The sequence below is a fragment of the Trachypithecus francoisi genome, unplaced genomic scaffold, assembly GCF_009764315.1.
Source record: "Trachypithecus francoisi isolate TF-2019V2 unplaced genomic scaffold, Tfra_2.0 Lachesis_group15, whole genome shotgun sequence".
In the NCBI taxonomy this organism is placed as follows: Eukaryota; Metazoa; Chordata; class Mammalia; order Primates; family Cercopithecidae; genus Trachypithecus; species Trachypithecus francoisi.
In genome coordinates, this window is record NW_022681460.1 from 15,477,757 (window position 1) to 15,745,279 (window position 267,523).

General features: G+C 37.5%; 1 protein-coding gene and 1 pseudogene across 4 annotated transcripts; one reads left to right on the forward strand and one right to left on the reverse strand.

The window, feature by feature from the left end:
• Positions 1-122,474: 122,474 nt before the first annotated feature.
• FRK (fyn related Src family tyrosine kinase) lies at positions 122,475-242,543 on the reverse strand. Of its 4 annotated transcripts, none has more exons than XM_033234353.1 (9): positions 242,320-242,543; positions 241,564-242,190; positions 177,519-177,640; positions 141,552-141,715; positions 140,521-140,689; positions 135,671-135,829; positions 125,186-125,367; positions 123,974-124,139; positions 122,475-123,573 (listed from the first exon to the last, which is right to left on the reverse strand). In XM_033234353.1, exons 2-9 carry the CDS (start codon positions 241,905-241,907, stop codon positions 123,362-123,364), a joined length of 1,518 nt encoding a protein of 505 aa, XP_033090244.1. In that variant the 5' UTR covers positions 241,908-242,190; positions 242,320-242,543; the 3' UTR covers positions 122,475-123,361. The 4 variants fall into 4 exon arrangements, with proteins under 4 accessions (XP_033090244.1, XP_033090245.1, XP_033090243.1 ...); XM_033234354.1 differs by lacking the exons at positions 241,564-242,190; positions 242,320-242,543 and adding exons at positions 199,757-199,809; positions 204,116-204,239; XM_033234352.1 differs by having other exon boundaries at positions 241,564-242,543.
• LOC117096958 lies at positions 219,424-220,287 on the forward strand (annotated as a pseudogene).
• Positions 242,544-267,523: the final 24,980 nt, after the last annotated feature.

A 267,523-nucleotide genomic window follows, 5' to 3' on the forward strand; every position in this document is an offset into this window, starting at 1 on the left:
AAACAATTAGAGGCATGTAATAGAGCTGCAGGGGCCACCTTAGATTGAGACCAGGAAAATCTTCTCTAAGGAATTGCCAAATAAAAAAAGATCAAGAGAAAGACAATTTCAAGAACAGAGAGGAGGCCAGCGTGGCAAGGGTCAGTGGGCAAGGGTAGGTTACCGAGACACGAAGTCCAAGACAGGCAGAGATCAGTTCCTGTGGGGCTTTACAGGGCATGAAGGAGTTTGTATGTACTCTAAGTATAGTGACGTCTGTTTTTAAAAGATCCCTCTGCTGACTCTGTGGAGAATGAATTATGCGGAGGCAGAAATGCAAACAGAAATTAAGTATTGCAGGGAAGGGTAATGAGGGGTTGGATGATGTGGTAGAAGTAGAGGGGATATGTTTTGCAGGTAGCATCAGTTTTACATACTAATAATTTGAATGTGGGAAGTAAGGGAAAAAGAAGTGCAGACTTCATAGATTTTTGACTTGAGCAATTAGATAGGTAATACTGCTATTTACTGAGATGGAAGAATTGGGGAGAAACAAGTGTGGGTTAAGGGAATGGAAATAGAGTTCCGTTTTAGGACAAGTTAACTTCTAATGTCTTTTAGATATTCAATGAGAAGCAGGAAGTTGAATATAGGATTCTGTATTTGTAGAAAGATGTTAAAACTAGGGTATTAATATGGGAGTCATTAGCATAAGGATGGTAAAATAATGGAGCAGGATGATTTTTTTTAAAATGTGTGGTTTAAAAATAAAAAAGAAGGTCGGGCACAGTGGCTAATGCCTATAATCCCAGCACTTTGGGAGGCTGAGGTGGGCGGATCACCTGAGATCAGGAGTCAGAGACCAGCCTGGCCAACATGTTGAAATCTTGTCTCTACTAAAAATACAAAAAATCACCTGGGTGTAGTGGCAGGCACCTGTAATCCCAGCTACTCCTGAGACTGAGGTAGGAGAATCGCTTGAAGCAGGGAGGCAGAGGTGGCAGTGAGCCAAGGTCGTGCCATTGCACTCCAGCCTGTACAACAAGAGAGAAATTGTCTCAAAAATTATTATTAATTAATTAATTAATTAGAAATAAATAAATAAGAAGGAAAGGGGCCAAGACCAAGCCCCGGGCCACTCCATATTAGATATCAGGGAGGAGGAGCCAACAGCATCTGAGAAGGAGCATGTAATGACATGGACAAAAAGAAAAAAAAGTAATAGAAACCAAGGATAGAGTTTCAAGAAGGAAATCATTAACTCTGTGGAATGCCACTGAGATCAGGTAAGACAAGGACAGGGAAATTGACCACTAGAATTTGGCAACATTGTGATCAGTCATAGGAGAATATTGGAGGTAGAGTAATGATTGCAAAGGATGGGAGACTGAAGGAGAGGTAATTTATTCAACAAGTTTTGCTTTAAAGATAAGCAGAGCTTAGAAGAGTAGCTTCAGGAAAAACATTTTTGTTTTATTTGTTTTAACATACGCTATGCTGATGTTACCTGGTGACCAAGATGTTAAATGCCCTCAGCTTAATTAAATTTTAGACAGGCTTCTTCCTGACGCTAGACCCCTAACATTTCTTTTCTTAAAGCATTTATTTTAAACAACATTTAATTATAAATTCTTTCTCTGTCGTTTTGAAACATAAATCTTTTTAAAGGTCTCTTGCCACTTTCACAACCCAGGAGTGTCTTTCTGAAGAACCCAGAAGCCATCTCTTTAAAATATAATCATCAGGGAAGATAGTGCCGCTTGTCTCCCAGTTTCAGTGGGGGGTGGGGGGGGGAGGGTAGTAGCTGAGCTTCAGCAGGCCCCTTGCTCCAAGTTGCAAAGCCACCTCTTGTCATGAAGATAAGTGAAGTTTATTAGCAAACGCAGATGGCCTATAGCCTCCCCCTAACATCTTCTAGTACTTTTCCACTAGCTCACCCCAGCCTTTGGAAATCCCACTGTTCTGATCGGGTGCAGTGGCTCACACCTGTAATCCCAGCACTTTGGGAGGCTGAGTCAGGCGGATCACGAGGTCAGGAGATTGGGACCATCCTGGCTAACATGGTGAAAACCCGTCTCCACTAAAATATACAAAAACTTAGCTGGGCGTGGTGGTGGGCGCCTGTAGCCCCAGCTACTTGGGAGGGTGTGGCAGGAGAATGGCATGAACCCAGGAGGCAGAGCTTACACTGAGCTGAAATCACACCACTGCACTCCAGCCTGGGCAACAGAATAAGACTCTGTCTCAAAAAAAAGAAAAAAGAAAAAAGAAAAAAGAAATCCCACTGCTCTTTGTTTTGGTGACATTGAATTCTGGCCTCACTCCCCAGTTGCAGCAGCATTGATAAAGTCTTCCTTGCCTGTTTAACTTTGTACAGTACGGTTCTTGCTTTGACACTGATTGGCTCTCCTGATGTTCTGTCCACATCCTCCACCTACTTGATGTGTTTTCTTGTCTTTTCTGTTCCTTGAGTTCAGCCAGTGGGGAACATGAGCAAGAGATCCTGGAGGGAAGGCAAAAAGAGGATTTTTATCTCCCTACTTCAGTCCCTCTCTATGAAGCTGTGGAGAGTTGGCTTGCCCCTCTCCTCAACCAGAGGGCAGGACTGCTTTCAGGAGCTTTCTCCACACAGACATCCCTGACTCCAGCAGGAAATCATTCATTCCCTTCACCTTTCAGGCTTAGGAGGTTAAAAAAAAAAAAAAGTGGAAATGGACAGGTGGAAGAGCCTTTCTGCCCTGGCGCTGGACTGTTTCTCATGACGTCCCGACTACACTTTATCCACCCTGGGTAAATAGTTCCTTTATTAAACTTTTCTCAAATTAGCCCATTAAATGTACCATCTTCTTCCTGTAGAACTGCTAACTAGTACACAAGCCAATGGGAATTATCTAGCAATTGATGATACTAAAGAACTACACAATAATTACAGAAATAAAGTCCTCGAGAAGATGACATCGAATGAGAAGGCAGAAAGATCTCTATAAGAACTACAAAGCACTGCTGAAATAAATCGTAGATGACACAACCAAATGAAAATACATCCATTCTCCTGAATTGGAAGAATGAATATCATGAAAATGACCATACTGCCCAAAGCAATCTACAGACTCAATGCAGTTCCCATCAAAATACATATCGTTTTTCATAGAATTAGAAAAACCACCCTAAAATTTATATGGAACCATAAAACAGCCCGAATAGCCAAAGCATTCCTAAGCAAAAAGTACAAACTGGAGGCATCACATTACTGAACTTTGAATTACACTAGAAGGCTGTAGTTACCAAAACAGCATGATAATAGTATAAAAGCAGGCACATAGACCAATGGAACATAGAGAACCCAGAAATAAAGTCAAATACATACAACCAACTGATCTTTGACAAAGCATATGAAAGCATAAATTGGGGAAAGGACACCCTATTTATTAAAAGGTGCTGGGAAAACTGGCAAACCACATGTAGAAGAATGAAACTGGATCCCTATCACTCACCATATACAAAAATCAACTCAAGATGGATCAAAGATGTAAATCTAAGACCTGAAACCATGCAAATTCTAGAAGATAATATTGGAAAAACTCTTCTAGACATCAGCCTGGGCAAAGAATTTATGAGTAAAAAACAAAAATAAACGGGACCTAATTAAACTAAAACACTTCTGCACAGAAAAATAAATAACCAACAGAGTAAACAGACAACCCACGGAATGGGAAAAAAAAATTTGCAAACTATGCATCTGACAAAGGACTAGTATCCAGAATCTATAAGAAATGCAAACAAGCCGGGCTCGGTGGCTCAAGCCTGTAATCCTAGCACTTTGGGAGGCCGAGACGGGCGGATCACAAGGTCAGGAGATCGAGACCACCCTGGCTAATATGGTGAAACCCCGTCTCTACTAAAGAATACAAAAAACTAGCCGGGCGACGAGGCGGGCGCCTGTAGTCCCAGCTACTTGGGAGGTGGAGGCAGGAGAATGGCGTAAACCTGGGAGGCGAAGCTTGCAGGAGCTTGCAGTGAGCTGAGATCCGGCCACCGCACTCCAGCCTGGGTGACAGAGCCAGACTCCGTCTCAAAAAAAAAAGAAATGCAAACAAATTACCAGAAAAAAAACAAATAGTCCCATTACAAAGTGGGCAAAGGACATGAATAGGCAATTCTCAAAAGAAGATATACAAATGGCCAACAGACTTATGAAAAAATACTCAACATCATTACTAGTCAGAGAAATGCAAATTAAAACCGCAATGAGATATCACCTTACTCCTGCAAGAATGGCCGTTATTAAAAAATCAAAAAAAATACATACTGATGTGGATGTGGGGAAAAGGGAACACTTATTCGCTACTGGTGAAATGTAAATTAGTACAACCCCTGTGGAAAACAATATGGAGATTTCTTTTATCTTTTTTTAGCCTGCTTCATTTTTATTTTATACAGTGTGGTGACATTTTAAAATGCAAAAAGTAGATCTACCATTTGATCAAGAAATCCCACTACTAGGTGTCTACCCAAAGGAAAAGATGTCATTATATGAAAAAGGCACTTTCACACATATGTTTATAGTACCACAATTCACAATTGCAAAGATGTAGAAACCAATGTAAATGCCCATTTACTGAGTGGATAAAGAAAATGTGGTCTATACAAACTATGGAATACTACTCAGCCATTAAAAGGAACAGAATAATGTCTTTTGCAGCAACTTGAATGACTGGAGGCCATTATTCTAAGTAACACGGGAGTGAAAAACCAAAAACTGTATTCCCGTTTCTAAGTGGGAGCTAGGCTGTGAGTAGACAAAGCATACAGAGTGATATTATGAACTTTAGAGACTCAGAAGCAGAAGGGTGGGAGAAGAGCCAGGGATAAGAAGCTACACATTAAGTATAAAGTACACTAGTTGGGTAACAGGGCCACTAAACTCTCAGAATTCACCAAAATATAATTTATCCATGTAGTCAAAAACCACTTGTACCCCAAAAGCTATTGAAATTTGAAAAAGTAAAAAATAAAATAAAAAAGAATGAGAAGGCAGAACACAAAGGGATTGGCCTTTGGTGGGAGCCTTGTAATAATAAAAAGGCAGAAGTTGAAGGTTCAGGCGTAGGTTGACTGGTAAATCTGGCGGTGAAAAGACGAGAAAGTTTGTTCAAGTCTGATTGCCTCTATTTTTTCACAGATGTGAGACACAAGGCATATAAGACCTTTGAATGGATGTGTAATGTGGACTTTGTGAGGAGTAGAAGAGCCAAAGTGTGTTAGGCAAGCAAACTGCAAATGCAGGTGAATTTCAGTGCCCTTTGAGATTTGCATTCATGGCTTTTTTTGTTTGTTTTTGTTTTGTTTTGTTTTGTTTTGAGACGGAATCTTGGTCTGTCGCCCAGGCTGGAGTGCAGTGGCCCAATCTTGGCTCACTGCAAGCTCCACCTCCCGGGTTCATGCCATTCTCTTGCCTCAGCCTCCCAGGTAGCTCAGACTACAGGTGCCCGCCACCATGCCCGGCTAATTTTTTTTTTTTTTTTTTTGTATTTTTAGTAGAGACGGGGTTTCACCGTGTTAGCCAGGATGGTCTCGATCTCCTGACCTCGTGATCCGCCTACCTCTGCCTCCCTTAATGCTGGGATTACAGGCCTGAGCCACCATGCCCAGCCGCATTCATGATCTTAAATAAAAAACAATCAGCAGGATTGGTAGTTCTTTCTCCTGGCTGCAGATTAGTGAGTGAGTTTAACCATGGTCAAAGTTTGACTCAACTCGTCTGATAGTAGGAAAGAGAGACAAGGGAGTACAGTGGTTTTCAAGAGGTTGACAACCTAAAATACAGAGAGAAGTGAGGACCTGATATCATATAAATATATCATTAAAAAGGTAAAGATGTTTGCAGTAGGCTGGAGAAAGAATAATAGTGCCCCCCCAAAAAATAGATTTTCCTTTGCCAGAATGAAAAAAAAAAATAAGTTTTTATTTTGTCTTCTAATATGTGAAAGAAAGATCTAAAAGCAGATAATCCTATATATACTCATTGATCATTTGTGTTTGACTAAAAATGTGCTAGGCAGCAAAGCAGGGTACAAACCATTAAAATAAAAGGAAAATAAAGTGTCATTCCGTTTTTTAATTCCATCAGTTCCAAGGAAACACAGATGATTGAATAGCCCTGAGGCTACTGAAGATACAGAGTCCCTTTACTGAAGTTATAGAGTCTCAGAATGGTCTTCAAGGACACCCAGAAGCCTGATGACAGCATGAATGCTTGGACTTCTGGAGAGAGGGCTGGGTGGAGGAATTAGAAAGTGTTAAAGCATTCTTCTACCTTAAAAACATGTGTCTTAAGAAAAATATATATATTTTATTAATTTTTTGTATTTCAATAGGTTTTTGGAGAACAGGTGGTGTTTGGTTACATGAATGAGTTCTTTGGTGGTGGTTTCTGAGATTGTAGTGCACCCAAGCAGTGTACACTGTACCCAATGTGTAGTCTTTTATCCCTCACCCTCTTCCCACCCTTTCCCCTGAGTCCCCAAAGCCATAGTATCATTCTTATGCCTTTGTATCCTCATAGCTTAGCCCCCACTTATGAGTGAGAACATACAATGTTTGGTTTTCCATTCCTGAGTTACTTTACTTAGATTAATTGTCTTCAATTCCATCCAGATTGCTGCAAATGCCATTATTTCATTCCTTTTTATGGCTAAGTAGTATTCCATGGTATGTATATACCACATATTCTTTATCTACTCGTTGATTGATGGGCATTTTGCAATTGCAAATTGTTCTACTATAAACATGCATGTGCAAGTATCTTTCTTGTATAATGACTTCTAGAAAAAAATCTATATTTTAAATGTATGTGTATCTACATGTCTTAACGAATATATAATATTTATTGCATGTGCATACATATATGACTTTTCATATATACATATGTGTGTGTACATATACAGTTGACCCTTGAACAACTTGGGAGTTAGTGCTGGGCCCAACCCCTACACAGCCAAGAATCCACATATAACTTTTGACTCCCCAGAAACTTAACTACTAATAGCCTACTGTTGACCAGAGGCCTTACAGATAACATAAACACCGGATTAACACATATTTCATGTTGTATGTATCATATATTGTATTCTTATAATAAAATGAATTAGAGAAAATAAAATGTTATGAAAATCACAGGGAAGAGAAAGTATACTTACTATTTGCTAAGTGAAAGTGGATCATCATGAATACCTTCATCCTTTTATTGTCATGTTGAGTAAGAGAAGGAGGAAAAAGAGGGATGGGTCTTGCTCTTGGGGATGACAAAGCAGAAGAAACTATGCATATAAATTGACCTGCACAGTTCAAATCTGTTATTCAAGGGTCAGTTGTACATATATGTGCAAACACACACACACACACATACATAAAATAAAATTAAAAATCACTAGAATCAGGACTTAGAGATTTTTTCTTTTAACCCTAGCAAAACAATGTTCAGCATACAGTGTTCAGATATAGTAAAACAGCAAAGGCTTAAAGTAGTGAACTCCAGCACACTTCTACCAGTTCAATGTAATGTCAAATAAACAAACACCCTTCCATTCTCAAGACTTCAGTTTCCTCATCTGTAAAATAAAGAACTGAATTAGATTTTCTTTGAATTTACTTCTATTCTAAAAGCTCTCTAATTCTACTAATATAAATAAGTAAATGAATACTGATTTATAATGAAAAACAGCATTTGTTGTACTAAAGGGGGTTTGGTGTCATAGCTAAGGGTATATAGTCTTTGGCTAGCCCATCTGGGTTGAAATCCTGTTTCACTCCTTGCTGCTTGAATAAGTTACTTCACCTGTCCAACTTTCTTCAACTGTGAAGATGGAATAATAACCACATCATAGAGTTGTGGTGTATAATGTGTTAATCCACATAAAGAATGTAGAACAGGGCCTGACACATAGTAAGCATTCAATATTAGCTATTATTATTATCGCTATTAGAAAGCATTAAGTAAAAAGCTATGTAGCATGTAGTGTTAAGTATTTATGTAGTTTTAAATTTTTATTTACTGATTGAGGTGGAAAAAGCTTTAATATTGTCAGAACAAAATTTAATTTCTGATTCTAAGTCTAGACTGTTTATGCAGACAAACAAACCTAACCCATTACTGGTGTTCTCTATGTTCTCTCCAGCAATTTCTCAGGTCTATTCACGTCAGGCCTCAATCAGTCCTTTTGAAGCTCCTTTTTCAAATACCTCTTCCCCAGTTCCAGTCCCCTCTCCAGGACTCAGTTGACTAACGACCCTGAAAATTTAATCAGACTCAGACACAGACAAAGATTCTATTAACAGAAGCTTATCCATTATCTCAATTCAAACTTAGCAACCCAGTTCTCCTTAGGACAGGGTAGGATTATGTTGTTTTATGATCCCGGATAGCTGAGAGAATTGTTTGGTATAGTTAAAATTGCAAGTGCGTTTAAATGCCAAGTGTGACCTTATCTACTTCTAGTAACTGAATTTTGAAGTCATACCTTCATTAAGAAAATGTATTGGGTATGTATGCTTTTCCTTTAAGTGGAAAAGTTATAAATAGGCTGGGCATGGTCACAGCTGTCATCTCAATACTTTGGAAGAATGATCACTTCATCCCAGGTGTTTGAGACCAGCCTGGGCAAAATAGAGAGAACTCTTCTCTACAGAAACATTTAAAAATTAGCTGGGTCTGGTGGCACATGCCTATAGTCCCAGTTACTCAGGAGGCTGAGGCAGGAGGATGAGCTTGAACTCAGCAGGTCAGGGCTCCTGTGAGTTATGATCAGAGCACTACACTGCACCCTAGGGGACAGAGCAAGACCCTGTGAAAGAAAAAAGAAAGGAGGGGAAGGGAAGGGAAGGAAGGGAAGGGGAGGGGAGGGGAGGGGAGGGGAGGGGAGGGGAGGGGAGGGGAAGGGAAGGGAAGGGAAGGGAAGGGAAGGGAAGGAAGGGAAGGGAAGGGGAGGGGAAAGGAAAGAGGTTATAAATAAATACTACCTAAGAGGACGCCTTCTGTGATCTGTCGAGTCAATAACTTTCATTTCTCCTATGGCTTTTAATTCACTCACCTTAGAGCAAATTAAGAATTGGATGGCACAATTAGACTGCATACATAAGGAAATAGCTGATTATGAAGGATCTTATAAGTCAAATAAAAAATTGGGATATTCTTGATCACTTATGGGAACATATTGCTGTGACTTTTACAAAGGGAATGACATGATCAAATTTTCATCTCCAAAAGATCTCACTGTCCCCTCAATTTTGCATTTCATCTGCATTCATAGATGCAACTTTGTACCTGTAAGTTTTTAGCTTTGAATTGCTCAAAGGATACCTCAGATATCATTGCCATTCTTTCCTGTCTTTCTCCCTTTTACTCCTCCCAGTTAGAACCTAGTGAAGTGTTCAGGAAGTATTGATTCACTAATTACACCCTCATTTCTTAAAACTCACAATATTCTCAATATAGCACCAAGACATGAAGAGGTAGAAAATATGACTCTCTAAGGCCATTTAAATTTTTTGCTGGATGTAAATATTATTTATTGAGCCAAATTATACTATAAAATAAATACAAATGGAGAACTATTACAAAAAATTTGTAAGACTAGCATAAGAGATTCAACTAAATCTAGAATCAACAATCTCTCAGGTCCCTTCCCTATATCCTAATACATACCCTTAGATCCATTTAGAATTCATAAATATATATTTATGCACTTGTTTGAACTATATGCATATTAGAGAAAAAATCTTTCAGAGAATATAAGCAAGTGCACAAAAGTTATGACTTTCACAGAAAATCCATCACCTCTCCATTTTCCCCGTAGGTATGGCACCAGAGTCTCAAAATACTAGGTTAAGACTATTTACCCTTTTGTAATGGAAAGTTAGCAGCATTAGCTGAGCAGATAGAGAAGGAAATAGAGCAGAATGATGGCTAAAGCCTTGGGGAATGAATATTCACAATGAGTAAATGGGAAGGAAGGAGTTATTCTGAGGAACAGAGAAGGATAGTTTTTTAGCAAACCTAAGAATAAATGGGATTATACAATGATTGTATGAATTATTGCTTCCTTTGGGGTCCCATTTTGACATCATATTTTTGGCAGAATATGTTTATCATAGTTTTACCCAATCATCGGTTGCTAGCTCACATGTTAATACGTGGCACTTAATATGAAAAGCTAAAATAAAATTATATAATAATACAACACTTCCTAATGTTTGTAAAACACCCCTCAACATAAGAACAGTTTAGGACTTTTCTAATCTACATTCCTTACAAGCATTCTCGCAGCCTATCAAGGATTCCATTAATATAGAACTCATGTTCATAGATCTAGAATAATGCTCACTTAGTATCACAGCATCTACCCCTCAGGGAAGAAAGTACACACACACACACACACACCACACACACACACACACACACACGTACACACACACACGGAATAATATAAAGTAAGTGTATTTCTAACCAGCATTAATCTAAAATGTTTTGGTCAATCAGAGTGTAATATCATTGTAAGTCAACCCCCTGGAAGCACTTTTTGGAATGCCAATGTTGATGTTGAGGAAACCATCTTAGAATTGCCAAAATAAATCTCAAATGGTAGCATCCAACCAGTTAGACACTGGTCGTTTAATCCTTCAGCATGGTATTCTGCTTCTAGAGGGTATCAGTCTCTGTGCCCATTAAGTCTCTGCCTCCATTGAGCCTGTCACCCTGGGTGTCATTTACAGCCATCATTTGGGGACATTCCAACCATTACTTACACTAATTTCAAATATCCTGGGACTTAGTCCAATGTTTAAAATGTATTTTTTTCTAAAAGAACCTCTTAATGTGTCATCAGAAGACTAACTCTCTCTAAAATAATAATTATCCAGCCCAGGGGCACAGAGCAGAGTTTGATTCCAAATAATAAAGCAAATTTAACTTCCCAAGCATAAAACCTGGGTTCCTTGAAGAAAAGCACAATTTCGAATCAGAATCCTGTTGCTAGCCCTTTCTATTTGGCCCCAACGTGAATTCCAATGGAGAGACATAACATGGAACTCAATAAAATACGGGTTTAACTTTTTTCTTCCAACCCAAAAGAAGAATAGAAACATTTGAATAACCTTCCTGCACATACATGGGCTGACTGTGTAGGCTTATCAGAGTATTCATCTTCTATAAAAGATCCTGGAACCATTTAAATAGCCAACAACAGAAATAGGGAATTCTAGATCTCTGACTGCAAACTGGCAAGTCAAAAGCCGCTTGCATGTCAGATTTATTTTATGTGAACTGTGTTGTGTTTTGGGAGAAAAAAAGGAAATCTGTTTGAAGGTCTTTAAATGGAGCACACATTCCAATTTCCCAAGTCCCCTCTGCTTTTTATTAATTATACCTGCTCAATTAAACAGGACGTATTGAGTTTGCAATGAATTGCTTTTAAATGGAAGGAGGAGTATTTATGTGAACCCTCAAAGAGAAATAATATGTAATTGCCACGTGTCAACTAGAGTGAATCACCTTAAATCCCTGGCAAAGAATAAAGGCCTTTTCCTACCTAGAAGACCTTCTGCTTCTGACTGCAGAACAGACACACGGTTTTTTAAAAGAGCTTCCATTTTCTTCTGTTTTAAATACCAATTAATATTTGCTTTTACAGCCATCATCTCATTAAAGAAAATTTAGAAGTGCACAAAAGTAGAAAGATAATCTGTAGCTTCCCTTAACAAATATAAGCACTCTGGATATTCTGAGGGTTTTTTTGGTCTTTTGTTTCCTATGCATACATTGGTCTTGCTTTATATGTGGTTGAAATCTTATTGTCTAATTTTTCATCTTGTCTTTTCAATTTACTATCTCAAATATTTTCTGTAAGTCTTATTTTTGTGAGCAATACTATAATAAACAATATTCTTTGCAGACATTGCTTTCTGTTTACTAGGGTTACCATAGTTTCCATCAGAAATGAACTGAGTCTGTTTCTAATTTTTTCAAAATAGTACACTATATATCCTAACACAGTGCTGAATAATGCATTGTCCATATTTAAAATTATTTTCTTAGTATAAATTTCCAGAACAGAGTCAAAGATAGTGAGTAATTTTAGGGTTTTTAATAGCTATTAACATATTTCCATAAGCACTGAACCATTCTCAGTGGCACATTCAAAATGTCAGTGTAAGCTTGCTAGTCATGTGTATTATCGATTTCTAAAGATCTTTATAATGTGATACGTAAGCAGGATAAATGGTTTTTGAGCTATTTTTTTTCTAAATTTGATCTTCCACCCTATGTTTTTCCAGTGTTTTCTCCTTAAATTCCAATTACTTAATAGTTGACTGGAAGCTTCAAATCATCTATTCTAACCCCTTCAAGATTTGGAAATTGGAAGCCAGAAATGTGAAGTGATTTGCCAGCTGAATTTGTTTTCTTTGTCTTTATTACTAATTTAAGGCATTAAGCTTCAAATAGTAAAACATGGAAGACATTCAAGTCTAGTTGGTAAGTTCCAGCTGATGGGAACAAATTCGGTTGATTCGTCTATAAGGATAACTTTCATTTAGAAATTCTCGGTGCTAATGCAGGATTGGGGTATTTGAAGATGGTGGAAAAACAGGGGAAGGAAATTAACCTGAAGATATTTACAAATACCCCAATCCTGCATTAGCGTTCTGCATGTCAGTACCCAAAGAGCTGAACACCACTGGACAAAAATCACACAAGCAGGTAGTTTGATTTCACTTCAAACTTATGGTCACAATTCTTCCCTGTCCAGATAACCAAGCAATCTTATTGTTTCTCTTATAAGCTTATGTTCTCCCTTCAAGAAAAACATTTCATACTTTGTATATTTTCTTAAGTCTGCAAACCCCTTTCCTCTTAGCCCAAATTTCTACTGGTACTGTCACTTCATACTTCACTGAGAAAATAAAAGCCATCTAAAACCACAACCACAAGGCTACCTGCATCTAAACCCACTCTCTTCTTCTTAGGTCCTTTTATTAAGGGCAAATCCATGTTATCAAATATGATCCCCTCATGTCTTCATAAGGGCTTTGTCTCTGGAATTATCTCTTTCTCCTACACCAGCTATCTCTTCCAGTCTTCTCAAACATTTCCATCAACATGCAAATACATGGTTGTATTTTAAAAACAAAACACAGCAAAGCAAATATTTTTAGTCACACCTCTTTTTGAGCTAATGTCCTAATATTTTGTTTCTTTTAACAAATAAATGTCTCTGGAGAATAATCTCTAATGAAATCTATACTTCCTTACCTCATTTCATTCATTCCAGTCTTTATTTTGTCTCTATCATTTCATTAATACTGCTTTTACCAAAATCACCAAATAGCCACCAAGTTGCCAAATCCAGTGAATATTTTTCTTTCACTGTCTAAGCAGCTAGTCTCAAAATGTGGTCCAGGCGTTCCTGGGGTACTCACAATCTTTCTATGTGTTCATGAAATAAAGTCTATTTTTAGTATTTGAGTATTAAAAGTTTATGGCTATGGTTTCAGATACCATATTGCAATTAATCATTAAGCAATTGTCTCTTATCAAGTTTGGGTACAGTATAAAAGAATATCCACAATTATCTTAAAAGGCTACGGAAATATTACCCTCTTTTCTAACCTTGTTTTTAAAGAGACTTGCCATATTTTCTTCTTATGCTTCAACCAAAAACAATGGAGCACACCAGATTGAATGCAGAAAGACATGAGAATCTGGACGTCTTCTATTAAGTAAGAAATTAAGGAGATGTGCAAAAATATAAAACAATGTCACTATTTTCAATATTTTTGTGTTGATGAATAAAGTTATTTTTATAAAAGTTTGTCTTTATGTTGTTATAAAATTTTTGCTATTTTTAAATTAAGAATACATATTTTAAAATTTTATCACTTTTAATTTCTCGTATGATAAATGTTGATTAGATATAACCCATATAAACAAAGGCTTCTTAGTATTTCCGTAATGTCTGGGAGTGTAAAAGATTCTTCAATTCAAAATGGTTGGAAACTTACCTCTGGTCTAACTCACCCTTGTTTTTTTTTTTTTTTTCCTTTTTATTTATTTATTATTTTTTTTATTATACTTTAAGTTCTAGGGTACATGTGCATGACGTTTATATCATGTATAACTCCCCAATGCAATCCCTCCCTCCTCCCCCCTCCCCATGATAGGCCCCAGTGTGTGATGTTCCCCTTCCCGAGTCCAAGTGATCTCATTGTTCTGTTCCCACCTATGAGTGAGAACATGCGGTGTTTGGTTTTCTGTTCTTGTGATAGTTTGCTAAGAATGATGGTTTCCAGCTGCATCCATGTCCCTACAAAGGACGCAAACTCATCCTTTTTGATGGCTGCATAGTATTCCATGGTGTATATGTGCCACATTTTCTTAATCCAGTCTGTCACTGATGGACATTTGAGTTGATTCCAAGTCTTTGCTATTGTGAATAGTGCCGCAATAAACATACGTGTGCATGTGTCTTTGTAGTAGAGTAATTTATAATCCTTTGGGTATATACCCAGTAGTGGGATGGCTGGGTCATATGGTACATCTAGTTCTAGATCCTTGAGGAATCGCCATACTGTTTTCCATAATGGTTGAACTAGTTTACAATCCCACCAACAGTGTAAAAGTGTTCCTATTTCTCCACATCCTCTCCAACACCTGTTGTTTCCTGACTTCTTAATGGTTGCCATTCTAACTGGTGTGAGATGGTATCTCATTGTGGTTTTGATTTGCATTTCTCTGATGGCGAGTGATGATGAGCATTTTTTCATGTGTCTGTTGGCTGTATGGATGTCTTCTTTTGAGAAATGTCTGTTCATATCCTTTCCCCACTTTTGGATGGGGTTGTTTGTTTTTTTCTTGTATATTTGTTTGAGTTCTTTGTAGATTCTGGATATTAGCCCTTTGTCAGATGAGTAGGTTGCAAAAATTTCTCCCATTCTGTAGGTTGCCTGTTCACTCTGATGGTAGTTTCTTTAGCTGTGCAGAAGCTCTTTAGTTTAATTAGATCCCACGTGTCAATTTTTGCTTTTGCTGCCGTTGCTTTCGGTGTTTTAGACATGGAGTCCTTGCCCATGCCTATGTCCTGAATGGTACTACCTAGATTTTCTTCTAGGGTTTTTATGGTATTAGGTCTAACATTTAAGTCTCTAATCCATCTTGAATTAATTTTCGTATAAGGGGTAAGGAAAGGATCCAGTTTCAGCTTTCTACTTATGGCTAGCCAATTTTCCCAGCACCATTTATTAAATAGGGAATCCTTTCCCCATTTCTTGTTTCTCTCAGGTTTGTCAAAGATCAGATGGCTGTAGATGTGTGGTATTATTTCTGAGGACTCTGTTCTGTTCCATTGGTCTCTATCTCTGTTTTGGTACCAGTACCATGCTGTTTTGGTTACTGTAGCCTTGTAGTATAGTTTGAAGTCAGGTAGCGTGACGCCTCCAGCTTTGTCCTTTTGACTTAACGAAATGAAAGCAGAAATAAAGATGTTCTTTGAAACCAATGAGAACAAAGATACAACATACCAGAATCTCTGGGACACATTTAAAGCAGTGTGTAGAGGGAAATTTATAGCACTAAATGCCCACAAGAGAAAGCAGGAGAGATCTAAAATTGACACTCTAACATCACAATTAAAAGAACTAGAGAGGCAAGAGCAAACACATTCAAAAGCTAGCAGAAGGCAAGAAATAACTAAGATCAGAGCAGAACTGTTTTTTTTTTCTTTTAGAACACTACACTCTACTTATTTTCTTTCTACTTCACTAATCCTCTTTTTTTTTTTTTTTCACACTGGATCCTCCTTGTTTGTTAATTCTCTAAATTGTAGAGTTGCTTGGAGCTCTAGGCAAGATCCTCTGTTTTTCTATATCTGCCTTCCTACGCAATCATATTTACTACCAGGGCCTTAAGTTCTACCTCTATAAGGTTAACTCCCAAATTTTTATCTCTGAGCTTCAGAATTTGTAGATAATCATATATCACATTTCCACTTAAATGTCTTTAAACTATCATGTACAAAACTTAATGCTTAATTCCACCTCTCCAAACCAATCTTCTTCTGAACTTCCCACATAATAACCTCAGGCCAAAGACCTGGAGATTGTCCTTGAATTTTTATTCCCCTTGCCTTCCGCATCCAATAGAAAATGCTATTGTTTCTTCTTCTGAAACACACACAGAGCTTTCCACTTCATCCTATTTTCAATGACACTGATTTAATCCAAGTCACCACCTTTTCTGACATAGTCCCAGCAATAGCCTCCTTTCTGTTCCCCAAATTTTGACTCTTGCCCCACTTAATTTATTCTCCAGAATAATCACCCCTCTATTATTCTCTATCACAGCACTCTTTCAGTTCCCTTGGTGCACATAACCGTTCGGTGTTTTTGCTTATGGTTTGTGCATTATCTGTCTCCTCCACAAGACTGTCAGTTCCCTAATGGCAGAGATCAGGTCTGTTTGTTCATTGCTGTCTCTGAGAGACCTAATACGGTGTCTAGCATGTAACTCATTCTGACTATTTGATGATCTTAGTCATCAGTCCATGATATCTTGGAAATTTCCTGTGGTAGTTTTGACTGTGTCAACTGAGATAAGCTGGAGCTATATTATCTAGAATCTCACTCCTTGTGTCGTAGCTGGGTAACAAGAGAGATGTGAGGAGGGGAGCAATAGCCATTATGTTCTGCAGTTTGTGGAGGGTGTGAGGTCCCACTGCAACACAATCACATTGGTATGATCCGATAGCTCACCCTGATGGTGTGGGGCAGCCCCTCCAGCTCCTGCCAGATCTCATCAACTTCTCCAGGTTCTATGTATCTGGTGAAGGATGCCAGTTTTTCTTAGTGGTCACCTGCATCACTAAGGTTCAAGTCCATCCTCATCCTCCTCATGGGCTTCCAGCATGTCCTTGCCCTCCTCATCTTCACAGTCACTAAGCAGAGTGTGACCACCAGCCCTGCAGGCCTACAGCCACTTTAGGCCACATCACATGCACAGACAATAGCCTTCCTTTCATGAAAGTTTTAACCTACTCACACAATTGCTTAATGTCTACTCCCTATGATAAATTCTTTTCTATATCACTCAGAGAGGTTTTGCCTCTTTCATCAAACCCTACCTAATACTTTTCCTAATAAGAAATCTCATATACTCAGTTTATCCAACCTGCTACCACTAATCAACTTAAGCAATTTGAAAACTATAAAGAGAAAACAAGTCTTAAAAATGTCTATCAATTACCCTGATAAGGGTCAATTTGCTGAGACTGCTGGGAGTTTGCCTAATCTTAGAATAGAAACAATCAAAGGTAAGATCCCAAAATTTCAAGTCCACAACTTCTTCATAACCAGAACCCAAAGGATTTTAAAACTTGTCTTTATAACCGGAACCCAAAGGATTTTAAAACTCTACCTGGCAAGCTGACAACCCAGGAATATTTGTTTACATGTTTGTTTTCACTGAAACTGTTAAATTCACATGTATGTATAAGCATAGGAACAATGTAAGTCATGGAAGAAACCAGGAAGCACATATTTGCATCATTTTACTAGCTTTCTCAAATATTCAACTCAAAATTGCAAAAAGAACTATAAAATCTGATGTAGATTTTAAAGCCAACAAACCTAGACTCAAGCTCTGAAATGACCATTGCACATTCATGTAAGATACTTTATGCTAGAATTTTCAATTTGACAGTAAACCAGCAGATAGAAGCAAGTCTGCAGGCCTTTCCTAGTCACCCTAAGAAAGAATTGGTTGCCAAGTTCACATTTTCTGCCAACTACTGACAAGAGTACCAATTATTTTCCTTCCATATTCAGTTGGTGTATGTGGCTAAGCCTGCACCTCGCTGACAGAGCTATAAATTTGCAGGCTGTAAAGATTTAATGGTGGGACCCTGTTAGTGACAGCTCTATTTGTGGTGCAGACTCCTCACGGGGTTGATGGAGGTCTGGGCTGAGGATCCAGTTCATTCCTTTTACATCTTATCCATCAGCTTCCCTAAACTACTCCCTGAAAATTCTAGGAAGATTTAATGCAGCATTCCCAGAAATAAGATCAAGTTTAACACTTTCCTCATATTATGGCAGTTTTGAGTATCACTTTAATAATGATAATAAGACTTTGAAATTTATAACACTTTTCTACTAAGAAGCCTATATGTAGTTTCAGGTATCCTTACTTATTTTTACCTCCTTAATAAAGAGAGAATATCTGTTTTATAAATGAGCACTCTGAAATTAGAAGACCAAATGCCTTGCCTTAAATCTCTTGGGAAATGAGAGAGACTTATCCAAAATCCTCTTATTTGTAATGCAGCCTTTTTGCACTTCTGTGTTGTTTCTTAAAATTAACTCTCCCCAAACTTCTTTAATAATAAAACATTGTTATTATCTCGAGCACTAGCATTTATGGAGTGTGCTATCAGAGCACTGACAGTTTACAAAGAATTTCTACATCTGTTCACTCACAGCAGCCAAGTGAAGGTTGAGTAAGATAATGCTTACTCTGTGTGGTTTGGCTGTACAGTCAACACATAAAGGGAAGGGGGGCTGGCATAAATTTGTCCTGGAAGTTTCAATATATGTTGAAATATCTCCATAGGATACGCAACAGCAGGAAAATGCTTATTTACTAGAGTATTGGAGTTTTGTCAGAAGTTGCAGTTTTAATAACCACTCAGTGTTTCTGGAATACATAGCCTTTCTAGTACAGCATCCAGTACAGTCTATACAAAAGAAGCATAAAACGGGCTCCTGACCACCACAGACTTACAGTTTAAGACAGAATGAAAAGTGAACAGATAATATGCACATTTGAGATCAAAGGGCCAAAGTGTGGTACAGCCTAGAAGTAAAATGAGGATTTGGAGGGGACGAACATCTGTGTGGACAACAGAAGAGTTGCGGTTTAGTGAAAAAAGCATGGAGTTCAGAATCACAGCGAGCCCACCCCTGACATAGTCTGTGTGACCTTCAAGACTTTCAAGCTCATTTTAATCTCTCTGGGCCTTGGTTGACTCATTCATAAAATGATATCAATATAAAATGCTATTGCTCCTGCAACGAGATGACGAGAATTCCATCACCTAACAGACATGTTAACTGCTTGTCCTGGAGCAGGTGTTCTGTCAATAGTGGCCATTACAACATTTGGGAGACTTCTTGGAAATGCTCTCACCAAAAAACATGTATAAATCTACGAATAAACCTCAGATAGCAAAATCCTCAGCAATGTAGAAAAGCTACGGTCATTTTGGGTATGCTAGAAGACTTTAGAGACAATTTCAGATTAAGAAACAAGAAGAAGCCAGTTAATTAATATAGCTGGTGTGCCACGGAATGTTGACAGAGTTTTAAAAGAAGCAGCAGCTTAAAGCAGAGGATATGTTGACATCTGAATGTCCACAAACACAGGAGCTGTGAGAGGGGAGGAGCCCAAAGATTGGAAATTACTATGTTCAGATGACAAAGAAGCTACTGAGCTGGGGTTCATTTGCATGCAAAAAAATCCCTTTGGCCTACAGTCAAAGGATATACTTCAGGCTCAGACAGAAAGCACCTTCATTCCTAAGAGGACAGGAGAGCTATAAGAACATGTTCTGTTTTACTTAAGAAATATCACAGAGGGTAAAATGACTCTCAGTTTAAACTGTGCTTTAATGACATAATTTATATTTGTTCTTTAATTAAATATGTTCTCACCTTGCTGGAAAAATATAAATGTCTCTTGAGCATGTGGTCACAAAATGGGTACCAAGGAGAAGAGGGGTGCTAGGCAGAGTACTGGCCCCTCAACGATGTCCAGGTTCAAATCCCCAGAACCTGGGAATATGTTAAGAACAGTGCCAATATGGCTAAGGATAGGATCTTGTGAGTAGCCTGGATTATTCAGGTAGGCTCAGTGTAACCATAAGGGTCCTTGTAAGAAGGAAAGAGGAGTGTCAGAGGAAGGAGATGTGATGACGCCATGCTGCTGGCTTTGAAAATGCAGAAAGTGCTACAACCAAGAATTCAGGCCACCTCTAGAAGCAGCAAAGGTGAAAAATGGATTCTCCCCAGGGCCCCCAGAAAGAACCACCTTGACACCTTGGCTTTAGCCTAGTGAGACAGATTTTGGTTTTCTGGCCTCCAGAAATGTAAGATAATGAATATGGATCATTTTTAGACACTAGGCTTATGGTAATTTGTGACAGCAGCAATAAAAAACTGATAAAGAAGGTTCCAAAAAATAGGGATTCTGGGTATCTAATCTTTGTAGGGGAAACCTCTGATTCTTTGGCCAAAGGCAACCATGAATAAGTCAGGGGATGGCCTGCCCCTAATCACAGCTTCTGAGTCTGTTGTTTTTCAGCAGGCAAGGTCTAACATCCAGTCTATTCCAACTGGAGAACAATAATAAGAAACTATGCTGGAACGAATCTGCATTTTTAGAATTTGAATGTGCTATATTCATCAAATTGTGACATTGTGATGTGTTTTGGTTTCTGCAGTGCAAGGTGATCCAAGGGAATCTTACTCACCCAGCATGGAATTCAGGGAGCATCAAACAAATGGCATTCTGCTTACAGAGCTTTTCTAAGCTCGTTTCTTGTAGTATTTTTCAGTGTGTGAGTGTGTGTGTGTGTGAATAAAGAGGGTAAAAATATTTTACTAGTGATTATCTGCACATGATTAAATAGAATTTCACTTCAGAATAATTCTGTATTTTACAGTACTAATGAGAGATTTGTAAAAAGGATACAAGTGAAAATTAGAAAATATTAATATTCTAACCATGAATAATTTAAGTAAATGCTATTATAAGCATACAATGAAATATTGCACAATTATTACAAATTATAAAAGATTATTAACATGGAAAATATTCATGATGTATTAGAAGTTGAAAATCATGTAAAATATAGAACTTTATCATATTTATGGTATATATGATTCGAAAAATGGTGAGGCTACATGCATCTAAATGGTGATAATTTTTTGTTGGTGTGGGATGATTGGAGATTATGTTTTATTTCTTTATACTTTTTATCAAGCATGCTACATATATGTAAATATATATATATATATGTATATGCCACTGGAAAATATATATATGTCACCAGAAAAAATATTTTAATTAAAACTCTTAGAAGAAGCCTAGAAAGACCAGTGCAATTTGCCGTAGCTGCATGCTCTGAGGGGACTTTGCTATAAAACCACTTTGGGCATATGTGTCCTGCTTTTCCTAAGTGGTGACAACACAGATAAAGCTTCTGATACAGCTTCTGTGGCCTCACAGGACAAACTCTTTCTGACTAAATTTGTCAGGCCTGCAGTTCAGCATTGCTTTCCTACAACACTGCATATTCAAAAATGATAACTCTGGAACTCAGTCAACTCCGTAATTCCAATGGACAGAGTCTAACAGTTCCTCTCATGGTCACTAAACAATAATAACAATAACACCGGAAGTAACAGTGTCTTTTTTTGAGCACCTATTACTTATCAGGCACTACACCAGTCCCTTTACTCTTATTGGCCTAATCCTTATGCCAACTCTGCAATTTAAATTATTATCTCGTTCTAACATAAAACAGAGCTGAAATTCAGATTCTAAAGTAACCTGCCAGGACAAGATATGCCATATATTGGTCTCAAACTATAACTCATTGACTTTACATTTTATGCTTTTACTGATGTACTACATTATTAAATATGCATGTATGTGTCTGTGTGTATATGTACAGTTACCACTCATTGGGCACTTAGAATATGACATGCACTATACTTTTGTTTTATCACAGCAACCAAATGAAGCGAGTTGTATTCTCTCTACTTTGCAGATGTGAAAACTGTAAGCCTAAGAGGTCAATTTATTTGGCTGAGGTCACACAGTAGCAAACAACACAGCTGGCTTTTTGCCCAAGTTTGCTGATCCCAGTGGTCTCTCATTATCACAGCCTGACCCTGAGAGCATATATTCCCTCAATCACCTGTACGCTCTGGCCTCCATCTTTCTATTGCTAAGTTTAAACTCTGGGTTGCCTCAGCCAAGGAGAGAGAAAGTGGCCCTTGCTCCTGCCTCAAAGTTTGCTGTTCTGTGACTTATCTCCTGACAGCTACCTTCCTGTGCCTGAACTCTCCCAGACAACTACTCTACTACCTGCCTACAACCTCTCCTGCCTTGACTGGTTTCCTCAGAATAAACCTACCTATGTGAGCCTGTAGTGGCCACCACATTCCAGTCCTGCTCATTCTTCAGGATATAACATCTGGTTCTTTGAATGGAGTTCCTGAGAGGCCTTTATTGACTGGCCAAGTTCCTGCCTTGCCCCTGGTAAATATCCTGCCTATCCAATGTTGCCTATATCCCATAATGGGATGACATAATATGAAAGTACTTTAACACCTTTTTTGCTATTTGAGTATTCATACTTTCCAGGGCAAAAACACCTAAACAAGTGAAAGGCCACATATCCAGTACATTGTTAAGTTAGCCTCCAGATCAAAATACAATGTGGAATTCATGAGCTACGATTCAAACAAAAATATCATCATGGAAGACACAGTGATACCATATCATGCAAGCCTATTATGCAGAAATATCAATGCCACTGATGTTGATGAATGACCCAGAACAGCACAAATAGCAAATTGCCATTTGAATGTCAAATTTTCAGCTTCCAAGGCAGAAACTATTATCTCTCTAACTAGTCTGAACGACCCCGGAGCTGTGCATCCGACTCTTGAGTAAGCTATCATTCCATGTCTTCAGGCTCACAAAGAGCCTCAAGGTTGCTCTTGCCTCACAGAGCATGAAATATTTCCCTGATTATCGCTTGGTGACAGATTTAACATTTTTAATGTAACTTCTAATACGCAAGATGAATCTTCCACTTTTAAATTCTCTAATAGAATCAGAGACTCTTGGCTCTGCAGAGCTCTTAAGAGGTCATACAATTCATCCCTCAGCTTGCAGGCAGGTCCACACTTATCCTCTCAGACATGTGACAATCCCTCTGATTTTAGAAGACTTTACAGCCAGGATGCTTTAACAAACTCCCTCCATGCACATGAAATGTTAACAGCTTTCACTCTCAGGAAATTTTCTTTTGCCTTTAACCTAAAGCCTGGATGCTTCCTTTTCAGTCCATTGTTATGAAATCACATGTACTCTTTTATTTTATGGTTTTCAGCATTTCCTCTTCTCTTTCTTACATAATAATAATCTTCACATTTTATTATAATTTTCCATCTCCTCAGCAGATTGTTAGTTCTGTATAGGTATTAGATCTTTTCATAGATCTTTTCTTACATCTCAAGCTTCTAGCAAAAGGTGTGCTAGCATCCTTGCTTAGCCCTATTGTAGAACTTAGGATATTGGTTAAAATTCCTTATTTATTTTCTGTCTAACACTATCTTCCCCATTCAGAGCTGTCTGAGCAAGAGAAAGAAATAAATATACATGCCCAAATATTAACCAAAAACATACATATTTTGAAGCTCTTAGAGAATACTTTCTATTTGGAGCATACACAACAGATGAATAACATAAATTACTCCCTTTAGTGAGTCCTCAAAAGGAGTCTCAAATCTCTTCGTCACAGGTTAGGATTTGCCGGCTTCAGATCCATCACAACAGCACTCATCTATCACATGTTCTGACAGGCAAATATGCCCTAGGTCTCCAGTCAGACAGTTGCAATAAGCTATTGATTAAAACAGAGTTATGCTGCTTTAAAATCTATTGTTCAACCATTTTTTCTGACCTAAAACTTGGTATCCTGGTTAAAACAATTAAACTGATTTATGCAGTCATTTCCAGGGTATCATGTAGTTAGAGAAAAATAGTAAGTTTTATATTTTGGGATGCTATGCTATTAATACTATTCTATTTATGTATAAGTAATATTATGCTCCCATTCTTCCAGAAATAATTTAAATAACTTAAAAACATTTCTTATAGATCGCTACATTAAAACAATGAAAAAAAATAAAAAGAAGCCAAGAGTAAACATAGAGAAATGAAGAAAAGGTTGTATATGAAAATAAGAATGAAATAATTACTATCATTGGGAAGTCAAAACAAAAAGTTATAGATTTAGAATTTCTCAGTAACAGGTAACCTAAATGACATTAATAAATAAAGGAAAGCCTAAACAGACACCTAAGAAGCAAATATTTCCCCAGAATTAAATTATAAGAGGAATCTACAGGGTGATTTCTTATTTTTAAAAATGAATAAAATATTAAGACATTGTTTCAACACCTGGTTTGCAGAAGTTGAAGAAACATACTTCAAATGCTAATTCTATGTATTGGCTTAACAAAAGACAACAAAATCCACTAGATTAAAACCTCAGGTTTGGCAATGATGTCTTAGGTAAAAACCAAAAACACAACTCATGAAAGAAAAAAATGTTAACTCCATTAAAATTACAAACTTCTGCTCTACCCATGAAAGAAAAAATTACAAACATCTACTCTGCCCATGAAAGAAAAAAAAGTTTGACTTCATTAAAATTATAAGCTTCTGTTAAAAGAATGAAAAAACAAGCCACACACTGAAGAGAAAATATTTCCAAGACACAAACTAATTTAAAAAAAAAAAAGTAGGATCTAAAATATCCAAAGAACTCTTAAAACTGAACAATAAGGAAATGAACAACCCAGTTTTTAAAATAGGCAAAAGATCTGAATAGACACCTCACCAAAGAAGATATAGGAAATAAGTTGGATAGGATAGGATGGGATGGGATGGGATGGGATGGGATGGGATGGGATGGGATAGGATAGGATAGGATAGGATAGGATAGGATGGGAAAGGATAGGATAGGATAGGATGGGAAAGGATAGGAAATAAGCATTTGAAAAGATATTCAACATCATATGACACCAGAAGACTGCAAATTAAAACAATCATGTGATACCACTACACATCTGTTAAAATGGCTAAAATTCAAAACATTGATATCATCAAATGCTGATGACGATGGAAAGCAAAAGGAACTCTCATTCATTGCTGGTGGGAATGCAAAATGGTATGGCCACTTTGGAAAACAGTTTGGTAGTTTCTTACAAAACTAAACATACTGTTACTGTATGATCCAGCAATCATGTCCTTTGATATTTACCCAAATAAACTGAGAACTTCTACACAAGAGCATGAACACAAATGTTTGTAACAGCTTTATTTATGATTGCCAAGACTTAGAAGCTACTAAAATGTCCTTCAATACACCTGTGTGAATGAATAAACTGTAGTGCATTCATATGAAGGAATACTGTTTATCAGTAAAAATAAATTAGCTATCAAGCTACAAAAAGACACCAAGGAACCTTACATGTATAGCATAAAACAAAGGAAGCCCATCTTAAAAAGCTAGTTTATAGTTTCTGGGAAAAGCAAAATTATGGAAACAATAAAAAGATCAGGGTTTCACGAGGGAAGTGGGAGCGAGGAGGAATAAGTAGGTGGAGCACAGGAGAGTTTTAAGCCAGTGAAACTATTGTGTATGATACTGTAATCGTGAACAGAAGTCATTATATATTTGTCAAAGCCAATACAATGTACAACACAAAGAGTGAACTATAATGTAAACTGTGGACTTTAGTTAATAATAGTGTATTGTTTGTGGTTCATCAATTGTAACAAATAGACCACAGTAATGCCAAATGTTGATCATAGGGGAAATTAGTTGGGGGTGAGAAATAGAGGGAATTGAGGAGAGAGATGAGAAATCTCTGTACTTTCCACTCAATTTTTCTGTAAACCTAAAAAAAGTATACTAATTTTTAAAAACTCATTAATGGTTAAGCTTACTTAGAGTAAGTACTTTATAATAATCTAACTTGATACAAGAAAAAAAGTTAGAGAACCTAGAAGAACAATACCTGTGATCAATTTCAGCACTATTGACATTCTGGGCCTAATAATTCATTATTTGGAGCAGGGTGAAAGAGGCTGTCCTGCGTATATTTAGCAGTATCCCTATCCTCTACCAACTTGATACCAGAGCAGCCTCCTACTCAAGGTGTGACAACTGAAACTGTCTCTAGACATTGCCAAATTTCCCTTATCAGGCAAAATCACCATCAGTTGAGAGCCCTGTCTTAATGCTCTCTCTCAAATATCTAGTGTATCAAACCCACTTTCAACAAGAGCTGAGTAACAGGTAATTGAAGATTCAACTATTTATTAAAAGGGCAGATATCCTGTGCTATTGATTAAAATACATTTGTATCTTTAGATGTCAATCACATTAAAGAGTAGTCTACTGTTTTACAAATATGTGTGTAAACCAGTTTATTCTTGTCAGTTTTGCTTTGCAGTTCTAGTCTCTACATCCTTCTTCACCCCACAGTGAAGTTATTTGTCCCTCTGAAATAAGTTCAGTCACACCTCAGTTTCCATAGTTTCCAGGCTCCTCTGGTCCTTCCCTTATAGTCCAGACCAATGAATGGGCTTATATTTTCTTCCTGATGAACATCTGCTTACTATTCCAAATCTGAGCATAGCAGAATACTTACCCACACTGCTGAAAATATTAACATGCTGAATAGGTTTATGTATTATTTTCCTTTTGAATACTAGAAAATAGCTGTAAAAAGCAATTTTTAGGAGATGTTGCGCTCTTCTTTCTAACTCTGATAAGCCAACAGATTGATTTGATTTTGAATTCTTTCATGATCCTTTTTCTGTGCCCAGAAACAAACTTAATTTTCCACTATATGAGGGGAAAAAACAAACTCTACCCATGCCCCATTATCTCCTTCAATTTACTACTGTCTTTCTTTTTTATTTACTAAAACCCCTCTTGAAGAAGTAGGCTCCTTCAGTGTGTCTACCTTCTCAATTCCATTTATGCCCCATCCTATTTTATCTTTCATTTCCTCCAGTTCACTGAAATTTCCCCACAAACATCCCCAATTATCACTTGACTAAAAACTACAATGATGTATTTTCAGACTTCACATTATTCAACGTCTGCTACTACATCTTCCTGTTATCTTTAAAATTTTCTCCTTTTTTCGGCTCCTGGAATACTATTATAGTCTTCTTTTTCCTACTTCCACAAATATTCATGTTTCAGTTCCTTCTTGATTCCTATTTCTCTGCACATGTCTTAAACTCTGACCATCAGTTTTCCACACTTTGTTGCTTCACTTTTAATTTCCATGATCACTCTAGTTATCTCATACACTTCACCAACATCAAGTTTATTCATTCCATCCCCCTTTCAAAACCAATTAATGAAGACACAAAGAAAAAAAATTCTCTGTTCCTTCTTCTCATTTCTGCATTTACAAATATGGGTTAATGTTATCACCTTTGCCCAAAGTAGAAATGCATTAGTTTTCTTCTGTTCTTACCTTTCCACAACCATCACACTCAATCAACCTTTAGGTCCTATCTCAAAATTTCTTATTCTTTCCTTTTCACTTTCATTGCCTTGACTCAGATCTCTGCTATATCTTACTATGGTAACAACACTGTGACCCAACCATCAGAAGATCTTTCTAAATATAAATATGATCTGGTTAACTTCCTACATATCATCCTTCTTTGATTTCTTTTTACGCTGTCCAAAATGCATTATCATGCTACATATGAGTTTTCACAATCAGTTTTTGACATGCCTCTTCAATCTCATATTACACTTTTTCCTGCCATATAACTCATGCTTTGGTCATATTCCAGTCCCTCTATTTAAAATATCTTTCCTTTTCTTTCTTTTCTAGGAAAATTTCTACTTTTTATTAAAAAGTTTCATGGGTGCATAGTGGGTGTATGTATTTATGGGGTACATGAGATATTTTGATACAGGTATGTGATACACAACAATCACATAAGGACAAATGGGGTATCCATCACCTCAAGCAATTATCTTTGGGTTACAAACAATCCAATTTTACTCTTTTAGTTATGTTTAAATATAGAATGAATTATTGTTGACTGTAGTCACCCTGTTGTGCTATCAAATACTACATATTATTCATTCTATTTTTGTATCCATTAATCATCCCCACTTTGCACCACCAGTTCCCCCCAACTACCCATCTCAGCTTCTGATAATCATCATTCTACTCTCTATATCCATGAGCTCAATTGTTTTAATTTTTTAGCTCTCACAAACAAATGAGAACATGTGGGCTGGGCATGGTGGCTCATGCCTGTAATCCCAGCACTTTGGGAGGCCAAGGTCGGCAGATCACAAGGTCAGGAGATCAAGACCATCCTGGCTAACACGATGAAACCCCATCTCTACTAAAAATACAAAAAATTAGCCAGACGTGGTGGCGGGAGCCTGTAGTCCCAGCTACTCGGGAGGCTGTGGCAGGAGAATGGTGTGAACCCAGGAGAACAAGCTTGCAGTGAGCCAAGATCATGCCACTGCACTCGAGCCTGGGCGACAGAGTGAGACTATGTCTCAAAAAAAAAAAAAAAGACAGAATATGTGAAGTTTGTCTTTCTGTTCCAGGCTTAGTTCACTTAACATAATGACTCCTAGTTCCATACATGTTATCGCAAATGAAAGGATCGCATTCATTTTTATGGTTAAATAGTACTCCATATTGTATATTTGCCACATTTTCTTTATCCATGCATTTGTTAATGGACAGTAAGATTGGTTAAAATCCTTGGCTATTGTGAATACTGCTGCAATATACATGGGAGTGCAAGTATCTCTCCAACATACTGATTTCCTTTCTTTGTGCATTTACCTTGCAGTGGGATTGCTGGATCACACAGTAGTTCTATTTTTAATTTTTTAAGGAAACCATTCTCCATAGTGGTTGTAGTAATTTACATTCCTACCAACAGTTTAAAGGGTTCTGTTCTCTCCACACTCTCACCAGCATTTGTTATTGCCTGTATTTTTGGATAAAAGCCACTTTAACTAGGGTAAGATGATATCTCATTGTAGTTTTAATTTGCATTTTTCTGATGCTCAGTAATGTTGAGCACCTTTTCATACACTTCGTTGTCATTGAAAATTGCTACTTTTAATTTAAAAACTAAGCTGGCACAGTGGCTCACACCTGTAATCCCAACAATTCTAAAAGCTAAGGCAAGAGGATTACATGAGGCCAGGAGTTCAAGACCGGCATAGGCCACATAGCAAGTTTTCATATCTTTAAAAATACTAAATGCTAACAACTCTATGAAGTCTTCTTTTCCTTACAAAGTCTTCATTATTCCTCCTTTGTGCATTCACTGCACTCTGCCCACACCTCCTTTATTGCTTTGTATTTTAAAGTAACGTCATTTTATTTTACTGGTTGCTATCTCCCAATAAAACATGAGGTGCTTGAATGTTATATATTTTTTAACTGTGATTTTTTTCTGCAGTACCTTGCAATATTAATTACTCAATAAACACTTGTAAAACAAACATATACATAATATAATCATTATAAAGCAAACTTACTTTATTTCAACTTTCCCTAGCCAAAGGCATGGATCCAATTCATCTAAAATGCAACCAAGTCACTTATACATGTGTTTAAAACATAACAAACAGGAACAAAATAATCATTTGCTGCACTTAAAATTGAAGACTATTCCTATCCATACAGATTATCTATCAATAATTTAGAATAGGAGTTGAAATAAATGTATAAATTATTCCATATAAGAGCATAGGATTTAGAGCATAGATACTTTCTGTGGAATCAGCAGTACATATCAGATCAATGGAGAAAAAGTCTTCCTTTGATTTTAATTGACTTCACAGAAAGCTAAAGTGATATAACAATGGTCAACAGGAGAATTGATATACTTAAAACTTTCTTACTCTTCATGAAAGATATGAGAGAGGCTCATTTTTGCAAATTAAAAAAAATCTTTAAACAAATAATGAAATTTTTGTTTGTTATTAATTTTTGGCAAGAAAATATCCTTTCTAGAAAAGTAATAAGCTCTTCTTTGCAACTATTCCTCAGAAACAGATGTTTTATCTTATTTATCTTTGAAGATCAGGGTTGATCTAGATACATGGAACTTATGAAGGGCTTAATGAATGTTCACTGAGTCCATAAATGAAAGAAAGTGAAGTGAAGGTAACTATACCATATGTATAAATAAATATTTTTCAAATTAAAGTGTTAATATTTTTCATCCCCAGTGTTCCTCTTGAGAGGTGACAACGTGCTGGTCGACCTCGCTTGCTCTCAGTGCCTCCTCGGCCTCAGCGTCCACTGTGGCGGCACTTGAGGAGCCCTTCAGCCTGCCACAGCACTGTGGGAGCCCCTCTCTGGGCTGGCCGAGGCCAGAGCCAGCTCCCTCTGTTTGTGCGAAGGTGTGGAGAGAGATGCACGGGCAGGAATGGACACCGCACGCCACGCTCGCAGGCCAGTGTGAGCTCCAGGTGGGCGTGGGTTCCGCGGCCCCGCACTTGGAGTGGCCAGCTGATGCCGCTGGCCTAGGCAGTGAGGGGCTTAGCACCTGGGCCAGCAGCTGCAGGGGGTGCACCAGGTCCCCACCTGGGGCTCCTGCACTGCCCAAGTCTCCTTGAGGAGTGCAGCCCCCTGCACCATGGCGCCCAGTCCCATGGACCGCCCAAGGGCTGAGGAGTGCGGTGGCAGGGCAAGGGACTGGCAGGCAACTCCACCTGCAGCCCTGGTGTGGGATTCACTAGGTGAAGCCAGGTGGGCTCCTGGGTCTAGTGGGGACTTGGAGAACTTTTATGTCTAGCTGGAGGATTGTAGATGCACCAATCAACACTCCATGTCTAGCTCAGGGTTTGTAAATGCACTAATCGGCGCTCTGTATCTAGTAGACCTAGTGGGGACTTGGTGAACTTTTCTGTCTAGCACTCTGCGTCTAGCTAAAGGATTGTAAACACACCAATCAGCACTCTGTGTCTAGCTCAGGGTTTGTAAATATACCAATCAGTACTCTGTGTCTAGCTCAAGGTTTGTAAATCAATCAGTACTCTATCGGCCGGGCGCGGTGGCTCAAGCCTGTAATCCCAGCACTTTGGGAGGCCGAGACAGGCGGATCACAAGGTCAGGAGATCAAGACCATCCTGGCTAACACGGTGAAACCCCGTCTCTACTAAAAATACAAAAACTAGCCGGGCGAGGTGGCGGGCGCCTGTAGTCCCAGCTACTCGGGGGGCTGAGGCAGGAGAATGGCGTAAACCGGGGAGGTGGAGCTTGCAGTGAGCTGAGATCTGGCCACTGCACTCCAGTCCGGGCGACAGAGCGAGACTCCGCCTCAAAAAAAAAAAAAAAAAAAAAATCAGTACTCTATCTAGCTAACTTAGTGGGGACTTGGAGAACTTTTCTGTCTAGCACTTTGTGTCTAGCTAAAGGATTGTAAATGCACCAATCAGCACTCTGTGTCTAGCTCAGGGATTGTAAATGCACCAATCAGCACTCTGTCAAAACGGACCAATCAGCTCTCTGTAAAATAGACCAATCAGCTCTCTGTAAAATGGACCAATCAGCAGGATGTCGGTGGGGCCAGATAAGGGAATAAAAGCAGGCTGCCTGAGCCAACCAGCAGCAACCTGCTTGGGTCCCCTTCAGCACTGTGGAAGTGTTATTGTTTTGCTCTTTACAATAAATCTTGCTTCTGCTCTCTCTTTGGGTCCATGCCACCTTTATGATGATGAGCTGTAACACTCATCAGGAAGGTCTGCAGCTTCACTCCTGAAGTCAGCGAGACATGAACCCACCAGAAGGAAGACACTGCGAACATATTTGAACATGTGAAGGAACAAATTCCGGACACACCATCTTCAAGAGCTTTAACACTCACTGCAAGGGACCGCGGCCTCATTCTTGAAGTCAGCAAGACCAAGAACCCACCAATTCCGGACACACTTTCAGGTATCCTCTTTAACTGTGAATTAATTTTCAATAATTCAATCAAAAAATACTAAGTTGTTCTATAATTAAGTACTTGTATTCAGTTTGGGGAAAAGAAAAATGAGTAAGAGATGCTCCTGATCTTCAAAATAACTCACATGAACTACTAAAGGAAATAAAAGATGCTTGTAATATGGAACATTTCTTAATGTTTGTTCCAGAGAACACCAGTGTCTCAGATATTACTCCTGCCCATAAAATGTGATCCCGTCCTGAGAATGAGAGTTGAAAATGATCAATACTGTATCTTAGAGATTCACGATGACAATGGCAAATAAAAGTTTCTGAAACAGTATGCAGCAAGGAACTATCATTGACCTATAAATCTTCAGGTGCATTTGATGAAAAATGTTCTTTGTATGGCACCCATTAATATGTCAGCTTCAGCGAGTATACTTTAGAAAGTGGTCAAATAGCATTAAAAAGTCCCATAAAGCAGAAAATTTCATGAGAGCAGAGAGGAGAAAAACAGAGGAGGACCTGCCTCTGAGTCAGCCTAATGAAGGCAGATAGCTGGGAGGATGTGGACAGAACACTCCATAGTGGAAAATGTTATATGGAATTAGAGGTTTACAGGTGTAATGAGAAAAAAAAAAGCCAGCATCTATTAAGTCTGAAGAAATGACTTATATGTTCATCAAGATAAATTGTTTCCCTAATTTCAAGTTTACATTCATTTTTAGCTCCTAGGAAAACTTAAGATTCTGCAACTAAGAAATATCACTTTGTGCGAGAATGTGACAAGATCTAAAATTCACTTTCAGTTCCACCTAGAGCTATTTTGGTTCTACTGTGATAACCCTCACAGATTAACTGCACCTTCTCCCTAACTCTGAGAAGTGAAGCATCATAAGCCAAATTTAGGGATTTGAACCGTATTTCATCCTTCGTGCCTCTAGACTTGTAATAATGACCTTCCTTGTATCCTAAGAAGATTTAAATGTGTTTGTAATGGTGCTGCCTTCCTCAGCCCTTTCTATCCAAATTCTGCTCTAGAGTCTCTAAAACCTGACACCTGCAAATGGACATCTCTACCGGCCTGGGTAGATGTTTTGTTCCTATTTGCATAGAGACTCTTGTTTTGTACTGTTTCATGTTTGGATGATATTCTGTTTGCTGCCTGTGGGTCTTCATGATGCACAGAAATAAAAATGGTGTCTAAGCTAACAATAACAAGCAGTGAGGAAAGGACTCCCTATTCAATAAATGATGCTGGGAAAACTGGCTAGCCATATGCAGAAGACTGAAACATGACCCCTAACTTTCACCACATACAAAAATCAACTCAAGATTAATTAAAGACTGAAATGTAAAATATAAAACTATAAAAACTCTAAAGGAAAGTCTAGGAAATACCATTCTGGATGTACATACATATCCTAGGAAATACCATTCTGGCAAAGACTTCATGACAAAGACTCTCAAAACAATTGCAAAAAACCCAGAAATTGACAAGTGAGACCTAATTAAACTAAACAGCTTCTGCACAGCAAAAGAAACTTTCATCAGCATGAAGACACAACCTACAGAACAGGAAAAATTGTTTGCCATCTATTCATCAGAGAAAGGTCTAATATCCAGCATCTATACGGAACGTGAATAAATCAACAAGCAAAAAACGAACAACACCCAAAGTGGGCAAAGTACATGATCAGACACTTCTCAAAAGAAGACATACATGCAGCCAATAAGCATACGAAAAAATGCACAATGTAATTAATCATTGGGAAAATGCAAATAAAAACCACAATGAAGATACCATCTCACACCAGTCAGAATGGCCACTATTAAAAAGTCAGAAAAAAGTCAGGCACGGTGGCTCATACCTGTAATCCCAGCACTTTGGGAGGCCAAGGTGGGTGGATCACCTGATGTCGGGAGTTCAAGACCAGCCTGGGCAACATGGTGAACTCTGGTATCTACTAAAAATACAAAAAAAAAAAAAAGAAGAAAAGAAATTAGTTGGGCATGGTGATAGGTGCCTGTAGTCCCAGCTACTTGGGAGGCTGAGGCAGGAGAATTGCTTGAACCTGGGAGGTGGAGGTTGCAGTGAGCCGAGATTGTGCCACTGCACTCCAGCCTGGGTGACAGAGCGAGACTCCATCTCAAAAAAGAAAAAAAAAAAAAAGTCAAAAAATAACAGATGCTGATGAGTTTGCAGAGAAAAGGAGACACTCGGTGGTGGTGGGAATGTCAATTAGTTCTGCCACTGTGAAAAGACACACTTATGAGCCCAACCTGCTTCTTTGCATCTTTTAAAGCTATGCACACCAAATCCACTGTCAGAGTTTCAGAGTTCTTTTTGCCCCATTCGTAGACTAGCTGGGAAGAGGGAGACATCTTCCAAGCCTGTTTTTCTTCCTGTGTTTTAAGAACACATATTCTCTTTCTAGGAGTTTATTAATAATTGCTGCAAGGAAACTAATGGAACAAAATAAAAGAGAACAAACATAAGATAGTGAAAAGATGTTTAAAAGTCTTAAAAATTCATGAAGCCATAATTTTAACACTAGATAATAATGCTGCTTTGCATAGAGCATTTGCACGTATTCCCAGAGAATATGCGCTTGTCTACATACTCTGAAACCATTTAACTATGTAAACTAGCATAAACCATTTTCAATGATGGCACCTAAAGCAATAGAAGAAAACAGATCACTAAGAAGATATTGCCAAATAAAGGTGAATTAATATTAAATCTTTTATTTCAATAGAAGTCTGCAAAGTCTGAGTATTCAGAAAAACCACAGAACATCTCATATAGAAATCACAGAAAAAAATTAAACTAAGCTACTTTAAAAGTGTTCAAAAGGAATGAAATCATGTCCTTTGCAGGGACATGGATGGAGCTGGAAGTCATTATCCTCAGCAAACTAATACAGAAACAGAAAACCAAACATCGCATGTTCTCATCTATAAGCAAATATTGAATGATGAGAACACATGGACCCACTGGGGGAAACAGCACACACCAGGTCCTATCAGGGGGAGAGAGAGTGTCAGGAAGAATAGCTAATGGTTCTAGGCTTAATACCTAGGTGATGGGATGATCTGTGTAGCAAACCACCATAGCATACATTTACCTATGTAACAAACCTGCACATCGTGCACATGTGCCCCTGAACTTAAAATAAGAGTTTAAGAAGAAAAAAAGAAGTGTCCATACATGTGTCATCGAAGTAGATATCTAGATATTTCTCCATCTCTGTGTGTGTGTGAATTAATTACGAAGCAAGATTAAGATCAGGAGAAAAACATTTTATCACATGTGGTGTATAGTTTAGAACTTATTTCTCCTATATTATCTGCAATCAGAAAAGCGTATCCATGTTTGTTTCCTGTGATACTAAATTTTCATAAGAATCAGAAGTAATTAGAAGCTTTGGAAGTGACAAAATTTCTTTTTTAAAAGTCGGAGCTATAGCAAATGGGTGATTTTAACTCCTCATCCAAGAAAAAGAATTAGTCTTTAGGAGGTATGTCCCAGAATATTCTCAGCATCTGGTTAAATATAATCATATGATTTCAAGGACTCCAGGTTAAATCATTTCATAGTTGCTGGCTTTCTAGTACTATCATTGTTGAACAAAAGTAATTTATCTAAAGTTCTTCTTACAGAATGTATGGGATTTCTATATCAGGTTATCTAAGAATGGATTACATGAGGAGTCAGTCCATGACAAAGAATCATAAGAACTAGTGGCTGTAGAGAATAAGACTGGATGAGGTGAAGATTATTGAGATCATCTTGAAGGTTTGGAATATCAGAGAAGAGAGTAGGTTTGGAGGAGGGATGAGGAAGCACTCACACTGAAAAGCCAGATGGTACCAAGCAATTGCAGTGGCAGAAATGTCTCAGTGTTCTCAAAGTTGTAAGTCCTGGATTGAACATTAGACTTAGAAACAGATTATTTAATAATACTGGTTAGAGAAGATGTCCTGAAGTTGCAAGAAGTCATGTTAAAATTAACTTGCAGATGTAAACCGCACGTGAAAGCCTCTTATTCTTCCTTAGGAGGGTGTACACACAACTATAGGAGGCCTTCCCCTTCAGAGTCCATGTACTCATGAGACTCCTGCCAAGGTGCCAGGGTATGTCCAGATGGGATACAAGCCCTGCAACCATAAGGATTCCCTGTGGTTCATGTGGTCTGCCTTTTTACTTTACATTTACCTCCGTCCAAAATAACATGTTGCGTATAATTTAAAATTTAGACAATTTTTCTATTTTTTTTAAGAAACAAATGACTAAGGAGAGGAGAACACTTGAAAACAACTACATTCAAGTTTTGAATTAGTGGAGCAACATAAACCAATTTGATTAGTTTTATTCTAGAGGCAGGCCAACACAAAATACTTTTAACAGCCTCGTAGTGAATCCCCTACCGTGTGGCCGTTTAAGAAGTTTTACCTGGACAAAAGTAACTGTTCATTCACACACCCCAAAAAAATCAATCTGGAAGAGCACTTTTTGAGTAAAAGTTCCACCTGTTTCTTTCTAAATTCATAATGTGACATGTTTAGCCAATGTTAAAAGATTCTATGGAGATTGAGAAGTTCAGTGTGCTTTCTTGCATAAGTAATACTAGAAATACAGTAAGAGTATCAGTACAGTAATTTTGCAAAGCTGTCTTCAGAGTCATGACATTTGTTTCTAGAAAGAGGGTAGAAGAAATGGTTTAGAGGAACCAACGTAGTAAAAAGCGTTATTATTCATATGTCAAATGAGACAGCATCATAAGGTTCATAAATGATTGACAGATAGCCAATAACTCTAACTCTGCAATGAAAACTATGCACAACGATGCCTTAAAAAAAAAAAAAAAGTCAGAAAGTTTCAAAAGAGGCTGGCAAGATAGCCAAAGAGGAACAACTCTGGTCTGTAGCTCCCAGAGAGAGATCTATGCAGAAGGCGGGTGATTTCTGCATTTCCAGCTGGCGTATCTCACTGGGACTGGTTAGAAAGTAGGTGCAGCCCCACGTATGTTTATTGCGGCACTATTCACAATAGCAAAGACTTGGAATCAACCCAAATGTCCATCTGTGACAGACTGGATTCAGAAAATGTGGCACATATACACCATGGAATACTATGCAGCCATCAAAAAGGATGAGTTTGCGTCCTTTGTAGGGACATGGATGCAGCTGGAAACCATCATTCTTAGCAAACTATCACAAGAACAGAAAACAAACACCGCATGTTCTCACTCATAGGTGGGAACTGAACAATGAGATCACTTGGACTCGGGAAGGGGAACATCACACACTGGGGCCTATCATGGGGAGGGGGGAGGAGGGAGGGATTGCATTGGGGAGTTATACATGATATAAATGATGAATTGATGGGTGCTGACGAGTTGATGGGTGCAGCACACCAACATGGCATAAGTATACATATGTAACAAACCTGCACGTTATGCACATGTACCCTAGAACTTAAAGTATAATAAAAAAAAAAAAAAGTAAAAAAAAGAAAGTAGGTGCTGCCCACAGAGGGTGAGCCAAAGCAGGGTGGGATGTCACCTCAACAGGGAAGTACAAGGGATCAGGGAACTTTCCCCAGCCAAGGGAAGCCCTGAAGGACCTTGCCATGAGGAACTGTGCATTCCAGTTCCTACACTTTTCCCATGGTCTTCACAACCCACAGAACAGGAGATTCCCTCAGGTGCCTACACCACCAGGGCCCTGGATTTCAAGCACAAAACTGGGCAGCCATTTGAGGAGCCACTGAGCTACCTGCAGGACTTTTTTTTCATACCCCAGTGGCGCCTGGAATGACAGTGAGACAGAACCATTCGCTCCCCTGGAAAGGGGTCTAAAGTGAGGGAGCCAAGTGGTCTAGCTCAGTGGATCCCACTCCCATGGAGCCCAGTAAGCTAAGATTCACTGGCTTGAAATTCTCCCTGCCAGCACAGGAGTCTGAAGTCAACCTAGGATGCTCAAGGTTAGTGGGGAGAGGGGCATCCACCATTACTGAGGCTTGAGTAGGCAGTTTTCCCCTGACAATGTAAACAAAACCTCCAGGAACTTCAGACTGGATGGAGCCCACTGCAGCTCCGCAGAGCCACTGTAGCCAGACTGCCTCTCTAGATTCCTACTCTCTGGTCAGGGTATCTCTGAAAGAAAGGCAGCAGCCCCGGTCAGGGGCTTATAGATAAAACTCCCATCTCCTTGGGACAGAGCACCTGGGGGAAGGGGCAGCTGTGGGCACAGCTTCAGCAGACTTAAACGTTCCTGCCTGCAGGCTCTGAAGAGAGCAGCGCATCTCCCAGCATAGTGCTTGAGCTCTGCTAAGGGACAGACTGCCCCCTCAAGTGGGTCCCTGACCCCTGTGCCTCCTGACTAGTAGACACCTCCCAGCAGGGCTTGACAGACACCTCATAAAGGAGAGCTCCGGCTGGCATCTGGTGGGTGTCCCTCTGGGATAAAGCTTCCAGAGGAAGGAACAGGCAGCAGTCTTTGCTGTTCTGCAGTTTCTGCCGGTGATACCCAGGCAAACGAGGTCTGGAGTGGACCTTCAGCAAACTCCAGCAGCCCTGCAGCAGAGGGTCATGACAGTTGGAAGGAAAACTAACAAACAAAAAGGAATAGCATCAACATCCACAAAAGGGACGTCCACAGAGATACCCCATCTGAAGGTCACCAACATCAAAGACCAAAGAACAAGGTAGATAAATCTACACAGATGAGGAGAAACCAGCACACAAAGGCTGAAAATTCCAAAAACCAGAATGTCTTCTCACCTCCACAGGATCACAACTCTTCACCAACAAGGAAACAAAACTGGAAGAAAAATGAGTTTGATGAATTGACAGAAGTAGGCTTCAGAAGGTGGGTAATAACAAACTCCTCTGAGGTACAGGAGCAAGTTCTAACACAATGCAAGAACACTAAGAACCTTGTAAAAAGGGTTAGAGGAATTGCTAACTAGGATAACCAGTATAGAGAAGCACATAAATGACCTGATGGAGCTGAAAAACACAGCATGAGAACTTCGTGAAGCACACACAATTATCAATAGCTGAATCAATCAATAGGAAGAAAGGATATCAGAGACTGAAGACCAACTTAAGGAAATAAAGCGTGAAGACAAGATTAGAGAAAAAAGAATGAAAATGAAGGAAAAAGGCCTCCAAGAAATATGGGACTATGTGAAAAGACCAAACCTACATTTGATTAGTGAACCTGAAAGTGATAAGGAGAATGGAACCACAGTGTAAAACACTCTTCAGAGTGTTTATCCAAGAGAACTTCCCAACCTAGGAAGACAGGCCAGCATTCAAATTCAGGAAATACAGAGAACACCAAAAAGATACTCCTTGAGAAGAGCAACCCCAAGACACATAATCATCAGATTCACAAAGGTTGAAATGAAGGAAAAAATGTTAAGGGCAGCCAGAGAGAAAGGTTGGGTTACCCACAAAGTGAAGCCCATCAGACTAACAGTGGATCTCTCTGCAGGAACTGTACAAGCCAGAAGAGAGTGAGGTCCAATATTCAACATTCTTAAAGAAAAGAATTTTCAACACAGAATTTCATCTCCAGCCAAACTAAGATTCATAAGCAAAGGAGAAATAAAATCCTTTACAGACAAGCAAATGCTGAGAGATTTTGTCATGACCAGGCCTGCCTTACAAAAACTCCTGAAGGAAGCACTAAATATGGAAAGGAAAAATGGGCACCAGCCACTGCAAAAACATACCAACTTGTAAAGACCATTGACACTAAGAAGAAACTGCATCAACTAATGGGCAACATAGCCAGCTAGCATTCATAATGACAGGATCAAATTCACACAAAATATTAGCCTTAAATGTAAACGGGCTAAATACCCCAATTAAAAGACAGAGACTGGCAAATTGGATAAAGAGTCAAGACCCATCAGTGTGCTGTATTCAAGAGACCATCTCACTTGCAAAGGCACACGTAGGTTCAAAATAAAAGGATGGAGGAATATTTACCAAGCAAATGGAAAGCAAATAAAAGCAATGGTTGCAATCCCAGTCTCTGATAAAACAGACTTTAAATCAACAAAGATAAAAAAAGGGAATTATATAATGGTTAAAGGATCAATACAAAAAGAAGAGCTAATTATCCTAAATGTATATGCACCCAATACAGGATCACCAAGATTCATAAAGCAAGTGCATAGAGACTACAAAGAGACTTAGACTCCCACACAATAATAGTGGGAGACTTTAACACCCCACTGTCAATATCAAACAGATCAATGACAAAGAAAATTAACAAGGATACTCAGGACTTGAACTCAGCTCTGCACCAAGTGGACCTAACAGACATCTACAGAACTCTCCACACCAAATCAACAGAATATATATTCTTCTCAGCACCTCATAGCACTTATTCTAAAAGTGACCACATAATTGGAAGTAAAACACTCCTCAGCAAATGCAAAAGAACAGAAATCATAACAAACAGTCTCTCAGACCACAGTGTAGCCAAATTAGAACTCAGGACTAAGAAATTCACTCAAAACCGCACCACTACATGGAAACTGAACAACCTGCTCCTGAATGACTACTGGGTAAATAAAGAAATGAAGGCAGAAATAAATAAGTTCTTTGAATCCAATGAGAATAAAGACACAATGTACCAGAATCTCTGGGACGCAGCTAAAGCAGTGTTTAGAGGGAAATTTATACAACTGAATGCCCTCAGGAGAAAGCAGGAAAGATCTAAAATCAACACCCTAACATCACAATTAAAAAAACTAGAGGACTAAGAGCAAACAAATTCAAAAGCTAGCAGAAGACAAGAAATAACTAAGATCAGAGCATAACAGAAGGAGATAGAGACACAAAAAACCCTTCAAAATATCAGTGAATCCAGGAGCTGGTTTTTTGAAAGATTAGAAAAATAGATAGACTACTAGCCAGACTAATAAAGAAGAAAAGAGAGAAGAATCAGAGAGACACAGTAAAAAATGATAAAAGGGATATCACAACTGATCCCACTGAAATATAAACAAGCATCAGAGAATACTATAAACAACTCTATGCAAATAAACTAGGAAACCTAGAAGAAATGGATAAATCCCTAGATACATACACGCTCCCAAGACAAAACCAGGAAGAAGTTGAATCCCTGAATAGACCGATAACAAGTTCTGAAATTGAGGTAGTAATTAATAGCTTACCAATCAAAAAAACAGCCTAGCACCAGACACATTCACAGCTGAATTCTACCAGAAGTACAAAGAGGAGATGGTACCATTCTATCCGAAACTATTCCAAACAATAGAAAAAGAAGGATTCCTCCCTAACTCATTTTATGAGGCCAGCATCATCCTGATACCAAAACCTGGTAGAGACACAACAAGAAAAGAAAATTTCAGGCCTATATTCCCAATGAACACCGATGCAAAAATCCTCAATAAAATACTGCCAAACCGAGTCCAGCAGCACATCAAAAAGCTTATCTACCACGATCAAGTCAGTTTCATCCTTGGTATGCAAGGCTGGTTCAACATATGCAAATCAATAAACATAATCCATCACATAAACAGAACCAATGACAAAAACCACATGATTATCTCAATAGATGCTGAACAAGCCTTTAATACAATTCAACAACCCTTCGTGCTAAAAACTCTCAACGAACTAGGTATTGATAGAATGTATCTCAAAATAATAAGAGCTATTTATGACAAACCCACAGCCAATATTATACTGAATGGGCAAAAGCTGCAAGCATTCCCTTTGAAAACTGGCACAAGATAAAGATGACCTCACCACTCCTATTCAAAACAGTATTGGAAGTTCTTGCCAGGGCAATCGGGCAACAAAAAGAAATAAAGGATATTCAAATAGGAAGAGAGGAAGTCAAATTGTCTCTGTTTGCAGATGACATATTTGTATATTTAGGAAACCCCATCATCTCAGCCCCAAATCTCCTTATCTGATAAATCACTTCAGCAAAGTCGCAGGATAAAAAAATCAATGGGCAAAACTCACAAGCATTCCTATACAACAATAATAGACAAAGAAAGAGCCAAATAATGAGTGAACTCCCATTCACAATTGCTACAAAGAAAATAAAATGCCTAGGAATACACCTTACAAGGGATGTGAAGGATCTCTTCAGGGAGAACTACAAACCACTGTTCAAGAAAATAAGAGAGGACACAAACAAATGGAAAAACATTCCATGCTCATGGAAAGGAAGAATCAATATCGTAAAAATGACCGTACTGCCCAAAGTAATTTATAGAGTCAATGCTATCCCCATTAAGCTACCATTGACTTTCTTCACAGAAAACCACAAGTAGGAGTTGCACAATGAGAACACATGGACACCCGGAGGGGAACATCACACACTGGGGCCTGTTGGTGGGTGGGAGGCTAGGGGTGGGATAGCATTAGGAGAAATACCTGATATAGATGACGGCTTGATGGGTGCAGCAAACCGCCATGGCACATGTATACCTATGTAACAAACCTGCACGTTCTGCATTTGTATCCCAGAACTTAAAGTATACATTTTTTAAAAAAAGGAAAAAAAAGTCAGTTACTTTCTTGTCAACTGGAGTTACAGGGTAGCGGAGTAGGTAGCAACATTGATTATTATGTGCTAACACAGCTATTTGGAGAATTTCTCCCTCACTATGAGGTTTTAAAGGACATTTAGTAAATTAATAGGCTTAATTCAGTTAAGCAAATAGTAAATAATAATAACAACTTGTTACAAAGCTCTTTTGCATGGAAATACAGCTCTGCTCCAGGCCATCTTTGACCACTCCTGACAACAAACCCTGTACTCCTATCACCTGTCTTCTCATTCTGCTTTATCACCTTTGTGCCCACTCCTTCTCTTGCCTTGGCCACATGTGCCCTCCTCCATACTGAATCCTCCTTGACTCCCTCAGGCAGAGGGAGTTGCTACTTCCTCCAAGGTTCCATAGCATGTTACAAACTCTTGGCTAAATCTGTGTAATGATTATATCACCATCATTTCAGTAGTTCTGGCAAAACACACCTGAGCTATTTTTTCTCACTTGTCTGTTTTATTACTTTCCTATACCCAGTTTAATTTTTCTTGCATTCCTACATTCGGTCAATATTTGTTGACCATCATGTCTAGATCTTCCGAGATCTGTGCTATCCTTTTCCCTAGGTTAGACCACACCTCTTACAGTGAATACACTCATAGCTTCCTCATTGCCCCCATTGTCAAAACTCTCCAGTCACTTTCCAGGAATCCACAAGTCCAGCCATCATTTTTTGAAAATGGACTGCTGTTATTTTCAATTTTTAAAACATTTAAGCTGGGCACAGTGGCTCACGTCTGTAATCCCAGCACTTTGGGAGTCTTAGGCGGGTGGATTACCTGAGGTCAGGATTTCGAGACCAGCCTGACCAACATGGAGAAACCTCATCTCTACTAAAAATACAGAATTAGCCAGGCCTGGTGGCACCTGCCTGTAAACCCAGCTACTCAGGCGGCTGAGGCAGGAGAATCACTTGAAACCAGGAGGCAGAGGTTGCAGAGAGCCAAGATTGTGCCATTGCACTCCAGCCTGGGCAACAAAAGCGAAACTCTGCCACACAAAAAAATAATAATAATAATAATAATAATTCTTTTTCTTTAAAGAGACGAAATTAGAATTCCTTAGAATAGCGTATAAGGCTATTTCTGATCTGACCCTGTCTTATTGTATTTAAGCCCGTATAACAGAACACCGTAAGTTGCCTGGCTTATAAACAATATAAATTTATTTCTCAATGTTCTACAGGCTGGAGAATCCAACATCAAGTTGCCAGCTGATTCAGTGTCTGGTGAGTGCTTGTTTCCTAATTCATAGATAGTGCTTTCTAGCTGTGGACTCATATGGTGGAAGGAGAAAGGGGTCTCTTTGGAGCCTCTTTTACAAAGAAACTGATATGGCTTGGCTGCGTTCCCACCCAAAATCTCATCTTGAATTGTGATCCCCGTAATCCCTATTTTCAAGGGAGGGACCAGGTGGAGATAATCAGATCATGGGGGCAGTTTCCCCCAAGCTGTCCTCATGATACTGAGTGAGGAGTGAGTCTCACAAGATCTGATGGTTTAATAAGTGTCTGGCATTTCCCCTGCTTTTACTCACTCCAGCCTGCCACCCTGTGAAGGAGATGCCTGCTTCTCCTTTGACTTCTGCCATGATTGTAAGTTTCCTGAGGCCTCCCCAGCCATGCTGAACTGTGAGTCAATTAAACCTCTTTCCTTTATAAATTACCCAGTGCCCGGCAGTTCTTTATAGCAGCATGGGAATGGACTAATACAGATACTAATCCCATTCATGAGAACTCTGTTCTCATGACCTAATAACCTCCCCCTCACAAAAGCTCCCCATATAAATACCATTACATCAAAGACTAGGTTTCCGCCTATGAATTTTGGCAGACAAAAATATTCAGTCTATAATAGGCCTTGAAAAGTATCACTGCCAAACTCAGTTTTAATCCATCCCTTGAATACCCTATTACTCAAATTTATTCCATTTACTCTTGCCTATAAGCAAGTTCTACCTGGATGGCTCTTTTTCCTTTTTCACACTTTTAAAATCCTGTCATTCTTCAAGACCTTCTACCCCATCCCTCCTCTTCATCTCCTTAATGCCTTTCTGTTCACCCACAGTCAGAATTAAGCATTCCTCCTTCTGTGTGCTCCGAGTGCTTCGTCACTTTCTCTTCGCAAATGTATGTTCCAGGCCCTGTATTACGCTACTTGATAAATAAAATTTAAAATGTCTACATGCTATACCACCTGCTTCTTTCCTGTTAAGTCTTGTGTTCAATAAAGTTATTGTTAAAATATATTTATTGTGAGTAAGATCATTTATCATCCTAAAAGTTTTAAAAAGTAGACTTTGCAACAATTATAATAAACCAGAAAATTAAATGTTTCAACACTAAATGTTTCAGATAAGAATTAGCATTTAATTTACACAGAGTTGCTCTTATACCAGGGCACAAAGCCCTCTCAGGAAGTGGGCTTTTCGTAAGACAGACTTCTAGTCCAGGAATACCCCTTATGGACAAATAAAGACAGAAATAGAGGCACACACATATACACATATACAAGCACAAAATCTATATGTATATTTATTTGTATATATAATACATATACACATATATGTATATGTATACAGATCCAAGACACGTAAGTCATCGCTTCTGGAAAACTCACACCCACCTGTCATACTTATCAATGAAATCCAACAAGAGCTAGGAGCATAGGAGAAGTCAACAAGGTGACTGCTAGGCAACCTCCCTGAATATATGGCTCTGACGATAGCCAAGGGGGTCTTAAAATTTTTCCCTCAGCTTGACTAAACTTTATACAGGTTTCTTCCTAACTGCATGTCCCTGACCTCCCTTTTAGAGCATGTACTTGAGAAAACTTGCTATTGTAAATTATTTTTCTGTTCCTTTGAGATAAAATCTCCCAGCCTCTTGCCAGTTTACAACCCAGAAAGGTCTTTCTGAAGGACCGGGCAGCCTTTCCTTTGAAATGTAATCATCAAGAAACATAGTAATCCTGTCTCCCAATCTCAATAAAAGGGTAGAAACCTAACTTCAATAAGCACCAATTAGCAAACGGCCTAATACATGGACCAACCTCTCTGGTAGTATCCTCCAGTGCTTTTTCACTAGCTCACCCCAGCACTTAGAAACTCTCAGAACTTTTGTTTCAGTGGAGTTCAGTTCAATCTCTTTCCTCTTGAAAATCTTGAACCCTATTGTAATAGTCTTAAACAAAGTCCTCCTTGCTTGTTTCACTTGTCCAGTGCAATTTTCCCTTGACATGACAAGCTGAGCAAGCTAGTGCACTGCTGCTGCCCAGTTAAGTGAGAAGAGTTTTAATGTGTCATCCTCTGTTATTCTTTGATGAGAGTTAAACTGGAATGACAGGTTGTTAATGTTCATCCCCTCTATGATCCTATGACCATATGCAAAGGATAAATGGGAAAAAAGGAATCCTACCTTATTGTTTCTGGAGATTAAATTCAAATGAAAAAATAGTTTCAAAAATACAAATGGTAATTTTTGCTGAAGGAATTAGTTGTATTCCACTTCTCGAATTTTTCATAGAATCTGTCTATAAATATAATTATCTCTTTCTTACACTAATGCTGTAATAATTGATTATATCTGAATGCTTGATGAAAGCATGTTTGATTTACTTTTAACTGAGTTTTACAGTTTAGGGGAAGAGAATGACACCATTAATTTACAAGACAGCATAGTTGTGTGATTTTCCATAATTCCTAAACTGTATTTCCCCAAACAGTAAATTAGGATACTCTGGCCCATTTTCTTCCAATGTCTATAGTATCAAACAAAGAGCAAATAGTAAGTTATCAGACCAGGCATGTTAATACTAATCCTCAGCAATTTGGAAGAGTTCAGGGATAAAACCAACAAACAAGATAGAGACAAAATATATTCAAAATAATATTCAAGCATTACCAAATACGTGTTCTGTGAATCATTTTATGAAACATCTTTAACACGTATATACTCTCCTCTTTTAAATCACTCTTTGAATAGCTCTCCCTGCAGGATAATTTATCTAGAAAGCCCTATATAGAGAGGTGGCAATTTGTGATTTATTGCTTATGATGCAAAGAAGGTAAAACAGAAAAGTTGTTATTCCAGGTTCGAAAAGCGATCCACAAAAAATTTCTAACATTCTCATATGAATTACATATTTAAATAGGGCTACAAAAGGAATTCTGGATTGAATTTGGATTTTTAAAATTCTAATGATATTTCTTTTGATATTGAAATAAAGTTCTCATGGCATGCCTTTTATCTTCTCATAGTTAAATGCTAAGGACATGTGTCCAATTCATGTAAGTGCAATTTTGAAAATTTGAACCAAAAACTTGTATTTACTGAAATATCAACAATGATTGTCTCTGAATGGTGAGATAATGAGAGATTTTTAATTTCCTTCTCCTTGCTAATTTTTCTTTCTAATCTTTCTATATTAAATATGGATTGATTTTGTAATAAAATGTCAACATACTCAAATAAGTTGGCAGAAGACTATAAAAAAATTTAGAACAGCTTCTAAAAATTCCTCATAGGACTCTTATAAATTGTCAGCTTCCATTCATTATTTAACATATGAATTATCTTCATGAAGTTATTTTTTACAGTAGATTTACAAAGTCACGTTATTTTCTACAAAAAACAAAGTATAGCAGTTTTTTGAGACATGGTGTTCAGATAGTAATTGTACCTTGTGCTGCGCAAAATAAAGGTGATTTTCAAGATACAAACTACTGATTCAAAAATGCCTTAAAATCCCTTAGTGGTTTACCACTATGCCCAGGAAGAAATTAAACATTTCTTATATTAGCCTGCAGATTGTGGGCATTGTAATAATGATAATAAAAATAGATGCTAACATTCATTGAATACTTTGTTTCATATGTTATGCTAAAGGTTTCACAAGAATTAATTTCCTTAATTTTGAAAATTACCCTGCAGTAGATATTATCCTTTTGCAGATAGAGAGTCTTACAAGGTACTCCCACATCATTTGTCTGACATGGTGAGATTAATGGAGTTCAATAACAGTTTCTATACTCTCTGCGATTTGGCCAACTCTGGACCATGGTTACAAACAAAAGAACAAAGGGCAGGCTATTAGAAAAATTTTTCTTAGGAAAAAGGACACACTTTCAACGGATGCATTTGCTACTTTCAAAATATTATGTTTACAAGTCACAATGTGATGAGAATAGTGCTAACAGACTATTGACCTTGCCAATTTGTTAATACAAATACATGTTTCATAGTTCACAAATCATTGTCCTATGCATAAAAGCATGTACTCCTCAAACCAATGGCAGGAGACAGGAATTATTTTATAGATTAGAAAACCATAATTTACAGATTTTACAGATTACATGATTTTCCAGTGGTAATACAACAGACAAGCAGGAGAGCTGACACACTCAAATCCATCTTCTGACAGACTGACTTCCATTGGTACTCTCTACTGTTTTAATACTAGTATTTCTCTCTAATTCACCATATTATCATCAGTCACCAAGGAACAAAAGCATTCCAGTTTGTGAAAGAAGTAATAGGGCTCATTAGATTGCTCTGCTTGTCAAAAGTGAGCCAATGACATCCAGTTAAAATCTCATTCAAGCCAAGGTTGCCTCCCCCACTTTCCCATCTATCCAAGTCCCCACAGGGCTTGGAAAGCTAGAGAAGTCACAGAAATGCCCAGTGGACAAGGCAGAGGCTACATTGCCCAGGACAGCTCCTCCTGAAATGCTGAGCCAAGCACAGCACTCATGATGGGGAAATTTAATTACCTTTCTATGTTATGCATATTCTAAAAATGAAAACTGTGATATCTTCAGGCTAAAATTCCAACGATGCATTTCAATCACAAATTTTAGGTTTCCACTTTATCTATTGGACCTGAATATTCAATCTGAAACCAACCACCAAAGAAAGCCATTTGGGAAATAACTGGACAGCGATGAAGCAGGGAGTGAGGCTAGAGTGACATTTCAGCAGCTCACTCACAGCAATCTTTCCATAAGGGCTTTTACTGCCTTAGGTCAGGCCTGCTCCAAATTCAGGTCACCAGAGCCTCCTAAGTGCCAGCTGGACTGTGCTCTGAGCTTTCACACGTCACTTCCAAAAACAGCTACAACAAAGTATGGTCAGAGAAAGACTTCATTCATTTTCTCCAGCAATGTGCAGTGTAAAGACTTCAGAGAATGTAAGCTGGTAGAAGATGAGAACGTAGAATAAATCAGCACATTCCATAAAGAATTTTAAAGGCACTATAAAAGGAAAGTCTCCCAGCTCCCTACTGGATCATGTAAGACCTTTCTTGATCTGGATCTTGTCTATTCTGCCCTCTTTCCTCTGTATGCTAGACTCCCACCCTCTAGCCAATGAATATTCTTTCCGTTTCCACTTTCTTTCTTGTCTCCTACTTTACAACTGTACAACTTCTGCAGTGAAAATACATCTTATGAGTTGGCTTTCTTATGGAGCTCTTGTTTATGGAGCTGCCATTTTCCATCTCATGCAGAGAAAATTCCCAATCTTCCTTTCTGTCTTCATTTTTCCCAAGGGTGACCTTATCTTACAGTACCTGTCACATGAAATCATCATCGTTTATGCATTTGTAAGCATTCCACTAAATGATAAGTTCAACTGAATGATAAGTTTCCCACTTGTGTCATTGTCATCTTCATGATTCAAGGCCTAGGAAAGTGCCTGGCACGGAATGGAGCTGGTTGAAATGGAACAATGCATAGATAAATCATGTGCACACAATACCATGTATCATTTGGTGGTTAGAAGACTAGCTCTTGAAATGGAGAGATGCCGCAACAGATTGAAGGGAGAAGCCAGGATATTTCTTCCCTTCCTTCTGCCTGGGGCACGTTTATGCCTCCTACATGGTTCTAATTCCCACCAGAGAAGTCCGTCCTACTCCCAGCCTCTTTTGGAGTGATCTTGGCCTTGGGGTACCAGGTAATAGTGTCCCCTCCTTTGTCACTCTAGCATAAGTAATAGTTGTTAATAATTTCTGGGATTACTTGAAATTTCTTATATAACTCAGCTCAACACATCACCAGTGTAGCAATTCCCTGCACTTACTCCTCTGCAGTTTCTAATTTCCTAATTAGATCCTGACTTGCCCAGTGATCTTCTTTATCCCTTTGTCTTCTTGTCTTTCATTTGATTGATTTAGAAAGTGCCTGATTAGCTTGCCTTATTTCACACATGCATACATACATACTCTTTCACTCCAGGTGCTATCTCCTGTTTTAAAGAAACAGACACAGATTTCTATGGTCTAGAACAAATAGATTATGCGGTTTGATTCTGAAGTGAATTTATTATCTCATGTGTTTGTTCTCAACTGGGGGATATTTTTTCTCACTCCTGCTTCTAAGGACAATGTGTGGGGATATTTATTTTTTATTGTTGCAAGAGAGACGGAGGTGTTACTGGCATCTAGTGAGTAGAGGCCAGGGTTGCTGCTAAACACCTTACAGATGCATAAAATAGTCTTTCTATAAAAAAAGAATTATCCAGCCAAGATTGTCAATAATACTGTTATTGAGAAACTGATCTAATGATATGAAACCCAACATTTTCACACTGCTGGATGCTCTCTGTAGCTTTTGACTACTACAGGTCACAGAAAGATTTCTTAAGATCTAAAGCTGTTGATGGTGATCACATTGTTAAGGTCTTGCCCATAGTCATTAATTTCTTTACACAATTCTCATTAATTCATTTGGATAAACTTGAGTTTCACTACAGACTTATTTGTTGATATGCAAACAATTAAAACTCCTGGGAAGAGAAGGAAGTAAATTAGATACCTTGAATCTTCAGGTAGGGATCTCTGTGTTAAATGATTTCTTTTTAAATCCTACTGCTTGATTTTCCCAGCCTGTGCACCAAATGTTAGATTTTTCATTTTATTATTATTATTATTATTATTATTATACTTTAAGTTCTAGGGTACATGTGCACAACGTGCAGGTTTGTTACATATGTATACCTGTGCCATGTTGGTGTGCTGCACCCATCAACTCGTCAGCACCCATCAACTCATCATTTACATCAGGTATAACTCGCAACGCAATCCCTCCCCCCTCCCATAATAGGCCCCTTCCCGAGTCCAAGTGATCTTATTTTTCAATTCCCAACTATGAGTGAGAACATGCGGTGTTTGGTTTTCTGTTCTTGTGATAGTTTGCTAAGAATGATGGTTTCCAGCTGCATCCATGTCCCTACAAAGGACACAAACATCCTTTTTTATGGCTGCATAGTATTCCGTGGTATATATGTGCCACATTTTCTTAATCCAGTCTGTCACTGATGGACATTTGTGTTGATTCCAAGTCTTTGCTGTTGTGAATAGTGCCGCAATAAACATACATGTGCATGTGTCTTTATAGCAGCATGATTTATAATCCTTTGGGTATATACCCAGTAATGGGATGGCTGGGTCACATGGTATTTCTAGTTCTAGCTCCTTGAGGAATCGCCGTATTGTTTTCCACAATGGTTGAACTAGTTTACAATCCCACCAACAGTGTAAAAGTGTTCCTATTTCTCCATATCCTCTCTAGCACCTGTTTCCTGACTTTTTAATGATTGCCATTCTAACTGGTATGAGATGGTATCTCATTGTGGTTTTGATTTGCATTTCTCTGATAGCCAGTGAGGACGAGCATTTTTTCATGTGTCTGTTGGCTGTATATGCATATCTTCTTTTGAGAAATGTCTGTTCATATCCTTTGCCCACTTTTTGATGGGGTTTTTTCTTGTAAATTTGTTTGAGTTCTTTGTAGGTTCTGGATATTAGCCCTTTGTCAGATGAGTAGATTACAAAAATTTTCTCCCATTCTGTAGGTTGCCTGTTCACTCTGATGGTAGTTTCTTTTGCTATGCAGAAGCTCTTTAGTTTAATTAGATCCCATTTGTCAATTTTGGCTTTTGTTGCCATTACTTTTGGTGTTTTAGACATGAAATCCTTGCCCATGCCTATGTCCTGAATGGTATTACCTAGGTTTTCTTCTAGGGTTTTTATGGTATTAAGTCTAACATTTAAGTCTCTAATCCATCTTGAATTAATTTTCGTATAAGGAACAAGGAAAGGATCCAGTTTCAGCTTTCTACCTATGGCTGGCCAATTTTCCCAGCACCATTTATTAAATAGGGAATTCTTTCCCCATTTCTTGTTTTTCTCAGGTTTGTCAAAGATCAGATGGCTGTAGATGTGTGATATTATTTCTGAGGACTCTGTTCTGTTCCATTGGTCTGTTTTGGTACCAGTACCATGCTGTTTTGATTACTGTAGCCTTGTAGTATAGTTTGAAATCAGGTAGCATGATGTCTCCAGCTTTGTTCTTTTGACCTAGGATTGTCTTGGCAATGCAGGGTCTTTTTTGGTTCCATATGAACTTTAAAGCAGTTTTTTCCAATTCTGTGAAGAAATTCATTGGTAGCTTGATGGGGATGGCATTGAATCTATAAACTACCTTGGGTAGTATGGCCATTTTCACGATATTGATTCTTCCTATCCATGAGCATGGTATGTTCTTCCATTTGTTTGTGTCCTCATTTATTTCACCGAGCAGTGGTTGTAGTTCTCCTTGAAGAAGTCCTTTACATCCCTTGTAAGTTGGATTCCTAAGTATTTTATTCTCTTTGAAGCAATTGTGAATGGAAGTTCATGATTTGGCTCTCTGTTTGTCTGTTACCGGTGTATAAGAATGCTTGTGATTTTTGCACATTGATTTTGTATGCTGAGACTTTGCTGAAGTTGCTTATCAGCTTAAGGAGATTTTGGGCTGAGATGATGGGATTTTCTAAATATACAATCATGTCATCTGCAAACAGGGACAATTTGACTTCTTCTTTTCCTAACTGAATACCCTTGATTTCTTTCTCTTGCCTGATTGCCCTAGCCAGAACTTCCAACACTATGTTGAATACGAGTAGTGAGAGAGGGCATCCCTGTCTTGTGCCAGTTTTCAAAGGGAATGCTTCCAGTTTTTGCCCATTCAGTATGATATTGGCTGTGGGTTTGTCATAAATAGCTCTTATTATTTCGAGATATGTTCCATCAATACCAAATTTATTGAGAGTTTTTAGCATGAAGGGCTGTTGAATTGTGTCAAAGGCCTTTTCTGCATCTATTGAGATAACCATGTGGTTTTGGTCTTTGGTTCTGTTTATATGCTGGATTACGTTTATTGATTTGCATATGTTGAACCAGCCTTGCATCCCAGGGATGAAGCCCACTTGATCACGGTGGATAAGCTTTTGGATGTGCTGCTGGATTTGGTTTGCCAGTATTTTATTGAGGATTTTTGCATCGATGTTCATCAAGGATACTGGTCTAAAATTCTCTTTTTTTGTTGCGTCTCTGCCTGGCTTTGGTATCAGGATGATGTTGGCCTCATAAAATGAGTCAGGGAGGATTCCCTCTTTTTCTATTGGTTGGAATAGTTTCAGAAGGAATGGTACCAGCTCCTCCTTGTACCTCTGGTAGTATTCGGCTGTGAATCCATCTGGTCCTGGACTTTTTTTGGTGGGTAAGCTATTATTATTGCCTCAATTTCAGAGCCTGCTATTGGTCTATTCAGGGATTCAACTTCTTCCTGGTTTAGTCTTGGGAGAGTGTAAGTGTCCAGGAAATTATTCATTTCTTCTAGATTTTCTAGCTTATTTGTGTAGAGTTGTTTATAGTATTCTCCGATGGTAGTTTGTATTTCCGTGGGGTCAGTGGTGATATACACTTTTTTACAAAATGCAGTCTGATTCTATATGTTCTACAAGAATATCTACAACATTTTCCTTCACAAGCTGGAAGCTGGCTAGCTGGCCCTTGACTGCATTTTCTCTTCCCTGCTATGTTGAATCATCTGTGTTCATCTCCAGGATGATGTTGTAATAACTGGGGTCTTGAGGTTAGAGCCTCCTCAACCGTCTACCACCAGCTGGAAAGGCTTTGATGATCACTTTAGCAATAAAGATATCACTTTCCTCATGGGCTAAATGGGGAAGTTGAGTTAGTTAAAAGCTCTTTTCCTGTCTTAAAAGTTAATACAATTATACACGCGTATGTATATGTCACATATACACACGGATATGTATGTTACATGTACACGCGTATGTTACATGTACACACACGTGTGTGTTACATATACACACATATATGTATGTTATACACACACATATATGTATGTTACATATATACACATATATGTCTATTACATATATATTCAATACTTAGGTAACATTTTAATATATTGTCTCTTTTGGGAGTAATATTTAAACAAATGCAAGAAAAGTTTATATCCACACCTAATTCATTGAATAATCAAGCCCTAACAAAGAGAAAGATAGCATGGAACATTGTTGAACCCATCCTCCATCTTCCCAACCCTGTTGAAAGATGTATCAGATTGTCTCTGAGAAGTGAGAAAGGATAAATTTGTCATAAAGCCCCAAATCACTGTTACTGTCTTTCTGACAACTTAGAGTGAAAATGGACTTTTGCCACATTGCAGAGAATGAACTGCAAAAAAAACACAGACTTCTGCAGTTACCCAGGGATTTCTTCTCTGTCCACTGAGAGGAAACAAAAAATATATACAAATCTAGTCCTATACCTAAAAGAATAGCCGGAAGAGGTATGGCTGACTATGCTTCCATACATATAAAAAAGAGGCTAGTTTTTTTTTTAAGATTAACTTTCCCTCAGAAGAAAAGTCTCAGAGAAACCTTTCTTTTACTGGCTGAAGCCTCTGAAAACAGCTGCTGACAGACTCCTTAGACTCCCTCAGCTACAGTCACATAGGGAACCACCTGCCTGGATGCTTCCTCCACCTCCACTCCCTGCCTTCTGTGAGTCTTGTCTGTTTGGCCACTCTGGTAACAATCTCAATGGCTAAAGATTATATCTGAATTCTGCTCTTCTTGCAGCCTCTGCTACATTACCTGTTCTTAAATGTTAAACTATAAACTAGTTAAAGGTGGAACTTTCTAACCCTTTTTGAAAAGTTGTAGCAGATTTTATTCCCAAGATATTTTTGCTTCCAAATGAAACTTTCCTGCTCAGTGGTAGGGAGGAGTTAGAACCAGTATCTAAGCAATCAGAAATCCTGAGATGATTCAAAGAAAATAAAAGGGGGGAAAAAAGAGAGGAAAAGTGTTAAATCTTTTGTAGTAGGTCATTGAGATCATTTGGTCCCTGTTGCCTTAAAAAAGTCTAAGACACATTTTCCTCCCCAACTCTTCTTTCTTTTCCCTCTCCTCCTCCTTCACCATCCTACTCTATCTCTAAAGATGAAGGTTAATATTAAGCATCACATTAATGGTTGTCAAATCAATCATGATTTCCTCTGAGTTATGTTACACAGAAGCAACATGCTTTATCAGAAATCAAAGAAAGGACAGTGCCAAAAGTGGATGAGCTAATGTAAAATCACTTACATGGGCACTCTGGAGACGGAAACCCGTTTAATATTTAATGTAGTCATTAACCTAAGAATGAGAAAGAGAGGGTAATGGATGGTCTACTCCCTTTGCCTACGGGACAGGGTACTGAAGTGAGCTGTCCCTTCTGGGATCAGATTCACACATGTCTAAAATCCATAAAGTGGGTCACAGGTGAAGGGAATTGGAAAAGTCTCAAAATTCCCAGACGTATTGTTCTAAGAGGACAGTTGTGCTCAGTAGACATGCCTGAAGTTCACCACGCCGCAGGAACCAGAAGCCACGTCAATTGAATTGCTCAATTAGTTTGTTATGGCAACAGACATGCTGTCCCCAACACATACGGTCAAACTGTAGCAAATAATCAATTATTGAAGGAACCATCTCCAAGAAGCATTAATCCATCAGGATATTGAAGGGTTTGTTTTTGTCTCTATTTAGATTTGGTTATCATAGAAGGAATTGTCTGCTTTGACAGCTACCCAGAGTTGTCCCTGAGAGGCAGAATGTCAAAACCAATTTAGAATGAAAAGGGGGAAAAATACAGTCAAAGTCTATAATAGTGAAGACCATCTGAGAAAGAACATTTTTTATATGTGATATTATGATGTTGTAGGGAACATTCTATTTATGCATCACAAATGCCAGCATATTCTCTATATGCACTTTTAAACAACTTTATTCTAAGCAAACGATGCTGCTACAATCACTTGGCTTAAGCTGCAGCATTACTTCATGATATGCTACAGCACACACTAAATCCACATTTATTGTTTTATTTAATTGTATTTTTTATCACATGTTATCTTTTTTGGTGTAAATTTCCAGACGTCTCCAAGAATTCAGCCTCACCAAGAAAGTCAGTTATGATATTTTCATGTACATGAAACACCTCCATTTCTACCAACTCAACAACTACTCATTTTTTTTTCTTTTTTCACCACAAGTTTAAATCTAAGCTCTTTGACTCTAGGGAATTTTTGAAATATTCCTTCATGAAAATAAGTGATTTCTGAATCTAAGCAGAAGCTCCAGGTAGGCTGTATATCAAAGACTTGAGCAGTCAAAAACACCTCCACAAACAGTGCCAAGACTACCTGGCCAGGTACAATAATTGTCCAGGTACTTATACCTACAAAATATTTTTAAATTAGGGACAATTTTTCCATATAGTTTTTTGAATTAAATTTGTTCAAATAACATTTCACTTCATAAAAGTCAGTTTAGTTGAGAATACCAGTTGTAGCAATAAACAAGAATTATCATCTACTTTCAGTTGAAATCAGCAAGTAATTTTAAAGAAATAAAAAGTTTGGTGCTGGTTCATCTGTGTTATCTGAAAGAAGTAAGTTTATCAGAATTTCTAATTCCAAATAAAGACTTCAACTGAAAAATAAGATATCGTTAGTTGTATCAAAATTCCTCAGTAGAATTCACTCTTGCCTCACCTGAAAGCTTCTCTAGAGGAACATAAGAAATGATGCAGCAAGAAGGCTCCCCTTTTCCAAACGTCCCCTTTAAAATATTTATGAATATAATTTTACCTACTTCATTTTCTCCTCTCTGAACAACTCAGATCCCTGTTCAAGATAAGAAGTGAAAGGGCACCTAGAAGGAAGAAAAACTCACTCCATCCCATTCATTTCATTACCACAGGCTTTAAAATGTTTCATAGCCATTAACTTAGATTTTCCACTTCTAGGAACTTATGCGCAAAACATCATCAAACAATGCTCAAAGGTATATGTAAAAAGATGTTTATTACAGTAGTATTTACAATGAAGAAAAACTTGAAGCCAAGTAAATACTCAATAACAAGTGTCTGCTTAAATGATATAATAGAGATATAATATTATGAGGCCAATAAACTACATAAAAAGAATATTTGACGTTGTATTACAGAAGCAATTCTCTGGGCCTAGAACATTCTTCAGACAGACTCCTCCCCATTTTTCCTCACTCAAAGCATTTGTGACCTGGCCACTTGATTCACACCACAGAGCTCCAGAAGGGATAAAGTGAAAAGCAGCAATTACCTCAGACAGTGGTTGCAAAATGGGTTCTAGACCAAATTGACTGGAAGTCTACAATAAGAAGCAAATAGACCACAAGAATCCTCCACTTTTCATGTTTATGTGACTACCTCTCTTTCTACCCTCCCTGATGATTTGCATTTTCTCTCTGGAGAGCGATTTTTGTGTTAAAGGTACCATCCTCAGCTATACTGAAGATATTATACTAAACACAGGCGGATTAAGGAAAGTGAGACATCAAACAGTGAGAAGCCCATACACCCTGTCGGATGAATGAAGGATTTCTCTCTAAGGAAAAGAACAAACCCAGGAGAAAAACCACACAAATTCCAATCATCTAGGAAACCACACAAAAAAAGTCTCATTTGGATCACTCATCTTACAGGAAAGTCTATCAGTGGGCAGCTCTACCCACATAATTGTACAAATCAGCTTCTCAGAACTATAACCTTAAAAATAAAGGGGTAGTCAAGATCATCAGCAATTTGGATAAACTTAAAGTTGAACAAGTTTTAAAAAACACATAAGGGCCAGGTGTGGTGGCTCATGCCTGTAATCCCAGCACTTTGGGAGACCCAGGCAAGTGGATCACCTGAGGTCGGGAGTTCAAGACCAGCCTGACCAACATGGAGAAATCCCGTCTCTACTAAAAATACAAAATTAGCCGGTTGTGGTGGCGCATCCCTGTAATCCTAGCTATTTGGGAGGCTGAGACAGGAGAATGGCTTGAACATGGGAGGCAGAGGTTGCGGTGAGCCAAGATCATGCCATTGCACTCCAGAGCTTGGGCAACAAGAGCAAAACTCCATCTCAAAAAAAAAAGAAAATTCAAAGAAATAGGAGAAATTCCAAGGAAGAAAATAAAACTATTTTTAAAACTATAAGAATATCCTCAGAGAGATAATAGAAAATATTTCCTTCATAAAACAAAAACATAAGTATATCAAATATAAACATTCAGAGAACACAAAAGAACTCTTAAAAATTAAAAATAAAACAATTTTTAAAAATGAATTATACAAAAAGATAAGGAAATCTCACAGAAGAAAGAACAAACATAAGAAACTAGAGGATTAAGTTAAGAAATCAAACATGCAATTAATAGGAGCTCAAGAAACAAAGATGAAAGAAAACTTAATAAAGAAAATAATCCAAAAAAATTAACTTTACTGAATTGAGTACTATGCCTATCAAATTCCCAGTATAATGGATGAAATGGGAAAACACTAAAATACATTTTCATAAAATTTCATAGCAATGCGGACAAAAAGAAACTTCAAAATACTTCCAAAGGGGAGGAAATGAGTTTACAAGACAAGGATAGTGTTTCTCAATGGAAATTGTAGAAGCTAATAAGCAATAGAGCAATACCTTTAAAAATCTAATTTCTAAAATATCTTCCAATTTCAAATGTAATATATAATCTATCAAGTAGAAAAGGGGATAACAAAATATTTTCAAATAATCAATCTGAAAAATATACTTCCCCATGCATCCTTTCTAAGGAATCTCTTGGAGGAACTGCTCCAACAAAAGGAAAGAGCAAACTAATAAAAAAATAAAACATGGGATGCAAGAATCAGGAGTTTCAACACGAGATAGAAGATATGAGAGTCCCACATGATAAGAGGGACATTGTTACATGGCATGTGTGTTGCAGATAGACTGGTCTCGATAGAAACCAGTCCAAACTGGAACAAGAGTAAACAAGACTCTGACAGAATATTTCTTAGAAAAAATAGAAATGATCATCTGGATCATTGGTGGTATTTATAGGGACCTTCAGCTTTACCATAGAGTTTGAGGATGAAATGGTGATACATAGAAAACTAAGCTGAGCATTTCTTATGTGGAAGGAAATTACTGACTCCTGGAAAAACAAAAATGTTGTGTAGGATAGTAAATGTAACCCTAGTGTAATATGAGGCTCAGTTATTTAAAAAAAAAAAAAAAAGTTAACATTGCCATAATACAGTAATGAATTTATTATGTAATTCCATTGAGAATGAATTAATAACAGTTGTGATACACCTGCACAAGGGAGATGAGGGAGGGGAAGTGAGTACCCATATGTGGTGAAAAGGAAGTGAGAAAACTAAATCCTTATCTTCCGTAATAAGAAGTTAAACCAAAAATTCAAATGTAACAAAATAAGCATGTTGTCCTTGTCAATTATAGATTAAGGATACAGAAGAACAGGTGAGAAACTACTTTTACATTATATGTTTTATAGAACTATTTGGCCTTTAGGCTCTGTATATAAATAACTATAATATAACTGCAAATTTAATTCATTTTAAAAGCAATATATTTTTTCTTCAATTATTGGGAGAGCACCTTATGAGATAACAAGCATATATTGAAAGACAAGTGCTATATCGTGCTAGGAATGCAAAGACCATAAATCCTGAGTGACCCATCTTTGCCCTTAATAGTTGTTTGAACTTGGGTACTTAGTCTAACCCTGCATGTGCCTCAGTTTCTGCATCAGAAAAGGAGGATTAGGCATGATAATATAAACAAATTACTTCAAGCTATAAAAATAACAGTAAGAAGACATGGAATCATAACAACTTTAATACAATTAGATCCTTGTTCTTCTAAAATTACAAACCCAGTGAAGAAGGGCAGAGAAATATCCACTTAAATCCATAGGGACTCAGTGGTCCTCCATGTAAACAAGGCGTCCAGCCAATGTCAGGTTCCAATTTTAACAGACCTGGACCAGATACATTTCCAAGTTCTCTTCCAACTCTCTAAGCCTATGAATATACTATGAGACTACATCAGAGTGGATGTCAAAACAACCAGTTGCTTTAAACCAACCATCCCCATCCTTTCTCGTATCAGGGACTGATTTTGTGAAAGACCATTTTTCCTTGGGATGGTGGTGGTGGTTTTGGGATGATTCAAGTGTACTACATTGACTGTGCACTTTATTTCTAATATTATTACATCGTAACATATAATGAATACTATACAACTCACCATAATGTAGAATCAGTGGGAGCCCTGAGCTTGTTTTCCTGCAACTAGATGGTCCCATCTGGAGTGATGGGAAACAGTGAAAGATGATCAGGCATTAGATTCTCATAAGAAGCATGCCACCGAGATCCCTTGCATGCACAGTTCACAATAGGGTTTGTACTCCAATGAGAATCTAATGCTGCCACTGATCTGACAGGAGGTGGAGCTCAGGCGGTAATGTGAGTGATGGGGAGCAGCTGTAAATACAGATGAAGCTTTGCAGGTGCAGCCTGGTTCTTAACCAGTCCATGGCCTGGGGGGTGGGGACCGCTACTTTAGACAACTCATTGATTTTAAACGTTATCAATTATATTTTAGTAATATTATTTACATCATTTTTTTAAAAAAATTATTTATTTTGAACTTACTTCTATGTAAAAGATACAAACTGTGCTAGACCCTCAGACAAATTTCAAGAAAGACATGGAGACTGATCTTGAGAACTTTACTAAAAAGTAGAGTGTTCTAGAACTGTTTATGGACAACATTAATAAGTATGAGAGCTACCCTGTAATCATTTTGAAAATAACCTGGATTCTTAAATATTGATAACCAGGAGGTGAGAGGAATGGTTAAAAGAATTGTTGATGTCTTGACTATAAAAGAGTCTTAAATAAAGCTAATCCCAAATCACTGAAATAGCTGTCACATGGGAGAAAAAGTAAACACATTTCACATGTGTGGTAGAGCACCAAATAAGGAGCAGTGGGCTGGCAGTGGGAGATGGGGAGAATACAGGAGAGGAACTTGGCTCATAATAAGAAAGAATGTATACATACAAAATTGGCTGCCCTGTTAAGAAATGAAAACCAACTTACTGAAAGCATTAAATAGAGCCCAAAGAACATTTTCCAAAATGTTACAGAAGGAATTCTTAGGCTGTGAAGTTGCAGACTTAATGAACTCAAAACTCCCCACCTTCTCTAGAATTCCATTTATGTTAGAGATCGTAAGTACAGGCAAAATTCAAAGAGAAGGAGAATTCCATCAAATGGTCAAGACAACGAAAAGAAAACAATCATGCCAGTTATAGTCACACTATAAGGGATTAGAAAAGAGGAAAGGAATCAAACAAGCATACCAGCACACACTCAAACCGTTAGGATATTTCCTTTTACATCTAATTGTTTTAGGATTGTACCAATGCGGCCATATTAAATTATAATGTTAATAGCTTGTCTTTTTACCTCGAGTAAAATAGCCCAGAAAAGATGTGTTATCTAAAACTATTAGACTGGAATGCTAGTTAAAGATATTGAACTGTAGAAAGATGAGCCACCTACAGAATCAATAACAGCATTTTAGTTAAGACCTTGAGGGTGTTTGCCGGCCTTATTGACTGTGGCCAGTTCCATTCTGTTTAACCTATGACAGCTGATGAGACTAGACCCTGGGGTGGAATTACTATCCAATTCATCAGTGATGATTATTGAGCAGTTACCAGTGAGATCTTGGAAAAATCTTAATGCCAAGCTATTCAGATGAAGGAATTGGTAAATATAAATATATTTCTCTTACATCTTCTAAACTCGTGCTCTTTCCTGAGCAACTCTATAACGTCTAATCCTAAAAATAGTGCACAAAGATGGGGAACATTAAACTGAAATTACTTTAGAGCCTAAAAATGGTCATTACATTCAGCCAATAAATTTGAAGAGCTGTTAAGTGGAGGGAACTTCATAATACAGATCTTTTTTTTTTTTTTGAGACAGAGTCTCGCTCTGTCCCCCAGGCTGCAGTGCAGCAGACGGATCTCGGCTGCAAGCTCCGCCTCCTGGGTTCACTCCATTCTCCTGCCTCAGCCTCCCGAGTAGCTGGGACTACAGGCGCCCGCCACTGCGCCTGGTTATCTTTTGTATTTTTAGTAGAGACTGAGTTTCACCGTGGTCTCGATTCCCTGACCTTGTGATCCGCCCGCCTTGGCCTCCCAAAGTGCTGGGATTACAGGCGTGAGCCACCACACCGGGCCATAATACAGATCTTATCCAGTTATGATGTATAGTATGTATCCATGGAGAAAGTGACCTTAATCAACAGAAATACTTGTGAAATAACCATTTAAAAATGGATTTAGAATAGTAAAACTGGTAAATCATAGTATTAAATGAATGTTCAAGAAAGAATAACTTTTCATCTATAGTGAGAGTAGGTAATGGTAATATTAATGTGAAATAGGTCACAGTTAATAGTAGTATACTTGAGGATGAAACCTGGATGAAATATCGGACTACAGTTGCTGTTAATGAGACTTGTATAATACGATTGAACTCAAGTTTGGAATTGATGGTGCCTTTGATTGTTGTTAAGGTAGCCACATTCTTCTGCGTGCCTAGCTTTCACAATATTTTAGCATCTTGATCAGTTCCTGGACCAAGGATCCTATGGGTAATTTATTTACAGCATGATCTATTTACTCACTGTTACAGGCGAAACATGGCAGTACCAAAACTCTTGCTTTGCAATAAACAGCATACTTAGATAGAATAAGGTTTAAAATGACAGAAACTCTTTCATTTGCCCCTTTGCACTCACTGTACTTACAAATATCACCAAAGTTACCTTAAACTCAATAGACCACAAAATGTTCTTTTTTAAAAACTTTGTTTCTCACAAAATTTAAAGAATCTTATTTATCAAAAGAATTAAATTAGCACTTGGTTAATAAGCTACTCTTTTCTTTTTCTTTATATAAAGAAGATGTAGCAAGATTTTTATTGTCTTTGAAGAAAACATATTCCACTCTCCCTGCCTGCTTTTATCATTGAACTAGAAATAAGCATGTAATTTTAAATAATTTTCTCTATTTATATGTGAACATATAAATGGTTCTTTTATTGATAATTTGACTATAATGATATCATTTGATTACCAACTGGTTTTTTTGGCAGTATTATAATTATTTTTCTAACTCAAAAAATTTGTTTTGTCAAAGAAAGAAATTATCCAAATAAGCCCAAAAAACTCTAAACTCTGAATTTTAAAAAGCTATGCGGAAAAAGCTCTTATTTATATTCTTTTAAACATTTATTTGTAATATCAAGTAAAGCATAGAATTGAACTATATTAAGTGAAAGAAATAAAGTAAAAATGGATATTTGAGATAATGGATTTTTCATAACATTCAGGAATCTGAAGTTATAGACAACTTCAGCATTTTACAAGTTGAAGCTACTTTTAATATTGCTCAGTCTCCAGTCTTTTGCTATGGGCTCATTTTTCTCACTGTGGAAAAACAAATCATCATTGTAGAAAAACTGCAGGAGCCAAAATCTTAATAATTATAGTGTAAGCACACACACTAGTCTCTCAAAGATGACAAGCGGTATTTGTGGTAGTTGCTCAGTGACGGTAAACAAGAAAGAGCATCTGACAATCTTATATTTTGAAGTTCACATCACAGGTTGAAAGCATATATAATCAAGAGAAAAGCACATGGATTCAACAGTTCTCACAAAAGAAAAATGTTTTTGTATCGTGAAAAGAATCCTTTTTTTGAAACTGCTGTTAAACAGTTTTTCCCAGATACTTTCTTGTTTTATGGCTTATTCCTTTTCAAAAATAAAACCTAACGAAGAAGAAAAACAGTTTAGACACAAAGATGACATTTACCTTATATTAAAACGCTCTTTTCACTGAGATTGCAGACAGCTTTCATAGTATTTGAATCAATATGAAAACTAAATCAAACGTTTCTGAGTTGAAGTCAAAAGATTCAGTTTCGTGATACAAATAAAACAATGAACTCAAACTCTATCGAAGTATTCACTAATAGAAACATGTCCCATTCCATTATATGGTTTATGTATAATTTGCACCATTGAGTACATGACCAAACCACTTTCATTTGTTCATTTATCTAAGTAATCCACAAGACATGAAAAATAAAAATGAGGTTATCTGGTCATTGTTCAAACTTTTCAAATAGATAAGAAAGTTTGCAATCCTAAACTAGGGAGGGAAGCCCTGCGAGAGAAAGAATTTCTCCTGAGAGACAGTAAAGAAGTTTGTTGTTTTTGTTTTTTATCTATGCTGCAAAGGGCATATAAAATAAAGGGTTGGGAGCTTTTTTTTTTTACCACCTAGTAAAGGAATCATGAGTCACTGCAGAAAGCTAGATTCTTACAGAATCAGAATGACCGTGTGTCCTTGCGTTAAATGAGGTTGAAAAAGTCTTGAACATTGGAAATAAACAGAAAATATTATCTTTATTCACACAAAGCTGTGATTCATCTATATCTAAATAGTTGTGTTAGTTCTCAATGCCGCTGTGAAAAAAAGTACATGGTGAAAGTAGAGACTACCTACCAGAAAGAAGAGAAGCGAGGCAGAGAATGAAAAACAGAAAGTGGGGTTAAATCATGGGGGAGATGAAAAAATGAGAATTTTGCTCACCCTCATGTCTGTAGAACTTTCTGAAAATGAAACGTTTCTGTCCTATCAGCCACAGATGCTCAGAGATTTATGGTTTCTTTCTTCGTTCCCTCTAAAGGAAAAGTGAGATTTAGATGATCTAAGGATCATCAGGTGTCTCTAGTTACACACGAAGACACCAGTCTCTCCCTGGCCCTGCCTCCATTCTCCCATCAGCTGTTCTTCCTTCAGTTTAATTGCTGATTTTCTTAGGTCTTGCTCTTCATTCTCCTCTCTTCGGAAGTCAGTGCTCTCTGGACAATCTCTTCAATATCTATAGCTTCCAGTGGCATCCATGTAGAAATATTAACCACTCCCAGATCTGCATCTGCTTCTCACAAGCCACTTCTGAGTTCCCAACCAATACCTGCAACTGCCTACTGCACATCTCAACCTGAGAATGCAAGTCAAGCACATCAAATCCAACAAATATAAAACTAAAATCATAAATTTTCCTGCCCAGCCAGCTCCTTTTTCTGTATTCTCTATTTTAAATGGTTGTAGCACCATCCACCAAATCTCCAGTGAGTACCTCTGTATCACTCACATCTAATCAGAAATAATAATACGTGGCAGACATTCTTCTAAATATTTTCCACACATTTGCATTTAATCCTCACAGCAACCCAATGAGGTAGGTTCTGTTATTACTCCCATTTGACAGGTTAAGATACTGAAAACCAGAGAGGTTAAGCAACTTGCCCAAGGTCACCTATTAACAAGTGGCAGAATCAGTTTTTAAACCTAGCCTGTCTGACTCTATTATATGACATCTTTATAAAGCTTATCAGTGCTAATTCTGAAATATCTCTTGACTCCTTCTTCCATTCCCTCATCACCATTGTTATATCTTAGTTAAATATGTGTCACTTCCTATCCAGACTACTGCAGGAATTTTCTAAATGGTTTATTTGCCTCAAATTTACCTCAAACCCATTTGTCTCTCTACACCTTCTAAAATGGGCATCTGAAAGCATTACTCCCTTGCTCTAAAACTATCAATAACTCCTCTTAACCTGTAACAGTGTTTCCAACACATTTTAGTTTGGGTTTTGGTTTGCTTTGGGTGAATTGCTTTTTGTTTTTGCAGAAATCAGGGCCATTACATATTAGGTTTCTAATTTACTAAATTTTTGCTGGTGCTTCACACCAGACACGTGGTATGTTTTTATCTCCTTAGGCTCTTCACCTGCCTTAAAAAGCCCTTCTCTCACTTGTGCTTGGCTAATTCCTAATTATCCTAAGTTTGGGGGACTGTACAAAAAAGTCTTCCCTGACCCCATAGGCTGGGTAGATGCCACTCCTCTGTTCTCCCATACATATCCATAGCACCTTCTCTGCTTGATTATCACAGTAGTTAAGAGAATGGACTGCAGAACTGGTCACACCGCGTTTGACTCCTGGCTGTATAACCTACCAGCTTTGTGGCACTAGGCACTCAAAAACTTTGCCACTGTCATTACCCCCCTCATCCCACTACACCAGGTTTATCTCCTACTTTGTCTATCTTCCTTACCAGACTATGAACCAAACTACAGGGACATCTTCTATATCTTGCCATCCCAGCTTTTAGTACAATGCCTAGCCCATAGGAGATGCTCAAATAATGTTAAACTAAACTAAAAATAAAACACAGAGTCCTACTTTATATGTAGAAAAATAAATACATTATTATATATGTAAATTTTGCTGTAAGTTATTGAAGTAATTTGTAAAAGTGTTTGAATAGATCCGTGCGTGTCAGACATAAGAGACTGCAAAAAGCTCATGGATTGGTTTCATCTCTTTCAGTGCCATTGGAGACAGTTTTTATTATCTTCCTTAGCTGATAATAGAATGATACCTGAGTTAGTATATGTAGTCATTTCTGTGTTCTGTTTGATGGTTCATGAATAACCCAGAAAGAAGCAATCAGACTGAAGAATAAATTTAGAAATGACATAGAATAATTTGACATTCCCGTTGCAAGAGAACTGGTTGCCTTGACTTTTACTTTGTATTTTGTGTCATACTGTTCTTCTGCAACAGAGAATATAACCACCTCCCATTCAGGGCTATTTTTCTCTTATGTATCATCTTTTTTGTAGTGAACCTCTCAGATGGGTTTGGTTATATATTAATATTATAATAGCAAACTGAGTTTGTATTTATCTTCCATATCAGTCAGTTTGATATGAGAGATTCAGAAATACAATTATATTGCAATGAATTATACTATATCCCATAATCACATTATTTTTACATAATTGGTTTAATTCAGTTTCAGAGAAAATGTTTTAAATTTATCAGCATAGGGCTTTTTATCACAATTCTTAATAATTGCATAATTTTTGATCAAATAATATTGGTTTGAATTTGATACAAATGTTCTAAATCCAACCCTGAAAAGTAATTCTAACCATCCTGTCTGGGGCCAAAGTCCTAAAAGCAATCAGGCTTGAAAAAATTCTGTCAGCATGTCTACTGAACTTTAGGAAGCTCTTTTTCTCTCTTACTTTAAGCACTATAGTTTGATTTTTCCAAATTATTTTGTTATGAAGGAAGGCTACCAGGTATCCAAAAATGAAAATGCTCCGTTTTCTCTTAGTATAATTGCACAGAGGATAGCAGAAGGCTGTAACCAAGCAGCCCTTGGCTCTTAGCAGCACAGGAACAAAAGGGCCATTTTTAGGGTACCATCATCCAGGATGAATCATCCTCTATCATTTTGCACATTTGTGTTGTGTGTCCCCACAGAAGATATAAATTCCCAGGAAAGATACTGGTTGGCCCAGTTTGAGTCATGAGCCTTCTCTTTGACCAGGGAAAATCTCTCTCTCTCTCTCTCTCTCTCTCTCTCTCTCTCTCTCTCTCTCTCATCCCTCCCTCTTTCTCTCTCTTTCTTTCTCTCTCTCTCTCTTTCTCTCTTTCTCTCTCTCTCTCTCTCTCTCTTTCTTTCTCTCTCTTTCTCTATCTCTTTCTTTCTCTCTCTTTCTCTGTGTGTGTGTGTGTGAAAGAGTGTGCATGTGTGTGTGTGTATCACACCACTCATGCCATAGAAATGTAACTCAGGCTGGACCAAAAGGACTCAAGTTCAAAACTGTTTTCAGAGCTTTTGGAGAAAAGGTCTTCTCTCCACTGAGATCACCTAGCTGGTAGGATTTGTGGCCATTTGCCTTTTGGCCATCTCTTGGGAAGAAGCTATCCTTCCTGAGAATAAAACCAAAACAAAGAGGCTGAGAGAGAAAGTTTCCATTGTGAAAGTCTGAGAGTTGGATCTTTTTTCTCTCAAATAAAACAGTGATCTCTTCGGGCCTAAGCACCTGGCCTGTCCTGGAAAAGCCAGGGTTTTCTCAAGGAAAAAACTTTCAATCTCTCAGAAACATTGGCAAGTGAGATTTTACTCCAAAATTCTCTGCACAAAATATTTTGAGAACCTGTCATCAGCTAACATCTTAATCACAAAAGAACCTCAGTGAGGCCCCACTTTAATAACCTGTTTCCTGATGAATCATGCACATATTAGCCTTAAAATATATACTGGCACCAAGTAGGTAATGGCAAATATTTATTTGATTAATATAATGTTTATCCCAAAGAATGAAAATTCAGCGAGGACTATAAATCAGAATGGCAGGGGTAGAAGAATGATATTTTAGGAAATGGGCAGGGGTGAAGGGTTGAACTTTCCAAAAAAAAAAAAAAAATTACACCATGAAGGTCAGCACTATCAACTGTGCCTGCTAGGAAGTTTGCACAAGTTTCTTAATAAATGACCTACTAAAAATGCCCTAGAAAAATAGATTCTAAAAACACATGGGGTCCTAAATGATGAAAGAAAGGAGAAATAGAGAAGATATGTAGGAAGTGATTAAGCCCTTGACAAATGAAAATAACTTATAATAACCTTATGAAGTTTTTTAAAAAGCTGAATAGTAAAGGCAGAAAACAAACTGGTGTAAAACAAAATAGCATTTTGGGAGATACTATAAATCACTCTTGGCTGACATTGACACTTTGTCTCAGCACGAGGCTCGTGTAGTGGGATACTGATGCCGAAACCTCTGCACACACCACTCCTTCAAGGAAGATTGTTGTGCTTAAATTTTTATCTGTGATGTGTTTATTATTGGCCATGAGAGCTGAGGGCAGAAAAGGTTTTGAGACTTAGGATAAAACATTCCCATCTCCCTTGTGATGGTGTCGTACCTTTGGCAGCTGAATGCAGAGGAGGAAGACGTTCTGCACTGAGAGAGCTGAGTGTAGCATCAGAACCCAGCGAGTGGCATGGGGGTTCCTTCTGCCTCCTTTTTAGGACTGTGTCTTCTCCCCCTTCTTGGTTTCTTTGTTATTCTTTTCTCATCTCTTCTCCCACACTGCTTCAAAAGCACAGACGTGTTGGGGACATATCCAAGATTACACAGGTGATAAATAGAAGAGCCAGAATTCAAACCTAGGCTAATTCCAAAGTCTCTGCTCTTTCCACAAAGTATAAGCTTATGTCACAAATTTTGAAAAAAAGAATAGAAAAATATTAAGAATCCATTACAACTGATGATGTTCTTCTCACACCAAAAATGGGGAAAATCAGCTTACATTAAAATACATATAATTGCATTTTTGTATTGCACACATGGAAACATCTTGGAAGAAAATGTAATAAATGTTTAACAATGATTATCTCTGAATAATTATAGGTGATTTGTATATGCTAATGATTTTCACATAAGCATTCCTTACATTTATAAATTTATAAGAAGATATTATATTCATTCATCTAACAAATATTTAGGCTCATGCCTGTAATCCTAGCACTTTGGGAGGCTGAGGCAGGTGGATTGCCTGAGCTCAGGAGTTCATGACCAGCCTGGGCAACACGGTGAAACCCCATGTCTACTAAAATACAAAAAATTAGCCGGGCATGGTAGCGTGCGCCTGTAGTCCTACTCAGGAGGCTGAGGCATGAAAATTGCTTGGGCCTGGGAGGCAGAGGTTGCAGTGAGCCATGATCATGCCACTGCACTCCAGCCTAGGTGACAGAGCAAGACTCTGTCTCAAATATATATATATATATATGTACATAAATATACATATATGTATATATATACACATATGTAAATACACATATACACATATACATGCATATGAATCATACATGTGCATGTATATGTACTTAGGTACAAGTGAGTACCTAAGCTGGGCTAGTTGTCATTTGAGGTGCAATTATCACATAAACAGATTGTCTTTCTGCCTTAAAAGTTGACTTCTAGTGAGGGTAGAAGAGAAAGAGACAGATAACAAATACATAAGAAAAGCATATAATATCCAGGTGGTGATAAATTTTGTGCCAATATTATAAAATCTGTGAATTCTATTAGTTCAAAATGCAGATTCTTTCTGTAAAAGTACACCAGACTGCCAAAATCCTATACTGTAATTACAAAGTAATTCAAGCACGTTAAATTCATTCATTCAATAATTTTAAAACTATTTTTCCATATATCTTAGATGCTAAGGGTATTAAAAGTAAATACAAATAAAATAATTATTGCCCTGAAGATCACAGTCCAGTGTATAGCAAATTATGTAGGTGGAAAAACTGATAGTCTTCTACAAATATTATGGAAATGGATAATGCACGATCTTTGACAAAAAGATTCAAGCCATTTGCAAAACAGTTTACTGCTGCCGTAGCCCCACCCTCTAGCCCAGCCAAAAGCTTAGAGTAGTGATAGTGACATTGCTGAGGAGACATGAATGCCCGAGGTACTGCGTGTGTGGATGACAAGAATGTGACATTGATAGTGGACTGTATATATGCTGCTCTATCACTTTCATTTCTTAGTAAAATTTCCTATGACTACAAACATTACTTCTATAATCATAGAACAGTACTCTTTTAAGGCTTATAGAGTAGAAAATTAGAAACTTAAGAAAATAAAAGTAACAACAAAATTACCCGTAATTTTACCAACACAAGGCAATCATTGTTAATACTTAATTCTTTTTCTTCTGGATAAATGAAAAATATAAACGCTCTTGAAGGGAACATATGACCTGATTGTATGGAGTAGAATATAGACACACACAAGATGGTAGTTTTTATGGAAATGTAATTGAATACATTTTCAGAGACTTCACTGGGGTCCATTATGTTGGGGTCACTTTTTATCTATCCAGTTTGGTTTCAATAACTCTCAACATGTAATAGCAAAATTTTATTTCCAGTCATCTTCATTTTCCCGGTTTCCTCTTAACTAATATTTTTCTACTTGGTCCAAAGGGGTGCTTTTATTTGGTTTAAAGCAAAAGTGAAATGTTAACCAATTTCTAAAAGTGTCTATCAAGAAGGTGACACCTTTAATGCTGACAGGTATAGAGTAATGACATGACTGACAAGATGTGAATGCTCATGGCATTGTGTATGAAGATGACAAGCAAGTGACAGAAGCAGCAGGCTGTGTGCTGACCAGCAGAGTGAGCTGGGGAGCCTCCAGCAACAAATATATCAGAAAGATCAGGATAAAATTGTCAAACATACAAAAAAAGCAATAGTTGTTCATAGACAGCAAGTAATGAATTGAACACAAGAGTTCCCCAATTTCTTCACCACAATATGCAAAGGAAATGACAATTTGGTTGTGTTTTGTTTTGGTTTCTCTCTTTCCAGACCTATTCTTCTCTCTTTCTCTTCTCAATGTCATGGTTCTCCTGTATTTGCTTTCATGTTTCTCTTCATAGTCTGTGGACGCCTCTTACCAAACTGTAGACATGCTCACATACCCTTCTCTCAAAGGCAACGATCAAACCAGAGCAGAAATGAGTAAGATGAGTTCACAAGACACAATCAGAACACTTGCTAGAAGACACAAAAGGAGGCTTGTTGTTCCCTTTCCTGCTTCTAGGTGAAAGGAAGTATAATAGTATAATTTACACAAATTGTGACCTCATTTCCAGGACACATAAATTTTCAGATTTCTGAGCCCAAACTGGGAATTTCTTTGATGGTCTTTGCCAAGTCCTGATGTACCTTCTGGAATGATCTGACTTACCACATGTTGTCTATCATGAATGCTTCTCCATTAAAAAATATTAATAATGTCTCTGTCAGCTTAAACTTTCTTAACAAGAACTGACTATAACAGAAGATATTAATTAGGGATGTTCTGCATTATGCTAACCACAACATATTAGAATGCAATTCCACTAAGAATGGGGCTAGTTAAAAAATTGTTCTGCTGCAGTGGGGCTGCTGAATTTAAGGTGACATGTTTTGTTTCTCCCAACAATGAGTGATACAGGTACTAAAAATGAATAGCAGTTACCTATAACTCTTGAGCAGAAATTGATGTGATCAAAAGCTGGATTTGTTCCTTGATGTTTAGGTCTCAAAGCTTTGCACTTACAACTATTTAAAGATGCTTCAGAAATGTATTGAAATTTCTAACAGAAAACAATACCTTCATATTGTCACATTATAGAACTTAGCCCTTTCCCGCTTTTTCTCATTGAAATAATTATTTTTTATAATGCAGTTTTTAATAACTTGAGTTTTCCTGGGACTACTATAATTGAGTTATATTAGAAGAGAGTACATATATTGATGGATGGTTAATTTCAAAGATTTAGAGATGCCTTTTAAACAATATATCCCAAGCTTACTAAAAGATTGAATATATTTAGCCAATAGTGTTTGTGTTGATTCATTCCTCTGGCCTAAGCATCGTCCTCCTTTCGGTTCCATTTAACATTCCAAATAATCTCAGTTTTAGACATTGATCTACTTACTCCTTGTCAGATTAATATGCTTGTCATATTCCTTTTGTGGGACAATTAGTGCCAAAATGATGCAAAAGTAAAAGATACTCAATGGAAATCAGAGATTAAAATATTTACTCCCTTGCCCAGTGCTGTCCCTGGAAGCAAACTCCCAAGGATTTCTAACCGATGTTACTGAATGGAAAACATCACAATTTTCATTTAAATATAGTATTTTGTTGTGGAATTTGTTTATGCTATCGTAATTATTTTATTTGGCTAATGCCATAAGACATTAATTTACTAAAATAAAATAATTGATCTTCCCGATTTTTAAGTGGATTAGGTACATTTTAATCACATTTATATTATTTCTTTATGATTTGAGCACACTTCAATTTCTAGGAGAAGACATTTTCAATTTTCTGAGTGGATCGGTAGAAAAATATAGTTCAAAACCAGAATCTTACCATAAAGCCAGTCATTCACGGGCATGTCTGAATTGCATGTTACAGAATAGACTAATGGTAAAAGTAGGTGGTGTATAAGGAGAAGCTTACAAAGTAACTATTGTTTCCATATCATGACAAAATGCTCATCTTTGCAGTTCTACTGACACTGATCTCAGCAGGCCTTTTATGACACCAAAAGAATAGTTTTCTGCTGTCATTAATACCTAATTGACCCAGCAGCTAACTCAGAAGAGACCTTTCCTTCCACGGTCACCGTCCCCTGCAGTGATTTGCACCCACTGACACCAGAGTGGCTCATTCACCTTCACGACCTGTCAGCTTCCACTCAGGTCACTTTAACTCTGCTCGCTTTGTGACACGAATCTGCTTTTAAAACGGTGATAATCTAAGAAGTGGTCCTCTTGAGATTCAGTTGTGGTTATATAATCTGTCACAGACCCGAAGGAATTATAAATACAGGCGGACACTGAGATCTCACCAGGGATAAGGCATTGGAAGCCCTTATGTCAAATAACTTCCTTGCTTCCCTCTTAGAAGAAATTCCGTATTTTTATTCATGGACAAAAGCACACCGTGAGGGCGGCATTGTTATCAAAAGAGGGTGGGGGAGCTCTTAGCCATTAGCCAAACACAATTTTCCGAGTTATCCTCTCTGATCTTAGGTGCTGAAATCAAAAGCACACACTTTGGAGGAAATGGTAATTGGAGCACTAAGTGATTTGAACGATGATAATTGGTGTGTCATTGCCCAATACAAGCAAAAGAGAATACACAAATAGAAATAATTCTGTCCTACTCTACACAGATTTCGCATACATTAAGCAATGAAGCTACAATTACCCACAATATTGGAGCTCCTGGCACCTCAATTACGCATGGTTCCTTCATCAGCAATTCCAATTTTTACTTTAAGCTCACAGTTAACTTTCTCACAGTTTTTAAAACGTAAATTCTTTATGCCAGCAGATCTGTGTATGTAATTTGGTAAGGAAATAGTAATCTTGGCTTAAAGCCAATCACCACCTTATGCTGACCTGAAACCAATCATGCTGAAAAAACTGATTCTCACCTTGTCTTACACAGGAACTACGGACATAAAGTATATTCATATACACATACCTGCACACTCATCCATGGAGTGGCACATCCCCCATGCAGGCATCAGTCCATACATACAGACAGCGTGTTGATAGAAGAGTGCCTCCCACAGCCAGGCCTTAATCGCAGATAGATATACCCATTCATGGACACACATAGCCGCATATTGATACTTGCAGAGATATTCATACATGTGCAACCACACCTGTCTTCATTCAATAGGACAAGAATAGCACTTCCTGAAATCTCTTTCATGGACCATTGTTCCCATGAAATATTTAAAGCCAAAGAAATGTCCAGTGGACACAATCCCCATGAGGTAATATACTAGGGAATGCTGTGCAATAACCCCCACCTCTTACAGTTTCTCAATGTGCATTAGCCAGCCCGTCATTAAAGCAACACGTTAATTAGTATCACTCCATATTTCCCATGTTTATTTACTCGTTTCTTCCACTCCTTCTATTCCTGAAACACTTTTGGATACATGAAAAATGCTAAATCACACATTTTACAGCCATTACGTACTAAGATGAATAAGTGGAGCAAAAGTAGAAAAAAGGAAAGGAATATATTCTAGCTATTCATAGAATGTGAAGTATGGACAGAATAGCTCAAGAAAACAAAGTATCATGAAAACAGTATGAAATCTGTTCAAAACACACATTTAAGTCAAGCAATTTTTAAAGTTATTTATTTTAAAAATCTTGTTCCTATAACTAGAAGCTCTGTGTCAAAAACTTTCTGAAAACAGTCAGTGACTAAGATTATTGCAAAGAACTTCAATGTACATGAACTCCAGTGACAGACAGTGAAGGAAAAAAAAGAAAACATGAAGAGTGGGAAGATATTTCTCTCTTCATAAACGGAAGAAAGAAAGAAAACTTGCAGTGAAGCTTCTGAGAGGTAGGTAGAGTTTCTTTGAAATGATGTATCAATTTTGTTTCTAGTTTCATGGCAAAAAAAAAAAATGAGTCTAAAAAAGTGTTTCCAGCAAAGCAGTAACCACAACCTTCTTACTCACCCATATGCCTGACTTGTGTGGCTGAAGGATGAGTGTCATCAGAGTGAGACATGATCTAAGGACATTCACAAATATAGGTCATGCATACACCAGAAGATTTTAATAAGTAAGCAATTGAGAGAGAGAAAAGCCCAACATGTGTCTCTTTGAAACCATAAATGGAGAAAAGGGAAAGGACCAGAATTCATTAAGGACCAGTAAGGGTTGGAGAGAAGGTATCATAATATACAAAGGGTGCTGTTTTCATCAACCTCTTTCACAGCGTTATTCAAAGGCATATTTTATTTTGATACATTTAAAAAGGGAGTTCTACTTTTTATTGCAAAACCTAAAAATGTAAAAAATGAATAGTCAGGAATTCAGATTAAAACACATTTCTTATCAATCAGATGGCCCCAAGCATCAGGTGTCATCTGTGGTCCCACACCCTTATCAGAGGTTCAGCTCTTGTGGGTTAATTAGGCAAACTTGCACACATGCAGTAATAAAAAATATCGCAGGGTGAAAAAAATGACCATAGTATTTCTGAGGCATTTATCCATTTTCTACTGATAAGATCTTGATTATAATTCTTTGCACACACACTGAGCTAAGGGCTGTCCACCAAGAATATACTGAATGAGGAGGTCAGATTATTCTATGCAGGCATGCTTCACGTGGCAGATACAGCACTGAATCTTTCCAGCAACACAATATGTGGACTTTTCCCGTAGGCTATGAGTTTATCCTTCTGTAAAAGAGCGTAATGCCTGGCCATCTAAAATCAAAGAAGCAAAGCAAAGCAAAGTAGCTCACTTTGCTTCTTTGATTTTAATTAGTACTGTGTATTTACCTAATTCTAGAAGTATCTCACTTATAACATTGTTAGTGGCAAAGAGCAGGTCCATATAATTTGTTGCCCAAACAGATACTTCTGAGAGTGAAAGAGGAACTAGTAAGATTCTTGGGCAATGGATGTAAAATAAGATTTTCCCGGACAGTTGGGGATGTTTGGTGGCCTATAAAGAGGGGACTGGATCCCAGATCCTATTATTGTCTTGTACTTACAAATGTAACATATGAAATTTCAGATCAAAAAAAGCCAGTTGAAACTTCTGTTCTGGATAGTTCTGGCATTTCCCTCACTTTCTTTCTTTACCTTTTCCTTTACCTATTCCTATACTGTCTGGCTGTGGTCTTATATTTAGACACTATATTTCATCAAAGTGAATCTTCCAATATTTTACTAAGTTTTAGTTAAAATCTCTGTATAGTCAATTTAAAGTTTAAAAGGAGCATGATAAAAAATTCTAGTAATAAACATGTTTTCAAAAGATGTCATAAGGTCAAAGAATGGCTTTTTTCTCTGCTTGGGCTTTTTAAAAAGGAGAAGCCATGATGTTCTGTTTTTAGAGCCATTTGGATTTCTATTCTAAAAATAAAAAATAAAAGACACCACATTGAGAACATGTAAAAAAATGAAAGAAACATTCAGGAGATTTACACCAAAGAAACTAAACCCAGGGCTGTGATCATCACAGGCTCTGTTGTAAGCCACAGCAGTGCAGCCAACAAACCCAAGGGACATGGAAGAAACATGAATACAGTCGGCACTGTGAGTTAATGATGTTATTTATTGGCTCTTGCGCAGGGGTCAGGTGCTTGGGTTTAAGGTCATGGACTTCAGATAATTTGTTTTGAAAGTTCAATCCTAAGTCTGGGACAATTGCCTTTATTGTGTGATTTGACATGTTCTAAAAATCTTCCCCACTGGAAAATATATCTGATTGAGTCTGACAATCTGGTATTACAGTACTATGTTCCCTAGGCAATCCTGAACCTGGTCCTATGTTCCCTGACATCTTCTATGACGGTGGTTACTGCTTGTCTGGGTCACAGACCTCTTCTGAGAATCTGATAAAAGAAATAGATCCTCCCCATAACCCCACCACCAAAAAAATACATAGGTGACATTCACAGAATATTGTGAATACTTTTAGGAATTTTGGGGAATTTCCTCACTGTTCATCAATTTTACCCATAGACCCTGATACCCTTTTGAGAAACTCCTGAGGTCAAAACTATTTAAATAACATCACTAAGACGTGAACATATTTGCCTTTTTCATTGTGTTGGTATTTGCACTGATGATGTGAAAACAATGATGGATAATACTACTGGTGCCTTAGCACATGTATAGGCAGTAGCATCTACTACGGGGAGCCTGGCAGCTTTCGAACACTTTAAGACTTTTCTGAGAAGACAGGTGATGATGTTTCAAATGTGATTGGTTGGCTTGTTTTGATGTTGTACAATAAAAGCTGTCAACATTCGGAAAATGTGTAACCCAAGAAATCAATATTTTTCCAAATAACAAATACATGATGTTATAATATCATGCCTGGTTAAAAGATCCTTTCAAAGTGCAAGGTAGACCAGTGGATTTTAATGCAATAAAGTATGAGAAGTTATTTACTACAGTTTTGAATTCTACCTTGCAATTACTTCTTTTGAAACTATCTCATTGATATTTGGTATAGTATCAAAGAAGAATATTCATAGTTACATGAAAAGACTAATATACCTCTTTTACCAACTATATATCTGTGAGAGGCCAAGTTGTCTTTATACACTTCAACCAAAACAGAATATCACAACAGATTGAATGCAGAGGCAGAAGGGAATCTAGCTGTCTTCTATAAAGCCAGGCATAAGAGAGTTGCAAAAATGTACAACAGTGTCATTTTTGTCACTAATTTTTTTAGTTTGGGAACATAGTTATTTTTCATTAAAAAACTATTACTTATGTTAGTAGGTAATATTAATACTTTTACGTTGGTAAGTAATGGATCTATTACTTTAATGGGTAAGTAGTGGATCTTTTAAATTAATTAGTAAACGTTATAGAACCATCTCAATTTCTATACTTAATGCAATAGATATGACCACATAATTAAAAACTCTTGGTGTGTTCTCAATAGTTTCTAGAAGTGTAAAGAGTTACTAAGAAAAAAATATTTGAGAACCACTGAACTGGTATATTGAACTGGTATATGTAAGACTAATCAGAATACATATGGTAACTAAAGCCGTTGACAAGAGAGAACATTATTTTAAGTAATCTTCAATAAGAAGTTAATTAAAACTATTACTAACCTTTGAGTGGTAATAGTTAAAAGGATTTAAAAGAAAGGAATTATAAAAGAGAGTTCCTTGAAAGTCAGGGAAGACAGGAAAATTCTAAACATTTGAAACTAACTGAAGGGATAATTGAGGGACATCAATTTCACTATTTTCTCTACAGTCAAACTTGGTATTTAATAGATGTCTTTTCGTGGTCAAAGTAGGAACAAGCAAAAACATGCACCTGAACAGCTTGATCCAAATGGCCACATTCCAGGCCAATTAAACACTTCTGAGTTTCTTAAATAAAATATACAATAACCAATCAGAAAGATTGTGGCATTAATTAATTTGCTCTGACAACTCAAGCCAAGAAATAGACAATATGGAAATGGAACATTAGAAAATTTAATTGATAAAGAATTTGAAAATAACCTTTATAAGCAAAGGTAGAAAAACTTGGATTATTTTCTAATGACAGTCTTCCAGCGTTAAGAAGGACACATTGATTTGATTTTATTTGAAAACCTAATTAAAGGAAGCATGCTAAAATATTTAAAAGGACTCAGGCTAGCAGTTACAAAATTGTATTGACACACTGAAATATTATAAAGTTAACAACCCCCAAAGATGAAAAGGAGAATAACAAACCAGCATCTTAAATGTGAACATTTAAAGAACAAATGGTAATGCTTGTAGTTATCTTGGAGTCCTGTGGGTGTTGATCTGATTTTACGCTGTGGTTCTAGATTGGAATTTTTAGCGCAATCTCATATTCAGGGGTAATGGCAAGTAAAACCCAGTAAAGCTAAGGGAAATGTTTTGTCCCATGAATCTTCTGGTTAAAAAAAAAACACACATTAATCTGTGCGATCAAAAGCAGTACTATAGGTCTTCAGTTTATTGAATGCTGGAAAAAGATAATATTTCTACTAAAGGCAGTAATCTTTAGGTCATTAAAGATGGAGTTTTGTTTTAAGGTGCTTTTGTGAGAAATTATTTATGTTGTGCTTATCAAATTCATATACACACACACACATACACACACACACATATATATATGTGTTCTTTCTTTCTTTTTATCCATTTGGACACACAGAACCTTAGGAATCCGTGAAGCGTCACCGCTTTCTCCCTTACCCACCAGACAATCCACGTTATGCACTCAAGATGCAAAATTGCCCGGAAGCAAACCCTCTGTAGGAGCAGGTCAGTTCATCCCATAATAGCTCACTGACACCCTCTAGTGGGTAGTCTCCATGCTGTAATTTTGAGAAGGAAAAAATTGCTCTTAATTTCCACTTTATCCTCAATTAAAATAAATGGCATTTTGAGAATTTGCACATTTCATAAGAAAAACGTGATTTAATGATTAATGTGTTCTCAGTGAAAGACTGAATTAAAAAACAGAAATTGAGTATCTAAGATGAACTTAGAATCATAAAAAGTATACAAAAGCACACTGACCTCAGAATGGCAAAAGAAGACTCCTCCTCAGCTGTAATGCCCCACTCAGACTCCCCAGAGATGGTTTTGACAATACAACTTGACCGCGATGACTAGAAGTACCCCTCCTGTGAGATACATTTAAAGTAAAGCAAGGAAAAGTTTGTTATAAACACCACTAAATCAAAAAGGCTGCACAAGAAAGAGAAAGAATAAAAGAAAGGTATCTTTCCTTTGTCAATGTATCTTTGCTGCAGCAAAAATTCCAGATGAGTTTTCTTTGGTCAGTAGATTAGAGAATACACCAACAAGCTAAAAAGAAATAAGGGTCTGTAAATAGTTCTATCTCAGATAGAGGATTGAAGGCCATTTGTTAACACGTTCCTACACAATTTGCAACATGATCCGTGAGCAAACCCAATATGATGCCACCATTGTGGGAGTCAAAGAGTTAAGACCCAGAACTTAATTGTCTATAGTTGGGGCCATTGAAAACCTTAACGCAGAGATTTAGCAAAGCATTCTGGAGCAGCGCAGACCACACCCTCAGAATGAGATTTCTCTGGGGCACACCGTGCAGGATCCCACAGGACCTGCTACAGACAAAGCTCTCAGCATGAACGAAGCATTATCGGCAGCCCCTTCCCAAGTAAAAACTGCAGATTAATATCAAAACCCACTGCATGTCTGTTCATTTTAAATGTCTGTTATCATTTCTACTTTTTTTAGCGAATATAGGTTCAGGCTTTCACATTTTTTTTGTAAATTGGTCAACTTAATACAAATAGGTGTCTGAATTACAAAAACCGCATTTGACTCTTCAATATCAATTTTCAGTTTCCCAGGAAAGAAACAATTTTTGCATCTCTTTTACTGAGTTTTATTTCAATCTAGATGTGTTTCATAATATATTTCATATTCCGGATTAGTCGGGAGAGGTTCTGTTAGTGCAGTTTAGCATGAGAGGCAGCTGGTTATTCCTGTTGAGTCAGAAGACTTGACTTAGAGGTTTGGATCCTAACTCTAAAAATGACAAGTTATGTGACCTTGATGGAGTAAAAAAAATCATCCTCGAAGCTGTTTCCTTGGCTGAAAAATATAGGGGAAATAATCCATGATTGTTATACCACAGAGTTTACTGAAGGATTTACAAGATCACTTACTTATGCAAAAGCACTAGGTATATCGTACTCAATTAGTAATTTTTTTAAATGTTTGATGAGTTTCTCCTTTTTCGTAGGTATCTTGAATTTTATCTAGTAGTTTTTTCTTTAAAAAACATTAAAGTGAAAGGGTTTTTTCCCCCAGTTATTATGATAAAATGAGAGTGAAGTTAGTTTAGTGCAGGCACCCAGAAACTTTTAAAGATGAGTGTGTCTCCTTGCTAGTCCTTGCCCATCCCCTCTCTCCCAAACACTGTTCTGTGTTCTTGGTTTTTTTCAGAGATAGGATGATGACACTTTGGTTCATAACAGCAGCACATCTGCTGCGTATTATTGTGAAGATGTCATTGGAAGCCCAAGAATCTATAGGAATTGTTCAAATCCTTTGATCTTGAACCAGAAGTCTTTCTTTGCCATTACTAAATAAGAATACATTCCGTTAGACTCAGAACCATGAAATTGGATGTGACTTTATACTTGAAAACATTTTGCCGCCAAAAAAAATGTTAAGGAATGTACATATGTTGTTCTATTAGGAGTCTGTTGGTATCCACAGGGAAAACTTGTAACTTGGAAGAAAGGAAATACTCACTAGAAGACAAAGATGCACTTTCTGTGGTTGATTATTTTTTGTTATCGGTATTTGTTTCCTAGGGCCGCCAGAACAAACTACCACATACTGGGTGGCACGAAATAACAGAAATGTATTCTCTCACACTCCTGGGGCTAGAAGTCTTAAATCTTGATGTCAACAGGATTGGTTTCTACTTGAAGCTTTCAGGGAGAATCTGTTCCATGTTTCTCTTACAGCTTCTGGTGGTTGCTGGCAATTCTTGATGTCCCTTGGCCTATAGACCCATCGCTTTAATTTCTGTCATCATCTTCATCTGGTATTCTCCTCTACATGTCTCTGTCCAAATTTCTCTTTCCTGATAAGAACATCAGTCATTAGATTAAGGTCAACCCTAATCCAGTGTGGTCTCATCTTAATTTGATTGCATGTGTAAGAACCCTATTTCCCAATAAAGGCATGAGCAGGTGCCAGGGCTGAGAACATAAACATGTATTTTGAGGTGTGACAATTCAGCCCAAAATACCTGACCCCCAAAAGGCTACATAGACCCCAGATTAAACTTATCCATTAATGGCACTGGTCTTCTCAACTTAAAATGATATTTTAAAATATTTTCCAGAAGTTAACTGAAACAACAGCTCATCTAATAATGAAAATTTCTTTTTAAAAAAGCATTGTAATGTGAACTAAATACTTTAGAATGTTTAATGAATTAATATATGTAGTTTATAAAACTGTACCAGTCACAGTTTGCAATGGCATAAGAAAGAATTTTTTAAATGCCATTCCCTTAATATGTTGACTTTTGATATATAGGTTTTACATAATGACACCTGCTTTTGAGTCACAATGCTCTACATCAGAGAGAGAATTTTAAAAATTAAAACCATGGTTACTAACCAGACTTCTAATTTTTGGCATTTGATTCAATTTCCTCTTCAGCAAAACTTTTTATAAGAGCTATACTAACAAGACTGATAAATTGTATACTTCACATTTTTTAAATTTTCCCTGGGATGGGTTGCTAACACAAAACTGATAGGACGTCAAAAAATTGAGCAACTTGAAACCTAGATAATCAAGCTCCATGAAAATCCAAGCAAAACTGAGTAATGAAAAAAGGATGGGTGATATTGTTTGGGTGTTTGTCCTTCCAAAATCTCATGGATCCCTAATGTTGGAGGTGGGGCCTAGTGGGTGGTGTTTGGGTCATGGAAGCAGATCCTTCATTAATAGATTAGTGTCCTCCTTGGGTGTAGTGGGAGAGTGACTTTCACTCTATTAGTTGCTGCAAGAGCTAGTTGGTGAAAATAAAAGCCTGGCACCTCACCTCTCTCTCTTGCTTCCTCTTTTGCCATGTGATCTTCACACACTGTGGCTCCCCTTTGCTTTCCCCCTTGAGTGGAAGAAGCCTGAGGCCCTCATCAGAAGCTGAGCAGATGTCAGCACCATGCTTCATATATAGCCTGCAGAACGGTGAGCCACATAAACCACTTTTCTTTATAAATTACTCAGCCTCAGATATTTCTTTATAGCAACACTAAATGAACTGAAACAGTGGGATCCCACTTAGAGCTGAGTTCAAATCCTTGTTCATTCTTTCATTAACTATATAACTTTGAGCAATTTGTTTAATCTATTTTAATCCCTATATCCTTATATCATTTTAATCCCTATTGTGGGGATATTAAAGGAAAAGCAAATGTAAAGCAATGGGCATGAATTAGGTACCTAGTTAGTGCTTTCTCCTGATTCCAAGTGTTAATCATTCCAAGCCTTTTTGTGGTTGCCTCAGTTAATAAGAATCTCAGTGTCTATCAGCTCAGACCTTAAATGAATATTGTCTATAAAGCAAAAGAATACACAGTGCAATTCTGATTCCAAAAAGCACACTTTTAATCTAGTCAGCATAGTTGAATAAATGGATTTTATTGCAAAAAATAAAAACATTACATTAACTGTGTGTAAAACCAGGGTAGCAAAGTGATAATACCTACTCATAACCAGAAGAGTGAGAGTCACAGAATCAACCTGTGAACTCCATGTAGCAAAATGAACAAGATGTTCACGAAAGAATTATGCTGACTAATAAATATATTCTCTCAGGTTGGTCTTTTCCTTGCTTATGTCAGAAATAAGGTGTGCAGATGCCTCGTGTGTATTCTCTATTTCACTTTTCCCTCCATCAAACCTCCTGAAGCAATAATACAGCGAACTGTACCTTCCTCAGTGGTCCTTTTATCTCATCACTGCAGTTATCCTTTCTGTCAAATTACAAATAATGCTCACCAATTTTAACCCACCAGCCAGAACGGCCCCAATTCTAACCCAACTCAGAATCCAGCCTGAGTAGTAACCCTTCTTAGAACTCTCCCATTTTTATCTCTGGGATATTTTTGCATCTCATGCTCTGTAACTATTAGCATAGTTTTTGAAATTGATTTTATTATAAAGAATAAAAGTTTTACAATAACATTGCACAAAACTAGACTGCCAAAGTGGTAATTCATCACCATAAGCAGCAGAGTAAAAACAAAACAAAACAAAATCCCAGAAAATTGCATGTCTCCCTTCAAGATCTGCTTACAACTCTCTTCCACAGAGGTTTTCTAGACACTCTCTCACTGGCTGTGTTCCCAGACGTGCCCTCACTTCTCGTGAAGCCTCCCACCCCTGCGGTACTTAGCACTTATTCCAGCTATGACTGTGGTTGGTGGGATGTGTGCTTACATTTGTCCATTCTTTGCAGGTGCTTTTCTGTGCTATGTTTATGGACTTTTTGTACTATCCCCCATTAAAAGGGAGTGTATGTGTGTGTGTGTGTGTGTGTGTGTGTGTGTATGTGTGTGTGCGTGTGTATGTGTGTGTGTGCATGACTTTTCTGTTCTGCCATTTTCTAAACACATAGTAACTGCAGATTCTGAGAGGACCTGTGGATCAAGAATGCTTCTCTTGTTCTGGTTATTGATGTGCCCAGATAAATATTGGATACCTTCCCTAAAAGAGGCTTATAATCTAATGTGGTTAAACATTTTAAACAGTACATAGCAGTCAACAGAGTCATTATATTTCAGTTGTAAGTAGCATGCTTATTTGATCTGAAACACGTATCTATAAAGTAACCTCTGTAAGTGAAAGAACAAAGGAACATAATATTCTCCCATTTTGTAGTTTTAAAAGCTGTGCACTGTCTTTCTTTTTGAATTGCTGTCCCATCATGTTTGAGAAGAGTTGGCTGTTTTCTGCTTAGCTCCATTCATTTCCTTGACATCCTTTGATTTGGGCCTGGCTCCCTAGCTACAATCCTTCCTTGTCACAGAGGTCCTGCCAGTGCAGCTCATTCAGTAGCCATCATCACAGTGAACTATATCCCAGCAGCTCCAGATGGAAGATAGGGATAAACAGCTCCCCCCAGAGTGTTCTTCGACGTGATGCCATCAATCAACCTGCAGCTGGGACTGAAGAACCACTCAGTGATGGAGCCAGTGACTTCCTGCCAAAAACATAGCACATTTCTTAGTGCCCAGCTTCCTTCAAAAGAGGGATGTCATACCACATATTTTAGCATTCAAGAAGCCCTCAATACCTAAGATTTATGTCCAACTATATGTAATCGTGACCATTAATATTATTCTTTCAGGTTTGATTTTTTTAAGTATAACAGATACTCAACGTGGTAACTGTATCCATTTTACTTCCCTCTGGAAAGGAGAATTGTCTTGTTTGCTTGTTTCTTTAATAAATCATAATATAGAAAATCAAATAATTGGCTATTTTCCAAAGCTAGTTAGTACATTAAATTATTTTTATGATGCATTCCTGTTATCCTGTTACAGAGAGTGTTAACATCTGCTGGCTGATGACATGGAGCAGTGGTAAGCAGTTCATTTTTGTCTGCAAGTAGCAGACAGAGGGTGGTCCTTCTTTAAGCCAAGATCAAAATTGATAGTGAACAGTTGGAACTCTGCAGCACAAGAGGCTTGGCACCCACACACTGTAGGGTAAACATCCTTGTGTTGCCTGCCAGGGATGCATCCCTCTCCGCCATAATGTGGGAAGGAGGGTAGTGCTGTAAAACATCACCATGGGCTATAGGTAAAGAATAACCATCAGTGAAAAATAATAAGCTTCATATATAATTACAGTTTCCACACAAACATGTTAAGTCAAGTCATGGCACTTGCTTCTACTTACTAACATTATTTAGGTTAGGCTGATAAAAGTCATTTTCTTGGAAGAAAGAATGTGGTATTTAAGAATATCCTCCCCCAAATTGTGTATAGCTTCCCTTCTAGTCTCTTATCCAAGATGCTTTGAGTCTCCCTCTCCCAACATCCCAATTTGCAAACAGTAGGAGAACTCTCCTGAGCTCTGCAAATCATCCGTTCCTGGTTCTATAAACTAAATTTCCTTTTCTCTGGTTAAAGAAGAAGAAATCTGTCCACATACAGATAAAGAATGTCTATTTTTACAAATGTTTTTCCATTTCTACTTACACACACACACACGCTTGCTTCCACCTAATTTCTGCTTCAAAAGAGAGAGGAAATTCTAGGGAAATTAGACACAGAATAAGAATGTCATTAATTTCATATGATTGTGTGTGTGTGTTAAAGTACAGGAGAGATTCCAGGTGGGAGTAAAAGCATATAGAATCAGAGAGCTTGGATTGACGTGAGTGATGAGAAAGACACGAAGATCAGCTTATGATAATTTGGGAGTTGTTCACGTCAGCATCTTCACTTTCCACAGGTGATAAACTGATGCCCACAGACATAACATCACTTGCTTCATGAAGTCACACTGAACAGGCCAAAGAGTTTGGATCATTAAGTTATGTCATAGTCAATAGCTGAAATGAAAACTTTATGAAATCATTTGGGAAAAATTGTTCTCTCAAGACAATATATAATATACTTACTCCTTCTATTAGCATCTGTTGAGCAACTGGTATGTTCAAGTAATTATGTGGCTTATGAAAAGAAAACATAACTGAGTCCATCGCATCAAAAGAGAGATAAGATAAGCCTGGAAACAACTAAAATATAAGACACACAATAAACCCAAGATGTATGTAAGTTAAAACTCACTACTTAGCATTCTTATGTCAAGGCAATAACCCATGTGAAAAGGGAAACAACAGAATATGAGATATAAATTTGGGAAATGTCTGAGATTCTATTATATACAAGTCATTTAGATTCAGTCAATTAAACACGACTCAAGATATTATATTGTATTCAAATTCTTCAACAATTCCCATTACGGGGACTTAGTACAATATCTAAAAATAATTTACACATAAATTCTAAATATCAACTTTCAAGATCAAAAATATACCCCTCTTGATGGGTGCTGGATTTTTGTTTTGTAAATTCCAAGGTGATAGATTATGCATAAAGTGGACTTGTCCTAGAAATTGATCCCTAAAGAAAGTACATGCTCTGTATTTGAAACATTTTTACGAAAATATCTGTAAGCCTAAGGTTGTTTGATAAATTATGTGTCTTTTACATTCTCACAATGAGTGTTTAGCAAAAGACCAGGCCTTTGTTTAGGGCATCTTTTTATTAGATGAGAACCAACAGAAATAAATTTTTTTTTTTTTTTTTTTTTTTGAGACGGAGTCTCGCTTTGTCGCCCAGGCTGGAGTGTAGTGGCGTGATCTCAGCTCCGAGTAGCTGGGACTACAGGTGCACACTGCCACGCCCGGCTAATTTTTTGTATTTTAGTAGAGATGGGGTTTCACTAAGTTGCCCAGACTGGTCTCGAACTCTTGAGCTAAGGCAATCCATCTGCCTTGGCCTCCCAACCTGCTAGGATTATATGAGGTAGCCACTGAGCCTGGCCCAGAAATGATTTTCTGTTACACAAACCCCTTTCACATTCTCTGACATAGCATTGCACCAATAGGCACTTTTCCTGGCTGAACACCTTTGTTGGGAGGTGTTTTAACACTTCCAGAAGACAAGAGGTTGTGTTGCTTCTAGTAGGCACTGCCACTTGGACCTTTGCTGATTCAGAGCACGGAAGTCTCAAAAGGTTGATGTAGAGGTGAAATGTGTTAAAACTCAAACAAAATGTGTTAAAGTCATTTACAGACGGTGAGGATCAGGCTAAAGATTGTCTATTGATGAAACATCTACATACAACATCTCATTTTATCTTCACAATGACCCTGTGAGGTAAAGTACCAGACAAGTACTAGAAATCCTGCCTCAAGATGAGAAAAAAGACCTCCTTGACTATAATTCCAATAAAGGCCAAGGGAAAACCGAGCCTCAATTCTAAGCTATCTGACTGTCAAGCCTCTCTTTCCACCACAGCATATATTAAACAAAAGGCAAATTTTGTTCATTATGACATTTTTAAAACTTGACAAGAACTTAAGAGTCTTGTCAGATTTTATAAAGTCTGTGCCAGATTTCATATGAGTATATCAAAGCGGCACAAAAGAAGTATGAATTCAATTCTTAGCCAGGATATTTTCACTGAGGTAAGAAGCCAAGACATTTATAAACAGAATTCTTAGTGAACAAGTAAATATAAAATAGATTGGTAATTATGGAATACAGTCAATAAACACAATAGGTAAAAACAAATGTGAAAGTTCAACCACAACATGAAACACAGCTCCCGTGTGAGATTCCACTAGCACTGGAAAATGGAAATTATTTGACTCTTTCATTTAAGGAGGAGGTCAGGGAACAGGATTAGCAGTGGACAAAGCTCTAGACACAGATATGCTGCCTAGAAACCCTATTGCTGTTTGGTTTCTCACTGCTGAAACTTTACAGATACCAGAAAGAGTGAAGCAGAAAAACAATGTAAATTATTGAAGTGGTGCTGCCGTTTCCTGAAGCAGCTGGGATAGTCTGTCCATAAAAACATTAACATGACATTTCTGAGTTTTGACAGGTTGTTTGGAAAAGAAAGGGTAAAAAATACACAAGCCCTTTGGTGGGAATGGAGACATTTGTTCAGATAAAAACAAACAAGCACTATGGCTGGTCTGTATGCCAGCTTCCACTGAAAAACAGGAAGAAAACATGAAAATATAAAGCCCAGCACTGAAATGGATTAGACTTGATTTGTTCACTATACTATGAACAGGCAGGATTGGAAGCATCCATGGCTTTTCCCTACTTTTCTCTTTCAAGAAAAATGCCCCACCACCTAAACCATGCTCAGCATTTAATTTATGCCCCTAGAAAATAATTAAGCTGCATGTCCTTTGTACACAATGAATTAATGTGTTTATTCATTGTGACTAGAGAAGATACAGGATAAAAGTGTTAGTTTCCTTAGCTAGCAAAAAAAAAAAAAAAGTACTGGTTTATAGGCAGGGCTAGTCTAAATTTCATGCAGACCATCATGAAGGATATTGACAAAAGACCACCTGCCACAGAATGTGTCCTTCACCAAATAATCACCCCTAGAAACCAGAATCATTTTTTGGATGTAGGTACTCAAGTTCCAAGAAGTCCCCATCTTTAATGAGAACACATTTGTTGCCATAAACATACCATAATTCTCTGAGTGTGAATCCATTGGCCCCAGGCCCATTTCTATAAAAACAATCCATACATATATACACAGCACTTGGGATTTTTAAAATGTAGCTCAACCATGTTATACTTTCTCAAAGGAAAGTTTTATTAATGTCAAAATATCTTTCTTTAGAGTATTGCCTAGAAAATTTGCAAAATCAGGGCATTCATAGAAATAACCATCAAGATGTGGTGAGACAATTTTGTAGACAAATGTTCTGCCACATTGGTATAAAAATGGGCAGCAGGGCAATGCGATTCTTCAAATTCTCCTTATATAAAAAGTAAGCCAAAGGAGAAAGTCAAATTACAAATAAGTAGGTTAGCCATTATTATGATTCTAAATGCTAACACCCTACGGTGAAATATTTTTCTTTCTTGCAATTCTTACAAGCTCATGTAACTAAAAACTAAAATTGATAAACTAGATTAGATTCATGGTTCCTCCATTTTAGTACCCTTTCCTGAGAGTGACACCAAGAGAGGTTCATGGGAGTTGTGAATGTTCCATAGAAATCAACTAAAAAAACGTAATTGATATACTTCAAATAGCCTAGCTTCCTTAAATTACTTATTATGGATCAAAAAATGACTTATTTAGACTTCCTGTGGAGTTATTTATATTTCATATCTTCTCACTGCTTTAATAAGCATAAATAAACAGAAGTGTTCACAAATTATAGATGCAGATAGGCTATGCATTTCACTCTGGAGTCTGTTTTCTATGTCATTTCCAGGATTTGGTTTCCTGCTACAATGGCACTCCAAGAACTAGAGTTGGGGCCATATACTGCATACCTATATGTTCAGCCTTGTCCAAGCCTTAAGAATAATTTGACTCCAGTGCGGGAATAATATGATCATCTATTAAACCAATATTTGAATCGACAGCTAATCCTCTCTTTTATTCTTACACCATATTCTAGCAGCAGTTAAGTAATTGCCTTAGGCCCAAGGTCCTGGGATAGGCCTCCCAGCATGCTTTCCTTGCCTCTCTGTCTCTCCATTTTTCCCCTCACTCCTTTCCAGTTCTGTCTTGGTGGTACAGTCTTGTTTCTCAACCTTAGTTCTCATAATTCTTTCTGTATTGTCTCTGCCAGTAGCTCCTTGAAGTAATGTGAGACTCAATCATTTATAACATAATTTCACCTTGTATCTCCTGCCAAACCCCACCCTAATGCTGTGCCGAGAGGATTCCTCTGTTCAGTCCTAGACTTCTCAGATTTGGTGTTAGCACCCATGTGTTTGTTGGGGCAATAAGTTTTAAATAGATACCATTGATATCTTTATATTACATCCTTACATTTACATGAAACTTACCTCTAACAGGTTAAAATGGACAGCTCCTTGTATTTGGGATTGGAATTTCATGAATGACACTTATTTCTTTCCTTTATGTTTTCTTTAACTATTTCTCCTCCAGCTTGGCTGACAAAACTAAGCAACTCTAATTTTTTCAAGGTCCTCCTTGCCATCCAGTTCTCTGGCACTTTAGCTGCACTTTTCAAGTCCTTGTTCAATCCACTTGTGCTCCACCAACATGACCCAATTATCTCTTAATAGGAGGGTGGGACCATCACACTGGGGATTAAACTTCTACGTATGAATTTGGGGGGACACAAACATTTAGTTCATAGCAGTGCTACAGGAAAAAAGAAAAAGTCATATTACTATCTATAGAATTTATAACTGATTTCAACAATAAGTGTCACATATTTTATGAAAATTTTCTAGAAACTTGAACAGGAAATTTGTTAAAAGGGGGCAAAGTTTCCAGTTCGGTGACTACCAAGTATCTGGACATTTGGAATTAGGATCTCCTGAGATGAATTTTGTTTAATGAGAATTAGACATCTCTCAGCCTCCCCAGCCTGGCTGTAACAGTTTCCAATTTTCTTATTAAATATTATGTTTTGAATTTCTACATATTGCTTATTGGTGTCATTATATGTGACTCTTATTTTACAAGCTCTTAGGAGAATTAAGAAAATAACTTTTATTTGGATGTGTACAATCAAAATATAACTGATAATTTTCTCCTTTCCATTTTGAAGGAGAAAAAAAGAGAGAAACATGGGTATACAGACACAGAAACGAAGATACAGAGATAGAAGTGGAGAGGCCAGTGCAGATAGAGATAGATAAGTGTTTACTACCTTGTCCACTCTAGTTAAACAGGCTGTTGGTAAAAGGAAGAGGTACTAATGGCCATAATGATTTGACACAGACAAATATGACACGACATATTGTGGCCACTAAGCTATTGGCTACTTCACTACATTTTCAACAAGGACCCAGATTCTTGATTCTACCAAGAACAAATGACATATACCGTGAGTACCACAGAAAGACTGGAAAGAAAGGGAAAGAGTGAGGGACTCACTGAACAGGTGAAGGAGAGAAAGGTATATAGAACTAAAGGGAAAGAGAATGAGAGAAGAGAATGTGGGGAGGAGGCTGAGATTGTAGAAGAGAAGATGGTATATGTGACCCAGAAAATTCTGGAGGGTTGAGTAAACTTGTCTTGACACATCCCCAATTCATTTAGGAGGTAGGTTGTTTGAACTTTCAGCTCCCCTTTACCCTTGTCACTTCTACAATAACCAAATGAGCAATATTTGAAGGAAATGATGCTTCCAACTGAATGGCAGTGACCAAAAAAGTATTCCTGGGGGGCAGAGATATCAGTCAAGGACTGACCCCTCCAGATGCCCATGTACCCTTCCTCCCCACTGGATGCACCTGTTGCTCTTCTCCTGTCTATTTTCAACAGCAGTACATGAAGCAGCTGTGGAGAGAGAGGAAGGTGGCCTGTGTTGGGATTCTTAGTAACTGAGATTTGTTTTTACTTTAGAGAGGCAAATTAACACAATGGCCAAAACCCTGGACTAAACAGCAGAGGCCAACTGATAATCCTTAACCCACCACCTGCCCACCTGTAAGTCACTTAACCTCACTGAGTAAAATTTAGCTGTAAAAGGGGACTAATTATTTTAATGAACAAATGACTTCTGTGCTAAAAGCGGTTTTAAAAGTATGCAATGTGATCGCAATTTAACAAATTAGCAATAATGAAATGATGAGTCAAATAGCGGTTTCCAAATGCGGTTAACTTTAATGCCTTAGCAATTGCACACAGCCTTTGAGGTTAGTGGCATACACACACACACAAATCTGAATGCTGTCATATCACAATTTTAGAAAAACTACAATAAATGTTCTTGAAAAGTAATGTTGTTGTACATTTTGTCAGTACAAGGAAGACACATAAGAGAAAAACAGAAAATTGTGCAGAAAGGTTGATTAATGGGTAAAAATATACAGTTTGCTAGAAAAAAATAAGACCTAGTGTTTGAAGATCAATAGGGTGACCATAGTTCACAAGAATTTATTGTGTATCTCAAAATAGCTAGAAGATAATAGTTTAAATGTTTCCAGCATAAAGACAAATGTATAAGGTGATGTCCCAAGTACACTGATTTGAAATAAATAATTATTTTAAAAGAAAATCATAGCTATGTGATGGGAAATCAACTTTGTGGTTCTTATCTTTTGCTTCTTGTTTGAGAGAGAAGTTCAAGAAATCGTGGGTACAAGGTTACATTTACTGCAGAATTTGCAAGCATAAATGCTCAGGTAAGTAGGGAGGAAATATACATAAGAGGAAAACAGCCAAAAGTTTTAAATTATATTCTTGGTAACTCATTAATACAGAACCATATGTACAGTGTTGCAGCTTCTCTTATAAGATAAAAAAAAAATTCACTTCAAGTGTTTGACACACCCTCAAAATGCTAGTAATTAGTATAATGGCTTTTGCCAAAGAATGGAACATATGCAAGATCGTACGTAGTGTGTTTATAATTATTCACATCAAAAGGAGTGCCAGAGTGAGCCCAGCTGAGCAGTGTGAGAGGCAGCTCCCCACGGTGGGGTGACAGTAGTTTGGATCCTTCTTTTTCAGGGATAGCGTGCCCCAGTTGGTATCAGAAGTCTTCCTCATTGTTATCGCTTGTTCCTGCCTCCGGGACAGCCCCTTCTACAGGCCCCCCACCGTGGGGCCTTCCATCCTGCAATGAGCCATCTGGAGAAGAAAGACTGGCCCAACTCCCTCTGGAAGTTGTTAGCTCTGTGTTATAGTTGGCTCCCAGGGTCTCCAGGGAGTTGACCCCTTCAGGGGCTTTCTTCCCATGTCAGGAAGCTGATTGCACCCTTCTTGCTACACTGTCAGCCTCTACTCATTCTCCAAATTATAGAACAAATCTCTAAAGCAGATATGGGCTTCCCATGGGAAAGGTAAGCTGCTACCCTGAAATTTCTTCTTAACAAGCATTAGGACCTCATCACTAAATTTAAGGGGAGAAACAAATGTCACCTTATTTTCTCTGGGTAGCTTTTGGAAATTTTTAAATTCATATGTATGTATACATATCTATAATATAGATATATGGAAATTTTAAAATTCATTTATATATGTGTGTGTATGTATGTGTGTGTGTGTGTGTGTATATATATATCCTTATATTTTGTATAGAAACAGACCAAATAATAAAACAAGCCATATAAATCTCTCAATGCAGTAGTCGAAGACCATGAACTTGTGAGTTAGAAAGGCTTGTGTGTTTCATCACTGATCTCAGGCATGTTACCTAACTTTGCTGTTCCTCTGCTTTTGCATCTGTAAAAGTGTGTGTGTGTGTGTGTGTGTGTGTGTGGTGTATTAAGATTCATAGAAGGTCCTTGAATCACAGAATTCTGAGTGAGCAGATCAGACACCAGAGAACTGAGTGCTCCTTTACCACATTCATTCATAAAAAGAACTTATTTAATGTTCCTACTAGTTAGTAAGCCCCTGTATCAATCCTAGGGAGAAAAGGCAAACAAAAAACCTTTCTTCTTCCCAAAGAAATTATTTCTGTAGGAGTGATATGAAACTATCCAGTTGTAAGGCAGGTTTTGACAACAATCTTTCACAATTACTAACTGTAGGGCTACAGAGCATCATAAATGAGCATCTGGTGCAATCCTTTATACTGTTTAGGTTCCTTCTCTTTACCGTCCTTACCAAAGGAAAAAATATCAACACCCTCTATAGTAAGATAGCTCAAAATGACCATCCTTAGAGAAATTCAAGCTTCCACAAAAGGATTACTGCTTAATGCATTACTGGTTACAAGACCCTTTTCAAATATATGTTATCAGCACCCTTTTCAAATAGTCTTTTTCAAGTTTTTTTCACTTCAGTGCTTCCCCTACTGCTCAGTACCATGAGGTCTCCCCTCCTTTCTCTGAATGTCACGATGCCTCTCCTCCCCTGCCAACCACTAGGCATTGGGGGAGGTAATCTTAAGTAGCACTTGCAAGAGAGAAAACCTGCAATTTGCATCTGTCAGGCAACTCTGGTGTAAGGGTTTCATCCTCCTTTCTTCCTGCAATGTGGTTCTTATAGAGGACAGCTTCTGTTTGAAATTCTGAGTGCATGCTCTCTTTTCCACAGCACTAACAAGTGGTCATGTAGCCTGCCTGGGCTTGAACATGCCAGCTTCTACTAAGCACCATTCCCTCTTTATCTCAGGCAGACTGCTATAAATCTCTTCCTTATACTGAACTTAAGGTTGGTTTTGTGCATTTCGTGTCACATATCCTGCTAATGCTCCACCAAGACAAATTTCCTGATGCCCCCCACAACCCACTTTCCTCTTTTCCCCCCAAAACTCTGCTCTTGCTGTCCCTCCCTCTGGCTTATCCCTCCTTTCTCCCCTTTCCTTCCTTGCTTATTTTAAGATTGATCTCAGGCATGGGACTCTCCAGGAAGCCAACCATGACCACCCCAAAGGAAAAAAGAAATTGTTCAATAGTACTTGTTAAAGTACAGTAAGGAAGATTTTACTCAGGACCACTGCTATAGGTATAGAGACCACTGCAAAGGGGTCTTGCAGTGAGGGAGCAATTCGGCTCAACTTCGAATACAGCATGGGTAAGTGGGAATTTATAGCCAAGGAACAGGATAAGGGTCAGTAATAGAAAATTACTAGGAGGAAACACCAAGGGTAAGGGGGATTCTGGCTAAATCGACTTAACCACATTCTAAAAATAAGACAGGGTGGTCAGACGTGACCTGGTGGATGGTAGAGGATGAGGAACTCAATCAGATATGGATGACGATCAGATATCAAGGGTTGGGGGTTCTTGCTAAACTACTTTAGCAGAGTTCTTTGCCAAAACTGCATTTTGCAAGGAAGTCCACAGGTAAGCATAGGTGAAGGTTCAGAAGCCTAACCAAAGATTATCCAGCAAACCCATCACCCCAAACCCACTCCTACATCCTTATCTAAGGTTTGCTCAGCACTCCCCAAACTTTCTGTGCCTATCCCTAGTGTTTTACTCTCCCATTTCAGGTTGTTGTGATCATCTATGCACCTGACACCCCAATTCTAAACTGTAACCCTCTTGAAAGCGTAAGCCATGTCTTATTCCACTTGACATTCACAGTGCCTGCTACAAAATAGTCCCTCAAAAATGCTTGCTGAAAGAACAAACTCATTTTTTTCCTTCTGTAACTATCATTCTTTGGTACAACTTTGATCACATAGAACTAAAAACAAGACTCTTCCTCTTTGGTGAGTCATTCATACATTTGAGGACAAATATCTCATGTAGTAATTCACTCATTTGTTCAATTGATCAGCAAATATTTGATTAATAGTCTGCTACATGAAAACTGTAATTGTAGCTACTATAGAAAAGAATAAATAAAGAATAAACATTGCCATTGAAAATTTTATAATTTTGGATAGTTTTCCTGGGTTTTCCCTCTCACTTATAAATTCCAACCCCTCACCTCATCAATTCCATTTAAACAAATATTTATTAAATTTGATAATACATTCAAATAGTCAAAATAAAATTAAACAGGATGCACTGAGAAACCTTATTCCCACCCCTGTCCCTGTCTACATTATTTTCACTCTGCCTGCTATGGGTAACCTGATATTTTAAACTCATTTTTATTATTTCAGGATTTCTTTATGCAAATAAAGAATTAACAAATGCATATATTTCATTCCCCCATTTTAAATAAATGAAAGGTAACTTTCTGTATATACTATTGTGCACCTTCATTTTTTGTGTGCTTAACAATATGGCTTGAAAATCTTTCCCAATTAGTACTTAGAGACCTTTCTCATTCATTTTTTAATAACAGTGGTTATTTCATTATGAGGCTGTATCATAGTTTATTAAATTGGTATCCCAATTTTTGGCTATTGCTGCAGCCCTATAGTCTCCCAATTAAACCTAGGGTTGCATTAGCTTTAAAGCAACCGTGTTACCCTGCTGGCATCATTAATATGCAAGCTTTTATGAGAAAATGCTACTCGTTTCCACATGAAATAGTATGAAGTTATTTCTCCTCCATTCTTTACTTTAAATGATTGATTTTAGTATAAAGGAGAAATGTTACATGTATCACCCACTAAACTTCATTTTTGTTTGTTTCAATTCATCATTTTCACATTCCAACATGACTTATTGAATCTTGACTGTATTATCAATCATATTGGCTACTCCTCGCAGATTGGTAGCATATACAAATTTGATAAGCGTGTTTTCTATTTTTATCTAAATAATTGATCTTTTTCTGCCAGAATAAATCTCTTTCCCAGAGGAGGAGATCCTTCCTCTTACACCCTTGATTTCATCCCTTCAAAGTTTGCTGGTTGCATGTTCCCTCAGTTAGTCCTGCTTTCCACAACACCTCCACTTTCCCTCTCTATTCATATCACTCATATGCTATCCTCAGAATACTTCCCTTTCCTTTTACATCCACCTTAAATTCCACTGGATTCTGCTAAATTCTTAATTTATTTTCTCCTTTCACAGGAAAATTTCTCAAATGCAGGTCTGTACTCAAGGTTTCTACTTCCTTCTCTCCTGTTCTGGATACCACATGACCACCAATGGTAACAATCACCCTCAACTCACCAATCACCCTCAACTCATCCATCTTCCATGGGTGTTGAAACATCAACAATTTTGCAACACAAGGCCCAAATGCCTTGCAGGCCACCTCTGATTGTTGCTAAGTAGTGGATGCCTGATCTTGACAGACTTAGCATACTTCCTGTTGCCTTCCTTCCAAACCAATACACTCAGTGAGAGCTTTTGATTTTGTGATTCCTGCTTTAAGGTAAACAAGACTGAGTTCTAGACAAATTATCCAAAACCACCTCCACATGACCCCTTCAAAGCAATTGTCTTTGCATAATATGCATTTATTCCAGAGTATGGCCATTGCTCAAAATATTTTAAAAATCTGTCTCTAATGCATCCTTTTATGTAATCTTAGGGGTAGAAAATCTTTTTCCATTAAAGAGTATATTTAAATCCACATTTTAGCCAAAAGTTATTTGAAAAGGTAAAAGTTTAATTTGATTAATCATGTTTTTAGTAAAAAACAGAGAGCAATTTACAGTGTAGATTAATTTTCCTGTGAAACTGTTTTAAGGCAAATCTGCAAAAAGAAATTTAAAATATTATCTGAATAATGTCAGCACGTTTATTAAAATACGTATAGTTTTTTTTTAAGGAGACTACCTTGAAAGTCAACATCCCTTTGAATGTATATGATTTGGTTTGTTTAAAAATAGAGTCTCTTTACCTACCTAACTGGAATAATGAGACTACCAACCCCACCATTCCCAGTTTCCTCAATACCACCTTCAATGGGGGCCAGGGAGAAAGAGGCCCCTGTTCTAAGAATTTACTTGCCCCAGTAAGCCTTCATGTTGTGAGGAGAGCAGTCACTGACAAGTATATGATCCAGTAATGGACCGTATACTTATTATAAGGAATTTTCTTGCTCAATTATGAAGGTTAAAAAGTCCCAAGATCTGCAGTCAGCAAGTAGAAGACCTGGGAAAGCCAATGGTATAGTTTCAGTATGGGTCTGAAGGCCTGAGAGTCAGAATAGATGATGGTATAAGTTCCAGTCTGAAAACCAGTAGGCTCAAAACCCAAAAGTGGATTTTTTCTTTGATTTCAAAGCCAGAAAAAGATGAATGTTCCAAAACACAACATTAAAACTATATATACATATATATGGTTTTATATATTTTTTATTATATGCATATATATAATAAAAAAAGATTAATGTTCCAGCTCAAGTAGTCAGGCAGGAGAAGTTCCCTTGTACTCAGCCTATTTGTTCAAGTCTTCAGTTGATTGGATGAGGCCCACCTGCATTAGGTGGATGATCTGCTTTTCTCAATCTATTGACTTAAATGCTAATCTCATTCAAAAACACCCTCAAGACACACCCAGAATCATATTTGACCAAATGTCTGGACACTCCATGGCCCAGTCAAGTTGACACATGAAATTAACCATTAAGGCTTTTAAAATTCATTTATTTTCATTTTTAAAATATACATTTCTAGTTCCTCTTGACATAATTCAAATATTACAGCGGGGGAGACTCATTGCTATGTAGTAACAAAAAAGTGGAGAAGATAGAGGTTGCCACCATCCTCACCCCATCCTGTGATACTGTGTCCTGCTCTCACTTGATTTTCTCGACTGGCCTCTGCACACATCTGAATCTGGAACCTCCCAATTGAAGCTGTATTGTTAATTAGGGTTGATGTTGGTCTTTGAGAGGTTTGTGCATGTATAAATGTGTATATTCCTATAGTTATCTTTGAGACAATGAGAAAAACTAAGAGACATATACACAACTTATATAATGGACAGTCCTTCAAAGGGAACTGAAATCAAAGGTGCACATAGCCACCTTAATGAATTTTAAAGGATCTGAAACACCAAAATCCCTTCTTCCTATCCCCTGGCTATCCTGAGATGCAGAGAGTGGCAAAAGGACACCACAGACTGTCTTACTGGAACTCCTGGGGCATTATTCTAGACTGAATTATGCAGACACAGGGACATGTAGTGTTGGGGAAAGGGGCTTGATCTTGAGGCAGAACAGTAAATTCTAGAACTTTTGCATTGATTGGAATAGAATTGATTCTGAAAGTGAGTAAATACCCAAGGACACTGGTTACTATGTGTTTTTAAAAACATTGATTTCTCAATCCTTAATTTTAGACAAATATTGACTGTTCCTTAATGCTAAGAGGCAAAAGTGAAGATTAAGCGCTGAGCCAGAGAGCAACTTTGGGCTAAAGAGAAAGAAATTCAAATTCCATTACAAAAGTAGTGAAATCCAAGTACTAAATAAATTAACAAGTGGTTTCTACACACCTAGATGCCTGGGATCCTCTAATACTTCCTTCCACTACTCACCAGTAACCTCCCAGGTAAAGTTATATAAGCTTCATTTTGCACTCTGGTGGAAAACGAAGTTCTAAAGTTCCTTTAGGGAAAGAAAAGCATATCATATTCTTCTGCTCCCCATGGCTCTTAAGTAGGATTTTCATATAATAATGGCTCAACAAATACACACTAAATGAATGAATTTAATTTCCTTAAATATGTTTCTCATAGTTAAATTCAACAGTCATGTTAGCTGAGGGGCCACTGAGTAAAGAAAATAAAATTTTGATAGATAATTACACACACACACACATATACACACACACCAGTTAAAACACCACCCTACCTTGCTGTTATTTAATCAGCATGGCAAAGGTGAGAAGAGGGAGTCAATTCTCAAACTTATAAATGTGTTCTCAGTCACAGGTGCATAATTACTTTGCAAAGCATATTAATTAAATCTTCCAAGTATTAATAGACTCCTAAGTTAACATGTTTTCCCCCACAACTGTGTTCACCTAATTCATACCTGAAAGCAAAGATACACACAGAATTTCTAACTCATCCATGTGGAGAAAATTGTGGAGTAATCAGAAATCAGGGACAGAAGACTCACATTGAAAAAACAAGAGATAAAGGATAAAGAGAACCCAAAACTAAATTACAAAGCATTCTTATGATACTTCCTTTTGTTGGAATTGTGAGACTTTGGTGATTTTTGCGAAGAGAAATAACGTGATGAATCTGTTTTCTAGATAAAAATAATTTCTCAGCTTCTTCAGACTCTCCCCTTCTGAAGCACGAGAAATGATGGGAGGGTGCTACCGTATGCAATTCTACTGGTCCATTTTCACACTGCTGATACAAACACATCCGAGACTGAGCAATTTACAAAAGAAAGAGGTTTAATTGGACTTACAGTTCCACGTGACTGGAGAAACCTCACAATCATGGCAGAAGGCAAGAAGGAGCAAGTCACATCTTATCACGTGGATGGCAGCAGGTAAAACATGAGAGAACTTGTGCAGGGGAGCACCTCTTTTTAAAACCATTAGATCTCGTGAGACTTATTCATTATCACGAGAACAGTAGGGGAAAGACTTGCCCCCATGATCCAATTATCTACCACCAGGTCCCTCCCACAACACGTGGAAATTCAACATGAGATTTGGGAGGGGACACAGCCAAACTATACCAGTGCTACCTTATGTAATCCAAAGATCCAGGTGGGAGGACATGAGTTTACATTAGGGCATTACTAGTGAGAACAGAGACAGTGACACATAGAATAGATGTCCTGAAGTTGCAAGTAATAAGGATTCATGCCTGACAGAATGAAAGAAAAATGATAAAGTGCAATATCAAAGTTTCTACTTTGTATGATTGAGATAATGAAGATTCCATTGATAGAAATATTAGAAACAATTAAACTGCCCCTGGATCTGCCTAGTCTTAGATGACAGAAGGACATATCTTCTTTGTACATAGTTTCCTCCTCCATAGAGTGGAGAAAACAGCATCTGTTTTTCAAATTTTAATGAAGATTAAATGAGTTAATATAAAGTATTAAGAACAGTGTCTGGGACATTCTAAGCATCACCTAAGTCTTTGCCAATGTGTAAATACATTATCTATAGACAGTTTCAAGTGTAAGAAGATAATTTAAATCTGAGGCTTTCAACTCCGATATAGATTTGAGTATCATCAACCTCTTTACTGGCTCAAGCTCTTTGTATTTGCTTATTTTTTTCTCCTGTCCTTCAAATGACTAGATTATTTTTCATTATTCAGGCCTTATCTCTCTTGTTACACCTACAGAAACATTTACATGTCTAAATTAGCTCAGATTCAAAATCTCCACGTCAATTTGTCTTCATACCACCCTATTGTTATCAGAAATCTTACTTGTTGTTTTTAGTTTATTAGTTTACTATTCTCACAAACTAGGATGCCATACTAGGATATGAGCACCAAAACGACAAAAAGTTTTTGTTAGTGGTGGTGGTGATACACATACAGAAACACTGCAGTTGATAAAACTCAGGTGGACCCTCACAGAACTGAATGAAATGCTTATCCAGGCATTACTAGGATTTATATTTTCATAGTTTCACTGTTTTGTTCGCTACTGAATCTCTGGCACTTAATATGGTTCCTGATACCCAATGAGAAGTTGCCTCTGTTAAAATCAGAAGAGTGTGCAGGAATAAGGGACTTAAAAGGAATAGAAAGGCACACACAAAAGCAACAGATGGAAGGTGCCATTGACTGTAGGTAAAAATAGCAGGAGGAGGAAGTGATGTTAGATGTTACCTGAGCTCTAGAGTGGCAGAAAAGGAGCCAACGACAAGAGCTGAAGCCAGGATCTCAGTTCAACAGTGAGGAGATGAGAGGAGAAATAATTACCCCAACTCACTTTTCTCCCATCCTTCTATTATCCAAGTTCAGCCCAATACCAGAGAACAAGGGAGCTGAGTGATGCAGCTGCAGAAGTCATCCTCCCGTGGCACAAAGCAGGGCAAAGAAGGATTTGCAGTAAGCAGAGAATGACCAGCACAGCACTCAATGAATACTTGTGGTTGTTAAACCTACGTATACGTGAGCGTTAACACCGAAGGAATAGACAAGAACTCTAGCCAAAGTGTGATTAGATATGAACAAGAAATCAAGAAGCAACTATCTTAAAAAGGCCCTTATATAGGCAATGAGAAAAAATGTAAGTTCAAGAGAAAAATATGACATTTGCTGAGGGTCACTACAGTTTTCCATCACTATTTTCCATGGGCTAAAACTTTAATAGTAAATATTTTTAATAAGCAATTTTCCTTTCCCACATTTTGACTGAGACAAATTTCCCATTCCTTTTGAGGTTTATGGTGTTCATTTGACCTATTTAAAATGTAGAGCTCTGCCTTTGATAGTCTATTGGTAGGGAAAAAAAAGATGAATATAATAAAAAAAGAGGAGAAAGTCAATTGATTTCTACTACTGTCTTTAAAAAATAAAATAAAATTTGTCAATTGATTACAGTCACCAGATCTCTAAGCAAATTACTCTCAGGAACTTTAAGACAAACTTAGAAAAGATGAAGTAGATAAGACTTAGAAAAGGTGAACTAAGCAGATGTCAAAATGTCCTGCCTTCTCAGAGAAGTCAGAAAAGCAGAAGAGTGAAAAATCACAAAAAACATAACAGATGAAAAAGGGAGGTCAGTTTCAAACTTGCAGATTTTAAGGAGATAGTTTCCATATTTGGACATGGAGTAGGCTACACATAGAGCCATTCTAAGCAAATTTTACTTATAGAGTACATTCCCTACGGAAAGTATAATATCTATATAGAGTTACTCAGAATGTTTGCAAACCTTTGGCGACCCACAACCCAAGATAAGATCTAAGTTTCTTGGTAACAACAGGACTCATTAGGCTCTTTGAAGCTGTGGTCTGTTGATGAGATGTTTCAAAGAGGACAGAGATTGTGCTGTTTTTGTTGTTAGTGGTGGCAGTAATGGTGGTGGTGGTAGTGGTGGTGATACACACACAGAAACACTGCAATTGACAAAAATCAGGTGGACCCTCACAGAACTGAGGATCCACCTCACAGAACTGAGGGTCCAGGCATCACTAGGAATTATACTTTCACAGTTTCTATTTTATAAGATCTAAAATTGCCAACAGTGCCCCATCATAGCTCTCCTAATATAAACTGTGATAACTAAAACCCGAAATATTTCAATTTTATAAAACTATTTAAACATAGGCACTCAGATTATTTCATATGAGTTCTATTTGAAACATCTCTAGAAATGTTCTAGGATGAAAATAAACCTGATAATTTTTATTTAGCAAGGAAATAGGTTTGTCAGTTCTCTATTTTCCAGGTCCAGGGAAATTGAGACTGATTTCAAATAATCATCAAGCCCTTGGAATTTAGTTTAAGAAAAAACCTCAACCATACAGCAGTGTTAGCAGACAATTTGAAAGTATTTTAGAGCTCTGAAGATTAATGACATAATTAGAACTTTAGCACAATTTTACCTTTATATCCCCATAATATTGCCCTTTTGGTTACAAAAACTGCAGTATTCAGGCAGAAATACTTGGTCAGAGTGAATCATCCTTAGAATGTGGGGCCGAGAATTAGTCGATTTTTCTAGTCCCATTATCCACAGGGTCTAGATAATATCCGGCACATAATATGCACTCAATAAATAGCTGCTGAATAAAAACGAATGAATGAATGAATCATCACTTTAACTTGATCTAAAACACTCATCTCGAGATGGAGAAAATTAGTAAGTAGCGAATCATCCTGGAACCTTGAGTGAAGACAGCCTGAGGGTAGCTGAATTTCGATTATAATAATAAATTTGTTTGACCTAAAATTTTCCTTTATGGTTCAGGAAGCCCTCCTTATAGAACCTTCCCATAACATGGAAACTTCTCAGTTTAAGATTTAATAGAGCAATTCTCTCTTGACAGCCAAGTCTCCTCACATTTTTAAGTCACAAGCCTTAAAAACTGATATTAACTATATCAGGCTTCATATGTATTTTAGGAATATTTGTCAATTTTTGTTCTTTGCATGATTGGAAATTGAGACAACAGTGTTCTTCTTTTATCTAGTTAGGTAAGTGAGATGATCCCATCTTCACCCTAAATCCAGTCTCTTATGATCCCGACCCTAGGTAATATTTTCTTTGATTTCACATTGAGAGAGAAGTGGAGATAAATAATCCTTATAAATTTTAGCCCTAAAGGAAAATGAATTTAATCCATTTGCTTTATTTATTTTGGAAACAGGTATTCTAATTAGTGAATTGGGAGCTCTCTCCTGTGCTTCTCTGCAGAAAGCTTTCAAGGAAAGTTTCAGCACCACTTGATTATCTATGGAACCAGAGCAGTGAATAGATGACTAATAGAGAATGTCTTTTGACTTGGCTCTCAAATTGCATTCTTCACATTCATTCATGGCACCAGCTCTGTGGATGTCTTGTCCAGAGGCAGAAAGTTTCACCACTTGGCCACCAGCTGATCTAGATACAGGCAAACCACACCATCTCCAGTATCCCTTTAAGAAAATGTTTCTCTTGCCATCTGCCAAGAAGCCAAAATCTATGTTTTCAGTTGTGAAGGTTTGGACTGTCCTCTTTTTCATTTATTCAAGAAAATAATATGTCCTGGTTGCCTACTGCATGCCAGGCACTCTGCTAATAGTTGATCTTATGTGATGTGAGGCCAACTACCTCTAGGAGAAAGAGATCATTTTAAACTACGAGTGGGTTCTGTGTGTGAGCATGAACTGGAATTCAACTCACATTGTTCAGAAACCTTCTGTGTGCTGGGCATTCTTATATTAATTATTGCATGTGATACCCATATTTACAATTTTTTTAAAATGAGACAACCGGATTAGTCACCTCCAGATCACAGAGTCATGGAGTAAGCCTCCTTCTTCACACACTGAGTTCTCTCTACCAAAACTCACTTTTATATGCTACGTTTACTACCGTGGAATCGGCTCCACTGCACTGGTGTTTTCTCTTCCATTATATATGCCAAACTTGAAGAAAATGTGAGGCAAATAAATGCATTTTATGAGAACCAAGAAATTTCAAAATTCTCTACAAAGTTTTAAAATAGGAATGAAATTCAAAGATTATAGTATTTTAAGAAATATGGCAAATGAAGGTAGATTAAAAATAGATTTAACCAAAAACTAACTTTTTAAATGTAAACAGATGCCTACAAACTAAACAGAATCTCTGATGAACCTAAAGGGTCAAGTTATTTCATGTCCTAAAAGAGGGGTCCAGTTGAAAACCTCAATTAAAGTTTCTAGGATAAGTCCCATAAACTTGAAACTCAGATTGGAAGCCTATATGCGTGTGCCAATTATTTTTCAGGCTAGATAGAATACAGGTCCTTGGCATAAAATTCAATTCCCTTCAAAAACTGGTGGTGATTTCTTCTTCCAACTTGGACCAACCCTCAAATCTGATTTCACTATGTCTCCTGAGCCCCCATAGTAGTCCATGCATGTCTGGGTAGTAGCACTTACACTATATTATATTCATTGGTTATTCATTCATGTTCCTGTAGATGATAGCCTTGGAGGACAGAAACTGAATCTTTAGAACTAACATGTTTTGAGAATATAGCCCAGTGCCAGACATTGCTCAAAATGCTTTTCTTACTTAATTCTCAAAACAGGTCTGTGTTCTAGGTAATATCCCCATTTTACAGATTAAAACAAACAACAACAACAACAAGGAGACAAGGAGTAAACAAGATTAGGTTACATGACCAAAACCAACAACTCGTAATTCAAACTTAGAATTTAAATCCAATAAATCTAGCTCCAAAGCTTAATCACTTAACCACACTGTCTTCCTCTGTTATTCATATTTTTATTCCCAATGCTACCCAGTCCCTAGCACAGAGCAGATGCTCAATAGGTGTCGGATTGAAGACTGAATGAAAGCCCAAAGCATTTCCACCACCGGCACTCACCCACCTCCTTATATCTCAACCTTCACAGCAGGAAATTTACTGCCCAGACTAAAATTAAATTAGATTGCTTTTCTTAACTACACACTGACGAACTTGTGAAAGGAGACAGCTCAGAAATATGCTATGTGGCAAGGGAATATCAGTGCAGAACTAAGTTCCTCACACATAACCCACTAAGTGGTATTTGAGAGTTGGCTATATTTGATAACACATACTTAGATCCAAATATCTCAAGACCTTCATGAAATATTCATAGCTTTATGTTCACAAAATTCTCATTGCAATTCATAAATGCTAACAACAATATTTTACCAAGAGAAAAAAAAAGCTTATAAAATTAAGTGATATGATTTGACAAAGGCCTGTCAGTAAATCTCTGGCTAAGACTAAAATAGATGCTGTAAATCTAACTCTGCAGTCTCAACAGGGAAGAATGAGTTTTCTCCCACAACCTCACTATCTCTCTGCCTAGCTACATTTTTTGTCTTCGTCCAGGTTCCCTTTCTTCTCTTTTTTTATGTGATCCCATTTCTACCCTCTGCCAAACATAGAAAAGAATGAAGTAGATAAAATGGAACAATCCCTGCAGAAGTCAGAAAGCAGAAAATTCCTCAGTTCCTCAGAGAACAGTCACCCTTTCCCTTTCTGCTACTTTCATTTTCCCCTGCTTGGTAACTTTTATAACTTGGTAGTTATAAAAGTATCACTGAAAGCTTACTCTGTAGGTAAATAAAATGTTCTCCTAAATAGACTCAAAACCAAAACTTTCTTTGCCCAGCAGTGTCTCAGAACCACATTGGGATTCTAACATTCCACATATTTGCATCTATTTTTACCCCCAGAAAAAATAAGACAAACAAGACATGAAGTCAACCTTCCATCGACATTTTTTCCAGCATTAACCAAGTAGTACTTTTCTTTCTTAAAATCTTCTTGCTATGAGGACACATGGACATGAGACTGCCAGAATTTAACCAAGCAATGTCAAAAATATGAGAAAATATAATTGTATCATTTGTGTAGAAAAAGTACATACATCTTTCTACATCTTCATCTCATTAGAAATGTGTTTATCAGGATAGAATGAACCTGCAGGACATAATTCTTCTTTATTGGACACATTGATTTATAATCCTAATATTGAGCAGATAATAAAGTGCAGATCAACTAGTTTTCAGATCCACCAAAAAGTATCAATGGAATTTAGACAACCTTAAAGTGTTAACACAAAATCAATATTTGACATATTAATATACTCAAATTTTATGCTGAAATGCATTAAAGGCTTAATGGAAGAAAATAAAATTATTCTAAGATTCCAAATTAAGTAGAGTTAATGCCACAAACAACATATCATTTTCACTGTTTCCTGATGTAAAAGTTCTAAAGCACAGTGGGAAAAAAGTCGTGCAGTTTTTCACTGGTATAATAATAATTTAAGACTCCTATGATTGAAAAAATGAACTATGATTAGTTGTCAGTTTTGAGTTAGTATTAAAAATGTTTTACTTTTTGTGTTAATAATAATTCAAATGCCTGTAATTTTAAAAAATTAATTTCACAGAGGTCTATTCATATTTCTTTGTTAAAAGAGTGAATAAGCAAAGAAAGACAGCAAAGATTTATAAAGAGCATTTCAATGCATTTGAAGTATAATTGGGCATGTGGGAAGATATTCAATGTGCATCATAAAAACACATACAAAAATAAAAGCCAAAATATTAGAATCTATATAGTAAAAAAGGAAAATCCATGAGGGCTATGTGCTATTAACTCTGTTTTGGTGAGGAATACTCAGTTATTTTGATAATTAGAGTTTGGTGAGTCGAGAGCTACGTAATTTTGCATTTTTTAAAATGTAGAGCACTGTGTTGTAATCTATAATCAATGCCTTCATTGCAGATCTGAGCATAGGTACTTAAAATTAAGGGAGCACATTTTCAGTATTGTTTTTATACACTGAATATTATATCAGAATTTTAAATTATTTTTAAGGTCCTTTTTTTTTTCTTCTGATCATAAAGTGTTTGGCAGCAATCTGGGCCCCCATCTACTGGTCAGCTTGAGAACTCCTGACATTGATTTATCTGTTGCTTTAATTTTTGCTATTACTTGTTGTTGGTACCCATCCCCACTTGCGCAACATTGCACATCATGCCTACAATAGTATCTGTAATGTGCAGCTACAAAATCAAATCTTGAATTTTTATCTTCACAATTCTCTAAATTAGGCACTATACGTTTCTCTAAAATACAGGGAAAAAACAATTTGAGACAACCTTATTTATGCCTTTTCTTTGGGATTTAGAGAGTCTATGAAGTAGACTCATTTGAAGAAAAATGTCTCTTGAATTACTAAATATCCCTTGCTTGTTATTATTCTTGTTTCCGAGTTTCATTCCATAAGAGGAAAGCGCTCCTGATACCCTGACTACATGATTTCCAAGGTTCCTATCGGTTCTACAATTCTGCAGTTCTGTGAAAATAGATTGATGAAGATAATGCCCAAGGAAGATTTTATTGCAAAATCACTTCTGTCTGACTCAGCCCCTAAAACTTAGGGTTTGAACTAAGGATATTTTAAAGCCAAATAAGAACACTTCTGCATTATTCATAAGCCAATTAACCAGATAAAAGAAGAAACATTTCTCCAAAGACTTTGATGATATGTTTTCTTAAAATAGCCTTGCTTTTCTTTGTTTTCTTTTTCCTTCCTTTTCCCTTTTATTTTTCTTATAATTATATTATTTGAGATGATTCAAATATCTTCTCTCTGACACATTAAAACTTCAGCTTCTTGTTACCTCTTTGACATTGTTTTAACATACTCTTAAACGGATTTCACACTTCATCTGCAATAAGCCATAATGTTTCAATTAGACCTAATATCCATATTCAAGAAAAATGAAAAGATATTTTACTTGGATTTAGTTGAAATTTTTCTTTTTTTACCTGTTTCTCTAATCTAGATAAAACAAATTTCTAAAGAAAAGCAAATTGCTTACTCTCGGAATATTAACAAACTAGATCAATCTTGGGGAAACAGGTAGGAAAATGTCACAATGAAACTCAGCATATGGTTAGTCCTGGAATAGGAGATGTATATGTTCGAAATATGTTTTTACTATATTCCAGGCTTAAATTCCCCTAAGGCAAAGAAATATTTTTTAACAAAGAAGGCCTATATTATGCAATCCATACAAATTCAATAAACAAGATAGCAGTTGGTTATTCTTTCAGATTTGAGTCACCAAAGGTTCCTACATTATTCTATGTACTCTATTTTGGCTGAAACAACCTCTGGCAACCATTTATAGAGGATTTAAACGAGACCTAGTCTCTTCCATTTTTAGAAACACACACACACACACATTCTCTGAATTTCACAGTCACAGTTAGTTGTTATGTCTCCTCTCAACTTCATAGCTCCATGTTGGAAAAAGCTGCCGGTCCAATAAATGTTGCCCCCAACCACGTCTCTCTCATTTGTGCCTCAACCCACAGCAGTCTACTGTTGATCCCACTTCTCAGGTGAAAATTCTCTTCCTTAGGGCCTCAACGTTGCCAAAGCTAATAGCACTCCTTAGTGAACATCTCAAATTAAGTGTTTCACGACATCTTAAACTGATTAACTAACAAGTTCCTATGATCACCGCTACCCACCAGCTTCCTTTCTATAGTCCCATATTTTAATTACTCCCGGAGGACATCCTTGATACATAATTCTTCCTGGCCCACATAGCCTAACAGTTGGCAAGTTCTGCTAGTTCCACTTCCAAATGTCTCATGTGCATCATTGTTTTCATTATCTCCTCCCTTCCACTAAGCTGACCTACTATTACCTCTCAACCAGACAATCCATCCTCCTAAATTATCTCTCCATATCCGTTCTTATCCTCATCGAAGCCATACTTTAAAGAAAATAATATTTTAAGGTAAAAATTGGGTCATATTAACAATTTCAAGGTTTTCAGTGACTGCCCAGTGGGATTAAGATTCTGATTATTAACCCCAACTATATGAACCTCTATGATTGGGACTGGACATGCCTGGCCAGCCTTAATGTGAGTCCTTTCCCCCTCCCTCCCACACTCCCATCAAACTGGGTCTAAGTCTTCGCCATGCCTACCTTCGGACTAGGGGTACTTATAACCTTTTCATCCTTAAGATCACAGGTAAACACCACTTACTTCATTTTTCCCTAACTCCCAGATCCAGTTAGGAGTATTTGTTATTCACTCTCACAGCATCCCACATTTCTTCTCTATAATACTCAGCATAACCTACTTAAGTACTTTTTGTGTGACTTTTGTTTAACTTCCATATGTTGCAGGATACTATTTTAAGATATTAGCTAAAGTCTTTCCCAGGTATTTGCTGTTATGCTTTAGTCCTCCCTCTTTGGACTACTAGACTATGAGGCTCTATCATCTAAAGGGAGGATTATTACAGTTGAAAAATAGAAAACACGAGTCAAATTCTTGTCGTGAGAGTTTTAAAATCCAAGGCTTTTGAAATGAATTTATCAGTCTTCTGGTCCACTCTACCTAAGCTCAGCATCATAAAAGACTAAAGATTTCAAGTGCACAGGAAAGAATGGAGTTAAAGGAACATTCACAGTTTGGTAGGCCCTGCTCTACAATGTGAAGAAGAAGAATGGGACGACTTCCGGGTGAGCTGGGGGAATCTGAGAGCAGAGGGTACCTATGTTCATTCCCAAGTAGACACTGAGAGGAGGAAAGCTCCCAAGTACTTCCTCACATATGGCATGGTAGAGGGGAGAAGAGCTCCCCGTTGTGGGAGCATTTAGGCAGAGGGGTTGAATTCTTCCTTTGGACCAGAGAAGGATACAGAAATGGATTAGAAAGAGTTGAGACCACATTCACTTCAGTTGGGAGAGAAGACATCTTAGCAGATAGCCACATAGACAGGTAATGACCTGATACAGATAATTCCTCCTGCCCCAAAGCCCTAACATAGCACTTAGAGAAAAATCCTAGAAATAACATTTATTTTCCAATACCTGGCAGAATTAAGGTTTTAAGTAGATAATGTGTTATTCGGAAACTGGGTGTTCCAGTTTCTAGAAATAGAGATTAGGCATCAAGGTTGCTTAAATAGCATAGCATTTCAGTCCTCCTATACGAGAATTCCTGAGGTCAGCAATCCAAGGATGGCATGGCAACTTCCCTTTCATAAATGACCCACATCCCATTTAAAAGTGACTTCCTGGCCGGGTGCAGTGGCTCACGCCTGTAATCCCAGCACTTTGGGAGGCCAAGGTGGGTGGATTGCCTGAGCTCAGGAATTCAAGACCAGCCTGGGCAACATGGTGAAACCCCATCTCTACTAAAACACACAAAAAAATTAGCCCGGGCATGGCGGCGTATGCATGTAATCCCAGCTACTTGGGAGACTGAGCAGGAGAATCGCCTGAAACCGGGAAGCGGAAGTTGCAGAGAGTGGAGATCCTGCCATTGCACTCCAGCCTGGGCGACAGAGCAAGACTTCCTCTCAAAAGAGAAAAAACAAAAAAAAGAAATGACTTCCATCTCTACGTGTTCCTCATGATCTAAGATGGCTGCCAGGGTTAAGGGTTAAAACTTAACAAAGGAGAAAAAGACAAAGCATGTCCCATGCCAGCTCTCTGTTTACCATACATACTTCCTACAAGTCCTGCAAACCAACCTTCTCTTACATATCTTTCGGAACCTCTAGCTGTAAAAGAGGGAGGGCAGTATGATCTTTCAGCTGGTTCTGCTACTAAGGAGGAAAGTGAGAATAGATCCTCAGACAATAATTTAATTCTTAAGAGGAAAACAAGAAGGTAAAAGTGTGCATGTAGGTTTGTGAGCTAAGATTCACATGCCCAGTCGGTCTCCCCTGATCGTAAGCTTAGAGAAAAACAGAGTGTATTTCTCTGTTGTTAACAATTATATCCAAACAGTTAGTTCAATGTCTTCTACTTAGTAAGCAATCAATATATGCTGAATGAATAAATAAAATAATTAATGAAGAAAGAATGGATAACTGAGTACTTGTGACCTTCCACCACTCAGCCTCACTTAGAGTTTACTTGATATTTTAACACAGTGCAACAGGCTTTAGTGCTCCTTAGTGAGTATTTCTGGAGAGCTCAATGTCTGGGTACGTGTTAAGATTGTATATCCATCATTCCTTGTGTCTGGGTGAAGCCACATAATTGTGGCCAATGAGTGGGAGCAAAAGTGACCTGTGTATCTTTTGGGCCCAAGGATGTAACTGCCAACATGAGATCTGCTAGAGCTTTCGTTCCTATTGCCACAGCAACCAATAACATCTAAGCTGGAAGTTTCTAGCCTGGGACTCTGAGAAAGGTGACATGAAGCAGATGACCTGCAGTAAATGGCATCAGCAAAATCACATCCCCTGGATTCACAGACTTACTTTCCTCATCATACAAATGCAAACTCTTAACATAGTCAACTGAGTAGACATTTCACTTGCTCTGAACACATTGAACTTATGTTTTAGATCCACAACCAACTTGACTTCTGAAAAAGTCAACTTTTAAAAGTCAAGGTAAAAATAATCACTTTGATATAATTATCATCATAAACAAATCCAGTGTGAATAAAAATAGAATACATAGGGTAAAATACAATTTCAAGAAAAACCATTGCCTTAATATTTTAAAGAATACAGAAATAAAAATGTTTAAAAATTATAAGTAGTTACATTTGAATCAGGGTAAATAATAGCATTATAATAAGTGGTACAATTAAAAGAGGTCTTCTTTAATCCCTTTGCTACATATAAGTTAGTCATATATAATATGTGTCACATGTAACTGTATAATATAAATATTAAAGAATACAATATAAAAATATGCATGTTTTAAGAGACAAAAATCTCACTGTGGTAGCTTTAAATTATACAAATCTGGCTAATTGATTTTATTTCTTATTTTTTAAATCAATAATTACATGTAGATTTTGAAAATTGATTAAAAGTTATGATATACTTTTACTCTGAAATTTTGTGGACCATAAAAATTAAATGTAACTTGGTTAATACCAAGCAGTTTTCTTTTTCACAAGTAGTATAATTGAAGCCTCTATTCTGAAATATCTGAAAATCATTATAAAGCAATATTTACTTTCTTCCAAACAGGGCGGTTTCAGTTGCTTTTAACCATTTTTTCTTAACATACAATTTCATGGTTATTAGGTAATATGACTTGAATACCCTGCATGGTAATACTTCTAACTGGACACCTGAGGTGTGTTTGAGATGTAGTACCCTCTTCTGGAAGAGGTGATTATTCTCCATGAAAATGAAAAAGATGTTACATTGACATCTGTTGCTTCAAATGAATAATAGATAAATGAACTACCTAGGCAAGAAGAGTAAATGGAAATGCTTGGGCATCTCTTTTCTTGTAATTTAATCTTATAACATCTCTGTAGTGTCATCTGAATGCAGATTGAAGCTAAACTTGTTGAGGGTTCTGAAATTCAGGGTTTATATACTATTTTGTTCTCAAGTATATTTCGAAATTTCATAAATAAATTGAGAGGCCTACTAACATCACTTTCTCAATAAAAGCAGAGAAAAATCTAAAATAGTTTAGTGGGGGAATGTAGGCAGTAAAAGGATAACACTGAAAATTAAGATATGAATTTAAAAGATTTTTAGATACTTTTCAGCATGTTTTTTTTGATCCTATGACACTGAGTATTTGCATCATATTGAAGATTATAGACTGAATCTTCTACATAATAATTGCAGAAAAAAACAAGAATCAAACATTGTCAGATCAGCCCACTGGCAATTCCAATACCCAGGTGTACAAACCTCATTTACTTGAAGAATGGCCTTTCTCTTGAATTAAATGATGATGCGATTTGAATAAGGTACCCAAATCATCACCATTCTAGCTCACATAATGTGTCTTTGTAAAGGATCATAATGAGTCACCAAAGACACAATACCAGAAAGGCTATTTGGTTCAGAAATCATATGCTCAACCAGACCATGAAAAAAGTGATTGTAAATATGGCATATGCTTGACAAGCCATGGAACACCAGCTGGGCTCTGCTTCCTCCAAGAAGCTCCAGCTAGGTAGTGGTATGGCATCCTTCCAATGGCAACAGTTTCCTTTAGGCTTCCACAGAGTCGGAAGAGTTTGGGCCCCTCCTGGTTCATTAGATCCGCATGGTCATTATACAGACAGATATTGTAAGTAAAAGTTGAGGGTGACCCTAGTCTGATGTTACCCCACAGGCTAGTTCTTTGCTGTCTTTCAAGTCTACCCATTCCCACAGCCAGTTTGCAGATTCCTGGTCACTCTGACTTTAACTTTGTTTTTGATGACAAAATATTCAGGTTCCACAACTATTCAGAGTCAACCCTGTGCCTCTTTTGACCTTAGGTAACTTAAATCTATTCCCTTATTTCCTTCCTCAGCCTCTTTAAAAAAAAAAAAGAAAGAAAAAGAAAAACTTAATAGAACCTTGAATTTCCTCTATTGCAAATTCTTAGGGTTTCTGTCAAAAGAGATTTGAAATACAACATGAAATGATGTACTCACATTCCTCACCACCATCTCCAAATAACTGAATTACATAAATAAAACATTATATGAAAAGTGCTTTGCTACAATTTATGGGAGGTAAATTTAAGAAGAGCTGGCCCATTGTAGGAAAACTCAACTTATCTTTTCCTGATCCTTTTATTTAATATAGGGAGAGAAATTTATGGCAGTTAAAAAAAAATCTATTACTGTTTCTCATAACTGAATCCATTATTTTTCTCCATGATCCATCAGGTAAAAACAAGAATAATAGATTGCTTTGACAGAACCTTGAACATAAATGTCCCCAAGAATCAAACACAGCAAGTTAAACGGGTTTCAGGTTGTATTAAAACAGGAAAAGATAAACTTCTTTTCATATTTCAAAATCAGATATTACTAAAAAATTTATTATTATTAGCTACTAAAAAACAAACTATAGAGTAGCTGAATTTGCACATTGAAATGGGAATATTTCTATTCATTTCTATATGTGCACAAGAAAAATTAAACATGAAGAAATGAATTCAAAGAAAAATAACTATTTTCTTTCCGTTTATGCTAACTGGTTATTTATAATTTACTCCTTGATTGCATTAGACGACTTTAAATAAACAAGTTGTTCTATACACAGTCAACTAATTTAAAAGATTAGTCTTGATCTTATCTTAGAAATAGTTTCTGTTTATAAAGGAATCAAGGGGTTCTATAATCTTTAGCTTCGCACGACCCATTTCATTCCAAGGTCTTCAGGAAAGTTTGGCTATATATGCACACATCTGCCTGGAATACACACACACACACACACACACACATACATCACCTAAACACACAAAAATAAATATATACAGACTCACATACACGCATGTATATATTTAGAGAGAGAAAGAAGGGAGATGAGGTGATGATGATAGATGGGTGGATAGATAGATACAGAGATAGATAATTCTAATTGTTAATTCATCTCAAGGAATTTTCTCCTTAATGAACACCTCTCCAGCATCTCATATTCTCTACTTATCTCTGAAGAAGGTGACCACATTCCCAGATTCAGAGTCAGAACTTACTCCAATCCAATCAGCACATAGCATTCACATTAAGCCTATTATTGGTCCATGGGCTGGGCATAGGACCCAAGTTTGCCAGAACACAAAAATGAAAGTAGTTCTTAATCCAAGCTTGGGATGGAGATTTTCCATTTTCTCTTGCCAGATGAGGAGAAGAGAACGCAGAACCCCTGTTTTGCCATTGACAGCCATCTGTGACCCTGGGAAGGAGGGCAATGCTGACGGCAGAGGGAGGTTTGGAAAGGACATGGGTCTTTGTTGACATCATTGAACTGTTAATGATATTGCGCCTGAAGCCCTCCCTACTTCCTGTCTCCCAGTTAAAATAGTTTACAAATTTACTTCTTGTTTAATCTACTTTGAATTTGGGTTTCTGTAACTGTTTAGATAGGCACTTCTCCTTTAAAGAAAGATATGAAAATATACTCAAAATATCCTGCTCTTTCATGGCTTGTTTCATTCCTATTGCTTTACACTGGAAGATTTTTGAATAGATATTTGATTTTGAAACCACCTTGGAAAAGTCTACCTAGTTATCTAATGAGACAGGTAATTTGATACACTCATTGTTTAAAAAAACGATAACTTTGTTACAAAGGTTAATGCAAACTTAAGATGAATAAAAACACTCTTATCCTACCAGACCAAAAAAAGAAGTTTCATAACCAAGTTTAGACATTATTCCTAGCCTCTAGTTCTGAAATAGAGTTTGACCTATTTTGTAGTCCATTTAAAACTCTGGTCTGATTGCTGGCAAGATGGCCTAATAGGAACAGCCCTGGTCTGCAGCTCCCAGCAAGATCAATGCCGAAGGCGGGTGATTTCTGCATTTCCAACTGAGGTACCTGGTTTATCTCAGTGGGACTGGTTGGACAGTGGGTGCAGCCCACGGAGGGCCAGCTGAAGCAGGGTGGGGTGCCACCTCACCCGGGAAGCGCAGGGGGTCAGGCAACTACCTCCCCTGCCCAAGGGAAGCCATGAGGGACTGTACCTGAGGAACGGTGCACTCTGGCCCAGATACTGCACTTTTCCCTTGGTCTTCGAAACCCGCAGACCAGGAGATTCCCTCTGTTGCCTACGCCACTGGGGCCCTGGGCGTCAAGCACAAAACTGGGCAGCCATTTGGGCAGACACTAAACTAGCCACAGGAGTTTTATTTTCCATACCCCAGTGGCACCTGGAATGCCAGTGAGGCAGAACCGTTCACTCCCCTGGAAGGGGGGATGAAGCCAGGGAGCCAAGTGGTCTGGTTTGGCGGGTCCCACCCCCATGGAGCCCAGCAAGCTAAGATTCACTGGCTTGAAATCGTCACTGCAAGCACAGCAGTCTGAGGTCGACCTGGAACACCTGAGCTTGGAGGGAGGAGGGGCGTCTGCCATTGCTGAGGCTTGAGTAGGCATTTTACCCTCACAGTCTAAACAAAGCTGCCTGGAAGTTCGAACTGGGTAGAGCCCGCCACAACTCAGCAAGGCCGCTGTGGCCAGACTGCCTCTCTGGATTCCTCCTCTCTGGGCAGGGCATCTCTGAAAAAAAGCCAGCAGCCCCAGTCAGAGGCTAATAGATAAAACCCCATCTCCCTGGGACAGATCACCTGGGGGAAGGGGTGACTGTGGATGCAGCTTCAGCAGTCTTCAATATCCCAGCTGCCAGCTCTGAAGAGAGGAGTGGATCTCCCAGCACAGTGCTCGAGCTCCGGTAAGGGTCAGACTGCCTCCTCAAGTGTGTCCCTGAACTCCGCGTACCCTGACTGGGGGACATCTCCCAGGAGAGGCTAACAGACACCTCATACAGGAGAGCTCTGGCTGGCATCTGGTGGGTGCCCCTCTGGGACGAAGTTTCCAGAGGAAAGAACAAGAAGCAATCTTTGCTGTTCTGCAGCCTCCGCTGGTGATACCCGGGCAAACAGGGTCTGGAGTGGACCTCCAGCAAACTCCAGCAGACCTGCAGCAGAGGGGACTGACTCTCAGAAGGAAAACTAACAAACAGGAAGAAATACCATGTCCACTCAGAGACCCCATCTGAACATCACCAGGATCAAAGACCAAATGTAGGTAAATCCAAGAAGATGAGGAGAAACCAGCAAAAAAGGCTGAAAGTTGAAAAAAACCAGAATGCCTCTTCTCCTCCAAAGGATCACTACTCCTCGCCAGCAAGGAAATAAAACCGGACGGAGAATGAGTTTGACAGACGGACAGAACTAGGCCTCAGAAGGTGGGTAATAACAAACTCCTTCAAGCTAAAGAAGCATGTTCTAACCCAATGCAAGGAAGCTAAGAACACTGTAAAAAGTTTAGAGGAACTGCTAGCTAGAATAACCAGTATAGCGAAGCACATAAATGACCTGATGGAACTGAAAAACACAGCACGAGAACTTCATGAAGCATACACAACTATAAATAGCCAAATCAATAAAGCGCAAGAAAGGATATCAGAGACTGAAGATCAACTTAATGAAATAAAGGAGACGACAAGATTAGAGAAAGAAAGAATGAATGAAAAGGAACTAGTAAAGCCTCCAAGAAATATGGGATTATGTGAAAACACCAAGTCTACGTTTGACTGGTGTACCTGAAAGTGACTGGGAGAATGGAACCAAGTTGGTAAACACTCTTCAGGATATTATCCAAGAGGACATCCCCAACCTAGCAAGACAGGTTAATATTCAAATTAAGGAAATACAGAGAACACCACAAAGATACTCCTTGAGCAGAGCAAGGCCAAGACACATAATCGTCATATTCACCAGGTTGAAATGAAGGAAAAAAACTGTGAAGGGCAGCCAGAGAGAAAGGTCGGGCTACCCACAAAGGGAAGTCCATCAGACTAACAGAGGATCTCTCTGCAGAAACCTTACAAGCCAAAATAGAGTGGGGGCCAATATTCAACATGCTTAAAGAAAAGAATTTTCAACCCCTCATTTCATATCCAACCAAACTAAGTTTCATAAGCAAAGGAGAAGTAAAATCCTTTACAGACAAGCAAATGCTGAGAAATTTTGTCACCACCAGGCCTGCCTTACAAAAGCTCCCGAAGGAAGCACTAAACATGCAAAGAAACAATCAATATCAGCCACTGCAAAAACATGCCAAATTGTAAAGACCATCAACACTATAAAGAAACTGCATCAACTTTCAGGCAAAATAACCAGCTAGCATCATATGACAGGATCAAATTCACACATAACAATACTAACCTTAAATGTAAACAGGCTGAATGCCCCAAGTAAAAGACACAGAATGGCAAATTGGATAAAGACTCAAGACTCATCAGTGTGCTGTATTCAGGAGACCCGTCTCACATGCAAAGACACACATAGGCTCAAGATAAAGGGATGGAGGAATATATTTACCAAGCAAAAGGAAAGCAGAAAAAAAAGCAGGGGTTGCAATCCTAGTCTCTGATAAAACAGACTTTAAATCAACAAAAATCAAAAGAGACAAAAAAGGGCATTACATAATGGTAAAGGGATCAATGCAACAAGAATAGCTAACTATCCTAAATATATATACATCAAATACAGGAGAACCCAGATTCATAAAGCAAGTTCTTAGAGAACTACAAAGAGACCTAGACTCCCACACCGTAATAGTGGGAAGTTTTAACAGCCTGCTGTCAATATTAGACAGATAAATGAGACAGAAAATTAACAGAGATATTTAAGACTTGAACTCAGCTCTGGACCAAGTGGACCTAACAGACATCTACAGAATTCTCCATCCCATATCAACAGAATATACATTCTTCTCAGCACCTCATCACACTTATTCTAAAAGTGATCACATAATTGGAAGCAAAACACTACTCAGAAAATGCAAAAGAATGGAAATCATAACAAACAGTCTCTCAGACCACAGTGCAATCAAATTAGAACTCAGGATTAAGAAACTGACACAAAACCTCACAACTGCTTGGAAACTGAACAACCTGCTCCTGAATGACTACTGGGTAAATAACAAAATTAAGGCAGAAATAAAGATGTTCTTTGAAAACAATGAGAACAAAGACACAACGTACCAGAATCTCTGGAACACATTGAAAGCAGTGTGTAGAGGGAAATTAATAGCACTAACTGCCCACACGAGAATCAGGAAAGATCTAAAACTGACACCCTGATATCACAATTAAAAGTACTAGAGAAGCAAGAGCAGGCCCGGCACGGTGGCTGAAGCCTGTAATCCCAGCACTTTGGGAGGCCGAGGTGGGCGGATCACGAGGTCAGGAGATCGAGACCACCCTGGCTAACACGGTGAAACCCCATCTCTACTAAAAATACAAAAAACTAGCCGGGCGAGGTGGTGGCGCCTGTAGTCCCAGCTACTCGGGAGGCTGAGGCAGGAGAATGGTGTAAACCCGGGAGGCGGAGCTTGCAGTGAGCTGAGATCTGGCCACTGCACTCCAGCCTGGGTGACAGAGCGAGACTCCGTCTCAAAAAAAAAAAAGAGAAGCAAGAGCAAACAAATTCAAAAGCTAGCAGAAGACAAGAAATAATTAAGATCAGAGCAGAACTGAAGGATATAGAGACATGAAAAACATTTCAAAAAAATCAATGAATCCAGGATCTGATTTTTTGAAAATATCAACAAAATAGAACACTAGCCAGACTAAAAAGAAGAAAAGAGAGAAGAATCAAACAGACACAATAAAAAATGATAAAGAGGAGATCACCACTGACCCCACAGAAACACAAAATACCATCAGAGATTACCATAAATACCTCTAAGCAAATACGCTAGAAAATCTAGAAGAAATGGATAAATTCCTGGACACATACACCCTCCCAAGACTAAACCAGGAAGAAGTTGAATCCCTAAATAGACTAATAACAAGTTCTGAAATTGAGGCAGTAATTAATAGCCTACCAACTAGAAAAATTCCAGGACCAAACAGATTCACAGCCGAACCCTACCAGAGGTCCAAAGAGGTACAAAGCTAGTACCATTCTTTCTGAAAATATTCCAAACAATAGGAAAAGAGGGACTCCTCTCTAACTTATTTTATGAGGCCAGCATCATCCTGAGACCAAAACCTGACAGAGACACACACGCACACACAAAGAGAAAATTTCAGGCCAATATCCCTGATGAACATTGATGCACAAATCCTCAACAAAATACTGGCAAACCGAATGCAGCAGCACATCAAAAAGCTTATCCACCACGATCAAGTTGGCTTCATCCCTGGGACGCAAGACTGGTTCAACATACACAAATCAATAAACACAATCTATCACATAAACAGAACCAATGACAAAAACCACTTGATTATCTCACTAGATGCGAAAAGGCCTTTGATAAAATTCAACACCCCTTCATACTAAAAACTCTCAATAAACTAGGTATTGATGGAACGTATCTCAAAATAATAAGACAGATTTATGACAAAACCACAGCCAATATCATACTGAATGGGCAAAAGCTGGAAACATTCCCTTTGAAAACTGGCACAAGACAGGGATGCCCTCTCTCACCACACCTATTCAACATAGTATTGGAAGTTCTGGCCAGGGCAATCAGGCAAGAGAAAGAAAGTGTACTCAAATAGGAAAAGAGGAAGCCAAATTGTCTCTGTTTGCAGATGATATAATTGTATAAGTAGGAAACCCCACCATCTCAGCCCAAAATCTCCTTAAGCTGATAAGCAACTTCAGCAAAGTCTCAGGATACAAAATCAATGTGCAAAAATCACATGCATTCCTATATGCCAATAACAAACAGAGAGCCAAATCATGAGTGAACTCCCATTCACAACTGCTGCAAAGAGAATAAAATACCTAGAAATACAACTTACAATGGATGTGAAGGACCTCTTCAAGAACTACAAACCACTGCCGAAGGAAATAAGAGAGGATACAAATAAATTGAAAAACATTCCATGGTCATGGATAGGAAGAATCAATATTGTGAAAATGGCCATATTGCCCAAGGCAATTTATATATTCAATGCTATCCCCATCAAACTACCATTGGCTTTCTTCACAGAATTGGAAAAAACTACTTTAAACTTCATATGGAATCAAAAAACAGCCTGCATAGCCAAGACAATCCTAAGCAAAAAGAACAAAGTTGTAGGCATCATGCTACCTGATTTCAAACTATATCACAAGCCTACAGTAAACAAAACAACATGGTAGTGGTACCAAAACAAATATATAGACCAATGGAACAGAACAGAGGCCTCAGAAATAACACCACACATCTACAACCATCTGATTTTTTATAAACCTGACAAAAACAAGCAATGGGGAAAGGATTTCCTATTTAATAAATGGTGTTGGGAAAACTGGCTAGCATATGCAGAAAACCGAAACTGGACCCCTTCCTTACACCTTATACAAAAATTAACTCAAGATGGATTAAAGACTTAAACATAAGATCTAAAACCATAAAAAACCTAGAAGAAAGCCTAGGTAATACCATTCAGGACATAGGCATGGGAAAAGATGTCATGACTAAAACACAAAAACCAATGGCAACAAAAGCCTAAATTGATAAATGGGATCTAATTGAACTAAAGAGCTTCTAGGCAGCAAAATAAACTATCATCAGAGTAAACAGTCAACCTACAGAATGGGAGAAAATTTTTGCAAGCTATCCATATGACAAAGGGCTAATACCAAGAATCTACAAGGAACATAAACAAACTTACAAGAAAAAAACAGACAACTCCATAAAAAGTGTGTGAAGGATTTGAACAGACACTTTTCAAAAGAAGACATTTATGCAGCCAACAGACATATGAAACAAAGCTCATCATCACTGATCATTAGAGAAATCCAAATCAAAACCACAATGAGATACCATCTCACCCCAGTTAGAATGGAGATCATTAAAAAGTCAGGAAACAACAGATGCTGAAGAGGATATGGAGAAATAAGAACACTTTTACACTGTTGGTGGGATTGTAAATCAGTTCAACCATTGTGGAGGACAGTCTAGCAATTCCTCAAGGATCTAGAACTAAAAATGCCATTTGACCCAGCAATTCCATTACTGGGTATATACCCAAAGGATTATAAATCATTCTACTATAAAGACACATGCACATGCATGTTTACTGCAGCACTATTCACAATAGAAAAGACTTGGAACCAACCCAAATGCCCATCAATGATAGACTGGATAAAGAAAATGTGGCACATATATATAATGGAATACTATGCAGCCATAAAAAAGGGTGAGCTCATGTCATTTGCAGGGACATGGATGAAGCTGGAAACAATCATTCTCAGCAAACTAACACAAGAACAGAAAACCAAACACTGCATGTTCTCACTCATAAGTGGGAGCTGAACAATGAGAACACATGGACACAGGGAGGGGAACATCACACACTGGGGCCTGTCAGGGGATGGAGGGCTAGGGGAGGAACAGCACTAGGAGAAATACCTAATGTAGATGACGGGTTGATGGGTGCAGCAAACCACCATGGCGCGAGTATACCTATGTAACAAAACTGCACTTTCTGCACATGCACCCCAGAACTTAAACTATAATAAAAAGTAAAAAATAAAAATAAATAAAACTCTGATCTGTAGGCCAAAGGGTATTTCTTTTTCTTTATTAATTACTCAGAAGTCTAGGCCACAGCAATCCTACTGTTCTCCTCTCATTTTCCTAAACTATTTTGATACTTATTTTTCAGACTTTACAGGCTATTAGATATTTCTCACATTTCCATAGATAATAACTCATTAGCTTTGCAACCTGATTCTCAATATTAAGAGATTAAAACTAATGTATATGACTCTCAGTTGACATATACTGAAGTATAGGAAAATTCCATCATTTCCTTCTGCAAAATGAAAAAGATTTTAATTCATTTTCTCAACAGCTGCATCATTTTTTTATGCATAGAAAAAAATGTGCAATTACTCCAAGTACAATCAAGTCATTTAACATGGCTTTACCATCATTGTAGTTACAGCATATTTTAAAAGAGAAAAAAAATCTCAAAGCACAGGTCTTGCTGTGCAGCAAAGCAATCAAATTCCTTTATAATAACAGCCTGATGGGATTCAGCAATCTGAGGAATAATGAGTAACCACTCTAATCAGTAAACAGGAAGATGCTACAACAGTCACTGAGTAAAAACTGACTATCATCTGTTGATTCTCTTGATCGGCATTTCAAACAATAAATTGAAATGTAAGTATCTCTTAAGAAGAAAAATAACGTTGTTTAGTGTGCTTAATTTTACCAGGCAGTGAGGAAATTATATATCACCTTGATTGTCTTGCAGTGTTGCCCAGTCAATAAAATGCACAAATAATCTTTTTTATAATACATGGCCAACTTTATCCTATCACTTGAATACGTCAGGATAAACTGATTGTGGAGTTGGTTGATAACATTGTACTTTGGAACTGACTATTTGAATTTGTTTTGCTACTTTATTATTTGATATTCTTCTCCAGTGTTCATCTTATGAAGTTATTTGCATCTGAATATGAAGAGTCTGTTTCAAAATAGTCCTCAAGTTTCCAATGCAGTGTCTCAAATGTAGGTCGTTCCTTAGGCTCTGCATTCCAGCACTCCAACATGATGTTGTAAAATTGCTGTGGACAATTGGATGGTTGGGGAAGTCTATAGTTTTGAGCCAACATCTGGATTACCTGGGCACCTGTCATACCTAGAAAATACAGAACGGAAACAATAACAACAACAAAAAAAACCAAGTTAAAGCTCAGAGTCTTAAACTTATAGCCATTTATACTCTAGGTTACTAAGTAAGTCAATTTCCTTGGCAAAGCTTTGAGGTCTACCATCCCCTTCCCAGGTTACACAGATTAAACTAAGTCCTGCAGCAAGTGATGTCTATAAGACTGCAATTCACTAGCAAAGGAGAGGGAAGTAATAAACCACCTCATTAATGCAAATTATCATCATCAAATTTTATCTATCAAGCTCCCGCAGGTACTTGGTATGGTCAGCCTCATAACTCTGCCCTCTAAGTCTGGGAGAAGCAGTTAAAGTCACACCTAAGTAAGTGACCTGCAGCAGAAAGGTCCACTTCAGAATTAATTACTCACCACTGTAAGGCATTTTGCCATAAGTAATGATTTCATAAAGAAGGATTCCAAATGACCACACATCGGACTTAATGCTGAATTTATTAGTACGAATGGCTTCGGGTGCAGTCCACTTCACTGGCAGCTTTATTTCGTGTTTAGATTCATAGATGTCTTCATTATCTACCTGTTAATGCATTAAGGAATCCAGGCCAAGTTAAAGCAATTTTTTTTGCTACCCTCATTCATCTATAATCTGCTTCAGATGAAAATTTAGAGAAAAAGGATTCAAAATGAGCTTAGTTCAATTGACAATCACATTAGCAAATTCTGAATCTGGTATACAAGACTGAAAAATATGTGGGAAGTCATTAATAAAATATTATTTAAGAGCCTACTATGTGCCAAGAATAGCACTGAAAGAAACACTCTACTACATTTGGAGAATTAATACATGATTCTGGCTTCACATCCGATCCTGAGAGAAAAAAAAAGGAAGCGAAGTCTGTCTATTGTTTGATTTACTGATGATACTGAAAAGCCACTGACTTTGATAATTACCATGTAACCACTTGCTAATAATGAAAAGTAGGATCTAAGTGTTTTAAATTAATATATAAACTCACTGGGGTACTAATTAATTTACAAAAAGAAAAAAAATGATGAATTCATGAAGATTAAAAGAGAATCATTTATTTTTTGTTTCATGCCCTGTATCCATATTTTTAGGGTACAATATGGAAATTTCAAATTAATTTAAGAGAAAAACACCTAATATTACATCTCCTATAGAGTATCTTTCAGACTGAGGTAAAAATTGGGAAATCAAAAAGCCAATGATTGCTGAAGAATTCTGGTGGCATGCAAATTAGTCTGGCATACAGTGAGTAATGGTGGTTAGGTTAACGCTGCACAAAGTGTACAGCTTTTGTAAAGGAAATATAGGCGAACAGAGGTGACTGGTACTAACTGAAAAATAGATCATTAATTCAACTATATACTTAAGTACATACTTTCCAATCTGGTTGGTCACTGTTTTCTCTATTTTGTTTCTCCTTGATAAAGAAATAGGAATGTGCAGGCAGTTTGTAAGGTTTTGGACTATTGAAGTAGTTTATGGACTACAGAACTTGGAGAAACATTGTTTTAAAGAATAACAGTATATCTATTGGTTTACTAACTGTTAGACTTTTGACCTATTACGAAAACTAATTAAAACAAAACCAAATCCACCTTAAAAACTCTGGCAAGTCCAAAATCTGCTACTTTGTAGATATTATGTTCACCAACAAGAACATTTCTGGCAGCCAGATCTCTGTGAATGTAGTTCCGAGACTCCAGATAGGCCATTCCAGAGGCAACCTGTGCCGCTATGTCTACCTGTTGAGTCAGATGGATTTTTGACCCAGCATCACCTAAGCAAAAAGAGAAAAGTAAGAAAGTTACTTTAGAGAACATTTGAACTATAAAGTGAATTCTGAGAATTTTCAATGAATGAGCTATCAGTGAGATTAGGTACAATGACACTGATCTGTTGAGCTATATATTATATTATATATATATATATATATATATTATATATATATATATATTATATATATCATTAACACAACTTAGTTTGCTGTGAAAGGTTAATAAGGCAACAATTTTTTCAGAGTCCAAACATATTCCAAGGCCCTCTCTTCCTCAAATGAGTATTACAAGTAACAAGTCATCGCATGATTCAAACATGGCTACAATTATCTGAGACTGTGGCTATTTTGCCTTTTTTCTTTTTTTAATTTTATTTATCTTTTATTTTAAGTTCAGGGGTTCATTTCCAGGTTTATTATATAGGTCAACTTGTGTCATGGGGGATTATTGCACAGATTATTTTGTCACCCAGGTATTAAGCTTAGTACCCATTAGTTATTTGTCCTGATCTTTTCCTTCCTCCCCACCTTCACCCTCTCATAGGACCCAGTATGTGTTGTTCCCCTCTGTGTGGGTGAACATAGCTCTCACTTATAAGTGAGAACATGTGGTATTTGGTTTTCTGATCCTGCATTAGTTTGCTAAGGATAATGGCCTCCAGCTCCATCCACGTTGCTGCAAAGGACATGATTTCATTTTTTATGGCTGCATAGTATTCCATGGTGTATACGTACCACATTTTCTTTATCCATTCTACCACTGATGGGCATTTAGGTTAATTCCATGTCTTTGCTATTGTGAATGGTGCTGCAAGAAACATACATGTGTATGTGTTTTTATGATAAAACAATGTATATTCCTTTGGGTATATATCCAGTAATGGGATTGCTGGGTCAAATGGTAGGTCTGTTTTTAGATATTTGAGGAATCGCTGCACTGTCTTCCACAATGATTAAACTAATGTACACCCCTACCAACAGTGTACAAGCATTCCTTTCTCTCTACAACCTTGCCAGCATCTGTTATTTTTTGACTTTTTAATGGCCATTCTGGCTGGTGAGAGATGGTATCTCATTGTGGTTTTGATTTGCATTTGTCTAATGATAAGTGCTGTTGAGCATTTTTTCCCACATGATTTCAATACCATATGTCACTGACTAATTTCTTCACGGAAATTATTACTTAACTGCTACTGAATTTCTTTCAAGCATTGCATACTTTGTTTTAGTCATTGTGCCAATAAAACAATACTAACTTTTATGGCTGAGCCAATGAAAATTTCTCATTCTTCCATCATATTGTTTTTAAAAACTAACTCACTAATACAAATGAAAGGTCGTCTATCCATAGTTATAAAGTATGTATATTACATTTGTACCACCAAGCTTGTTACATTTTTTTTTCTCTGCCTTAATCTGTTATTCTTAGAATAGGTTGCTCATCTCTCCAGACATGGACATACCTTCAATAGGCAAAGTTTCTCCTACTGGGAATTTTTTATAACTAAGTATTAAAAAATTTATATAGTACAATCAGTTTGATTATTATTAGTAGAGGGGGGTCGGCATTATTTTGTGGTGACTGACTCTTTGTATTTGCATTTGACTTACCTATTTTGTATTTGTACACAAAATAATACTGACTCCTTCTACTTTGAAATGGGGTGAGTCATCCCTGGGTAGGATTTAGCTGCCATACTGTTGACAGATGTTTTCAGATGTCTGGAGAATTAAAATAATGTCACATCAACTCAAACTAATATTACTCTTATATATCCCTGTCTGAATAAGCTGAATACTACACAAAGTCCATTAGACTCATGGTCAAAAGCATAGACACAAGCCCTGACTTGAGAGGCAGCTGTATGCATTACAGGGGTCAGGAAATCTGGTTTGAAGCTTGAGGGCCAGACTTTCAATCAAGGATATGCCTGATATTTCTTTGTGACCTTGGGCAAGCAGCTTAACATTCCTATGCATCAGTTTCCTCATCTGTACAATGATAATAGTAACTACTTTATGGCATTTCTTGTTAAAATGAAAATTAAAATGAATTAATTCATGTAAAGCACTTAAAGCAGTGCTTGGCACCTAGAAAGAACTCAGTGGATCCTATCTGTTATTATCATTGCTCCTATCTAATCAAGATAAAACATAGAACTTGCTAAGTTAGAGATACACATGAATTACCCATGTGGAAATGACTGAAGGAAGACAAGCTATGGGTCTGGAACTCAGGGGAGAATATGCAGCAAGAGATATAGATTTAAGAATCATAAGTTATAAGTGGGAGTTAAAACAGTAAAAGTGGGTGAGATTGCTAGGAAATGACAGAGAAACACCAATATTGAAGGTGGGCAGAGGAAGATAAACCTACAAGAAAACTGTGAAGAATCAGCCAAAAGAATATGAGAAGAAAACCACTAGAGAAACTTGTAACATGTCAAAGGTTTTGAGAAAGAGAAAATGCCGTCATAGTCAAATTCCACAAATAAGTCCACGAAGAAAAGGACTAAGACATTTGTCAAATATAATAAGGGAGTCCCTGGTGATCTTGGATATAGGAAGAGCAGTTTGACTGGAGATCAGGTGGGTATAAGGATTTGAGGGCTAAATACGAGTGGAGGACATGGAGACAGAAGAAGGAGTTGGCAAATTCCAAAATCCTAATCAAGAAGGAAGACAAGAAGGTTCTGGTAGAGGTAAACATAAAGTAATGGGAAAGCAATTATCATAAAATTTGGGATAGTGAGGGGTTGTAATTGATAAAGTATTCAGGGGGTTTCTAGGGTGCTGGCCACATTCTAGTGCTTGATCTGGGCAGTGACTGAATGGTTGCTTATTTGTTTGCTTTACAATTACATGTTAAATGATATTGTATGATTATGTGTTTTCTACATATATGCTATTTTTAATAAAAAATGAAATAAACAGAGCCAAAAGAATTTTTAAGGGAAACACTTAAGCAGTGTATGTGTACATATATATTTATTTTTTTAAGGCAAGTAGCATATCTCAATAAGTTGTGAGGTGAAATTAACTGCTTACCAATCCTTTTGTCCTGTCTTTTATCCCTGAGCACAGACAGAAGATTACATTTCCCATCTCCCTTAGAGTTAAGTTGAGCCCTGTCACTAGTTCTGGGCAATGCAATGTGTGCAGAAATGATGAACATCACTTACAAGCCTGGGTGTTAAAATCTCCCACATCTTTATGGCTAGAGGGATGCATTTCAAAATGGTAGAGCCACATGAGTCTAAATCCCTGTATTATCCTTTAGAGAAAGTCACCTAGCAGAGCAGTCTGGCCCATATCAAACAAAAAAAAAAACAAAAAAAAAACCATTGTTTTGTATTAAGTCATAGAGAGTTTTGAATTCTATATTATAGCAGATGACATTATGCAGTCTAATACAAGATAGAAGCATGAAAATAAATTATAACTTAGTATGCAGCATAATGGCAAAACATTGCTGCTATGATAGCCAAAATAGCTAGGCCTTTTGATATCAAATTCACTCAATAAGAAAAGAAATGTATGGAAATTAAGACAAGCTGGTTACTAACCGTGAGTTATGTGGTATCTTCTAAAATGGCTCCCAGTTATCTGTACCTCCTGATATTCAAGCCTTTGTGAAAGCCTCTTCTACTAATTGTGGCCTGGACCTAGTGACTCATGTTTAACAACAGAATATGGCAGAAGTAGGTGGGATATCACTTCCAAGATTAAATTAGAAGAGGCTGTGACTTTGCCTTACTGATAATCTCCACCCTGTTGTTCTCTCGCTTGCTCACTCTAATAAAGCAAGCTGCTATGTTGCAAGCTGCCAAATGGAAAGGTCCGTGTAGCAAGGAGCAAAGGGCATCTTGCAGCCAACAACCAGAAAGGAATTGATTTCCTCAGTCCAACAGCCCAGGAGGAAACGACTCCTGCCAAGAGTCAAATGAATGAGTTAAGAAGTGGATTTACCTCCATCAGAGCCTTCAGATGACTGGGTACTTGTCAACACCCTGACTGCAGCCTTGTAAGAGGCCCTGAACTAGGTGACCCAGCTAAGCTACACCTAGATTCCTAACCACAGAAACTGTGAGATAATAAACATTTGCTGCTTTAAGCCACTAAGTTTTGTGGTACTGTTTTGTGCAGCAATAGACAACTAATACAGATTGATGTTACGAAGATAACATCAGTGCTATGAATATAGTTAAAAACATGAACTATGAAGCCAAACTCCCGACTTGGATGAGTTACCTAATCTCTCCATACCTGTTTCTTCAACTGTGAAGTGGGACTACTAATACTTACCTCATAAGGTGGTTAGATAAATGAATGAAGTTCCCTTGTAAGTTGTATTCCTAGGAATTTTATTCCCTTTGTAGCAATTGTGAATGGGAGTTTGCTCATGATTTGGCTCTCTATTTGTCTATTACTGGTGTATAGGAATGCTTGTGATTTTTGCACATTGATTTTGTATCCTGAGACTTTGCTGAAGTTGTTTATCAGCTTAAGGAGTTTCTGGGCTGAGATGATGGGGTTTTCTAAATATACAATCATGTCATCTGCAAACAGAGAAAATATGACTTCCTCTCTTCCTATTTGAATACCCTTTATTTCTTTCTCTTGCCTGATTGTCCTGGCCAGAACTATGTGGAATAGGAGTGGTGAGAGAGGGCATCCTTGTCTTGTGCCAGTTTTCAAAGGGAATGCTTCCAGCTTTTGCCCATTCGGTATGATATTGGCTGTGGGTTTGTCATAAACAACTCTTATTATTTTGACATACATTCTGTCGATACCTAGTTTATTGAGTGTTAAGGACCTCTTTAAGGAGAACTACAAACCACTGCTCAAGGAAATAAGAGAGGACACAGACAAACGGAAAAATATTTCATGTTCATGGATAGAAAGAATCAATATTGTGAAAATGGCCATACTGCCCAGGTAATTTGTAGATTCAATGCTATTGCCATCAAGCTACCATTGACTTTCTTCACAGAATTAGAAAAAACTACTTTAAATTTCATATGGAACCAAAAAAGAACCCACATAGCCAAGACAATCCTAAGCAAAAAGAACAAAGCTGGAGGCATCATGCTACCTGACTTCAAACTATACTACGAGGTTACAGTAACCAAAACAGCATGGTAGTGGTACCAAAATAGATGTATAGACCAATGGAACAGAACAGAGGCCTCAGAAATAAAACCTTACATCTACAACTATCTGATCTTTGACAAACCTTACAAAAACAATCAATGGGGAAAGGATTCCCCATTTAATAAATGCTGTTGGGAAAACTGGCTAGTCATATGCAGAAAACTGAAACGGGACCCCTTCCTTACGCCTTACACAAAAATTAACTCATGATAGATTAAAGATTTAAACATAAGACCTAAAGCCATAAAAACCCTGAAGAAAACCTAGGCAATACCATTCAGGACATAGGCATGGGCAAAGACTTCATGACTAAAACACCAAAAGCAATGGCAACAAAAGCCCAAATTGACAAATGGGATCTAATTAAACTGAAGAGCTTCTGCACAGCAAAAGAAACTACCATCAGAGTGAACAGGGAACCTACAGAATGGGAGAAAATTTTTGCAATCTATTCACCTGACAAAGGGCTAATACCAAGAATCTACAAGGAACTTAAACAAATTTACAAGAAAAAAAAAAAACCTCATCAAAAAGTGGGCAAAGGATATGAACAGACACTTTTCAAAAGAAGGCATTTTTGCAGCCAACAAATATATGAAAAAAAGCTCATCCTCACTGATCATTAGAGAAATCCAAATCAAAACCACAATGAGATAGCATGTCACGTCAGTTAGAATGGGATATTAAAAAGTCAGGAAACAACAGATGCTGGACAGGATGTGGAAAAATAGGAATGCTTTTACATTGTTGGTGGGGGTATAAACTAGTTCAACCATTATGGAGGACAGTGTGGCAATTCCTCAAGGATCTAGAACTAGAAATACCATTTGACCCAGCAATCCCACTGCTGGGTATACACCCAAAGGATTATAAATCATTCTACTATAAAGACGCATGCACATGCATGTTTATTGCGGTACTATTCACGACAGCAAAGACTTGGAACCAACCCAAATGCCCATCAATGTTAGACTGGATAAAGAAAATGTGGCACATATACACCATGGAATACTATGCAGCCATAAAAAAGAATGAGTTCATGTCCTTTGCAGGAACACGGATGAAACTGGAAACCATTACTCTCAGCAAACTAACACAAGAACAGAAAACCGAACACCGCATGTTCTCACTCATAAGTGAGAATTGAAGAGTAAGAACACATGGGTACAGGGAGGGGAACATCACACACTGGGGCCTGTCGGGGGGTGGTGAGCAAGGGGAGGGATAGCATTAGGAGAAATATCTAATGTAGATGACAGGTTGATGGGAGCAGCAAACCACCATGGCACATAGACACCTATGTAACAAACCTGCACATTCTGCACATGTATCCCAGAATTTTAAGTATAATTTTAAAAAATAAAAGTAATTGAAAACAAAGAAAAATGAATTAATATTTATAAAAGACTTAGAAATTGCCTGTCACAAAGTACTACAGTGTTTTTTTTTAAAAAAAAAAAAAAGTATATATATGATCCTCTCCTATCACTATCTTGTATAGTTCATTTCCAGTCAATCACCTAATTTAATACTCTAACAACTATATGAGTAAGTATTGCAATTATTCTCGCCCATTTCATGGGGATTCCTATTACTCAAAGGAATAGGTAATAAGTTGTCTGATAGATAATAGATGTTCTAAAAGTATTTACTGGGGAAAAAACAAGTCAAACTAAACTTTTATAAAATGGAGCTATTTATCCTCTTTAAATTGTAATAAGATGTATCTGTCATTAATTACTCTCAATACTAAAGTTTTTTTACAGATCTCTCTCATTTTGCAGAAATGTATTACAAAAATTATCCAGCCAAGCTTAGAAACTACAAAAATGGTTATATAGAAAAAATATGTATGTTATTTCAGCTATCACATATGACATCTAATTTTATTACAGTGGACAGAAAAAGGTTTGCACTGATAGGCATAATACTGGAGGAAATTGAGTGACACACATTTCCTACTTTGAAGGGTGCAGTAACCTCAGTACTGCCTAAGTAAACCTCAACACATACTTTTCATACAACCAACAGAGGTCAAAACTGATGTAAAAGTTCACAAATCTATGATAATTTACATTTGCAGCAAGAAAATATTTTCAAATATATTCCATTACTCAAGAATCTTTCAGCTTAATAATATTCATTATGATGGGCTGCTTAAGAGTGGCACATCCATTTTTAAGATCGCTTTATTGAATGTGAACGCTCTTGATTGGGGAAGGAGCTGTCTGCAGTGAGCACATGTTCATTACTCCTCCTGGCTGCTAAGCATCATCCTCACAAATGAAGGCACTGGTAAACTTGACCCTAATGGTGGCCTAACCCTGAAGTTGATAGGGTTCATACTTAGCCCCGAGTAAACCACATTATCAAGCCACAAAAATCCTCAATGCCAAAGGAGTTGGCCACGTACCAAGTGGAACTTTTCAAGCTGATATCAAGAGTCTCAAAACAAGCTTGACTCCAAGTCCCAATCTTGTTAGGTTCAAGATGGTCCCAACTTAATCTGTTTATTCAATACCTAATTAGTACATACTTTCTTATGTGCCAGACACTGCTCTAACTCTGAAACAAAGAAAACACTATCTGCCTGTGTTGAGTTATATTCAGAGGATACTAAAAACAAGTCAGATAAATAAGATACACAGTATAAGATGCTTAACAGCCAAGAAGATAAAATAAAAAACAAGGGAAAAGGAATACTTTAAGAGTCAGTAGAAAGAGATTAAATTTTAAAATTCAGAGGGTGACCAGTGAAGCACTCACCAAGATGGAAACATCTAAGTAGAGATTTTGAGGAAATTAGAAGTGAGCATGTGGATAAATGTCAAAACAACAAAAACATTCAGGCAGAGGAAATAACAAGTGAGGCAAAAGCATGCTCAGAGGGTAGGAAAAATAGCAAAGAGGGCTAGTGTGGCTGACACACACTGAGCAAGAAGAAGGTTGTGGAAGATGAGATCAGAGAGGGAACAGAGAGCCAGGCCATGCAGGACTTCATGAGTTACACATGCTTTGATTTACATTTTAACTGTATCTCTCCAGCTGTTGTGTTGAGAAGAAACTGAAGGCGACAAGAACCAGAAGATGAAGACCAGCAGGGAGCTACTGCAGAATTCAGGAGAGAGGCAATGGCAGCCTGGATCAGGGTAGGAACATTGAGGAGAGGTAAAATCCTCTATATATTTTGAAGGCCAGCCAATGGGATTTTGCTAGCAGGTTAGTGATGGAACATGAAAAGTAGAGACGATACCAAGGTATTAGGCCTGAGTGTTGATATGGTCAAAGAAGGAAAGACTGCAAGAGTAGCAGATTACTGGGGAGAATACAGGGAGATCAGTTTGGGGCATGTCATCTTGAGATGTCTAATAGACATTTCTACTATAGTAGAAATTAGGGCTGTTCACAAACAATGATTTTTTCCTCCTTTCAAGCACTTTACAGAATTGTACTTCCCTACCCTCTTTGACTTGATTTGTCCAAATGGAAAGGGAACAGAATTATCTTTGTCACTACTGGTCAGAAGCTTTAAGAATCAGGGTGAGATTAGTCTCATCCCCTTTCTCTGCCAGGGTGATCAAAAGAACTGAGCCACCAGCCAATATATTTTGCAATGTAGCATGGATAAGAAATAAACATGTGTGTTAAGCCCTTGGGGATTTGGAGACTGTTAGTTATTGCAGCATATTTACATTATGCAGACTGATACAATATTCAAGTGGAGACGTTAAGAAGGCAGTTGGGTATGATTCTCAAGTAAAGGGGGAATAAAATTTGGAGAACTGTCAGGACACAAAAAAATTAAACAATGAGATTAGATGAAATTAATAAGGGAACTAGTGATGTTGTGAACAGTCTTGGAGAACTCCAAGATACTGAGAGGTCTGGGAATGAAGGAAATCACATAGGTTGAAAAGAATCACCAAGAAGGGAAGGAGGAAATGCCATTGAGTGAAGTGTCCTGAAAGCCAAATGAAGGAAATATTTCCAAGAGGAGAAAGCGTCTATTGAATTAAATGCTGTCGGTAGATCTGAGGATGGGGAATAGGCCATTAGATGTAATTATGTGAATACTATTAGGGACCTTTATAAAGCATTTTTTGCTAGATATGACCCAAGATGACGTTTGCACTTTGTCCTCCTGGGAATAAGGCAAAAGGGGTTATTAATAGCTGAGTTTAATCTTTCTATGGTGGGTAACATATTCTGATGCTGTTAAATTCAATATTTTTCTGCAATGAAGCTGAGTATATTTCTGTTTTTAATGGCATTCAACAGGCCTTATTATGTTCTTTGTTCTTCTTATCTTGTTTTATAGTTTAATGTTACCAGCTTCACAAGGCATCCTGAAATCAGAGGATATTCTTATGTTTCTGAAATCTTTGTTTCATCATTCTCACATCCCTTTACCTCTATACATTCTATCATTCCCACCCTGACATTTCAAGAAATTATAGAAGTCTCCTTTTCAAGCTTTAATTATTCATCAGTACTTGATCTCACCGTCTTTGAACATCTCATTTTAATGTTCATTATACTGTATTGTGGTTTACTAAATTATCCATTTGTAATAAACATCAAAATTTCACAATGCCCTTCAGTCTTCTCTGACTACAGGAAACAAATAGAGAAATAAAGCAATAGTATATTTCTGCTTTTTTGCCTGACAATTCTTATGTTGCCTAGCAGTGGAAGTATTTTAAACAGCAACAAGTACAATGTTGTCAACTACTGGCAAAGAAAATAAACATAGGATACATCCCTCCCTTTTGCCCCAAATGTATTCCATGTCCCCGAATTCTGTGCCATAGAAAATATTGGTCCATAACTGATAATGTTCAATTAGTGTAGGAAATAAAGCATCATGCAAAACATCCATTCTTTAATTTCCCACGTTACATTCAATTACTCTAATATATCTGTTGTGAAAAATTTTCTCTTCCACTGCACAAGTATTTTCCACCTTTTGAGTATACAGTATATAACCTATTAAATAGTAGCTGAGCCATTCAATGTTAAGACATTCATTCTCACAGACATACACATAGTAAATATCCTTTGGGTTACAGAAGGCTTGCTAAATTGACATTTATAGGACTAGCTAAACTAAATTCCTCTTTTTTTTTATTCCTTTTATTAAGTCTTTGCTTACTTTGGAGATATTCTTGCAGACTTCCATGTCTCATCAACTCTGTAATAATATAAATTGGATCTTCTAAAGTGCAAACAGCATAAAGCTGGATAAGCTTTGGATGTCTTAGGTTCTTCATTATCTGTGCCTCCCTCAGGAAGTCACGTGGATCCATTGAACCTGAAACAAGAAGAGGCAGGAATCACTTTATGTTCCTGAGGCATTCCTATCCTCACAGCAGCCTGGTGGGAATCATCAAGATTGCCTCCTGCTTCTCAGTAGAGTAAGAGCATCAGTGTCACAAATCTTCAGAGTTATCAAGAAGAGAATCCGTTCAGCCAGAGCAACCTAATAACTGGATGTGTTGGTGCATCAGGAGTATACGGTTTATATGTTATGACCTGTAGGTGAGGAGAGGTAGATTCAGGTCTACATGAAAAATGAAGGAAAAAGGAGAGACTGATAATCTAACTGATAAAACAAGGTATCTTAACACAAAAGGAAAACATTCTATTAACATGAGCACTGAAGGTCACTGAATATTTAATTACTGCAGCCAGAGACTGATAGCTGCCCTGTCCTTGGTGCCCACTGTGGGAACAGCTGGAAAAAACCTAAAACAGTGACATTCTGCCATAATTTTATCTTTAATTCTGTAGGAACATAGTGTGTAGGCCAAGTGGAAAACATCCAAGACCATCCCCAAAAGTTAATGGGGTTTTTTTTCACCTGTTTTATATGTTCAACTTGAAACTGATATTTAATATTTTCTCCTGTACTATCTGCTTCCACAGTCAGAGCCTTAATAGCATGGCTATTGGAGAAGAGACAATATTAAGGCCTATTTAGAAGACTTGTCTGCAATTAAATTATATTTTAATGGCTCCACTCTGACTCACCATGCAAGGTGTCAAGTAGTTGCCATCAAATAAAATCTAAGAGGAGGAAGATTACCTGGAGTTTACATTTCACCAGTAATTTTAAAATATTTTCTTTTAGAATATGATGTTTCAGAGGCATTACTGTAATTAAAGGAATATTGTTATTTCACATCTTAGTATTCACTATGAATGATGCAAATATGGTTTCCATTGATGCTCCAAGTGACTACTACATTCATCATCCTCTTGATGTTGAAGACTTTATAACTGAAATTTAAACCCAGGCATGGATAAACTTTGACATTCTAAGACAACACTGTGACTTGTTTATTAATGTGAAGTTGAGTTAGTTACATGTCACCTGCACATCATTTCACATAAAACATTTGAGCAGTCTCCCCTTTGAGAACCCAGAAGTTCAGACCTGGACTGATCAGACTCTGCATTCTAGACAAATCTCAGCTCTCTGCCACTAGCGCTCTGTGTGATCTTGAACAAGTTATCAAACCTCTCTAAACTTCAGTTTCTTCATCTGTAAAACATGGCTAATAATTTTACTGACATCATAAGATCATTAACAAGATAACAGCAATGCCTGCACGTATGTGTTCAGTGACTGTTGATTATTATTTATATTATCACTGATAATGCATAGTCTCGGAAAAACCAAACAGACCAGCTGTAAGTATATTTCACAGGCTAAGGAAGAAAAGGGACAAGGACTTAAAGAGAGAGAATAGGAGAAAATGGCTGATTCTCTTTTCCGTTACATGTTTCTGAGCTCCATCAACTCCATCTCTACCACTGGTTTACTCCACACAGTCAAATAGGATTAAAGTTTGGAATCATAGTTGCAAAATGGAGCTGAGAATAAGAGACACCTAAACCATAATAAAGGACTTTGTTCTTGATTGTTACAACTAGTTTGGCCTATGGTCAAATGTCAACACAGTGGGGATTCCCCCCACTACCACCCAAAAAATATAAGCTTCCAGTGATAGCAGCAATTATGATCACCATACAGAAAATGAAGATGGGCACGGTGGCTCATGTCTGTGATCCCAGAACTTTGGGATGCCAAGGCAGGCGATCACTTGAGGTCAGGAGTTAGGAGACCAGCCTGGCCAACATGGTGAAACCATGTCTCTACTAAAAATACAAAAATTAGCCAGACGTAGTGTCAGGTGCCTATAATCCCAGTTACTCGGGAGGCTGAGGCAGGAGAATCACTTGGAGGCAGAAGAATCACTTGAACCCAGGAGGTAGAGGTTACAGTGAGCTGAGATCATGTCATTGCACTCCAGCCTGGGAAAAAAAAAAAGACAAGAAAAGAAAAAAAAAGAAAAGAAAAAGAATATTATATATACAATATATATTTATGTTACTGAAATTTCTATGTTGTGTGGCCATCAGATTCAAGCAATGTAGGACACTCAAACTCATTCCCAAATCAGACTATGCACAAGAACTGAAATCACAGTAGGTCAGAAGCCTCTTCAGGTGAAGACTGTTTCAGAGCACTCCTTCATGGCCATGCTGGTTATAGCTCACCAGCTGCAGAGTAAAGGAAGCCCAATCTCAACTCAGCTAGTAATGTAACATTAAATATTAATTTTTTCCTGTCAAAGCTACTGTAGGAGTTCATTTCAGGCTCATCTTTACTGCGTAGTAGCCTGCTAAGCAATAAATAGCTGCTAAGACTGATTAATGGCCCCAGTGAAGTGAAGACATTTAACCAATCACAAAAGCTGTTTGTGGCTATTACACTGTAAATCAATAATAATTATTCCTGTTGGAGAGAAAGCTATCTTTTTTTTTTTTAATATGAGAAATCTGACTTTTTTGTTGTCTTTTGACTTCCCAAAGGGCTTCCTTAGAGAACAGTGTTAGGAAGGCTAGCTAGCTGCCTCTTCTTAAAAAGAATTATTAGGTTGGACAATAAAGTTTAGCCACCATTTATTAACAAGATTAGGGTTTAAAAGCATATACACACAGTGATTGTGAAAATCTCAGGTGCTAGAATGGAATGTCCTCACCTGGAGCACTCATATAGCATCTGGCCACTTAAAAGTGCCTGTCTCTTGCGTCATCTGGCAGATGAAAATGCTGAAACTGAATCCCTGCACTAGTAAATTTGCACTTCAGTGGACACATCTGTCAGCAGCCCCATGGAGGCTAATATTTATTAAGTACTTGCTGCATATACTTTACGTACATTGGCTCCATTTGTCCTCAGAAAACCCTAGAAAGTAGGAACTATTATGCTTCCCACTTCCAGATGAGAAGATTCCAAAAGGTTAAAAAATGGTCCAAAGTCACAGAGGGCAGAGCCAGGTTTAAACGCAGATTTATGTTATGTCAAATTTGACACTATTAACTTGTCACACCGGAGGATCCCAACATTTTCAGTTCATGGACCTTAGTGTCTCCATGACTTGTTTCATGAGGTCTCCAAGTGAAAAACAAAAAAAAAACAAAACTAACAGTTCTTTTGATGACTGGGTTAGATCCAAACAAGTTAAGAAGTATTTATCCTAACAATGTAACAGCCATTTGAAAAAGTAACACAGGTAAATTGAAAGGAAAAGACAATTTTTCATTTAATTCTTAACTACAAGTGCTTACTAAAGTGATATATGGGATTCCTGGGACATTGCGCAACTTCTCCAATCTTAGAATCAGATGGAGCACGGCTACCCCCATTTTCTGGTCCGTATTGATTTTTGTGTGGATTTTGCATTTGACCATAGCAACCATCAAAAGCCCAGCTTTACAAAGATACAATGTCAACAAAACAAATGTTGTTTTAAAGTTGAAACCATGAACTACTTAAAGGTAGCAGCTTGTACAATATTCAGGATATTAACTTCAAAACTTTTAAGTATTTCACAGCACTCCTGTGAATTCACCGTGGTGCCCTCAAGAGCCTTGGCACACAGTTTGGGAACCATAGTGTTACCCTATCCTGCCAGCAATCAAATCCCAAGTGCTCAAGTTCTGCCACCAGACCTCTAAGAATTACCAAACCTCTAAGAATTCTGGGCTAGGTAAATAATGCAGGTCTCCCAGAAAACTACAATCTAGCCTATGTTGATTATTCTTACCTCTGTTACAAAGGTACATATGAGGTTACTACAGCAATGTTGCACTTTTATAGACTGTCACTTCCATGGGGTGTGATGCAATAGTAATAGATGTGAGTTCAAATCCCAGCTATGCCATTTACTGACTTTTTCATTATTATAATAATAGTTTTTATCCATCACTTACTGTAAACCAGGTGCTATACAAAGCATTTCCACTAATGACCTAATTTATCTTCTTGGCTGGCCTTATTATTACTTCTGTTTTACAAATGACAAAACTGAAGCATACAGTTCAAAACTTTGCTCAAGATCACATAACTAGAAAGTATTTGGGAAGTTACTTAGTCTCTCTTTTAAATAGAGGGAATAAAGCCTGGCTGAATAAATACTGATTTCAGTATCATTTTACTTGCCATCACAGGAAAAAGGAAGACGGTAGGGAAAAAAATGTTCCTACATTTTCAAATACAAGTTTCCTTAGATGGACCATTTTGCCTTTGAACCATAGAAAATTAATACTTTTAGAAATAGTTGTTTCCTGAATAGTATCAAGATTCCTTCTGATTTTTTAAATATTTTCAGTTAAGTCAGTATCTGTTAACTAAGGCTAAGAACAAAATGGGAAGAAGGACATTGGAAGACTGAATCCTAACTCCAGAGAAGAGATGAGTTGTCAGACTCTCCAATCAGCAATATTTTAAGATGCAGTTGAACCAGGAAGTGTGCTCTTGTTTTTATATTTTAATGCCTTATCCATAGGTTGGGGTCACCTGGGCTAGAGAGAATGACCACAACACCTGCTTGCTGCCAGTATTAGCCACCCCATGACCTCTTAGATATTTACAGTGTTAAATTGAGCTCATAAAAATCAATATATGCCATTTAACCTTTATTGTTCTCGCACCTGGTTTTAATGTTTTCACTGCTACTGGAGTGGTATTGTTCCACAGACCTTCCCATACTTCGCCGAACTGACCAGATCCCAATCGCTTCAGAAGCTGTATGGAGTTGCGGTCTATCTCCCACTGGTCCACGGTTTTATATGATAAATCAAATGGAGCTGGGACCTGGATCTGTTCCACAGAATAATAAGAGCAATTGTTAAAAAAAAAAAGGGGGGGGGGAATATTTAATATTATTTTGTTGAAAATAATAGTCTAGGTACTTTTAAATAAAACTTTTTTAAAACAAAATATTGTAAACTGTATTATTATTGCTCAAAAACAAAAAGTATGGTGGGAGAATCTGCATTGTTAACTCTTCAAATTGATCTTCCAAATCTTGGGAAGTCAGACACCTTCTTGTCAACCTGTCTGATCCCATACCTAATGCCATCGTCACTCAGGTCTGGAATGACTTCTCTGTCCCTCTTGACCTAGCTAAATCCTCTCGGTTTCAAGGTCCAGTTGAAGTTTCATCTCACCCACAAATCCTTCCCAAACTCTTTGGCTATAGTTTTATTATATGTATCATTTATTTTGCATAATTAAATGTTTTATATTTTTCAAACTCATTTTTTCATTTCTTTCTTTGTTCATTCATTTATTTACTCATTCATTTAGTAAGTAAAATTGTTTTAAGCATTGACTAGGTGCTTTTCTATAAACAAAACAAGCAAGACCCCTGCCCTCCAAGAACTCATATTCTAGTTTACCACCTGCCCTATGGTCTCTGTGGCAGCTTCTAAACTCTGCTGTTATGGCACAAAAGAATCCAAAGAAAACTCATATATGAATGAGCATCTGCGCAAATAAAACTTATTTACAAAAACAAGCATACGTCAGTGTGAGCTCATGGGCCATGGTTTGCCTATACCTGCCTCAGGTAATAAAATGACAATTCTTTTCCCGAACTGATATTCCATGAAAAATACTCAGATATCTGAAGGAAAAAAGTTAACTTCAATAAGCAAACACAGCTTGAAAGCATTTTCACCTTTAAGCATGGTTTCCCCAGCTTGACACACAGGCCGTCACTCGTCTTGGTGTAGTGGCTCACAAATTCGTTCAGTGTTGAAAAGGTTCTTCTCCGGGTGAGAAAAAAGCCCCCTTCATCCAGTCTTCTAATTCTGTAGTGTTTTACAACTCCTCCATCTAAAACTGGAACCCAAAATAATTCCTGTTAATAAACTTCTTGCTAAAGCCAAGCAGATTTATTTACTTTGTGGTGACATTTTCAATGCATAAAATGAAATATACATAAAATTATATGTATTTCTCAACTTCGTCTCAGAAAAGATTTAAGAAAGTTTCCAGAGGATATAGAACAAAAGAGAGAGTGTGAGAACTGGGAAATAATACTGAAGGAAATATAAAAATAAAGGGGTGAGGCTAGCACTAAAAGAATCCATGCTTCAAAGCCTAGTATCCTTGATTAAAACAAGCCATAAAATTGACTCTATCACTCTAGCAATGCAAAGAAGGAAACCTTACCATTTTGAAGAATCACAGTATCCATAAGATAAAATCATGAAAGGTTTTTAGGAACAGTTTGACTCTTCCTGGTGCAGAGACCAGGGAGAAATTTCTCCCATGAAATCCTATAATGTGGCAATGGAAATAAACAGTGTGCTCAATACCATCTTACAATAATGCAAGGAATTCCACAGGACTGTTCATTATATCGTACCTCAATGCAGGCTGGTAACAGAATGTCCTAACACAGTTCAATAAAAGCAATTCCACAGAGCCTAAAATAATGCAATCCACACATGCAATGTTCCAGCAGTATTGCTTAATCCAAGGGTGAGTCCCGTAGGATCTACAGGAATAACTAGACTGTGTTATTTTTATCTAGTCTGACTTGCAGTGGTTATTTTGTTACTCTTGCCACCCACCTACCATTGACCCTTCTTCTGTTAACAGCACCCCCAATTTTCCTCAGAGAATTGTTGCTTCTCTAAAAGCGTGTGGTCCAGAGGGACCTGATAGCCACCTGGAACCAAAAAAGACATACTTAGTGCAATAAGAGCCAAGGAACCCCAGTTCCAGGACTTGATAGTTCCAGAAAGACAGGAAGAGTTTTGTTGGTGCGGCTGCTGTTTTGGTTTTGGTGTACTGATGGGAGTTTGGAGCTACTGGCAGAACCCTGGCCTCTAGGCAGGAAGCAAGTTTGCCTTAGAAGAGCAGCAGCCTAGTGGGAGGCAGTCTTGATTTGGAAAGTGAAGCTTAATCCCAGGAGCCAGTCAAGCCTGGCTTTTCAGCTACAAGAGTCAATTAACTACCTTTTTGGTGAAACTATTTTGAATAGGGATTTCTGCACTTACATTCAAAATATTGACTAACGCACTTTGTACCTATGCTTTCACTTAGCAAAGTTATTGATAAGTATTGGGCAGCATTTACCACTAGAATGTTCTTCTGCATTCCTTGCTAAATATAGAACTTTATGCTTCAATGAGTAGTCAGGCTGGTGCAACGGTCTTATGAAAGGAAAGAAGACATCCCACTTCCCATATGGAGATTTACTGAGGGCATGCCAATAGCTAGGACAAAAAAACAATTTTTTTTTTTTCAAAAAAAGGAACTGGCACACACCAGAAAAGCTAAAATGAAAAAAGACAGCATTAACAAGGAAGTGGAGTGACTTCCCACACACAGTTGATGGAAGAGTAATTTTTACCACCACTTTGGAAAACCGTTTTTCCTTATCTACTAGAGTTGAACATAGTCATACAGGTAATACAGTAATTCCACACCTAAGCATAAAATCAATAAAAGTGCACAATATATTCACCAAAGCATGTGTTTAACAATGTTTTTAGTTGCCTGATTTGTAAGGGTCTAAACCTGGAAACAATCCAAATGTCCATCAACCAATAAATAGAACTATCCAAATGTCTATCAACTAATAAACAATTGAATTAGCTAAAAAACTGTCATCTGGTTGAATGCAGACTTGTAAATAACAACTGCAGCTACACACAACAATATGAATGAATCTCGCAAACTCAAATATACAGTCTCATTAATAAAAAGCAAGGCTGAGCTGGGCTCAGTGGTGTCTCACACCTTTAGTCACAGTATTTTGGGAGGTTGAGATGGAAGAATTGCTTGAGGCCAGGAGTGCAAGGCCAGTCTGGGCAATGGTAGCAGACCCTGTCTCAACAAAAAATAATAATAAAAATAATTGTTTTTAAATTAACCACTATTGGTGGCACACGCCTGTAGTCACAGCTACTTGGGAGGCTGAGGCAGGAGGATCATTTCAGCCCAGAAGGTCAAGGCTGCAGTGAGTTAGGAATGATTGCGCCACTATACTCCAGTCCAGCCTGGTCAACAGAACAAGACTGTCTCTAAAATAAATAAATAAATAAATAAATAAATAACAAAAACAAGCAAAACTATTGACTGGGATGTTAACCTTATTCTGTTTCATAACTTGGTGCTGGTTACCTGGGTGTATTCACTTTGTACTCACCAAACTAAACTCTTACCAATTGTGCATTTTTATTATGTGTATCACACTTCAATTTAAAATAATACTTTTAAAATGTTGGTGTTTTGCTTCTGTTTATGAGCAAATGGGACATCAAGTCTCCAAACTGCTATATTACGGTTCATGCTGCATTATTTCAGTATCGAAGGTTATCAAAGTAAATGTCACCTAATTTTCACCTTGGATATAAAAATACTCAGTAATATACACGTAGAATATTAACTTTAAGCAAATAAGTGTTCTAGTAAGGACTGTGAGAAACCTGGCTACAAAATGCCCTCCTAAATAACTGAGTTGACTTGCAGTATAGGAGTATTTGCTATAAGCCAGAAATATGCAGGGAAATATCAAACAAAAATCAAGACTTTAGGTGTACAACAGTGAATATGAAAGTAACCTTTCTTTTTTTTTTTTTTTGAGACAGAGTCTGGCTCTGTCGCCCAGGCTGGAGTGCAGTGGCACGATCTGGGCTCACTGCAAGCTCCGCCTCCCGCGTTCACGCCATTCTCCTGCCTCAGCCTCCTGAGTAGCTGGGACTACAGACGCCCGCCACACGCCTGGCTAATTTTTTGTATTTTTAGTAGAGACGGGGTTTCACCATGTTAGCCAGGATGGTCTTGATTTCCTGACTTCGTGATCCGCCCGCCTCGGCCTCCCAAAGTGCTGGGATTACAGGCGTGAGCCACCGCGCCTGGCCTTTCTAACACAACATCAACCACAGTAATGCCACCAATACAGCAGACAAGCACAACGAATAATAAAAGCATACACTTTTCATGTTCTTCCCAGTAGTCTTTAATTTGTAGTCTGTGAGAATAACACTCCCCTGTCCCTAGATGAAAGCTCCAGCAAAGTTTTTTTGCCCACTTTTAGGTATTAGACAGTCTTATTTCCACTTAAAATCACAAACACAGTCTCAATTCAAGCCTAGATGCCCAGTCCCAGATGATAACCAAAACACTCTACTGCTACGTGATCAGGTGTCAAATCTTCTCTCCTTCCCCAGCTCAGGCCCGCTTCAGGCCAAAAGGCAGCAGTGGAAACATGGTATGGGAGGTTTCCTCTCTGTTTCTCTACTACAGCTGCTTCCCCACTTTTCCTTCCCAGCTGGGTTCTGAGCATTCAGGCTAAGAGCAAAGAGAAGAGGGAGTAAAGATGAGAAGGCCACACTCAGTCGACTTCCCACTCTGAGCCTGCTGGCAGAAACTCAAGCTGACTCCTCTCTGGGACACTCATGCAGGGCCTTTGGGGCTTCCCCATCTCTAAAGGAACCCTCACTGCAGTTGCTAAGATGCAGACATTTCTAGGATGCCTGCACCCGGTCGCCTCTCAGCTTCTGTTTCCTGGGCAGTTCTCCCACCACATTGTCCCTTACAGGTCTCCTCTTATCCTCCAGCAGAAGCTTTCTTGGGCAAAACCCAAAACTCCTCCAGACCGTCCATCTACAGTGTCGTGGCACTTTTGCTCATTAGGAGACCCACTTATGGTCCTAAGATAATATTTACACATCCCTTGCCCTGACAATTAGCAGGAGGAAACAGAGGCTGGTGCCCTAAGTCACCTCTATCCTACTTCCATAGGTTGCTTTAGCCTTCTCAACCTGAGTCAGGCACCTGTGTTCTATCCTTCCAACTGCAGAGGATGGAGAGTTAGCCCTCAGAGTGGTCTTCCTGAAGCACCCTCTCATTAGGTTTGGGGTCCCATTCATTAGCCCAGGAATACAGGGGGGCCCATAGAGTGCCAACAGCTTTCTTCAAAAGCAAAATGCCATCAGCAAATTCTTCCTCCATTCCACTCCATATATCCTTTCTAAATTATTAACAAGCTGAGAGATCCAAGAGCAGCCATACTTATCTTTGACTGATTCCCTTGTCAGCTGCATGGAGATCTGACTTAGAAATTTTACTTCTATTGTGTCTTCATAACCTCAATCAAAAACTCAATTTTAACATTGTTATATTCACATGTATTGACCCCAACACCATGCTAAGCATTATTTTACATCATTTTGTTGTAATCTTATAACAGTTATATAAGGTAGTTATTAGGTCCATTTTATTTCTCATAAAAGTGAGTAGATGGCACTGCCAGAATTCAACTTGGGGCCTTGTGACTCTAAGATGCTTTATAACCAGCAGATTTCACATAGCAGATCTAAATGTCTAATAAGACACACCTCCAGTTCATGACAATAATATTATGTCATCTGTATTCAGGAAAATGTTTTACTTTCAGCAGCGATATTATTCATTCATTTTAATATTTTCCGTTACATTAAAATACAAAAGGCAAGAGTCCATTTAGTTCCTTCAAGAGCAATATCATTTTCTTAAACTTTTTTGTGTTTCGGGAACACATCCTTGTACTCTGATTTGTCAAGAAGCTACCATTCCTACTGGCTATGACTCTTAGGCCAGCGTTAATTGCCCTATATAATCATCATCAAATAAAGGACTTCTATTAGGATATAGAACTTAGCTCATAATATATTCCTGAAGCTGGAAACCATCATTCTCAGCAAACTAACACAAGAACAGAAAACCAAGCACTGCATGTTCTCACTCATAAGCAGGAGTTGCACAATGAGAACACATGAACACAGGGAGGGGAACATCACACACTGGGGCCTGCTGAGGGATGGGGGATTAAGGGTGGGATAGCATTAGGAGAAATACTGAATGTAGACGATGGGTTGATAGGTGCAGCAAAACACCATGGCACGTGTATACTTACATAACAAATCTGCACATTCTGCACATGTATCCCAGAACTTAAAGTATAATTTTTAAAAATTAAAAAAAAAAAAAAAAAGCCAACAAAGGGCCGACATGGTGGCTCATGCCTGTAATCCCAGCGCTTTGGGAGGCTGAGGCAGGCAGATCACTTGACGACAGGAGTTCAAGACCAGCCTGGCCAACATGGCGAAACCCTGTCTCTACTAAAAATACAAAAAATTAGCCGAGTGTGGTGGCATGTGCCTGTAATCCCAGCTATTCAGGAGGCTGAGGCAGGAGAATTGCTTGAACCTGGGAGGCAGAGGTTGCAGTGAGCCAAGACTGCGCCACTGCACTTTAGCCTGGGCAACAGAGTGAGACTCAGTCTTGGAAGAAAAAAAAAAGTCAACAAAAAGTCAAAGACAGCTGTAAACAGTATCATGTTAGTCTCAATTCATTTCTCCAAAAAGTTATAAAAATATAAGAAGTAGAAGGATATCTAAATATAAAATATACTTGCTATTTATATAAAGTCTTGGTCTAAATGTTCAAGTCTTGGCATCTATCAAAAAGAGAAGTCCATAAATTAAAGCTGAGATGTCTAGCAAGCCAATAGATCTATAATTGGAAATGATGGGAAGCAATAAAAAGAATGTCCCTTTTATAAACAAGATGAACCATCTACTAGTTCCAAATGGAAATGGACTACATGGAAATTAAACACAAACTTACAAATTTGTAGTGCACCACAAAAGATCTAATCGTCTCCAAGCTAGAGACTAAAGTCAATGGATGGCAGAGGGGTTAAAGTGTGCTTTGAGATTTTCTGAATAAGGGATGCAAATCACAGTGATAAATATGGCTTTGGAAATTGCTACTGATTATATAAAGAAAGCCTAAATAAATGTTTGCCAGATCTTTATGATGCAGGTTTAAATTCTCAACAGTAAAACCCAATGCTTGGCTTTAGCACCTAGAGTTTTCAAGCACAAAGAGAGGTATTTTGTTTAACGGAAAAAGCAACAGACTGGGAAATGGCAGACCCAGGTTACAATTAATTAGTATATAACCAAAAACATGCCAGTCTCATGGGCCTTGATTTCTTTATTATTAAAATAAAAGAGTAGGCTTTGTAAAGAATCTCCAAATTTCCAAATGTTCCCATCTTAGCATTCAAAGATTTCTGATGACCATTGCTTTCTCTCCCTAAATTCTGATCTGTTTGTGTAGTCCTTTTGTAAAACTTTAGTAATTCTTACCTTGGAGCTTTTGAACCCCATTTGAATGCTTTTCCTGTGAATCTTCTAGAAGCTGGCCCCTTCCTTTCCTTTCAATTTAAATCCTCAGAGCCAGCCTTCTCTATCCACCTGAGCTCATCCTTTCTATCACATAAACCTGTTTAATTGTGATGGTATTTATCACAGTAGAATTATCTCTGTGAGGGCAGGGGCTCTGCTGTCTTCATCCACTAAAGAGAGTTTGGCACAGAGTAATAACTAACATAAACATCTACTGAATGAATGAATGATATCACTAACTCTTGGATTTTAAGTGAAATATAAATTTCTGAGATGTCTGCTGCAATATTAAATAGGTAATTATAGCAGTACTTTTGGGACTTACAAGACTTCCCTGGAATCTTATTTTAAAATGGCAAAAAAAAAAAAAAAAAAACCTCAGGATATAAACACTACTAGAGAATAGTCAGTCAAGTCAATATCTAATTTCTTGATTTTTAAACTATAATGCAGAAATTTTTTTTCATCTTTTACTGGCATCATGAGCATTTATATGTGGTTTCTTCAAGTTTTCAATCTGAACAAAACTGGAAGGTATGTATTATTTAAAAATAAGACCACAAAAGCTACATCAGGGAAATTCAATACATTGTAGTCAGGATGAAGGCACTTTTAATATTACATATATTCATAAATACTCAAATAGAGAATGCAAACTATTTTTTAAAAGTATTTTCATTTGTTAGTGGTGAGTTCATATGCTTGCAAATTGTCGTTCTTAATGAAGGTTGAATTCACGTGTTTCAGAACTAGAGCGAAATGAATTTTCCATTCCTTTTCTGGCTTGTGATCTTTATTATTGAACCAAGCCTATTCCAATTCCTACAGACTATAAGTGAATGCTTGTGCCATTCTTTCTGTGAAATACTATGAGTTCATACTTGTTAAGTATTTTAGTATTTCAACTGCAAAAAAATATATAAGATTAACTAAAATAAACTGGAACCATCCATCAAAAAAGTTGCTGGCATTGTGATTGAACTGAGTTAAAAGATCAAAGATCTTGAGTTTACATGCTGTTTGACCTAGGGAGAAATGTTTCACCTGTCAACTGATTAATCTAGCAGAACATGTCGAAGAATTAGGACAGATTGCGGAGATGCAGGTAACTATGTATGAGGAGTACAATAAATGTTGGTTGCATGTTGAAAGAACTCAGCTATTCTGCATGTTAACTTCTATATGGACTATACCACAGGTCACCTGATTATTTGGCAACCCTCATATCCAGAGTAACTGATTCAGGAGAGATCTAGATGGGGTCTGATGATTTCCGTCCTATTTGCCAAACCCAAATGCATTTATGTAATATATAGTTGGTGACAGATATAGAAGCCCAGCTTTCTTCTAACATGGTAAGGTCTTATTTTGCAGTCCTTTCATAAAACTTAAGTAATTCTCACCTTGGAGCTTTTGAGGTAGAAAAGTGTTTTCTCTGTCACTATATAAGGAATGCTGTGAGATTTTATCATAAAGCACTTTCAAAGAACTCTGCCCCAATTCTATCACACGTGTAACATATTATTCAGAACATATTAAACAATTATGAAATTCAGGATATTCCAAAATTAGATTTTTAAAAGACAGTAGTTCCAGAAATTAAGTCTGGAATATAACATAAACACAAAGTCAGAGGCTGTGTCTGCAAGACACAAAGACGTGGAGTCGGCTCAGTGAAAAATGTTGGTATAACAATTAGTTTGGTGTTTTACAGAAAAAAAATGGTTGATTGTGCAGATTTTTGTTTTTCAGCTGGTCTTCTGGCATCATCTGGGCATAGCCTTATTCCTACTGACTGATAATAATCTCTTCCCATACTGAGTAAAACAATATGACTTCATTGATTGAGCAATGGAATGAAAATCAAGAACTCACTCCCCTAATCTTATTCTGCCAGTGATTTGTTCTTTGACCTTAGGCAAGGAATTTCATTTCAGTTTCCTTATCTAGAAAATGAGAATAATGATCTTATCTATATACTCCCACAGGGATAGTTTGAGTGTCATTGTTCACAAAGGATGATAGATATTTCTAATGTACAATATGTGAATACTGTATCACAATATCAGTATTGTCAAATAGCATTGTCAACAAAAGACAGGCAGTTCCACAGTAACATTTTCTACTCCTTACAGAGTAATGGCAACTTAACATAGTGGCCATCAAGCATATTAAGCTAAGAAATTGCTATTAATTCTGTGTGGAAAAACTCCTGGCATTTGTAAACTCCTGTTTATTTGGTTTGTTTTTAGATTTGTTTATTCTTTGCAAAACCATTACGAAGACAACCATGATGATTCTCCCTACACCACTGCCTCAGAAATCATGCTAAGATAGCTCTACACCAATAAGTGAATAACATTAATTGATTTGTTATGTTGTATCTCTCATTAAAACACAATTCAAGACACATGCTCATTTTACACTGAATTCTCTTCTACAGCAAATAGAGTAGGATTCCAGCACGAGTTATTTTGAGAGAAGAAAGTACATCTGTCTAAATTATTAAAGTGGCATCATGTAGAAGAGTTGTTCTCTCCTTCCCTGGGGAAAAATATCCACTAAGACTAAAGAGAAAAAACACAGCTGTTTCATTTTATCCATACAACTCAACCTGTGGGTCTCAAAGGGCACTCAGCTCCCAACCACGAAAATTCTGTGTGCTGCGGACATTGGTCAGTAAGTTTTGCTGTTAAACTGTGGATTGAATTAGATGATGATCCGTTAAGAAAGTGTCTATATTAGTTGACTCAAGAGCTTACCAAAAAAGCTTTTTGAGGATACATCTGATAGCTCCCAGGTCCTAGGGTCTGTCAGGGTTGTTATTAGTCAAGAAGCCCAGCTGAGGTTACTTTACAGTTAGAGGCAACAATCAACAACTTTTGTAGGCAAAAATTCACTACCTCTTCCATATGGAATAGCATAGAAATTGTCAGCCTGAACCATATATTGGTTCAAATACTGATCACATTTTTTAAGAAAAATTAGTCTTATTCTAAAGACCCCAACAATCCAACCCCTTATGGAAATAAACCAACTCCCTATTAAGGAGTTGGCTGGCTACTAAGTGTTCAGTACATAATGTCAATTTTATTGTTTATATATTCGGTATGTAAAGCAGATGAGTACCTCTTTAACAATATATAATTGGAACATTCAATATTTTGTCAGCTAATTTAATTGAAAATTACAATTTCCCATGAAAAGTACAATTTCCCTTGAAAATAGCATTTGCAGCATCTGATATTGCAGGGAAATGTTCAAAGAAATAACTTGACTCTTTATTCCTCTCGAGACTCTAACTCTTCACTTGGTATTATATATGCAATAAATCACCAGGAATTAACACACTTGGATTATATTATCTCAGTTTCCTACAGAAAATCTCTCAGTGGGTAAAGATATAATGAGACATGAGACCCAGTGTATCTACTTTTCAAAACTTACTCTAAGGAAATAATCTATTTACATGCATTTATTTAGTTATATCCCTACCTTGTTCTAAAAATGTTTGAAGGATTGCATAGACTATAAAATGCCTCAAAATATAATAAAATTTAAAATAAATAGATGAAGGAAATAAGACAAAAGGTAAATAAACAGACGGTGATTCCAGGAACTTGGCTAGTATGCTTTACATAGATCTCTTCAGATGCCAATCCATGTTCAAGCGATGTGGGCCAGATTTGGCACTGTGCCTTTCTAGCGCTCATAGTAAAGAAGTAAACACATTCAGAGACCTAATTCCATGAAGAAAATATTAATCAACTATTAATCAAAACACATACACACACAACTACAATCATGTACCAAATAAAGACGCTTCAGTCAACAACAGCCTGCATAAGTGATGGCAGTTCCATAAGATTACGGTAGAGCTGAAAAATGCTATTGCCTGGTGACCTCGTTGTGCTATCAGTTGTAGCACAATGCACTATTACGTGTTTGTGGTGTTGTTGGTGTACATTAACCTACTTTGCTGCCTGCCATATAAAAGTATAGCACATACAATTGTTTACAGTATATAATATATGGTCATGATAATTAACAACTATGTTACTGGTTTATGTATTTACTATGCTATACTTGTTGTTATTATTTGAGAGTGTACTCTATCAGCCTGGGCAACACAGTGAGATCTTATCTTTACAAAAAATGAACAAAATTAGCTGAGTGTGGTGGCACATGCCTGTAGTCCCAGCTACTCAGGAGGATGAAATGGAAGGATCATCTGAGCCCAAGGAGGTCGAGGCTGCAGTGAGCCATGATCACACCACTGTACTCTAGCTTGGACAACAGAGTGAGACTCTGTCTCAAAAAAAAACATGCAAAACAAACAAACAGAGAGTATACTCTTTCCACTTATAAAACAATTTAACTGTAAAACAGCCTCAGGTAAGTTCTTCAGGAGCATTCCAGAAGAATGCATTGTTATCATAGGAGATGACAGCTCCATGGGTGTTACTGCCCCTAAAGACCTCCAGTAGAACAAGGTGTGGACGTGGGAGACAGTAATATTGATGATCTTGACCCTGTCTAGTCCAAGGGTCACGTATGTGTTTGTGCCTTTGTTTTTGACAAAAAAGTTTAAAAAGTAAAAAATGGAATAACTTTAAAATAGAAAAAATCTTATAAAGACCCAACAAAGGAGAATATTTTTGTAGAGCTGTAAAATGTGTCTATGTTTTAAGCTGTGTTATTACAAACTAGTCAAAATATTATTTAAAATTTAAAAATGTATAATGTAAATAGTTACAGTAAGCTAAAGTTTATTTACTATTGAAAAATGAAAATTTTTTTAATAAATTTAATGTAGTCTAACTGTACAATATTTATCATAAAGTACAATAACTTCACAGGCCTTCACAGTAACATCACAGGCCTTCACTGACTCACCCAGAGTCCTGCAACTTGAGTCCTGCAAGTTACATTGATGGCAAGTGGCCTATACAGGTGTAACATTTCTAGTAATTTTATTTTATTTTATTTTATTTTATTTTATTTTATTTTATTTTTTGAGGCGGAGTCTCGCTCTGTCGCCCGGACTGGAGTGCAGTGGCCAGATCTCAGCTCACTGCAAGCTCCGCCTCCCGGGTTTACGCCATTCTCCTGCCTCAGCCTCCCGAGTAGCTGGGACTACAGGCGCCCGCCACCTCGCCCGGCTAGTTTTTGTATTTTTAGTAGAGACGGGGTTTCACCGTGTTAGCCAGGATGGTCTTGATCTCCTGACCTCGTGATCCGCCCATCTCGGCCTCCCAAAGTGCTGGGATTACAGGCTTGAGCCACCGCGCCCGGCCATTTCTAGTAATTTTAAACCATGTTGTTACTGTGTCTTTTATATGTTTCGATGTAAATACGCAAATACTATTGTGTTATAGTTGCCTACAGTATTCAGTATAGTGACATGCTGTACAGGTTTGTAGCCTAGGAGCAATAGGCTGTACCACAGAGCCTAAGTGTGTAGTAGGCTATGGCATCTAGGTTTGTATAAGTACACTTGGTGATGTTCACACAACAATGGACTCACCTAATGACACATTTCTCAGAACAGATCCTGGTTGTTAAGTCATGCATGACTGTATTTCTGATATTAAAATGAAAGAGAAATTTATCACATATGTCCTCATAACGAAAACACAGAAAATACAATGAGTAATATCATCATTAACATTCTTAATAGTAAATACACCAAGAGACGAGCACGGTGGCTCACACCTATAATCCCAGCACTTTGGGAGGCCGAGGCGGGCGGATCACGAGGTCAGGAGATCAAGACCATCCTGGCTAACACGGTAAAACCCCGTCTCTACTAAAAATACAAAAAAATTGGCCAGGAGAGGTGGCGGGCGCCTGCAGTCCCAGCTACTCCGGAGGCTGAGGCAGGAGAATGGCGCGAGCCCAGGAGGCGCAGCTTGCAGTGAGCCGAGATGGCGCCACTGCAGTCCAGCCTGGGCGACAGAGCGAGACTCCGTCTCAAAAAAAAAAAAAAGTAAATATACCAGTACATTGCAAAGAACTGACTCTTATAATGTCCGTTAATATGGACCAGTTACCAACAGGGAATTCAATAAAGGCATTTGTATGGGAAACTCCAACAACGCAGTTCGCCACCCAGAAGAGGAAAAGCAATTTGCACAAGAATGTTCACTGCAGTATTTTTCTTGAATTAAATGACTGTTAAAATGTAGTAAATCTGAAAATTGAGAGTTGGTTTTTAAAATTATACAATTGTAAAAATTATCTAGTGGCAAGAAAAATATGTAAAATGTATTAAGTGAAATGGTGGGCTACAAAATTAAGAGAATATCATATGGAAACATGAGGATACATCTGGCAGCTCACATGTCCTGGAGCCCTTTACTGCTAAAGGAATCCAGCTGAGGTTCCTTGTGGAAACCATAATTGCATATGAGTAAAGATGATTAAATTTGCCAACATGAAAATAATTGTGTCAGATTGGCAGATTTGTGGATGTTTTATTCCCTCTGCTTTCCAAACCAACTGTAATAATGTTATACTGCCTTTAAAATAAAAACACACACATAATGCTTTCAGCTTTTTTAGAAAAGCAGTATGAGAATTAACAACCTAAAGACAATGTCTGCACATTTTGCTGAAGACACTGTCTGGTGTGATACTTGATGGTCTTTACATAAAGACCTCATGAACTCATTTCTCTTTGAACTTAATGCTTAAAATTATAATGTGTCTCCCCATATATATAAGCCAGTGAGATGCACGATGGGTTTCCCTTTTTGCCTTATCTGCCAGAGAACCTCTGGCTAAACTGATTTCTAAACTGTGATAATTATCTTCTATTAGAGGCTCAGCAGGATCTATTTCTCTGTTCTTTTTCATTGATTTTGTCTTTTTTATGTTTAGCTATATTTTATATTATGTTTCAGCATTATACGCTGACTTAAAACCTTTTAGAGATATATGGAAATACATGCACAAATGAAAAGATAATCAAATGACATGGCACACTTATTAAACATAAGAAAGAATTTCTAATGAACTGAATTGCCCAACAATAAAATAGGCTGATTCTCCGGGATTTTTGTTTATGGGAGGTTTGAAGCTTCGAATTATGAGAGATTCCTCAGCAAAGACAAAACTGCAGTAGACTAGACATTCTTCACAACTTCTCTTATTCTATTAATGAAAAGAAATGGAGAGAAAAGAATATGATATGGAAACTATCAGAAATTTTAAAGATGATTTAATTTTTGTTATTTTCCTGATGAGAAAAACAAAGTCTAGAGGTCTGAAGTACACTGTTAGTTGTTTTCAGGGCCGGAATCTAAGTCTAGCCATATGAGTGATAGTAGAAACAACAGAAACCTTTAACCACTAATTTCCTATTTCTTGATCAAAGAAAAAAGGTAATAACTTATTATTTTCTCAGTAGGATATTATATGTTCCAAAGTTTTCTGAGTGAAATCTTTCCCTTCTCTCTCAAAACTCTGCTAAAACTCTCAAAAAGCCTTCCCCATAATGAGGGAAAATCTCGGTACTCAATTCCTCTTCTTTTTCCCCCACCCAATTTCAGTAATAAGTAGACATGCTGAACAGGGTAAACATGAAAGTCATACAGAAAGGTAACAAACGGTAATTAAAATACTTTGAAATCAATTTTTGTCTCCTTTGGAAATATAAAGGAGTATTTTTTGTATTAGCTAATTTATTTTCACAGCAGATTATTGTATTTCATTTTTTCACCTTGTTTCTACATAGGCAAGACAACTATTGGTAATTTGATAATTATTAATTCTCATTTCTACAAGCAGATAACTCTCTTTCTTGGAAATTTCATATTTAATGAGGACCCATGATATAAGATGTTCCTACTGTTTATTTCAGACAAGGATTAGACAAAGGTTACTGTGATTGTTACTTTTATGTGGCAACTTGACTGAGCTAAGAAATACCTTCATAGCTGGCGAAGTGTTATTTCTGGGAGTATCTGTGAAGATGTCTCCAGAAAAGATTAGCATTTGAATTAGTAAAGAAGATCTTCCCTCACCAACGTGGGCCAGCATCCTACAATCCACTGAGGCCCTGAATAGAACAAAAAAGGCAGGACGGGCAACTTCACTCTCTCTGGTGGACATCCATCTTTTCCCGCACTTCCACGTCAGAGCTACTGGTTCTCAAGCCTTTGGGTTCTAAGACTCACACCATTGGCTCTCCCAGTTCTCAGGCCTTCAGAGGCCTCTGACTGAATAATTACACCACAGCCAGCCTTCCTGGGTTTCCACCTTGTCGATGGCAGATCATGGGACTTCTCAGCCTCCACAATTTTGTGAGCCAATTCCCATAATAAATTTCCACATATATATACTTTACTAATTCTGTTTCTCTAGAGAACCCTGACTAATACAATTAAAGAGGATAGACTCTGTTTACTTTTATTTGTCATTGTTTGGTGAAAATGTAGGTCAGGTCACGTACAAGTAAACACTTCACATAAAGACAAACCACCCCTTAGTTGCAGCCTGCACGTTGAAGGCTGGCTAATCATCTTCCTAATGACCCTTACTCATTCAGGGGTGAACCAGGTGAACAACTGTGAATTACGCAGTCCTATCCATCACTATTCCTAGAAAAACAGTTCAAAGTACACATTCCAACGAGAGGTGGGTTAACAGCGCCATCTTTCAGTGTAAAACATAGCATTCTTTATGAGTAATAATAAAAGCGATTGAAGCCTGGTGGGGTGGTTCATGCCTGTAATCTCAGCACTTTGGGAGGCTGAAGTGGGTGGATCACTTGAGGTCAGGAGTATGAGATCAGCTTAGCCAATATGGTGAAACCCCATCTCTACTAAAAATACAAAATTTAGCCAGGCATGGTGGCATGGACCTTTAATCCCAGCTACTAGGGAGCTGAGGCACAAGAATTGCTTGAACATGGGAGGGGAAGGTTGCAGTGAGCCAGGATTGCACCACTGCACTCCAGCCCGGGCAATAGAGTGAGACTCTATCTCAAAAGAAACAAAAAAATTTTATTGAATTTGTATTGAGCACCTGACCTAAGCAAGCACTGTGCTAAGTGCTTTTTTATGTAATATTTTGTCTAATCCTCATAACAACCTGATTGAGTTTACAGTGGAGCAAACTAGTTTATGAAGAGATCAAGTAATTTGTCCCAGGATACAGAGCAAATAACTATGTGTGCTATAGTTCAAAACCAGGTAATGGGACTCTGAAGCCCACACTCTTAATCCCTACATGTCTCCCTCTGTTGTCAACCAGCAAGTACTTTTAGGCAGCTATCACAAGGCACTGCTCACAGCTCCAAAAGCAAGTAACCTTGGAGCTACTATTTAACAAGATGATGATAATGCTTTGGATAAGGTCTATTCCACAACTGACACCCCTTAAAGGGAAATACTAGGTTGCACATTACCTTCTTATAGTATTTTTCTCCATCTAATACCACGACTCCATTTTCCTTAGTCTTACAGATACAAACCAAAATTTCAATTCACATTATCTTATGCCCCAAGTGTCCTCCCCATCTTGACTCCTCTCTCTCAGTGAATGGCACCACTATTCTGAAACCCAGACATTAAAGCTGGATTCCTGTCTCCTGCCTTCTTACCTCTGACTCGGCATTATACTCTATCCATTTGTCCTCTGCACTACCACCACCTTGCTGTTTCTCTGCCTAGAATGTTTCAGTGGCTCATAGTCTGTTTTCCATGTCTCCAGTCTCACTGTCCATCTTCCAGTCACCAACATCATCTTTCTAAAATGCAAATCTGACCTTGTTACTGTCCCCTTTAAAGCTCTTCAAGTGTTTCCCTACTGCCTAAAGTTCAAACCCCATAACAGAATTCTCCACTGCATCTTATCCTCAGGGTTTAAACGTTTGTTTGTTGCTCCCTGAATGTACTATGGTATTTTCTATCTCTGTGCATTTTCACAAACTGTTAAAGTAGAATATCATTCTATTTACATATTACGGGGTAATTCATTTTTCAAGGCCCAGCTCACGCACTTCCTCCTTTATTAAACCACCTGGTGTAAGCAAGCAGAGTAGCGCACTTTGTCTTTAGTATCCATTGTGTATCTACCTCTGTTATTGAATTCATTCCACATCATTGCTTATATAATTACCCCGTACTTCTCCTACTGGACTTTGAGTCATTTGATTGTAGAGACCATGCCTTCTTTATTATCCTAGTACTTAGCATGCAATTTTCAAATCAGCATTATCATTCTCATCAACATCATGACTAATATTTATTGAACTCTTATTGTATGTCAAACATGGTGCCAAGACCTTCACATACATTATCTCAGTGAATTCTCACATCAGTCCTGATATGGGGAAGTGAAGCTGAGATGGCTTAAACAGTTTGTTCAAGACCACTCAACTATTAAGTGACAGAGCTGAGACTGAAACCCAAATAGTTTGATGTCTGTACTCTGCAACCTATTGACTCAATAAGAGTTCTCAGCACATGTTTGATGGATAGGTAGATAAACAAATGGATGCACTAATAATGAATCTACAGAAGTAAGTCCCAAGCAGAACATGGCCTGTTCCATGAGTTTTGATGTTTATTCCTCTTGTTTTTTTTGTTTTTTCCTGAAATCTCAGTTGAAATATTCTATACCTGTTTCCCTCTCCCATTCATACAAAGTCTAAGGGGAGATATAAAAAACAAAAACAAACAAACAAAAAAACTCCAATAGCTTCTGAATTAGACTTTGAATCACATGATCAGTATCCACTTCTGTTGTGAACTTACTAAAGCTCAGTGAATGAATCTGACCTACTTTTTGAAACAAATTTGTTTTGATGTGCAGATTAGGTGATAATTTAGAGATCTTCATTGGAAGCTCACAGAGCATTTTTCTATCGCAATTCAAGAAAGCTTCAATAAGCACATCCTTGTGGGTGGAATACCATCTGACGATTATAATGACATCATCCTGAGCCTTGTACTTGAAAGGCGCATGGTGGGCGTGGTGTCACAGACAGCTGGATTGGAAATGAGATCAGCTACTTACATGCAAATCAATTAACTCATCTTCTCTAAGCCTGTTTCCTCACTGTGAAGCTGAAAAGAATATTCCCTGTAGGATCATGATGAAGATTCTAATAAATACACCTACATCAGGGTGAGCGTTCCATGCATAGTAACTACTGTTACTTGTTTCCAAAACCCCATACAAATGGCATTACTAAGCCAGGCCCTTTCATAAGCTCTCTTTGGGTGGTTACTTTTCCTTTCAGGGACTAGGATATAAGACAAGGATAGAGACAGGGGTGAGGGCAAAACACTGCAACTACAATTTTTAGTAATGTGTTTAAATATTTAAATGCTACAATGTTTGTTTTTAAAAAGAATGATGAATGAGATCTCAATCTTATATTTCTTTGCTAGAGTTTGCAAAGAATTTTCACATACTCTTTTTTATTGTGCGATGGGGTGGATGTCCACATAAGTTTTGAGTCAGATAGCCTGGCTATAAACCTCAGATTCTTTACTTTCTAGCTGTGTGACCTTGGACAAGCTGCTCCATGACGCAGTTTCTTCCACTGTAAATTAGTGGTAATAATGGTACCTATTGCACATAAATATGCTAAAATATGTAGAAGTGTTCAGGACAGTGTCTACCACAAGGGAAGCACTCTGTAGATATTATTCTCATCAACCAATAATGTAGACAGGACTGATGCTACAACTATTTTATAGATGATGAAACTGAGGTTCACGCAGTGGATGCCCAGAGCTTCTGATTTCCAATCTGGAGTGATTTTCAGATACAGAAAAAAGATAAAGAGGAAAGTATCAATACTTTCTCCCAACAAGCAGCAAAATCATTCTGATTAGAATGCTAAGTGCTTATATTATACATACATTTTATAGTAGACAAATTTGCAACACAGTGATGTTGCCTTTTGGTGAGGGGAACAGTTATTTGAGGCTATTTTTATACCATTAATATGTGTACAAATTTATGTCTGGGACTATTTATGTGAAACATGGGGTTATTCATTCTCTCCTAGTCTTTGTCATGACTCAATTAGATGCAACATTCTTCTCCATCCCACTTACTCAGGACGTGGCCAAATGACTTGCTTTGGTGAACTGAGTAGGGGCAACCATGACAGATGGCTGTCTTCACAGAAGCTTTAACTAATTTGGTTTGCTTCTTTTTAGTCTTCTGCTCTCTGCCATGAGAAACCCATGACTCACATAGCAGCAGCTCCTTTAGCCTGACTTCCAGAATGAAAGATATATGTAGGTTACCATAGGCTTGTCTACCTTAGACAGAGCCCAGTCGAGCCATGACCAAACCAGCAGCCATCATATAGCTTGATTAAACCACTGAGATTTATGGGCAAAAGTGATTAATACAGGACATTTCAAAGAAAGCACTGTGACTTCTGAATAATGTTTTAAAAAATCAACAAATCCTGTTTTAGAGCTATTTGCTCACATCTAGTCATGTTAGCACAGATGAGTAACACTCTATCTAGCCTTTAATTCCTTCAGTTATGAAAACAGTGTTTTAATGAGGTGATCTCTCCAGTTCAAGTTCTCTACCTCTAAGATTCTAGCAAGAAAGTTTACAGAAATAAAGTTATAACATTCAAACGTGGGGGAGAAAAATTATGATCTCTACTTTCTGAACGAGAAAACTGAACCACAAACATTTAGATGAAATCTGAAAATTCCAGAGACTCATCATTGTGACAAGGCACATCCATGGAAGTGTGGTGGGTTATACATGGAGTTATGTGTGTTGACACTGGGATTCTGCTCTGTGGACATCCCTTCTACCCCTGATAGCAGCTCCATTAATTTGCCTAATTCTCATTTTTTTGCAAACTAAATTATCCAAACAAACAAAACAAAATGCTGAAGCTACATCACAAATTTCAGAAAGAAAAGAACAAATCCAGTACCTTCTTCCTTCCTCCCCACAGGCAATTATCATATCATCTCAATCTCCTCATAAGCAACGAATGCCAAGCTACAATCATGGGACAAGCTCTATGAAGGCTCTTTATTGCTCAGGCTTGAGGCTCTTTATCGCTCAGACTTGAGCTCTATGAAGGCTTTTTATTGCTCAGGCTTGAGTGCTAATAGCAAATACTGTTTTGCTCGCTATGTGCCAGGCTGTGTTCCAAGCAGTTTTCATGCATTAACTCATTTAATCCAAACACCACCACCAAGAGGTAGGTACTATTTTTTATTTCCATTTTACTGAAAAGGAAACTGAAGCATTGAGAGGCTAAGTGACTTGCCTAAAGCCACAGTCCTAGTAAGAGAAAGAACCCAAACCCAAGCACCCTGGCTGCAGAGTTCATTATCATAAACTGCAATACTCTGGAGCTCTGATGACCTTATCCTTCCAACCAAGATAATCTTAGCATAAAATTCTGCTTTCAGATTTCTTACAAACTGAAGACATAAGAAAGCAATCCTCATTTCTACTCTAATTCATTATTATTATATACATAAAATTAAATGTTTTCCTTGATTTTGACCGTTAGCTTATCTTATAAAAACCAGAGTAACACAACAAATTAATATCTTTCCTATATGAGTGCCTCTTTTCATTTAGTTGGCATTTCCCCTCCACTGTCAATTAGAACATATGCTTCACAATGCAGGAACTCTGTCGCTGGCCATTTCATTTAGTCCAGCCCTCTGAATACTTACTGGTACTTAGTAGGTATTAAATAAATATTTGATGAATGAATGGATGGGTTTGTGAATGAATCACAAGTTCTTTAAGGTATGGATCATCTCTTTGTTCGAGACTATACATACAACAGATGTATAGAAAGTGCTGTTCATTATAATTACATAAAAATGAAAGTATAATTTTTGCTTATTTTTCCTTCTTTTATGCTTGTGCTTCCTACTTACATTACTTTTCACAAAACCTTTTATACAAACATCTGCAGGTGGTAAAGAGATAGCTCTGAAGGGAGAGGTGATTGAAAGAAAGTCCCTGCTCTGCTGAAACAAATAGGAAAATAAAATTCCTGCAATGCATAGGCTTTTAAGACAACAAAATAGTTTCTCAGATTGCAGTTCCTGTGCCAAATTTCTAATAATATAATGCAAGGCATGTTTCTAAAATGCATTAGAAATGACTTTATGATTGACAGGATGCTGATAAATAGTTTTAAAGCAGCTAATGTGCATATATCATTTTAGCTACATGGTTTAACATTAGAAATAATAACTTATTAAATTGAATTGTGTTTATTTCATTCAGTTTTATATCATGAACACATTTTGTATAACTATCACCATATAAAAACTAGATGCCTAAACCATTAAGAAAAATTAAGCTTTGGTCAATTTTTTGACGTTCATAAAGCAAAACTGCTACCATATGGAAGTGGTTCATTTATAGCATAAATTACTAAAAATGCTTTTAAATTGTACATTTGTTTTCAACTAAAATCAGATATTCTTCTTTTTATGAATTAATGGGTCATAAAAACTAACAACAAAAAAAGTTAACAAAAACCTTCTGTGTTTTGTCTACATGATGGCATGTTATTTCTGATACGCCACAAGAGGGAGCACATGTCTGAGTGAAAGCCCTCCAGTGGCCCACAGAGGTAAATCAAGAGTATGGAGGGAAGAGTTGAGTAGCATTCAACATCACAGTGTCCCTGTTTGTGTATGCAATACGCTACTTGGACTTCATTTCACAATATTTTTTCAATAACATATTTTTGCCACTTGGAATAACAAAAATAAATTTCTTACATACCTTATTTAAGAATCAGGCAGCCTTAAGGTTCAAACATTTATTTATTTGTTATTTACCTGAAATACAAACTGGACTTAATTTCTCAAGCCCAGTGGAAAGAAAGAGGAACTGGATGCCCTGTTTCTGACCGACTTTCATCACCAGGGTCAAAGAGCTTTAATTTCCTGTTCAATCCAAAACCCGGCACCAGTTCTTCTCAAACGTTCTTCAGACAGAAGAAGCAAAGAATCTCTTCATCTCCCTCTGTCTTCCACCACTCAATTTTTAAAATTCTTCCCCTTTTTTTCAGTTTGAGATCATTATGTCTACATGATATCTAGGCCTGAGAAGCAGAGAGACCAGTCAATCTCAGTTCTGGCACTTTCCAGCTATCCAAAAAAACTATCCATATTGGATTTATCATGGCCACATTGATAATATATACAATCCAGTACCTTTGTTAGTTATTCAAGCATAATGGTGGTAATAGACTAACAATTTACAGATCTCCATTTTATTTCCCAAATGGTTCAAAAGTGCATCACAGAAAACAGTTCCCAATTCTTTTATTAATCTATTTTATTTTAGATTCAGGGGGTATATATGCAGGTTTGTTATATTGATATATTTCATAATGGTGAAGTTTGGGCTGCTAGTGAACCCATCACCCAAATAGTAAGCTTTGTAGCTAATAGATACATTTTTAAACCCTCACTCCCTTCCCATCCTACCCCTTTCTTGAGTCCCCAGGGTCTATTATTTCCATTTTTATGTTCATGTACCCATTGTTTAGCTTCCACTTGTAAGTGAGAACATGTAATAATTGGTTTTCTGTTTTTGAGTTATTTCTCTAAGGATAATGCCCTCCAGTTCCATCCATGTTACTGCAGAGAACATGATTTCATTCTTTCTTAGTATAGTCTTCCATGGTATATACATACCACATTTTCTTTATTCAATCAACCATTGATTGACACTTATGTTGATACCACATGACCTTGCTATTGTGCATTCTGCTGCAAATAAACATACAGGTGCAGGTGTCTTTTTGGGATAACCATTTCTTTCACTTTGTGTAAATAGTAGTGGGATTGCTCAGTCAAATGGCAGGTCTATTTTCAGTTCTTTGAGAAATGTCCACACTGTTTTCCATAGGAGTTGTACTAATTTACATTCCCACTACCAGTGCACAAGCATTCCCTTTTCTCTGCATCCTCACCAATATCTGTTATTTCTTGATGTTTTAATAGTAGCCATTCTGAATGGTGTGGGATGGCATTGTATTATGGTTTTAAATTTCATTTCTCTGAGGATTATCAATATTGAGTATTTTTTCATATGTTTGTTGGTTGCTTCTGTGTCTTTTGAGGAATGTCTGCTCCTGTCCTCTACTTACTTTTTAATGGAGTTGTTATTTTCTTGTTGATTGGTTTGAGTTCTTTATAGATTCTGGACATTAGTCTTTTGTTGAATGCATAATTTGCGAATATTTCTCCCATTCTGTAGGTTGCCTGTTTACTCTGTTGATTGCTTCTTTTGCTGTGCAGAAGCTCTTTAGTTTAATTAAGTCCCATTTGTCTATTTTTGTTTGTGCTGCATTTGCTTTTGAGATCTTAATCATAAATCATTTGCCTAGGTCAATGCCTGAAAGAGTTTTTCCTAGGTTTTCCTCTAAGATTTTTATAGGTTCAAGTATCACATTTAAGTCTTTAATACACTTTGGTTTAATTTTTGTATGTAGAGAGAGGGGTCCAGTTTTATTCTTCTGCATATGGCTACACAATTTTCCCAGCACAATACATTGCATAGGGTTTCCTTTTCTTATTGTTGAACTTGTCAACTTTTGTTGAAGATCAGTTGGTTTTGGCTATGTGGCTTTATTCTTGGGTTATCTATTCTGTTCTATTGATCCATGTGCCTACTTTTGTATATAGCATGAAGCTGGGTAATGTGATGCCTCCAACTTTGCTCCTTTTGCTTAGAATTGCTTTGGCTATTTGTGCTCTTTTTTGGTGCCATGTGAATTTTAGAATTTTTTTTCTAATTCTGTGAAATATGACATTGGTAATTTGACAGAAACTGCGTTGAATTTGTAGATTGCCTTGGGCAGTATAGTCATTTTAACGATATTATTCTTCCTCTCCATGAGCATGGGATGTTTTTCCATTTGTTTGTGTCCTCTACAGTTTCTTTCATCAGTGTTTTATGGCTGTCCTTGTAGAGGTCTTTCACCATCTTGGTTAAATGCATTCCTGAGTATTTTACCTTTGTTGTGGCTATTGCAAATAAGATTGAATTCTTGATTGGTTCTCAGGTTGAGTGCTGTTTGTGTATAAAAATGCAACTGATTCTTATATGTTAATTTTGTATCTGGAAACTTTACTGAAGTTATTTATCAAGTGTAGGAGTCTTTTGGAAAAATCTTTCAGGTTTTCTAGGTGTAAGATCACGTCATTGGTGAAGAGAGAAAACTTGAATTCCACTTTTCCAATTTAAATGACTTGTATTTATTTTTCTTGTCTAATTACTCTGGCTACAATTTCCAGTACTATATTGAATAGGAGTGGAACAAGACATCCTTGTTTTGTTCCAATTCTTAGAAAGAAGGCTTTCAACTTTTTCCCATTCAGTATGATGTTGGCTGTGGGTTTATCATCTAAGGCTCTTATTATTTTGAGTTACGTTCCTTTGATGCATAGTTTGTTCAGAGTTTTTATTACGAAGGGATGTTGGATTTTATTGAATGTTTTTCCTGCATCTATTGAGATGGTTGCATAATTTTTGTTTTTAATTCTGTTTATATGGTGAGTTACATTGATCAGTTTACTTATGTTGAATCATCCTCCATTTATTCCTGAAATAAAACCCACTTGATCATGATGAATTATCTTTTTGGTATGCTGTTGAATTCAGTTTGCTAGTATTTTGTTGAGGATTTTTGTTTCCATGTTCATCAGGAATATTAGCCTACAGTTTTCTTTTTTTGTTATCCTTGCCAGATTTTGGTATCAGGATGATAATGATTTTGTAGAATGAGTTAGAGAGGAATTCCTCCTCCTCAATTTTTTTGAATAGTTTCAGTAAGATTGATATCACCTCTTCTTTGTATGTCTGGTATAGCTTAGCTGTGAATCTGTCCGGTCCTGGTCTTTTTTGTTGGTGGTGGTAGATTTTTTTATTACTGATTCAGTTTCAGTATGCATTATTCGTCTATTTTGGGGATTTTATTTCCCCAAAAATTTATTTCCCAGTCATGATGTCAGTTTATCATTTCCGACTGTGCTTCTTTGAATCTTCTCTCTCTGTTTCTTTCTTTTAGTTAACCTAGCTAATAGCCTATCTATTTTATTTACCTTTTCAAAGAAATAACTTTTTCATTTCATTCATCCTTTGCTCTTTCAGGGTAAGAAAGGTTCTTAATAATAAACATTGTCTTAACAGAAAAACAAATTATGTGCCACTATTTTCCATTTGCTTGTACTCTCTACTAAGTACAGTGGCGTTTGTTGTCTCATCTCCTGTAATGCCCTCCCTTATTAATTCCTTCAAAAGAAGTAATTGTTGTCTTTTCTGGGTCTTAAATCACTTTGCATACAACTTATTATGCTTGTCATAGTGTGAGCTATTTATTTGCTTACATAATTATGTCACATAGTAAACACAAATGAAAGTTCTATGATAAATGAGTAAATGTATGAATCCGTGATTCAATGAATGGTTAAAAATAGTTCAAAGTGTTTCTCCAAATATTTTTGAAAATGTCTTTTCTATATAAAGACAAATTGAGGCCAGGAAAAAAAAAACAGTACTATTCTTATTAAAACAATTCAACCTTTATAAGAAAACAGTTGTCAGAAAAACACTTCAACATGCAAAACACCATGCTATGTCTTGAGTACCTTGCTCAAAGAAAGCAAAGAGAAAAGTTTAGAAGATGGGAAGTGCAAGTTTTAATCATGCAATAGCTTATGTCATAGCATAGCATAATTTGACTTAAAGTAATACAAACGATTAGGCAAGAAATGGCTTTTAGCAAGGCTATGAACAGTTTTAATGTCAAGGTACATAGGAATGTATGAGGTTTGTAAAGGAGAGCTATTGGAGGCTTTTGACTCCTCTAAATAAAACAGAATGAGATACAGTAACCAAAGCAATGCATAAACTTCTATCTATTATATCAAAAAGCAAATAAATAGAGAACCAAAAAGGACATTTGGAGAGATTTGAGCATGAGCTCTATAATAGATAATATTGTTATATCCATCTGAAATGTTCTAGGTTTAATAATGTTAGTGTAATAATGTAGGAGAGTGTCTTTATTCATAGGACATAAATACCAATGCTAAAGTTTTTAAAGTTGAGGTGACATGATATCTGCAACCTATACATAGATGTATGTAGATATACAAATAAAGGAGAGAGAGGGAGAAAGTAAATGTCACAAAGTGTTAACATTTAGTAATTTTAGATGGAAGTATGTAGTTACCAACTTTATCAACAGTCAGGCAGAATGTATACTTATCAACTTTTTAAATAAGTTATGAGAAAAATAGGAAAGATTTTATATGTTTGTATTATGTTTTGGTATTTAATGCTGTGAAGAATTCTGAAGTCAATTCAATTTTCATTCTTTTGTGATTAACTTATTTTTTCCCTGGTTATTCACAGATTTTTTTTTCATTTTTCCTTGGTATTATAATATCTTGAAAAGATACCCTAGGTATAAATATTTTCACTTATTTTGCTTGAAATACTGTGCATATTTTCAATCTGTCAACACAAATTTAAATATTAATATAAAAGACGGCTCGGCCTGACTTCACCACTACACAATATATTCATGTAACAAAACTATATTTGCACCCCATAATTTATACAAATAAAAAAATTAAGGGCAAATGTAAGCATGCTTTCTTGAAAAATAAAAAAGAACTCAGGAAAACTTTCTTATGCTACATATTTAACTATTGCTTGCATTTAATTATTCTAATAAATTTCAAAGAAATGTCTTCTCTTTGTGCATCATCTGTCCTCACAAACTTTAATCTGTTATTCTTTTTCCCCAAAGAGCATCTTAAGTATGCTCTTTATTATCACTAAGTGTTATCTCCCATCAATTGCCTTTTTATGCTGCTTTTTATGCTTAATTTCATAGAACTTGTGTTTTCATGTATTTTGAGATTTCAAATCAAATGATTTCAAAACTTATCTACTGTTCCTTTCAGTAAATTATATCTCAAATGTAGGAGTTTTCTCTCTATCTTCACGTTATTATCATCTCTTATAGTATTCTTTTTCTTTTTCCCAAACCATGTTTTATAGAAAACTTAACAGTTCTATAACCAAGTAGTCTGAGATACTCAGGGTTGAAACAGTTCTATTTCTTTGCCATAAGACTTACCAAGACTTTAATATGCTTTGTCAAGTCAAAGCAGAGATAATGTAACACGGGGTACTCTCAAGTGCATTTAACTGCTGAACCCTCTTTCCAGTGAAACACTGTTGGCTTATCAAAGAATTGGGGTCCTAGAAGATAAGTTGGGAAATTCTATTTTTGGGTATCCAGGATCTCACGACTTTTTTTTTGGTCATTATACTCATCTTTGAATGAAAAGAAACCTGGTACTTAGAAAAAACATGCACCTGTCCTCCTCTCTATGCATTTGGATGAGTCTACACTTTCCTCTGTTAACTCATACACAGCAGGGCTGCAAATGCATTGTCTCTAAACATATTAGCAATTTCTAACAAATATTCAATCCCTATGATTTTGCCCGAAAAAGAGTGGATCTTTCCTTCTTTATAGGCATGGCCACTGACAATAAGAAACAGAATTTAGGCCAGGCACAGTGGCTCACACCTGTAATCCCAGCACTTTAGGAGGGTGAGGCAGGCAGATCACGAGGTCAGGAAATCGAGACTATCTGGGCTAACTGGGTAAAACCCCATCTCTACTAAAAAAAAATACAAAAAATTAGCCGGGTGTGGTGGTAGGCACCTGTAGTCCAGCTACTCGGGAGGCTGAGGCAAGAGAATGGCGTGAACCTGGGAGACAGAACTTGCAGTGAGCCGAGATAGCACCACTGCACTCCAGCCTGGGCAACAGGGCGAGACTCTGTCTCAAAAAAAAAAAAGAAAGAAAGAAAGAAACAGAATTTAATACTTTGCAAATGTTATGACCTGCAACTGCAATTGTGTCCCTTGCTCCTTGCTCAAAATTTATATATTGAAGCCTTAAATCTCAATGTGATGGTGTTTGAGGTGAAGCCTTTGGGAGGCGATTAAATTTAAACGAGATCATGAGGGGTGGAGCCTCCATAATGGGATTAATGCCCTTACAGGAAGAAAAAGAGACCAAAGCCCTCTCTCCGTCTTTGCCTTGTGAGGATACAATAAGAAGGTGGCCACCTGCAAACCAGGAAGAGAGCCCTCACCAGATAACAAATCTGTAAATAGAAACGAAGGGAGTTACGTGGTGCCTAGGGAAGGGTCAGATCATTCAATTTGTTCCACTTAGGAGGGCAGAAGCTGCCAGGTTTTCTGCTAACTGCACATCTTGCCTATCTAAAACATGCTCTAAAACAGAGCATGAGTGAAAGCATCCTCCTATCTTCAACTTGATTAGCACTGATCTGATGCACAGGTCAAAGTCTATTCCAGCCACTTAACATCTCAACCTACATTCACACTGAAGGTGTGAGAATATCTACCCAGCTTCTAAGAAATCATTGGTTGATAGACTTAGTTCATAGAGCTACTATGATTCTGCATCTCTTATGTATGTTTTGAATAGTTGAATAGGAAGTAAGAGGATGCTAACTCCAGCCACCATCTTAATCTAAAAGTACAAAATGTAAATAAAGGGTCAATTTACTTTAGCTGTTAATAAAATCCAAAAATCAAGGGGGTAGAATATATCATGAATTACAAAAAGATAGCAATTTCTCACATGACTTATCAACTTCCTACTTATTTATTTAATATCTGAAATGGATTATTATAAAGCAGCATCCAAAGGGTAATAACAGGCATTATTTCTTTGTTATGTTTTCCTCCAAATTGCTCAAAATATCAACACAAAAAGTCTTTTTAACAAACCAAAGTAAGCAAAACAAGAAAAGAAAATTTAGACAAGCCAATATGAGGGGTTCACAGACAAGCAAAAGAGCGAAAAAAAGAAAAAAAAGAAAAAAGAAAACAAGCCTTATAAAGATATTTCTAGAGATGTTAGTTTTAAATTTTCAGTAAGATATAAGATTTCTTCACGAACCAGGGCCCTAGAGAAAAAGGTTCTTTGTCTGTGCATCTGCCTGTATATGTGTGTGTACAGATGCAAACACAGATATATGTGCACATAATAAAATGTTAATTTAACTTATAGAGTATTTAAAACATTTGAAATATAACTTATCACTAGTAATGTTAAGAAAAGGCAGTACATACCACAACTCACAGAAAAAGTCACTTGCAATTATAGGCAATGATATTCGCAATTAAGCTGAACACAACTAAATTATGACTTTAATTAAAAGGCATTTTCTAAGATGGCACCAACATGTTTAAAATTTAATACATTTTATATGAGATACTGGAGTTATTAACATAACAGTCTCTTTCTGCAGCATGTGCACTTTTTAAAAAGCAAAACATCTTTAACCAATATCAAAATGCTCCCAGAATCCATAGAAGTTTCAGTACATAATAAATTCAAGCAGCAATATTTTTTGTTTTTCCAGTCATTTAATACGTGTCTCTGCTTGGGACATACAATTGTATTTACATCTGTAGTTAATGGTAATAGAATTGCTGACAAACGCTAGTGGCCACAATGTTCGCATTAATTTTAAATGAAGAATGAATGAATGGCTCAAGGAACTGATGATGAAATTTAGAACATTTTGTGATTGGACTGAGTCACATTAGAATGAGTCTGAAGATCTCAAAAGTTTGAATGGAATCGTGGCAGCTGAAGAGTCTGTATAAAGTGAGTTTAGGACTGAACTCTGTGCCTGGGAGAGACATAGAGGGTCACACTAACAAGTGATATGTCTTTCTGAGTGTGTTTCCTCTACAAAAGTCTTATTACCTGGAAGAAACTGACCTGTCAACATGTGAAACTTTCTTTCTAAAATAAGTCTGAAACACAACAGATAGGAGGATTATTTGTGATCTTACATGGCCTAGACTTCTAAGGTTTAAGGCAGTGACAATGACCTTGATTATCTCTGCCCCTTGTAGACTACAATGTAAAGAGATGTTTCTGTGGCTACTGATTTTACACAACTCTACTGTAAACTACGAAGATAGAGAAGAAACATGAAATAGAAGCAATAAAAACATGTTCTTCTACTCAAGGAGTTTAAAATCTAGTTTGAGATGCACACTTTTACCTACAGTGAAAAAGCCTCTCAAATTTAAATAAGTCTTTTAATTTGTAAGTTCAACATGAAGGATATACAAGGTCCACAGGAAAGGAGACACAATTTTCCTAAGGAAGCTGTTACTGTTCTCATTACTTTTTGAATTGCCTTTAGAATTAATCACAAGGCATGCAGAAATACTTACAAAGTTACAAGTCCACAGTATCATTCAAGTTAATCATCCATATTATTCAGAAAGTTGCTTTGGATTATTCTGCCTACTTTCAAATATCAAGGCTGCCCTTAATGAACACATAATTATCCCAGCTAAGGGATATCAAATAATTATCACATAAAGTAGTGGTCTTTCTAAAAAGGCAATTCTACCATTTGTGCAATACTTTGAACAATGGTAGTCAATTACTTTGAAGAGCAAAACATTTATTTGGTTCTAAAAATTCTAATATGCTTATTTTTCAATTAAATTATGTCACTAGAGAGGCCTATTATATTCTCAAGAACTGACTTTACAGTGATCACAAACTTCTATTATAAAAGTCCTGCACACTCCATGGGAACTCCGAGTTCACTGTGAGGAAATTTTATCATAGAAAGTACTCTGCTCAAAATCACTACAAACAAGTCTCCCTCACCAAAAACAAACAAACCAAAAAAAGAGAATGGCTACTTGTATGTTCACTCATATGTGTCTCAAGCACCTCTGAGATTATTTCCCTTGGTTCCCTCCCCTCTCTCTGTAAATCATCCCCTCCTAAACACCTCATTTGGCCAAAGGCACCACTATCCCCTAATCCCTCATGTCAGAGATTTGACATCCATTCTAGAATCTCATTCTCCCTTATTTTGCCCCATTTCTGATTAGTCACCAGTTCCTGTCCTATGTATCTTCTAGATATTTCTCACCTCTATTCTTTTCTCTTCATTCCTCATAACTCTGTCCTGGTTCAGGCTCTCATTTATAGAGAAAGGAGACTGTAGAAAAGAACCCTAGGAACTCTTTCTGGATTGCAAAGCAAAGGGTTCACTAGTCCTGTCCCACTGTCACCCCAGAGGGACTGCACCTGAACTCAGCTTCCCACAGGCCAAGTGATTTCCTCTTCTGAGCAAAAGGAGCTGCCATTTCCCACAGCACTTGAAGCCCATAGGTGCTGGGCTTTCCAAAGAACCTTGCAAATAACTGATAACTAAACTCAGACTGCTTAGCACCAAAGCAGTCTTTATCCCCAGTCGCTGGGCGACTCCCATACTTGTCCATAAAAAATAAAGAGCAACAGAGGGGCCCTATGCTTCTGGGCATACCGTCTGCTACAGCAGAGACAGTGCAGCCAGCTGAGCTTGGGGTCAGTTGCTTCTCTCTTCAGAATGCTGATGGACTCTGCTCATCTTGCACCTATAATTTCAAACAGCAACTAGTGATTCCACTGTGTGTGTTCCTCTCGTTTCCTGACAGGCTATTGCCTATAAATCTCTCATCCATTTTCGACATCAAAGGTAATATCCAACAGACAGATTACACCAATTACTTTCTGCCTAAAACTTTACTCTGTAGAACAAGGTCTAAATTCCTCAGAGTGATGTATAAGGTGGTGAACAGTCTAGCTCCAACTTTCCTTTCCATGCTTATTTTCTACCATTCCTCCTCGCCTTCATCCACTGCCCACATGCACCCACACACCTGCACAGTCCTCCACTCTTCCAACTACTCCACAAAACACCAGAAAAACTCACAACTCTGTGCATTTGTCTTTGCCAGAAATAATCATTTATACACAGCTGCCTTATAACACAAATTGATACCTTCCCTGACTTCCCTCAGAGACTTGGCCCCTGCCCTCTCTTGTCTCACAACAAAATAACTGTATTGTAGCTCTTCTCTAGACTGAGTTCAGGGACTGTGCCTTGCTGCTCTTGGCTGCCTTTCACTTACCAGAGGGCCTGGCACACAGTGGGCATACTGAACGCCATTGAAGAAATAAACAAAGGTATAAGTAAATGTCAACTCCTAGATGCACCACCCTGAATATTATTAATGAGCTCTTTTGCCTTATGTCCTCAATGTAGTTGTTTTTCAATTATCTTCAATATATTATTACTTGGTGCTGAATGGGTTTCACTGATGAAAAATCTGAAAGCTCTAGTACTCTGCAGGCTTTTACGTGCATAGTTGCCTCAAGTAAAATCACAGTATTCAATGCAGAATCTCCTCTGAAGAACTCAGCTGCAGCTCAATTTTAGACCATAAAGTGCATTTTCTTTAAAGTGTACTTTAAACAATGAATAATACTATTGCTTATAGGATACCAACCAGCAAATTAATATTAATGGTAATAACAATAATAGTTTCCTTTAAAGTAATTGATTGAAATCAAGAAATAGCCAAACCAGTTGACATGCAGTTAGAATTTGGTATTTTTCATCAGAAAAACAATTCACTGCCAATGACAAATAAGAGTAGGGTCACTAAAACTATCTGTCATGCATCTAATGAAGACAGATTCTCTGGCTACCACATATAATATGTAATATCCAAAAGCACTGCTGTAATTCACAGCTAATTAGTGTCTTGCCGTTATGAGAGGTGTCGTGGCCCTAACACTCCTTTCAGATCTACTCAGACCTCACAAGAGCAGACAGCCATGAGGGGATCACAACAACCCAATTAGCACCCACCCAACCTTGGGCTGCTACTTCTCAGCCCACTCAGCATCAATAAATCATGCACCCCCATGAAGGTCTTCTCTGACAGCTCCAAGCCATTGTTGCTCAAGGAATAAAGACAATACTTCTAAGGAAACCCATGTGGGAAAGAAAGAGATAGAAAAGGGATATTATTTGCCTTCCTTTAGCAGCAAAGCAGTCAGCAAAATTGAAGACCATCAATTCAGACTGATTAAGAAGACAACCACACTAAGAAATAAATCTATGAGTGGTATATCTGAAGATCCTTACTGATAATCAGCAGTCAGCAATTGGGTTGTTCGTTTGTTTGTTTTAATGTGGATATATTGAAAGCCCTTTTTCTTTCCATTTTTCTCCTGTAAAGACTTCCCTCTGGCTAATAAGAAAAATTTCCTTTCAGTAGATCATAATGGTATGCATTTACTTTGTCCCCCAGTGAATATACAGCAATCAGATAATTTGTTTAAAATACTAAATTGTTTGACTTCATTGAAAAGAAACTTATAATGATATGCTGGTTTCTAAGCAAGGCCTGCAGAGCTTCCTAAATCCATAAGCAAGCTCTAGAGTATTCACAGCACAGAACAGCCAATATCCTTGTAATTTTGTTCTAAGCCTATAAAGCTGTTTTGTTCCATAATATTCTACTTAGAGAGTATTCTGAACAGTCACTGTAGCCTGGACATTATTCAAAGACATAATTCAGGTAATTCTGCTTTGAGTTTGTTTTCCTCATGAAAATATCATTTTGTTGTTGTTGTTGTTTGTTTGTTTTTTGAGACAGAATCTCACTCTGTCACCCAGGATGGAGTACAATTGCATGACCTCTGCTCACTGCAATCTCCACCTCCCAGGTTCAAGCAATTCTCGTGCCTCAGCCTCCCTAGTACCTGGGATTACAGGTGTGCACCACCATTCTCCATTAATTTTTCTATTTTTGGTAGAGACAGGGTTTCGCCATATTGGCGAGGCTAGTCTCGAATTCCTAGCCTGAAGTGATCCACCTATCTCAGCCTCCCAAAGTGCTGGGATTACAGGCATGAGCCACCACATCCAGCCTCATTCTTCTGTATTTTTAATGCTAATCTAAAAACATTTGATCTAGCTTTTGACTAAATAACTGCCACCTAATTTGATACGTATTGCCAAAGACAAACAAACAGGGATATATTTAAACAAGGAATTCTCTTATAAGTCTTCTTATTAAGCATAAAGATTTCAAAAAGATTTTTCTTCCTCTGAATATATTACCACAAAAATATTCAAATATTCAAATATTTATCGGTAAGGATGTCCACCGTATCATATTTTATAGCAGCAAAATAATTAAAATGTATGAAATATAAAATAAGTCAAATAAATGATGATATACCCATGCAACTTCTAAAAGTAATAGAGTAGAAGAATATTAAAGGGCATGCAAAAATGTTCACAAGATACTGCAAGACAGAAATAAGAAATATGGAGCTTGGGTCGGGCGTGGTGGCTCATGCCTGTAATCCCAGAACTTTGGGAGGCCAGGGAGGGTGGATCACAAGGTCAGAAGATCCAGACCATCTTGGCTAATAGGGCAAAACCCCGTTCCTACTAAAAATACAAAAATTAGCCTGATGTGGTGGCATATGCCTGTATTCCCAGCTACTGGGGAGGCTGAGGCAGGAGAACTGCTTGAACCCAGAAGTCGGAGGTTGCAGTGAGCCGACAAGGCACCACTGCACTCCAGCCTGGGTGACAGAGCGAGACTCTGTCTGAAAAAAAAAAAGAAAAGAAAAATGGAGCCTGGATCCATGTTATACACATACATGCATACATGCATGCTCACACATATGTATATACATATGTGTGTATACATATGTGTGTATATTTATCTATACATACATAGATTTATAGATATATACACTATTAACAAAAGTTAACCTGAAAGAGTCAGTCCTTCAAGATGGATCCCAAGTGGCTAACTGGTCCTAAATTTAAAATAGAACCAAGGGTCCATTTGCTGATAGAGGTCACACACATACTCTGAGTTTCCTGAAAATCCACACGTCTTTAACTTTGGGACTTTCAGAACTTACCTGCCTTGGCCAATCAGGACTCAGCTGTTATCAACCAACTCAACTTTAACAATCAATCAAGGGTCAGCTGTATTAACCACTCAGAACTAAGCAAGTTTTAATCCCTCATTTGCATAAATGAACCTGACTGGGAACCTGGGTGGTAACTTTTTTATGAAACCATAGTCCTCCCTTTGTTGTCTGGAATGCACCTTTGTTTTACACGGAAGGCTGCATCTTCTGGGTCTGCAAACTTCACTGAAATAAAGTCTCTTTCTTTCAAATTCCTTTTTGCTCAATTTTGTTTACAAAACACACACGTATTTCATTATTTACAAGCTAATGTTTGATGCAGAATCTCTCTGAAAATTCATTTTCAGAACACTATTTTTCAAAACAAAAATTTGGTTTTCTGTGTATGGGGGTCTGAGTATGTATGTATATGTCCATAAAAATATACTTATAGGTCAAGAATTTTTAAAAATCCTGACAGGAAAAGTATTCCGATATTTAAAATGCATCTTTAGAAAGTCTTATTCTAGATTATTCTTCTTTAAGCTGTTTGCTTATAGAAAAGTTTTTATGTTTCTTTCATAATGAGAAAAAAATGCTATATGAAATATTCACTTATATCACTTGGATATACAGATGTAGACTGGTGTGAAGTCCCAGCCTGGTGGAGCATCTGTTCTGAGTGGCTAATGCCCATCCCATATCAGTCATTAGATATTTTGATTATCATCTTGGGTATAAACAAGATTTAAAAGGTGAGTGACAGGCCAGGCATGGTGACTCACACCTGAAATCCCAGCACTTTGGAGGCCGAGCGGGGTGGATCACGAGGTCAAGAGAGCGAGACCATCCTGGCCAACATGGTGAAACCCGCGTCCCAACTAAAAATACAAAAATTAGCTGGGTGTAGTGGTGCGCGCCTGTAGTCTCAGCTATTTGGGAGCCTGATGCAGAAGAATTATTTGAACCTGGGAGGTGGAGGTTGCAGTGAGCCGAGATCGTGCTACTGTACTCCAGCCTGGTGACAGAGCGACACTCCGTCTCAAAAAAAAGCGGGGGGGGGGGGGGCGGGTAATTGACACATCACACATAATCATATTTCAAGAACTAGCATTCTCTAACCTCTTATCCGTGGAATTAGATTAGATAGTAGTGAAGTTGAATCCATGTGGTTCTGGAGTACCACATTGACTCAGTGTCAGCATAGTCAGGACCTGAATTATGGAAACTCTGCAACACCTGCCTCAAAACCACTGCCCCTGATTCTCTCCAGCTCCAACCCATCTGCCCTGATATTTGGAACTACCAGGTGTGGAGAAGGATAATGTGTACCAAATACACTCAGCCTGGCCAGAGTTCAGGTCAAATCAAAGTTTCCAGTACAAACTGTTTATAGAGACTTCTAGCCATAGACAGTATCTTCTGGCTAATTTTTATATTACTCTTCAGTAGTTTAGTATTAATTTTGGTGCTACTGTAAAGATAAAAAATAAGGCAAATTTTAAATTATCATGTCCATGTTCACACAGAAAGTTCATGACTGCAGACCCTCAAGCTCATATTGAATGACACAAAACAATACCCATACCTGAAAGAGAGAATTCTCCTTTTTGGCTTTCACTTTCTCTGATTAGAAAGGCACTCGTCTTATTTTCTGCATATAACAGTTGTTTCTCTGCATCTGATCTTCTGATTGCTCCAAAGAACCACCTAAAAAGAGAGACACGTAAATGTTAATTAACCAATTAACATTCATTTTTTAAAGAGGAAAAAGCCTGGCAAGATAGTATTCTAATATCAGAAATGTTTGGCATTCTTTAGTGAAACTATTACAGGTATAAGTGGTAGCTTCTGACACGTGAGATGATTTTTCAGAATGCCTGTAACCCACACCAGCATTTATTTTTTCTTAACTACAAAGCAGGAATTTGACTATGCCCACTACCACATCCCTTCTCACAGCTATGTTCTGAGAGGTCCTGAGACTTCCCTCTATCAAAGCCAAAGCTCCACTGTCTGCCTGCCACGTATGTGTGCCACATCCCAGGCTCTAAAATGACTCATCATCTCCATCCAACCGTCCACTGCCTCCCCTAACACCTCCTAGCTGTTAGGAGGCAAATATTCCAACCAAAGGATTCATGTACTTTATGTTAAAGTATGACGGATTAAAAATGTAGTTCTCTGGATATTAGTTCCTTTCTTTTCCCACCTCCACCACTGTCCAACCCTGCCATAAGATGAGATGATTTTGCATATCTAGAAGGAATTTATTAATATAAAGGAATATTTAAGCAGTGGAGAGATTATCTGAAAAAGATACGTCTGTCCAGGAAATATCCTTTTAGTAACACCTCCACTTCTTATCTTTTCCTCTCTTATCTTTACCATTCCAGAAATATAAAAGTCAGATACTGAACACACAAGTTTGTGAATGCAATCATCATCAACAAGGAATTATGGATCATTAATATCAAAGCCACTGTCATATGTATATCACGTTAGTAGAAATCAATTGTTCTAATAAGAGGAAGCTGAGAATTCTTGCTTTTCACAAATGACCCCTCACTGTAGGGCCATAAAGATGATCATCATCATTAAAGATTTTAGGTAAAACATTGATCTTTTCAGGTAACTTCTTTAAAAATGTAAACACTCCAAGAGAAGAAATGCAGGCTTGAGGGAAGAAATACAGGCTGGGAGAAAAAAGAAAAAAAAAAAATGTGTGCTATCAAAATTTAACTTGAATTTGATTGACAGGTCATGGGTATTAGAGAATATGAGTGCCCTAAGAATGACACATTGAAAGGCATTTGGGGGAAGGAATTGAAAAGAGAGACATTAACATATAAATATTACCTTCTAACAAATGCAGGGTGTTCATTTATCATTTCCCCAATTATCAAATTGTAAATTACAGACATTAACTGTATCCGTCAGGATATGCCAGATCATCTTGGAGTAATGAACAACTCCAAAAATCTCAGTGGTTTAAGACAACTGGTTTCACTCAGTTCCAGGTCTATTAAGGTATTGAAGGTCATCTGGAGCTCTGCTTGATGTCAGTCTCACTCAGGGAGTTTCTATCTCCATGCTTCCATGATTGCTGAGCCAGGATTGGAAAACATGGCGAATCACAGGTTGGTTCCTAGAGCTTCTATTTAAAGATTCTACTCAGGAATGAACCCACTGGCAATAAGTCTCATAGTCATGCCTAAATATAAAGAGAGTAGAAAGAGCCAATCCCACCATTTCCCAGAAGGTAGAAAATTGGAAACATTTGGTAGACTATACTAGTGACTCTGCATTGAGTCAGTATCAGGAGCAAATCGATGTCCATGGACTATTGTTTATGCAACCGAAACCATGCAAGTCATGGAAACATTCCAAAGTGGACATGTAATGAATTCACAGAAAAACAGAAATGCATGTTTTTGATTATTGCAGAAACTAGTCAATAGAATACTTGAACATACAAGTTTTTTACTGACTTGAACTCAGTAAAAAACTGAGACCTAAATATACAAATTAGTGATGAAAGGATGGATGATTCAATAAATAACACTGGTACCACTAATAATCCATATGGGAAAAAAACTGATGCTACCAACAGCATACACCATAATTTCACATAGATTAAAGGCCTACTGTAAAACGCAAACTTCAAAACTTCCTGAGGACATTGGACTAGGGAAGTTTTCTTAGGCAAGACAAAAACAAAAAGACATAAAAACCTTAGGGAAAAGATTGATAATATTTATTACATCACAGTTAAAATCTTCTACACCAACAAGGTCACCATGAAATAAAATTTGAATATAAGCCAAAAACCTGGAGAAAATAATTGCAAAGTATATAACCCAAAATAGGATTAGTATTCACGTTATGTTGAGACCTATAATCAATAAGAGAAAGACAACACAGTAGAAAAACTGGCATAGGATATAAAGATGCCTGGATATAATTGGGCAGTTCACATAAAAAGAAACCCCAAATAATTAATAAAAATGACAGGAACATGGCCTCTACACGTGCTGATGTTAGGAATATTACATATAAAACCACAATGAAATATTATGTTAGACTTTCACATTACAATTTAAAATGCTCACATTATTAGGTATTGAGGAAAATGTGAAACAAGAGCTTTTATACAGTACTAGTGGTAATACAATTTGGTACAAATAATTTAGAGAGCAATTTGGCACTATCTGATAAAGCTGAGTATTTGTGTACTACTCAATTTCACTTCTAGACTACATGCTGTATGAGCTCAAGAAGATACACTACAAGAACATCCATTAAAGAGTTCTAGCATTGAAAATTTGGAAACAACCTAACTGTCCATCATAGGAGAAAAGATAAACTTAGTTATCGATATAAAATGGAATACTATATAGAAATTAAAACAATAACTGGGCATGGTGGTATGCACCTATAGTCACAGCAACTCAGGAGACTGAGGCAGGAGGATCGCTAGAGCCCAGGAGTTCAAGGCTGTAGTGCACTATGATTGCACCTGTGAATAGCCACTGCACTTCAGCCTGGGTGACACAGAGAGATTCCATCTCTCATAAAATAAATTAAATTTTTAAAAATAAATTGTTCAAGGATGAAAGTAAGTTAAAGAATGAAAAGAATGATACATACTATTGTAATAGCATTTGTATACAGTTTAAGAAAACACATTAGAAAACTGTACATAATTTTTATGACTACATGCATGTTTAGTGAAAGCTAATAAAGTACTCACATATTCTTTTAACTATTTCCAGAACTGGCAATACTTTTTCACTGAAATATTTCAAGCAAAGAAGCAACATGGATGAAATATCTTGATCAACTCAATGCATTTTCCTGATTCAAAGTGCATTGATTACGCATCAACACTAAAATGTTTACGCAACCTATTCATCTAAATATGTCTTTCATTAGTTCATTTCCCTCCATCTTTGCTAGCTCACAGAATGAAAGGCATGAACACTCTCCAGTTAGTTACTGGGACAAACCCTTCAATGAACACTACTCACTCATGCTTGCTCTCCAGTCTTTTCAAATAATGTTTTACGAGCACTCTCACATGCTCTCAGTTTACAGATGAGGAAACTCAGGCCCAGGAAAGTTTATTAACTTGAGACCACATGGAGAGCTGATGGTTGAGTCTGAAATTGAGCCAGACTTCTTTTTCGCACACCGTGGTACCTCGAAGTGTAATGTGAAGAGGATGGCTTGGGAACACTCAGATAAAACATGAACCACTATTTTTGCACCAGGCAAAGGGAATTTAGGATAAAGAACACCACGTATTTTGGTCCTCATTTCTTATTTTAAACTAGTAAGATTTGAGCATTTTAACAGTGTCTTAGAGAAGAAATAATACATCAAAGCAGTTTTTGTCCCATATAATTGGTTTCTACCTTCAGGTTGTAAAGCTGAATTAGTATATAAAGTATCATATTCCAAAGATCACTCAGAATGGCGTTGTCCTATTAATAGACTATAATGTTTCTAATCTTCAACCATCCAGGCAATTTAATAGTTTCAATAACTTTCTAGAGGTGATAGTAATGCATATATGTTCAGAAACGTAACACAGCATTTGAAAGTTGGGGTACATAAATTTTAATGCATGTATTTAGAAAATATATTTAATTTACTTCTAAGTATGTTTTTATTTGAAAAAATAAAGGGATGATGGTTCAAAAATAAAATGTTTAAACAAAATATAAATATGTAAGCCTTTGCAAGAATTACAATGTATCTAGCAGATTAAGTTCCCCGGAATTATTATTATATCTCCTATATATCATTCTTAAAACCAAATACTCCACTACATAAGTTTTATGTACACATGTTACATTTGTATTTTGGCTAATCAAGTCTATAAATGATGTGTTTCCTCTGTCCAGTATATATATAAACAGGCAGTTTTTATAAATCAAATGGTTAAAGATAAAGCAATTTTACTACATTTGTAGAAAAACCCTATAGCAAAATTTTTTAGTCCTTCTTTGTTTCAACAATTTCGGACTTTTGTATAATAGATTGGTACAATCACTTTACAGGGCAAATCACACTACAATTGAATCCATAGTAACCATGAAATAAATATAATATTTGACTGAATGCATCAATTCACTTAATTCCTAGAATTTTGCTTAGCTGAGTTCTGATCAGGAAGTGAAGAATATAAATTAAAAAATGTTTTCTGCATGTATTGGCATTTATAACATCATCCTTCATACTCAAAGGTGATGCAATTGCTGCGGACTGCAGTCTCTAGAGCACATGCTGCTGTAGAGACTGATGGACAAACAACAGCTTGTTCCACCCTTTGCATCTATGAAAATTGTTTCTTAATTTTGAGGTTTGAACCATTGGCAGGACTGCCATTCTGGTCAAGTCTGCCTTTTAGAGCCTCTGCTGGCACCATTCTGGAAGGGCACACACACCCTAGGCCTGGATGTTCACCACAGCCATTTTCAGCTCTCTCTTTAAGCTACAGAGAGTGTTGTAAACAGAGAGTGCAGTAAACAGAGAGTGTTGAGAAGGGCTCAAGATATCCCAGAAGTATAAAGCATCACAAAAGAGTCATACGGATCAGTGATCCTCCAACTGCCGTCCCTGGATCAGGAGCATCCGTATCACATGGAAACTTGTGTTAAAAGAAAAACCTTAGACAAATTAAATGTAACAGACTTTAACTGAGCAAAGAATGATTCACGAATTAGGCAGCCTCCCGAGCTAGAGTATGCTCAGAGAGTACAGTGCAGCCACTTGGTGGAAGATTTATGGACAGCAAAAGGAAAGTGACTAACAAAAAAAAAAACAGAAGTGAGGGGCAGAAACAGCCGGATTGGTTACAGCTTAGTGTTTGCTTTATTGTGAACAAGGTTTGAAGAGTCGGCCCCCTTTGATTGGCCAAACTCAATGGTTGGCACAAGAGTAGGTTACTGTCTGCTCATACATCCAGTAAGGTTATCGTTTACTATGCTAACGATAGGAGAAACCTTTAAGCTGAACTTAAAATATGCAAGGAGATAGCTTTAGGCTAATACTTGTTAGAAACGGAAATTCTTGGGTATCTCTTCATACCTACTGAATCATAAACTCTGGGGGTTGGCCCAGCAATCTGGGGTTTATTAAGTCCCCCAGCTGAATCTAATGCACATTAAAGTTTGAGAACTATTGAGGTATAAAAATAGGAAACCAATTAGAAATCTGTACAAGGCAGCTGAGAATGTTTGAGTTTGGCACTTACATGCAAAAAAGTATCCAGTAAAATAATACCACACATACTCATACACACACAGTTTATTGATATTTAAAGAAATAATCTTTATTGACATACCATGCTGTGAAAGATATCTTTATTAACAATAATCAAGAAGAAGATTAGACTCATCATATGAAAAGAAATCCTGGAAGAAACAAATACTTCAATTAGATAAAAACAAAAAATATAATTTCTGTTATAGACGAAAAGAGCATGTAATTTAAGTCTAAAATTATGTAAATATTATCAAGTGTCTACTGTATGTAAATTATATAACACTAACACAGAAAGATCTGTAGGACATTGTTGTATATAAAAAGGTAAATTACAAACATTAGGAGTGTTACAGGTTTATTTATATTTTAAAATATCAACAAACTGGCCAGGCATGGTGGCTCATGTCTGTAATCCCAGCACTTTGGGAGGCCGAGGTGGGCAGATCATAAGGTCAGGAGATCGAGACCATCATGGCTAACATGGTGAAACCCCATCTCTACTAAAAACACAAAAATAGCCAGGTGTGGTGGCATACGCCTGTAGTCTCAGTTACTTGGGAGGCTGAGGCAGGAGAATCGCCTGAACCCAGAAGGTGGAGGTTGCAGTGAGCCGAGATCGTGCCATTGCCTGGGCGACACAGCGAGACTCCATCTCGAAAAAAAAAAAAAAAATCCACAAACTAAAAATTATATGTGCTTACTTACCTGGAGATTAGTGAGAGATTATGAAAGTAATGACAGAGGAGTTTCACTTTTTACTCTGCATTCTTCTCTATAATTTGTATTGTTTACGATAAGATGTAGTTGTAGATTACTTTAAAATGTATTTAAATATAAAAATTAAAAGAGGTCAATCAGGAACATGCTACAAAAATTTACATGTTGTAAATGTCTGGTCTAGAAACTTTGGCACTTAGAATTGATAGATACAGGAAAAATCCCAAAGGAATATGAAACAAGTGATTATGAATGAGCAGCGAAACAGATGGAAGAGATGATGTGACATCAGGATTTCAAATCTGAGTGACTAAAGGACAGTATGCCCTGTAACATGTCAGAAGGCAGAGTATAATAACAGTTAAGAGTGACAGCAGCTCATTACGAAGTTATTTAACCTCTCTATGACTCAATCTCCTCATTTGTAAGTGAGAATAATAAAAATTTCCTTATAGCCTTGTTTTGAGATTAAGAAGAATGACGCATGTAAAGTGCTTGATATCTCGACACATTCATGCTCAATAAATAGTAGAGATTTTAAGATAATTAATTGAAGGCAGATATTATCAATTTTGTTTTAGGCATGTTGGATTTGAGGTGAATATGTGAGCATGTGAATATGTAAATATGTGAGCATGACCTTATTTCTTTGTTTGTATTAACAGTTTCGTCCCAAGTGACTCTTCTGTCCTGCCTGCTGTTCTTGACTAGGACATGCTGCCACCAGGTGGCAGTAGGCCATTTTACTAATCCAAAAAGGCAAAGGAGAACTGTCCTGTGATTAGCTGTACATACTTTATTTTATGAAAAAAGCAGTTAACCTTAAAAAAAAAAGTATAAATGAATACCAACATTTACATAAGATAAATATCTTAACTATCAATCAAAATCTAGGGAAATCAATATGTAAATAGATGTGGTACCTCGATTAAGGTTTTGTCATTTCATCTAATAGAATCTTATTGTGCCTCAGTGACATGTACAAAGTAGGTTCCTAGGTAACTCGTACTTCTCATCAGATGAAGATAATTTTCTCTTACATTTTTTAAAGAGAAAACTCATGCCCAGCAACTGCTGGCTAGGATTTACAAAAGTTAACATAGGACTTCTTTTTGTAATGTCTCCTTAAGACCAAGGCTGTCAGCCTTCAAGTACTATAGACAGATCCTGAAAAAATAAACTCTTAAGACTAGTTCCAGGAGAAAAAAAAAATACATCTTTCCAGAAAACGCAGAAAGGAAACTAGGTCAATCAACTCGGCCTGACCAATCATGAGGAAATTAAGCTAGGATGATTTCCCTGTGGGAGCTCAGGGTTAGCAGTGTCTTTCATGTTTTCATCACAGTTACACATGTTATAATGGGTAAAACCACCTATTGTCCTCATGAATGTGACTTGGCAGTCATCGGTGTCACCCACATTGGCAAAACACTTTCAGTTTGCAGGGCACACTCATAATCACATTTAGTCATTTATGGTATCTAAATGAAAGGCTTGATTCATGCCCCTTGAACTATTATGGTTCTGTATGACTCACCTGCATCTACCTGTGTTTCCACAACATTACCAAGAAAATCTCTGTGAGTGTTCTTCCTGTCAAGGTAATCATTTCCCTCCCTTTCCCCAAAACCTTCTTCAGCTCAGTATCCCCCTTGGCTCCCAGGAAGTTACCCCTGCCACTCCCACTCACATGGAATGATAAGGACAAACAAAAAAAAAATAATGCTTGCAATTATTTTGTTATTCATTCCTTCCTTTCCATTTCCCTCACTATAACCCTTGTATAATTCAACATCGCCTCTTGGATTATGGAAATATTTTACTGCCTGTTCTCTTTAACATTAACAACTTCTATTTACCGATCACATAAAAGGAGGCAGGCACTGTTGCTACAAGCTTTACATGCATTTATCTCAGTCTCTCCACCTTGCTCACATCACCACCACTAGATTTATCGTCTCACCACATACACATAAATAAGGGATATTTTGCTTATGGAATAAAACCCCTATTAACTTGGAAATTCAGGCCTTCCACCATCTGGACACAAGCCATTTCTTCAACTTTATCTTCCCTATATCAGCTCTCTGTTCTAGCTTAATTCACACTCCTATCACTACTTATACTGGCAATACTAAAACTTGCCTGCTCAGAATCCTACAATATTTAGTGACTACTCCTCTGTTTTGATATGTAGCAATACAAAAGCTAGCGCTGCATTTAAAATTCTTTTTTAGATTATTCTTTGTGTACACTTGAGGCTACAGACCTCCTCAGCATAAGGACAGAGTCTGATAACTTCACCTATCTGTGGCATGAAGCACTGGCCACATGCCCTGTGGAGCTGTTAAATAAATACTTGTTGATGAAACATTAATACATTGTACTTCAATGTGGGCATTTTATATAGTCTTCTGGTTTATACTGAACATTGAACTTTAGATAATGCCTGTGTTTTATGTAATCTTTTATTTGAGCTTGCTACATAGCTTGCAGTATAAAGTGTTTATGGGAGAAGGCTTATCTGCTATGGGCCAGTTGCAGCACAGTTTCTAATGTTAATTGGCCTTAGATCACAGATTCCAATCTGACCTCTCTCTCTTTCCCCAAAGAGAACACTTTCATATGAATGTAAATATCAAAAATGAAATTGACTTTTCTGTCCTTTAAAATACAAGCATATCAGGGCTGCACACACGTAAAAAATGTGTGATAAAGTGACAATGTTAAATTAAGTATCAGAGGTAGGACTTGTAGTCACATAGAAATCCTTTGCCTGGGTCATTTGATCAAGTTTTGTGTTGCTGTTGTTCACCCTTATAGTCATCATAAGTGGGAAATTTTGAAGGAATTTATTTAGAGGGGAAGTAAGGTGAACTAAGTTGTGCTTTCTTCACTGGGGGAGGTGACTATTTATAAAAGAATCTTGTTATAGTCTGAATCCACTTCCCTAAGTCTGGTAATCTAAAGTATGCAATTCCTCACAAGCAGTTTACGAAGAATATGACAAAGTTCATATAAGTATTCAATCTCAGGGCACTTTTTTTGTTTCACAACTATCCTCTATTTGGGGAAAAAGAAATGACAGCTAATATTGATTTTTCTTTTAAAATAAAAAACAAAATGTGTGCCTATATAATGACATTTCCAATCATCAAGCCTGAAATAAAAATGTAAATTTTAACCCATCTGCTTTGATTTTGTACAACATTTATGATAATGTTTGTCCCAGAAACTAGAAGAATATGGATGGGTTAGAGTTGAAAGCATTAATCATTAATTTCTAACTTTGTCACATCCAAAGAAAGTAAATGCAATTGACTTATGATGCCCAGGAAAATGCCTTATTTTACAAAATACCACAAATGTTCATTCTTATTCTCTATATGAATAAGCTTTGGGGCAGTAGTATACTTCTTATATGGGACACCATATGGATATACAGGACACTAATTTCAGAAATGATAGTCCCAAAGACCAAAGACCAAACTCAACTCCCAACTCAAATACTAAATTTGAGTTTAGTCAGCTAAAGTAATTGCATGTAAACCATTCAAGAAGGGTCAATAATGTCAAATGCAGCCTGCTCTGTATTCCCTGGATCCAGGTTTCTCTTGCAAAAAGTAAAAAAGAAGGAGCATCTTTCTTCTCTTTTCTTATACTAGAGGTGATATTCAAATTATTTTATGACTGATATAGCACACACACCCACCATCAGAAAAGACAACAGCAAAACTAGAGGCTTATGTCTAAATTTCAGCCCTGGGGCTTATCATTTTAACACTCAGTGATGCATTATGATATCACTGAGCTTCATTAAATCTCTTATCTCAAATAAAATATTGTAAACCTCTTGAAGGTATCTTAACCTCATTACCTACAAGGTAATATTACATCATTTTCTATGTGCTGAAATACATTAGAAACATTAAATTCATACTAATAATATGGAGAAAAGATAAAGCAAAAGAAGAGCATATAACTTTTCCTTTGAAAATCTTAGAGTATCAAGGGAGAGATAAAAGACCACTTTACATAACCAATTCAAAAAAAGTGATGAAAGAGAAATTTAAAAATCATTTAATCATCAACTGTGTGTAGTAGGAAATTAACTGTAGGCTGTAAGGAGGATGGAAGTCTTCTTTAAAAAATATATACTTTGAACAGATTTGAAAGAGATAAAGAAATCGAAAAAAATGAAAGACAAGGGTATGCGTACAAGTGAAGAAACCAAAAAGTATTTGTGAGAAGATTGGTTTAATGAACAGCAGTGGTTGGGGGGCGGGGTGGAAAACAAGAAATATGGGCCATTGGTGTTTACAGATAATTCCATGTGGAAACTAACTCCATGAAAGAAGTAGATCTTTGGTGAATTTGAAAACTACAAAGAAGGGTTTTAAGATACTCCACTCAATATTTAACACAAAAGGAGTTTTAAGCCCTGAGCTCATGCACCCACACTATGAGGGGGAAAAATGTGACTTGTTCCTTAAAAATTCTTTCACAAACAAATATGAGATGGAGATGTGGAGGGTGAAAGCAAATAGTAATTCTTCCATGACTAGAAACAAAAAAGAGACTTGGTCCAAACTTTAGAGGTGAAAAGAAATTTTCATAAGGATCTGCAGGCAAAGGTGTTTTAATGAGTACATGTGTTTTTTTTCTGGGGAGATAATCCATTGTTTTATTAAATTCTCAGAAATGCCTATGAAAGAAACTAACCAACTCCTTCAATAAGGCCAAGTGTTTCTTCTGTATTTACAAGAGCTGGTGCCAAGGCCATAACCACAACCTACCACCTTGAAAATCACTTATCATTCATTTTTTATTCAATGTTTACTTATTGATATGGTTTGGCTCTGTGTCCCCACCCAAATCTCTCTCTAATTATAATCCCCATGTGTTGGAGAGGGGACCTGGTGGGAGATGACTGGATCATGAGGGTGGTTCCTTCCATGCCATTCTCATGATAATGAGTTCTCACAAAAGCTGATGGTTTAAAAGTGGCAGTTTCCCGAACTCTCTCTCTCTCTCTCCTGCCACCATGTAAGATGTGCTTTGCTTCCCCTTCCAACATGATTGTAAGTTTCCTGAGTCTTCCCCAGATATCCAGAACTGTGAGACAATTAAACCTCTTTTCTTCATAAATTACCCAGTCTCCAGTAATATCTCTATAGCTGTGTGAGAACGGACTAATACAGAAAATTGATACCAGTAGAGTGGGGCACTGCTATAAAGAAAAACTGAAAATGTGGAAGCAACTTTGGAACTAGGTAACTGGTAGATGTTGGACAGTTTGGAGGGCTCAGAAGAAGACAGGAATATGTGGGAAAGTTCTGAACTTCCTAGACACTTGTTGAACAGTTTTGATCAAAATGCTGATAGTAATGTGGACAATGAATTCCAGGCTGAGTTGGTCTCAGATGGAAATGAGGAAGTTATTGGAAACTGGAGAGACATGTGGCATTTCATCCCTGCCCTAGCGATCTGTGGAATTGTGAACTTGAGAGAGATGATTTAGGGTATCTAGCAGAAGAGATTCCTAAGCAGTAAAGCATCCAAGATGTAATCTGACTGACTCTGAAAGCAGTCAGTCATATGCATTCACCAAGATATTATCTGAAACTGGAACTTTTACTTATCAGGGAAGCAGAGCATAAAAGTTTGGAAAATTTGCAGCCTGATCATGTGGTAGAAAAGAGAAGCCCATTTTCTGGGGAAGAATTCAACCCAGCTGCAGAAATTTGCTTAAGTAACCAAGGGCCAAATATTAATAGCCAAGACAATGAAGAAAATGTCTCCAAGGCATGCCAGAGATCTTCATGGCAGCCCCTCCCATCACAGGCCCGGAGGCCTAAAAGAGAAAAATGGTCTCATGGGCTGGGTACAGGGTCCTGCTGCTCTGTGCAGTTTCTGGACTTGGCACCCTATGTCTCAGCTGCTCCAGCTCCAACTGTGGCTAAAGGGGGCCAACATACAGCTCAGACCATGGCTTCAGAGGGTGCAAGTCCCAAGCCTTGGTGGCTTCCACATGGTGTTGGGCCTGCAGATGCACAGAAGACAAGAATTGAGGTTTGAGAACCTCCACCTAGATTTCAGAGGATGTAGAGAAATGCCTGGACGTCCAGGCAGAAGTCTGCAGCAGAGGTGAAGCCTTCATAGAGAATCTCTGCTACGGCAGTGTGGAAAGGAAATGTGGGGCTGGAGGCCCCACACAGAGTTCCCACTGGGGTACTGCTTAGTACAGCTGTGATAAGAGGGTCACCATCCTCCAGACCCCAAAGTGGAAGCTCCACTGACAGCTTGCACCACACGCCTGGAAAAGCAGCAAGCACTCAATGCCAGCCCTTGAAATCAGCCATGGGGGCTGTACCCTGCAAAGCTGCAGGGGTGGAGCTGTGCAAGGCTGTGGGAGCATACTTCTTGTATCAGTGTGCCATAGATGTGAGATGTAGAGTCAAAGGAGATTTGGGAGCTTTCAGGTTTAATGACTGCCCTGCCAAGTTTCAGACTTGTATGGGGCCAGTGGCCACTTTGTTTTGGCCAATTTCTCCCATTTGGAACAATTACATTTATCCAATGCCTGTACCCCTATTGTATCTTGGAAGTAACTAACTCATTTTTTATTTTACAAGCTCACAAGTGGAAGGGACTTGCCTTGTATCAGATGAGACTTTCGACTTGGACTTTTGGGTTAATGTTAGAATGAGTTAAGACTTCGGGGGACTGTTAGTAGGCATGATTGTGTTTTGAAATGTGAAAAGCACATGAGATTTGGGAGGGGCCAGGGCAGAAAGATACGGTTTGGCTCTGTGTCCCCACCCAAATCTCACCTCAAATTATAATTCCCACATGTCAAGGGAGGGACCTGGTGGGAGATGATTGCATAATAGGGGCAGTTTCTCCCATGTTGTTCTCATGATAGTGAGGGAGTTCTCATGAGATCTGAGGGCTTAAAAGTGGCAGTTTCCCCTATACCCTCTCTCTCTCTCTTCCTTCCTTCCTTCCTTCCTCTTTTCTTTCTTTCTTTCTTTGTAATAATTTAGCCCTGTATACCCAGATACTCACTAAGCATTACTATCATGAATAATTATCGATAATAACACCAATATTAATAACTAAAGGTTGTTTAAAACCCATGTAAATGCCACCCACTGGACTTTGAAATAGTAGAAACTGAACACTTCCACAGAGCAGCTTGTTCTCAGACAGCGCAAAAACAGTGCCAGAAAACACATCTTTTGTTTCCAGTGTCAACAAACTATTTGTCAGGAAACAAAAGGAAGGCTCTGCCTGCGCTGGTGGACTTTTCTGAAATCTGAAAATTAGTTTACTGCTTGTTCCTGCTTAGAATTACAGGAAGAAGCAGTTGCACAAATATATTACAAGCTTATTCCTCAGAACTGTTGTGGAAAAAGGCAGACTGAGAGAAGAAAGAGCCCCTACCTCCCTACCTCCCAACACACACCAGTGTTACTGTTAAATCAAGCTGAAAGCTGTCTCCTTACACATTTTAAGTTCAGCCGTTTCTCTGTACACAGTGAACTGTAACCTAAATGGATGTGCAAACAGACTATAACCTACTCTTGTGCCAATCACCAAGTTTTGAGCAATCAAAGGTGGCCAACTGTTCAAATCCTATTCAAAATAAGGCAAACACTGAGCTGTAACCAATCCAACTGTTTCTGTACCTCTCTTCAATTTTTGTACATCACTTTCCTTTTTCTCTCCATAAGTCCCTTTCCACAAGCTGGACTCTCTCTGAGCACACTCTGGCACAGGAGGCTGCCTGATTTGCCAGTAGTTCTTCGCCCAGTTAAACTCTGCTAAGTTTAATTTGTCTGAGGTTTTTCTTTTAACACCACCTAAGGATTAACCTTCCCTAGGGCCTCAGTTCTCAAATTCCATTTTCTGAAGACTGTCCCAGGAAGTGTGTACAGGGCAAATATTCTGAGAAGGTCGGAGGTAGAGCTCAGGATGCTGTAGATTCCCAAGTGCCACAGGAAATTCGGAGGCAGGTAACCCAGGTACTGCAGTTTGAAAAGCACAGCTGTTTTTGGAAGAGGGGGACTTTCTCTTAACATCTTCTCCTAAATCGTGAGTCATCCTGCCATAGCCCACCTTGCACCTTTTTCTCTCCAGTCTACTCTGCCCCACACTGCCTCACACTGGACCCCACTCCTTTATTTTCAACCCTTACATTACAAATTCAATCCAAATGTTGTATAAAATTTGTGAAGAGCAAAGCTTTAAGGACAATCCAGAGTAGAAAACAAGTTCAAACAGATAACAGAAATTTCTGTTCATTGAAATGTAATGCCCTTTCCTCTGAAGAGGGAATTTCCCAAAACTTTTTTCCTTATGCCTAGGGTCCCCTAACAGGTTGCTGAGAATCCACTCCTCTTCCTCCTTCCTCTGTGCCAGGGGTTTTACAACAAAATTCTCCATGTTTCTGTATGCAAAGCAGTTTGATTTTCTACCCAACCCTTACTCCAAACTAGATTCTGTGTCTCCCTCAGCATACCCTAGCACTTGTTAAATTGTTCTGCTCAATTAAGGCCCATCTACTCCATGTCTTTATTCTCAGCAGCACGAACAGCCAGAGCTTTGAAAAGAGAATTTTCTTTAGCACATCAAATCCTTAGGCAAAGCACCTCTCACACCATTATCCATAGCAGATGGTAGCAACAGAATTATGCACCGTCTCGCGGTCCAGAACAAGTCTATACCCTGGAGCAAGGGTGAAAGGCACAGTCCTTCCAGTTATATTTGTGTTTTAAATAATTCAGTTTATTAAAATTATAAATGTCTTGAACTAGACTAAAATGTTTGCTCTCTTACAAAGTGTTTCGAGAAACTGAAATATTCCCTGCCTCAGTAACTGCCTTACTAATAAGCATGTTGCAATCAAATAAAATTTTTTTCCAGAATTTTAGTGATACAAAGACATTTCCACCATGCTCTTTGCCTGGGATAATTTTTTTTAATCATTGAAATACTCAGAGCATAATAAACTCTGACCTGTTCATTGTGACCCAGGAAAGGATTTTAAAATCTTATAGATTTGAAGAGACCTGCTGTTGGAAAGAGGGCACAGTAAAGGAACATCTTAAAACTTTAGAATTAGAACCTCAAGTAAGCTTGAGGAGCATATTTATCTGAAAGTGAGCGATAATAGATTCGTTGCACAAGCCAGCTCCCCTCTAACTTATCTCCAATGCATCCTTTGGATGACAAGGCAAGGGGCTTGTGGTAGGAAAGTCTTCCTCTCCAGATCAAATGAGTTTGAGCACCTTGTTCCTTTCCTTCATAGCCCTTTCCTTAGTTTACTTTGTTTTTAGTATTATTTGATTAATTCCTACTCCCTGTTATACATGTAAGCTCAAGAGAGTGGGAACTTTATCTTTTACTTATCACTGGAATTCCAAGAGCCTCGCACAACACCTGGTATTAAATAAACTTGCATTCATACTGTTGAATGAATAAACAGACAATTATTTGAGGATGTGAGTCTTCCACTTGAAAGTTAAAAAGTTGACCATATAATTTCAAAACATAGGACAGGAATATAGAGAGAATATACTGAAGGTTTGGGACAGAGAGCAAAAGAACAAGTCAGTTTTACCAGTAATAAATAATCTCATAGCCGGCCGGCGCGGTGGCTCAAGCCTGTAATCCCAGCACTTTGGGAGGCGAGACGGGCGGATCACGAGGTCAGGAGATCGAGACCATCCTGGCTAACACAGTGAAACCCCGTCTCTACTAAAAACTACAAAAAATAGCCGGGCGAGGTGGCGGGCGCCTGTAGTCCCAGCTACTCGGGAGGCTGAGGCGAGAGAATGGCGTAAACCGGGAGGCGGAGCTTGCAGTGAGCTGAGATCCGGCCACTGCACTCCAGCCTGGGCGACAGAGCGAGACTCCGTCTCAAAAAAAAAAAAAAAAAAAAAAAATAATCTCATAGCCAATCAGATGATCACAGTCCTGTGAGGAAGATGACAATTATAACAAGCATGAAAAGAATAACATTTGGATTCCACTTTATAATTGAGTGCCATCACCTAGAGTATGGCACTCATTCTCATAGCAATTCTTGGGAATAGTCAGAGCAAGGGCTTCAAAATCCCCACTTTGTAGAGAAGGGAACTAGAAATGAAAGAAATTGCACGATTTGTCATGCAGAAATAATAAGCAGAACCAGTGTGTTGGCAGATGTGCAAAGCAGTTACATGTGACTTCACTAAAATTGTATAGAAAGTGGGGAGTATAGACTTGTCCTCAAATCATACCACACTACAGAGTGGGTCACAAATAGCCAACAGTTATGACTTACTAAGACCCAAACTTCAGGTTCTAAAAATATTCCTGTAGAATAACAGGATATCTGTTTATGAAGTTAAACATTATTTCTTATTTGTTATTTAGAGGTAGGCTTGGTGGTTGCATAAGGATTAAAAATGAAAATAGAAAGCAAAATGAGATTCAAATAAATATTTAAATAAGTAAAGCAATCCTAAATTTGCAGATATTACCAATAATGAATTATGATCTTAAAGAAACTTTTCTAAACTATCAACAACATAATTGATCAAACATTTCAAAAATAAAACCAAATTATTTATTCCATCTATAGAAAATAGTATTACAAAGTCATTGTGACATGAAGAGCCAAAGAGAATGAAGTCAAAGACTACCATAAAAAAATTTATTAAAAGACAGTTCATTAATATTTTATTATTCTCTAAATAATTTAAAGTGATCTCTTCTTTTGTCCTAGATCAATATTCTTTTTTTTTTTTTTTTTTTGGAGTTTTGCTCGGACACGCAGGCTGGAGTGCAATGGCATGATCTCAGCTCACTGCAACCTCCACTTCCTGGGTCCAAGTGATTCTCCTGCCTCAGCCTCCCGAGTAGCTAGGATTACTGGCGCACGCCACCACATCCAGCTAACTTTGTATTTTTAGTAGAGATGGGGTTTCACCATGTTAGCCAGGCTGGTTTGAACTCCTGACCTCAGGTGATCCACCCACCTCGGCCTCCCAAAGTGTTGGGATTACGGGTGTGAGCCACTGCGCTGGGCCAGTGTTCCTTTTCTCAACAAATTTTGCAAACATCATTTTGTGTTATTTTTCCTTAAGAGAGCTCCCTCTACAAATTATATATTCTGTAGGCCCTCTAGATTCACCTGTGTTCAGAAATATTTTTGTAAACAGGAAATCTCAATGACAAGACACAATTTTTCCAACTCCTTGAGTTTCCATACATGAGCTCATAATAGGTATTTTTTAACTTTGCCCCATAAAACTTTTCAAATATATTCCAAAGTGGACACAATAGTATAATCACTTTACCCAACATCCAACTGCAACAATTATCATTTTTCTAATTGTATTTCTTGTGGTTTACTTTTAACATGAATACAGATTTCTAAACTGTGGTTGATTTCTAAACCTCTGTTGGGAAATTGAAGTGAAAAAAAGGACTAATAAAATTTCAGTGGCTTCATGTTTGTTTTTAAGTGTAATATTTTATGATCCATTAACTTTTAAAACCAAGTTCTTTCTGTTCTTTGGATACTAAAAAGATGAATTATAAATGTTTTAAATGCTGAGAAACATTTTTAAAATATATTGAAAATAAATAAATATTTATGGAGGCCTATTATAAGCTGAAGAAAAAAAAACACACACACACAAGACCATGCTTGCTTACAAGTTTACATTATAGTTGGAAAAACACAAAATAGATCAGTATAAACAGAAAAGAAGGGTCACAAAATATAAGCTTTTTGAGCATGCCATACATCATTTTGATGTCAGATAATTGGAGAAATATATTTTAAGAGAAATGTATCATGAGGAAATGTTTCATAATTGACATATATGATCAATATGTCAAATGGTGCAGACAAAATTTCACATATAATGGCTGATCATTCAAAGGTTATGAGTAAATGGACCAATACAGTACAATTGCCTGGAATACATAACTATACTTTCACCTTCAAATTACAGTGCTATTAATAGGAGTTTGGCCTGACAAGTAGAGAGCAAGAATTTTCTGCCTTGTGATTTCTTTATGCTGCCTGCAGTCTTCATGCCCATTGTATGTAATTATCTAAAATTAAATTTACAGCAAAGATCATGTCACTTTAAAATCTCTTGATAACAAAAATAAGATGATTAAGAAATCTGTTCAACAAGGCCGGGCGCAGTGGCTCAAGCCTGTAATCCCGGCACTTTGGGAGGCCAAGACGGGCGGATCACGAGGTGAGGAGATCGAGACCATCCTGGCTAACATGGTGAAACCCTGTCTCTATTAAAAAATACAAAAAACTAGCCGGGCCAGGTGGCCGGCGCCTGTAGTCCCAGCTACTCGGGAGGCTGAGGCAAGTGAATGGCGTAAACCTGGGAGGTGGAGCTTGCAGTGAGCTGAGATCGGGTCACTGCACTCCAGACTGGGCGACAGAGCAAGACTCCGTTTCAAAAACAAAAGAAAAGAAATCTGTTCAACATAAAATTTCTTAGCATGCCCTAATGCAAATCTTTCTATTGCTTTTTCAAAGCCATATATTCCCTTTCAATTCACGTTTTGAAAAAAGAACAAAGTAAACCTAAAAGACATAGAAGGAAACAAATAGTAAAGAGAACAGTAAAAAATGGTCAAAGGAAAACCAAACAATGGGAAGAATGCATAAAGACAAAAATTGATATTTTTAGAAAGATTAATAAAAGTCATAAGCCTCTAACAAGGCTGTTCAAGAAAAAAATAAAAAAATAATTTATCAATATCAGCAATTAAAGAGGAGACCATCACAGATTCTCAGATATTAAAATAATAATAAAGAAATATTGTTAACAACTATATGATAATAAATTTGACAACTAAGATGAAATTGACAGGTTCCCCAATAAATATATAGTATCCAAAATAACACAAGAAGAAACAGAAAATATTAATAATCCTATATTTTTTAAAGAAATTACATTCATAATTTAAAAGCTTCGCACAAAGAAAACTCCATGCCCTCAGGGCTTCACAAGTAAATTCTACCAAAATTTAAGGAAGAAATAATGTCAGTTTTACACATAAACTCTTTCAGAAAATACAGAAATAAAAAATGTTTTCCAATTTGTTTTATGACACCCAGAGTTACCCTGATACCAAAATCATAGGCAATCATCTTTTTCCAAGAAAAGGAAACTACAGATGAATACCTCTCCTGAACACTGATTCGAAAATCCTTAAAATATACTAGTAAATCAAATTCATCAAAAATACTTCACAACAAAATGGGATTTATCCCATTTAGAAGGTTGATTTTTCTACTTGAAAATCAGTTGTAATTGACCATGTTGATGAATTAAAAAAAAGAAAAACTATATAATCAGCAGCTCAATAGATGCAGAAAAATAGTTTTGAAAAATTCAACATCTATTCATGATTTAAAAACAAAAACACTTAGTGAAGTTGAAATAGAAGAAAACTTCCTCATTCTGAAATGGGGCAACAATATAAACCCTTCGCCTAACATCATACGCAACAGTAAACTAAGAACAGACAAGAGCTACAAGCAGTTATATATACATTGATGCAGACAAAGTCTACAGTTAGATTCAGGCAACTTAATTATCTAAAAAACACAAAAAAACAGTAATTTTCAAAGAATGTGACAGAATCTAGAGTAGCAACAACAATGTCCTATATCCAATCACAAAAATAGCAGCGTAGCAAAGAAACTGAAGAGTAACCCATACTCAGGCAAAAAGGCAGTCAACAGAAACAAACTGTAAGTATGTCCAGATGTTGAATTTTTAAATGGGCAGAAGACTTAAAGAGACACTTCACAAAAGGAAATATGAAGCTGGCCAGTAAGGATAGGAAAATGTGCTCAACATCATTAGTCATCAAGGAAATGCAAATTAAAACCAACATGAGATGGCATTTCATAACAAATAGAATAGCTAACAAAAAGACTAACAATACCAAATATTGGCAAGGATGTGGAGCATCTCTCATATGTAAAGTCAAAATAGTACAAGGCCTTTGGAGAAATATTTGGCAATATATTATAAAGTCAAACATACATTGACCCTATGACGCAGGAATTCCACTCTTGGGTATTTACTTAAGAAAAATGAAAGCATATGTCTACAAGTAGACTTGCACAAAAATGTTAATATGAGTTTTATTTGTAATAGACAAAAATGGGAAGCAGCCAAAATGTTCATCAACAGGAGAATGAAGAAACAAATTACAATATAGTCATACAGTGAACTAGTACTCAGAACCAAAAAGCAGCAAACTAATGATACATACAACAATGTGATTGAGCCTCAAAACCATTATGTCAAGCCAAAGGAGCAAGTCACAGAAAATAGATACATGATTGCATTTATATGAAGTGCCAGCATAGGCAAAACTAAGCTATGGTGATGGAATCACAGGGGCAGGGAACGGGAGAGTATCTGGAAAGGGATATGGAATTTCCTGAGGTAATAGAAATGTTCTACATTGGGAGCCGCAGTGGCTCAGGCCTGTTGTCCTGGTGCATAAGGAGGTGAGGCTTAGGCATTCGAAGCCAGCCTGGGCAATATAGAAACCTCTCATCTATATAACCAAGAAATGTTCTACATCGTTATTGTCATGTTACTTGATATACATTTATCCAATTCCAATGAAATGTAAGCTTAAAATCTGTTTGTTTTACTGTGTGTAAACTGTACTTAAGAAAAAATAATTTTTCAATGCTACATTTAATTTTATAGCCCTAATATTTTCTTAGTTACACTTGAAAATAAGTAGGTTGACTTTTGAAAAAAAAAAATCCATTGAAAAGTTTGATCACAGAAATCTTTTCATAAAGTTTTTATCTGCTGCCATAGAATCCTGAGAACCTACACATACACACACATACACACACACACACTAGACTGACCCATGTGAATATAACTTTCCTGGCTCCTGCTTCCTTACCATCAAGGGGGGTATAGAAATGACAGTGAGTTGCTTGGGGAGAATATCTGCTTTCCTGATAAGATACTTACCTTTTTAAAAAAGATCTCTGGAGAGAGGGCTTTAAAGCAAAGAATAGAAAGAATTGCAGGCCCCATGAAAGGAAGAAATTAGAATTAGTGAGGCCCCAGAAGATCTGTCAAAAGATATCACATAGACTGCCATTGTTTCTTTGTTTAGAAAGGTGTAGAGATAGCCACACATTGCAGAAGACCAGGTGGATGAAGCTTAAATCCCGGAATCAAGAAAGTAAATATCTAATTGGCAATATTTGTTATGAAAAGTTATGCTCCCAATTAGCTGAGGTTTTTGGAAAAGATATTCAGATTGAAAAGTCAACAAAAATGTACTGCTTGCTTTTACTTTATTCAAAAAATGACTAAAATTTTATCTTAAAATCTATATAAGGAATCTACTCTGTATTTATTAAATATTCTATTGAATTTCAGCAGTAAAAGGAAATTCCTGCCACTAATGGTGAAATCATCATGAACTTATACCTAGACCATAAATATATTTTCAAATTAAGTAAGTCTTTTCTAGAAATGATAAAGCTTGAAACCACACTCTTGTCATTTTGACCTTTTACAAAGCTAGACTTATTAGAAGACCTAAAAGCACCCAACATATGTGGTTATATCTTTATTTGTTATAGCCTATTTCTTAACAATGTCCTTCCTATTACTAATATTTGTGTGTTATAATCCTCTGTTAATAATATGAGTTATCTGTCATTGGTTCCATAATACAGAATGATAAACAGTGTTAGGAAAACAAGCTATAGTTCTCTGTTTATGTTGAATCCAAAGTTCGCCATTTACTCACTGTAAAGGAGTATGTTCCACATGTTGCATGGCCTCTGGCCTCAGTTTCCTCATCTGTTAAAAAGGGGGTAATAATAGTACATTCTTCACAGGGTTATTTCAAAGAGTAAAGTAGAATTGAATGGAAACAATTTCAGCACCTTAATATCTCCTTGACATTTCAATTGGATTCTACCCATAACTCTATAAAGTAATCTACCAATAACTCAATAAAGCACAGAGAACAGTGGCCCTATCTTTCCATGCTCCTCCCTCCTTCATGACAGTACCCACAGAAGAGGAATTTTGTGTTTCTATAATGCTAAATGCCATAAAAATATTTTTTAAAAGGAAAGACTCTAGCTGTATAGACTATGGCTAAGTCTGTCATCCATTTGTTCATTTACATAGTTTCGAACTTTGGAATCAAGACTTCTGATTTCAGTTGAGAAGTGTGCAGCAAATAATTCTCTAATCAAATTGTACTAATGTAAAAAGCAAGGAAAAAGCCTTCAGGATCTCCGGCTAGGCAAAGAGTTCCTAGACTTGACACGAAAAGTATGACTCACAATAGAAAAACATGATAAGTTAAACAAGGAAGGAAGGAAGGAAGGAAGGAAGGAAGGAAGGAAGGGAGGGAGGGAGGGAGGGGGAGGGGAGGAAGGAAGGAAAGACATGCATAACACACCCACCCTCCCACCATTCGGTTTTGTTTTTTTTAACTGATGATAAAAAAATAAAATAAAATTCTTTGGGATCCAAGTTAGAGAGAGCTGTTTGCTTTGTCAACAAGGAAAGGCTTTGAGAAGCCAAAAGGTGACTTACTAATTCTACAAAGAATTTACCAGAAGGAAGAAATGCAGCATCAGTGAATGACGCAAGTAACCAGCACCTGGATACGTCATCAGCTGAATACCAAAATGGGGCAAACTGAATAGTGAAGAAAGATGTGTCAAAATTGGGCAAGGAATAAGGTATAAAGTAGGGGAGAAATGATAAGGAATTTATAATAAACCTCTGAAGTATTGGCTATTGCTTTATGTATAACTTGGCATGTTCCCACAGGAATAGGATCAGGTCTTAAAGAGTTGCCTGTGGGCCATCTGAAACTGTTAAATGCATTAGGAAAGATATGTTAGATGTGTTGGAAAACTTAAATGAGTTGAAAGTAATTGTTACTAATTACTTCACATAGTGATTGTGAGGGCTGAGAGAGCATATTTAAATCATCCAACAATGTTCAAACTGTTGTTCTTTAATATGAAATAACTTCCTCCTATTATACTACTAGAACAAAACAAAAACATAGTCGCAAATAAAGAGTCTTAACAGAAAAGAGACAAGACACCATAATTTTTTAAACTGTCAAATAGGTTGACAGATGAAAATACTTATCATAGTGAATATAAGTGGCCTAAATGCACCCATCAAGTCATAGAATTTAAGATTGGTTTAAAAAATTGAATCTGAGTGTATATTTCTTATCAAGGCACCAAAGCTGAAAAGATACAGAAATTATCAAAGTACAGTGCTAGATAAATTTTTATCAATTTAACTTTTTAAAAACTAGGCACAACAATGTAAATTTAGAAAAATTGGAGTTTGGAGTTTTTCTAAAAGCACCAAATTGTAAAAGGTCATTATAATTGATAGTTCATAATTCACAAAAATGTAAATATGTGCAAAATAGGATAAATAAATATAGCATAAAGAACTATTCGAAAGTAAAAGGGAAAACAGAACATTTGTAATCCAGTCCTATATGTCTACAACAGATTCAATAAATAAAAATTATAAAAGGGCTTAAAGAAGAAAAAATGATATGATTAGAAAGTATATGATAAAAGATATTAAAAGAAACATGCAAAATGAAACATGAGCTTTGAGTTTAAAAAAAGAAAAAGCTGATATACAGAAGTGGACAGGTCAGTTAGAGATGCTGGTCAAAGGGAAGTGAGGAACTGTTCAGAGACAAAGTCAGGGTTCAGAGAAGAAATCATCCAGTATCTACAGGAAAAGAAAACTGAGTCATTAAAATGCTCACAATAAGTGTCTATATGGTAGGTAGAAACTGACTCCTTTTACTGCACAGTCAACACTCAATAAAATACACCACTTCTGATACCAGATGTGTAGAAGTTTTTCCCCACACACCAAGCAATTCACCAGCAGAAACCAACCAGGTGTTCTACAATTTAACTCAGTTCTGATGTTAACTGATTATATTGTCACAAAATCTTTGTCACTACTCAGTACCATCATTAATTTTTCTGACAGGAAATCACAGTTTATTTTTTTAAATTTCCTATACTAACAAATTTAAATTTTCTACATATGTTCCTTGACTAATTACATTTTTATCCAATAAAATTTCAGTCTTTTAATTATTTAAAAACTGGATTTTTTTTTCTTAACATAGGGTATGGAATCCATCAAAAGAAAACATTCATTCAGTGTATTAGTTAGCTAGTAGCTGCTGTAACAAAAGCACTACAAATGGGTTAGCTTAACAGAAATGTATCTTCCTACAGCTCTCAAGTTTACAAGTCTGAGGCCAACATGTCAGCATGTTGGCTCCTTTTGCAGTTAGTGAGGGAGAATCTATTCCACGGCTCCCTCCTAGCTTCTGGTGTTTCGTTGGCAGTCTTTGGCATCCCTTAATTTGTAGATGTATCACCCCAATCTCTGCCTCACATTCACATGGCATTCTCCCTGTGTGTATGTCTGAGTCTCCAAATTTCCCCTTTCTATAAGTACATATTAGGGCTCCATCCTATGCCTGTATGGTCTCCTCCTAACCAACTGGATCTGCAATGTCTCTATTCCAAATTAGGTCACATTCTGAGGGTAAAAGCAGTTGGGGAGCAGTTCCATATAAAGACTTTGGGGAAACATACTTCAACTCATAGCATTCGGTAATTCACGTATCAATACATTTAGGCAGAGAACATTTATGTTATGAATTCTACAATGTTTAGCCTCATGCTAACCATTGGAAGGAGAGAGGAAACTTCCAGTTCCTGCCCTCACTGAGCAGACAGTTGAGATGTGGGACCTGCCACTCTGTTTTGCTCACTCTGCTCCAGTCACACCAAGCTCCTCCATGTTCCTAGGCACAGTTAGCAAGCCCCTTCCTCAGGGACTTGGCATCTTCTCTTTCCTCTGCCTGGAATGCTCCTCACTAGATCCTTCAATTCGCCACCTCTGTGAGATCTTCCCTAACTATCCCATTTAAAATAGTGACACTACTCATCTCACACTGCCTATTTCTCCTTCTAATTTTCTCAAAAATTCTTTGCATCTTCTAATATAGTCTATAACTTACTTCTTTGTTTTGTTTATTGTCTGCCTCCCCACTAGAATTAAACAACTTGAGGATAGGGATTTTTGTCTGTTTTGCACACTGCTGTATCCCCAGGGCCTAAAATCATGCTCAGATGATGATGATGCAATGGATTAAGTGCTATGAGAGATACTACAGTGTTAAGGTTTAAGTTCAATATTCTCTTATTTATTTTACACACATTTATTGAGCACCTATTTAGGTATTGCTTGTGTAGTAGTGATTCGTATCAAATTCACTTTCTTTTTTTATTCTCTCTTTGCTCTTCAGAATAAAAGCTTCCTAAATCATCAATTTAATTCAATATCATTTTATTGCATAAGCTAAGGGCCAGGCACTGTGCAAATTATTTACATTATTTATTTATTTATTCTACAGAACAACCCTATAAGGGAAGCGTTCTTACAATCACTTCCTACACAAGGTAACTGAGATGTTTTAAGCCTTTTCTGAGGTCAAAGTAGCAAGCCACCGTGCTAGAATACAAATCCAGATCTGTCAGTCACCCCTTTTCCTATCTAAAGATTCTTTCATTCATCATCTATCTAAAAATCAAAATACTCTGATATTGTGTCCTTAATTCCTTTTTTAGTCTGATTTTTAAGGAAAACTTTATTTTCCAATTATTTGGTATTTTTGTTTGTTCTAGTTTATTAATTCCAGATCCTATTTTCTAGTCATCTCAATAAGTACTGTATAAATTCTTACTCTTTGAAATTGAATTTGTTCATGGCCTACAATGATCAGTGTTTATTTATAAGCCACAGATCCCTCAGAAGAAAGTATAATCCATATTTCTGTGGTATAGAGTTGGTATCTGAAACTATGAGGCCAGGTGTTTTCTTGGCTTCATAGTAGAACAGAGTTTGAGATTATAATGAGCCAGCCACTCCACAGTTCAGACCCTCTCAAATAATTTCTTTTTGATCCTTAGTGGGGGACAGGGGTAAAGAAGAGAGGATGATCCCTCAGATGTCCCATAAAATGCTATTTCCCTTGGTCCAGTATGCCTGACTACTCACGGTATTGCCAACTTACTTCAGGGAATCCGAGAACTCAGCCCAAATCATTTCCCAGGTGGTGCTGTTTATGGATTCTGTTCACTCACAGTATCTGTACCATTAATTTGTATTCAAGTAACTTCTGGCTTGAATGTCTTTGTACCTTAGCAGACAATCTTCTCATATTATGTTGCATAGCCCCTACCTTGGAAACTGTGATATTGTGATGTAATAAGAAATACATATTTGGTCTCTGGCCCAGTTCCTGGCAGAGAACTCCTAAAACTCTTATCATTTTCTGAGTGATAGGAGTACTAGGTGCATCTTTTTTTTTAATATTTGGTCCTCGACCCCAACTCCTGATACAAAGTTCCTAATCCTTTGGAATTTCCTGGGTGATAGAATCTTTTGTTCTTATGGGGTGACTCATGGTGGGCTCCTGGATCAGGGCTGGTCACCAGAAAGAACAAGCCATGAGGAGAGAAGAGCTGGAGATCTAATAATTGATCATACCCAAGTGATAAACCTTCCATAAAAAAATCCCTGAACACGTGGATGTGTCTGGAGGGTAGTGTATTTGGGAGAGTGTGGAAACCCTCCACTGCTTTGCCCATACCTCACCCTGTGAATCTCTTTCATCACACTGTTCATCTGTATCCTTTACAATGTCCTTTGGAATACATTGGTAAACGTGTTTCCCTGAGTTCTGTGACTCACTCAAGCAAACTAATCAAACCCCAAGAGTGGGTCATGGGAAGCATCCAATTTATAGCTAGTTGGTCAGAAGCATAGGTCACAACCTGGGGATTGTAGCTGGTATCTGCAGTAGAGGACACTCTTGTGGGACTAAGTCCTTAACCTGTGGGGTCAGTAAGATCCTTTACAAACATATTTGGCAATAAGCAGTAAGAGCCTTAAATCATTCATCCTTTGGCTCAATAATTCAGATTCTTGGACTCTATCCTTAAGAAATCATGTAAAACATGGACAAATCTTTATATGGAAGGAAATTTGTTGCTATGCTATGCAAAACATTAGAAAAATAAAAAGTGTAAGAAAGTCTAAATGCTAACTGTTAAGATGAGGGTTACATAAATTATGATTCATTCACTGACAGAAATATGAAAATTAGAAAAATTAATCTGAAGACTTGGTAGCACCTTAAAATGCATAGAAGTATAAAAGTAGAATATGTACACTGATTACTTTCATGCAGAAGACATGTGCATATGCAAACTAAGGTATTTTACTTTTGTATAATAAATTTCTTATACATATAGCGCCTGAAAAATATATTTTAGTAACATTCAAAAATGTCATTATAACACAACACATTACTTTGTGCCAAAAATACTTCAGTGAATTTCAGAGAGGAGGAAAATCACATCTAGCTCTAATGGTTGAGAAGAGATGTCATGCAGGAAGTTAGGTTTAAACTGGACATTGAACAATTTGGATGGCAGAGAAACGAGTACACATTCAGAACAATAATTTTAATTTATGTTCCAAACTCCACATCACCCCAATTTGGAGTAAGAAATAAACTCAATGGATCTGTACATGTCTTAGTCAATCAGAATTAGAGTCCATGGACTCCCACAAAGCCATATGACCTCCAAGTCTGACATCAAAATTACATTAAGATCAGCTAGAAATAGATTCGGTTAGGTTTCTGTCCATTTGTTTCTTAAAAGATGAAAGTGTAATAAAAATACACCATGACTTGGTTATCTTTAACCAATTTACCTGTGAAATATGAAACAATAGATTAGGAATAAAATTTATTTTGAGAAACAATATGATCATTCACATGAAAACTATCCCAAGCTCTCAGATATTTTTAAATTCCTGAAAGATTTTCCCAGACTTACAGACAATGATTTATCATTACTTCATTCTAACAAACCGTCACCATAATTCTGAAATTATAACTAAATTTATATCCAAAATATACACAAGAGGAAGCTGTAGAAAAATTTCCAACACAAGGTTCCTTCCTAATAAAATGAATCCCTCACTGTATTCTAAGGCCTACAGTGTCAGGAACTGTATATCATTTCTCAGAGTCTTCCACATATGGAGCATATGTAAGACAATAATTTTTTCTGAGAAAATCAACACAGGTAAAAATCATAAAGCAAAAGACTAATAGACAACATTATAGAAATATTTTAAAATTTTGTGTAGCAAAAAAATCATAACAAAAGACAAAAGGCAAGCTAAAACTGAAAAACATTATCTGCAACACGTCAGAAAAAAGAGATACTTTCTTTACAATGTTCTCTTACATGTAAATAAGAAAAGATCAACATCTAAGAGAAAAAGGGGCAAACATGCAGCCTATCTCCAGCACCACAATATCCTAAGGAAGGAGTGATCATTAGAGAATAAGTATAGAAAAAAATCAACATTCACATGGCAGGTTTAATAAGTTTGCTTAATAATACAGAATTTGAAGAGAAATATTTAATAAACATGAGGTGTATTGATGAATGTGCATAATCCACTCAGCATTATTACGATCTATGTTTAAACACTTTACATTGTTAATTAATGTTGGTTAATATTGGAAGTTCTGTTAATTACAACTAAAATGTCAAGTAGCATTATCGCAAACACATATTCATTTATATTTCATGGCTATGTTTAATTTCTTGAGGTGTTTCTCAAAAGAAACACCTTTGAGATACAGAGAGCAATTTTATGTAATAGCACCACAGAATTGATTCACATTGTTTTTCCATGTTTACAGCTTTTTTTTAGGTGTGTATATATTTGCATTCAATTCATTGAAAAAAATTCTTCTTTGCAGACATAAAAAATGGAATTCTTGCCTGTGATAAGCAAAAATAAAAATAAAAATTTAAAAAATATGGAAAAAAGAGAAAAACAAATGCAATTGAGGGTTGTGAAATGCCTAGGACTGAAATCTAGAAATCTGTTTATTAATAACATAGCCTTTTGATGTCATTTTTAGAAATACTAGAGACTATTTTCACCTCTCAGATTGTCCTTTCTTGAACTCGGCATCCTTGAGCAAGAAAGACTGTGTTCTCCACACTGTATGATGGAACACAGGCAGCCACTTATTAATAAGAATCCATTTGAACTGCCAGGCAGAGATGAAACATCAGCACAAGTGATTAAAAGGTTACATTTCAATTCAAATATCTAAGTAAGAATAATAGCCATTCCCACAATACCAATAGACTTTGAAACTGGCTATGTTCACCAATATTCTCAGGATAAATGTACATATACATGGACCAAAAGAAGACATTTTCCCTCTAATATAAAAGTAAACTACTTAGGGATAATTTGGCCTAAGCCCATAGATCAGTGGTTCAGGATAGAGCAAGGTATGACACCTATGAGAATAGTTCTTCAGCTTTTAAATTCTAATTGAGTCAGTTATTTTTCTCTTTATTTTGTACAAATTTATTGAACAACAAAGTTTAAAATTTAGGCTCTAAACAAATTTCATAAAAATCATTTTTCAACTTGGTGTCTACTTTTCTGCCCCATAAAAGTCCTGTGGCAGAAGTCGAAAAAGCCAAGGAAAAAGAAATGAGGAATTAAGTCAGAGAAGTGATGGTGTAAATGAGAGATAACTAGGGCCTTGAAAGTCCCTGCAAGGAGACTCAGAATTCAGCTCTAAGTCAGATAGAAAACTGCTGGAGGATTTTGAACAGAGAAGTAATTTTAATTTTTTGGCATTTTAATGGGGTCACTCTGCCTGCCGGGTTAAGCATAGCCTGTATTTAAGATAAGGGTTACAGAAACTATCACTCTAAGCCAGATTGAAAGGTCAAGGTGGGTTGGACCAGATGGGGACAGGAGCTGGTAAGAGACGGTTCATTTGTGGATACTGCCGAAGGAAGAGGCAAAGCAACGTGTCTGGAAATGAGGCATGAAGAGAAAATGGAAATCAGAACGATTCCAAGGTATTTGACCTGAGCAAACGGAGGATATTTGCTGTTGACAGAGCTGGGGGAAACTTTGCGGGACTGGGTCATGGAATGAATGCAAGAGCTCAGTTTGAGAGTTATTGGAAATGTCTGGAATTTGAAAACTTCCATTTGCATATGGCAATGTCAAGTAGATCATTGAATATACATGTCTCAAATTGAATGAGATGACCAAGAAAGTGAGGACAGAGAGAGGGGAGAACCAGAGTTAGAACTCTGGGGCACTCTGACATTTAGTAGTAAAACAGAAAGAATCAGCAAAAAATGTCTCAGCCAGTGGTATAGAAGGAAACCTGGAGATCAGCTGTACTGGAGATCAATTAAAGAAAGTTTATTAAAGACAATGAGTTATCAAGTGGTAAACAATGTTGGCAGTGGTTACCAGAGACCGGGAAGAGTAGTGGGGAAGGGTATGAACAGAGGTTTATTGGGTAAAAACATACGGTTAGACAGAAGGAATAAGTTCTAATGTTTAACAGCACAGTATGATGTCTACACTTAACAGTAATTATATATTTCAAAATACCTAGAAGAGAGAATTTGGAATGTTCCCAACACGGAGAATCGATCAGTGAGGTGATGGATATCCCAATTACCCTGATTTGATCATTACATATTGTATGCATGAATCAAAATATCACATGTACACCATAAATATGTATAATTATTATACATCAAGAATAATGTAGATAACTAAAATGAGGACTAAAAACTGACCAACAGGTATTACAATGTGAAATTTCCTTGGTGATTTTTGATAAGAGCAGCTTCCCAGAGCAGTAAGAATAGTCTAACTGCAGTGTGCTCAAGAGAGAATGAGTCAGCAAGTTCAGATTGTGGGAAACTCCACAGGCAAAGGAAATAAATTGCAAGGAAACTAACGCAGAGAGAAGATCCATATTAAATGAGATTAAAGGAGACAAATCAACCAATTATAACAAATGGACTTTATGTGGATGAACAAGCAACAACAAGATATACCCACAAAAATTTGGATTCAAACAAATCATAAAAAACAAACTAAAACTGTGAGAAGTTTTACCCTGGATACTGGTAATATTAGGGTTTTTTTTTTTTTTACTTTTTAGGGGTGATTGTTTTATAATTATGTTTGCTTATTAAGATTATTTCATGTATTTTAGATACACTTACAAAAGGATTTACAGATAGAATTATATGATGTCTAGGATGTGATTCAAAATAACACCACAGTGGGTAGAGATTGGGTGGGAAGAAGAAATATTAATATAAGGATGGGATAAGATTGCCATATGTTGAGAATTGTTGAAGTTGAGTAACGGTACCTGGTGGTACTGTTCTCTATCCTTTTTATATGTTTGAACTTTTTTATAATAAAAATTTTAAAATTGTGGTGTGGGTGATCAGAGAGAGAAGAAAAAAACAGGACCCTGAGTATAGACAACTTTTTCAGAGTTTTGCTCTATAGTAGAGATTCATGTGCAGTAATCAGAGGGGAAGTAGAGTCAAGAGTTGTTTTTAAGAGTTAAGAATACTGATTTTGTTTGCTGCTGCTTGGCCTTCCAAGAAGAATTTAGTTCTGACAAATAATTTAATTCTTTACTAATCAGAAGTTAAGTTATAGTGGTGACTTTAAGAGAGGTCAAAAATTGTTCTAAGAAATCAATACACAAATATCCAACTTCAGTTGACCTCACAGAATGCTTAAGAATCATCCACATTATAAAATTTCTAACAGTCTTATTCTTTCGCAATATAACTACAACCATTACTCACACCTACATATCCATCAAAAACACACATTCAGAAACTCTCTACATAATAACATTGAATGAAAATTCTGTTTCAAAGTTATAATCTGCTAACATAACTCACTAGCAAAGTATTAGCGCATGATAGGTAATAAATTTCGATTAAATATAACCAATGCCTAAATCAAAAAATGAAGAAGCAAGGAAAATTGTCATATACTTTGTGTAGCCATTCCTTAAAATCAAACTATCAACTCATTGGCTTATTAGTAGAGTTAATTCTTTTTTTTTTTTTTTTTATTTTTAAGCTGTCTGAAATATAGAGGAGTTTTAATGAGGCACACCTTTGTAAATCACACAGCAGCCAATTGTACATGAACCAGAGGCAAGCATTACTAAGTATGTTGTCTCCCCAATCCTTTCAATGACTTAGATAATGATTGTTTTTAATTAATTCTTTCTCTTTACCTGCAAATTGGAGTTGCTTTTTTTTTTTTTTTTTTTTTTTTTTTTTTTTTTATTATACTTTAAGTTCTAGGGTACATGTGCATAACGTTTATATCATGTATAACTCCCCAATGCAATCCCTCCCTCCTCCCCCCTCCCCTGATAGGCCCCAGTGTGTGATGTTCCCCTCCCGAGTCCAAGTGATCTCATTGTTCAGTTCCCACCTATAAGTGAGAACATGCGGTGTTTGGTTTTCTCTTCTTGTGATAGTTTGCTAAGAATGATGGTTTCCAGCTGCATCCATGTCCCTACAAAGGACGCAAACTCATCCTTTTTTATGGCTGCATAGTATTCCATGGTGTATATGTGCCACATTTTCTTAATCCAGTCTGTCACAGATGGACATTTGGGTTGATTCCAGGTCTTTGCTATTGTGAAGAGTGCCACAATAAACATACGTCTGCATGTGTCTTTGTAGTAGAGTAATTTATAATCCTTTGGGTATATACCCAGTAGTGGGATGGCTGGGTCATATGGTACATCTAGTTCTAGATCCTTGAGGAATCGCCATACTGTTTTCCATAATGGTTGAACTAGTTTACAATCCCACCAACAGTGTAAAAGTGTTCCTATTTCTCCACATCCTCTCCAACATCTGTTGTTTCCTGACTTCTTAATGATTGCCATTCTAACTGGTGTGAGATGGTATCTCATTGTGGTTTTGATTTGCATTTCTCTGATGGCGAGTGATGATGAGCATTTTTTCATGTGTCTGTTGGCTGTATGGATGTCTTCTTTTGAGAAATGTCTGTTCATATCCTTTCCCCACTTTTTGATGGGGTTGTTTGTTTTTTTCTTGTAAATTTGTTTGAGTTCTTTGTAGATTCTGGATATTAGCCCTTTGTCAGATGAGTGGGTTGCAAAAATTTTCTCCCATTCTGTAGGTTGCCTGTTCACTCTGATGGTAGTTTCTTTTGCTGTGCAAAAGCTCTTTAGCTTAATTAGATCCCATTTGTCAATTTTGGCTTTTGCTGCCATTGCTTTTGGTGTTTTAGACATGAAGTCCTTGCCCATGCCTATGTCCTGAATGGTACTACCTAGATTTTCTTCTAGGGTTTTTATGGTATTAGGTCTAACATTTAAGTCTCTAATCCATCTTGAATTAATTTTCGTATAAGGGGTAAGGAAAGGATCCAGTTTCAGCTTTCTACTTTTGGCTAGCCAATTTTCCCAGCACCATTTATTAAATAGGGAATCCTTTCCCCATTTCTTGTTTCTCTCAGGTTTGTCAAAGATCAGATGGCTGTAGATGTGTGGTATTATTTCTGAGGACTCTGTTCTGTTCCATTGGTCTATATCTCTGTTGTGGTACCAGTACCATGCTGTTTTGGTTACTGTAGCCTTGTAGTATAGTTTGAAGTCAGGTAGCGTGACGCCTCCAGCTTTGTCCTTTTGACCTAGGATTGTCTTGGCAATGCGGGCTCTTTTTTGGTTCCATATGAACTTTAAAGCAGTTTTTTCCAATTCTGTGAAGAAAGTCATTGGTAGCTGGATGGGGATGGCATTGAATCTATAAATCACCTTGGGCAGTATGGCCATTTTCACGATATTGATTCTTCCTATCCATGAGCATGGTATGTTCTTCCATTTGTTTGTGTCCTCTTTGATTTCACTGAGCAGTGGTTTGTAGTTCTCCTTGAAGAGGTCCTTTACATCCCTTGTAAGCTGGATTCCTAGGTATTTGATTCTCTTTGAAGCAATTGTGAATGGAAGTTGATTCCTGATTTGGCTCTCTGCTTGTCTGTTACTGGTGTATAAGAATGCTTGGGATTTTTGCACATTAATTTTGTATCCTGAGACTTTGCTGAAGTTGCTTATCAGCTTAAGGAGATTTTGGGCTGAGACGATGGGTTTTTCTAAATATACAATCATGTCATCTGCAAACAGGGACAATTTGACTTCTTCTTTTCCTAACTGGATACCCTTGATTTCTTTCTCTTGCCTGATTGCCCTAGCCAGAACTTCCAACACTATGTTGAATAGGAGTGGTGAGAGAGGGCATCCCTGTCTTGTGCCAGTTTTCAAAGGGAATTTTTCCAGTTTTTGCCCATTCAGTATGATATTAGCTGTGGGTTTGTCGTAAATAGCTCTTATTATTTTGAGGTACGTTCCATCAATATCGAATTTATTGAGCGTTTTTAGCATAAAGGGCTGTTGAATTTTGTCAAAAGACTTTTCTGCATCTATTGAGATAATCATGTGGTTCTTGTCTTTGGTTCTGTTTATATGCTGGATTACGTTTATTGATTTGCGAATGTTGAACCAGCCTTGCATCCCAGGGATGAAGCCCACTTGATCATGGTGGATAAGCTTTTTGATGTGCTGCTGAATCCGGTTTGCCAGTATTTTATTGAGAATTTTTGCATCGATGTTCATCAGGGATATTGGTCTAAAATTCTCTTTTTTTGTTGTGTCTCTGCCAGGCTTTGGTATCAGGATGATGTTGGCCTCATAAAATGAGTTAGGGAGGATTCCCTCTTTTTCTATTGATTGGAATAGTTTCAGAAGGAATGGTACCAGCTCCTCCTTGTACCTCTGGTAGAATTCAGCTGTGAATCCATCTGGTCCTGGACTTTTTTTCATGGGTAGGCTATTAATTGTTGCCTCAATTTCAGAGCCTGCTATTGGTCTATTCAGGGATTCAACTTCTTCCTGGTTCAGTCTTGGGAGAGTGTAAGTGTCCAGGAAATTATCCATTTCTTCTAGATTTTCTAGTTGATTTGCGTAGAGGCATTATAGTATTCTCTGATGGTTGTTTGTATTTCTGTGGGGTCGGTGGTGATATCCCCTTTATCATTTTTTATTGCGTCTATTTGATTCCTCTCTCTTTTCTTCTTTAGTAGTCTTGCTAGTGGTCTGTCAATTTTGTTGATCTTTTCAAAAAACCAACTCCTGGATTCATTGATTTTTTGGAGGGTTTTTTGTGTCTCTATCTCCTTCAGTTCTGCTCTGATCTTAGTTATTTCTTGCCTTCTGCTAGCTTTTGAATGTGTTTGCTCTTGCCTCTCTAGTTCTTTTAATTGTGATGTTAGAGTGTCAATTTTAGATCTTTCCTGCTTTCTCTTGTGGGCATTTAGTGCTATCAATTTCCCTCTACACACTGCTTTAAATGTGTCCCAGAGATTCTGGTATGTTGTACCTTTGTTCTCATTGGTTTCAAAGAACATCTTTATTTCTGCTTTCATTTCGTTATGTACGCAGTAGTCATTCAGGAGCAGGTTGTTCAGTTTCCATGTAGTTGAGCGGTTTTGATTGAGTTTCTTAGTCCTGAGTTCTAGTTTGATTGCACTGTGGTCTGAGAGACAGTTTGTTATAATTTCTGTTCTTGTACATTTGCTGAGGAGTGCTTTACTTCCAATTATGTGGTCAATTTTGGAATAAGTGCGATGTGGTGCTGAGAAGAATGTATATTCTGTTGATTTGGGGTGGAGAGTTCTATAGATGTCTATTAGGTCCGCTTGGTGCAGAGATGAGTTCAATTCCTGTTAACTTTCTGTCTCGTTGATCTGTCTAATGTTGACAGTGGAGTGTTGAAGTCTCCCATTATTATTGTATGGGAGTCTAAATCTCTTTGTAGGTCTCTAAGGACTTGCTTTATGAATCTGGGTGCTCCTGTATTGGGTGCATATATATTTAGGAGAGTTAGCTCTTCCTGTTGAATTGTTCCCTTTACCATTATGTAATGGCCTTCTTTGTCTCTTTTGATCTTTGATGGTTTAAAGTCTGTTTTATCAGAGACTAGGATTGCAACCCCTGCTTTTTTTTGTTCTCCATTTGCTTGGTAGATCTTCCTCCATCCCTTTATTTTGAGCCTATGTATGTCTCTGCATGTGAGATGGGTCTCCTGAATACAGCAGACTGATGGGTCTTGACTCTTGATCCAGTTTGCCAGTCTGTGTCTTTTAATTGGAGCATTTAGTCCATTGACATTTAAGGTTAATATTGTTATGTGTGAACTTGATCCTGTCATTATGATATTAACTGGTTATTTTGCTCATTAGTTGATGCAGTTTCTTCCTAGCCTCGATGGTCTTTACATTTTGGCATGTTTTTGCAATGGCTGGTAGCGGTTGTTCCTTTCCATGTTTAGGGCTTCCTTCAGGGTCTCTTGTAAGGCAGGCCTGGTGGTGACAAAATCTCTAAGCATTTGCTTATCTGTAAGGATTTTATTTCTCCTTCACTGATGAAACTTAGTTTGGCTGGATATGAAATTCTGGGTTGAAAATTCTTTTCTTTAAGAACGTTGAATATTGGCCCCCACTCTCTTCTGGCTTGTAGAGTTTCTGCCGAGAGATCTGCTGTTAGTCTGATGGGCTTCCCTTTGTGGGTAACCCGACCTTCTCTCTGGCTGCCCTTAAGATTTTTTCCTTCATTTCAACTTTGGTGAATCTGGCAATTATGTGTCTTGGAGTTGCTCTTCTGGAGGAATATCTTTGTGGCGTTCTCTGTATTTCCTGAATTTGAATGTTGGCCTGCCCTCCTAGGTTGGGGAAGTTCTCCTGGATGATATCCTGAAGAGTGTTTTCCAACTTGGTTCCATTTTCCCCTCACTTTCAGGCACCCCAATCAGACGTAGATTTGGTCTTTTTACATAATCCCATACTTCTTGCAGGCTTTGTTCATTTCTTTTTCTTCTTTTTTCTTTTGGTTTCTCTTCTCGCTTCATTTCATCATTTGATCCTCAATCGCTGATACTCTTTCTTCCAGTTGATCGAGTCGGTTCCTGAAGCTTGTGCATTTGTCACGTATTTCTCGTGTCATGGTTTTCATCTCTGTCATTTCGTTTATGATCTTCTCTGCATTAATTAGTCTAGCTGTCAATTCTTCCACTCTTTTTTCAAGATTTTTAGTTTCTTTGCGCTGGGTACGTAATTCCTCCTTTAGCTCTGAGAAGTTTGATGGGCTGAAGCCTTCTTCTCTCATCTCGTCAAAGTCATTCTCTGACCAGCTTTGATCCGTTGCTGGCGATGGGCTGCGCTCCTTTGCAGGGGGAGATGCGCTCTTATTTTTTGAATTTCCAGCTTTTCTGCCCTGCTTCTTCCCCATCTTTGTGGTTTTATCTGTCTCTGGTCTTTGATGATGGTGCCGTACTGATGGGGTTTTGGTATAGTGTCCTTCCTGTTTGATAGTTTTCCGTCTGACAGTCAGAAGGACTGTCTGTTGGTCTGTTGGAGATTGCTTGAGGTCCACTCCAGACCCTGTTTGCCTGGGTATCAGCAGCAGAGGTTGCAGAAGATAGAATATTGCTGAACAGCGAGTGTACCTGTCTGATTCTTACTTTGGGAGCTTCCTCTCAGGGGTGTACTCCACCCTGTGAGGTGTGGGGTGTCAGACTGCCCCTAGTGGGGGATGTCTCCCAGCTAGGCTACTCAGGGGTCAGGGACCCACCTGAGCAGGCAGTCTGTCCGTTCTCAGATCTCAACCTCCGCGTTGGGAGATCCAGGCTCTCCCCAAAGCTGTCAGACAGAGTCGTTCGCGTCTGCACCGCCCCCGCTGCTTCCCCTATTGGACCTCAGCTGTGGGCTGTCCCCAGAGGTGGAGTCTACAGAGACAGGCAGGCTTCCTTGAGCTGCTGTGAGCTCCACCCAGTTCGAGCTTCCCAGCGGCTTTGTTTACCTACTTAAGCCTCAGCAATGGCGGGCGCCCCTCCCCCAGCCTCGCTGCTGCCTTGCGGATAGATCCCCACAGACGGCTGTGTTAGCAGTGAGGGAGGCTCCGTGGGCGTGGGACCCTCCCGGCCAGGTGTGGGATATATTCTCCTGGTGTGCCTGTTTCCTTAAAGCGCAGTATTGGGGTGGGAGTTACCCGATTTTCCAGGTGTTGTGTGTCTCAGTTCCCCTGGCTAGGAAAACGGATTTCCTTCCCCCTTGCGCTTCCAGGTGAGGCGATGCCTCGCCCTGCTTCAGCTCACGCTGGTCAGGCTGCAGCAGCTGACCAGCACCGATTGTCCGGCACTCCCTAGAGAGATGACCCCAGTACCTCAGTTGAAAATGCAGAAATCACCGGTCTTCTGTGTCACTCGCGCTGGGAGTTGGAGACTGGAGCTGTTCCTATTCGGCCATCTTGCTCCGCCCAAAAAGTAGAGTTAATTCTTAAATGTTTTCCTTAATCACTACTGTACTCATTTTTTTTTTTCAACATCGCTCACTAACAAGTACTCAGTTGCTGCAACAACTATCCACAAATAAATAGAGAGCAGGTGAATGTCTGTTTCTATGGTTTCTATTTACAGTAGAGAGAGATTGTTTAACACTTGCTACTTTCCTTTTACAATAGAAATTTAAGTATTGCCTTCTCCCTATTCTTATCCTTCTTCTCCTCCATCCTGTAATGCTATCTATTTTCTTTCTCTTCATCTGGCTCTCTTTCTCAATCACCATTACCCTAACTTCCACTAAAAGTGATTTAATTTCAGTTTTCCATTCTAGGAAAAATGTCTGGACAGAAAAGGAACAAACAGTGGGAGAGCTGCCTGCACTTTTTTAAAAAATAAGTTTGAGCAAATATACTTTGTTTCTTAAACTAGATCAGCAACTTAAGAAGAAATTACAGAGTTTCCTTCTTTGCTTAGACAAAGCCTCTTTCTATGACAAATCCTTGAGTAACAGGGATAGTTCCTCCCACCTCCATCTTTCAGCAGTGTCTGATATCTGTTTGATAAGATAAGCTTCAGGAATGCAGTGAGCCAATTACTTGGGTTGCCCTCAGCAAATATACTTACTTACTGCTGGATCAAACTAAAATATTCATTATTTATACTGTGGTACAAAATTATAGTAAACAAAAGTTGGTAAAATATAATGTCACATGGATAACAAAAAACATCAGTTTGAAAAATCATTTGGGATCATTTTTCTCATAATATCCTCTGTACCAAATTGAATCACCCAAGTGTGCTCAATGATCTGTCAGTGTACAATGATGTGATAGAAATGGTAAAACAAAATCCTTTTTGAGATATCATCCCAAAACTGTTGAGCAAAGATTCCTGGGAGATAGTCTTCCCTTGCATTTGAGAAAATTAGCTTCTGGGAAGTGACTTTCAAAGTCAAACAAGGTGGTAATATCCTTTTGAAAAGGAAAAAAAAAATACTTTATTCATTAAATAAGTAAAACAATGTTAAAACATAGATATCAATGTACTTAACTGTAAATGTAAATGTACAGATATATTGAGCAAATTCAATGAGCACTGTCCTATGTCAACATTGGAACTGTGCAGAAACATATAAACCCTCTCTAATCCGAGTTCAATTATGTATTCCTTTAACTCCTCAAAAAGCAATTTCATATTGTACATGTGAGCATGCCAATGGAAAAAAAGTTACTTTTAGTATTATTAACATAGTATTTCTTTGAATATCAAGTATTTGTTTGAATATCAGCAAATAACACATACTTCAGGTTTGTCCTAATGGAGAATGTCAGGCACACCCAAATGTATCAGTGCTTTCTTTGTAGACTTTCTTAATCACTCAGCCAAGCAAAGCTATTAACTTACTCTAATTCCCTACAGAAGTCTTTAGTTTTACTGCCTTTAAAATGCCTGTACAGCCAATTTCCCATTAGCAAATGTAAAAGATTTTTTATATTACTATTAAGTTGCTTTAACAAATTCAATTTTAGGTCCCTGAAGTCTCTTACTTGGTTCCACTGCCTGTACAATAGGTGTCTGTATTTTTGTGCATAGCTTTCTTTTTACATTGAGAAAGATAAACAACACCAAAGTGTAATAGATAATTTGGTTGATATAAAGAAAGTAGAATGAGGAAAGAAATGGGCTTAATTCACTTTCAATGACAATGATTAGAATTTCATTTTCTACACTACAGACCCAATAGTAAAGGAGCAAAAGCTCCAGGGATTTTAAAAATATAATTAAAATAATGTAAGCACAGAATCATGAACTTTCTGGCATGCCCATATTTGTCTGACTTATTTCCATACTGAGCACAATGTCCATATCCAATCTTCCCTCAGCTAATGCATACTATTATCTGTCTACTAGTAAATCCTTTCTTATTCTCTGTAGTTTCTCACACATTCTCACTTTACTTGTTTTCCTTAAACATTAGCTTATTTCTTTTATTTTCACCTTTGGGGTCATTTGTTTAATAAACATCTTCTTTTCTGATGTTTATTAAAAATTCACCTGCCTTTTTAAATCACATTTTAAACTAATGTGTCTCCTCTTTTTCTTTGTCTTGATTGTTTTCTCTACACCTTGTATTTCTCCTCTACTGCATCTGGGTCTCATTCAGGTAGAGTAAAGAAAGGCCCAACTGAAGGCACTTTCCTGCCTTGCTTTGCAGATTTGGAGGAAAACAGAATGAATGCTACACATGTGTACAAACCCACAAATGAGGGAAAAGCGCAGGGAGCTTGTGTCAAATTCTCTAGCAAAGATGTGCACAGTTAGAATTGAAAAGCAATGGGATAAACAAGGTAAGAGGCAGAAGAGACAGCACCAACCAGCATGAGAGCCAGAGAAGCAAAATGGGAGCCAAGTAAGGAAGCAGCTAGAGGAGGTTTCTGGCCAACATTCATTAATTACAATTCTATCAAGCAGCCTGTCATGTTTGGTTTACAATTAGTCTTCCAACCAAGCTCAGAAAGACAATTTAAAAATGTATTTTTTAATTAGTGTATAGATTAAGATATAATATTCTTTTTTCTTTATAATTTAAGGTTCTAAAATGTAAAACATGTCAAGACTGATCATTATTATTCATGTATTGCAGCAGGTTAAAACAGCAGATGCCTATAAAACTCCACATATGTTCTATAGAATAAGAATTTAAAAGAATTCAAAAAAAAGGAAGTGTGAAAAGGAAGAAAATAAGCCAGACTTAAAGACAAATATGGTTATTATGAATAAGCATTAGGTGAACTCCGAGCTTCCTAGTGGCTAAGAATAAAGAAAACTGTGATGTGTAATAAATTTTTAGTATCTGCTATGAGGAAGCAAATCAATTTTTCAAGAGAAACGAACCTTAAACTTTTGTCCATACTAATCTTACAACACAGGTTCTTACATTTTTTTAACATGATTCCTTTTAGAATATCATAAAACCTATAATCCCCAGCCTAGAAAATCACAGAAGGCTGGCACTGACCTTCAGCGCCTCAGCTCCAGCGCCATGGCGCCCTCCAGGAACTTCTTCATGGGGGAACTGGAAGATGAACGGACGGAAGAAGAGTGGTGGCGCTCATCGGCATTCTGATCGCCGCCAAGGTGCCGGCCGACACTGAGGTGGTTTGCGCTACCCTCGCTGCCTATATCGACTTTGCCCCAGAAGCCAGAGCTGAAGATTGCTGTGACTGCGCAGAACTGCTACAAAGTAACTAACGGGGCCTTTACTGCGGAGATCACCCTGGCATGATCAAAGACTGCGAAGCCAGTCTGGGGTCCTGGGGCACTCAAAGAGTGGCATGTCTTTGGGGAGTCAGATGAGCTGATTGAGCAGAAAGTGACTCATGCGCTGGCAGAGGGACTCAGAGTAATCGCTTGCACTGGGGAGAAGCTAGCTGAAAGGGAAGTGGCATCACTGAGAAGTTAGTTTTCGAGCAGAAGAAGGTCATCGCAGATAACGTGAAGGACTGGAGCAAGGTCATCCCGGCCTATGAGCCCACGTGGGCCATTGGTACCAGCAAGACTGCACCACCCTAGCAGGCCCAGAAAGTACACGAGAAGCTCCAAGAACGGCTTAAGTCCAACGTCTCTGATGCGGTGGCTCAGAGCACCAGTATCATTTATGGAGGCTCTGTGATCGGGGCAAGCTGCAAGGAGCTAGCCAGCCAGCCTGAGGTGGATGGCTTCCTCGTGGGTGATGCTTCCCTCAAGCCCAAATTCGTGGACATCATCAATGCCAATGAGCCCCATCCATCTTCCCCATCCTTCCTCCCAAGCCAGGGACTAAGCAGCCCAGAAACCCAGTAACTGCCCCTCTCCTGCGCATGTTTCTGATGGTGTCATCTGCCCCTTCTTGTGGCCTCATCCAAACTATACCTTCCTTTACCATTTATATCTTCACCCTGTAATGGTTGGGACCAGGCCACTCCCTTCTACGCTTAGTATAACCTTGGAACTAGATGTCACTAAGGTGGCTTCTCCTTGGCTGAGAGGTGGAAGGGGTGGAATTTGCTGCTGGGTCCCCTAGGCCCTAGTGAGGGCAGGAGAGAAACCATCCTCTCCCTTCTTACACCGTGAGGCTAATATCCTCCCCTCCAAAGCCAGGAGTGCTGCCCCTTTCCCACACTGTCCGCACCTGTGTGTGCTGTGTATGTGAACCACCCACATGTGAGGCAATAAACACCTGGCAGTAAAAAATAAAAGGAAAAAGAAAATCACAGAAATTTTATAGACATTTTCAGAGATTCATGAACTGTTTCAAGCCTATCCTTGGAACCTCTAGGAGTCCATGATCTACATATTAAGGATTCTTGTCTCTAGAATGGACATGGGGGAAGTTTTAAAAGTCATAGTGAATAATGACAGCAGAAACTGCAAAATCTGTTTTTATGTCTTTCTTATTTATGTTGCAAGCATAATATTAAGGGATAATTTAGTGAAAATAATTGTGTAAAGAAGGTAAAGTTATGAACTACATATGTGCAATCACAATGTCTATATTTGACCTTATGGCCAGCATACTAGCTACCTTTATTTTTCATGGCATAAGTGACATCTAATAATTTCTTCTAATAATGTCCTATGGAAGTATAGAATCTATAATACTCAAGTAAATCTAATAGCAATCCATTTATAATTCTCTTACTATATTTTATAGTTTACTAACATACATTGCCAAACAATATATTATTTGGTTTTCCTTATTTGTGGACTTTACAAAAATAGAATCATGTTACACGTAGTTTCTTGAAACTTTTTGCAGCCAACATTATGCTTCCAAATTGCATCCATGTTATTATACATCACTGAAGTCATTATTTTAATCTTGTATAATATTTTATTCAATAAATAAGCCATAAATTATTCCTCACCCATTAATAGACATTTGAATTGATTCTAGTATTTTGCTATTAGAAATTTAGGTGTTATCAACATCTTCTGGGAAAAAGGCTTTACTCTGACAATGGAAACGGGAAGAAGTCCTAGGCTCACTACTAGTAATAGAGTCTAAGTCTTGGCTAGCTGGTTATATGGATGTTCATTAATTATTATGCTTTAGAACCCACCTGAAAGTTACATATATTATTTTGTATTTATAAAATATAGTTTTAAGTTAAAATGAATAAACTAGAATATTTTATAATACTAAAAATTTTGAATAATGGAGATTCATGCTTTAAAAGATGGTAGAAATTTCTTTAAACACCAAAATTTTCAAAAGTGAAAAATTATCTATGAGGATCTTTGGTCTTCACTAATTATTATGTAACAATGTTTTCTATCATTTTCCCAGGACCTACGAAATCAATAGCATGACTTTCCATTTTCCTAAACTACCACTTCCCTGTTAGACTTTGATAAGATAACACAGAGTCCAAAGTGATTCAGCTCAAAACAAGTACCTGTCTGTTTTGCTATAAACTATTGCATAACACAAATGCAAGGTATTGAGTTGCTTTTTTTATTGTTTTTATATGAAATATCACTGTATTCTCTGGATTATAACACCCTAAGGCTAAACAGAGGAATACTCTATAACGACTGTATACCAGAAAAGAAAATCAGGGCTTCCTAATTCATTCCCTATCTGTCTTCCAGGAAAGTGCAAAGAGAATCATGTGTTGTTCTTGTGTATAAAAGATTCCTTGAAGCATCTTGGATAAAGTCTTGCGTAAAACGGCCAAATAGGAACAGCTCCGGTCTGCAGCTCCCAGCAAGATCAACACATAAGGTGGATGATTTCTGCATTTCCAACTGAGGTACCTGGCTCATCTCATTGGGACTAGTTAGACAGTGGGTGCAGCCCACAGATGGCAAACAGAAGCATGAGGCATCACCTCACCTGGGAAGCACAAAGGGTCAGTGAACTTCCTCCCCTAGCCGAGGGAAGCCGTAAGGGACTGTGCCATGGGGAATGGTGTACTCTAGCCCAGATACTACTCTTTTCCTACAGTCTTCACAACCCACAGACCAGGAGATTCCCTTGGGTACCTATGCCACTTGGGTTTCAAGCACAAAAGTGCGCGGCTGTTTGCGCAGACACTGAGCTAGCTGCAGGAGTGTTTTTCATACCCCAGTGGCACCTGGATCACCAGCAAGACAGAACTGTTCACTCCCCTGGAAAAGGGGCTGAAAGCCAGGGATCCCAGTGGTCTAGCTCAGCAGATTGTACCCCCACGGAGCCCAGCAAGCTAAGATCCACTGACTTGAAATTCTCGCTGCCAGCACAGCCGTCTGAAGTCGACCTGGGACACTAGAGCTTGGTCAGGGAAGGGGCATCCACCATTACTGAGGCTTAAGTAGGTGGTTTTCCCCTCACAGTGTAAACAAAGCCACCAGGAAGTTTGAACTGGGCAGAGACCACCACAGCTCTGCAAAGTTGCTATAGCCAGAATCCCTCTGTAGCTTCCTCCTCTCTGGGCAGGGCATCTCTGAAAGAAAGGCAGCAGCCCCAATCAGGGGCTTATAGATAAAACTCCCATCTCCCTGGAACAGAGCACCTGGGGGAAGGGGCGGCTATGGGCGCAGCTTCAGCACACTTATACATTCCTGCCTGCCAGCAAAGGGAAGCCCATTAGACTAAAAGCAGATCTCTCTGCAAAAACCCCACAAGCCAGAAGAGAGTAGGGGCCAATATTCAACATTCCTAAAGAAAATAATTTTCAACTCAAAATTTTATATCCAGCCAAACTGAGCTTCATAAGCAAAGGAGAAATAAAATACTTTACAGACAAGCAAATGCTGAGAGATTTTGTCACCACCAGGCCTGCCTTACAAGAACTCCTGAAGGAAGTACTAAATATGGAAAGGAAAAACTGGTTTCAGACACTGCAAAAACATAACAAATTGTAAAGACCATCGACACTGTGAAGAAACTACGTCAATTAATGGGCAAAATAACCAGCTAGCATCATAATGACAAGATCAAATTCACACAATATTAACATTAAATGTAAATGGGCTAAATGCTGCAACTAAAAGACACAGACTGGCAAAATGGATAAAGATTAAAGACTCATTGATGTGCTGTATTCAGGAGACCCACCTCATGTGCAAAGACACACACAGGCTCAAAATAAAGGGATGGAGGAATATTTACCAAGCAAATGGCAAGAAAAAAAAAGAAGGGTTGCAATCCTAGTCTCTGATAAAACAGACTTAAAACCAATAAAAATCAAAAAAGGCAAAGAAAAGCATTACATAATGGCAAAGGGATCAATGCAACAAGAAGAGCTAGCAATCCTAAATATATATGCACCCAATATAAGAGCACCCAGATTCATAAAGCAAGTTCTTAGAGGCCTACAAAGAGACATAGACTCTCACACAATAATAGTGGGAGACTTTCACATCCACTGTTAATATCAGACAGACCAAAATGAGACAGAAAATTAACAAGGATATTCAGGACTTGAACTCATCTCTTGACCAAGCAGACCTAATAAACATCTACACGACTCTCCACCCAAAATCAACAGAATATACATTCTTCTCAGCACCACATTGCACTTATTCTAAAAGTGGAAGTAAAGCATATATTTTGCACATAATTGGAAGTAAAGCACTCCTTAACAAATGCAAAAGAACAGAAATCATAACAAACAGTCTCTCAGACCACAGTGCAATCAAATTAGAACTCAGGATTAAGAAACGTACTCAAAACCACACAACTACATGGAAACTGAACAACCTGCTCCTGAATGACTACTGGGTAAATAATGAAATTAAGGCAGAAATAAATAAGTTATTTGAAACCAATGAGAACAAAGACACAACATACCAGAATCTCTGGGACACAGCTAAAGCAGTGTTTAGAGGGAAATTTATAGCACTAACTGCCCACAGGAGAAAGCAGGAAAGATCTAAAATCGACACCCTAACATCACAATTAAAAGTACTGTGGGGAAAAGAACGAGAGATCAGTTGGTTACCATGTCTATATAGAAGGAAGTAGACATAAAAAACTCCATTTAGTTCTGTATTTGAGATGCTGTTAATCTGTGACCTTACCTTCAACTTTGTCCTTGCAAGAGACATGTGCAAAGGTGACTTAGGTTAAAAGGATTTTGGGCGGTGCAGAATGTGCCTTGTTAAACAAGTGCCTAAAGGCTGCTTATGGTTAAAGGTCATCAACATTCTCTTAAATCTCAAGAAAGAGAAAAACATTTGTCTCCTGCCCCTCCCTGGGCAATGGAACATCTCCGGGTAACACCCATTGTGCGTTCTGTTTACTGAGCAAGGAGAAAACCACCTTTAGGAATAAGGTGGGGCTTGCTGGAGCAATACTGCTAAAAGGTTTATGGAGATGTTCGCATATGCATCTCAAGGCACAGCATTTTCCTTTAAACTTATTCATGTCACAGGGATTTTTGTTCATATGTCTTACTGCTGATTTCCTCCCTACCATAGTCCTATTGTCCAGTCACTCCCTTATCTTTTTGATGGTAAAGATAATTGTCAATAAATACTAAGGGAACTCAGAGGCCGGTGCCCGCGTGGGTCCTCTGTAAGCTGAACGCCGGTCCCCTGGGCCCCGCTTTTCTTTCTCTACACTTTGTCTCTGTGTTTTATTCCTTTTCTCAAGTCTTTCGTTTCCACCTAACGAGAAACACCCACAAGTGTGGAGGGGCAGGCCACCCCTTCAAGTACTAGAGAAGCAAGAGCAAACAAAGTCAAAAGCTAGCAGAAGACAAGAAATAACTGAGATCAGAGCAGAACTGAAGGAGATAGAGACATGAAAAACCCTTAAAAAAAAATCAATGAATCCAGGAACTGGTTTATTGAAAAGATTAACAAAATACATAGACCACTAGACAGACTAATGAAGAAGAAAAGAGAGAAGAATCAAATAGACACAAAAAATGAAAAAGGGAATATCACCATTAATCCCACAGAAATACAAAATACCATCAGAGAACACTATAAACACCTCTACACAAATAAACTAGAAAATCTAGAAGAAATGGATAAATTCCTGGAAACATACACCCTCCCAAGTCTAAATCAGAAAGAAGTTGAATCCCTGAACAGGCCAATAACAAGTTCCAAAATTGAGGCAGTAATTAATAGCCTTCCAACCAAAAAAAACCCCAGGACCAGATGGATTCACAGCTGAATCCTACCAGAGGTACAAAGAGAAGCTGGTACCATTCCTTCTGAAACTATTCCAAACAACAGAAAAAGAGGCACTCCTCTCTAACTCATTTTATGAGGCCAGCATCATCCTGAGACCAAAACCTGGCAGAGACACAATTAAAAAAGAAAATTTCAGGCCAATATCCTTGATTAACATTGATGCGAAAATCCTCAATAAAATACTGGCAAACTGAATCCAGCAACATATAAAAAGCTTATCCACCACAATCAAGTTGGTTTCATCCCTGGGATGCAAGTCTGCCTCAACATATGCAAATCAATAAACATAATCCATCACATAAACAGAACCAATGACAAAAACCACATGATTATCTCAATATATGCAGAAAAAGCCTTCAATAAAATTCAATACCCCTTCATGCTAAAACATCTCAATAAACTAGGTATTGATGGAATGTATCTCAAAATAATAAGAGTAAATTATGACAAACCCACAGTCAATATCATACTGAATGGGCAAAAGCTGGAAGCATACCCTTTGAAAACTGGCACAAGACAAGGATGGCCTCTCCCGCCAATCCTATTCAACATGGTATTGAAAGTTCTGGCCAAGGCAGTCAGGCAAGAGAAAGAAATAAAGACTATTCAAATAGGAAGAGAGGAAGTCAAATTGTCTCTGTTTGCAGATGACATGATTGTGTATTTAGAAAATCCCATTGTCTCAGCCCAAAATTTCCTTAAGTTTAATAAGCAACTTCAGCAAAGTCTCAATACAAAATCAGTGTGCAAAATTCACAAGCATTCCTATACACCAATAACAGACAAACAGAGAGCCAAATCATGAGTGAACTCCCATTCACAATTGCTACCAAGAGAATAAAATACCTAGGAATACAACTTAAAAGAGATGTGAAAGACCTCTTCAAGGAAAACTACAAACCACTACTCAAGGAAATAAGAGAGGACACAAACAACTGGAAAAACATTCCATGCTCATGGATAGAAAGAATCAATATCATGAAAATGGCCATACTGTCCAAAGTAATTTATAGATTCAATGCTATCCCCATCAAGCTACCATTTACTTTCTTCTCAGAATTAGAGAAAAACTACTTTAAATTTCATATGGAACCAAAAAAGAGCCCGTATAGCCAAGACAATCCTAAGCAAAAAGAACAAAGCTGGAGGCATCATGCCACCTGACTTCAAACTATACTACAAGGCAACTGTAACCAAAACAGCATGGTACTGCTACCAAAACAGATATATAGACCAATGGACAAACCAGAGGCCTCAGAAATAATGCCACACATCTACAACCATCTGATCTTTGACAAACCTGACAAAAACAAGCAATGGGGAAAGGATTCCCTATCGAATAAATGGTGTTGGGAAAACTGGCTAGCCATATGTAGAAAACTGAAACTGAACCCCTTCCTTACACCTTATACAAAAATTAACTTGAGATGCATTAAGACTTAAACATAAGACCTAAAACTATGAAAACCCTAGAAGAAAACTTAGGCAATACCATTGAGGACATAGGCATGGGTGAAGACTTCACAACTCAAACACCAAAAGCAATGACAACAAAAGTTAAAATAGACAAATGGGATCTAATTAAACTAAAGAGCTTCTGCACAGCAAAAGAAACTATCATCAGAGTAAACAGGCAACCTACAGAATGGGAGAAAATGTTTGCAATCTATCCATCTGACAAAGGGCTACTATCCAGAATCTACAAGGAACTTAAACAAATTTACAAGAAAAACACGACCCCATCAAAAAGTGGGTGGAGGATATGAACAGACACTTCTCAAAAGAAGACATTTATGCGACCAACAAACATATGAAAAAAAGCTCATCATCATTGGTCATTAGAGAAATGCAAATCAAAACCGCAATGAGCTACCATCTCATGACAGTTAGAATGGCGATCATTAAAAAGTCAGGAAATAACAGATGCTGGAGAGTATATGGAGAACTAGGAATGCTTTACACTGTTGGTGGGAGTGCAAATTACTTCAACCATTGTGGAAGACAATGTGGTGATTCTTCAAGGATCTAGATCCAGAAATACCATTTGACTCAGCAATCCCATTACTGGGTATATCCCCAAAGGATTATAAATCATTCTACTATAAAGACACATGCACACAAAATGTTTATTGCAGCACTGTTCACAATAGCAAAGACTTGGAACCAAACCCAAATGCCCATTGGTGATAGACTGAATAAAGAAAATGTAGCACGTGTACACCATGGAATATTATGCAGCCATAAAAAAGGATGAGTTCATGTCCTTTGCAGGGACATGGATGAAGCTGGAAACCATCATTCTCAGCAAACTAACACAGGAACAGAAAACTAAACATTGCATGTTCTCACTCATAAGCGGGGACTGAACAATGAGAACACATGGACACAGGGAGGGGAACATCGCACATCAGTGCCTGTAGGGGGGTGGAGGTCTAGGGGAAGGATAGCATTAGGAGAAATACCTAATGTGCATTACAAGAAATACCTAAGGTAGGTGATGGGTTGTTGGGTGCAGCAAACAACCATGGCATGTGTATACGTATGAAACAAACCTGCACAACCTGCACATGTATTCCAGAACTTAATGTATAATAATTTTAAAAAAAGATTCCTTGAATAGATACATCTGAGTGCATTATTTTTATTTTATTAACTTATACTACTAGTATACCAGAGGGAGGGAAAGATATTAAAAATGTAGATACAAGGTTTATAATTAAATATTCAAGTACCCCTGACTCAGTATTTCCAAGTTGTGGTCCTGATGCCCCCATAATCTACTGTCCTATATCTGTATTGTGAAGTTTCCTTCACAAACTTCTTCATGAATTATATATATATATATATATATATATATACATTTGCTACCTCTACTTTAAGACCTAGGACTGAACTCATTCTTCCCACAACATGACCTCAAAATGTGAGAGGTCACCCATGAGAAAAACTGATGGATTTTTTTAATACATTTGGGAAGGCCAAATCCATGGAGCTAAAGATGAACCTTCAAAGTAGCCTCACTCTACTGCAACCTCCAAATATCCAACCCACCAGGGGATACTGAATACCTACCAAATCTGATGCCCTAGAAAGGGTCAAGCCTTTGATAAATCACAACCAGACATGTGTAGTTTTTTTTTAGGAACCTGCAGACTCTACACAGAGATGAAGGCAGCTGTTTTCCACTGTCTCCTTTTTTTTTTTCCTTTTTTTTTTATTGAGATGGAGTCTCGCTCTGTTGCCCAGGCTGGAGTGCAGTGACTCAATCTCCATCTTCTGGATTCAAGTGATTATCCTGCCTCAGTCTCCAAGTAGCTGGGATTACAAGTGTGTGCCACCATGCCTGGCTAATTTTGTAGTGAATTTTTAGCAGAGATGGGGTTTCACCATGTTGGCCAGGCTGGTCTCAAACTCCTGACCTCCAGTGATTCACCCACCTCAGCCTCCCAAAGTGCTGGGATTCACTGCCTCTTTTGCTTTTGTTTTCTCTCAGCTTTGATTACCAGGATGGACCTAAGTTCCACATGTGAAGCCCTCCCATACAATTATTTTCCTGTGGTTCAACCCAGCCTAAACGTGCCACTGAAGAGTTCCAGACAGAGCAGGCAGTTGCCCTTTATAACTCTCTTTTCTACGGGCTATCACCCATCATTACTTTATGAAACTGCTTTCAGTGTTACCAAATAATTATCCAGCAAACCTAATGGTCTTTCCCTCCTTCTCAGTACCTTGACCTTTCTTTAGTATTTAACTCAAAAACTCTTTATTGACATTCTATCTCCTTGCTTTGAAAAAGATGCTTTGATTTGTTTCCACTTTGATGAATTTTTCATCATTGTTTTCTTCAGTGGTCCTTTTTCTTCCCTGTATTAGTTAGGCTTTGCTCCATCACAACTATTTAATTAGCTCATGAGTCTAAAGGTTACCACTTTGGGATAGTATCTACTGATCTTATCTGGGCTTGCTCAGTCAGCTGGTGAGTCAGTTGAGCCAGCAGGACATCTCTTCACATAGTCTCACATCCTCCTGGAGGTTAGCTTCGGATTTTTATGGCAGTTGCAGAACTCCAAGAGAACTAAGAAAGAAAACTCCAATGTGCAAGTGCTTTTTAAGTCTCCAATTTTGTCACATTTGCAACTGTCCCATTGGCCAAAGCAAGTGATTTGGCAAAGCCAAGAATGAATGTGGGAGGAGACTACCCCAAGAATGCGGATGCAAGGAAGCACAAAAAGATGGGACAATTACTACAACTTACACACCACTTATTCATCTAAACTATAGCTATTTAAATCTAAAGATTTGATCTTGCCTCATTGTTCCTGTTAGACTCTCACTGTTTGGTTCTTAGAATCCGTGTGAAGTCTAAAATATTCTGCAGTTCTTATATTACTGTGACATCTACAACACCTTGGTGTGAATGACTTCAAAATCAATTTTTACAGAATAGAGTTGGCTCTTTGCCTTGCCTTTTGTGTTTCTAAATTTCCTTTGGACATTTTCACTGAGATGTTCTACTAGGGATTCAAATTCTACATGAACTAAAATTGAATGTATTATCTTCCTCTCTGTTTCAGTCATTCCCTTCTTGTCTGCTTCAATAAAAATTACCATATAAAACATGTCTTTATCTTAATGTTTCACCTGGTCCCAAGTTACATTTTTTGTTGTTTTGAGACAGGGTCTTGCTCTTTCACCTAGGCTGTAGTGCAGTGGTATGATGCCAGCTCACGGTAGCCTTGACCTCTCAGCTCAAGGGATCCTCCCACCTCAGCCTCCTGAGTAGCTGGGATTACAGGTGAGCGCCACCAGGCCCAGGTAATTTTTGTATTTTTTGTAGCGATGAGGTCTCGCCATGTTGCTCAGGCTGGTCTCAAACTCCTGGGCTCAAACTCCTTCCCACCTCAGCCTCCAAAAGTACTGAGATCACAGGCGTGAGCCATTGAGCTTAGCCCCCAATGTACATATTTTTTATGTCAGTCTCTTTTTCCTCTCTTCTTCTACATCTAATTTGTAGTTTTACTTCTACTATTTACCAAATAAGAATACATTAATTTATTTAAATTTTAGCTTTAATTTCCCTACCCTAAAAACAGTGATAAGAAAATTTGCCTTGCAGAGCTATTAGAAGGATTAAATTAGTTTTGTATGCTTAGCACATTGAATGTTTTCAAAAATGTCATTTTCTTCCCCTTAAGTCTTCTTGATTCTTCATTCTTGGGATTGTTCACATCCCTACACTTCTTTTTTTTTTTTTTTTTTTTTTTTAACAGTACCACAAATTAAAATTAAGCCCTTATAATCTCATGCCATGGACCTTTGAAATAATTTCTCAATACTTCTATAACTAGCTTATCTCTTCTCTAATCCATTCCTACCTCCTCATAGTCTTTTCAAAGCCCTGCTTTCTATCTATTTCTATTTCGCATTAGATAAAACCCACTCTTTAAACTATCATACACGCTCTTTTCCAAAACTTGTTCCTGGCTATTTTTCCAGATTTGCTTCCCATTGCTCTTCTCCATGAATGCTTCAACTAAACTCTACAACTTGTCATTCCCTGAATACACTTTTACTTTCCCTCCTGTATATTATTCAAGGAGTTGTATTGAATTGTTCATCTTTCTAAGCTTTTAGAAATTCAGTTCGGTAAGCATTGAGTAAAACTAAATAAGACAGTCTTTCTGCTTCAGGAAATTTACAATCTCAGGAGAAAATAGATAATCTCACTTTCTGAGATTATAAATTCTCTGGGGCACAAATAGTCTTGCATAGTTTCCCAGGAAATCAAAGACTTTTCAGCCTCATAAGACAGAATTTTTATAGCTAGCTGTTATATGATAAAAGTACAGGCTCTGAGAGCAAGCAGATAAATCTCACTTCCATCATTTACCAGTTGTGTAGACTTAAGCAGTTTACTTAAACTCTTTCAGCTTCAGTCTCCTCATCTGCAAATGGGGGTAATAAAAGCATCTGTCTCATAGGATTATGATATAAGACAATGCAAGTGAAGTTATTTGTATGGTAGGTAACATAATGGCAAGCTCTCAGTAAATGTCAGTTGTCAGTGACCATTGCTCTACTAACAATAAATACAAAATCATGAGAAAACAAAACAAATTATGAATTCTTTCCATGAAGCTTAGAAAACTTTTAGGAAAAGGGTCATATGAGCTAAACCCTGAAAGGAAGGTATGATTTCCCCCAAATCAGGACTGATCTCTTCTATTTCTGCACTCATTCTTCCAACTATTTGTGTCTTCATTCATGAGTTGAGCATTGTTTTTACGTGCATACTACATGGCAGACAGTTTGTGATACTCATGGCATTTATCAGTATCTGTCTATGCTAACTGAGGAAATGAGAATTAGCTCTTGACATCCTGGACCTAGACTGGCACTTAACGGCTGGACCTTGCTGTCTTCTGTTGAATGTAAACAATCTTACAAAACATCAACTTCAGACAAGGCCACGCCGTGACTATGATGGATTGAGACAAAAACAAGACCAGATCACTCCATAATCAAGTCTCAACACCCACAAAAACATGGATATTGTCCATCCTAAAGAATGACCAAACATCTACTTATCTTGGCTAACCTGAGTGACTGATGTTTCTTGACCAGTTCTAGCTTTAGTCCCAAACTAGTCTTCCATCTTTCTCAATAAGATTTATTAAATACCTAATTATACAGTTATTCCCATTGCTTAACAGTATCCAAAACAAAGCAATGCCTGCTTCCTTAAAATCTCCCCAAAGTCACATCCCCAGATCTAATAGTGGGTCCTATCTAACACCTTCTTACTGAGGTGGTCTACTCTTCTCGATGTGTGTGTTCTCCTTCCCTGCAATGAATAATAAAACACTACAGATGTGTTTCTGGTGCACTTTTGACAAAGGGCATTGTCACAACATTCTTGGCTTGCTAATCTTACCTGCTGAAACTGTAAAATTCTCTGGAGAATAGCATTGTCTTATCAATTTTCATGTCTCCCACTATACAAAAACAATGTCTTTAATAGAGTAAATATTAAATAGAGCAAAAAGTTTGTTGAATGGATAACTGAATCTCATAGAAACTATTTTCTTCAATGACCAGAAATGGTAAAAAGACACTGGAGAAAGTGTCCTGAATCCTGCTTCTCAGATGTGCAACTGGGAGTATCCAGAAAATATGCTCTAGCAGTGACTTTGCAGGCAGCACAATGCTGGAAGTTGCAGGGTGGCGTCTTGGTATGTCAGAATTAATCATTATTCAGAAATGGTAAAAAGATATATGTGAGATCAAACTAGCATTGCAGTCACCTTATATCTGTCAACAATACTGGCCTTTCAGAGGAACCTTAAAATGGGATTCTTCTGAATCATCCAAATCATGCTGCCAATGTGGTATGCAACATTTGTGTTAACAGGAATATTTACTGTGAAATAGTATTCTAAATGCCTTTCAAGTAAGATACCTAGCATAAAGTTCAAAAGTTCCTATTAATTTATTGAATTGCACTTTTATTTTACCCATAAAAAGGCACAGAAATCATGAAAAAAGTATTTGATTGAGAATTTAGTCTGAATTTAAAGACACTATAAAACGTGCCATCTGAATATTAAAAAGACATTAAAAAATTAAAGAATCTGACATGCAATCAACTCAATTGGTAAATAGAAAAATATTCAACTAAAAATCTTTGTAGAAAAAAATGGCATCATGACAGAAAGATATTTATTACACAAGGGACAGTCTATGACAGTACCTGAATTTAGCCAAATAAGCAGAAAAGTAGGTGATCCAAAGTATATGATCTACATTTGCATCTATGCATTTTAGCAAATTTCTTCTGTTACATTAATCTTCAAGGGAACAGCCATATAAACTAATACTAAAGTTTCAGTCTTTAGGAAAATAGCTGTAAGGAACCCTGCAATATCATTAAAACTGCTATTAATCTGTATAACTACCTTCCCTAGGGAAACTGGCTCAATCTTTTCAATGCTAAGAAGAGCTAAGAACCCATATTTAAAATGGGAGTCAGAGAATGCTGCAGAGAAATTAGTAGTTAATTAGTAAGAAAACTAGTAAAAAAAAGATAAAATTATTTTTTGGTAATGTTAGAATATACAGTAAAAACTATTAATATTCAGTAAAGAGTCAGGCTTTCTGCTTATGTAAGCTGAAAAATATTTCATATACATAATAATAAGAAATTATGTATATTGAGCATAAAAACTGAAATTACAAGTCTGGCCCCACAACATTAATTCTGTAAATTGGATTTAGATTTGCTGTCCATTTAAAAGCTCTGGCCAGTAAATCCTCTACTTTAAATATAACCATAGTATGGTTTAATATGTGTATATGTGATTTTTAGATGCCATGTCAATGAGATTTACAGTCTGTTCCTGACTTGATATTCAGTCTACATTACAAAGAATATTTGAATTGGTCTATGATCCTTAAGTATTTTCTCCCCGGGGTGGATTAGAGCAACTAGTTTCTGAGAACCTGGGAATTATGCTTTTATGACTGTGAGTCTAACCAAAAATTAAGGCGTGAGTAATTTCATTGAGAAACGAATAAAAAATATGCCTTTAATGTAGAATTTTCTGGTAGGTAAAAATGCAATTCAGAGGGAACAGTTAAAGAGGAGGTGGCTCTGTGGGCTGCTCTTTAAAAGACCTGAGATTTGTAGATAAGCAATCATTCATTTAGTTATTCATCTACCCAATCAGGGCTTACTATTCTTAGGTATCACACTAAGCTCTGGGAGGAGCAATTGCTCACCTTTCCACTACCCACATCCATAGTTTATAGCACTGCAGAAAACAAATTAGCAGTAATGACAAAGGGTGCTAACAACTCTAGGCAGGAACACCTAATGTAGTCTAGTATGTCAGGAAAGGCTTGGGGAGGGAGGAACAAATAAGGTGAGACTTGAAGGGTAAGTTAAGCTGGTCAGGAAAAAAAAGAGGAAGGAGAGGGTTACAGGCAGAGAGAGTAGCCCATCTGAAGACCAAGGCTGAAGGTGAGGGAGGGTGCAGAACTGTCAAAGACTGAAAGACACTCAATGTGCAGGATATCTGTTATAGGGAAAGAATATTGTGAGCTCAGACTAGAATGGGGGTGTAAAGTATGATCCATTTAGACAGAAGTAAAAGAGGAGCTGCCAACTAAATGAAACATAATATTTATTAAACCTTACTGTGTGTCAGGTTCTCTACAGTGCACCCTTTCTGCACAGTCTCATTTATATCACATAACGATCCTATAAGATAGGTGTCACTGTGATTCCTATTTAACAGATGAGAAACTGAGGCAGAGGGGTCAAGTAATTTGCTCAGACTCACACAGCTAAGACATTAGAGAGTCAAATTCAAATCTAGATCATCTGAGCCTTTATTTTATGTTCTTAGGCATAACATAGGCTAGGTCAAAAAGGGTAACCAGCATTATAGTTCAGTAAAACTCTATACCACTAATGTTTGGACCTAGTTGAAACATTCAGCAGAAGAACCCAAAGACTGCTCTGATTTATATTGTCCATACAGATTCTCACGGTTGTATTAGATCATTAAAAAATCTGAAGGGAACTTTCTGAGCTGCAACAAGAATTAATTGAGGCAAAGTTTTGTTTGTTTTTCCTCTTTTGATAGCCTCAAGAGCTACATTAACAAGAGCAATGAAAGTACACAGCATATATAGTAGCTGCTAACAGAATTTAGTCCTACTTTACTGTATAGAAGGTTGTGTCTACTTTGACAGTGTCAGTTTGGTGAGATTCTTGACTTCTATTCATCAAAAAGCAACACTAGGATGTATCTGCAGAGACAAACCATGGATTTAAATTAATTCATTTGAAAAAAAAAGTAAACCAATTTGAATCCAATAGAACATTTTCTTCTCAAAGAATAAATCTGATCAAGTTAAAATTTGGGTTCTAATCTTTGAGACTGGAGCTCAGTAGTTAATGATTTATTTCACTCACATAAAATTTTTTCCGTTGCTAGTAATTTGTAGAAAACCTGAAAAGCAAAACTAATCAATACTTTTACTAAAGAGAGTTTCTGAATGACATATTGCAATTGGAACTTTTGAAGTGTCATCCATGTTGCTACTTTTCCTAGAAAAGACTCCTAACTCATTTTAATGATACCATACTGTGTCACTTCATTGGTTCTCAAAGGTACTTTGAGATGCACGTAATCAAGTTTTACTGCTATTAATTACTTTACACAGCTATTAATTAAACTTCAACTGGGATTTTAACATAGTTGAATTGGTTGCTCTTTTCTTCACATCTATGATTTTGCTATTATTTTTATAAAATATATTCTAACTTAGTAGTTAATTATTATTTTCTTAAAACAGTGGCAATTTATGCAAAAATTTATTATATAACAAATTGAGTTAGAGTGATATTAACATAAACAGTACAATTATATTAACATGAAAAGTCATATAATATTATACCTGAGATGAAATTTTTTGATAAATTATTTTAAAAACGTATTTGTCATATTCTTATTTTACATCATCATAAATAACATATGATGAAAAATAACTCAAAGGATGGGGACAGTAATGCTAATTAATCTCATGGCATTTAAATATGCTTTTGGTTGACTTAAATGATTTGTGCTAAAATTTTTATCTTGATTCATCCAAAACACTTGATAGACAACCATAATTGGATATTTATAGTATATTTATATTTTTATAGTATATATATATTTATATAGTATATTATATAGTATATATTTATATAGTATATTTATAATGTATTTTACTTTATTTATATATATAAATCTCTTTTTATTTAGTTTCTAAAATTATAGTAAGTATACTTTGTCTTAGAGGACAGAACCCAGAAATGCCAGGCATTATTTTCAGGCATTTGTTACTAGGTATTATTTTCATTTTGACACATGGGCATTTAGTTTTCCTTGAAAACTTACACAAAGGGAACACAATAAATGATCTAGATAAAGAACAATTGTGGAATTGATTGCACACAGGTGATTTTTAATGATTCAAACTTCTCAAAGTAGATAACATGTATATGTCGAGTGGATTATGAATATTCTGATGACTTTTAAAACGTATTAAGGGTAATGTTAATTTTTAAACCACATTGTTTCTATACCTATAATTAAGTTAAGATTCAAAAGCTGGTCTCATATCCCAGCGGAGAAAGAAATCTGCTGACATTTAAGTTGAAAATGATTAGAAACACTATGTACAATTTGTATTCAATAATTATCAAATTCCACAGTATTCAAATGACAAAATAGCAAAGCCTCACTCTATTTTAAAACAGTGATATAAGAATCTTTCCAAGAATATACCACTTTATTTTGCCATGCTGCTTTCTTCAAGCCCGACAATGGCAATCATCATAGGTTAGATAAAATCTTCAAAGAACTCTAGTCTGACACACTAAAGAGGAACGCAAGTAGGAAAATATGGCCTAAATACAAGGAGGAAAATCCTATTACTTTTATACTTCAGAACATTCTAACATTTTTATCCCATAATTATAAACTACCAACAAAACTACAAGTTACAAATATTTATTATTGCTTTCTTTTTCAAGGAAGCCACTGAAATGATGAATAGATGAGAAATTGGAAATTATCTACCTTTCACAGTAATAACCGGAGAAGAAAAACTTTCTACAAAATCCAGTACTTTGCTTCTTCCCCTGCTAAAGGGCTAACAAGAGATACAAAGACACCATTGTAGGTCAGTACGGGTGGCTCCTCTAGCCCTCCTACCCACGAAGGTATGCCATCCTCAAATTTAGGAGGCAGAAATAAACTTCATGACCTTTATTGTTTCACATATAAGTGTGGAAATATTTCTCAACATAAAGCCAAATTTTATATATAAACAAAGCAAATACTAATTCCTCTGACTTTGCTGAGTCATTCACTTAGCACAATACTAGGCCCATAGAATGGACTTAAGACAAAATTATTGATTCACAAGTAAGAACATACATAAGAATATGACCTAGAAAAATGTGGAGCTTAATAAACAGCAAACTTTAGAGATCATTCTAGTGATCTAATTTTCTTAATAGAACCTTCATTTATGTCTTTGAGAAGCGTATGGAGTCAGAAGTTCAGCAGCACATTTCATTGTTGTTATCATAACTTAAACTTAACATCCAAAGGGGAGTCAAATCAGTTGTCTCAACTGCTGCCCTTGGCTTGCGTGGTCAAGTTGGCAAAGCAGAAATCATCAGTGGTTGGCTTATGTGGTTATGTCCACCCTATTCCCCTCCTACCAATCCCCTTTCTGGGAGATTAAACGGATCTCATTTCTGATCCTAGTTCAATTGAACACAAAAGTATGTTAGAGAACACCTAAGGTACACTTAAACAATTAAGCAAACAACTGTTCATTTTGGTTTTTTTGTTTTTGTTTTTGTTTTTTGGTGCGGGGGGGTTCTAGATAGGGTCTTGCTCTGTCACCCAGGCTGGAGTGCAGTGGCACAACCATAGCTCTCTGCAGCCTCAACCTCCCAGGTTCAAGCAATCTTCCTGCCCCAGTCTCACTCTCTCGAGTAGCTGGGACTACAGGTTTGTGCCACCATGCCTAGTTAATTTTTTAATTTTTTGTAGAGACTGGGTCTCACTATGTTGTTCAGTCTGGTCTTGAACTCCTGGACTCAGGTGATCCTCCTTAGGCAAAAAACTTTTTAAACTCTTTGCTGATAAATGATGCTGCGTGTAATATTGTTGCTGATCATTTTGCTTTTTATCAATATTTTGTAATATTTGAATTTTTTATAATTAAAGCAATGAAATTTAAAGCCATGACTTTTGGTTCTAATATTTATATGTTATTTCCACATGATTATTTTTATGTGAACTTTATATCTTTAAAAACACCATGAATAAAATATTAAAGAAAGTTCTGATTAATAAGACCTTAAGGATAAGGTTTTCGAGGGATTTCACATCGAAGATGTTGAAGGAAAAGACTCATCTCTAAAATGAGCTAGGAATAAATTCAAGTTGAAGATAAGATAAATTCAATGATTCTTCATAAAGACAAAATAAATCTTCAAGATTCGGTTTACTGTATCACTTAGTGTAAGATATTCAGTAAAGGTGAAAAGCATTTCTAAGTGGAGTAAGAATTAGTAAATTAGACTTTTTAAACAACAGTTTGTTTTTCAACATCTCTACTTCCAAGTATAAAGAAAACAAATAAATAAACTGCAAACTAAAGCCTTAAACTAATTTTCCCTGGCACCAATAACTCCAGAAGTATTTGTAGATTTTTCTTACAGATCCAAGTCAAGAATAAAGACATAAAAACACAAATACTAACATACATTGCACTAAACTGGTCTAATTAGGAATTAGACGACAGCTTTCATTGGTTTCCCATTGCCTACTCATCCCATATATGTGGATATAAACAACAATGTTTCCTTAAGTCTATTTACTGAGCTCATGATTTTAAAAAATTACATTAATTTGCACATTCATGAGAAAAAAATACACTTTTGAAAAAATTCACTGAAGAAAAATATTAAAATAAGGTGTTTATGTATAATATTTCAAGTATTAAAGTACTGTGTGAGCCACTTGGGCACGCTCACGCAGAAGGCTGTTCAGTAAAAATCACTTCTATTTGAGATGGAGGGGAATTCTAGAAGCTACAGCTACTTGCACTAGGAGTATTGAAGCAATTTTGCCTTCTGGTGACAAGAAACTTCAGAAGTAAGCTAGGTTCACAGGTGAAGACCGTGGTGTGCACTTAAAAGAAAAGAAGTAGCCTGTTCCAGCCAGGAGGCAGAGTATCAGCATCTTTTGGGCATCATGTTTTTATTCCAGTGATGTGAAGATCCCGAGGAAAGCTAACTACAGAGATCTAGAATGGTAGTGACAAGTAGGAATGCTGCTGAGAACCAATTCCAAGAAGAAAGGTCAAGGTAATGTGCAGAGGGAAAAAATATTGGCTACAAGTGGCCCTGAGAATCAAAAATAGTCATAATAATTTAGTTGCTTTATTTTGTGTTTGTAGGCAAAGAAAATCTAAATTAATAAGAACACTGCTCTTAAGCCTTTTACCCAGAATATGATACCTTCAGATTGCTTGACTTGTTTCAGTCAATTTGCTTTCCTCAGCATTTCTAATACAGTCAAGCATGAATGTAACTGAACCACTACATATGAACATAAGAGCTCCTGTTTCCAGATAGTCAGGAAATCCACTGGTCTTGGCAACCCCAGGGAGTTGCAGATGAGGAAATTGAGGTCCTAAGTAGTTATATGAGTTGAATATATTTAAAACTAACAGATTATGAATTCAAGGCATGAAACATTAATAATATTAATATATATTTATTATTCTATACATGTTATGCCAAATATAAAATATTTATATATTAATATATAATAATTAATTAATATTAAATATTTATATATTAATATAATAATAATAATATATTATTATTATTATTCTATACATGTTATGCCAAATATAAAATATGCATAATGCCATATAGGACATAGAAATCATATAGTAGTGAAAACACATAAATGCACATAAGTGTATCCAATGTATAAAGATATTTCCTGTAGATTATAATAGAAAGCAAATGTTCACACAGGTGATTTTCCCACTTGATAACTGATCAATTCCATTCATCAAAAGTATATTTCAATTCCTTTCTATTTAAGCATAAATTAAGATCCTTCTAAACATTTATAGGCTCTTGGTGTTGAAAAGAATCTCAAAAATCAAAAATCATCCAACCTCCCTTCATATGTGACGCATGAGTTTGGAAAGTAGCAACAATGCTCTATGGCTATTTATTATATTATTTTATTCCCTGGACCAGTAAGGGATTGTCACATAAAAGTAAGACACACTTACATGAGAACATAAGAGAATCTCCAATGGTTTCCCTATTAAGAAACCATTCTATAAAATGAGTCCATTTTCTGAGAGACATTCCCAGTCTAAGGTTTCACTGAATCCAGGCAGCAATGAGATCAGGACCAATAAGAGTCTCCATTTGCTTCCCACCAGACCCCAAGTATACATTGTCAAGACTATGCTTTATTCACTTTGTGTTCAGTCACCACTAGAATAACCTCCTTTACCCTCCCCAACTCAGTCCATTACTGTCTATGCCTGGCACTTGGAGGGGTGGTAGGTGGATGGATGGATGCGTGGATGGATGGATGGATGGATGGATGGATGGACGGACGGATGGACGGATGAGTGAATAAGTACGTAAAAACTTTCCTCTTTTGTTCCACTATAATTCATATTTCATTCAAATACCACGATAAAGTCTTTATCTCCTCTTCTAAGGAGATGTTGTCATTTTTCCTATCAAAACTTAGTAAATGTCTGTAGCTGGCCAGTTTCTAATCATAATAAAAACAAAAAGATATCACAATTTGGGTAGCATATCTCAGGACCTGGGAATTAAAAAAAAAAAAGTCTATATCATGATTTCACTGAGAACATTAGTATCTTCTAAGTGTTATCTTCTACGTTAGCCCTGTGCATTCCCATCAGAATGAAAGGGATTAGGATGAGAGCTAGGGCTAGAGTTGATATATTACCCTGGAATGTTTCAAAAGTTTTTTTAAGAAAAGGATCTGAAGTTTAGATTTGAGAGCATCCTTAAGGGAAGTCCTATAATTTACCTTCAAACAAAATGCAATTTTGTTGTTAAAGTGAGGCACGAGTTATTTCACAGCCAAAAAGAAGGTAAGAGTATTAAACACATCGTTTGTTTAATGTTGAAAATACACCCTGGGCCTGTGGGTGTACATACTGTAATTGAAGTCATCTCAACAATTACCCACCAGTTTCACTCTCACTCAGCGGGGGAGGTGTGTTTCAATTAGTGGTTTCTTGCCAGTACTTCCTCATACTTTCCTCATCTCTTTGGGCATTAGGGGGTTGTAGAGAAGTAGAAAGGAGAGCTCATTACCCAGCCCTCAGACAGTTCAGAAATTAAATAGAAGTTTGTACTACTCACGGCTCTGCCTGTAGGCTTCTGTCCTCAGCCACGTAGTTAGAAGGAATATAGCCCTGTAGTTGCTGACTGGAGCCATCTCGCCTTTTCTCCAAGTGTCTGGCAAACCACCAGCCCTCATGAGAAGAGTCCAGAACTTGAAGTTTGTCACCTGCCCGGAAGCTCAGATCCTCAGCAGTCCGAGCCTGGTAATCAAACAAAGCCACAAAGTAGTGGCCATGCCTCTGTGACTGGGGAGAGCAATGCGCCCCTGGATTTTCAATCACCGTTGACTTGTCTGCCTCCGTCGATAAGCAGGGGAGATAGGGTTCTAGGTACTCCCAGAGCCTCTGACAGATGTTGCTCATTGTGCCTTGGTGGGGAGAAGAGGAGCAGGGCTTCTCCCTCTCCCCTTAGTCTCTGCGATCCACCTTCTCTTCCTTCACCAGGCAACTTTGAAGTCAGCACCAACTCACCATACTTTGGAGAGTATGCAAAGTCCCATTTCAAATCAGTTCAGCAGCTGGGTTGCAGCAAGTCCTACCTGGAGAGACTTACCGGCTTGCTTTCTGTGGCCGGAGCTGCTACTCCCAAGCAAAACTGAGCAGGAGCTGGGCAGCTGCTCAGTAGGAAGGTGTCTTTTCTTCGTATCTGCTTAAGAATCCCACAACAAAAATAAAATAAAATTAAAAGGGCTTTATTTAGACAAATATCTGAGAACAGAATGGTGCCATCTTGCCTTTTGTCCCAATAAAAAGTTAGCAAGAGGAAGCTACTAACCCCTGGTAAAACCTCCACATCTTGCTTTCGCCAGGAGCTCTCCCCCTGTTTCAAGTCTGCTCCTGTCTTTGGACCAGTCCGGATCTGGACGGCTCTCTCCTTTTTGCTAATGAATAACCAACCAGCAGAGGTTGTTGCCTTTAACATTCTGAGCTATGAACAGACTAATAATTTCCCCTTACTTCCTGGTTTCTTTCTGTGATCTAAATGGGATTCTGACTTCTTTACCCCTCCCATCTCCCACACCCAAGATAGACCAGATCCTTTACCAAACTGTTAAAGCAGCCACCAAAATCTATATTCCTTTTGTTTCATCCTGGAGAAACAGGCTAGCCCAGGTAGCTTCTTGTCTTGCTATGTTCCCAACACTGAAATTCACAGCAGAGATTTTTTTCCCCCACAAGTAGGAGGAGAATTGTTTTGCCACCACTAGGGGAAATTTAAAACGGCAAATTATTTAGGTATTTCTTGTTAGACACAGAGCAATTGGAAAAGAACCATCAAGTCACTCCCTTTTCTCATTACCAAGAATAGATTTTAATAGCTTCAAAGAACAGTCACAGTCTGGAAAAGTAAGAAAGCAGCTGACTAAAACGCTGAGAACCCAAAACGTTGCTTTTTCCCACAATTTAATTTCCTATCCTTCAAGTACTATTTTGGAAACACACACACACACACACACACACACACACCACACCAACTAGGTGACCAGTAGAGAAAAAAAGAGTAGGGCAGAGTGCTCTTTGAGCACTGCTGTGGGGGCTCTTTCTGCTAAACTTTGACCTCCAGATCTATACTAGTTCTTGCTAACTTCCTTGGCAAGGACTCAGGAACTAATGAGACTGACATCAGGACAGCCATCTCTAGACAGGCAGTGGGTTTTGCTTGACCTTCCCTAGTTCAGGGCAGCTGTCTCGCAAATATGTGCCCTGGATCACAAAAACAGCTGGACAATGAGTCTGGCAGTCATTTATACTAGTAGACAGCACTGCAAACTTGTTTATGATATGTCACTGATTTCCCTATAAGATTTTTTTTAAAATTTCTTCCTTAAAAACAATCTTTCTAAATGTTGTGAGATCCTTGAACCTGGCTAACCTATTCCTAGTACAAGCTCATAACTTCTGTTCTTTGTCAAATTGCAAGGCATTTAGTAATCAGAATAATCAAACTCAAGAAAAATAAAGAAAGAAAATCAGAGAACCATGGCATCAGCCCAACCTGCTATTACTTTGTGCAAAAATCAGTCCATAGCACTGGACAGATCAACTGGTAAAAATAAAATCTTGTGTTATGCTCCCAAGTTTCTCCAATCGTCTTTGGAGTCAGAGTACAAATAACAAGTTGACAGAAGTAGAAAAGCCAAAAGCTGAGCCCAGTTTTTGTTGTTGCTGTTGTTGTTTTGTTTTTTAATGAGATGAGACCTAAAATAGAATGTATATGTAATTTTATATTATATACAAAACAAAATATATAATATCAAATGACTATAAAGGACATTTTCTTCCAAATACAATAATGGATGTAAAAGCATAGGATTTTATTAGTGCCTCTGACAGAGGCACACATGCTGAAGTCTTTCCTGAGACATCTACATGATCTAAAAATGAAAAAAAAAAAAAAAAGATTTGGAAGCAACCTGAGAGATGTATTGAAACCCAATTTGTAAGTAGGGTTTTAGATTTTTGAATTTGTGGGAGTTCTAAATTCGGATATGCCTTTGCTATGGTTATGACAAGGCATTCTGGAGAAAGACAAAGCAGCAGACCTGCACACCACAGTCATTGAGCAAGTGAGTGAAATTCAAAAAGCGGCCAACCATCCAAAGATGTCAGGTGAGCAATGGCCTGAGAACGCAGAGCCAAGGGGTGGAAAGAGAGAGGGTTACTTTGTGTCGGTAGTACCAGAATCCTCCAGTCACCCAATCTCAAAGTCTTGCAGTCATCTTTTATTTGCTCCCTGGTTTCTTTGAGCTAATCAATCACTGAATTCTGCTCAGTCTTCCTTTTCATTTATTCCACAAACTTTTTTTTAAGCTCCTTCTGAGTGACAGCTGGGCACCAGACAGAAAACAGAATATTCTTTCCTAAATTACTCCAGAGGCCTCCTAACTGATCTCCCTTCCTCCAGCTTATTCCTGTCTCTGGCTGTTCCTGCACACCAAGATGAGTGGTGTTCGTAATAGTTTATAAAGCAGTTTTTATAATAGTAACAATGACTGAGGTGATAAGACATTCCTAGTCATTCCTAGTAAAAGTAAATATCTGTTTGGAAAGCTTTCTATGTGCCAGGCACTGTACTAAGAATGTTAGAAATAAGATCCAGGAATTCTACTCCAGGGTATGTATCCAAAAGATCTGAAATCAGGAAGCCTGAGAGATACTGAACTCCTATGTTTATTGCAGCACTATTCACAATAGGCAAGTTATGGAATCAATCTAAGTGTTCATCAATCGATGAATGGACAAGAAAATATGGCATATATACACATTGGAATTCTATTCAGCCTCAAAGAAGGAGAAGAAGGAATCTTGTCATATGTGACAACATGAATGAACCTGAAGGACTTTGTGCTAATGAAATAAACGAGACATGGAGGCAAATACTGCATGTTCTGACTTATATGTGGAAGCTAAAAAAAATCCAACACACAGAAGCAGAGAGCAGAATGATGGTTACCAGAAGCTGGGGAATCAGGGGAATGGGGAGATGTTGGCTGAGGGCTACAATGTTTCAGTTAGACAGGAGGAATAAATGATAAGTATTCCATTCGAGACCATGGATATGTTAATTAGGTTGATTCAATCATTCTACACTGTATACATGTATCACAGCATGACTTTGTACCCCATAAAATATACAGTAATAATTTGTCAATATCAGGTAAAAATAAGAGAATGTTACAAATAATATATCATTTAATTCTCACCAAATAAAAAACAAGGCCTACAAAGAAGGTAGTATTAAAAAAAAAAAAAAAAAAAGTATTTTAGAGAAGAAACTGAGACCGAGAGGCTAGGTAATTTGTCCCAGGTCACAGAGCCACCAAGTGGCTAACCATGAGTAACATTCTGTTCTCAGACTCCAGAGCCTGGCAGTATATAAATCCTCAGTTTTGCTGACGCTAAAAATATCTGATATTATTATTCTATGTAAAATTCTGGAAGAACCTCCAACACATTTGGAATAAACCTTAGTTTTACAGCATGACACACAAGGCCCTGCTAACTTCTCCAATCACGGTTCATCACTCCTGCACACAGGTCCTGTGACATAGTGTGCAAATGACCAGCAGTTTCTGAGGTCCTCTTCCCTGCTGTACCTCTGCATCCTCCTCTACCTTCTCCCCTGATGACTTCCTTGACATTTTTCAGGTTGGGTTCATGCATCGCCTTCTCTGTCATAATAGATGAAAGGCCTCTGTGCACCCCTAAATTCTGGCAGAAACTTCTACTTGGTTTGTTGCTGAGCCCTTCTTGGTTCCCTATTTGTTTTCCAAGGAGAATAGAATTCCCTTCTCTGAACCTTTAGTGTCTTGTACAGTGTTCATCATGTAAATAATAAGTATTTGATGAATTAAATAATTAACACAGAAATAAAAAGAAACAGTGTGGAAGAGACAGAGATAAAAGCGGGGAGGAAATAGAGGGAGGGAGGAAGAAGCCACTGGGGAGAGATAAACATTTATGTGAATATTCATGATTGAGAGTGAAAGTTCTATAGTGTGAAAAGAGCCAGAAGCATAGAGGAGAGAATACATTCTGTCTATTGCTTCTCAGTCCCTTTCTTTCCTCTCTTATTGTTCCCTGAATGTTAGATTCCTTTGCCAGCCTCCTAAACCAGTTTTCCTGCCTGGAGTCAATTTTCTTCTCATTCTTATAGCCACCACATTAATCTTAATCACTCTCCTACACAATACCCTTCAACAGATCCTCATTGCCTGGAAGATATGACTTAGAATTCAAGGCTAAGGAATTTGTACTTTATCCAAACTTTATCAGATGTACCCTTTCAACACCCCCTCCATTATGGCTTTATGTTAGCCAGACTGGTTTCTTAGATCTCCCATATGCCTCATCTGCTCCCACATCTGATCCTGTATGCTTTGCCATTCTTTTACTCAGTATTCTTTCCACTGCTAACTTCCCATCCCAATAAGTCTACTTACTCCTGCCTGCATTTCAAGGTCTGAATAAAAATCCCTCACCTCCTTAGACCGTCTTTAACCATTCCAGTCAAAAAATCACTTCTGTCTTCCTTGAATTGTCTAGCTCCCACAATCCCCACTCCTAATATACACAATATTAAATGAATTGAACCATACTCCTATACCTGGTATGCTGAATACTGCTACACAAAATCCCACAGCTATTCAGTTTTATAGTAGGACAAATTAATCATCCCCAACTCCTGCTAGGCCTCAGCACTAGGCCTTGGAGAGAGCGATCATAAAGGAAAATTGGACTCTGTCTCCCCAACTCACACAGTGACATATTCCCCCACACACAGAAAAGAGGACTATATCCTAGGCAGAGAAATATATCTTATATTTCTCTGTATCATAAGGAAAATCTAGAATCTGACATATGCATAGGAACTCTCCCTACTTTCACTCTTGTTCGATTGCAATTGTGACGGTTAATACTGAGTGTCAACTTGATTGGATTGAAGGATGCAAAGTATTGATCCTGGGTGTGACTGTGAGGGTGTTGCCAAAGGAGACTAAGGTTTGAATCAGTGGGCTGGGGAAGGCAGACCCACCCTTAATCTGTTGGGCATCACCTAATTGGCTGCCAGCAAATAAAAAGCAGGCAGAAAAACGTGAAAAAGCGAGACTGGCCTAGCCTCCCAGCCTACATCTTTCTCCTGTGCTGGATGCTTCCTGCCTCGACCATTGGACTCTGAGTTCTTCAGTTTTGAGACTCACACTGGCTCTTCTTGCTCCTCAAGTTTACAGACAGCCGATTGTGGGAACTTGTGATCATGTAAGTTAATACTTAATAAACTCCCCTTTATATATATATATATATATATATATATATATATATATACACACACACACATATGTGTGTGTGTGTGTGTGTGTATCCTATTAGTTCTGCCCCTAAAGAATCCTAATACAGCAACCTATTCTCCAAATGGCAGCCAAAATAATCTTTGTAAAATATCAATCAGATATGTGTTTTTCAATAGCTTCCCATTGCACTTACGAATTCCAAATTCCTTACCTTCGGGAACAAGGCTCTGCTGGGGCTGTCTCCAGCCTGTCCCTTCTCTCGATCTTACACCACTCTTCTGGCTCTCCATGGTCCAGCCACAGTGGCTACCTTTCTGTTCACCAAGGCAACAGCCAAGCCCTTTTTTCTGACCATGGATTCTTTCTCACTATTCTTCTAATCAACAACATTCTTGTCCAGATTCTTCATTTGGATGGATCTTTCTGTTCTCAATCTAAATAACATATCATTAAAAAGGTTACCCCTAACCACTCTGTCTAAAGTAGCATAATTGCCCAACTTAGCTTCTCTCTTAGCATGTCTCGTGGGTTGAATTGTGTCCTCCAAAAGGATATGTTGAAATCCTAACCCTTAGCACTTCAGAATGTGACCTTTTTCAGAAATAGGGTCTTTACAGAAGTAATTAAGTTAAAACGAATTCATCAGGGTGAGCCCTAATCCAGTGTGACAGGTGTCCTCATAAAAAGGGAAAATTTGGACACAGACAGGCACAGAAACAACACCTGCAAAGATACACAGAGAGAAGCCAGCCGTGTGAACAGAGTAATGCATCTGCAGGCCAGGGAACACCAGCAAACACTAGCAGCTAGAAGAGGCTAGCTATACACCATGGCACTGCTGACAACTTGATTTCAGACTTCTAGCCTCCAGAACTATGGAAAAATAGAATTCTGTTGTTTTAGGCCACCCAGTCTTTGGTACTTTATTACAGCAGCCCAAAAGAACTACTATAGCATGTCACTATTTTTATGGGTTTTTGTTTGTTTGTTTGTTTTGTTTTTTCCAGCACTCATCACACTCTGTACTTACGTCTTCTATTTATTTGCCTTCTGAGTACAGTCTCCTCTACTAGAAAATGTTCCAGTGAGATGGAGGCTTCATCTACCCTCTTCACTGCTATGTCCCTAGAGCTTAACCTGTAATAGACAACCAATAATCATTACATAATGGTAAAAATACCAAAAAAACATATTTTTATTGATAAAATAATATCACTACAAATGCAGTAGATACAAAGACACTGCTATTTCAGTGGAAAATTCCTATTTCTAGAAGGAAAGTTGGGGCCACTTATACTAATTGTAAGAGTCTTATTGTTGTTGTTGTTTTCTATAATAGAACAGAGTGAAATGTCTCTAAAGATTATTTTATACCAAAGGCTGAATGACAATGTCTGGTTATTACTGCTGAGAGGCTGATGATGGGATGTATATTATTCTGAGGTTTAATGGAAACTTTTTCAGGCTTCAGCTATCTTCCCTGATGGCATTAAATAAGCAGATCCCAAACAACTTCATCTTATCACTTGTACTAGAGTCTTGGCATCAGCTTAATCTTTTATTCTCTTCCAGACAAAATTTAGATACTTCCTTTGGCTATAATACAGCTTGGTACCTTGGGATCCTCCATCTCTTTCATCTTAACCTTCACCAATCCCTCTTTTAGTCATCTCTTGTAGGACCAAACACTAGCCTGACACTAGGAGAAATGACAAGAATCTGTTAAAACGAATGAAAGGAAATGAAATATGGAGCTCTTAAGTTATAATCAGAGGAAAACAATGACGATGATCATGATGATGATGAAAAGATGGCCTTTAATATGTGAAGCAGATGGCAACAACTTAATTCTAAATTTATTCTAGTTTTCTTGGCCAAAGAGTATAATCCTCAGACTGGAAAAAGAAGACCAGATATATGTGAGTAAATCTTGGAATTTAAAGAAAAGCAATGATTATTAGAAGCCAATATGGGCTTACAAAGAAAACAAAGATGCCGAATTAACCTCAATTTCCTTTTTCATATAGAATCACTATTGTAAATAAAAAATTGTTTAATTATTTCAGAACTTAGAAGACGTCAAAGCCAAATGCTGTATTTTACAACTGGTTCTATCTAACCAGCTGAAACTGTTGAAGAACATGAATTTTGAGGGGTGTTGGCATGCCACGTCCTTAATGTTCATAACCGTAGCAGTTTTCCTGACCAATGATGATGGACTACATTAAACATCCAGCCAACACGGGATGCTGGACCCGTTCTCTCCTATACAGAAGGTGTGTTTTCAATACTTAAGGAGCATAATCATGAAACCCTATTTCTATATTTGAAAACCCATGAATTTTACTCTCAATGAACCACAGCTACTCAGTAAATGTCTTTACTGATCTGAGTTCCCTTACTTGTAAGTATATCAATTTAGCTTTAAAAAAAAAAACTTTTTAAAGTTTTTTGTTTCATTTTTGGCACTGTCAAAGACAAAACAGGCATAGTATATCTAGATTTCAGTAAGACACTGAAAAAAAAGTTCAGCAATACCCGCAAATGGGATTAGAGAACTTGCTTTCCAAAAAGACTGAATATTCTTGTATATACAGTCTCCCAGAAGCAGCTGATAAGTCTTTCCTAAAATATAGTTATCCATGGTTTACCTAGGTGATTTGTTCTTGCCTATTAAGCAGATAATTCATCAATCAAGATTCACATCTACCTAGCAGCAACATTATTTTAGCAATGCCACAGAGCCTCTCTAATCTGTTAGACACTATCAAAGTTCCCCAAAATAACAGAAAATAGAAGCACCTGAAGTCTCTGGGGATTTTTTTCTCTAGCATTTCTCTTTTGATATTTCGCCAAATTTGGATATAAAATTTGTGGTTGGGCTGACTGAACATGAGGATATGCAGTATGACAGCATAGTTCTTACTGTTCATCTTCAAGTTTCTTGGCTAATTCCAAACTCTATGTGCAAAGCAAGATGAGCAGAGTCATGCCTCTCTTGCAGTTAACTCCTATTAAAAGATTAATATTATTCAATATTACTGTGAAAAATATTTTTAAAATGTGCATTTGGCCAGGCATGGTGGCTTGCACCTGTAATCCCAAAACTTGGGGAGGCTGAGGTGGGAGGATCACTTGAGGCCAAGGGTTCTAACCAGTTTAAAAACTAAAAATCAATCTCACTTGGTTTTCCTAGACGGTCTTATCCAGGTATAAAAGTGGATTAATTTTGCTTAGTTTCATAGATCAAACAAAAAAGGATAAATGTCATTCTGCACTAGAGCAGGGGAAAACAAAAAGGATTCAGGGTGGTGAGACCTGCAGATGGTCAGGGGAAATTCCTTGGGGATTTGAGCTTCCTCCTGTCTCTCTCACCTTTGACACAAAGCATCATGAACCACCCAGGGATCCTGTAAAACTCAGATTCTAATTCAGTAGCTCTGGAGTGAAGTCTGAGAGTCTGCCTTTTTAACAAGCTCCCAGATGATGTCCATACTGCTGATATTAGGACCACAGTTTGTGTGGCAGGAATTTAGTGACTCAATTTATAGCTTGGTTCTCTGAGTGAGAGAGATCAGCAAATCCTCACTGACTGTCACCCACCTTTGAAAGCATGGTCATCTAATCCCTTGGAGTTTTCACTCTGAAAAAAGATTTTAAAGACCAACTTATCCAATTATCTCATTTTAGAATGAAGAAAACAGCCCATTATTTAAATTAAAAAAAAAAAAAAACCTGCTAGGGTGACTTGTTTTAGGTTACAGCTATTAGTGATGATAAAATCAGAAATAACCAACCCTGTACAAGAGAATCTTCTCTTTACTACACAGCTGCTTCTTCTCAAAAAGTTCAGTCAAAAGCAGATTCTGGACAATTCTTGGCTAGCATAGGTGGCAGGGTTGGGGGGCTGCGTGGGTAAAGAACTCAGGGAGTGGAAGAAGAAAAGTATGCGGCCAAAGAACATTTTTACATATAATGTGACCCAAACAAGATCCCAGGACTAGGACCCCAGGCTCCTGATTCTCAGTCTAGGTTTATCTTGTGCTAACAACAATTTATTTTGTATCCTTTGAATTATGATGTTCACAAATCATATAACCTGAACCATGGGCTTTCCTTTCTCAGAATGCTGCATTTAGGATGCAGTTTTTGCAAAATCTCAATAGTATTAAAAAATCCTAATGCAAGAAAAAAAAAAGTCATATATCCAATCAGTATTTTCCAATTAAAAGAGATATGTAATAGGTTAATTTCTATCACCCATGTTGTAAAAATCTTAGTCATTAGCAACAACAAATGTACCATTTCTTACTTATATATACATGGTTTTTTATAGAAACAAAGAAAAAATTCCTATGCCAAAGTTTTCCAGATTAAGATTTTTCCTATGTCCATGCCAAGTAATTGGATAGAGCTTCAAGAATTTCTTGTCCAGCTAGGCCTTTTTTTTGTCTCTTGATACATAAGAAGTATACTTGGCATTTTTAATTTTGATATTGGACATTTTTAAGTACCTGGTATTTTAATAACTCAGTTCATAATAATGATGTTTTAGCAATGTTTTTATTGAAAATCTGTTAAACTTATAATGCATACTGTCATGTATGGCACACATGTAATTGGTGTCCTGGGCCTTGGAAGATAGAGTAGCTCATTTTGGAAAAGTAACTGAGTCTTAGGAGCTTATTGTTTCTTGGTGAATTATCAAAGTCAATATGGTCAGTATATAATAAGAGCCTATTACAAGGCAGTTTGCTGTTCCTCAAAGTTAAACCACAAGTCATGCCTTGTCCCCTTTGTACATAATGATATGTATGCAGTTGGTTCGCTTTAGCACAGAAAATCTGTAATATGTGCTCTACTCATCTTCACAAAGTATTTATTACAGATGGTTGACTGTACACATTTTTACACCTTCACAGTCAATAGAAATTTCAGAATATCAACTTTAAAAGAAAATATATGAATTGAGTTACAAATCCACTCAACAAACCTAGCCCTACATTAATAGAATGTGAAAAACCTCATCATTCTCCACTTTTGCCTCCAGCAAATGTGCCATCTTCAGCCACTGGGGGTCATCTGCTGAAACTTCATTGCCCAGTTCGTAACAGATGCAATCAGAATTTGTTTGATAACAAAAACGCCTATCAGCTAGTCTGTCAGTGCTCTAAAAAATGATTAAATCACATGCTATTAATAGACCAATTAAAGGAAGCACACTCTGGTGTGCCTATTAAAAAGTATTTATTTCAGCAGTCCTTGAGGCTTACCTCCTTTGCTTCACTGATTCAACAAATATTTATTGAGCTCCTACTATGTGTCAGGCACTAGATTAGTGCATGGGGATATAAAATTAAATAAAACAAGCATAGTGTCTCCTATACAAGGGGAGTCTCTCTCATTGCAAACAATAATGTGACCAGATAAATATTGTCAGTGCAAAAGGAGGTACAAATCTAAAGAAGGCATACATTTGTTTGGAAACAGTGTCTCCCTCTCTGACTACCATAGTAGTTTTCTTCTTTTATAATTTATTCAACACATAATTGTCGAACATCCCCTGCTAGGTATCAGGCAGGGTATTTGCTGTTGAGGATGTAGTCATGAAAAGAGGTACAGCCTGTAACCTAAATAGAATTTGTAAAACTAGTAGAGCATTAGATAGCATTAGACAAATAGTTGTAGAAATAATTAATAACCATCCTGCTAAGAACTATGAAGCAGAAGTATCAGGTACTATAAGAGGGCTATTGCACTCTATTATACACAAGAGTCTTTAGATCTATACTGGTTTCATCTTTGTATCACCCACAGAGCTTGGAAAAGAACACTGAAAAATTGATGCTTAAATAAATATATGTTGAGTGATTGAGTACTGAATTTGAGGATGGGGTAAAAAATGTCACTCTTTATAAACAAAAATATTAATCAAAATGGTCAGACACGGTATTCATTCTTGCTGTTCAAAGATATTTCCATTTCTCATCTTCTAAAATATGGTAGAATTGCACTTTCCTATCCCTTTGAAGATAAGCAAAGACACATGATTTGCTTTGACTGATAAAATGTTAGAACTGATTACTTCACTTCCAGGTTAAACACACACACACACAGAGAGATGCCTTTCAGAGGAAATGTGCAGTTACACGTTTCCTTCCCCTACCATGATGACAATGTTCCAGATGAGGGGTGATCTATTAGCCTGCATTGTTGGCTAAGCAAAACATGGAAAAGCTTCCACTGACCTGATAGGTACATATAACCTAATTGAAAAATAACCTTTGTTGTTTTAGGCCTCAGAGAGTTAAGGGTTGTTTCTTGTAGGAGTTTAACCTAACCCATACTAACTGATAACCTAGACAAGGTGAGATATCTGTGGAAAGTATAACAAGGAAGAAAAACATCCAAAGAAATAGTAAGTAAACTGCTGGTAAGATTAGCAAAAGGCGTGGGGTGCTCCCTGGAAAATAAAATATCCCTCTGAAATGGATGCTAGAAAATGTAATGTGTTTGCATGAGGACATTTGTTATGTAATTATAAAAAGGCTTTATGTGTATGTGTGACATTTAAAATATTGAAAGAGTGGCACCAGAAGAACGTATCAATGTCTCCACTGTACCCTGATTTTAATTACGAGTTAGTATTGCAGAATTTTGGTAAGAAGAAGAAAGGGTCCTGCTGATATATTAAGGTGAGAAGATCATCTGCTTGGTACACCCAGTTTCTTTTTTCAGATTCTATATGCTCTAAGTAAGTTTCTTTTCTCTGTCTTGGACTTCCAAATGTGTCTTATCAGTTCTGCCAAGTATACTTCTAATTTTAGACTTACAAATTCAAGAACGGAGCACTAATTCATGTAACAGAAATTTGATGTGCAATGACCTTGACTAGAGAAATATTTATGTTTTTAAGTGCTGAGTTTCAGCAATTATTCTTAAGTAATGAAGCATCTCCCTAGTACACCAGACAAATTTCAATGGAGGAAAATCATCGTGATTTACAAATTCTAACTGGAAACAAAGAAATGTATTGAACTTAACAGCAAACAAAATGCATCAATATGTAACAACAATAATAAAATTAATTTAGCAGGAATTACTGTTGAGAACATTAAATAACAAAAGCACTAAACGTATTAAAAATGAATAGGGAAGCAGCAGATAAGTGATCACCACTTAAAACTCTCCCAAGAAGCCACTACAGCCCATGACTTATTTTCCTTGTACATATTATGTAGGAAACTATTTTTCAGTTCATGCAATAATATTTATACTGCATTTTCCATTAAAATGTGCTCATAAGTATTAATCAATTCCCATAACAGCACAGAGATAGCTAAGAATTATCCAGAGTTGACAGACTGAGAGCTTGAAATGATGTTTGACTATAATGTTAAGACTGCTGGGGGAATTAATAAGAGCTGACACGTGAGTTCCAAATTCTGGCTCCTGGCTGCTGCCAGGGTGAAGGAAGCTGTCAGAAAGTTAACTTATCCTGTCCTCTGCCCACCACATTGACACAAAGGAGCCAAGAGCACCTGCTTGTACATTACCCCTGCGTGATCAGCAAAGCTACTGCAGATGCTCTTTCTATCTTAGTTCTTGGTGTCTCACAGAGTTAGGTATTTCACTTGGAGAAGATTAAGAAAATCTTCCAATCCACAATTCAATGACCTGGGTCAAGAAGTCCTCCACAGGTCTGACTTAGAACTTAAGCAATAATACTGTTATATCCTAAAGCTAAAACCAGGAGACTGGGGGTGACTCCTCTGTCTTCATAATGACTAACACCTTTGTTTACATGCATTTAATGTTAGGAAGCTTGTGATTTGTACATGGCATACTGGTTACCAGGGACTGAGGGTCTCCAGCTCTGCTGGACTTTCAGTTTTAAAGCTGAGGAAGTCCTGGGCAAACCCAAATGGTTGGTCACCCTTCTTCTGGGTAATGAAATATGCCATGCTTCTTCATTTTATGTAACTGGTGAAACTAATGTAATCAGTTGTCTTATTTCTTTGAGTAACCAGATATACAGGGGACAAAATTAAATTCAAGCAAACACTTTTATTTAAAAATATTTTTAGTGAGATACGGCTACGTCTTCATAGATAGCAAAATTTCACTAACAATATTCAAACTGCCATGAGGTAAGACCACCCATATATATCAAAGACTATACCAAAAACTTGTCTTGAGATTATTTCCTTGCATAGAAGTCAGACGGGAGGAATCTAATTTCCTTTGTACCATCCCAGGTCCACTTCTCATATGTGGCCCTCAGTCAACCTCCATCACAGCCCTGTGAAGGGATGTGAAAAACTTCCTAATGCTCTCCAGTGCCATACCAGGGCACAAGAGAATCTGAGGGACTGCCATTAGTTTTCTGTGTCATGCCTGTCCCTCTGTTGTGCCATGCTGTGTTCCCTTTGACTTTACACCTTGACATTATGGCCTCCTAGGGTTACAGTCTGGGAATCCAGGCAGCAATATATACTACTCTGGGACCTACCCAATTCGTCTCCCTTGTGAGCGCTCAGAGAGAAGGAGAAGGGCAGAGATTAGGGTCATTTCAATCATCCAAGGGGGTTTTCAGCTCTCACGAAGGCCCCTCTGATTCTCTTTCTCCCACTTGCATGTTGAACTCTTCTCTCGTTTTGGAAGAGAAACCAGTTCTTACATGTTACCATCCACTCTTTCTCCACTGTGAATCATGAATAGATTCTATGCTAGGTCCCAGGCTTTGGCTTCTCTATAATTACTTGCTATTTATATGACTGTAAGTATTTCTTTTTAATCTTCTTATGCCCATGTCCTCATCTGCAAAAATAGGGATAATTATAGCATCTACACCATATGGATCATTGTGAAGATTATATGAGTTAATAGGTATAAAAGTCTTACGAAAATTTCGACACAAAGTAAGCCCCCAAAAAAGCTAATAGTATTTTTGATTTCGGTGTGATTATTCAAATGTAAGCTTTAGAGCTGGAAAAAAAAAAAAAAAAAAAAAAAGCTGGAACTTTTTTCCTCCCAGAACTCGGCATAAAGACTTTTCTTTTTTAAGATGATTGTTTCAGGCAAAGCCTCAAAGGCCCACTTTGAAAGTCAGGTAAGAAATTAACACTCTTTATTGGGGTTCTTTTGTGCCCTCCTTTCCCTAGAGACCTAGACCTCAATCTTTGGCTCTGTTTTTAACAGTAAAAAAGTGCTCCCCCCACCACCCAAAATTAAGGAGTAAAAGGATGAAATAATACCAGGATGATATTACTGTCTTTTGCTAGCTCTGTGACCTTGGCAAGTGGCATAAATTCTGAGCCCTACACTTTACAGGTGCTCAAAGAAGGCTGTTAAGGCTGAACTGAACAAAGTGAGGAGAGTGACAAGAGGTGACAATGAAAGAGGGATGAGATCTGCAGGGCCTGTAGACTGTAGAACACAAAAATGTAATGAGATAATAAATGGAAAATTTTGGCACATATCAACTCTTCACTTAACATTGATTCCTTGACATTCCTTGACACTGACTCCTTCCTGGAAATTCCTTCTGCAACACAGAATTTCTCATCTTCATTATTGTTTTCTTAGTGCTCTTCTTGTTTTAGGTATTTTAAATTGAGTCACTTCATTTGTATATGTCCATTTGCTAAGTGTCTTGCATATCTGTTTCTGTTATGAAAACTCTCACCAAAAGTTTATATGATGATTGCCAGATGATAAAAGATTTTTCTGAAATTATTTCAAGGAAATTATTCATTTTTTTCTTACAGTATGTTATGATGGATGTCATATTTATGCAACCTTGTGTGTCAAATTTATTTATGTAAATATATAAATACTAAACAGCAAAGTTCAAAATGATTTTTCTTTAAATTATTTTAAAGTATCCTGTTCTACTGAACCACACTTCCTTTTGTATTTCACATATTTTAATTTCAATTATGGTGTCAATTTCTGGATTTTAAAAATGATTCCACCATTAGATTTTTGCTATCTTTTTCTAACAAATGAGAAAATATGATTTTTTTCATCCATTTCAGCCTTTGTAAAAGTATAGCAATGATAAGGAAGAAAAGGGTATGAAATAGCTTATAAACACCATGCTGAATCATTTTTGGTTAGTCACGGACTGACATGTCTAACATCTTTGTTGCACTTATTCTGAGGATGAAAGCTGGTAAGTGAGCTTAACTGCTCAAGGGTCACACATTTCCAACCAATTCTCATGTGTTTTTCTTTGACTAAGGTGGTGCAGTGGGCTGGATGCACAAATGGCCATCCTGACCCAGGCAGTGTTTATCCTTCTGTTGTTCCATGAGTGCCCTATGCACTCATTCTCTAAGTTAAAATAATAATAGTAACAATGCCTTTCACTTTGCTATCAGTTTGAATCTGAACTTGTCTAAGAAAGGTGTTTACCAGATCAAGGAAAGAAGGATGATAATGTTACAGATTATTTTTATTGTACTGTATCTGCATTATCTTGAAAAATCTATCTCCCAATTCATAAACATTTTCAGTTACCCAAGGATAATTCTGAAGTATTCATATATCAGATTGACTAACCAAAAGATGAAAGAAATGAAAATCAAAAAGTTGTAAGTTCTTACCACATTTAGATTAATAAAGAAATTCACATAGAAATAGAGGTGCATTACAAACTCCATTTTACATGTTTTTACCTGTAATGTAGTTACTGTCAGTCAACTTTACAACAAAATAGAAAAACAGAGGCTTTCGGTTATTTACTGAGGCCACATATCAAGGACCAAACAGGAATTAGTTCCCAACGCAGCCAGTGCGAAAGACTTCACTCCTTTATGATGTTATGGAAGGAATATTTCGCACAGGGCTTAGCTGTGCCTGTGAAAATGCACCCTAGGACACCAGCCCTTCTCCACCTTGAAGGACCCAGGGTTGCTTTTTCTTTCACAAAGATTACAATTGACTTCAGCTGCTCCTCAGGTAAAGTGGACTTTAAATCTTATAGCTCCCCACCCAACTCATTCAAATTTGTAACTTGATCCGTGTACATATATGCACGGTGCTAATTCAGTATGATCTTTCTCTAAAATATGGCTTCTCTCCTCTGATTTATTTAAACTGTAATTACCCTTAACTTCTTTCTTGATCACATATTCATGTGTACATTACCTTACTCATTGAACAGTTTTTTGACTATTTCTTAAATTCCAGGGACTATGCTAGGTACCAGAGAAAGCTTGTGCTTCTTTCTTTCAGAGAAAATGGGGAATCTCCTTTGCTTTATTATAGATATTGATGTCATCATGCCTATGAACAGACTCCTTTATTTGTTCCAACCCTGCCAGATCAACTAATACTATACAGCAGTTATGCAACTGGACGTTGGCATGTCTTACAAGACAGTCTAAACATTTGAACATTGGCCAGGTGCAGTGACTCATGCCTGTAATCTCAGCACTTTGGGAGGCCAAGGCAGGCAGATCATGTGAGGTCAGAAGTTCAAGACCAGCCTGGCCAACATGGTGAAACCCCGTCTCTACTAAAAACACAAAAATTAGCTGGGCATGGTAGCAGGTGGCTATAATCCCAGCTACTCAGGAGGCTGAGGCAAGAGAATCACTTGAACCCGGGAGGTGGAGGTTGCAGTGAGCTGAGATCGTGCCATTGCACTCCAGCTTGGGCGGCAAGAGCAAAACTCCGTTTCATAAATAAATAAACAAACAAACATACATTTGAAAATGAAAATGAGCAAAATGACTTCTTTACTCAGGAGTAGTGTCCCATCTTCTGGACAACAGTTATGAACATGGGAGGAATTGTTAGAGGTGTTTAGTTTGTTAGATAATATTGTTTTTTTATTACTAGGACTAAAGACAATACAATAGTCTCCTGGGAACAGTCTTATTTTTCTTCAATGTCCCTTGACCAATCTGGGAAAATGAGTCTAACTAGCCTGGTGTCCAGTTATTAGATATCTGAGGTCCTAAAGAGCTTGGGATGGACACATAGACTCCTAATAGCTAATGTATGTTAAGGGTTTTGTTTGTTTGTTTGTTTGTTTTAATGGGGTCAGGGTTAGTGTTAGTTGTTTTAATTCTGAAAACACTCCATGTGAAGTAAATACCTTGTTTTGTTAAATTTTCAAAATTGTGAGATAGAGCCAACATACAGAAGACTGCATAAACTTAAACGTACAGCTTAACAAGTTGTCAGATGCGTGCTCATGTACTATAACACAGATAAAGAAATAGAACATTACTGACACACTAAAAGCCCCCTGCAGGACCGGCTGCATCATGGCCCCATCTACCCTCTCCCAGTGCCAAACACTTTCCTGACTTTTACAGAATTCAACTTCCTTTTATTTCTTTATTGTTTCACAACAGAATTAACCATCCCTAAAAATATACTGTAATTTTGCCTACATTTTTGTTCATGCAGTTCCCGTTTTGGTGCCTCTGGCCCCTTTTGCTTAGCATCATGACATTAAGATTCATCTAGTTTGTAACATATCAAAAGTCCCTTCCTTTTCATTGCTGTGTATTGTAACTTTGTGTGGATATTCCACAACTGTGTATTCTGTTGGGATGCACTTTTGGGTTATTTGTGGTTTGGGGCCATTTTGAACAATGCTATAAATCTACATGCACACATCTTCTGGTGTGCAATGTGCACATTTCTCTCTCTAGTGGTGAAACTGTTAAGTAGTAGATTATAGGCAACTTTACTAGATATTACCAAAGAGCTTATTCATAGGAGTTCCTGTTGCGCCACATCTTTGCCTGACCTGAATTATCAGACTTTTAATTTTTGCCAATATGATGGATGATAGTAATAGTTCCCTGAAGATCTTAATCTTCATTTTTCTGGTTTCCAATGATATTGGGCATCTTAATTTGTATTCTACTTATATGCCTGCTTCTTTGATTCAGGGCCTTTGTCTATTTCTGCATTGGGGTTCTGTATTTTTTTTTAAATTTATTTTTCGGAGTTCTTTCTGGATAAGAGCTCTTTATCAGTTATATATGTTGAAAATACACATTTCTTCTTTGAGGCCTACTTCTTCCCTATCTTATTGTGTCTTTTAATAAAAAGAAAACTTAATTTCATTGTAGGTACATTTAAAATGTTTTTCTTTTATGGATAATATTTATTATATTGTTTAATAAATCTCTTCTTTTTTTGAGACAGGATCTTGCTCTCTCACCCAAGCTGGAGTGCAGTAGCACAGTCATGGCTCACTGCAGCCTTGACCTTCTGGGCTAAAACGATCCTCCCACTGCAGTGCCCTGAGCAGTTGGAACTACAGACACATGCCACCACACGTGGCTAATTTTTTAACTTTTTGTAGAGACAGGGTCTAACTATGTTGCCCAGGCTGGTCTCAATCTCCTGAGTTCAAACAATTCTCCTGCCTCAGCCTTCCAGACTGCTGGGATTACAGGTGTGAGCCACCATCCTTGGCCATAACTCTCTTCTTATTCTAAGATTATGAAAATAGTCTCCTATGTTACCTTTACCCTACCTCAGCTCAAAATGAATAGGTAAAATGTAATCAATGAGAAAAAGAAGACCTATTAAATAAAGGGTATTGACTCAATTGACTATCCATTAAAAATAGTAATAAATGTGAATATGTACCTTTTTATAATAAAAGTATTCGAGTTAGATTAAAAGCATAATGCAACAATAGCATAAAATATTATAAGAAAATATAAGAAAAATGTTTTTAAAATCTAGGTAGAGAAAAAGTCTTTTTGTTTGTTTGTTTTTAATATGGAGTCTCACTTTGTCACCAGGTTGGAGTGCAGTGGCATGATCTTGGCTCACTACAACCTCCGACTCCCAGGTTCAAGCAATTCTCCTGCCTCAACCTCCCAAGTAGCTGGGACTACAGGCACCTGCCACCACACCCAGCCAATTTTTGTATATTTAGTAGAGATGAGATTTCACCATGTTGGCCAGGATGGTCTCGATCTCCTGACCTCATGATTCACCCCCCTCAGACTCCCAAAGTGCTGGGATTACAGGCGTGAGCCATTGCACCCAGCCAAAAAAGCCTTTTTAAGTATGAAACCCAGAAGGCTGGAACCCAACATCTTTGCCTACGCAAAAATGTTAAACTTCTACAACATACCACATTTATATAATACAAGGAAAGTTACAACACAAAGTTGAAAATAACTGCAGTCTAGAAAACAGACAATAGATTAATATTTGTACTATATGAAAACTTTCCACACGTTAGAGAAAAAAGAAATAATCCATAAGAAAATGAGCAAGAGATATGAACAGACAATTCATAGATTAAGAAACATAGAAGGACTTCCAAGCATATAGCATATGCTCAAAGTCATTAATAATGAGAGAAATGTAAATTAACCCTATAATGAGATCTATTGTTTGCCCTTGATTGACAAAAAATATAAATACTGATAATATCCATTTTGATATGGATGTGAGAAAACAGATCTTGTATTAGTCTGTTCTCATGCTGCTAATAAACACTTATCCAAGACTGGGTAATTTATAAAGGAAAGAGGTTTAATTGACTCACTGTTCAGGATGGCTGAGGAGGCCTCACAATCAAGGTGGAAGGCAAAGGAGGAGCAAAGATATGTCTTATATGGTGGCAGACAAGACAGCGTGTGCAGGGAAACTGCCCTTTTATAAAACCATCAGCTCTCGAGAGACTTACTCACTATCTCGAGAACAGCATAGGAAAAACCCACCCCCATGATTCAATTACCTCCCACTGGGTGCCTCCCACAACATGCAGGGATTATGGAAGCAAAAATTCAAGATGAGACTTCAGTGGAGACACAGCCAAACCATACCAGATATCTTCGAACACTTTTCGTGGAGGTGCAAATCAGTACCACCATTTTGGAGAGCAATTTGTCAATATTTATGATATACATTCTGTTTGATTCCATAATTCTACTTGTAAAAAATGATTCCATAGGCCAGGCGCAGTGGCTCCCAGCATTTTGGGAGGCCGAGGTGGGCGGATCACCTGAGGTGAGGAGTTCCAAACCAGCCTGGCCAACATGGTGAAAATCCTGTCTCTAATAAAAATACAAAAATTACCCGGGGGTGGTGGTGGGTGCCTGTAATCCCAGCTACTCAGGAGGCTGAGGCAGGAGAATTGCTTGAGCCTGGGAGGCAGAGGTTGCCATGACCTGAGACCATGCCACTGTACTCTAGCTTGGGCAGCAGAGTGCAACTCCATATCGAAAAAATATATATATTCTATAGATATACAAGATAATAATAATAATGGTTACATTTACTGAGCAGTTGTTATGGGTCAACTGATATTATTAAGAGAAAATAGCAAATATCTACACATTTATCTAGTGTTTTAATTGAATCCCTATTATGCATCATATGCTGTTCTAGATGCTGGAACTTCAGCATAGGCACACACCAAAAAGAAAAACTTCTGTCTTCATGGAGATTTATATTAAAGTGGGAGGGGAGATAATAACAATAAAAATAATCATAATAAATCAATAACATGCTCTATTAAAAGATGGTTAAGTCCTGAGGGAGAGCACAGGAAAGATAAATGGTTTGTGGGAAATTTGAAATCTAATCACCCAAGAGGGTATAATTTAAGCAAATATATAAGGAAGTTACACAGATATCTAGGAAAAAAGCATTCTAGGCCGAGTGATAAACTGCTGAAAGATCTGTGAAGTGGGAGCTTGTACTGCATATTTAACGAATAGAAAGAAGGCTGGTTTGATTGTAGCAGAGTGAGAGCAAAGACATAGTAAGAGATAAGAAAGGGTAGCAGAGACCTGACAGTGTACACCTTGCTGCACCAGGATGACCTTAGACTCTATTCTGAGTGAGGCTAAAAGTCATTGGAAGGATATAAACAGAAGTCAAAATCTATTTTATGCTTAAACAAGCTGTCTGCCTTGGATTGAGGACAGAATTGGGATGGAGAGGGATGAGGGTAGACGTAGGAGGACCAATTAGGGGCTATTGCAATATTCCAGGCTGGAGATGGTGGTGACTTGGATCCAGGTGGTAGCAGTGAAGGTGGTTAGAAATGGCTAGATTCTGGATATATGTTTAAAGTGGAAGTGCAGCATTTGATCATGAATTTGCTGTGAGATGTAAGAGCAAGAAAGGAATCAAGAATGGCTCCAAGCATTTTTGCCTGACAAACTGGAAAAAACAGAGTTTCTATTAACTAGCTTGGGAAAGTCTATGGGTACAGCAGGTTTTGGAGGAAAAATTAGGAGGTCACTTTTAGACAGTTGAGCTTAACAGGTCTATGAGATCTCCAAATGGAGATGTCAATTGGACAACTAGATCTATAAACCCAAATGTCATGAGAGAGGTCAAGGCAAGGAATAAAAATGTAGGAGTTTTCAAAGTATAGATATATATTTTAAGTCATCAGATCAGATTTAAAGAAGAGAAAATAGGAGGCAGAAGGAAGGGGAGGGAAAGGAACACAGACGTTTAGACACCAAGAAGATGAGGAACCATCAAAATATCAAGAAGATCAGGAAGTTCAAGGAACGCAGAAGTTTAGACATCAAGAAGATGAGGAAGAACCAGCAAAGGAGACTGAGAAGGAGCAGCCAATGAAGAAGGAGTAAGGTTCCTATAAACACAAAGGTGTTTACCGAGGAGGGAGAGATCAACTCTGTCAAATGACAGTCATGGGTAAAATAAAATAAAATAATACTGAGGATTGACCATTGGATTTAACAAATAAATAACATCAGTGACCCTACAGTTTTCGTGGAATATTGAAGGGCAAAGTCCACCTTCACGTGCTTAAGAGAGAATGGGAGCAAAAAGAGATCGCAAACAGTGAGACGAAACAACTATTTCAATCAGTTTTCATCAAAGGGGAGCAGAGAAGCAAGTTTGTATGAAAAAAAAAAAGCTTTGTTTTGTTTTAAGATGAGAAAATTAACAGCATATTTATGATGATGAGAATTATTTAGTGGAAATTAAAAACATCATTGGTTGGGGGGGAGCAATATTTTTGAGAGCATGCATAAGTCTAGAGCCTAAGTGAAGGGTTGGCATTACCTAAAAATGCAGATAATTTATAGCAGTGATTCTCAAACTCTAATGTACATCGGAATCACCTAGAGGTTTTATTAAAGTACAGATTGTTGGGCCCAACCCCCAGAGTTTCTGGTTCAGTGTTTCTCAAGTGGGACCCAATAATTTGTTTCTGACAAGTTCCCAGGTACTTACTGCTAGGAACCACAAGATAAGAACCACTGCCCCCGGGCGCGGTGGCTCACGCCTGTAATCCCAGCACTTTGGAAGGCGGAGGCAGGCGGATCACCTGAGGTTGGGAGTTCGAGACCAGCCTGACCAACATGGAGAAACCCTGTCTCCACTAAAAATACAAAATTGGCTGGGCGTGGTGGCACATGCCTATAATCCCAGCTACTAGGGAGGCTGAGGCAGGAGAATCGCTTGAACCTGGGAGGTGGAGGTTGCGGTGAGCCGTGATCGTGCCATTGCACTCCAACCTGGGCAAACAAGAGTGAAACTCCGCCAAAAAAAAAAAAAAAAAAAACCACTGCCTATAGTAACAATCATAGTTTACCGCAAACTCAAACTACTGGGCTCAAGTGATCCTCCCATGTCAGCCTCCTGAGTATGTGGGAGCCACCATGCCCAGCTAATTTTTGTGTTTTTTTTTTTTGGATAGATGAGGTCTCATTATGTTCTCCAGGCTGGTCTCAAATTCCTAGACTCAAGTGATTGTCCCACCTTGGCCTCCCAAAGCACTGGGATTACAGGCGTCAGCTATAGTGCTTGGCCCTAAGGAAGCTTTTTTGACTGCTTATATATTCCCAGAAAAATAAAAGTTTGGTCAATATCTGAGAGTGAAGATGAGGTTGAAGGTGGTAGCAGTTTGATGAAAGGAAAAACATGAAATAATTGTTAGGATACCAGCACAGCAAATGCACCAAGGCAATAAAATATGATTACCCAGTAGCATTAAGTACTCATCGAATGGTTGCATATATTTTCTTTAGGCAGGATCAGTTGCTCAATTGTGAATGCAGAGAACGAAAAGAGTCAAACCTATATCTCTGTTAACCAAAAGAAGATAACCAATGTGTATAAGTATTGCTACACAAGTAACCCCAAAACTTGGTGGTTTAAAACAGTATTTATTATTACTCAGGAGTCTATGGTCAGTTGGGTAGTCATGTTGATCTGGACCAGGCATGGTCCAGACTGGACTCATTCATGGTCTGTAGTCGGTTCACAGGTCAGCTTGGGACTGAGTGATTTCAGGTGGCTTTGCTCACATGTCTGGCAGATCAGTGATTACAGGCTGTGATGACTGGAGTGACTGTGATAATCATCTCCTAGCAGTCTAGTTCAGCCTTATTCAAATAGCAGTGGCAGAGTTCCCAAAATACTGTGGAATTCCTCATGCCCTCTTGTGACTCAGACTCAGAACTGGCAAGATGTCACTTTCCACTTGATGTTATTGGCCAAAACAGGTCACAAAGCTAGACCATATTTAAGATTGAGAGAAACAGATTCTATGCCTTGATGAGAAGAGTTGCAAAGTTGTATTGTAAGGGGCATGGATACAGGGAAAGGAACAATAATGCCTATTTTTGATTGTGATTTTTTTCTAGGAATACAAAGAGGTGAGAGAAGAATATCAAATTAGGATATATCAATGAAGTTATTATAATGATTCTCTATGAATATTCATAGCTTTGCAAAAAGAAGTGAGAAGATAATGGCAGCGAAGGACACAGTGAAAAGGAAGTGGGGATCATTAGATTTTAGATACCAGTGGCCTCTAAGGATTGTTGGAGTAGGATACTTGAGAACATGAGCGGGAAAGATAGAAGGGGGTGGTTAAGAGAGTGGTATGCCTGCTTTTGAGATTATGAAGGATGTGTGAAAGTGTGGTTGAGGTTGTGTGGGTGACAAGAACATTATAGAAGTTAAAGGAATTGAGAGGCTAGAGTATTAGAATCATTAAAAATGAAGAAATAAGTAGGATGGAAAAAATTACAATGAGGTAGGAGCTAAAATCTTAAGGAAATGGGAAGTGTGGGGAGTTGAGGGATGACTAGGATAGGCTGGTACATACCGCCTATATGTCTGCATTTTGCGTGTTGGAATAGGTCTTTAAGGACATTCACTCAACTGCTATCAGCAGTTACTTCTGGGAAGAAGAACGATGATAAATGTGTTAAGTAGTGAAAGAAGATTTTCACTTTGAATATATTTGCTTCTCTTTTTCATTGTTTCATAACACGTACGTATTATGCATAAATGACTTAGTCTAAAGCAAATTTTCAAGTAAGAAAGCAAAAGTGTTGAACTTCTTGTCACAAAGATTGGAATGTGAATTATATTTGTAAAATGAGTATGCATTTACTTACTTCCATGCTGTTACGATGAGTGAGGCAATTATCTGCTGTTCTTAATACAATGTCTGACACAGTAGAAGGAGCTCAAGAATGTTTTCTATTCCTCTACCCACTGACAAATCTCCCCGTCACCACATGCACCACACGCACAGGCTGCGCGCGCGTGTGTGTGTGCGCGTGCGCGCCACAGAGAGGGAGAGATGGGACAGAGAAGGAGACATATGACCACAGAGATTCTGCAGCACTTTTGTATTCTCCTTGGGGTACTCTCAGATTTTGAGATGAAAAGGAAGAAATAAAATGGACACGTTTTTGTTTATGTAACAATTACCTGGCTAATTTCCAGAAGAGAATAGTAGTAACAATAAATTATGCATATATTGATACTTCCATTGTAAGCTGTAAGCAGCATTTATTCAGCCACTCTCATTACTGTTTGTATGTCCATATGACTTTTTTTTTTTTTTTTGAGACAGAGTCTCACACTGTCACCCAGGCTGGAGTGCAGTGGCTTGATCTCGGCTCACTGCAAGCTCTGCCTCCTGGGTTCACGCCATTCTCCTGTCTCAGCCTCCCCAGTAGCTGGGACTACAGGTGCCCACCACCTCACCTGGCTAATTTTTTGTATTTCCAAATGACATTTTAAAAATACAGCTTTAAAAACAAGTTGCAGGTGACAAAAAGCACTATTTTCCAACAGTCAAAAGTCACAATGAAAATAATTTAGTAGGTAGTATTATCTCAATATAGATAAAATCTATTAATAGGAACTATTAATTAATAGGAAATACGGGTGCCTCCA

What these genes read in the sequence shown, in the direction of transcription:
- FRK (XM_033234353.1), bottom strand. Translation starts at nt 241,907, where the DNA reads ATGAGCAACATCTGTCAGAGGCTCTGGGAGTACCTAGAACCCTATCTC. An exon ending in AGTGAAAACATTAAAACCAG is followed by an intron (nt 135,830 to 140,520) that starts GTGCGAGAACAA and finishes TTCTTGTTTCAG; the next exon opens with GTTCAATGGATCCACGTGAC. An exon ending in TCTGCAAGAATATCTCCAAA is followed by an intron (nt 125,368 to 135,670) that starts GTAAGCAAAGAC and finishes CTTTTTGCTTAG; the next exon opens with GTGATGCTGGGTCAAAAATC.